At 43.2% G+C, this 288,358-nt stretch overlaps 4 protein-coding genes across 5 annotated transcripts; 2 read left to right on the forward strand and 2 right to left on the reverse strand.

The window, feature by feature from the left end:
• Nucleotides 1–22,631: 22,631 nt before the first annotated feature.
• LOC147899700 (uncharacterized) lies at nucleotides 22,632–32,600 on the reverse strand. Its single transcript, XM_087378275.1, has 8 exons — nucleotides 32,179–32,600; nucleotides 31,520–31,774; nucleotides 30,947–31,060; nucleotides 30,742–30,839; nucleotides 30,432–30,615; nucleotides 29,897–30,152; nucleotides 23,332–23,411; nucleotides 22,632–23,206 (listed from the first exon to the last, which is right to left on the reverse strand). The coding sequence occupies exons 1-8, from the start codon at nucleotides 32,311–32,313 to the stop codon at nucleotides 23,066–23,068; spliced, it is 1,263 nt and encodes a 420-aa protein (XP_087234401.1). The 5' UTR covers nucleotides 32,314–32,600; the 3' UTR covers nucleotides 22,632–23,065.
• A 29,163-nt stretch (nucleotides 32,601–61,763) lies between these two features.
• LOC147899701 (uncharacterized) lies at nucleotides 61,764–174,094 on the reverse strand. Of its 2 annotated transcripts, XR_015541471.1 has the most exons (13): nucleotides 173,614–174,094; nucleotides 173,209–173,478; nucleotides 173,074–173,130; nucleotides 172,896–172,958; nucleotides 172,686–172,753; nucleotides 159,623–159,812; nucleotides 137,606–137,743; nucleotides 136,507–137,389; nucleotides 119,962–120,058; nucleotides 81,052–81,115; nucleotides 62,925–62,989; nucleotides 62,330–62,474; nucleotides 61,764–62,147 (listed from the first exon to the last, which is right to left on the reverse strand). XR_015541471.1 is itself a non-coding variant. In XM_087378700.1 (12 exons), exons 1-12 carry the CDS (start codon nucleotides 174,067–174,069, stop codon nucleotides 62,387–62,389), a joined length of 2,439 nt encoding a protein of 812 aa, XP_087234826.1. In that variant the 5' UTR covers nucleotides 174,070–174,094; the 3' UTR covers nucleotides 61,764–62,386. The 2 variants fall into 2 exon arrangements, 1 of the variants encoding a protein (XP_087234826.1); XM_087378700.1 differs by having other exon boundaries at nucleotides 61,764–62,474.
• Nucleotides 174,095–216,054: 41,960 nt separating this feature from the next.
• LOC147899702 (uncharacterized) lies at nucleotides 216,055–261,159 on the forward strand. The gene is made up of 6 exons (XM_087378600.1): nucleotides 216,055–216,430; nucleotides 219,998–221,098; nucleotides 221,238–221,417; nucleotides 221,512–221,669; nucleotides 260,588–260,698; nucleotides 260,823–261,159. The coding sequence occupies exons 1-6, from the start codon at nucleotides 216,293–216,295 to the stop codon at nucleotides 260,890–260,892; spliced, it is 1,758 nt and encodes a 585-aa protein (XP_087234726.1). The 5' UTR covers nucleotides 216,055–216,292; the 3' UTR covers nucleotides 260,893–261,159.
• A 16,248-nt stretch (nucleotides 261,160–277,407) lies between these two features.
• LOC147899703 (methylecgonone reductase-like) lies at nucleotides 277,408–279,069 on the forward strand. The gene is made up of 5 exons (XM_087377780.1): nucleotides 277,408–277,572; nucleotides 277,654–277,835; nucleotides 278,065–278,308; nucleotides 278,590–278,769; nucleotides 278,857–279,069. Exons 1-5 carry the CDS (start codon nucleotides 277,444–277,446, stop codon nucleotides 279,067–279,069), a joined length of 948 nt encoding a protein of 315 aa, XP_087233906.1. The 5' UTR covers nucleotides 277,408–277,443.
• Nucleotides 279,070–288,358: the final 9,289 nt, after the last annotated feature.

Here is a 288,358-nt window from a genome sequence, read left to right on the forward strand (position 1 = left end):
TGAAACTGGCTGGGCCCATCATGAAGTGTGGTGTGCTGCTCCGTAATTATTTGCCAGCCATTTGGGCTTGATTGGATGCTTGACGATAGGCATGAAGAGCATTAGGTTGCCTATCTTTGGTTATGGCTTGTGGTACTAGAGACCCACCTCTTTGTAGAAATAATCTACCTAGTTGGTGCAGAATTGTACTGGTTTGAGGAGGTAGAGCAACAAATTGGCTACGATCACATTGTGGTGGCCATACTTTTCCACTTTGGTCAAAGTCCGGAGCACCTAAGTTGGCTTTATGAAGGCCTTGTGTTTGATGACATTGAAGGGAATGCCTCCCTTATGAAGATGACCATTCCAATCCACCAATGGGTAGCTTTTTCTCTAGATTTTGTACCTTGAGGAAGGGCTCTACCATCATTGAAAATCTCAAAATTGCCCTGATTGCATCAATGCTCTATTGGAAGTGGTGGGTGATGCCCTGGTCATCTGTCAAAAATGTAACCTTGGTCGTGTGGTTGTAGTTATCCACAAACTAAGCGACTAGGTTGAGATCAAGGTAGCATGGGAGATGATTGACCAAGGGCATGAGCCCAATAGCTTCTAGGTACGGCTTCACCTCTAGGTCATGTGGCAGGCATAATAGCATTGGTAGCTATGGTAGGAGAGGTGAAAGACTAACTTTGTCTTGTAGAAGAAGGAGGAGCAGATTGATAGGCCTTGCAGTGCATCAAGCCATTGTTGGACCAATGGGGACATGTTTGTTGTTGTAATAGAATGCTCTATGTAGAGGGAGTGGCTAGAATCACTTTTCTCTTCTTTGCCAGTCTGGAGGTTAGATGCTTCAATAGGCCCTTGAGGCTAAGGATGTGGGCCTCAGTTTCTACTATCAGTTCTTCATCTATAATGGGCCTTGGGAGAGGTAGAGAGGATGGATGGCTAGAGAGGGAAGATGTGGGAGGGGTTATAGCTATAGAGGGAGTGTTAAATGGGATGGAGAGTATATTGGAATGGGTGGCAAGGCTAGGTGTCTCCACATGGGAGAGGCTAGATCCATGGGACTGAACTTGTAATAAATGGTGAAAAGGCTACTAAGGGATTTGTCCGAGCTTTTGAAACTAGTACTCATGTAGGTGGGGCAACATGGGTGGGCCTAGAAGCACATTGGAGTGGGTACGCGTGTGTACTTTGCATGCTGAACTATGTATACTTGATAAGTTACTCTATCTCCATCTAGTTTATGCTTGGAATTTGAGGCCACATCAAGTATCTGCACAATGCATTGCAAAAGCTGAAGAACTATTCTCACTAATGGGACTTCACGGAGGCAACATGGACCTTAAGCAGGACAAAAAACAATCAGGAAAGACACAAAATCTTCCTGCTAAAGTATCCATGGGTGGAGGAAAGGCAAGGAGGCTCTTGTCCAACCACAATGCTGATAAAAAAAAATGTACATTGGCTCAAAGCACCCTAGGTTGGGAGTACTGGAAAGCTTTGTGTGAGTGCACTACAAATCAAGCTTCACATCTGCAAATTACTACTTTGAGAGCAAAACTGTGGACAAAGCTTGATGCATTTATAAAGTTGCTTGGACAAGGTCAAATAAATGAGCTTTATTATGAGAAATTCAAGACAGCATTGGGAGAATTCATATCATTGATGGTAGAAGCATGGGGGGAGTCACATACTACACATTACATGGTAATCCTCCTTAGATTAAAAATTTGTGCTTTAAACTTCAGTCAGTTTATGTTTCTAATTATGTTTCTAATATAATGTTTTTCTTTACAGCATATTCTTTACGCACATGCACCATGGTTTGTGGAGCAATGGGGCCCTGTGTCCATTTGGAATACTCAAGGAATGGAGAAATCGCACTACAGAGCAAAGGCAGCATACTTCAAGAATACAAGGCATGGGGGTGGTATCGCACGAAGCAATGCACTACACGAAATGTCTGATTGGTTTTATAGATGTCTAGAGGCCAAGACTCTCAAGTGCGATAAGGTAGAGGTCTCAAGTCTCACAAAAGCAGTTCAACATGTCACGAAGACAAGGAGATGTGCTGTTTGGAAGTCCTCAAAACAGGGAACCAATGGGTTGCACTTTGGTTGCAACATAGAGTGAGATAGGGGAGGCGTTGGGTCCTAAGAGAGCCCCAAATGTAAAATGTTTGATGAATAAAGTTAACACTATTTTGAGTCAATTATAGATTCCAAAATTCACAAATTTGTTTGAAAATTGCAGAATTGCATGTGCGACATGGCAAGGCAGAGGGGTGAGTGGGTTGGGAGGGAGGGTGGTGAAGATTAAGTATTATCGAACTGGCAACAAAAGATTGGGGGGGGAGGGGCTGCACTCAAAAAACCCTAATTTAAAAGAAAAACCCTAAAGTGCTTTAAAAAAGACTATATAAAGCACTTAAAACCCTAAAATTCCTCATTTCTATGACACGAGTTAACAAACTGCTAGACCCATTAGATGCCATTTAGACGCTACCTATTCTCCTCCTCACAACTCCATGGCCTCCGAACACACTGCAAGCCCCAGCGGCTAAGAGGGCAATGATCAGCAGGGAACTGAAGGCGGTTCTCATCATCAGGAGTCCAAGCAATGCGAGTCCCCACCATCCAACTCTCATGGGGGATCCCAGGGATCTTAGCACCATGAGGAATCCCAGCACGATGAAGGATCCAAGCACGATCAGGGGTTCTCTCAATCCTTCCACACAACTAATCCTGGAAGTAGAGAGGTCTCCCAAGAGGGGCAAAATAGTCCAGTCAATCATGATCAACTGCCCCGTCCTCCTCCGTGGGGTCCTAGCATGGAGCATCTAGACCAACAAGGGGAGTAAGAAAGGCAAAGAGAGGAGATGGAGAGATTACAGGGGCCACAACAAGAGGAAGTATTTGGCGGGCTCGCAGATATAATGAACCTTGGCCCCAATCCTCCAACCAAGCAGACCGCACGGAAGAGCACCATCAACCCTCTGTGCCTCGATATTATCAGATATGAGGAGCCTCTAGTACGAGCTGAGCAAGAGCCTCAGCCTTAAATATTAATGCCAACAACAATTAAAGTTACAAAATACAATGACTAAATAAAATAAATTTTGTAAAAGAATACAAAATGGGGCACTGTATAAAAAGTATATTTGTATTCATATAAAATAAATTTTCTATACAATAAGGCTTCAGAGCCTTTCTCTCTTCTCTAAAACATTAAGAAAATCGGGCTTTGAATTCCCAAATACACTCCTAGCTCTAAACCTAGTCGATAGAGAGTCAATGCTATTGTCGTTGTTGGCCAAGGACATGGCTGCTGCCATCAATGCCATACCTTGAAAATTGGTTGCAAAGGCATTGAGGGCAGCCATGCGGTTCACCAAAATGACCTTGTCAGCATTGCGATTGATGTCAGCATGACCAATCACTCGTGACAAGGCCTTGCACTTCAGGAGGTCATTAGTGCCATGTGGAGAAAACTTTTTATGGATAATCACAAAGCGCCCTTCTGCTTGGCCAAGGTAATGTGCCAGTGAGAGTGATCTCGATCGAAGCTATTGCGAACAAGGCATTTCCGAGATGAGAATAGGTCAACCTCAAATGCCTCCTGCAATAGTCCAACATTACATTAGAATTCCGTTAAAGCAAAAGTATACCAAGAGAGAAGAAATTCAAAGCTCATAGTTTCTTGCCACTATGGAGTCATCATGCTCAATCCCTTCCTCTTTGTCAATGAGGATGGATCCAGAGGCCTCCTGCTGTCTGGAATGAGATGTGGAGTCTTCTTCTGGAACATTAGGTAGGTCAGAGTAGATTGATGTCTCTGCATCTTTGATTTGGGCTAGTGTTAAAGCAAGAACCTCTTCTATTGAATCATCTACTCCCAGAAACCCAGGTTCTTGCATAGTTGTGTCCACCTCGTATCCACACAAGACACTAAGAGCTTCATCCTCCTGGAGACCAAACATAACCTCTATGTCATGGAGAAAGAGGTATTGTTCTCCATCGACAAGAAGGGGAGCAAGAAACCATATCACTGTTGCAGGGTCAACAGAGGTGGTGTCCGAGGTGGATGGAATTTGAGAAGTAGAATGGGGTTCAAGAGGTTGCTCGAGCACTTCCAGGGCCAATGCAGCTTCCCACTCTTCAGCTTCTTCATCTATGGGCTCTTCATTGTAGATGTTGGGCTCATCTACATAAATAAGAGGATCCAAAAGGGCAAGGGTAGGGTCAGGGCTTGAGGTCGAGGCCTCCTCTTCCATTTTTCCCTCTTGGAGAAGGAAAATAAAGGTCATTTCCGAGGATAGGAACATATTTCCTGTGTTTTCGATGACTCTGCATGCTAGGAGGTCATCAATGTCCACCTCCCTAAACCCTAGGGGTGTGAGTTGGGCTTGAAAGCAATCTAAATGCTCCATGAACTTGGGTTCTTGATTGAACAAGTACTTCAAATAATCAATTGGGACCCATCTTTTTGTAGACTCATCAAGTTGATATGCAAAACTCATGATGTGGTCTTGCATGTACTTGATGAGGTCTTCGAAATCGTCTCAGGGCTCCCAAGTAGGTGCCTAGGACATCTATGCTCTTATCAAAGACTGGAAATAACTCCTCCTCTCTATCAAATAATGGAGTACGGGAGATGAAATTGTGGAAGGCAAACCTAGCAGAATCCATGGTAGTTTGGTAGCTACAAGAACTATGGCTATGATAGTGAAACTTTGAAACTAAAGTAACTTTATAACCTATATATACCCAAATGTTCTAAATATTAAAAATAAAAAGAATTATAAATTTTTTGGAAAAAACTTGACATTGACATGAAACAAAACCATTCAAAACATCAAAATTAATTGCACTACTATTAATTGGAAAATGTTAAAATCCATAATTGCTCCACCCCACATTGTTTACAATCTTCAATATTGCAGGAGGGATAAAAGTGGCACTATGCACGAGCTTCTCTGCATGCTTTCCTACCTTTTCACCATTTAAGGTAAAGTGAAAGGACTCAGACATGCCATCCTCCATGACCAATAGGTGTTCCCGCACGTCCCTGAGAGTCCATTGTGATGTGACATTCACATTCTTGACATCTCCTAAATGAGAACCAATACATAAACTTACCCCTGTATTATCATCATCATTAGAGTCAAGGGGGAGCCAATTGCCACATGTTTTCTTCCAGTGCCTATATTGGAAAGCAAAATATAACATTTGGCGGGAGATGTGGTACTTGACAACCATATTGTCCTTACATACATGGCATTGAAACAGATCACCCTTTTGTTCACCTCACCTGCTTCCCCAATGCATAATATGAAGGGATATCTAAGAGCAATTCTTAGTCCAAAAACTAGTCATCAAAAAGGTCTACAATATACAAAAATCCTTGGACTATCCCAAGAGAAATCTTTTGAGTAATTTCCCAAATTGAGAAATTGTTGTAGCTCCACTCAATTCAGCATATACTACTGTTTGAGAATCAGTGCACTCAGTTCTATAGACTTCTAAACTCAATCCATTGAATTTTTTGCTCAACCTTTCACCACATTGACCCCCAGCAGGATCAGCAAACATTGACTGACTTTTTGTCTCACCCCAATTTTGAGTTAAATCTCGTTCCCAACTCGATGTAGGTGTGTTCTCAGCCTCTTAGAAAGATGTTCGCTCTTACAATCCTATGCTTGCTTTGCAAGATTTCCTATTCCTTGTGGGATGTAGAAATAGATGCCAATAATAAATTACTAACAAATGGGGCCTGTGATGTGTGGTCAAACCATATGGAGATGGGTGATAGGTCACTTAAGTCAAATGTAGAATGCAAGTAAACACAAAGAAGCAATGCAATCCAAAATTAAAGGTATTTGTATTAATCCCAAAAGTTTGCTAATAAAATAGGTCATAGTGGTAAAACCAAAACACCAAACTCTTTGCTCATTGCTGCTCGTCCCGATTGAGACTTAGAACTCTATGACCCAGCAGCTCAAAATATACCTTCCTAACCTCTACATAGAACAACAAGACTATTTAGCTCAAAAAGCCCAGTACAACTCACATTCTACTTCCTATATACTTAGACTCATCCTCATTGATTGCTCGACCGCTCTTGCTGAGTGGTCCATAATCTTGCTTGTCTCTTTGCCTTTTTGTGAATCCTAGAAGCACATTGCTTTACTCATTGGGGTCAGCCAAATCATTCACGTGAATTGGTCTCCATCCAAGCCACGGTCCCCAACCCAAGTTGTGACTTGACGCAAGTTGCTTATTACCCAAGGATTAACACAGAGAGCAATTGGATGCCACTCTCAAATGTTTGATCAATCCAGCCCCCCCCCTTTCAACATCAAACAAATCCACTCTTGACTCAATGATTGGGGGAGTGATCCAAATTCAAAAACATCTTGAAAATTCTCGAAACAAGGGAGTGTGAATGCACTCTCAAAAGCAACTAATTAAGGATGGTTTCAATCCATCCTTTCCAAAGCACCTAAATAAGGATGGTGTCAATCAATAGTTGCCAAAGCTCTTTTGTGGAGGAAGGTATGGGAGGTCCCCTTAGACATATTCATCAGTGAAAGGGACCTCCACTATCTACTCCAACCTACATCCAGCACTGAAAGGAATTAGGGGTATTCCTCCTTGGGCTCAAATAATTAACCATACAAGGCAGGGGCTAGCTCTACTATCTCATGAGGATCCAAGTGCACCTTTCTTCTCTCGTCTTGTAACTATTGATGATGTATCCCTATTGATTAGATGCCAATGGTCTAAAACCTTGTCTAGTCATCTTATCTCCCTAATGAACCCAATGTACCCGAGAGGAGAGTGACAAGAGAGCTTGGCCCTATAGATATTCTTGGCCCACAGGTCTAGTTGTGCACTTTCATAATGGTCTTCTAACTATCAAATCGATCTTTCTACCTAATATGATCTATGGAAGCCAAATCTTGTCTCGGTGCTCTCTCTCTCTCCTAGATAGGGTGACGTTGGTTAAGCCTAATCCTTGAGCTCCTCATTACCCCTCTGAATAGCATCTGCTATCCAAATAGCCCAAACCATCATGGGGGGGGGGGGTTCTCTACAGTTGTTGCTGCTATGGTTTGTTACAGCTCCTCCTCCTATAATAAATCATCAAGAATGTGGATCCCTTTTTTTTGTAGGAGTTCATGGTGGGGAGGCTCTAAATGCAACACTATTGAGGAGTAGTCTTAGACTTTCATCCTTGCCAAAATACTTGCAGGTCCCCCCTTATGCATTGCCCAATCCCCCATGAAAAATTTTGTCATGTCTCTCTAGTAGATCATAATTCTACCATAGATCAAAGGAGTAGCAAAGACTACTAGGAAGTCTGAAGAACTCCACCTCCATATAGGGGTCATGACCACTGATCATGAAAGATGACTTGCTCCCAAGTATGTTACTCAAATAGAACCCATTGCCTTGAAGGAGTCTCCACCCTGCTTGCCCTTTCCAAACTCTAGATTTTTGAAGCCTCCTCTAGCATTCAAAGAGTCTACATCTAGAAGGCTCTCAATAAGCCACCTTCTTCAAAAGAGGGCCACTATTGTCAACAAGTATCGGTGTATAAATCCAAGGTCCCAATCTTGGAATCTCCCATCTGTAGGCACCACACCATGAACCCTCCAATAAGCTCACATCTAATGGAACACATTTGGTCAAAAATGGTCACACCTTCAACCTATGAGGAGGAAGGCTAGGATAATATAGCAAAGCCATGCTGTGGCCTAGGGCCCTAGATAGAGGTGGGCACGGTGAGCAATTGACAAGATTGAGGGCTAACAAGAGGGAAAGGTTGTGGATAAAGGGAGAGAGGAAGAAAAAGGGGGGTGAAGAAGTGATAGGGGGAATGGGAGGGGGATGTTGGTGAGGGTGATCCCCACCATCACTGCAATGGAAGAGGATGCAAAGAGGGGGGGTTGGGAGAGGATCACAAGGGGCAAAGACAAAAAGAAAAGAGGACAGTGGAAGAGGAAAGGTAGATAGGGGGGGAGGAGATCTAGGGGCAAGGGTGGGGATGTATGAGTGGTGGGATGGATGTGAAGGGTAGATAGGCCACGGGATCTAGGGGCAAAGGTGGGGATGGATGAATGATGAGGGTGGGATGAATGGAAGAGACACCTCCCTTGAGCATCCTTATCCTAGAGTCGACTCATATGAACAAATGGATAGCCCTCAAGGAGGTTGAGAGAGCCAGTTCATTTGAAAATTTGAAAAAGATGCCCTCCTTAGGTGTCTAAGGTCAGCCTATGGGGGCTCCCTCAACCCACTCCTCCTAAGGTGTAGGGACTGTATTTGATCTCACTCTTGCTTGCTATCTGTGGTGTGCCTAGCTACAATTCTTTATAGCTTGCACATGCCTAGCTTTCTTTGATCTAGTAGATCCAAGCATACTTTTAATTCTCAACCCAAATCACTGGTAACTCATGTTGTTGCCTATCTATGTGCAGATTTTTGGCTGCACAAGTCTCCCATTACTGCCTTAGACAAGGTGGTAGCTTGGTGGCAGCTTGATCTTGCTAAGTGCCCCATCTATTTGTATCAAATACACTACCTTGGGAGTTTTGAAGCCTTGACCCCTATGATGGAAGGACCCAAAATGATCTCCTCGAGCAAGGACTTATGGTACTCTGCTATCAACCTGAGTTGTGGGACTCTATCATTTGCCAGAATGGAGGGTGAGACTCTAAACTATGCCTAAACATCGTCTTATATAATATATAATGGTTTGGAACTCCTAAGGCCGGGGAACCTGAGATTCACTGGAAAGCATGGCATGTGGTGCATCACGTCCATGTCATCCACCATGAAGCCATAGTACCATGAAATAAAGAACACTAAATGTGGGTCAAGGAAAGTTGGTCTCCACTCCACAAGGGATTAGGTGATATCAAGTAATCTCAAGTATAGGATGAGAAGACACCTCTCCCATAGATGGTGAACTCTTGATTGTGGTTACCCTCCAACGCCAATATCACTTGGATACAATTTCTAGTCTGGCTCACTATAGGCATGAGGCCAACAATGCAACCTGCCGATGATCTGTTGTTGCAACACTAAATATTACTCTATTGCTTGTCCTTTGGGGAGAGGTAAATGTGAATAGCTATGGGAATTGTGGGTGTGGGCGTAAGAACCCCTCTATCTAGACCAAATGGTCAATAATTCCCAAGAGAAACAAGTAAAATAGCTACTCCTACTAGCAAAAGAGGTCAAAGGGAGGGTTGGACAGGGAGAAAAATGGAGGGATAAAAAAGAAAAGGAAAAGGAGTGAGACTATGGGCTACAGCCAACCCAAAAAAGTAATCTGGGCTATCAAAAAGTTATTGCAAGCTAGAAAAAGAGGGGCCTAGTGGCACAAGACTGATGGCCTAGCTCCCTAGCAAAAACCAAGGTACAACTTTGCTGAAGGCCCCAAAAAAGGATAAGACAATATGGCATTAGAAAGCCCAAAATCTCTAATCAAACCTTGGCAAGCACGAAAAAGGCAACAGTCCCTTGAGACTATTCGAGAATAGGATGGTTGGAGTGGGCTAGAAGGTAGCAAGGTAAAGTTGGCAAAAAGGGGCAGAAGTATTGAGAAGAATGAAAAGTGAGCGGGTGGGAGGCACAAAGAGGAGGAGGCACAAGGGGGAAGATAGCATTGGCACAATAGATTTCAAGAGGTAGTTTGCATGAGAGGTCTTTAAATGGTGCCATGTCTAGATGGAAAGTCCAAAGAGACTACCAAGGGCCTTGGATATTGCACTAAAATATAAGATATAGAAGATAAGAATGAGCGATGAAGTTCATGTAAGAAATGGATGAGGAAAGGAGGCATGCAACAAGTCAAGGCTAGATGCAACACATAGGAGAGAGGAGGAAGGAGCACACAAGTCGAATGATGGAGGAGGAGGAGGAGGAGGAGAAGGCATGTACAGGGTAAAAGGAGGTGGATATATGTGAGAGGAGGTCAAGGAGTGTGCAAGGGGAGGAGGAGGATCCCTATGATAGGAGGGAGGAGGAGGAGAATTTTGGAAGGGAGAGTGTAGCAACATGATGGAGGAGGAGGCTTGTGGCCAGAGGGAGGAGGATTGTTGCAAAGGGAGGAGGAGCAGGAGGATGGTGGAAGGAGGAGGATTATGATGGAGAGGAGGAGGAGAAGGATGGTGGAAGGAGGGGGGATTGAAGTTGAGAATTTGTGCTAGAATATTGGGATCATAGGCAAAGGAAACACTAAGCATGGGGTTGGATATGTTGATAGGATGACTTGACTCTCAATCCTCTCTTGGTGAACCTATTGCCTCGATGCTCTTATTGATGCTAGCAAGTGAACCACATGTAGAAGAAGTTGTTCCCTCAGGCTTCTCATTAGAATCCTCCTCAAATTGTTCAAGACATTATGACTAACATTGAGGGTTGCATCTCTCTTTATCAATTAAAGAGGGATAGTGGAGAGTCAATTGATGGCACCCAATCTTTGAATGATTTTTTAGAGGCATCCATCACTACGAAGCAAAAGAGTGTCACAACTGAGGCAATAGGTGTGCAAACATCAAGCAAGTAAGGATAGTTGCAATAGGTTTGCAAACATCAAGCAAGTAAGGATAGTTGCAAGAAGGCTAGGAATGAAAAGTGAAAGTGAAAATGACATAAAGTGAGGTGCTTATAAATGGGGGTGACCTAAAAATCCCAAATAACATTAAAATTCTAGAAGAATCTACAATAAATACCCTCCATCGCACCATTGTGCTCTACATGCTCAATGTATCCCATCCATCACATAACTCTCCTCAACATACTCCAATTATTTAGGATATTTAGCAAGCTATAGGAAGTCTTGAAGTGTGAAAGGAGGAAATAACTAATTGTCAAAAGATAAAAGTACTTAAAACCTTGGAAACCCAAAATTCAAAAAAAAAATCATCCCCAAAAACAACCATGGGACATCAAAAGCACCTCTCTCTCTCTCTCTCTCTCTCTCTCTCTCTCTCTCTCTCACACACACACACAACCATGAGATAGTCAAGCACTGAGAGCACTTGCTTAGATCCTAGAGATAGGGACAAGGCACACTAGTAAGCTCCTCTTAGAGCATGATCATTGAGTTCTTCCAGTCAGACCACGTAGGCTCTGCCCCCGGAGGCCTTAGACATGGACTTGATCCAGAGCCGATGGCGTGACACACCCAATAGAGGATGGACACACATATTACACTTGGGGACATTCCCTTCATGATTAGGGTTGGAGCGCGACCAACAGTGATCTCCATAGCCCTTGTCAGATGTAGTTACACAGCCAGGAGACAGTGCATGGCCACGCTAACAGATCGTCGATAGAATTCTATCTCTGATTTCATGTTACCACTCCCTCGCCATTCCTGAGGTGGGAAGGGGAGAGGATGTAGTTGTGATACTAGACCGGATCTTGCCTTTGTACTCTAATGACATGTGGTGGTATAGTGAGGATGGGATGACCATTTGGATATTGATATTGATATGATGTTATCAATGATCTTACTATGATTATGTGCCATTTTAGTTTGTATTGATGTTGATGCTCATTTAGTAGCTCCACCCTTTCATCTTGTTTTTTATTAGGTTTCTCATAGTCTCATAGACCCATTGGTCTTCCAAAGACTTTAATAAACTCTCTCTCTCTCTCTCTCACCCACACACACACACACAACACCTCTTATTTGCTAAGAGACTGTAATATCAAAAGAAAAACATATGTCATTGCATAACATATCATTTTGTCTTAATGTCTCCATAATAAAATCAATACAATCTCAATAAAGAGGTTGTTCTTCTAGTCAAGCCTTCACTATTTCTAGAATATGTAGGCATGTATACAGTTTTTACAAAGCATCATTAACTCCTCTCTAGATCTGTCCTACACACAAAATAGTAATGTGCATTGATTTCTCAAAAAATCATACACGAAAAATTATAACTCCTCAAACTAACCTCAGTTATCAAACTAGTCTTGTGGGGGGATCATTATTGCCACATCTACTTCTGTATGAATCACAAGGTCTAGTCCTCTTCCACTTCCAACATGATTATCTCTCCCATCTCATAAGTCATCACTTATAGCACCCCATGAAAGGTTAAGAACCATTGGGTTTATCTCTCAAGAGATTTAAAGCCTCTTATGGTTCATCATTGACTATCTCAAAATGTCTTTAGATGTTTTTATCCATCATATATTTCATTGGAACTAGGATGTACTATCTTTTATGCATATTTCTTGGTATTGAGACCCTTGGTTCTCTATCTAGAAGTGACCCATCCATTTTTACTATGATTTTCATCTATGGCATCATTGTTGTATTTCATTTTTAGATATCCATTGCATCTGGCTACAGTTAAAGGAGCTCTTGATTTCTTAACATATGGTAGAAATGATTTCATCCTTTAACTTCCCTTTTGCAAAGTTTACAATGGCATATCAAGCACTTATTTGAAAGCCTATTTGTCTTGTTTTGGACTAACAAAGAAGAGAAAAAGAGAAGCATCTAGAGAAACTTTAATTGTCTTGATGCTTCATTGTTTCTTAAGCTCATATTATTTCAGTGTGCTCACATGGTTTGAGTTGTAAACCCATTGTGGTTAAAAATTTTGCTTGTAAAGGGATAGAACGATATGAAAACAAAAAGCTAATAATACCTCTTCAGCATGGCACTAGCTTTCACACATAGCAAGTTTCCATCTAGTACTTGCTCATGTTAAAATGTGTGTGCTAATTTGTAAAGGGAACAAGGCCCTCCTCAAGGACAATGACAAAGATGACACTGAAGATGATGAGAATTGGCATTCCATCATTGCACTTCACCTCAGTTGGACCTCTTTTATCATGTCTGTGATTTGACATATCAAAGGAGATGTAGGAGGCTCTTGATAAATTATATGGAGCTAGAGGCAAACCCAAAATTTCTTGAAGATTAAGTTCTATGACTTATAGTTGCAGTTAGTTACAATCTTGGGAGCTCACATTTCAAATCTCAAAAGTATTATGGCTCAACTTGCATCCGTAAATTGCAAAGTTGATGCTAATGATGCAATTATCACCACCCTCAAGAGGATGCTAGTTGAATATGATTCTCTTGTCACTACCTTGAAGAATTTTCCATCACCCCAACTTTTAACGATGTCTTTCATCCCTTGTGGAGAAGAAGAAACCAAAGTACACGACTGTATGTCTACAACATCTACCTCAACTTCCACTACTCAAGCCATAGCTATAATGAGTAGGACTCAAGTTTGTTGTACCCTTTGCAAGAACATGGGCCATACTGAGTCAAGGTTCTTTGAAAAGGATCCTCAAAAAAAGAAATGTGGCAAGTGTCGGGAGATGGGCCATCTCCCTCGCGAATGTAAGAGTGGTGACAATAAGGAAGCAAGCAAATTTGTGCAAGCCTCTTCATCTCAATTACCTAATAGGCCCATTTTTACATAAAACCTCATGGTATAATCCTCTTTGTAAAAACCCCTACCATTATAAAGGCATCCTATTTGGAGTGTACGAAATGTAGGGTATGGTAGAATGGTCCAATGCATGCTAGCATTGAGGGGGGTGTTGACAACCTCTACCATCCAACATCCAAACATACCTCAGTGGTATAGTACTAAGGAGAGATGAGCTATGATTGGTGGAAAGGGATAATTCTCATCCACAATGAGGGATATGGATAACCTTGACTATTTATAAAATAGTAAGGTAGATTGGTTCTTGTAACACAGAAAATCTGAAGGCTAATAGACCAAGATTTCTTAGCCATATGGTATGCCTTGTTTCTCATCTTATCTTCTTCTTCTCTCTCCTTGCTCTGCATTTCTCCTTTTGTATCACACTCTAGTTTTTTGGTACAAGGTAATGTATTTTAATGTTCCATGATCTCCTTCATTATGAGGTAGGATGAACATTGAGTCATTAAAAAACGTTCCATTTTTCTTTGAGTGTGACCTTCATATTGAAGCCTCCCTAGCTCAACGTGGACTAGATCACATGAAATACCCTAGTTAGGTATGATATAGGCTCCCCAAGTTTGAAGAATATAGATATGCAACACACTATTCATTGTAGCAACAAAATCAAAGACACACACTATCAATTACCATCTTAAAACTTATAACTAGGTCTCTGTCTTCACAAGGATGAACATAAATAGCCTTATGTGTGAAAACATGATGAACGTAGACCCTTTTTACTCTTTTTCCCCTAAAATTCAGTGCAAACTCTAGAATTTTCCCCTTCAAATGTTTTGAGAGATTATCGAATCCTTTCTCTCAAGTTTATAGCATCCTTGATTAGTGGGTTGCATTGTGACCCATTAACACTTTTTATATACTTGGGAATCCATTCACCCTTGTCATTTTTTATATTATTCAAGATGACAAAGTGTAAGCTCCTTCAATATTTCTCATTTTCCAATCCCATCTTACCTATTCCCTTGAAAAACTAAAAATAATAAACAATGAAACCTTAGATACAATATCAAAAATCAATCAAAGGCATGAAAAGAGTCAAAGAAAATAATAATATTCCCTTGGTAAAAATATTGCCTCTTACATAATCTACAAAAAGCCAACTGAATTAGGACAACCAAAACAACAAATCCAAAAAGTGTTAGGATTTGCAAGGCTAGTTCAAGTGCATGCAATTAACTTCTACACACAATATGAAGATCATAAAACGATCAAAATGATCTTTCATCTTATCACAATAAACATCGTACCCACATGTGATAATAAGATGAGAGGGAAAGGCAACTCTATTAAAAGCTATCTTGTCAAAGATGTCACAACTGACCACCTCAACATTATGGGGTTTTTTGGCTTACAAATATTAAGACTCTACCTATGACCTCTATGACCTCTACAAGATTATGAGAGTTTCTCCTATATGAAACACTAGCTAAAGATCAGTCAAGTCCATGTAACTCTCACATCTATACAGGCTCAAGGCCTGGAAGAAGGAGCTTGAACTCACCTTTGCACTATTGTATAAGACGCCCCTATCTTGAGTACAATATCTAGCCATGTCTCAGCCAAATGCTAAAGGGTTGCCATGCAATAGTTTTCTAATCACCCTTCACGATGTCACCTAGGCCAATCCCAAGTCGGAGTCTCTTCATGGACCATTGAGAAGCCTTCAAAGGAAGCTCTTTTGAACCTTAACCTAGGAAGAATCACCCCAAGAAGGCTTCCTTCCCAACATATCCCCCAGAAGTTGAATGGGGAGATCAACTCAAAAATGGATCCTAAACAACAAACTGCCAAAAAAATGTTTACATGGGAAACTGCTAAACCACGAGCACAATAGAAATACTAAAGAGACTTATACTCATAGGAGCCACAATCTCTAAATAAGCATCAACTAGCTCAAAAATCCCAGTTGTCTTCCATCACAGCTACTCAGCACACTCACTTGAGGTCGATTCTTCCAGCAAACAGGGTTTACCCTTTTGATCATGTTGCTTCTTCCAATAGTATTCTTCAACATGACCTGACTTGCCACATTACCCACATCCACATTTGGCCTTTCTTGAACTCTCCTTCTCATCTGCTACGTACACTGGGTCACTCCACGATTGTAATGGTTCCTCTCTTTTCTCCTCAGCAAGCAATAGGGAGATAGCATCAATCAAGTCATCGTCCAAAAAGATTATCTGATTTGTTCCTAAATACTTCGAAGGAATACTGGCTAACAAGATGACTTTTGCATCTTTGTCATCCACCACTATGAACTTTGCGAGATCATTCAATTGCCTTAGCAGAGCTTCAACCGATTCAAAAACATGGCAAGAATTTCACTTTCACTCATTTGTAGACCAAATAATTCTTGTTTCAATGCAAACTTTGAATCCTTGATTTTATTTCCAAAAGTGTCTCCATCCCAGTTTGCAGCTGTCATCTTCACCATGTCCAGATGATGAAAAAAATCAGTCCCGATTGCACAACCCATTATACCTATTCCTTCTCATTCTTTTGTTCCCATGCTAGTATTTTATCAGATTCATGGCCACTGCTCTTGGGTTTTTTTTCAATTCCTACTACCACACCCCATAAATCTCTTTGCATGAAGAGCAACTTTGTAGACAACTTCTTGGAGGGAAAATTACGGCCATTGAATTTGATGACAAACCCTTCAAATGCTTTGTATTTCTTCTCAAAATCCATTCTAATGTGCGAAGACCTCCAAAAAGCTCACTTACTTGAGCCTTTGCTAAAATTTGTGATTGACTGAACACTCTCACTCATGCAAATTCAAATAGCTAAAAGACTCAAAGCTCTCATAGAACTCTCAGGCCCTTGCTCTAATACCACTGTTAGGATTTGCAAGGTTAATTCAAGTTCATGCAAGTAACTTCTACAAATAGTATGACAATCATAAAATGATGAAAATGATATTAGAGCTTATCACAAATAATACCCACATGTGATAAGAAGATTAAAGGAAAACATGACTCTATTTAAAACTATCTTGATAGAGATGTCGCAACTGACCACCTCAACCCTACAAGGTTTGTTGGCTTACAAATTGTATGAAGACTCTATGTATGACCTCTACGACCTCTAGAAGACTACGAGCAGCTGCTCTTATATGAAACACCACAGCTGAAGATTAGCCGACTCCATGCAACTCTCATTGATCTATACAGGCTCGCATCCTGGAAGAAGGAGCTCGAACTCACCCCTATGCTTCTGTAGAAGATGCCTATGTCTTGAGTGTACCATCTAGCCACGTCCTAGCAAATTGGTGAATGGCCACCATGCAATAGTTACCCAATCACCCTTCACATTGCCATAGGGCCAATCACCACGTTGGAATCTCTTCATGGACCAATGAGAAGCTTCAAAGGAAGTCCTTTTGAAGTTCGAACCTTACCTAGGCAAAATCACCCCAAGAAGGCTTCCTTCCCAACAAAAAGATTAAATCGAATACTTGTCACTTATAAGATAAAGGACAAAATGAAAACAATTGATCTAAAATAATTATTTAAAGTCGACAGTGTAAATAATTTGAATCCATAATTTTTTCTAGCGATGGATATTGAAAAAGGAGATGAAAATATAAATAGATGGTACCTCCTAATGAATCTCTTCTATGTTTACACAAATCTACATTCAAAAATCATGAATAACAGATCAACCACATGAATCAAAAGACAACTCTTGATTTTATTTTTTAAATTTTGATTAAAGAAATACTATGCTTAAACTAAAGATAAAAGCTACTTTATTTAAACATCATTTCAAACTACTTGAACTATTAAAACTATTTGAATTCTTGACTTTAGACACAAAAATGAACAACCAAATGGAGGAAAGTCTGGAAGCCCTAAGTCACAAACTTGGAGAAAGGCAATGTGTCTTGCTTTTATGGTTTCAAAAGCATTTTGCTTTCTACATTCAGCAAAAGTACAAGGGCTCCTAATCCATGATTGTACTCTTGAATCCTTCTCAATATTGCGGTAAGTGTAAAACCTACTACAAGCAATATACAAGAAAACAAGCAACATCCTTATGTTGCTCGCAATAAGATAAAAAATAATCACTTGTAACACTCCCTACGCACATACCTAGCTAATAAAACTCAAAATCTTATTCTAACAAATGTATAAAAATGCAACTAATAATGAAAAGATTGATGTACAATAAGATCCAAAACTCATTTTACTTATGGTTTCCATGCACAATTCTATAGAATAGTTTAAGGTGTCGAAGATGTTAAACCAAAAGAAAAAAGCTCAGACATCCTTGTTATACTGAGACTAAGTGTTCTCTTTCAAAGAAGAAAGTGAAAAACCACCATTGAATTGCACTTTTCTTGCATATATCAAGGCCAGAGAGGCACCACAACTCTAATCTTTGAGGGAAAATGGCGAATCTAGAGTGAATGAAGACATTATCTTGGGAGAGAAGACAAACATATGCATAGACTATGGAAATAAGCTTTGAGAGAAAGGATTTGACCTAAATTTGAATGCGGCCACAAGGGGAGGCGGGAGCTCACATTTGGTAAATGTGGAAGATGGAAACGTGTAGAGTATAAACAGAAACTCAATGAGATCTAAGTGAGGCTCACAAGACACTACTCTTAAAGGTAGGACAAATTAAGACACCAATCTCAAGCTATTGATGAGTCAACAAATAAGGAAAGCCCTCAATTGAGGCCTTGCATCAAAGGAGAGCCCACATATTAATTGAGGCCTTAAGTAAAAGGAGAGCCCACATCTTAATGGCTACCTCAAAAACCTTGCAATGTGCCTTCCAACCAGATGAGTCGCCTCACACTTTAAAATAAAAAATTGCACTTTAATTGAAAGTGATCTATATTAACAAAAAGGTCTCAAAAGAAAAGACAAGTCACTTTTACACCCCTTTGTGTGTGCTAGTCCATAACCATGGTTATGGTAAATATTATCATATATACTTGCATTTGAAATGTGAGTAGCAACAACCAATGAAATGGTTGCTTCTCATTCCTTTGGTGAGTAGTTGATCCACCATCTCTTCCCTACTCGGATTGTCTTCACCTTTTGTGCAAGGAGGAGAAGACATGGGGTGATGAGGTGCAAAGGGGACACCACTACTATGTGAATTATGTCTTTGAATTTGAAATATCAAGGAAACATCCTACAATTTCTATAAATGCCTTCAATGCCATTGCTTAGAACCTTATCCCAATCAAAAAGGGATGCTTCACTATTGTTTTTCTTTGTACTTTCGCAGCCTCTCTGAATAATTTAACCAGGGTTAAAAAGTAAGAGGGAAACATAGTTATGGAAGCAAAATCCATTGGAAAAATCTTTCCAAAACATAAATATAAAAATGTAGGCATTGGGCAGATCTTTCCTCAATATATTGAGTTACAAATATTATCCCATGCTACAATTTTCAAGGCTGAAACGGGTGTAAGGTGTGTAAGTATACTTAACCTTCTTATACAAGTCTTTTATACTGCAATTTAAAAAATTTAGCCTTATAGATGACTCCATACGACTTGAGCCGATCGATTGGAGTACCTTGAGGACTAAATTGGAAGCTCCTAAATCTATCAACTCTAAATATTAGTCAAGGAAACTTCAAAAAGCTTGTACATTCTAAATTGGGCTAATTTCCTTGGTTCTAATAGCCAAGATAAAAGAAGAGCCGCATTGATATATTGCCGTCATTGTTTGCATACTTCAAGGACTCCATGGATGACTCCATATGACTTGTGCCAATCGATTTGAGTACTTTGAGGACTAAATTTGAAGCTTCCAAACTAATATTAGCCTGGGCAACTTGGGAAAGCCTAGGCAACCTCTAGATTGTGCATTGGGCTAATTTCTTTGGTTCTAATAACCAAGTTAATAGAAGAGTTGCATATATATATTCATCATCTTCATTCAATTTTTTTTGACTTCATTGCCAAATAGGTGCCCTATGAGATGAAAAATGGGAAAGTCCTATTAATTAGTTGTGGAGAAAGGAAGAGGGGTGAAAAAGAAGAGGGGAAGGCCATGATTAAATTAAGGTATAAAGGGGGAGAGCATTAAAGAAGGAGGGAAATGAGATTTGGGGGGAGGGACCACTCATTAAAGAGGAACGAGTAACCTAACCCATCTACGATGAGCTAGAGACCCGCTCCGCAGGGCCTCAAAGTGGGATCTTAAAAATTCTTTAATTTAAAGAATTGAAATTCCAAGTTTCAAGACCCCCTCGTTAAGGGGTGAAATTTTTATTACATGTGTGTGTGTGTGTGTGTGTGTGTGTGTATTTGTACATATTTCTATATTTATATATATGTTTAAATAAATAAAAATATAAATCTATATTTATGGTCTCAAAAGAAAAGACAAGTCACTTTTACACCCCTTTATGGGTGCTAGTCCATAACCATGGTTGTGGTAAATATTATCATATAGACTTGCATTTGAAATGTGAGTAGCAACAACCAATGAAATAGTTGCTTCTCATTCCTTTGATGAGTAGTTGATCCACCATCTCTTCCCTACTCGGATTGTCTTCACCTTTTGTGCAAGGAGGAGAAGACATGGGGTGATGAGGTGCAAAGGGGACACCACTACTATGTGAATTATGTCTTTGAATTTGAAATATCAAGGAAACATCCTACAATTCCTATAAATGCCTTCAATGCCATTGCTTAGAACCTTATCCCAATCAAAAAGTAATGCTTCACTATTGTTTTTCTTTGTACTTTTGCAGCCTCTCTTAATGTTTTAACCAGGGTTAAAAAGTAAGAGGGAAACATAGTTATGGAAGCAAAATCCATTGGAAAAATCTTTCCAAAACATAAATATAAAAATGTTGGCATTGGGCAGATCTTTCCTCAATATATTGAGTTACAAATATTATCCCATGCTACAATTTTCAAGGCTTAAACGGGTATAAGGTGTGTAAGTATACTTAACCTTCTTATACAAGTCTTTTATACTACAATTTAAAAAATTTAGCCTTATAGATGACTCCATACGACTTGAGCCGATCGATTTGAGTACCTTGAGGACTAAATTTGAAGCTCCTAAATCTATCAACTCTGTACATTCTAAATTGGGCTAATTTCCTTGGTTCTAATAACCAAGATAAAAGAAGAGCCACATTGATATATTGCCATCATTGTTTGCATACTTCGAGGACTCCATAGATGACTCCATATGACTTGTGCCAATCGATTTGAGTACTTTGAGGACTAAATTTGAAGCTTCCAAACTAATATAGCCTGGGCAACTTAGGAAAGCCTAGGCAACCTTGTGCATTGGGCTAATTTCTTTGGTTCTAATAGCCAAGTTAATAGAAGAGTCGCATATATATATTCATCATCTTCATTCAATTTTTTTTGACTTCGTTGCCAAATAGATGCCCTATGAGATGAAAATTGGGAAAGTCCTACTAATTAGTTGTGAAGAAAGGAAGAGGGGTGAAAAGGAAGAGGGGAAGGCCATGATTAAATTAAGGTATAAAGGGGGAGAGCATTAAAGAAGGAGGGAAATGAGATTTGGGGGGAGGGACCACTCATTAAAGAGGAACAAGTAACCTAACCCGTCTACGACGAGCTAGAGACCCACTCCATAGGGCCTCAAAGTGGGATCTTAAAAATTCTTTAATTTAAAGAATTGAAATTCCAAGTTTCAAGACCCCCTCATTAAGGGGTGAAATTATTATTACATGTGTGTTTATACATATTTATATATTTATATATATGTTTAAATAAATAAAAATATAAATCTATATTTATGCCCTCTCTCTTTCTCTAACCCAAAATTACTCTCTCTCTCTCTCTCTCGCTCGCTCGCCCCCCCTACTCTCTCTCTCTCTCTCTCTCTCTCTCTCTCTCTCTCTCCCCCTCCCCTTATTCTCGCTCCTGACTCACTCACTCGCCCCCCCCCCCCTCTCTCTCTCTCTCTCTCTCTCTCTCTCTCTTTGTTCTCTCTCCTATGTGTGTGTGTGTGTGTGTAGTATGAAAAATATACAAAGAGATATATATAAATAAATAACACAAAAAAAGTGTACAAATATCTAATCTATAATATAATATACCATATCTTATCTATAATATATAATATACTCTAATTATATATGTATAAATATCATATATATGTACATATATATATATATATATATATATATTATATAATACAAATATATTACCTCTCTCTCTCTCTCTCTCTCTCTCTTTATGTATGTATGTATGCATGTCCTCTCTCTCTCTCTCTCTCTCTCTCTCTCTCTCTCTCTCTCTCTCTCTATGTATGTATGTATGTCCTCTCTCTCTCTCTCTCTCTCTCTCTCTCTCTCTCTCTCTCTCTCTATGTATGTATGTATGTCCTCTCTCTCTCTCTCTCTCTCTCTCTCTCTCTCTCTCTCTCTCTCTCTCGCTCTCTCCCCCCTCTCATTCTCGCTCCTGTCTCGCTCGCTCGCCCCCCGTCCTCTCTCTCTCTTTTAAATAAATAAATATGTATATTATATATATATATATAAATATAATATACTTAGTTATAAATATAAATATATAAATATATAAAAACCTCTCTCTCTCTCTCTCTCTCTCTCTCTCTCTCTCTCCTCTACTGTGCTACGATGCCACATGGCGGCTTCTAGCACCCGTGCTGCCTTCTATTGTCGCGCTGCTGTTTGCTACGATGCCACATGGTGCCCTTTGCCACCCGCACATCAATTTTTGCCCACTCGGTGGTCTTTGTTCTGCTCTACTCTGCTGAGTCTACTCTGCTGCACGGCTCGCCACGTGGCGCTTTGAACCTCCACCTAACTCCACCGAACCTCGAACACCCACGTGGCGCTCTCAACCTCCACCTAACTCCACCGAAGCTCCACAGTGCTCCGAGCCTCCTCCAAACCTCCCTCTTCCCAAGCCTATAGAAGGACATCTCAAAGGGGGAGAAAGCATTTATAATACTATTATAAGAGAATGGATATATAATATTACTTTATAGATTAGTAGTTGGGGAAAAAGAAGGTTTTGGGTTCGAACCTTTTCTTGAACGTTTGGGGAAGCCCCCCTATGCATAAAATAAATTAAGCCATAAAGGAACATAGCTTAATTAATGCATAAATACATTAAGCAAAAGCCTCCATGCACCAAAACAAATTAATTATACATGTTCTTTTAGAGACAATTCAAGCTTTCAACTTCCTTTGTTATAATGTTATTGTGTGCCTTTTGCAAAGTGATCGAGATCCCGGGCTTGCTGCTTAAGTCAACAAAATGGATGTTGAATGATATGATGGGTCAGGTCTTCCAAAGTGCCATGCTTTTGCTTGAAATTTCCATGTACGTTGTGCAGCCATGGAAAATTGTCTAAATTTTTGAGGGTGCAGACCACATTTCCACATCATTCAAACACCATTGCTTAAATCTTACTCCCGGATAAACTGCACATTCACAGCAAAGCAAAACCTCTTTATAGCTTGATTCGCTATTGGAATTTTCGGGCTTATATACCACTTTCATCTGCCAAGCTCGATTTGCTACTGCAATTTTAAGGATTATTTACCACTTTCATGTGGCATAGGACGCACAGCCTATGAAGCATCTGTTCACACAGGAGGCACTCTTGGCAAGTCTGAATCCTGCCCTAATGAATTCAATTGCCCTTCTACTATTGCCCCATCAGTCAAGAATCTGAGAGTTTCCTGGTAGAGGCTTGCCCAATATCTGTTGGTCATTCCTTGACTCACCTGAAGCACATGTTCACACAAAAAGCTTTCAGGGCGTGATTCGTAGCATTTTACCATATAAGCTGCCATTTTGTCTGGGCAATGCTTTCTGCAAAACAATGTCAAATAACATTTGGAAGCCAAACCTCAGTAGGATCCACCATGGGGTGAGGCACTCTCTCTGAGCTTGGGTACATTCCATACAGGTGTGGGACTCCTGATTCACCTGCAAAACAATACGAAAGACAAACAGATGTACCAGTATTGCTTAAGCCAGGAGTGCTACGTGGTGCCAGTGTAGTGTGCCTGACAGAGCGAGAATCAAGTGGAAAAAGGTCAGCGATCATGCCCAGACCTTTGCAAGGGAGAAATGAATGATAATGATTATATTAACGTCCACCTCAGGTCAAATAAAATCTATGTAACTTTGCAAAGCTGAAGACCAAGTCGAAGCCAAAAACAATGCTGATAGGGGAATAAGAGGTGTGTAGCACACCCGTAAAGATCTAGTACAAGCTCAACTGAAACTGAAAGCAGAAATACGTTTGCATGTGCATAAGGAATGATAGAGAGGCTAGGAGTTGGATCAGAGGCGAGATGTTCTTGCTTTCAGCCGTTGCAACCTTTCCTCAAGAATAAATATCTGCACTACGTTTATAACTAACACACCGGCAAGATGTAGTCGTTTCTTCTTGTAGAAGTCTTTGAGGGTTGACGAGGCTGCTCTTTCTTGATCAGTCGTATAATGCTCTACAAAGTCCATAAGCCCATAGGCTTGCCAACTCTTTAAGTTAATTCACTGTCATTATGAAATAATAATGACAGCATATTTTCTGTCTAGACAGTCTCTCCTACTCTTATACGATCTGTAAGTCTAGTTTCTAATCGAAAGATTTCTACATTTGGTATCAGAGCCGGAAGGAGTTCAAGAATCAGCAAATGGAGACTATGTCAGACAATAGTTTGCACTATCAAAGTTCACGTAAGTAGAACTTTCCAACATGGCAGTCCTGATTATGGAACCTGACACATGCCATTAGCTACTGGATCAGAAAAAAAGCCAAGCATTAATCAAGCCTCAAAAGATTCATGCATTGGGATAATATGCCCAGCTCTGGGCCATGATTTCTTTCATCGCATAGACCTAACTAAATCAGCAGCAGGAAACTGGATTCTTCTTAAGCAGCTGTACAGTGAACTCTAAAAACAGGAATTATTTGGGCTCAAGGTGGCAAAAGGATGTGTGTCCCTTGTCCTGGCAATGAAGTCTCAAAGTAGCAGGACTCCTGAACTGCTATGCATAGATCTTCATATCCTCATAGTGCCAGAAACAGTGATATCTCTCCCCCTTCCCTATAAATGGGTCTCCTGAAGAGGATCTACATGCATTGGGCATGCTCTTCCTTGCCTACAATAGTGACACATGGCTGGAGATGTGATCGGAATAGAACTGCCACTCTTCCTGATGCCTATACACCTCCATGTGTGCAGGTCTCTGTCCTCTATGTAGATTTCCATGTATACCCATGTACTACGCACACAAAATCTCAGCAAAGTTACCTTGGTGGATACCATGGAGTCCCATTTCATTTCACAAAGCAACAATCAAAGTATTGCTGGTCCCACAAGCTGCCTATTTGGAAAAGGAGTCCGCCAAATTGGGGTGATGACTGTTCCATCTTTGTATACTGCTCATTAACTTGGTTCTATGACCTTCTTGATGCCCTCCTTCCATTGTTCTATCAGCATATATGTGAGGTCCTTATTGATGAACGTGGAGCTTCCTTTCAAAGCAGCTCTCTTTATGTCTACAGATTGTCTTGTCTGTGCTTCTTTGAGTGCCTCCTTTTCTCCATCCTTGAGGTATTTTTGATGTGGCATGAGGAGCAGATAGGTGGGCCTACTAGATTTTGGATCCAACCCCCTAGGTAGACTAGAGCTTGGGATAGTAAGACACTCCAATGACACACCACAGGTGATAGGGTATGGGTACTACTTACTGGAGGTGGGAACAGTACACAACTTGATCATCTACAACAGCCTTCAATGATGATTGTTATGTAGAGGCCATAATTATTTCCCACATTGCTGGTGGACAAGTACAGTGGACTATCTGATGGGACCGCCAACTTTTGTATCATGTATGCACAACTTTACAGTCACTCCCCCCCCCCCCCGGCATAGACCATTCCTATCTGGCATTCGTTGTTATGTACCTAGATGCTAATCCTCGGATTAGTGGACTTCATCCAAAAGGGTTAGGAGGCCCTAGGATTAAGGGAAGCAGGCTATTGTGGGGCTAGAGGACTCAAAGAATAGCAAAGGGTCAATTGGCTATATTTAGCCAAGACTCTTTCTAGAAAGCGTCTATATAAGAGTGGCCAAGGCTATTGGGTTGGCTGACACCCCTAAAAGGTCTGGTCTGGATCATAAGCCTAGACTCTTGCCTCTACATGGTGGATCACAAGTTACTATGCTGAAGGTTCCTTGTGAACGGTTCTGGTGGTACAGGATGCGAGAGCTATGGGCACAGCCTTGTGGTAGTTTGGTCTCTAGCCCACGTGCTCAAGGGTGGCTGGGAGGTGAGTCACTTTTGCTGATCTTTAGTTAGTATTGTTGATTGTGTTTAGGATTAGATCCTTGTGGGAATGCATGAATTGGTAACAAAGCAGCCCTCGACACAATTGAAGCGATTTGAGGCATGCAATTCATATGGGGCCAAGTATGTGTGCTGAGAGTCGATGAGTTTTTGCATGTTGCTGAAGTGTTTCGAGGTTTAAAATAGTGCGAATTGTTGGTTTTTTTGTCCAAGAAACCGCAAAGTATGTTCGCGGTAGGTTTTTTGTGCAAGAAACCGCAAAGATGTGTGAAACCTACAAGGAGGGGCTTGAACATTAACTGTGAGTCAAATATAGCCCACTCGCCTTTTGCTATTGTTCTAAGTCCTCTAGCCCCCCATTAGCCTACTTCCCTTAATCCCAGAGCCCCCTAACCCATCTAGATTAAGTCCACTAATCTGAGGATTAGAATCCAAGTACAAAACATTCTATCTATCCTCTCCTTGAGGCTCTTCAAGGGGAGCCTCCTCACGCATGCAAGTTTCTTCAGCCATTGTAGGAGAGAGATGAAAGAAAAGCCAAAAGCTTGGGCTGAATTCGAACAAGTGTTTATGCAGGAGTTTCTTCAACCTAAGGATGAGTTTGATCTCCTTGCGGAGTTCACAAATTTGAACACCACTTTTTACGGCTTTTCAAAAATGGATTGGCAAAAGAACATAAACTCCAGGTGAAGAACAACCAAAGCAAGAACCTCAAGGATGCTATTACATATGCCAAGATCTATGATGATACCATGGCAAAGGGAGTTCGTCATAGAAACCACAGGCTACCACGCATTCCAAGCCAAAGACTTTCAGGAGGAAGGGATCTCCTAGGGCAAAGCAGACTCAAGTCACGAGTCCATCATAGACTTAGGCTGGCAAACCGTAAAGCATGTGAAGAAGATAGAGTCTAGACCCTTGGTGCTTGGCGCCTAACAATATCCAGGTATATATGGATTCTGGCAAGGACATGACTCTGTCTGGCAGTGCTAGATTCAATGGGTACTGTCATCCAAATGATCTGATTTGGCTCACAGAGTTTGAGGACTTTGCAGAGCTGTATTTGGAGCTGAAAATGGGGGTGCATGGACTAATGTTTGAAGATGCCTTCGACCTATTCTTGAGATTCTGAAGTGGGAGCTGTTGGAGCATCTATCTAGATGAATTCAGGAACATGCCCAAACTCATCCTCTAAAAACACAACATAGTGCAGTTTCAATCTCATGATAGTCACTCATAAGGTTGAAAACCATAAACTCCATCAAGCATAGCAGGGACTAGCTACTATGACATCTCCATTGACATCATCAGTGCCCCAACAGTGGGTGTACACCACAGTATAAACATATGCTCTCACACATACAAATCCACACACCCACACATACTTGAGCATCCATTTATACAAAGTCTTCGTACTGAGTTACTGTCGGCAGTCCGGAGGTGAAGGGCAGAGTCAGCCATGACAAAGGCTAGCACTAAAGGAGAAGTGGGAGCTTATGGAGCATCTCTTTGGGTGTAGGCCCTTGGCTGGTTATTGAGAGTGGGCCCCAAAATGAGGATGATATGTGGGAGGTACTTTTTGATTGTTGCTCCGGGCATCCTTGAGGTAAAGCTTGCAAACATGGAACCAGTATGTTCATATCAGATATGAAACATAGTCACAGATCCACAATCTGAGAATGCACTGATGAATAGCCGAAGTTGCTTAGTCATTGAAGCTAAGGACATAGTAGTTGACAACAGCAGAGGCTGAGGATCAGGCTGATTACTCAAGAGTGAGACATCAGGAGCAGTGGGAGACTGCCTGTTGCAGTTTCGAGTACAGGCCTGATGATTTGGAGAGCACTTTGGATGGGTGCCTGGCTTGCTGCAATGGCAGGCACCAGCAAGAGGTAATTATCTCAAGATATGTATTCTCACTGTGCATTATTGATAATATTATCTGATGTGGGTTCCTTGATTGTCCTGGGATTTGCAACTAGGGGGTGAAGACCTACCGAATATCAAAGGCGGAAGCTACAGTGGAGAGGTATTTGATGCTGTTGCATGACAGGTATGAAGGTACTTCGAGGAAGTTCTGATGCTCATGGTCAGCTGCTATCACAAAGGCTACTCTATGGAGAGACCCAGTTGCAATATGCTGGAGATTTGTGAGGTAGACTTTGTGTCAGAGAATAGGGAGAAGCCAAAGGCAATGGAGATATGCAGCTCGCCTTGGAGGACTCAGGTTTGATCCTTCAGTGGAGGTCATTGGGAGTTGTGATCCAAACATGGATGATTGCAGACTGAGTTTCTGGTGGGAAACCTAGGATCTGTCTGGCAGTGCCACATTTGGTAGGCACTGTGATCAGAATAATCCAGGTTGGCTCAAAGAGTTTGAGACCTTTGCGGAGCTGTGTCAGGAGCAGCTGAAGATGCAGGTGCATGGACTATTGTTGAAGATGCCTTCAAGATATTCTTAAGCAGATGGAGCATCTCTTTGATTAGGTGGATGTAGACCCATGGAGGGTCATTGGGTGATAGATGGGCCCCCACCATTGTGGAGGACATGGGGGAGTGACATCGCTGTGGTAGAGGACTGCCACCACATCAGCAGAAACAAAGCATGCCATGTGGGCAGTACAAAGGGCTAATTAGGAAGCAACGTGGGAAGCATCATGGCTGCCATGTAGGCAGCATAATTGGCTGCCCCATGGGCAGCATGACTGAGATCCTTCTTGGTTTAATTTGGACCCCTGAGTTAGGGCTAAACAGACCTCTAGGGGCTGCCATGGGGCTCCCCATGGGCCCCAATAAGGGGGTATGACAGCTGGCACCAGAGCCCAATCGAGTAGCTGGGAATGGGATTTTTAGGCCCCAACTAGGCCCTCGTCAACCAGGGTGGCTAGTCTGGTCGACCAGCAAGTCAGGTCAGCCAGGACCCTACAGGGTCAGCCAGCAAGCAGGATGGGTGGCATGGCTGAGATCCTTCTTGATTTAATTTGGACCCCTGAGCTAGGGCTGAACAGACCTGGGCTGCCATGGGGCTGCCCATCTATGACCCTCTCCGGTCAGCAAGTCACGTCAGCCAGGACCCTACAGGGTCGGCCAGCAAGCAGGATGGTCGGCCTGTCAGGTCAGACCAGCAAATAAGGAGATATGACAGCTGGTGGTTGGAAATGGGGTTTATAGGCCCTAACCAGCGGCCAGGGTGGCTAGTCTGGTCGGCCAGCAAGTCAGGTCAGCCAGGACGCTACAAGGTCGGCTAGCAAGCAGGATGGTCAGCCAATCAGGTCGGACCAGCAGTAGGCCAATTAAGAAAGGGGAAGAGGCTGAATCCCTCCTGTAAATAATCCCCATATGGGGGTAGAATGCATGTATTCCAATGAAGATTCCCAGCAGCCACTCTGAGTGTTCCAAGGGCTACGGGGCAAGAGGAAAATATTTACCCAGATGTGCCCCTTTTTGGCATTGACCTAATCAGCCCCCAGGCTGTAGGTGCAGGGGACTTTCAGGCCCTCCTAGAGTTCTGTCCATTTTGGAGCAGCTTATATACATTCTCTTGGTTCCCTACGCTGCTGTAAATAACTTTAGACCTATGTGTGTTCTGAGTAGATGTGTGTGCACACATGGAACAGAATCTGAAGCTTTGTGTAATCTCTAGGGGTCATAATCTTCGGTTGCGGTTGGGGCTCGGCTGAGAAGCAAGTCTCAACATCCGTCACCTCTTCAAGATAACAATTGGAGGAGCTACAAGTCTTGCAGCATGTCTTATAAAGGCCATGTTCAATTTTTGAAGTGTATGTGCACTATTTCCTACAAAATTCAGATTTTTCTATGGCTTTGTTAATGTCAGTGCTCTTGGTCTGTTTCTTGCTAAACTTCTCATTCCTAGACATTCCTCGTCAGGCTCTTTATGGGATTCATCAGGTCTCTTGCCTCCTGGTATAAATGCAAAAAGAGAGAGAGAGAGAGAAAAGGATGAATGAAATTTTCGATTAAATGAAAGTCATATTAATGATAGATGAACGATATGTTAAGAAAGACAACGGTACATAAAAATAAAGAACAAGGTCACAGTCACAGCATCACAAAGGGTTTTAATGGAGACCCAAACGTTGCAAGTCTATTACCTGACAACTCTTGTAACCTTGATTGAACCTGTTTATTTGTAGGGATGTCTGCAGAGTCATCATTCTCAGTAAGCATCATAAATGTTGGAATTTTGGCAAGGATTTCAAGGTTAGCCTCCTGACGAACATGGTTCCCAAGGACATCAGTCGCTGCAAAGCATCCCACTGTGAACTGTAGTTTGGGATCCCATCCAGACTCTTTCACGTCAAGCGGCCCTGCTATCAAGGAAAATTGTCGCTTTACCTCATTTAGTTCCTGTAGCAGACATTATATTGGTTGCTTAGTGAAGTAACGTTGAAGTTTGTTGTTGGCAAAGAAATGCTCAAGTTTATTGTAGCTTCATACACACAACATCCGAAAAGAACAGTTGTTGTGACTTCATACACACAAAATCCCAAAAGAACAATTATTATGCTCAAGCTTGTTCTAACTCGATACACATAAAATCCCAAGAGAACAATTATCATGATTATATCGTTGCATATGTTCTGCTTATTCTTCACTGTGTTTCATGTGGATGAATCATTTTGGTACCTTGAGAAGAGGAGCATACGCCACTGCCTTGGCAATTCGATCAGGATGAGCAGCTGCTAAACCAAGAGCTACAGCACCTCCAACTGATAATCCTATTGAGAAGGCTGGACCCGGCAATGTTTGAATCTCTTCAAGACGAGTTTCTGCCTCAGTAAGGTACCGCATGTGACTGGAGTCATAAAATCTGCAGTAATGAAAACCAAAGTTTTGAGCGAACTATTCTGGAGATGATCTCGAATTGCTCCCTGAAGTTCAGTTAACCAGTCTTAGCAAAGACTTTAGTTTCCCATAATGACAAGGCTTCATAGACCTGTAAAAGTCATCATTGTAGTCCCCCTGATTTATTGCATTGATGATTCTCTGCTCGTCTGGCGAAAGACTCAGGATCCTTTGAAAAATAAAGTCCATCTACAAAAAAAACCAATGCACATGCACGATAAAGAGTATTAGTCAATGAAAAAATGACGAATGGAAAATGAAGAGGCTTGTCAAAGATGACTGGAGCTCATCAGTACCTGCTCTTGGGTTACATTGTTGGCCGAGTCCACGCTGTTGAGAGCTTGAGAAAGTATGGGATCAGCCAAGAGCTTGCTCCGAATTGGTTCTTTCCATTGTGGCTTCAAATCCACCTATCCAATCGCTTGAAAAGTCGAGCAATTGTTTCGCATGTTCAGTAATCAGAACACTTTCTTAATATTCTGACTCATACTGTATACTTTGTAAACAGAAGAGAAACAAACCTTTGCCAGCTCTAGTCCCATGTTGTTGTATAGTTACAGTTGTATAAACCGAGTTTTCTCATATTGTATTAAGAAATCAGATTTTGCTGCTAGCAAGAGTGAATGGCAGATACCCTTGCCATAGGGAGTTAAGTGTAAATATGAAACTTCGAGCTTTGAGATGCGTTACACTGTCGAAATCAAACTAGACGTAGAGACAGTTGGAGTTGATGGTAAAAGCAAGGTTTGGTCAGACAGTATTTGGAGCTAGTGTATAATTTCTCTGTATTACAAAGAAATTTGGCATTGCTCAAACTGAAAGTCTTTTATGTCTTCAATAAATACGGTTGACGAAGTTACAAACATCACCTGCGGCCAATTCTTGTCGGGGTCAACCAGATACTGCCCAGCAAGGCTTGGTTGATACACGTTGAAACTGTTGTCGTACAAGTACTGAGCAAGACGCCACATTTGATCAGGCTTACTGGTAAATCCATGAAAAAATAGGACAGTCCCATAAACCTGGTCTCCCGGTTTGTGCAACAAGTAGTATGGAAATGCACCATCTCGCCTTTCTGGATTGATTTCGACGGTGTGAATAAATTGATCGAGCTTTACTTTTGCCTGCAAGAATAACATTTTCGTTAAGTATTCGCATAAGATCGTAATAACAACGCCCTTATACAGTAACCCATGACTTAAATGAGGAGAGGATGAATACTGGCGTTCACTACATTGTGACCTCAAGTTTTAGAGAAGAAGCGGGAAAAAGATCCTACTTTTCATTACGAGTGACTAAAAACGGTCTCTTAGAGTTGGGATAAGCAGCATTTGTTGGAACACCCAAATTAATGTCAATTTGTGACGCAGGGGGCCAATGCATCGCCGTCGACATCGTTTACCCCAGGTTACGAAGAGGGTAGGACAAGCGCAATCTCGGAAACTATTTTAACTTTTCTGTCCATACGCGTACATAAAGAGACATGAACAGAGAGGACTGAGGAAAGAACGAAGCAACTGGCGCTGACCGCAGAAAGCTGATCCGACGAAAGAGTGAATTTAGCTAGCCGTGGGGAAGTTTTGGTTAGCTGTGCGGTAATTGGGTTCGTTTTGGAGAAAGCAGGAATGGCCGAAACGCGCGAGAGCGTGGAGAAAGCCTCCATGGCAGAGATTGTGGAATCAGGCTCTTCTCAACAGAATGCAACAACTTCTTGCTGGGTTTTCCGTCGAAATGCCTGCTTCCAGTTGCTTATAACTTGCTCATTTTTGCTTGGAGCCCGTCAAGTTGCGTACACTCTACTGGTCGTCCCTACCGACGAACTTTGTCGATTGCCGGGGTGTACTGTACGGAACTGTTGATGAAAGAAGCGCTACCTAGTTACCGATGCATCTTACATGAGCACGAGCTATTCATCTAATCCGTAACCACATCTTCGATCTTTTACATGTTCCAATTGGCGTGATCACGAGAAATGAAACTGGAACGTTCCTGGTTAGTACAGAATCTTTGCAAATCCATAGACGCCATGTGCGTGTTTGGATGGTTGGTACCAACTCTGGGACGCTTTCCCACGTGATTTTCTGTCCTCGGACATTGCTCATCCTCCGCTGACTCAGTAGCTAGAGCCTAGCTACTATAATAATTTGTGCGGTGGAGAGGAATTTGAAAACATCAACACTTCAACCACGAGTGTCAAGACTTGAGACAAGCGTCACTTCGATACCAAGATTTTTTGTGTAGTGAACTCAACGCATTCGTAAGTTACATCAATGAATTCAATTCACAAATGTTCAAATGAATTCATTCGTTCGTTGCATTAACAATGAATTAATTTCACAAACCTTGAGTAGAGAATAGAGAATGGAATCGGACCCTCTCCTTTGTGATGAGATAATGTCGAATCTTGGAAAGGCTTTCAAGTTGACAAACGTCATTCTTGCATGTCACTAGCCCAATGCCCACCCATCCATGTCACTAGTGTTCACAAAAAACTATATTTGACTAGGCGTGCCAAAGGAAATGTGACAACCTCACCCCTTACATTATCACAACCCTTAAATCCCTCTCATCTTAGCATTCATTTAAGCCCTTGCACAATTCCCGTAATAAGAGAACCCAAAACAAAGATTATGGCTTTGCCAAAAACAGGCCAACTATTTGGACACCCAGATAGCCAAGCATACATCCAGAACCTTAACCCACAACATGTAAAATCACTTATTTTCGAGGGGGTGGGCCACTTCCACCACCTTGGACGCATCAAAAAGAGAAGACTTAACATTGCTAAGGATCAACCCGTCTCTGGCTCCCAACCTTGGGTAATCTCGAAAGATAATCTAATTTATGACCATCCACATCGAGCAACAAACAACCCCTTTGATGAGTGGACAACAAGCCTGAAAAGAGGAAGAATAACCCGTAGCATCCCCCAACAAGACCAACTTCCAGTTGCAATCAACATAGAATTCAGACATCAAGCCAACACTCCGAATAGCCGCCTCAACTGTCGACCGTACTCCGAATAGTTGCCTCAACTGTCGACGATACCCCTCTTGAAACTGGGCAACACCAAAATAGATGTTGGATTACCTCTAGAGATTTCCCACATAGAGGACATTTTGGATTTACTTGAAATCTCTTAGAGGCTGTCCCCATAGACCCCCTAGACCAGCTTCTCAAGCTGGTCTCACCATAATGGGGGTCGTCCCCATAGAGCCATGGACGCATCCTCTCTATCTGAAGCACCATCTTCCTACGATGGTCTCGGTGGTGCCCAGGGAAACCCCCCAGACCTCCTACGTTCAATCATTTAATTCGTAGGTTTGAATTTTTTACCTTGCTTTTTACTAGAATTCAGATGTTCAAAGGTCTTTTGTAGAAGCCCCAAATTGACGTGTCCATCCCTCGCTCCTCAATCATTTACTTCCGTTCAAGGGTGCCTGCAGGAAATACTGATTACACCAGAGATTGTTGAGGTTTTAGAGGCTTGTATGGAGACGGCATCAAGCTTTTAGAGGCCCTGCATCGCAGCTAATGATGGTATGGGACGGCCTCTTAGCCAATCTGGCCCACACTAGATGTGAAATTTTCCATAGTATGAAGCAATACTTGCCCACATAGCACCCCTGCCTGGTCTCCTTAAATCTCATCCTCCATCAACTTGGGGATGTCTCAAGCCCCCATTTCTTATTCAGATCAACCTCTGATAGCCACTCCTTTGCTAACTTTCTATACATAGTTTTGGTGCAAGTTTCTTTAACTGGGTTTTTCCCAAGAACCAATGCAACACTCTCCTCCTTGATGCCTCAATACAGTTTGCAGGGCCAATTTTCTAGGATCCCATTAACACCGACCTCATGAAAGTCATTTCTTGAACATTAATCAAGAAATTACAACGAAAGTAAACCAATGCCCACCAGTCCCCCTTCTTGGGATCCTAGATTTGACTCCAATGGACAAGACCCTTTTTAAAAATACTATTGGGATGCATAAAATTTTACGAGCAAAAACCTATGAGTAGGTTTATCCAAGCATGTTTTTCAAGAGATTTAAAAAATTGTATTTCTTTAGGAAACATGGTTTTTACAATTTTATTTTCACTAGAACTAGATTCCTTTATCATAAATATATACAAATAGTCAATCATTCAATTTAAAACATCCCTCATAATTACTCTCAATGTAATAATATTATACATATATAATTACTTATTAAACACATTTATATCAATATGACAAGAGCTTTCTAGTGGTTTAATAGCATCAATAATAAGATATTTATGGATATGTTTCTAACAAAGTTTAAATTACTATAAATAAGTATTGACTTGGGCTTATATATCACTCTCATAAAATACATGTAATATTTAATACTATATATGTAAGATTTTCCAAAATATAAGCCCATAGATGTGCTCAAATGGGGTCTTTCGATCAATTTGAGTGGTTGAACGACTATATTTGAACATTGGATGTGAAAGTTATGCCACTTTTAAAAGTGTTATCCAACTAGCAAAACTACCTTGGAAGACCTACTTCAAAGGGGTTTCGCTGGTGAAACTACCTTGATGGCTAGCTTCTATGAGGTTTCTTTGGAGAAACCCTTTCATGAAGCTAGGTTGAGAGAGGGTTTTCAATGTCATCCCCTATAAAGTAAAAGTTGTAAGAAGGATCATAAGGGAATTTTCATAGAGAAGTCTATTACATGTGGGTTTCTTCAAAAGCCATCCCATTATGTTACTCACCATTCCTAAAGATTCATGTAAAGATTTGTGTATAAAATAGGCATTGATGTAATGCTTTGCACATTTCTAGGTGAAACTATGTTTTGTTCCGATCTAGTTTTGCCATATTTTTACATAGTTGAAACTTTTTTTTTACCTTCGCTTGGAAAATGCTCATCCCATTACCAAAAGTACGAATAAAACCAAGTCTTCATATAGATATTTGATTCCTATAAATAAAATATGTGTTTTATCATATGAATAAAATATACATCTGAATAAAGTTATTGTATAGATATTGTATTCATATGCATAAAGTCATTATATAGATATTGTATTCATGTGAATAAATATACATTTTGTATGAATACAATATTGATATGAATAAAGTTACTTGTACTAACAAATTGGAAGAAATGTGGGATTCATTTTAAAGTCTAGAAAACATGTTTCTAGATGATGTCGAGAGGCCACTTGGTGGTCCAAGGCAATAAAGGAAGGATTCGCTCTTTCAGACAAGGACACTAGGCCTGTGCAAGGGATTGAGGAATGATAATAACTAGAAGTCATGGGAGAGAATTAATACAAGTGTTAGCTAAAAGAATAAGATTGTATTTTGATCATTGGGACTTTAAAGTTAGCAACTATGTGTGGCCCTTTAATATAGAGCTAATACATGCCTTGACCTAGCGAAGGTCTCGAAGGACTAGAGGTGGGCAATGTTTTCTTTTGTGGGCAATTTGGCAAAATTTAGCCACCCCTAGAAATTTTGGGCAAAAATGTCATTTCTTTTGGCCCCAAAATGAAAAAATATTCCCAAAATTTTGATAAATTTGAGTTTTAAAAGCTGCTTTATTGCCAAAACTACACTAGATTGTAGTATACTAGGCATAAGCACACCCTAAGTATGTAGGAAAAGTGTAAAACGTCATGATACTTTGTCCAAAAGATATATGGGCGTGTTAGCAAATGTTTCGAACTTTTCCAAGAAGGGATTTTGAAAGGGGGAGGGGGGGTGGAAAAAAAAATACTAGTGATATTATCCCTGTGAGAGGGCACTTCTAGACCAACATATGGTATGGCTAAAAAGACAGCTCTTTTGGCTAGTTGAACTTGTCATAAAAATTTAAATTCATAACTATTTCTGGATATTATGGTGGCCAATTACAATTTCCTCATGTGAAGGATTATGTGGTAGTGGCTACTAACTATTGAAAGTATGGGATATCAGAGGCACTCTCTACTAGCAAGGTAGAGGAGATACACGAAATTGTAGAAAACAGATGAGGAGATACTGGCATTGTATTAGAGGCACTCTCTATTGAGGTACCTTGAGGTAAAATCCATTTGGAACACAATGAATTGGTGGGCTAGGTTGGCATAGATGGGGGTTTATGGAGAAGGAAGGCATATCAATTGTTGCCACGCTCTTTTATGGGGCATAGTTGGAATGTCCTCCAAAACATAGTTTCTTTGGCTAATTGTCAAGGAGTGAAGCTACTAAGAATCTAGAATAGTTAAAATGGGGCTATTTCCCAAGGCAAGCAAGTTAAAGGAAGGGCTTAGTAAACTTATTGGGATAGGGGCCTATATCTGATGCATGGGAGCCTTCAAAGATGCACATGTGCAATGATTTGCTCACCACACTTTTGTCTTATGTTGGGTAGGTGTACAACTTTAGACAACTACTGATTAAACCTAGTCATAGGCTTGGACTCCTTGCAACCTTACCTCAAGTGGGGGCATACTTAGGTAATACAAATGGGCATGGTCCCTTGGAAAAGCCACCTATATGGTGATTTTCACAGTTTTTAGCTCAATAGAGCTACAATGTAGCCTTTGTTTAAAGGGGACCTTGGCCACATAATAAATATAAACCAAAGAAAAACTTGTGTTTTACCATCTTCCCTTCCCATGGGGGAATGGACTTTCTTGAGAGGAAAGCCCAAAAATTGGCATGTGGCCTCCTGATTGCTCACAATTTATTGGTGTCTTTTGGAGGGTGCTTTGGTATTGATTGGTGCCTGTTGACCCATTTCCTATACAAAATCAGCTATTGGTAGTCACTCTACTAGTGAGCTAGATCTAGTGGGGTGATCATTGTTGAGGAGTGTGGAGTGTGGATTTTGGACTCAAATTGCACCCACCATTTTAACAACGAGCAATAAGCCTTATATTTGATGTGTAGTCCTAGGCTTCATAAATTGTACCAAGGCCTCAAATATTCTAAGTCCCATGAGACTGTAGGGTAGGCCTAGGGTTGAAGCTTCCCATAATAGTTGGGAGTCATATGATGTTTGAAATGCCAATTGAAGTTGAATGTGGGCATCAAATCATAAGCACTGAAAAGTAGTTTAATGCTAATGGGATAATCAAAAATGGACGAGCAACTTAATGCTTTTATTGATCATGAGTCATGACTATCAAGTCCTTAAGAAAGATTATTTCATGCTATTGCCATGCTTCACAGTCAATTTGCAACTAGCAGAAGTCATTTGCAATTAGAACGCCTTTGGAGGAGTTTCTAGAGTGGCTAGTTCCATGCCGGTTCAATGGATTGCTCAAGGGAAAGTGGCATGATACCTTGGTGCCTTGCTAGGGCTTGAGGTATCCTTGAATCAAAGCTTTGACTGGTTCAAGGATAGAGTCGAATCTAAACTGAGAGGCTGGCATGGCCTGTCGTTGGGATGGAATGCCAGGAATCTAGTTATTAAGCATGTTCTATCCACCACAAAAACGTATATAGCTTCGGTCTAGAGCGTTTGCCATAATGGGATGAGGAGAATGGCAGGTGACAAATGCACTATGTGAGATGTGCTTAATAGTAGGGTATGCTTGGTATGTGACATGGGTTGCACTTTTGGTATGCTCGACATAGTTCTTACAAGTATTTCATCAGTGGGAAAATGGCTTCCGCAGCTCTTTAGAGATATTGATGCATGGATAGAGCTCACTCAATGGCTCATTGAGAAGGGTAGTAGCTACAAGGTGGGGACTTGGAATGGCCTAGCATGGTATGAAAGAATATTTTCCTATTTTTCGATAAGAATTCGTGGGTCAGATTTAATTGTTGGAATGGTGTGTGCATGGAAGATAGTAATCAGTAATTGTTCCTAGAAGGGAAATGGGGGTTTGAAAGGAGATGCCACCCTAAGTGCATATGGCCCTATTGCTTTATTTTGATGAATATCTATTGCATCCTCAACTCCTCCTTGCCCTCTTAGTACATCCTTGGCCTGCTTAGCTACTTCCCTAGCCTTCCTAAATCCCTTAGCCTCCACCAATAGCCCCTTTCTTTTAATAATCATTCAATCCTCATAATTGATTAGGGGTTGAAGTGGCACACTAGCCTCTTTTGGGTAGCTATTGCAAGCTTCGGCTATACATTAGTTTAAATTTCCTATATTTATAAAAGTTCTCGAGCTACTCTTGTTGTTCACTATTTTTGTTATTTCATGGTTTGTTTAGCCTATTTAGGTCTCAAGCTAGCACTTTACTCTATTTTGGGTAGTGTGATACGACTTTAAGACATAGATGTTATTTGTTTTATGTTTATAAATTGTTTATGCCAATTATGTTCTCAGGCTAGTACTTTATCTTATTTCGAGCTAGTATGCTATAAAACTTGGCATAGATCAGTTTATATTTTATGTGCTTGAAAGTTGGCATTCTATCCTATTTTGGGTAGTGTGTTGCAACCCTAAGGCATACATATTTTTGGGGTTTATGGTTATATATTATTTGTGGCATTCACCATCTCAAGTTGGCAATTTGCTCTATTTTGGGTAGTATACATAACGTTAGTATTAGCAATCATCCTAATGGCCAGCACTCTATCCTAAAGGAAGGTAGTGTGTTTAACCTCAAGATTTGGATTATCTTTGAGCATTTCTAAGTGGTACTCTATCCTTTATCCTTTGATGATAGTCTGATCTCTAGGCATCTGGTCTACAACTTAGATGACCCGTTTCGAACACTCAGGGCATTTGCATCCATCCAAATTGGTGGAGTAATGAGTGATAATAGATTATAAATAGAGGCATTAGAATACTTGTACATATATATAATTTTTAATGTGATTGCAGCAAAGTCACAGGAGTTTGAGAGCCCTTAGGAGAAGCTCGGGGGGGTCACTATGTATAAACCCTCTATATCACGTGCGTTCAAGGCCTATATTTAAAATCCCTTATCTGTAAAATTTTTCATTAATAAAATGTACCCCTTTTCTATACAAATCTGTAAATTTTTCCCAAAACTACTTTAAATAGTCCCTTATGTATATTTATTTCTATAAATTTTAGGAATAAAAAATATCCTTCTTTTGAACTCACGTGATAGGGTTACATATAATGAGTGACCCCCTGAGAGGAGAAGAGGAAGTGTATAAAGAAATTTTTCCTTTTATTTCATTTTGGAAAACTTTATGTGCAAATACAGGGAAGAAATATTTCATTTTGAAACTATGGACCTCCTGGGGCAATGATTAGTTTCATTAGGTTATAGAATAATTTTCTTAATCCTCTATTTCGTGAGAGACATATATATGAGATAGAAATAAGAGACTCATAATGCAAAAAATGAGCATCTAGGATTCTACTTTATGGCCATACAATTTTCATGAGTGTTAACATGAAATGAAAAGTAAATTGCCAAGGGGTTTCTACTACAGTATTGTACCTTTAAGATGATCTTGGGTTATTTAGCCTTTAAGTTGTTTTACATAACTGATTTTTTCATGCTCCTAAGAATTATGATGATACCAAAAGAAGGCTAAGCACCATAGGAAAGTTTTTTCATGGGTTTACTCCTTTGTTTCCCTAAGCATTAGCTCAATTTGGAAAAAGCTAAGTAAATTACCATTAGCATTTTATCACAATGTGTTATGCTTAGGAGGACCTTGGGCCATGGGCTTTTTGGAAATTTGATTTGAACCATTTTCCTATAGAATCCCATGATTGTTAAAACTGCATGGGATAAAGCTTTAAGGGGCCTCTTTGAATAAATTTAAGATCTTTTTAATATCTCACTTCTTGACTTGCATGGACATTAGATTAGCTTGGATAATGGTGTTAGATGACAGCCCTTTTTGGAGGGGATTGCTTTGATGAGAAATTTCATTAAGGGTTGTTATTGAATGATATCTTTATGGTACTATAAAAAATTCCCCTTTAGAAGGATATGCATTACTACTTCATGTCTTTTCTCAAAATTTACAAAAACATTGATTATATATGCCAACCTTTAATTATCTTTGGATTACAAGAATGCCAAGATTTGATTGATGCTAATCTACATAGGGTGACATGGATAACAACTGTGTGCCAGCATTGAAGCCTGGCTTCCACAACATGATTGAGATGTTCTAACTTTCATTGTGTTGTGATGGTGCCAAGTGAGTCGGCACCCCTCTCCATTGAATTTGCATTGGAACGACTTTGGCATGAATTCATAAAATGAATATATGACATTGGCAACTTCGAGGTCTATTGTATAGTGGATTATCTTCAAATATTGTGAAGTATGATTGAACTATTTGTTGGAGACTAGTTGTGAATATCGTACTACAATTTATAGCTTACTAATATGAATGTTAGGATTTGAGTTGATTCCCACTTCTATACTTTGTCAGATGGTGGTGAATAGCAATGGAATACTCCCACTTGTAATGTGTAAAAGGGAAATTTTATATGGTTGCATTTGGTTTACTTTATTATTCAAAATTTATTCAGTAGTATAGTAGGGTAGAGATTTTTTCTAAGTCAAACACACGTGCACACACACACACACATACACATAGGGCCTAAGTGCCCTAAATATTTAAAAAAGTGTCAAAGTAGGGGTTTCCAAAAAGAATTGATATAAACATTTAAAAAATCATTGAACAAATCTATGTAAAATATGATAGCATCGATAAAAGTGTTGCCAAAAACATTATAAACATGGATGTTTTTAGCGATATTTATGGATTAATATACTCATGCGCAACCAGGCAAATAATATCCAACCCACACAAAACTTTGTGATAACATGTATCTTAGTCACATTAATGCCTTTTATGCCTCATTAAAAAAGGAAAATACTCATGACCAACCAATGCATAAGTTTTAACACTCGTGCATGATCCCTAGTAAAAAACAAAGAAATACTCATGCCCAACCATGCAAATGATATTCAACACACATAAAACTTTTCTGGCACATATATATTGCTCACATTAATTTGTCTAAGAATTTTCATACCCATGAGAGACATACACATATGATAAAAGCCCATCGATGCATATTATATGCTTAAGTAGGGTATGGATTAGAAAGAAATGACATCTATTAAAATTGTGAGGCTTTGTAGGTCTAAGTGGGACCAAAATTATTAAGATTATTCTTCACAATATCTTCCAAATCCTTACCAATTTCTACTCTATTTGGATAAATATAGGTTAACTTAACCCATGATGCACCCCAATTTAGTGGCTAGGTGGGATATGGGTTAAAAAACAGCAAACTATAAGGACTTGTACATATAAATGGACAAAATTTCTTATTATGATTGCTTTCACTATTTCCAATGTCCTTAACAAGTTACAATCCATTTGGATCAATGTAGCCCAACTTACCCTTAACGCACCCCAATTTAATTCCTAACAACTTCTATGAACACTTGAGTCTTTCTAGGTCTAAATGGGACCAAACTTGGTAGGATTATCTTTTGAACTATCTTGGAGGTACTTACCAAGTTTTGTTCATATATATTAGTTTAGCCAAACTTACCCTTGATGCATCCCAATTCAATTCTTAGGCAAGGTATGGTTTAAAAAGTGATGACATCTATTAAAATGTTATGCCTTATAGATATAAATGGGACCAAAGGTGGTAGGATTATTATTTGCACTATATGATAGTTATTTGCCAAGTTTTTTCCAATTGGATCAATGTACTCCAACTTTTTCTTGATGCATCCAAAATGCGAGTATGGACAATATGTGATGACATCTATTAAATGTAAGGATTAGCTACAATATCTCATAGATCCTTGGGAAGTTCTATTCTATTTCTATCAATGTATCCTAACTTTCCCTTGATGCACCCCAATTTAGTGCCTAAGTGGGGTATGGTTAAAACACAATGACATATGTTTAAATGTGTAGCTTTGTAGTTCTAAATGGGCACTCCACTTGAGAAATAATTGACATAACTTCATTTCAAAGCAATACGAGAGAGTTATAATTATTGTACACTCTTGATAGCTCTATTCACAAATGATAATGAGCTTGATAATAGACAGAGCTTTAGTTTGAGATATCTCTTCCATGTACACACTCCTTATGAATAGAGAAGAGACTACATAAGTGAGAGAGAGAGAGAAAGGTAGTGGTGGTTGTTGCCTTCTAACATGTGGGTCCATTCTCCAAAGTGCATTATGGTGACATTTTCATATCTCTAAGGAATTCCACATGTATGATCATGCTATACTCTAAACACAACCATATAATCACATGCTTTGCATGGGCTATTGAGGGTTTTTATGAGACCATGGAAATGCTCCTACATTAGCAACGGTAAAGTTTACCTTTCCATGTGAATAAAACTCGATAGAAGGAAAAAGTACCACATTAGCCACCAAATACCATGGTTTGGTATTAGGCTTGGAAAGACAAGTTTGGGGATTACCAAGCCTAACAAAACCCTTTTGGATGGGGCAAGATATCCATGTAGAAGGCCTTCTAAACTAACACAGTTAATTATTTTTCCATACATGTTGACACATCATCAAAGACATGTCATTAGGATGATTCTTGCCACATCATCCCATGTAAGGCACTACTTGCCACATCATCTTTACATGTCCATGCATGTAGTACATGTGATGTGCCACATCATCAAGGTGGGATGCCACATCATCACTACTAATGCCATGTCATCAAGCATGCATATATTGCCTGAGATTCTCCCATGCATGTAGATATGAAAGTCATAGCCATCATGACATGCCACATCTCTCTCTCTCTCTCTCTCTCTCTCTCTCTCTCTCTCTCTCTCTTCGCCTCCTACACACCTAGACACACACACATATGGATGCATGCAAGATATCTAACATGAAAAATGCACTATGTGTGAAAATAAATGTAAGATATATTTCAAAGAACTTGACCCAAGGATCTCCTCTCCTCTCCTCTCCTCTCCTCTCCTCTCCTCTCCATCGCTTTCTCTCCACTCTTAGGTGGGCTAAACTCCATGGCCCATCCCAAGGGGTTAGACCTTAGCTTGGAATTCTCTACAAATCAACCTCACTTAGTTTGATCTCTAGGAGGCTCCTCTCTGGTCATTGTTCTGCTCCAGGTCAAAGTTTCTGCTGTTACAGACTGGTTTTCACATAGTCAAAGAATAGACCATAACTTTCGATGTTTGCTCAGATCACTTCAAAGTAAAAAGCAAGTTTATTCTTTGAAAGATAAGCTATATTTTTTCCTTATGGGACAAAGATAGAATCGCTGCCTTACGGGGGACAGGAAACAAGAGAAGCAGCCTTCATATACTGCAACAGTAGCTTCACCCTTGCCTAACACTCGGCAAAATGAGGTCATTATTCTTCTACAACAGCAAGTTCTCCTTCTCAAAAAGGAGAACAATGAGATGAAGCAAAAGTCCCAGGAGTTAGAAGAGAGAGTAAAAGTGGCTAAGAGAAAACTTTGAAAAGGCAAACCCCATTATAGCTCATGATGAAGCTCTCTTTAGTCAAATGGAAGAGATGCATGAGAAGCTCAAGGGAGAGATCCAAGAGAAGCTCAAAGGAGAAGTAAAGATCTCCTTAGATACACAGATGTCTACTCGACTACAGAAGGAAGTTAAAGAGCAAGTCGATAGATAGTGCAACTCAAGAATGCTCAAGATTGGAGGTCTACCAAACAACTGGTTCATAGCAGAAGACTCTTATGAAGAGACTCGTGAGAAAATTAGCAAAGCTAGTTCAATGGGAAGACAGAGAGTTTAATATTGGAAAAGCAGGAGTGCATGCAGTTCTTACCTTCGAGTCAAAAGATGAAAGAACTCATATTGTCAGACAATCAAATAAGCTGAAAGGATTAAGCATGTGGATGGCAGAGGAACTCACAAAATATCAGCTAAAGACTAAGACCTCAGAGCTTGCAAAGGTAAAGGCGGCCAAAAAAGAAGGAAAATGGGCTGCCTTTTGAGATGGCAAGGCTTCAAAGCCAAGATCAAAGACCCTCAGTCTATAATTGATGTATGATTTGTTTTTTTTCTGTCTCAGTTTCCTTTTGTTCATCTTATTAGTTGAACAAGTTGTATATGCTGGAAGTAATATAAAACCCTATTTCTTTGGAAAAAGAAGAAAAAAAAAGAACTTGACCCACTCAAGCATTTGATTCAATATTTATGGCTTAATTAAATCACCAAAAACTATTATAGCCACTAAGTTTAGTTAAACCTAGATCATATGTAAATCTATCAAAATCAAGTCTCAATCTACATCCAATGAAATCCAAGGGAAAAATAGTGCTCACGTTTCTATATAGGGGAACAGTCCTTATGCTCATTCCATTTATTCTTACTGTTAAAGATAGTCCTCATTGACTCTCCATCATCTAGATCTCCTTTCACATACTATAAAAGTTTCCTATAGATGGGCACACTACTTATTCTCATTCCATTCATTCTTTGTTTTAAGCCTAGTCCTCATTACATCTCCATCATCATGACCTCTTTCCACCTCCTAATAGCTTCATAGAGAATGGATTCTCAAAGCTATAGAAGCAAGAATGCCGATAGGAATGAAAAAATTCCTACCCATCAAGCTCTTGAGCAAGAGTAGAATAGGAAAGCTCATGAGTGAAAGAGAGAGTGGACACTACAATCTTGGGATATTGCTAATGATGGTGTCATTTCCTCTACAATAAGGGCTTCTTATGACCTAGCTTTACCCCCTCCTCCTCTCCCCTTGCCCCCTCCCCTCTCCCCTCTCCCCCCTGCTCTCGTCCTCCTAGCACTGGGACCAATCATACCCATTTGCACATTATGAGTTTTTATAAGCAACCTAACTTCAAATTTTTCCATTGTTCTTATGGAACTATTATGATGGAAAATGAATCACCTAAAAGAAGCTTTCTCGAAAGATTTGGTGATTTCTGAATACTCTTTTATGTTTTTAAAATTCATGTGATAGTATTGCTATTTGAGTAGTTTTGTATCTTATACAAAAGGTATACAAAATTGGCATTTGTGGGTTGGGGGACCCACTTTATCTCTATGTAATCCCATAGAAATACATCTTGGTATGTGATAATCAAGGCCTTATCTTGGTCCAAGAATAAAAATGATAGGTTATGCTATATACTTGGTTCTACATTCACATTTATTCCAAGACTTAGGCTTGGAACTTTTGTTAGCATCATATTTGGATCTCTCTCAAGGGGTACAATGTTGACGTAGGGTCCACCCATGTATATACACATGTTGTATAGTTGGATAGAGGTATAAACTTTAGGTCCACTTGTGTGCCCCATAAGGGATGTGAGGTTTAGTGTGTATAGTCCTTATGGATTTAGAGCAGATAGAGGTATAGACTTTAGGTCCACTCTTGTGCTCCATAAGAGATATGAGGTTTAGTGTATAAAGTCTTTATGGATTCAGGGCATCTTTAGTGTTCAATATAGATTATCTTATGCTCTTTATAAATAGTAAGAAGGTGTATATTGTATTAAGTAGAATAGAAGGTGTACATTTGTATAGCATGATGTTTTGTATCTCCTTTCTCCCATGTTTGTGTGAGTTGCTGCTCTCATACAACATGGTATAAGATCTTATGCCAATGTGTAGGGTTGAGTAGATGTGAGAGAGAAGATCTTGCTCCACTAGTAGCTAAGTGTGTCTCATCTTATATTTTATGCTAGCCTTCAACTTGGATAAATCTATAATTTTCCCCTCTTGGAGGAGAGATTGACTCATGACATGCTCATAGTTTTTCTCTACATGAGTAGCCATGTGTGTCAATTTCTATGTGGTATATATTCCTTTATGCGAGGTGTCTATCAATTATTGAAGTATTATGTACTAGATTTAACCATGAGAAATATGAGGGAGATTGTATAACTTGTTTATCAACGTATTTAGTTTGTTTTATTTCCCTTTTTGTGTTGGACATGACATAAAAGAAAAGGTGACTTTGCCATTTTGGAGTTTTTTTCTTCTATTTGTGAGAATCCCTATTTCGCAAGATTTTTGAAAGACTAAAGGTAGTGTTTGTAGGGGAGTTGTGTATTTTGGTTCTTGAGAGGCTAAAAAAGACCAATATTTTGAGCACAACCAACATGAAAATTTGGAGGCTTTTTGCTTCAAGGTCATCATACACACTCTAACTACTACCTCACACTCCACTAATCCACCACTTCCTGGTGTCACAAAGACCTTCTAATTTTGGATTCTCTAGATAGATAGCCCGACTAAATCACACGCATATACAACCAACAAGCAACTAAATCTAATGCTAGATCCACCCTATATGTCACTTCCTCTTTCCTTGCTTTGAGCTCCCTGGCTGTAGGCTCAGCTCTTCTTGCTCCTTTTCTAAAGGGGGACTAGTTCCTCCCTTCAGGCTCCTTTTCTTTGCAGTCAGTTGGGCTTCTTCAAATCAAGCTTCTTGTCTTTAGCAATTTTTTCCCAAATGGCAAATTGAGCTACAACATCTACTTTCTCGTTTTTGATAACTGTAGCAGGTAGGCACATTTGATCTCTATGACCTGGGTAGTGACACCTTACATACTCTATATGCCGAGCTTGCATCCACAAATGCCCCAAAGCAAAAAACATGAACAGGGTGGTAGCACGAAGGCCATCGAATCATGCAATCATCTATGATTTGGGTCTTGTAGATAGAGCATTTAGGACCCTATTGCATAACATGATAGGCATCCAATTTAACTATTGCGGCTGTCAATACCATAGTCGAACTCTATACATGAAGAAGTTGCTTCTTGATTTTTTCCTCCCTCATCCTAAGGCTGTGGATGTTCTCCTTCAACTCCTCCACTCTTTGCTCACTCTGTGCAATAGCTTTATCTGATTCCCTCAACATCTCTTGAAGGTGCTTAAATTAATCAATAATGTCAAGATGGGCCGTTTCTAAGACTTCCACTCTAGTTTGGAAATCTCTCATGATGACGGACTACTTTTCAAAACTTTCAAAAGCCACTGCAAGCTCGTGCACAAGCTTATCATAATATTGTTGCAAGGTCTTGTGCTTAGCTTTTCAAAATTACAAAAGTGGTTCTACATAACAAGTTTCACTGTGGCTGCTATAACTTGCTCCAATGTGGCTTCTCTCTGCTTCCTTCCTGGCCTAGAGAGTTGCCTCATTGTCTTCTCCATCGTGGCTGCTCTCTGTCCCATCCTTTATGGTCTTCAAGCTCTCTCGCAACTCCTGCATCACCACTCTAGTTTTTGCATTCTCCCTTTTCAATTCCTCCAGCATCTGGTCTTCAATGTTCAATGTGTTCTACATGTTGCAGACCTATTCATAGCACCTTTTCAATCATGCTTTCAGTGATGTTAATCTTCTAACCTTGATAGACTATTTGTCCCTCCTTCACGTTCACTCCTATACCAACCTGTTGAAGTTGGGGAGAGCATCCAAATCGGGATTTTGAAGAGCAAGTAAGGAGCTCCCATATGTCATGATTTTAAGATCAAGGGAGGAGAGGCTCTCGTACTGTGCTACAAAGGGGAAGAGAAGATTGTTGAGGAGCTCCCAAACTATGTAGAGGGGGGAAAGAATATTATGTGAGGAGCTTTCAAACTGTGTAGACATGTTTTAGATCTCGGTGTGTCTAGGAGGATCCATTATGAGAGGGGATAGAAGTTGCAGGAAGAGTGCAAGGGAGAAAGAAATGGTTGAGAGGGATAGAAGACGAAACAATGAAGGAAATGGAATAGTGGAGGCTTAAGTTTGCAGTTCGAGTGCAAGGGAGAAATAAACGATCGAGAGCGATAGAAGGAGAAACAGTGAAGGGAATGGAATAGTAGAGGCTTAAGTTTATAGTCTAACTACAAGGGAGAAAGAAACAGTTGAGATGGATATCAAATGAGACAGTGAAGGGAATGGAACTGCCAAGGTGAGAGCCACCGTGGTGGTTGGCCCAAATTTTGATTAATTCAAGGTGGCAGTACTACCTTGCATGGTAATGAGTGATTAGAGGTGATTAGGCTTCATGATTTACGTCTATGGTAATTACTACCACCTTCTATAGGTGGTGGCACTCGGTGGTGGTGGCTAAGATTCCACCCAGGTGGCGGCTAAGATTCCCAACCATGTCTATGGTGGCAGCTAAGATTCCACCAGGCTGGTAGTTAATTATCAACCACCACCACAGTCGCCTGCAATTACTATCTACCAGTCACCACCATCGAGCTTGCATGATCAGAAGAGTACAGTTAATTCCCAGCCATGAAGCTTGCATGCTCTATAAAGTGTAGTTAATTACCATAGTTAATTACCAGCTAATTACTAGTTTGGTGGTGTCTGCTTCATGATTATTAGCCATGTTGTAATTAATTGCCAGTGCTATCGGTGGCGAGGTGGCATGTGGGCTAGCACCTAAGATTCCACCAAGTTGGCTAGCCATCGCGGTAGCCTGCGCTCCTTATAAAATTTGGATGGCACCCTCCTCAAAATTTGATTAATTAAGGCGGTGGTTTAAAATGGCTCATGATTATTTGGATGGCACACCAGGCCTCCATCCCTTGCATTGTCTTGAACTTTGACTGTGGTAATGCTCTTAAAACTGGCTAATGAATGAATGGGCTCTTGGTAAAACATGTTTGAGTAAGATCTCTTCCAAGGTGGAAAATAGAAAACTATTTGCTATGCTTGTTATATTGATGAGCTTAATAAGATATGGAGATTTTGGAGGGACCCCAAGTGGTGGTTAGCAAGGTTGAGGGAGGTTTGGAAGAAGGGATGCAAGACTGGCTGCACAAGTTTTCTTTTATGGAAGGCGACACATTTGTGGCTCCCTATGCATGCTAAGTTGTCCAAGTTTGTAGCCATGAATCAAACTGCCCTCTCTGTGGCAAGGATATTGAATTAGTGAAACATCTTTTTTGGTCTTGTCCTATTATCCAGGGTGTGTAGCTGAAACTAGAGGCTGTTGTGAGGAATTCTAGGGTGATGTTCAAGTTTAATATCAAGTCTAGATGGAGTGACCCCTTTAGGAAAGGAGCAAGGAGGACCGAGCCTATAACCAGGGAGCTCAAAAAGAAAACCTGGTCAAAGCAATGTGGAACTAGCCCTTGAAGGGAGGAGGAACTAGCCCCCCCTCTAAGAAAGGAGCAAGGAGGGTCGAGCCTAGAATGAGGGAGCTCAAAAAGGCGACCTGCTCAAAGTAATGTGGAACTAGCCCCCTGAAGGAAAGGAGTCTTTGAGATCTAATCTATGTAATATGTATATAATCTATTAAATTATTAATGATCTCTGAAGTTTACTTGGGCAATGTATCTATTTTAGGATAGCACTTTGCAGCAATGCGATTCGTTTAGTATAGCATTGGTTGGTTATAGCTCGGAGGTTGGTTGCACACTAGGATTACAAGATGAATAGCATACAATTCATTCATTTAGGATTTGTGGTCACTAGTCCGACGGCTAAAATCTGACAATAGATAAAGAGAACCAGCCAAAAGGGGACTGTTTTAGAATAGCACCCTGCAACAATACGATCCATTTTAGGATAGCATGGCGGTAGTGCAGGATAAGTGATTGCCAGTGCGCGGTGGTTGGTTGCACACTAGGATATTAACTACCACCAGCATGGTGGTTTGCTTCTATAATTACAATATGAATGGCATACAATTAATTCGTTTAGGATTTGCGGTCACTAGTCTGATGGCTGAAATCTGACAATAGATAAAGAGAACCAGTCTAAAGGGGACTATTTTAATATAGCACTTTGCAACAATGTTAGGATAGCATGGCGGTAGTACAAGATAAGGGGTCACTAGCATGGTGGTTGGCTGCAGACTAGGATATTAGCTACCACCAGCATGATGGTTTGCTTCTATTGGTACAAGATGAATGGCATACAATTCGTCGTTTAGGATTTGTGGATTAGTTATGGGATTTACTAAAACAAGTACGATGGTTATTTGGGATATACTAAAAACAAGCATGATATTTATCGTTTGGGATTTACAAAAACAATTATAAAAATAAGCATGATGGTTGTTAGGGATTTACTAAAAGAAGCATAGTCTCAAATACATTTTTCATTTTTCAAGAGAAGTGTAATATTGTTTCCTTGCAATGAGACTACATTTTCTTAGTACTATCTTAGTCGTCCACGTACACTACTCCAAGACAACCCAAGATGTGCTCATGCATGTCTAAATCCAATTTGAAGACATTCTTACTCTTCTTTTGTTGTGACACAAGCTGCATCTAGAACTTAATTGCTCTTACTAGATGAGAGTACACAAAAGTTTGAGGACTCTTATGTAACAGAACGTAATTGTGGCCTCTATTAGATGTTTTTTTGTACAAAAGAGCTCCAATTACTACATCCCACTTCTCATAGATTATTCCCCAAGGATCCTTAAATGCTTCCTCAACCTTGTGCTTAGGTTTTGTGCACTACAACACAAAGTATGGGTCATCTTCCTCATCCTCCCTAGAGGTAGCGATAACTACAGTTTAAGACAGTCATAATTTCAACCACCGAGCTGGTTTAGGATGGGTTTAGGACCAATCACAATTTCAACTACCGAGATGGTTTAGCCTAACGATCATAACTTCACATATTAGACAATAACAAGTATATTTCTTTTCATTTCTGAATTTCACAATTAGAAATTAACGATATATTACTTTTGATTTTTGAATTTCACAATTAGAAGATAACAATATATTGCTTTTCATTTCTTTATTTTTGTTCAACCACAATTTCAATCACTACCAAGATGATTTTTTTTCTGTATATTGCTGTTAGATTTTTTTCCCCAAAGAAACTACTGTTTGACTTGAACCAGCACCGCGATGGTTTACATATTAAGTCCAAGCCATCCCGGTCTAGAAATTAAGTGGTATATGACTCGAACAGTAGGGAATTAAATTTAACTAATTAAGTACTAAGAAACACAGTAATTGAAACCACCGGACTAGTCAATAACTAATGTATGTTCAACCACACTAGTTCAGGACCAATCACATAACTAGTGTTGAGCTGAACTAGCCCATGGTTGTGTGATGTTCCAACCACCGAGCTAGTTTAGTAAAATAACAATATATTGATGTTCTGTTGCGAAATATATTGTTGTTAATTTTTGTTCAACCATGTTGGTTCGGGACAATCACATAACTGGTGTTTGAGCTGAACCAGCCATGGTTGCATGATGTCCCAATCATCGGGCTGGTTTAGGACAATAACAATATATTACCATTTTGTTGCACAATATATTGCTATTAACTTTGCTCAACCAGGTTGGTTCAATATAATCACTGTTGAACTAGCCACGGTTGCATGATGTTCCAACCATGGGGCTAGTTTAGGACAATCACATTAAGTCCAAGCCATCCTAGTTTAGAAATGAAACAAGTAAGCTATCCCAAAGCTTAATCACAAACCACTGGGCTAGTTTAGGTAACCACTAACTTGCATTTTATGAAGCACGTGTATGATGTGCTTGTCGAACACCTTGTGTCCCATTCGCTTTTTATAGACATCCTTTCTATTCAGAAAAACTCTCGTATATTTGTACCAAAACGTCATCACTCTAGCAATGGCTTTCATCTCAAGGTGTTGGTAGTGTTGTTAATCTACAAGCTTTAGGGTGCATGCTAAAGCTTGTGAATACTCAAGATTGGTATTCACCTGAATGGCCTGATGTTGCTACCTCGAATGCTCCCACCAATCATGATACAACAGCTCATGTTCTTCACTGTGATGGCAATGATCAAATGTGTGCATCTACAACTACTTCCTGCTACTTCTCTGCAAGGAGTCTTCTTTCTTCTCATTATTTCTCCCTTCATAACAAGTGTTGCAAAAGTGTCTTTCGTTGCTGTTTTGATACCATGACATTTCTTTTCTCGACTTGCAATCTGTTCCTTGTACGTCAACTAAGCTTTTCAGCTTTCCTATCTCGCAGACTCTGTTTGCTTTTCTTGCAAGCCACGGTGAGTTGCATGTTGCCATTGACACCATGGCGACAATTAGTGAAGCGTTAGAATAGATCCTCCAGAATAGAGAGAAGCTAGCTTGTGAGGCGAGCAAAGAATAGAAGGCAACTTATCCAAAAGACGTCGATGCCAAACCAAAGTCTACACAAGATCACATTGAGGTGCATGTGGGTTGTAGGGTGAGATCCTCATGCCCCTCACAATTGTGAATCATCTAATTTAACACCCTCAACAATGACATCCAAAAGTGCCTTATGACAATTCTCTCAATCAAGTAAAAAGATAGGACCATGAATTTTCATCAAATAGTTGATGAGAGATTCAATCCTCTTGTTGCAAATGTTAATGTCCTCAAGAAAGCTCACAATATTAGAGAAAGCTTGTAGACTGGAGAGTGAAAGTCCTAAAGGTTTTGGGCTATTGATGTGTCATTAACTTTGAAAGCAACTCCACTAAGTTTCAAGGGATATGAGCGTTTGCTTCCCACCCATAATAAGTAGTTAAATGACATGACTTGATCTCATCCATAAAAAAATGAAAAACAGTTCCTTTCAAAGATAATGTTGTAGAAATTCCCAACCCATCAAAGGAGCTTGTTAACTCCCTAAGGAGGAAGTTAAGAAAGTAGAACTCAATGAAAATCCTTCACTAAGATTGAATATTACAAAGCCTTGGACATGTAGGGAGAAATCCAAATATCTAGAAACCACCAAAGAGCTAAGACTAAAGGTTTCCTAGAGTCATATTTCTTCATTAAAGGATATCTCTAAAGTGGAGATGCTCCTACAAATTATGATAGGAACTAGAAGCAGAAGTTAATTGTTCAAGCACTAACGTACAACATAATAGGTAGAACACTCTACAAAAATGGGTCCTATAGTTGTTTTCTATAGATATCCTGTAAGAGTTTCATCACTTGGCTTGTGGTGGCCAAAGCACAACACAAAAGATCTTATTGGTGGGTATTGATGGGCTAGGATCATCAAAGATAGTCATGAGTATGTAAAGACTTGCAATGTGTGTCCAAGGGTTGGTCTGGGGGACAATTGATTTTATCCTATAATCCCATCTTGACATTACTCCCTTTGACATATGGCGTGTCAATTTTGTCGATCCCATTTTGCCTACTTCTTCATCGAGTAAGACATAAATACTAGAAGCCACATACTATTATACTAAATTGCTAGAAGCAATAGCAACTATGAAGAATGATGCTACAATGGTTGCCAAATTCTTTGTGAATCATATTTGAGTCGGTTTGGAGCAATGGAGGACATCATTACTAATCGAGGAACTCATTTTATGAATAAATTAATCAAAGGGATAGGCTCTCCATTGTGCATCATCCAGCTACACCATATAATCCTAAGTCCAATTGTGAAGTTGAAAGTACTAATAACAAGGTCTTAGGAGCTATCCTACAAAAATAGTAAACACTCACCATAGAAATTGGGACTAGAAGATACCCCAAGCAATGTGGGGTTACAATTTGACATACAAGAAAAGTGTAGAGTGCCCCTTACTTTCTGATATATGATTCAAATTGTGTACTTCTTGAAATGGAATACCAACACTCAGGATAGCCCTTGAACATGACCTTCAAGATCCAAAATCGATCGAACAGAGGCTCTACCTAATATCTTTGCTAGACGATCATAAAGGTTGTGTCTATTTGATGTTCTAGCCAAAAAGAAATACCATGAGGGAAAGGCTATATGTTATGAATTTCTTGCTTCATATGGTAGAGACCAAAGTTGAGCTTTTCTTTCAAGTGCAAGATAGAGTTCATGTGGCTAAAGACCTATCCAAAGAGATTCTCCAGAGTGACCTTTCTCTCATCAGTTGGTCATCATCATGTAATCCAATGATCTAAGAGAGAATTGGCTCTGGAGCACCTACGATGTTTCAAAATGTATCTCGACTAGGTTGTCATTCGATGGCAACCTGATCGATTTTCAAGTAATCTTTGTAGTTGAAAGGAGCACTCACTTTGCATCTACCAATTCAGATTATTTTTTAAGTTGCAGTTCTGCTCACATATGATAAACAAAACACCCAATAGAGAACTCTATGATCAAGCATTTGGCCTAACCATTGCACCACTTTAGTATGCATATCTTGTGAGGTTGTATATAGGATGCATTGGTTTTGGTACTACCTTGTGGGATGGAGATACTGAAGATTGCAACTCTAGTGGATGTCTTTTTGTTCTAAGGTTTAAGGCTAAAGATGAGTACATGTTGAAAATGTGAAATGACATTTCAAATGTACAGAAAAGTTTAGATTAATCTTAGTTCTCAAAATGCCACTTGTTTACTTCAAAAACACAAAATTGGAGGTATCATAATTACGCTCTTCGAGTAGAGAACTTAGCAAAGCCATCGGCAAAGAATGGGCTACCTCGATCTAAGACTTGCCACGATGCGAGATACTCAAGGACGATGGAGCCACATTTAATAAGAACCGTGATGGTAAGGTTGTCTAGGAATGGCAATTGAGAGAGGTGCATGCAAAATGTTACCACCTCAAATGTAGGCCATCTCTAGACCTTTCATTTGATGCCCTCTGCCTGGTATGTGCCATGTAGCATTAGGTGTTGGCAATTAGGACGCTTGGTACTTTTAGTGTCTATGAAGCCTAGTACTAATGGTATCACTAGGACATCCTGTCCTAGGGTTTCCTTTTTATGGTACTTTGTACTTTGATACTTCATAGATGATGTGACAGATTTCAGCTCCTTGCCTTCAGCTTTGTGTTTGCTTCACGCTCACCGCCAGTGGCATCAAAGCAGGCTTTGCCCCTTAACTCCAGCCACTCCGAGCCCTCAAGCTCGGTCTCTGACACTACCATTGGCTGTTGTGACTGATTTTCGGGTCTATTCCAGCTGGGCGCCTGTCCGAATCAGCTCCAGCACCTCTTCCAAGCATTTTCGTCCTGAAGATTCACTTCAATAGCCTCTTTGCAACTGTGCGACTGATCCAGACGCCTATCTCCAGCTGTGCAGGTCGAAATCTAGAGTCGTTAGCGTTCTGTTACAGTTCACCCACACGTGTTCCATCACTGAAAATCATCTCATTGGTGCCCCTCCTGCTAGGTGACTGCTTCAGGACTGATTTCCAGCCACGTGGTGACACGTTCTTGCAGTTCGAAGCTTCATTGGTCACGCTCTATGCTGAAAATCTGTTCCAGCCAGCTCCTTTCATCTAGGCGACTATCAAGAAGTGGATATACCACATCAGTAGTTCGTGGCATATTCATGCTGGAGGCTGCTGTACGACTATTATAAAGTATCTATCTGAGCCTCAACACGCATTAGAAGCTGTTCTACATACTCGCCTAGCCTTCTACAGTGAGGGCGACTATCTTTTACTACTGCTGTACCTGCTTTGAGGCCCTCCCCAACTGATCGACTTCAAAAGGGTGATTTACAGTGAGTTTTGCTTGGTTCCTGCTGTCCTACACGTGTTCTATCAAGGGGCTTTTGTTGTACTACAACTTCCTTTGCTGTTCGGAGCTCCCTATAGCATTTCCAGCAGCCCGGAAAGCCTCTACTGTTGGCTGGACACCATCTGAACACTCTATTGAACTTGGAAACAAGTTTGGAGCTTACCCTTGCTGTTTTTTTCTGAGCATTTCCTTGAATTTGCCCTCTCATAACAGTGCAAAATCAAAGGGCTTTTGCTATCCTTTGATTTTCTTAGCTGTGTGAAGCTTCCTCAAGCTTTTTCAACAGCCAGGAATATCACATCATGAGATATTTGATTTCTGCAATTTTTCCCTTTACTCCATTTGCAGCTTATTTGGTATTTGAACAAGGCCCCGTGTTGCCTTGAAAGGCCCTGTGTTGCCTTGGGAACGCCTTGTGCTGCTTCTGGTATTTTACTTGTAGGTCTACACTTTGTGACAGTTGCAAATTTGCAGTCATTTTGTGGGCAGCAAGTCCAATCTTTGTAGTTGAAAGCCTTGAGGCTATTTTGGTCACTTTGCACGTGTAGTTTCTCAGATTGTTGTATTTGCCCCTTTCTTTGCAACTATGGGAAGTAACAACAATGATTTGTTTGGCATTATTTAGAATGATGATAAGTTGGATGGCAAAAATATTCTATGTGGTCTTATCTCATGAAACATGTTCTTGTAGCAAAGAATTTATGGAACATTGTTTTTGGAGTTGACTTGAGGGCAGCCACAACTGCTCCAGTGACTGTCCCTAATGCTGGCACTCTTACGGGGGGGCTCCTCATGATGCTTCTTCCTCTAGCACCCCTGTTGTTGCTCCTCCAACTCGGGAATAAATCAGATGGGATAAGACAACAAAGGATTCTTGGGATAAGTTGGCTTCTCTTTATCAGATACACAATGAGGCTCGTGTTGCATACTTAAGAAAACACTAGGCTGTTGGATGCTTGATTTATTTGTGCCACACTAGACCTGACTTATAGTATGATGTCTCACAGTTGAGCAGGTTCATGCACATGCCTAGTTCACAGCATTGGCAGACAATGAAGAGAGTTTTCAAATATCTGAGAGGCACTCAAGATTTAGCTCTTTTCTATGATGATCAAGGTTCACTTGTCATGCAGGCTTACACGGATAGTGATTGGGCAAGTTGTTCTGACACTAGAGTGTCACACACCGGCAACTGTTTTTGGTTTGGTAACTCATGCATTTCTTGGCTCAGCAAAAAGCAACCTACAGTTGCCACATCTAACTGTGAGGCTGAGTACAGGGCAGCCTTCACTGCTACAGTTGAGTGTGTCTGGCTTCGACAACTTTAGTAGATCTTGATATCTATTAGACATCCTCTACTACTCTCTACACTGACAACCAGAGTGCTTTGGCTATTGCACGTAATCCAGTCTTTCATGCACGTACCAAACACATTGAGGTTCACTATCACTATGTTCGAGAGCGCTTGTCAGCGGGAGACAAAGAGTTGTCCTACATTCCCACTGAGGACAGCCTAGCCGATCTTTTCACAAAGGCTCTTTCTCGCCCCAAATTTGAATCCTTTCGTCAGGCTTTCCATTTGGTTTCCTTTGTCACTTGATATGCATTCTCTGTACAGTCATAGGTTGCTATATCCACACTCGATGAACATGTGCAACCATAACAAAACTACCAGGTATTCTAAGACGTTTCCAAGATACTTCAGCCCATAGCATGGAGGGGGATTTTGTAGGCCATCCCTAGACCTTTTATTAGATGCCCTTTGGGTCCTAGTATGTGCCATGTAGCATTAAATATTGGCCCTTAGGACACTTGGTACTTTTAGTGTCTATGACACCTAGTACTATTGGTACCACTAGGACACCATGTCCTAGGGTTTCCCTTTTATAATACTTTGTATTTTCATTCTTCATAGTTGATGTGATAGCTTTTAGCTCCTTGCCTTTAGCTTTGTGTTTGCTTCACGCTCACCGTCCCTTCATCAAATTTTAATCATTGTTCTAACATCTAGATTGAGGATCTCTATAAAAAGAGTCAAGTTTCATGAACTAGGCACTTCTTTAATTAAAAAGCTATTGAATACATCTAAAGATTTTACCAACTTTTTCGATAGACTCTTTAGCTATCTAGCAATTCCCATCTAAGCATGTTGCTATCCTCTGACACTTATCCCCACTGAATCATAGAGATTAGAGGATGGTTGAGACGATGAAACCTTGAACTCCTAGCGTTCGATTACCCAAAGCGGGACGTAGCATGCTCGATTTGTACATGTGGAGGGAGAAGATCATAGTTTGGAGATGTTCACATTACTCCATCTCCAAGATCTTCATTGCATGTATGCTTGGAATCGATTTGTACATGTGGAGGGAGAAGATCATAGTTTGGAGATGTTCACATTACTCCATCTCCAAGATCTTCATTGCATGTATGCTTGGAATCTATTGACAGAGTGTGACCACATCCCTTCTTGACAAGGCTTTAGTGCCATTAAAGGTTATCTGTAGGAGTTGAAGAGTGAATACAGATCATAAATTTTAGAATTCACAATGAAATTGATCAATGCAAAAATGCATTGAGGGAGTCTAAGGGGAAGAATTGAGACTCTGAGAAGCTAGTTATTTTCCTCTAGCGATCTTAGAGGAGAGACAGTTTGCCACAACAATGCCTACAATTGAACAAAAGTGCGTGGCTGCTCTCGAAATTGGGGACTTGAAGCAAAAAGAATCCTTTGAATTAGTGATGATGACTCAACTCGACTCAAATTGTCTCAAGAAGGGATGCATCAGAGATTTGAGATTCAAATGGATGGCCTCTCTGAAGAGAAAGGAAACTTGGAGTCTCATGTGTTTGGATTGCACCAATTGCATCTAGCATAGACAGGGAACTTCAAGAAGATGTGAACCCCCTACAAGATCAATTCATGATTAAGCAATCATGAGACTCATGATAAGGGATATAGTAACAACAATTGGTCATCACTCTAGAGGGGCTAGCTAGTTTCTATTATATCATTAAACCTCAAACTCTACAGGAAATCTCCACTAAGGGGATTTCGATGATGGATTTGCTAGTGATTGACTTTAGGAAATCCGTTCAATTGCATGACAAATGGCAGACCTGGTAAGAGAAATATATGTTAAGGGATTGGCAAAGATGTTTTGACTGCAAGAGGTCTTCATCAAAACCAATGTGTGCCCTTATTGGGTGTTCTAACTTTGGAGATCACAAGAAGAGATGTATCATTGTTTATTTCAATGCCCCTCATTATATGCATGACCTTGATGTAGAGGTAAGGTGGTCAACAGCATATTTCTTTAGACATGTTCTTGTAATAGCTCCCGAGCAATCAAGTCTTGGAACTCCAATTTTGATTTGTATAGACACAAGTATGAAGAGAGCATAACGATCTAATGACACCATCGTCGAACGAGAAGAACAAATGGAGTGATAATAGAGAAGTCTTGTTTGAGATCTAAGACTTTGAAAATTTCAAGTAGCCTGGTGCAGACTGTGGATGAGCAAATTGACAAATTTAACGACTAGCAAACTTCCTTGTGTAGGACAAACAAGCTATTTTGTTGTGTAGTAGACAATAGTAAAGCTCGATTGCATGTCAAGGATCCTATGTTTCCTTATGTAAAGATGTACTAAGTCATAGGGTTTGTTTAACCAAAAAAATGAATGAAAGATAGACTTCAAATTAACTTAGACACAAGATCTTCCTTCAACAATTCCAACATCAAAGTCTCTCCCTCTTGTGCTACCGTGCGCATCACTACAATGTATTAGACTTTGACATATATTAGACTTGGTCTTGGTCTACAATTGTTCGACATCAACATCATTAAGACCAAGACACACAAACACATTCAATTGGCTTACCATGAATGTATTCTCAAGGACAAGCCTTGTAGCTACACACTCTAACCATATTTTTTGGATGGAACCAAAATGATGGCTAGTAAAATGTGAGTCCTGAAGCTTCTAAACAAATCTCTCAAGACTTGTGTTGTAGCATGCACATAGAGCACTTTTAACAGAATAGCACCATGACACTTGTCTTGGACACAACCTCCGCATTGTATATAAAGAGAGAAGATACGTAAATTAGAGGAAAGGTGCAAATGTAAACCATGAAAAATAAATAGCTATACTAGAGTATTTGAAATTGTATTCATTTTTATGGACAGGCGCTTTGCACTATTTTGCATTTATGTGTTTATCGAGTGAGGCTCATCCTACATCTTAATTCTTTTAAGTGTCTATTTGAAATACTTGCAATAACTATGATGTCGCAAAAACCTTGCATAATTTACAAGCTCTAGCTCTACATGACCTCAAAACCCTTCTCTATGCCATTTTTGGTGCGTCTACATTTCCATCCTTTCCCCCAACCCCCAATAAAAGGTAAGTGAGTTGTGTGAAAGAATTTCTAAGTTTGAAATTGAGAGAGAGAGAGAGAGAGAGAGAGATTCTACATTTGGCTCAATCTATCTCTAGCCAAATGTAGAATCTCTCTCTCTCTCTCTCTCTCTCTCAAAAAACAGATTATTAATTTAGCTGCTGTAGGTAGGGCTAGAGATAGGAGATGAATGAGCCAAATGTAGAATCTCTCTCTCTCTCTCTCTCTCTCTCTCTCTCTCTCGCCTAATTGTACTAAGGACTCACATACCCTTGTATTCAACTAGAAGACTACCCCATTGCATACACATGTAACCTATAAACACCTATACAATGGCAACCCATTCATGGTGATTCTTTTTGGCTTCTATCCCTTCAATTATCGTGAACCACTCAATTAACTCCTATTCTCATGGATTGATGTTAACAATCCTCAACGGCATGCCCAAGTCAATCACAAATATCACAATAGCTCAGTACACATTTGATTACTGTAACTTTGCAGTTAGCACATTGTATTTCATTTGCTTTTGGGTGGCTTGAATCCCAAACTTTTTTAAGACATTGCAAAGGTCATTGTTACGTTGTTTGCTTGGGTGAAGAGTTCTCATCTTCCTCACTACTTCGCTATCCACTTCATCATTTATCTTTCTCCTCTTGGGAAGGCATATTCTCCATCCACATCATGTTTTATTTTTCTCTTCTTGGGAGGCATATTCCCATTGTCTATGGCAATAACTTTCTACAAGAGTTCTTTGTCAATCCAAGTTTGGGAATCCAAACTATGGATAGAGTACAAAACCAAATGCAAGTTGCTTAGTAGCCACATCCTCATTGTTGTTTCATTAGGCTCAATGTTAGGCTAATCACACCAAGCGACTACCAAAACCTACAATGCCTCGATCCTTATCTGTTTCAAATTGTTTAACCTAATAGCAAAAAACTTTAAGAAAAATAATATTGTGAATTCCCAACGCTGGAAATGTTAATTGACAAAGGGCTGAACCATCTCTAGGGCACATTGTCAAGTGCTGATGGTAAATAATGATCCAGTAGGCCTTGGAATTGCACTGTTATGGTGCAAATGTGAGAGAAACTCCATAAATGTCTACATATCATCATCCTCTACTTGATAAAATTTTAGTGAATTTACTTTGATTTTATGAGACTACTTGGGTTTCTAGGACATACTCGCCTAACACTCATTGATTTTGATTTTACAAGATGTACTAACTTTCCTGTAAGAACACCTTTGATTAGTAATCATTCTAAGACCTCTAATAGAGGTAGTGCAGAATAATACTGTCTGGAAGGCTTTGAATGATATTAGAACTAGCACATGTAAATGTTAGCCTGTGATTGAATGTTGGCACTCTGCTCAGTTAGTTGATCATTCGAGGGAGGAAAGAATAATGTTTTAGGACACTCAAAATTGGACTGACAAATCTAATCAGAGTCTTAAGTGGAGTGACAAATCAATTCACTTGATGCTGGCAAGCTAATTAAATTCAATCTAGTTATGCTATGTCCATTGGAAGAGTGTCCACCCAAAACTCTACCGGTTGACATAACACAACTAAATTGAATTTTGTGTATGAAGTTCCAGCTTGTCCACTGCATCCAGACATCCTTTGTTTAGAAAATGGTCAACAGCAGCAATCAAGGCTGAGTCCCAGAAAACAGAAATCCTGTGAGAAGAGTAGATTAATGTAGTGATCGCAAGCAATTCGAATTCTTTGACACCTACAAAAGCAAACAAGCCCACTAGTGTAAAAACTCAAAAAAGGTACACGAATTCCTTGTCTCCATCATAAAATTTACATAAATGGAAATCGATACTCAGCAGCCTGTACAGGTTTTCTCAAAGTGCCCGGTATAGAATACAAATACACCCATTCTATCTCCATGGTAGATCAGAACTCAACTTTTTCTCAACCATCAGTGTTGCTATACTTGCAAGGAAATGCCAATATCATTGTGAATTAGCCTGCACTGATTGCCTTCAGTACTCCGGCTGAAAGCACAAAATAACCTGGCTCTTTGATAATATAATTGCACCCACTAGGATCCCTGTATTTAATCCAATGATCCAGTGATAGGAAAATCAGAATTACTTGAACCAATATTGCCTTTTATGTAAAGAAGAGTTAAAGATTTTAATTCCAAATATTGCAATATATGAAAGATACCTAAATTATGCAAACGGAAGTTAGATGGTCCCTTCCTCAAGGCACATACTTTTGAATTCTGTAAGATTCTCCCAGATATCTTGTGTATGTAACATGCATTGCTTCATAGAGCTTAAAGCAAACTATGCTACTTTGATTATATCCCACGCTTTCTACATGCTTATGATTAATAGCATATTCTTGAATATAGCTTCCATGCCCTATCCACGTTGCATTAATGCGTCCAGTATATGGTAAAGGATAAGTGAAATGTGCTTTTCCTTCAAGTCATAAGCATTCTATCAATGTGACAATAAAAAATTCAAACTGGATTGTATAGACAACAACTCACCGATCCCAGTTGCCTTTACCATCTGTCAATACAAACTCCAATCTGGAAGCCTGAACTTTCAGTACCTGCACACATATCAGAGACGATATGGCTTTCATCCATCATATGCTTTCATTATGGATGCACAGACATGTGGCTCCCGCATATAAAACCAACATGGCCAGAAGATTTCATGGACAACAGTGACAGAGCTCTACCACCCAACAACCATGGGAAGCTACATCAACTATGTGTAGAGGTTTGACTCATTGTTGTGCACCACGGTCTTCACCAGCAACGAGCAATGTCAGATTAGAAAGAGTCCATGGACGAACAATTTTGATACTGTGACAGTTTTTCTACGAAATGAAGAGTTGGAGCAAAAGGCTAATGGAAAATCAAAGGTGATTTACATATTATGACAAAAAGAGGAAAAAAACACATCGTAGTGTGTGATCGGAAAATACGACTATTGGCATTTAGGTAATATGCCAGTATCTTATCCATTTGCAAGAGTTATTCTCAGTGCTAATAAGCATATTCTCTTCATGGACACAACCCATACAAGTGGTTTACTAAGTTGTTGCAGGAAACATCCAAAAAATTTAGGAAACCCCATTTCCTAACGTTTCCAAAATTGGGGCGTTTCCGAAACTTGGAAACGTTCTGGCAACACCTAATCTACGAAACGTTTTGGAAACACCTAATCTACAAGTGTACCAGAAGAAAAGACAACAAGGGCAGGTATTGACAAGACATGATGGCAGGCTCTTGCATTGTCATGGTGGTTGCATAGCGAAGGCTTCAGAAGTAACACGTGACTCGGCGTAGACGATCTACATGGCTGACGATTAATTCATCAATGCACTATACGAATCACATCTTCAAGGATCATCTGCTCCATGCCCTCCAAGAATCCAACTGCTTGACCATTGATTGGACGGTGCTCTCCAGTAATTGCATTTCTAATCGATTGGCATCTCAATCCATCAACAATTAGATGGCTTATGCTTTCTACAATTCATGGTTGTTAAGACACTCGTGTCTTATCGTAAGACACTTAAGACACTTAAGACACGTGTCTTACCTTAAGACACCTTTAAACACTCTTGTTTTTTTTTTTGTAGTGGCAGTGACCTCGTAGATTCGGATTAGGATGAATCTTCAGAGATTTGACTCTTGAGAGTCGAAAGTTTCCTTTCAATTATATGTATCGAGATGCAGATTTCATTCATATCACATGTGACAAGATTCAATTGTCCATTTAAACCTTTAAGTACTCAATCCTTGCGGGCTCTTGAGTCGCGAGTCTTAACTTTAAGTTTTAAGTCTTGAGTGACGAGTCTTGACTCTTAACTACATTGTACAAGTGCCTTCTTGCATTGTTTAAGTGTAGCTTATTGTACTTCTAGAATCTAGCAGCGAGCTATGCTAGCAAGTTGTCCATTTGTATACTTATACATATATTAATTAAATATTTATTATTATAATCACAATGGCGTGTCTTAAGTGTCTTATCTTTAAGACACTTTAGACACTCGTGTCTGAAGCGTGTCTAACGTGTCGTGTCTTAAGGTGTCTTACAACCATGCTACAATTGCTTGGTGACCCTACACGCTCCTTGCGCACACCTCTAATTGCTAGCTTCTGTATGTGAGCAGAAATATACTTTATTCAGCCTACCCTTGCCGTTTCCTATTAATTCAAATGTCGTTTCAGAAACCTTTCAAAAGTACCACGTTTCCTGCATGGAAACGTTTTGTGCAACTTTGGTTACTATTGAAAGTTTTGAAAATCTCCTTAAGAGAGAGAGCTATTCTCTGAATACAAAACAATAAGAAATATTTTAGGAAACTCGCTTTACAAACTTAACCATCCATCAATTTTCAGGATACCACAATCCAAATAATCACTGGGGCTCTCAAACATTGTAAGTGATCAACTAGTTGACCAATTATAAGGCTTCAAAAGCCTAACAGGTTGCTGAGCTGGGATGTTCATTTCTAGGAATCCCACATCATCATAGGAAAAAGTGATCAATTATGGAGTTATTTCATTAACTTGCCCTTGGGGTAATTTTGAGTTAGAATTAATTAACGATTAAAAAGAGTAGTAGGTAGACCTTAGGTCCTACAATAAGACATCCCTGATGTATGAGATTTTTAAGGGGCTTACATTGATGTAGCAAGCCCCCACATACATCCATCATGAATGAAAGGGATGGTTGCAAATGGCACCAACCCACTAGTCTAATTCTTGTGTCCTTGCCACGTCACACATGCATGCAATCACCATCTCACTCACCCTAACGCAGAGGAGCTAAAGCCCTGGCTTCCATCCGAGAAGCTTCTCCATTTCACCTCCTCACCTCTTGAGTTAGGGTTTTCCATATGTGAGGGTCATTCTGTGTTTGCAGTTAACTTGCTGCATTTCAAGTTGTATGCTTTCATTCTAGCTAGTGTTGGCATTTCCATTGCAGCAATTCACACGTGCGTGTGTGGAGGGCACTGCATCTAGCAGGCCTCCCATGTTTTCTTTCATTGTGATTGACACAGCAAGAGGTTCATTAAGAAAATCCATGCAAGTATACGATATAGGGCATAGATATACTTGCAATCTAGCAGGCCTCTTATGTTTTCTTTCATTGTGATTGGCACAGCAAGAGATTCTTCAAGACAATCTATGCAAGTATTCAATATTGGACATAGGTATTCCCCCAACTACCACATGTGATGAAAATGGTGGATGATCTGGATTCAACCCATTATACGCCCACCTTTCCGATTACATTGAGATTCCCAAGCCTTCCTATACAGAGCCATACTTCCATCCATTGGCGCATGCTTTGGCACTATACTCAAGGCTCCCACCACAACAATTTCTATCCTTTCTGATGATGGAGTACCGAAGAAGGCCTTAGATCAGCAAGGAACCAGCTCGAGCGATTTAGGGATGAGGTTAACTAGATTCATTAAGACAAGAAAGAACTCCTTTTATAGTCTTCCAATCAAAGACGGCCACCCCTGAGGTATAGCCAGCATGGGAGGAGATATGGACACCAGGTCCCGCACGATGCGATAGTTGGACGCCCATTTCACGGATGACAAGATGTGCTTGACGCCTTGAAGGTCCGATGCCTTCATCACTCTATCGTGTTGGATTTGTATGACTCCCAAGAGAGGTGATAGGACATTACATGATAGTGGAGGCCACTCACTCTACTAGACATGGCCTGCAAAATCTTAGCCAAAGCCTCGAGCTCATGGCTTCAACCACTCCTCCCAGACATCATTCATGACATGCAAATAGGTTTCTTGTAGGCCTTCTTTGGGCCTTGAAAAAGCTTATGACATAGTAGATTGGGCCTTCTTGAAGTGTGCCATGCGAAGACTAGGGTTTTCAGCACAGTGGGTAAGTAGGATTTCAACCTTATATGCAAAAAGCTCTAGCTAGCTCTTTAGTACGGGCAACACAAGAGGAGCCTTCTCCCTCATACGCTCTACGAGACAAGGCTGTTTGTTAGCTCTTTTTCGATTTTCTTTCTATGTGAAGGGTGTTACCTTTGCTCACAGGAGACAAGGCTAGTAGGGATGTACCTCCCCATTTGCCATGATGAGGACCTTCTAGACCCCCTTGCAAATGATTTGGCTCTCCTTTCATAGAGATTGACATCTTAACTAACAAAGTGAGACACCTGTTGGATGTGTATCACTTGGCTTCTAAAGCCCAAATTAGGTGGCACAAGTCCGTTGGCTTTCTCATAAATTTATAGGAAATACTCCCATCGGGGAAGGCTCTTAGCTTCATTGGATACTAATAGGGGAGACTATGAGATACCTTGGATGTCAAGTTGGGATTGATATCTAGACATAACGGCAAATTGCCCTATTCCTATCCAAAAGTGAGAGGAGAGAGAGAGAGAGAGAGAGAGAAAGAAAAGAAAGAAAAATATAAGCCTCGCGGGCCTATGACACAAAGTGTGAATCCAAAAGGTACCTCATACAAGCCACTGAGGGCTGAAGCAAAGGGTTCACTAAGACCCTTGCTGAAAACTGAAAACTGAAAGCTAAAGCTAAAGTGCTAACATGCTAAACTAGTGAACAAAATACTAGAGTATCAAAGTAACAGAAGAGTGTCAGGTGCTCAAGGCTAGCACTCCTAGTACATGCTCAAGTTCCACATATCTAGGTAACCTGGTGGCACTCTAATGAGATGTTGGAAGCTCTTGTATCTGTGTCTATCGAGCTGTCTCGTGACGTGGGGGAGGGCATGATCTCCTCCATCTCTGGATGCGGCTACGTCAAGGGTGATGCCTCGTCTATGGCGGTCGCCTCTGAGAAGAGCTAAGATAGACCGGACCTCGATTGTGCGTGCTCTGGTCTCTCTCCGTGTCGCACGTGGAGTGTGTCCCTCGTCTGGCCTCATCGTGGTGGACACTCCTATTGCTGATCCATGATGCTCTCATCTCATCAAGCTCCTCTCCCTCAACCACATTGGCAGTTGACTCAGATGCATAGAAGTCTGTAACAAAAGTATGTGATCTGTCGACACCTGTGGCATCAATCCATGCTGCTCTCTAGCCTGCCGCATCAGTGTGTCTCTCCGTCGATGCATCTCGAGCAGGTAGAGCCCAACACAGACTTGATCGCAAAAGTGGACCAAAGCCATGTCCCTCCTTAAAGAGGCACTGATATCGTCCTCGGATCTCATAGTAGATTGGACAGACACATAGAAAATGCTCCTCCGTCTCCATCTCCTCCATCTGGCATAGTGTGCAAGTCCTCTGCTCTCTGGGTATGCCTGCAGCTCTCCCTGCCTCAATCCGCAGTTGATGTGATGAGACTCATAACTGACCAATGGCAATCCTCAGTGCATGTGAAACTCTCCTGTCCTCGAGATACTGAGGTCTGATCACAAGACCGTGCTCTAAGATCCTCAAGAAGTGATCATGGTCCCCCAAGCCCTAGATGTATGGAGCTGGAGGAGGTCCAACCGTATGATACGGTTGATCTCATCTTGTGGGATCATCTCGGGTGATGTGTCCAAACTGTACTGAAAGGGGGGAAGTGTGTCCAGACACCATCTAAATGCCATGACTACCAAACCACGTGGATATCCGTGCGTACCATGCCGTATCAACACCACTCTCTGCTAGTCACCTGAGGACTCTAATGCTAACCTCGGTAGTCTCCACTGGGGTAAGGCCCAAACTCCGTGGAGGAACGTCACTGTCTGAAAGATGGCAACAACCTAGAGAGGGGTCATGGCGAACTCTACCTATATAATCTGATGAGGGACTGAAGGTTTACTCCGAATCATCCTGGATCCCATGGTCACCTATAGCCTCTCAAATCTCTTCCACTCAGTCACTGAAATATCACTCCCCCAGAAAGGTGTTGCATACATGAGAGTCGGTCTCACCAGCGTGTCAAAGAGTCAATCCTTCGTCGGGGGGTCCTAGAAGTGTGTCTGGAAGCATTGCCTCTATAGTCGGGCTAGAGCACCCCGTCCTCGTGTGAGTCGTGTTGTACCTGCATGGATCATCGTGAAACCTTATCCAATGAACACTATCCCCAAATATGTGTAGGACTGCACTATCTCCACAAGCTCGCCACAGTATGTGAAATTATGGTAACGAGACACTGCTCGCGAGGTGTTGAAGATCATAACCTTGGTCTTCCCAAGGTTAACTGTCAAGTCTCGCTCCCTTCAGAACATCTCCAGATCCTCTAGATGTTTCTGTAGTCCCTCTACTGAGGATGATATGAGGACTATGTCATCAGTGTAAATCAATATCTGCACCATCAGGTCAGCCAGGAGCGAACCCTCTCCGCCTGGTCGATCGACAAAAGAAATGATCCCGTCAATATAGAGTCCGCAAAGAGTCGGTGATAGGGGGCAGCCTTGCTTTACTCTGATGGTGCTCTCAATCCAATCTAATAAGCCTCCTAGGGTGCGTATCCTCCCTTTGACAGACTCATATAGACTCATGACCCCCATAATCATGATATCTGGGAGCTGTAGCTCCTATAACCTCTTGATCAGGCGACAGCATGGGACAGTGTCAAATGCCTTACAGAAGTCTACGAAGCAAGTGTAGACTTTCTGATGCCTCAACTTTGCCTCCTCAATAATAGCCCTCAGAGTGAAAATGTGATCCAGAGTGGAGTGTTCTCTCCAAAATCCTGCATGCCCAAGTGCCCGTTGCCCATGACCCTGTGTGTGGCTGCTCATCTCCCTCTCTAGTACCGACCCATATATCTTGGCCAATCATAAGAGTATGGTAGTTCCCAGTCTCCATGAGACAGACTGATACAAGCCAGCTGAAAAGGTGGAGCTACTAACCGAGCATCCACACCCATACAAAAAGCAAAAAACCATATCCTACAGTCATATCAAAATAATAGTCATCTACAACATTATTATCATCAATATCATCATCAGAGCGATGGTCATCATAATATAATGAAGTGTGCTCCAAGGTCACTGTGCTCCCCCCTCGAGGGGAGAGAAAAAGAAAGAAAGATACATTAATGTCCGCGAGAGGCCTATGGGACAAAGTACAGAATCAAATAACTTCTACAAACCACTGTGGGCCACGGCAAAAGGGCTCGCTAAGGCCCTTGCTGAGTACTAAAATGCTATACTAGTACAAAATAGCAAAAAGGTAGGAAAATAGCATGAGGGTGGCATGAGAATATCAAGTGCTCAAAGCTAGAGTCCCAAGTGCATGAACCGGCTCATAGAAAGAGAGAGAAAGAGTGAAGATGAAATCTATAATCTTGCATTTGACCACCTTGCAATAGCCGTGTTGGCACCAAGGAGGGGTGTTATGAATTTGGTGCTATGGAGCACTAGAGGAATCATGAGTGGTACAAGAGTCGTGTGGAGTAGGAAAATATATGATTGAAAGATGGAAATTGCAACAATGTGGTGGGTCACAAGTGTACTCATGTGGATGATGTTGATCTTGTACTTGCCTTCTCAAGAAGGCACTCTCTAATGGAATTGAAATCAAGCTTGCTCATTTTTCTCTTCTTCTTAAGATCGTCCATTCCTATCCTCCATAGCTTCAGAGAGTGACCCTTCAAGTGATGACAATAAGAGTCCTAGTGATAGTGATAGCAATGCTAGTCCAGTAGTTTGATATCTATCTATTTTTTACGAGCATTATAATCTCTTTTTAGTTTGATAGATATTTCAAACAATAGTTAAGTATTTTTTTCATTAATGAGATGTTGGGGTAAAGGCACATTGCCACCCTTTAAAATGTTACGACCGCTATGACTGTCTTAAGACAGTCATAGGGTGAATACCTAATCCTAATAAAACCTTTGAGTTTGTGGTGTGGCTCAACACATTCTTACACACCCACACTCCCTAGTGTCGACTGTCTCCTACCGTTCCACCCCCCTCTTTCCCTCACAAGTGGTATCAGAGCCTACCTCCTCCCTCTCTCACTCCGGTCTACCCCTCCCTCTCCCCTCGGGCCTCGTGCCCTCTGTCAGCAGGCAGCACGCGGTTCTTCAAGGGCAGCAGCGAGCTCTTCAGCTCGCCTATCGCCAGCTCCAAGGCGAGCACAGCCAGCGCGCGCAGCGCGCAGCATCGGCCGCACGCAGCCAGGCTGCACAGGCAGCTGGTCGCGACCGCGACCAGCCGCGACAGGCAGCCGGCCGTGCAGCTGGTAGCTACCGCGTCGTGTGACCAACAGCAGCTGGCTGCACACAGGCAGCCGACCTCCATCAACGGGCTGTGAACAGCCGTGCACAAACCGGCCACGCACAGATCTCCTGTTCAACAGCGTCCTCGGGACGCGTGCACGTACAGATACAGCCGTACCGGCTGTACCCTCAGGTTCGAGTGCAATTTTTTTTTGAGAATTTTGACTTTTTTTTTTGGGGATCCGTGCCCTCGCAGGTACAAAAGGTACAGCTGCACAGGCACAAACAGACTTTGTTTGGGGAAGAAGGAAAAAGTGAGAGCACTCTGCTCTTTTGCGTGGTACTTGCAAGTACACGCAGGTACAGAAGTACAACTAGTTTTTTTTTTCTTGATGCATTCCCGGAATTTTTTCAGTTTTAGAACTGTGTGTTTGAGGTACAGCAAGTACACTCGTGTCCCTCGTGCTTGAGGTGACTAGTACCACAGTGTGTGGTGGTTGCACAGTTATTTTTCGGGAAGGTCAGATGCCTTGATTTGCAGAGGGCTTTTATGCTTACACTGAGTGCAAATCTCAGTTTTCGGGTGACTATTACAAAGGGCTTTTGCCTGGAAGTGTATGCAGTGTATGCCTTGAGGCAGTGTGGAGCCAGGGTGCCCACATTGGTCTCGTTTTCCGCAGTGTATCAGTGACATTTCTTTGCAGGTCACATTTTGTGTACGGCACTTAGAAAATCTCAGTTGAGCCACGCTTGGCCAGGGCGCATCGAGTTTACTCGGTCCCTAACTGTCCATCGTTGACAGTGCTCAAAAGATTTTCTTTTCGGTGTTTGTACGTTGGGATCTGTGTTGTTACTGTGCACACAGGCAGTTTATGCATTACATTGTCAGGTGAAAGTGCCAGGAGAGCGCTGAATTTTGTATGCTACCTCATTGTTGAGGGTGTTTATCACTTGGTACAAGTATTGATCAAGGGGCTTTTGCCCAGACTGTGCTTGAAAGCACTTTGGTCACTGTGTAGAGACTTCAGATGCCTTTTATCCCCTTGACATAAGGGTGATTTGTTGGGATTTGTCCAGTGCTTTGTTGCAGGTTTGTGACAGGCTGAGGTGTTTGGAGCATTTTTCAGTGGTCAGTATAGTGTATGCCAGGTGGTTGATGCATGTTTAATCAGTGCAATACCTCATCTGAGGTGGGAGAAGTGATCAGGACATCAGTGTTTTGTGTTTCGTCAGATGATGATGCACTTGTAAAGCACTTGCGGAACAGCTGCAGCATTCTGTAGTTACTGTTTTATGCCTATTTGAGCACGGTACAGTGTGTCAGAAGGTACACTGACTGGAGGGAAAATTTTCTGTTTTGCTGCAGGTTTTTGACAGTAAAAAACAGCACTATTGTGAGTGCTCCTGGCTCTTGATAGAGCAGGTTTTCTGAGAAATCAGAATTTTATTTAGTCATTTTTTGACTTACAGGGAGTCAGGCACTTTCCTTGTCTGATATGGCATCAGGGGGAAGTGAATCCTCAATGCTGAACATAAAGAAATTGGAAGGGGCACACAATTATGCATTATGGGCAGAACAGTGTTTGAATGTCGCAAGGGCGTCTATCATGCTTACTCTCACTGATTCTCTTGTGTTCAATGTTCAGGCAGAAAAGACCTCTTATGGCCTATGGCAGAGGCTAGAAGAGTTGTATGCCCAAAAGAGTTCAGCCAGTAAGGTTTATTGGTTGAACTCAGCAGTAAGGACAGCCCCAGATCAGATGATGATAAGGCTGAGATGGCCAAGGTTCCGTATGCATCCGCAGTTGGTTCTTTGATGTATGCCATGGTTGCCACTTGTCCGGATATTGCTTTTGCGGTGGGAGTCATCAGCAGGTATATGGCAAATCCAGGCAAGCGGCACTGGGAAGCAGTGAAAGGCGTCTTGAGGTATCTCAAGGGTACCAAAGACTTGTGCATATGCTATGGTAGGCAGGATGCATTGGTGCATGGTTTTACACATTCAGACTATGCAGGGAATGCAGATAACCGGAAGTCTACTACCGGTTATATTTTCACATTTGTAGGAGGTCCTATATCATGGGTGTCTCGGTTGCAGAAATGCATTGCACTGTCAACCACTGAAGCTGAATATATTGCAGCCACTGAGGCTTGCAAGGAAGCCATATGGCTTACTCGGCTGGTGGGAGATTTGGGCATTACAGGAGATATACCAGTTTTGCATTGTGATAGTCAGAGTGCTATCATGTTGGCAAAGAATCCGGTCTTTCATCAGAAGACCAAGCACATAGATGTGAAATACCATTTCATCAGGGAGGTACTGGAAGACAAGCGGCTTGAGCTTGTGAAGGTGCATACTGATGATAATCCTGCAGATTTGCTCACTAAGAGCTTGCCTACAGAGTGGTTTGCACATTGTCGCCGCATCATGGGATTAGGTTGAGACCATTCTTATTTTATGGTCTTGTATACAGTGACTGTATATTGCTGTAATTTTTATTCTTTTCTCCCCTTTAGGCACATTGGCCTTTAGGTGGGAGGTTGTTGGGGTAAAGGCACATTGCCACCCTTTAAAATGTTACGACCGCTATGACTGTCTTAAGAATGTGTTGAGCCACACCACAAACTCAAAGGTTTTATTAGGATTAGGTATTCACCCTATGACTGTCTTAAGACAGTCATAGGGTGAATACCTAATCCTAATAAAACCTTTGAGTTTGTGGTGTGGCTCAACACATTCTTACACACTCACACTCCCTAGTGTCGACTGTCTCCTACCGTTCCACCCCCCTCTTTCCCTCACATGAGATTGATAGAGATGCCATTTTAAAGTCACTTTCTCTTGTCCACCTCTTTGTATTGTAGAAGGTTTTGTAGCATTAATTTTAGAATGTTTCATGGGAGGTTTCCAAATGTTTTACGGGCTATGTCAAGGGTGATGCCTCGTCTCGGTCGATCTCCCTTGAGGAGAGCTGAAATAGGTCACGATCGTGTGTGCTATGGTATCCTGTCGCGTCATGTACGGTCTTTGTGTCCCTCGTCCAATAATACTGTGTCGGCTCTCTCCACCGATCCATATACATCTCATGTCGGCTAGCTCCTCCTCCTCTACCCTAGAGCGCCCTAGAGAGTATTGTCGACTCTCTCCACCGATCCATATATATCTCATGTCGGCTAGCTCCTCCTCCTCTGCCCTAGAGCGCCCTAGAGCTGAGTCAAATGCATAGAAATCCGTGACCTGTCTCTACGCTCGGTCTACCTTAGTATCCTGTGGTGCGGTGGTCCCATCCTGTTGCTCTCTGATATGTCATAGTAGTGTCTTCCTGTGTCATCGCGTCTCCATCAAGTAGAGTCCAATACAGACCTAGTCCTAGAAGCGGATCAATCGCGTGAGAGTGGGCCCAAGCCGTGCCCCTCCTGAAAAAGGCAGTGGTAGCGCCCTCGGATCTCATAGTAGGCTGGGTAGACACATAGAAAGTGCTCCTCTGTCTCGACCGCCCCCATCGTGCACAACTTGCAAGTCCGCTGCTCTCTAGGTATGCCTACAGCTCTCCCTAACTCGATCCTCAGCTGATGGGACGAGACCCCCATCTGTCCGATGGCAATCCTCAGCACGTGTGAGACTCCTCTGTCCTCCAGATACTGAGGTATGATGATGAGCCCATCCTCCGATACTCTCAAAAAACAACCATAGTAGAGCTGGTTCTTGCTGGGAAACTTTTGGTCTCCCCCCCAAGTGCGAGATGAGTGGAGCTGGAGGAGATCGAACTGTATGATGCGGTTAATCTCATCCCGTGGGATCAACTCGGGCGGTGCATCCATGCTATACTGCAACAGGAAAGTCGATCAATCTGAATGCCATGACTGGCAAACCATGCGGTGATGCGTGCAAACCATGCTGTACCTACCCCACTCTCTGCTAGTCGTATGGAGGACTCTAGTGCCAGCCTAGGAAGTCTCTCACGAGGTAGGTCCCAAACTCTGTGGAGGAAAGTCATTGTCTGAAAATGGCATCACCCTGGAGAGGAGTCATGGCAAACTCTACCTGTACTATCTGATGGGGGACCGAGGGCTTACTCCGAATCATCCTAGAGCCCATAATCACCTATAGCCGCTCAAATCTCCTCCATTCTACTGCTGAAAGATCACCCCCCCAAAAAGGTGCCGCATACATGGCAGTCGGCCTCACTAGAGTGTCGAAAAGCCAACACTTCGTCGGCGGATCCTGGAAGTGCATCTGGAAGCACTGTCGCTCTAGTCGGGCCAAAGCATCGTGCCCTCGTGTAAGTCGTGCTCTGGCTTCGTGGGTCATCATGAAAACTGGCCCTGTGAAAACTGCACCCAAGTATGTGTAGGACTGCACAATCTCCACTGGTTGACTCTGGTATGTAAAGCTATGTCGATGAAGCACTGTGTAAGAGGTGTTGATGAAGATCATGACCTTGGTCTTCCCAAGGTTAACCATCAGGTCTCTCTCTCTACACAACCTCTAGGGCATCTTGATGTCTCTGTAGTCCCTCTGCCGAAGATGACAGAAGGTCTATGTCATCTGTGTATAGTAGAATCTGTATCATCAAGTCTGCTAGTGGTGCTCCCTCGCCTCCTAGCCGATCTATGAAAGATGTAATCTCATCAATGTAGAGCACGAAGAGAGTCGGTGAGAGAGGGCATCCCTGCTTTACTCTGATCGTGCTCTCAACCCACTCTGATAGGCCTCCTGGGACACGAACTCTCCCTCTGACCGACTCGTATAGACTCACCACTCCCCATTTCAGAACCTCTAGAGTCTGCATATCCTGTAGTCTCCTCATCATGCGGGATTGAGGGATAGTGTCAAAGGCCTTCCGAAAATCTACAAAACAAGCGTAGACTTTCTAGCGTCTCAACCTCGCCTCCTCAATGATATTCCTCACAGTGAAGATGTGGTCTAGTGTGAAGTGCTGTCTCCAGAAACCTGCCTGCCCTAGAGCACGCTACCCATGTGTCTCTGTATGGTTCCTGATCTCCCTCTCCAGTATCGATCCATAGATCTTGGCCAGTGTGTGGCCAATCATGAGAGTGCGATAGTTCCCAGTATCCATGGGGTCACCTGCCTTGTGTATCGGTACTATGGTGGTGGTACTCCATGAGGGTGGGAAGCCATGACATGGCATGGTTGAACATATGTGCTAGGAGCGGAGCCAAAACCTCCTGTCCATGATCGAAATGCTCAGTTCGTAGCCCCTCATGGTCATGTGCTCTCCGGTTATGAAGCCAACTGAGTGCAGTCCGCACATTCTGTTAAGGGAACAAGTGGCAAGTGGTGAGCCTAGGCATAGTAGACATATCAGGTGGGCCTGCATTGGGACATCATAAAGACAGCATGCATAAGTGTGCGAAACACCTGGGTCTGTGATGGGTATAGGTGGCTTCCTCTCCTATAGAAGCCCCAAGCCAATGGTGGGATCCCCCTCTCAAAATTAATTGATCACCTCGTCCATTCTGTGGGTAAGGAAGGCCCGCCGCTTACGACATGTCAGTCGCCGTGAGATCCGATGTGCCTCGGGTGATGTCAAGATGCCAAGGGCTCGCTCACGTGTGAGGTGAGCTCTCATCTCTCTGCACTCATCATCATACCAAGGATTCTATGGCATCTTCCCTAGTGAGGCACATGTAGATTGAGTCGTGGGGAAAGGCATGCTGGCTGCGTCCATGACTACTGTGGCAAGGGTGTTTGAGGCGTGGGCGAGGTCTACATCATCTGCAAGTAGTAGGACTGGAAGCCCCTTCGCCAGGTTGCTCACATAGATGGGATCCAGGGCACGATCAAAGTGAACCTGTACACGAGTGGGCGTCGGGGGGACCCTCCCTGTAGTGGTAGAGATACAAAAGGCTAAGTACGAGTGATCAGCACCAAGTGGGGGAGGGGGCACAATAAAGTCGTATATCCGTGAGGTAAAGGCCAAGGGACCCAATAGGTACTCCATTGTGCTTGTCCCTCCGCTATGCAGGAAACAAGTGAGACCACTAGATGATGGCCAGCTCTGTAGACCATTGTAAATTTATGGACAGCCCCTAGCTCAAGTAGATGACCTCCATACTCTTTCACCTGTGGTGCATCCGCAAAGTGTCTCACTATCCCGAGCTCAGCTGCATCTTTTTTTTTTTTTTGCAAAAAAGAGACTTCTATTAAGTAAGAAAGAAACTCGCTAGAGCAAGCTCTATGCGAAAATACAACATGCTAAGCATGTAATAAAAAACACCTCAGAGGAATGAGGTAGAAAGAAACCAAGGCTGAGGCTGAAATTACCAACTCAACCCTGTAGAAGTCTCAGCAAAGAAGGGAGAGTCTCTCCAATCTTTGAGAAAAGTAACTCTCCTGGAGGAGGCTGCTCGAGATGATCCCTGCATGGTTGCCTAAATGGCCATCAAAGTGTGTACCATATCTGTCCAAGTACTGGCCAACATCTGAGAAGGGTGAACCTGAGAACCCTCCAAAGCCTCAGTGCATCTGGCTCTCCAAATGTGCCATGCTGCAATGCTAGCTAAGACCTCCCATGGAGAGTCGACCGAGGAATGAGCAGCCCTGAAGAGAGTGGCCGGAACATCCTCTTGAGAGCACGACTCCACAAGGTGTCATCGGATGTGAAGAGCCGAAGAGGAGTCAAGTCTCTCAAAAAAGACCTGGGGCCCTGAAAGAGTAAGCCAAGCCACTGATCCCCAGGTCATATAGAAAGGTAGGCGAACAAAAGTGCTTAAAAGTCTTGCAATCCCCTTCCATATGATTCTCGCCTGTCTGCAATCCCAAAGGCAGTGCTGTATTGTCTCCAAAGCAGAAAGGTAACGAGGGCAAGAAGGGTCAGCTCCGAACCTGGATCTCCATTGCTTTACTGCTATCCCACCATGAATAGAAAGCCAAAAGAAGAGAGTGATTTTTCTATTCCGGTGGGATTTCCAAAGCCTCTGTCAAAAAAAACTCAGCTGCATCTAGTTCTAGTACTATGAGGGAATCCGATGCAAAGTCCAGTAGGCCCACCTACCTGTTCCCTGTGCGTGCATTGAAGTCACCAAGAAGGAGGATGTCCCTCTGCCAAGAGAATTCAGTGATGTCATGCTGAATCGACTCATACGGGATGTGCCCCTCTGTGGTGACCTCACGTGTATAGGATGAAGTATATGGGGGGAAATAACACACCGCTATTAGAATCGATTGTGCGTCTGGTAGCTGGACTCGTATCCACATGTGTCGCGCATGCTCCTCTCTCCATGCCACTGATATGAGAGGTCTCATGTGTGATCTAAAGAGGATAGCCACTCCCCCCGAGCCCCGCACACTAGTGTCTCTCCTCGTCTCCTTTCTATGAGATGACTCCCATGTATATCCTGTCACAGTGGGCAGTCCTCTCTCGGGGCTCTCATGTGTCTCAGGATATAAGACCATGTCTCTGTTAGTGTATGTCTCCGAGAAACCACCCGAATCAGACCAGAGTGTGCCATTGCAATTCTACACTGCAATTCTCAGTCCACTTTGTGTCCCATTGGCCCTATACCATCATAATTCACCCTCTTCTTTCTCTTCCTTTTCTTCCTTCTCCCCCTGGTCCTGACCTCCTCTCTCTCGGATGATCACCCTACCATCCCTGTATGCAGCCCATTTCCCTGCTTCTCTCGCTGCCATGATGTGTACCATACCTTCCCTCCGGTGTTCCTGCTGTAGGAGGATGAGGTCATCGTCTGGGTAGATCCGGGTTCCTTTTTCAAGGTCACCCTCGTGCTCATGAGGGTCTTCCTATCCATGGCTGTTTGGAGCTTCATCACAACTGGCCTTGTGGATGCATCAAGCTTGCCAACTCTCCAAGCTATCTCACATGTCAGGTTCACACCCCTCAATAGTGTCTTGCAAAAGTGCCAAGTCTTTTCTGATTTTTTCATTCTCAGATTTCAGTTCATCTATGATCTTGCATCCTTCTTTTGAAGTTCCCTTTGCCCCCTTGAGGTGCTTCATTTATTCACTAATAATGTTCAGCTCCTCGTGTAGGGATGGTTGAAACTCCCCTTCATCTCCGTGTGTATTTGCCTTCAGTTTTACATTCTCGCCTTGGAAACTAATCACCTGAGCTTCCAGGCTCTCTATCTTGGATGTAAGAAGACTGTTTTTCACGTCCATATCTCGCATCATATCCATCTGCATTTTACCAATTTGTTTTGCCCATTTTGCATGCATTTCTTCTTGCCATCCCTTCATGTTGTCATTCATTTGAGCACGTAGGTTTGAAAACTCATCCTTCTTGTATTCTTCCAATTTCTTTCGTAAGTCTCCTTAGCTCCAACAAGCCGATACATATATTATATATAAATACATATATGTATATATATGCCAAATACATATATGTATATATATGCCAAGTTAGTACAATATTATACTTTGCATATATATGTGTAAAGTCTATTGTGTGAGTTTAATCAAACAATTAGATATTTAGGGCTTCAGTTTGAAACTTTTTGGACTATTCATTGGTTTTTTGATCTTGTGAATAGTAAGTTTACCCCTTCAAATTTGCACTAGAAATATAGGTCTAGATATACATGCAATATAGTTGTGATACTATGAAGAGCTATTCAAGGAATTTATTTTCTAAAATATCTTACTAAAAATGTGGAGCTAGCTATACTAGCAATATAGTTGTGATATTTCAAGAGCTATGTAGGGAATTCAATCTCTTAAATATGTTGTGCTGGAATGAATATGTACATGCATATATATACATACATACATACATACAAACATCAAAAGTAAGACCCCATTGGTTTCCCATGTCATGCATTTTGTTGTCTCATGAGCATAAGAACAAGCACTTGTGTTCTTTACCTTTCTTTGCAATGGGGGTCTTGATTTTGGGGGGGTATGCCAAAAATTGATCAACAACATTATTTCATGAATATAGTTTTAGTTGATGGAGAAAATGGACATGAAAACCATCTAAAGTGGATCTTGCCGTTCGATTTGATATATGACATGACCCCATTTGGATATGCAAGTCCAAAGATACGGGGTGCTACTTTTAGGGTCTGAATGCCTAAAATAGGCAGCGCGTTAACGCGCTGCCTATTTCATGCATTTAGGCCTCAAAAGTAGGACCCCATTGTGTTGCCAATGGGGTCCTAATTTTGAGGCCTAAATGCATGAAATAGGCAGCGCGTTTCAGCATCTTGTAGCTTGCATACCTCTTTGTTAGTGGATAGACATGCTTTGGCATTCCCATCCTCTACTTTCTGTCCTTTGGTCCAAATTATGCTGTATTTCCTCTCTTTGTCCCCTCTGGTTTTCTGATCGGGTGAGCTTTCCATGGCCCCTTTTTCTGATTTTACTGATTTTTCTGCTCTTTTTTTTGTAGGCCCTTCTTGGTTGGACTGCCCACCACCTAAGGGCTGCCCATAGCAACCCTTTAGCTGCCAAGAACACAGCGGCAACTCATGAGAGGGGGGGCTCAACGCCCTGGCGCAGATTACAGCAGCTCACGATGAGCTCACGGGGGCTAAGAGCCCTGGATTTGGTCGCACAAGGAGCTCATGGAAGGCATAGAGCCCTGGCACAAATCGCGAACAGCCTGAGGGCCTTGGGGCTTTATTTGCAGACCACAGGGGACCTTGGGGCCCTGTTTGCAGGTTACGGGGGGCCTTGGGGCCCTTGTAACTTGTGAAAGTGGCGCAGTAGGTGGCGGGGAGTGGTATGGTGGGTGGTGGGGTTGGCGCTGGAGTCTTGGAGGCCTGGTGGCCTGTTGCAGCAGCAGAACAGCAGGAGCAGCAGGGTGGCCTGATAACAGCCCGCACAGAGGCTCGAGGGCAGCACTCAGGGGTCGCGACAGCAGGTAGGCCTGCTGTAAGCCCATGCAGGGCCTAGAGACTACACGCGGAGGTAGGAGGACAGCCCACCGGGGCTAGAAGAGCAAGCAGGGAGAGAGAGAGAGAGAGAGAGAGAGAGAGAGAGAGGCCACACAAATGTGTATTGTACAACTCTACTACATTGTGCACAAAGAATGGTATAAATATACAAACCCTATTAAGATTACCAAAACTAATCTAGCATTAGCCACTAACCTATATTAATCCATATAAGCTTAGCACAAGATACATACACATATACAACACACCAACAAGTTGTATTTGTAACAGGCCATCTTGCTCTTCTCAAGACATAAATAGGTTCCTTTCTTTCTTTCCTTCCTACGATCTACCCGTGCATGCATGTGTGCATGCATATGCTTTTATTCCAAATGGTGACCTTCTCATTCCTCCTCTCCTTCACAAAGATGTGTGAATGTGCAGGCAATGTGTGAATGTGCACAAGCATGTGTGCACATCTTTTCCCCCTTCGCAAATAGACATGCATATAAGAGCAGCCCCAAATTCACGTATGTGCAAGTGCATGAACATGCCATCCACACTGACCCACACACATATACCCCAACTCCATATATTACAGAATTCAAAGTTAGTCACAATAATACCTTCCATTGTTTCCCACTCAAATCACTTTTCTTGTGCATTGGTACCCCTGGAACTTTAGTCCACCTGCATCCACATCCACAATGGCAACTTTTGAACAACAGAAGCAAGTGCAATCCTTCCAAAATGCTCACATAGATCATCCTGACATTTACCTTCAAGTATTTAAACCACAATTATGAAACCTGATAGGATATTCATTAAAGGAAATATGTCTCGCATTTCGCAAACGTCTCTCTCTCTCTCTCTCTCTCTCTCTCTCTCTCTCTCTCTCTCTCAGACGTGCCAGGACCGCACCTCTGAGTGGCCGACAACACTCTATTGCCGACTTCATGCCTCCACTGCCTCATCCATCCTGATATTTTGCTGTTGCTGGGGATGATGATGATATTGATGATGATGCTAGATTGATATATAGTCGACCATCGACATGACTATGTTGTACTTAGGGTTGTACTTAGGACTTAGTACTGCCATTCTGCATTTTTGCATTTTTTGCATTTTGCATTTTGCATTGGTATGGATGCTCGTTTAGTAGCTCCACTACCACAGTTCGTTGTACCAGGATTTTCACAGTCTCATAGACCCATCAGTCTCTCCTTGAGGGACATAACAAACTGGCTGATTTGCTGCATAAAGGGTCACCTTCAGCTTTAGGAACATTTGTGTATAAGCTCTTCAAGCATAGGAATCCACCTGAATCCTAGAAGGTGGTTTCTCTTTCCACCCTCCCATCTTCGGGAGGAGCTTTCATGTACTTGTGATATTGTATTGCCCAGGTCCCATAGGCCGGTTTTGGTCTTCAGAGGACGATAATATATTCTTCTTCTTCTTCTTCTTCTCTCTCTCTCTCTCTCAGCCCCTCCCCTCCACCCCCTAGCCCCTGGGTAAGCTGTGTGCTCCCGTATGCTGCTGAAGCGCTGCTCTCAAGCCCCTGTGCGGGCTGCTGCTACGTCGCACTGCCCCTGCCCCCCTAGCCCCCGCGTGAGCTGCTGCTGATGTTGTGCCGCTATAGGATGCTCCATGCACGGGAGCTTCAAATGCATGAGCATAGCCCGTATGCACAGAAGCCCCTTTCCCTCCTACGCTACAACCATTTCCCAAGCTTCTTGCCCGCATTGCAGCACCCGCTTCTCCCTTGGAAGGGCGCATGGCCTGCTGCTAGTGGCACCACGCTGTCGGGCCTCCCCCCTCCAAGGGCGCCGTTGCGCCACACTTTGTACTCCTGCTTGGCCCTGGTTGGGCTGCTGCTGCTGCTGCTGCCACCACGGAACAGGCCTATGAGGCCTATGACCCCACCCCCCCACCTGGCGTACAGGTTCGGGGGGGCTGCTACTCCCCACCTCTAGACCCCCTCGAGACCTGCAAGCATAGGCTCAGGGCAGGGGGTGGATTCTCAGGCCCTTCCACCCCACCCACAAACAGTTACAGGTCTGCCATGACTTGCAAATTGACGCACAAAGCTGAAAAGTACAACTCCATCATATGTGAATTTTTCTGGCTTAGTTTCATTAATAAGTAAAAATTTTAAAAGGGTCATGAAAGTTTATATGCTCATCTAAAAATAAAAGCATGGTAAACCTAGATTTGAAACTAGGTTTTAAAAAATTAAGTCTAGCCTTCAACATTACAAAATTGTAAATAAATGCATTAAAATTCTCCAATGTTTACATTTTAATATATTTGAAAATCTTGAAAGTACACTAAAAAGAACTTTTTAAAATTTTGCTATATTCATGCACTATAAGCACCACAAAAAGACTTGCACAATCAAGTCTAATCAGGTCTTTTTTTTAATAATGTTTTTATTACAATGATAATAGTTTTGGAGTTTATGCCCACCCTTAAACTACACACTTTGTCCTTTGCAAAGATGTATCATGTAACTTTGCAATCAATGATTGTTCATGAAAAGAAATATGGCATGATACCTTGTCTGATGGACACTGACTGATTCGTTATGGCGGTGGATCATCTGAGTAGCTAGGACTAGTCGAGCTGGAGCCATTGCTTCAGACGGCATCAAAAGAAATATGGCATGATACCTTGTCTGATGGACACCGACCAATTTGCTATGGTGGTGGATCATCTGAGTAGATAGGACTAGTCAAGCTGGAGCCACTGCTTCAGACGGCATCAAATTTGGACATGTGACTTATTTTATTAATTAAAATGTGCACACACATGTCTAGGTCCTAGAGGCAATAAGAAGGAAAGGGTGCATTAAGGTGCATTGGATGGTAGATGCATAGGTCATAGGATAAGGGTAGGTGTAAATGGGAAGACACAACTTGAGCGATCTCAAGGGACATTAATGAAAGGGTATCACCCTTTCATTGTGAATCTCACGTAGCATTCTCTATTCACCTTGCATTCATCCGCCATCTCTCTCACACCTTGCATGTAGGTTAGAAACAGAAACAAGAAGTACTCTCACGAAGGCACTCTTCCCCCATTGGACGGCCAATTGGCATTCAAATTCTGCATGCATCGCACACATTTGCATTCTCAAGAAGTCTGGTTCTTCACATTTGGTATCAAAGCAGCAACGATCCACGACCGGGACAACAAAAGAGAATGTGGGACGGTGGGTGAAAGTGTGTGGGACAGAGGTACACACAGCAAGCGTTAGTGTAACACTGTGTGAGAGGTAGTTGTACAAGCAATAACGCGCGGGAAGGGCCCGAACACGAAGAAGCACAGGCGCAACAGGAAGAGGTGCATGCGCGTCAAAGATCTGCATGAGTAGGGACGGACACTAATGCGAAAGGATGCACATTAGTACGAAGAACCAGGCTTTTGCCTGAGTGTGCGAAATGCGAGATCTGAAGGTCCTGACAGGAGACAGCTTGCAAGCCACGAGTTTTGTTCTAGTTTTTGAAGGCAAGGGTTTTTATGAACTCTACCAATGCTGAATTTTGGAATCCCTGAGATAAGGCCTTTCTCTAAAAATTTTGGTCTTTAGACGGGGAACACAGTGACTCCCCCCCCGTGTGAATAGACCCTTAAAACCCTTAAACCATGAGGAAAAGAGAACCCCCCCCCTCAGTTCTCCCCAATGGAAATTTGGATCGGAACAAGATTTTAAGGGGGTGATCCACCCACCAAGTATCCCCTATAACGGCATCTAGAGCTCCAATCCACTCAAAACAAGTAGCCCAAACAAAGTGCACCAGTTTATAGGAGAAATACAAGAAGTAGAGTTTTCCTTTTGAGATAAAGGGAGAAACGAGTCCATCCAAAAGCAAGGCACTGAGTTTACGCCTTTAACTCAAAATTCCATATACACATGGATTATAATCCAAGTGCAAGAGGGAGATGTAGGCCATCTTCTCCCGGTCGTATTGATGCCCTCTAGGCCCTGGTATGTGCCATGTAGCTTTAGTTATTGGCACTTAGGTCACCTAGTACTTTTAGTGTCTTATGACAGCTAGTACTAGTGGTACCACTAGGACACTAGGTCCTAGGGTTCTCTTTTATAGTACTTTGTACTTTCATTTTCATTCTACTAGTTGATGTGACGGCTTCCACTTCTTGCTCCACTCTTGTGCATCCTTTTGCTTCCGTGAGCCTACAGTGGTATCAATGCACTTCCTTCCCGGACCTGCTCCCTAGTCCTAGCTTCCTGCTTCCAGCTCCAACTCCCGCACTTCAGCTCCATCGTCAACCTTAGCTACCGGACGTCCCGCACAACTCCGACGCAACCCCGCAACCTGTTGTCCGTACGATCCCGTACAGTCATACGGATTTCCATACGGGGCGTCGACTATCCCTCAAAAAAATATATGTTCGTACAATTTCGTACGGCCGTCCGTACAGCGCGTCAAAATCTATCCATACAGTTGTACGGATTTTCGTACAGTTTTGATTTTCGCGCAGTTTTGATTACCGTACATTTTTTATTTCTGTAGATTTTCATACTTTGGCATCCGTACAGTTCCGTACCAACCGTACTGTCTGGAGCAGACATTGCAGCAAATCTGTAATTTTTTTGTGACATTTGGGGCTTTTGCATTCGGGCTACAATTTTGCAAGTAGATTGCAGATTTGCATACAATTTGGGGCTTTTCCTGAATTTGTCCCATTTTTTGCTCAGTTTTGCTCTACAAATTGGGGCTTTTGGGTCTATTGCACGTAAATTGCACAATACTTTCAGATTTGCAGTGAAAATTGCAAGAAATTGCAGGCCATTTGATCACATTTGCAAATTACAGCTTATTTTGGGGCTTTTCATATTTGGACAGCGAGTCCTATTTTTTGCAGTTGCAAGCCTTCAGGCTATCTTTTGGGTCACTTTGTCAGTGCTTTTTGACTTGTCCCATTTGCAATGGCTGGCAACAATCATGATTTATTTGGCATTCTTCATGAAGATGATAAGTTGGATGGCACCAACTATCCGATGTGGTCCTATCTCATGAAACATATTCTTGTTGCAAGGCATTTTTGGAACATTGTTTCTAGGGTTGATTTGAGGCCAACCAATGCTATAGTGGCTGCCCCTACTGCTGGTCCCTCTGCAAAGGGTACTCCTCCTGATGCTTTATCCTCTAGCACCCCTGTTGCTGCTCCTCCAACTCACGAACAAACAAGATGGCATGCAAGAGTTGCAAATGCACATTCCGGTATTACTTTATCATGCAAGAGAATCATTATTCCACACATCCGGTCATGCAGGAGAGCAAAGGATGCTTGGGACAATTTGGCTTCTCTTTATCAGATTCGCAATGAGGCACGTGTTGCATATTTAAGAAGGCAATTGCAGGAAGTCAACATGAATGAAGGTGACTCTATGGATGCATACTTGACAAAGGTCAAGGACCTCATGGAACAACTTGCCAAGTGCCAAATTCTCTGTCAGTACCACATTGAATAGGCTCCCAGATACATATCAAGGGTTTGCTACAACCCTTCGACTAGTGGCCATGGGTAATCCATACCACTACTCCTTTGATCAGTTAGTCACTTTGCTTTTGCAAGAAGAGCAAAGTCGTGCTAATAGGCAAGCTACTATTCCTGATCATACATTTGCTTCACAGCAGACGAGAAAAGGCAAGTCTTCCAAGCCTATGGGCAAGCCTAAATATGCCCCTAACAGTGGCAATTCCTCCAATGCATCTCAAAATACAGCAGATAAGTCAAAGAAGAAAAGATGCAACTATTGTCGCAAGCCAGGGCATGAAATTTCAGAATGCAAGAAACACATTCGTTCAGAGAAAAAGAAAGCAGGATTGACAGTGAATGCCTCGCATGCAATTCAATCCCATGAGCCAGCAGATGCCACACATGCACATGCTCTCCAGGATGATTGGGCATGGGCTGTCCATTGCTCTTTTGATCCCTCCAAAGTTGATGCATTCTTTACTGCTAATGATGCTCAGTCTTGGTATTTTGATAGCGGTGCTTCCAAGCAAGTCACTTCTTGCAGACAGTAGTTTCATTCCTTAACTAATGCAGCTCGAGGGGGGACTGTCACATGTGCTAATAATCGTTCCTATGCTATAAAAGGAATTGGAGATGTGCAGCTCACATCCATTCAAGCCATCTTGTCACTTTGACAAATGTTCTTTTTGTGCCTAGAATTGAAGTTAACTTGAAATCAATTTCAGCAATTGCCACTTCAGGTTTCAGAGTGATCTTTGATGGATACAGATGCTTAGTATATGATCTTCGTGATGACAATGCCATAGTTCTCACTGGCACTTTGCAAAAGGGGATTTATCACCTTGATCATCACTCAGCTGCACTTTCTATTGAAGCATTTTCTATTTCAGATTCACAGCTTGCTGAAACTCATCTTTGGCATGAGAGAATGGGTCATCTCAATTATAGATCTCTTGCCAAGTTACATTCACAGGGCATGGCAAATGATGTACCTCAAACTCACACAGTTTCCAAACATGTGTGTGAGGGTTGTCTTTTGGGTAAGACGCATCAGTTTCGTTTTCAAAAGAATTGTCCAAAATTCTCACAAAGGAAATTGCAGCTAGTGCACAGTGATGTCTCTGGCCCAATGAGGACAAATGCCATCGGGGGGTACAAATATTTCATGACTCTAATTGATGACTTCACAAGATATTGCTGGGTATATGCTTTAAAAGCCAAATCTGAAGTGTTCTCATGCTTTCAGAGGTGGCTGAATATGGTTGAGAAAGAATCAGGATGCAAGCTTGTCACCCTCAACACAGATAGGGGGGGACAGTATATGTCAAAGGAGTTTGATGCATTTTTGTCTTCACGGGGCATTGTCCACTCATGCACTGTAGGATCGATGAATAGAAAGAGAGAGTGCAGGTTGCAAAGAGTCGATAGAGTCTGCCGTCACGTCAACTAGGATAGATGAAAAAATGAAGCATACAAAGTACTTGTACCTAGACCTAGGACTAAGTGTCCTATGTGGGAATAAAATATATCATTTTTTCTTTAAAAAGTGTCCTATGTAGCCTAAAAGGCACTAACGCTATAAGTGCCTATATTTATGCCTACAAGGCACATACCATGGCCTATAGGGCATCACTAGAACCACCAAGAGATGGCCTACAAACCCCCCTCCATGGGATGGGCTGAAGTACTCTGGAAACGTCTCAGAATACCTAGTATTTTCTAGTCATGGTGGCACATGTTCATTCAAAAGGATATAGCCACCTATGAATGTACAAGGGATGTCAAATCATGTAACAAAGGGAACCAAGTGTAAAGCCTGTCGGAAGACTTCAAACTTGGGATGAGGAAGTGCCTTTGTAAACATATCTACTATGTTGTCCTCTGTGGGAAGATACGACAACTCTATGTCTCCTGCTGACAACCGCTCCCAAACATAATGATAGTGAACTTCAATATGCTTGGTACACGCATGAAACACTGGGTTACGCACAATTGCCAAAGCACTCTAGCTGTCAGTGTAGACAATAGTGCGAATACCAAGATCTTTAAGTAACTGTCGAAGCCAAACACACTCTACTATAGCGGTGAAAGCTGCCCTGTACTCAGCCTCACAGCTAGATGTGGCAATTGTTGGTTGCTTCTTGCTGAGCCAAGAGATACATGAATTGCCAAGCAAAAAACAATTGCCAGTATGTGACACTCTGGTGTCGGAACATCCTGCCCAATCACTATCCGTGTAAGCATGCATGGTAAGTGAACCCTGATCACCATAGAAGAGGGCTAAATCCTGAGTGCCTCTGAGATATCTGAAGACTCTCTTCACTGCCTGCCAATGCTGTGAACTGGGCATGTGCATGAATTTGCTAATCTGAGATACTGCATACTGTAAGTCAGGTCTGGTGTGACATAAATAAATAAGGCATCCAACAGCCTGCTGATAAAGATATCACATGGTGGGCTCCCATCATGAGCTAAGAATTTGAACCCAGGGTCCACTGGAGTAGAAATTGGCTTGCAATCCTCGAACTGAAAATGATCGAGGAGCTGTCCAATATACTTGGACTGTGACATCATGATACCCCCCTCAACATGAGCAAATTGAATGCCCAAATAATAGTAGAGCTGTCCCATGTCTGACATTTCAAAAACCTGCTGCAAATCAGCCTTGAAAGCTGCAATATGCTGAGTATCTGGGCCCGTGATGAGCATATCATCCACATATAAAATCAGCACTAAAAAATCAGTATCACTCCCACAGACATAAAGAGTGGGTTTTGTGGGACTATTCTGAAAACCAAGGGATAGTAAGTGAGCATGAATTTTCGCATACCATGCGCTGGGTGCCTGCTTCAAACCATAAAGGGCTTTTCTAAGCCGGCATACCTTGTTTTCAGAATTAACAACCTCAAAGCCAAGAGGTTGTGTGACATAGACTTCTTCCTGCAGATCCCCATGAAGATAAGCAGTCTTGATGTCAAGTTGGTGCACTTGCCAATGATGATGGGCTGCAATGGCAATGACACATCTAATGGTAGTAATCCTGGATGTGGGAGCAAATGTCTCCTCAAAGTCAATGCCTTGTTGTTGGGCATACCCTTTTGCAACAAGACGGACTTTGTATCAATCTATGCTACCATCAGATTTCCTTTTTAATTTGTAGACCCACCGGGTACCAATGGCATACTTGCTGGGAGGGAGATCTACTACTTCCCATGTGTCATTTTTGGAAATGGATTGTAACTCAGCTCTCATTGCATCCATCCACTCTTTGTTGTCAAAAGCATCTTTATGGCACAAAGGCTCTTCATTGCAAGCTGTAGCAAGGAGTGCAAACTCAAGAAAGTGGCCATGCATCTGTCTATTCCCTGATCTTGTCCGGGCAGCAAAAGGCTGATCTTGTTTGCTGTCCCTCAATGTATCAAGAAGCCATCTGGAAACTTGCCTTTGCTGTCTATTGACAGCTCTTTCTTCAATGACTGCATCATGAATAGAGGGATCATTTTGTGCTAGAAGAGAAACCTGCAAATCAACATGGGGTAATGGTTGATCATTGCTTGTTGGAGGGCCTGCAGGAGGCTCATGTTGCTGGTCAAAGTCCTCTTCTAATGATGGTAGAGGTAACCGAGATTCAAAGGCATCAAACATGTCAACATCTGGCTTAGCTTTGCAGTCCACAAGAGGAGAAGCTGAATGTTCAGCAAAGATTACATCTCTACTGAAAATAATCTTCCCAGTATTTGGTTGATATAACCGATACCCTCTGCTCTCCTAGCTGTAACCAATAAATATGCATTTGATTGCCTTGTCATCAAGCTTATGTCTCAGCTGAGATGGTACATGAAAAACTCTCATGTGTGAAAGTGAAGGCTTCCTGCCTTTCCATGCTTCATAAGGTGTAACAGTCTTCAATGCCCGTGTAGGTGATCTATTCAGCACATAGTTGGCACACATCACTGCATCAAGACAAAATTTATTGGGCAAAGACTTGGCCTTAAGCATGCATCTGGCCATCTCCATTGTGGACCTGTTTTTCCTTTCAGAAACAGGATTTTGCTGAGGAGTGTAAGGAGTAGTGCATGAGTGAATAATGCCCCGTGAAGGCAGAAATGCATCAAACTCCTTAGACATATACTCTCCCCCCCTATCTCTGTTGAGGCTGACAAGCTTGCATCCTGATTCATTCTCAATCATATTCAGCCACCTCTGAAAACATAAGAAAACTTCAGATTTGGCTTTTAAAGGATATATTAAGCAATATCTTGTGAAATCATCAATGAGAGTCATGAAATATTTGTACCCACCAATGGCATTTATCCTCATTGGGCCACAGACATCACTGTGCACTAGCAGCAATTTCCTTTGTGTAAGTTTTGGACAATTCTTTTGAAAAGGAAACCGATGCATCTTACCCAAAAGATAACCCTCACACACATGTTTTGGAACTGTGTGAGTTTGAGGTACATCATTTGCCATCTGCTGTGAATGTAGCTTTGCAAGAGCTCTATAAGTGAGATGGCCCATTCTCTCATGCCAAAGATGAGTTTCAGCAAGCTGTGAATCTGAAATAGCAAATGCTTAAATAGAGAGTGCAGCTAAGTGATGATCAAGGTGATAAAGCCCCTTTTACAAAGTGCCAGTGAGAACTATGGCATTGTCATCACGAAGATCATAAACTAGGCATCTGTAGTCATCAAAAATCACTTTGAAACCTGAAGTAGCAATTGCTGAAATTGAGATCAGGTTGACTTCAATTCCAGGCACAAAGAGAACATTGTCAAAGTGACAGGATGACTTGAAATAAATGTGAGCTGCACATCTCCAATTCCTTTTACAGCATATGAAGCATTATTAGCACATGTGACAGTCCCCCCTCGAGGTGCATCAGCTAAAGAGTGAAACAACTGTCTGCAAGATGTGACATGTGTTAGAATTATTGCTATAATTTAGCAGTGACCAATGTAATGTAATAAGTAGGTTAGGGGCACTTTTCCCTCACTTAGAGGTTTTTTCCCCTAACCACAGTTAGTTCACTAACTATGGTTAGTGAAGGATAAGGTTTTGTCACTTAGACAAAACCTATCACTCCATTTAGTTGTAACACTCTCATCTAATTGCAACTACGTTTTCAGCTCTCTCTCTCTCCTTCTCCTGTTTCTTGCTCTCACTGTTGCTCTCTCCCCTTCTCACATTTGGTATCAGAGCAGGTTGACCCTGCTCTCTGCTTCCTGCCTCCAGCTCCAGCTCGCAAGCTCCATCTGTTCACCGTCCCGTACACATCGTCCGTACAATTCGTACAGACCGATTCCGTACAGTCCCGAACAGTACTTGCGCTGCCATTCGTCATCGTCATCGTCATCGTCATCGTCATCGTCATCGTCATCGTACAGCAGTCTTCAACCGTACAGATCGTCACCAGACTGTACGGTTCGCCATACAATTCCATACAACTCCATCGCCATCATCGCCTGTACAACTACAGGCATCGTATAGCCTACAGCCTCTTCCGTACCGTACATCGTCGCTAGCTGTCCATCGTCCGTACTGCACGTGTGGCACCGTACATACCGTACAACTTGCAGCAGACATCTCGTCCGTCCAGTACGGTCATTTGTACTTCTGTCGTGCAACCACCGTACAAGCCGTACAGTTGCATTTGGCCTTCTGAGCAGGCTTCATTCCTGCAGGCACTTTTGAAGTTGGTCATCTGGCAGACCTTTCTTTGCAGGGAGCCATTGTTTGGCTAGGCAGATTCTTGGACAGATTTGAGCACATTCTGTGAATTGGGCATTTTGTTAAATTTGGGGCTTTTGTCAAACTGCCCCAAGTTGTGCTCAAATTCAATTTGAAGCTTGGGGCTTTTGTCCATTTTTTCGCAAACATTGCAAGCAAATTGCAAAGATTGGCCAAGAAATTGGGGCTTTTGCAGGAGATTAGCTATTTGGGTGAAATTTGGCTCAATTTCAACTCCAAATTTGGGGCTGTTGTTCAGAAATTGCAGATTTGGGGCTTTTAGTAAATTTGCCCCTTTTTGGCTGCAATTTCAAGCCACAAATTGGGGCTTTTGTGTTGGGAGAGCAATTTGACAGGTTTCAATTCACACTGCCTTTCTGTGAGTGCTTTGAAGCGCTTTTGGCAGGTTTTGGGAGAGATTGCATGCTCTGGCAGATTTCTGACAGAGACATTACAGAGATTTGAGTTGCATTTTTAGCCAGTGTTTGGCTGTGTTTTTTTTTTGGATTTGTGCACTCCATTCCCAGCAAGGGAATTCAGATTTGCATTTGCTGTATTTTCTTTCTCAGACATGGCCCAGCAAAATATAATTGATTTCGGTTTCAGTGGTCTCTCACAAGAGGACAAGCTGGATGCTACCAACTACTCCCTCTGGAGTTTTATGATACGCAATATTCTGATTTCTCGTAATTTATGGGACTATGTAAGTGGGGATGAGTTCCCGCCAGCAAATGTGGCACCTAATACCCCTCCCCAACAAGGAGGCAGAGGTCGTGCACAGGGTACAGCTACAACACAAGTTATTGGTGCAGTTATACCTACCACTCCAAAGCAGAAGGGATGGGATTCACGTGATGCTTTAGCTTTGTCGTGTATTTCTCTTTCATGAAAAGATTCATCATTCCACATATCCGGTCGTGTAACACCTCAAAGGCAGCATGGAATATTTTGGAGAGCATGTATGCAGCTCGAAATGATGCCAGGGTGTCTTTTTCGAAAAGAGAATTGTCTCATACACATATGGAAGAGGGCGACTCCATGTCAGTGCACCTCACAAAGCTACAGGATTTACGAGAGCAGCTGCTGAATATTAATGAGATCATTCCTGATTTAGAGATGATTACCACTACTCTGAATTCTCTTCCTGAGTCTTATCTCAGCTTTCATACCTCGCTGAATTTGTCGTTGAGGGGGGGTGCAAATCCTCTCACTTTTCACGAGTTGATAGGACTTCTGCTGGAGGAAGAGCAGACCAGGAAAAACATGGCTTCACGAGCAGGTGAACATGCCATGCTCTCAAAATTCAAGCCTAAAGTAAAGGGACAGGCAAAGACTTCAGGAAATCAGCCTTCCAGTGGTTCAGGACAGCCTTCTCAAAAGGCTAAGGGTGATGCAGGTAAGCCCAAGAAGAAGGGAATATGTCATTACTGCAAAAAGCCAGGTCACTACATTGAAGAATGCAAGAAAAGGCTTGCAAAAGAAAAGAAAAACAGCTCCGGTATGGCTGTCTCAGATTCAGCTCCTCATGCATCTGACAATAAGCAAGCTACAGCCAACTTTGTGGAGCACGACTATGCCTTCTTGTCTTGCATTTCAAACTCTCAGTTGGCTGCTCGGGATAATACAGCCACTTGTAATGATGACACTTATGCTTTTCTAAAATGCAGTTATGATTCTTCCAAGGATGCATCAGCTTTCAGTGTCAATGAGACACATAATACATGGTATTTTGACAGCGGTGCCTCAAAGCATATCACTTCCAAGAAGTGTCTCTTCACATCTCTGCATCCACCACCTGTTGGTAAAAAGGTCACATGTGCCAACAACTCCTCCTATTCAGTCCGTGGTACAGGAGAAGTTGAACTTACAGCCATTGATGGCTCAACATTCAGAATTTCTGATGTCTTGTATGTGCCTGGTATCACAAAAAATCTACTTTCAGTGTCCACTTCTAACAGAGCTGGATTTTAGGTCATTCTTTAAGATGACAAGTGTGCACTCCATGATAGAGAGCATGACTATGCCTTGAGATTGTCTGGCACTCTGTTGCGTGGTCTTTTTCAGCTTGACATGTATGAGAAAAGACCAGCACATGCTCTTACAGTTTCCACTCCTATTGCTGCTATGCAGAATGCGCAGTTATGGCACGCGAGATATGGACACATGCATTATGGCAGCTTGATGACGCTTCAAAAATATGCCATGGTTGATGCATTGCCTCCTCTTGAAACATCTCCTCCACATGCCTGTGAAGGGTGCATTCTTGGTAAAATGCACAGATCTCCTTTTAGGAAGGATGGATCAGTTAAGGCTGTTCAAAAATTATAGCTTATACATAGTGATGTCTATGGTCCCATGAGGACTCCATCATTGGGTGGTCATCTTTACTTTGTCACTTTTATAGATGACTACTCCAACTACACTTGGGTTTATGGGCTGAAACGCAAATCAGAAGTGTTTATGGTCTTCAAACACTTTGCAGCCATGGTTGAGAATGAATCTGGACTCAAGATATAGACATTACGCACAGATAGAGGAGGGGAGTACTTGTCTGCAGATTTTGATGCTTTTTTGAAAGACAAGGGCATTGTACATCAGCTTAGAGTGAGGCAACTCCTCAGCAAAATGGGAAAGCTGAGAGAAAAAATCGTACTCTTATGGAGATGGATAGATGTATGCTGAAAAGCAAAAAATTGCCTCACAAATTTTGGCTTGAAGGTCTCATGTGTGCCAATTATGTTTTAAATCGGGCACCCACAAAAGCTTTGAAGACCAAGACTCCCTATGAAGTTTCGCAAAGAAGAAAGCCTTCTGTGGATCATTTCCGTGTCTTTGGATGCCTTGCTTATGCTCATGTACCTGTTGAGTTTCGGCATAAGTTGTCTGATAAGGCAATCAAATGCATTTTTGTTGGGTACAGTGCAGAAAGCAAGGGGTACCGTCTCTATAATCCTGTCACATGCAAGATCACTGTCAGAAGAGATGTAAAATTATCAGAAAATTCAGCTCACACTCAAGCTGAATTTGATATGCTGTTACAGACTCTCAGGGAGAGTAAACTTGATGCTCCATTACCTGGCAGAACTCGGAGTGCAGTAAGGCAGGTGCTCTTGCAGTTGAATCAGCTTATGCAGGTACTCTTCTTGATGAAGAGAAACCTGAGACATTTGAAGAGGCACAGGATAATGTGCATTGGATGAATGCCATGCACGATGAGTTGCAGTCCATTAAGAAAAATCAGACATAGGAAGTTGTCGATTTGCCACCAAGTAAACATGCCTTAGGTACACGGTGGGTTTTCAAAGTTAAAAGAAAGCCAGATGACACCATTGACAGGTACAAGGCAAGGTTGGTCGCAAAAGGATATGCTCAGAAAAAGGGCATAGACTATGAGGAGACTTTTGCTCCTACATCCAAAATGACAACCATCCGGTCAGTCATAGCAATGGCTGCAAATTTTCAGTGGAATGTTCATCAGTTGGACATAAAAACAGCCTTCCTTAATGGAGACTTGTTGGAAGAGGTTTATGTCAAACAACCTCCAGGCTTTGAAATTTCAGAAAATGCACTTCAGGTATGCAAGCTGAATAAAGCTTTGTATGGGCTGAAACAGGCCCCACGTGCATGGTATGCAAAAATTCATGCCTTTCTGACCAGCAAGGGGCTGCACAACAGTCCAACTGAAAGCACCCTCTACATCAAGAAGGATGGGGGGGATATTTTCGTCATCATTCTTTAGGTAGATGACTTACTGCTCACACGGCCAAATGAAGATAATATTGCAGATTTTCAAGCTGAATTGCAGATCACTTTTGACATGTCAGATTTGGGGCTGCTACACTTTTATTTGGGGATCCCATTCACTCAAGAGCAAAGTGGCATCGGTATGTCTCAATCCAAGTATGTGCAAAAACTCTTGGAGAGATTCAACATGCAGGATTGTAAGCCCATAGCTACTCCCATGGAGTCGGGGCTGAAGCTTACAATGCATGAAGGAGGTGAATCATTTGATGTCACACTCTACAGTCAGGCTGTTGGATGCCTCGTTTATCTCTGCAATACACGACCTGATATTCAGTTTGCAGTTTCTCAGGTGAGCAGATATATGCACAGCCAAAGACTATGCATTGGCAGGCTGTAAAACGCATCTTCCGTTATTTGCAAGGTACCAAGTCTTTTGGCTTGATGTTTCCCAAGGGGGGTGACTTGCAGATGCATGCCTACAGTGACTCAGATTGGGCTGGAGATTATAGGCAGTCCACAAGTGGCAATTGTTTCTTTTTGGGCAAAGCTTGTATTTCTTGGTTGAGCAAGAAACAATCTACAGTGGCTACCTCTTCATGTGAAGCTGAGTACAGGGCAGCTTTCACAGTGACAGTTGAATGTGTTTGGCTGCGTCGTTTATTTGCTGATCTTCATCTTTCATTGGAGGGTCCTTCTCCAATTCTCACTGATAGTCAGAGTGCTATTGCAGTAGCAAAGAATCGTGTGTTTCATGCTCGCACGAAGCACATTGAGGTTCATTATCACTACGTCAGAGAGAAGTCGCATGCAGGAGAGATCAGCATGATCTATGTATTAACACATGACAATGTTGCAAACATTTTCACCAAAGCACTTCCATGTGAAAATTTTGAGGCATTTCGCAGTGCCCTGAACTTATCTCCTTTTGGTGATTGATCTTTTCCTTGTACATGACATTGGCACTGCAGGGGGGTGTTAGAATTATTGCTATAATTTAGCAGTGACCAATGTAATGTAATAAGTAGGTTAGGGGCACTTTTCCCTCACTTAGAGGTTTTTCCCCCTAACCACAGTTAGTTCACTAACTATGGTTAGTGAAGGACAAGGTTTTGTCCACTCTCATCTAAGTGCAACTACGTTTTCAGCTCTCTCTCTCTCCTGTTTCTTGCTCTCACTGTTGCTCTCTCCCCTTCTCACAACATGCATGGAAGCACCACTATCAAAGTACCAGGACTGAGCATCATTAGCAGTATAGAGTGCATCAGCTTTGGAGGGATCAAATGAGCAATGGACAGCCCATGCCCAATCATCCTGAAGAGCATGTGCATGTGAAGCATCTGCTGGCTCATGGGATTCAATAGCATGTGAGGCATTAACTGTCAATCCTGCTTTCTTTTTCTCCGAAGCAATGCGCTTCCTACATTCTGAAATGTCATGTGCAGGCTTTTGACAATAGTTGCATCTTTTCTTCTTTGACTTATCTGCTGTATTTTTAGATGCATGGGAGGAATTGCAGCTGCTATGTGCAGATTTTGGCTTGCCCATAGGCTTGGAAGCCTTGCCTCTTCCTGTCTGCTGTGAAGCAAATGCATGATCAGGAATAATGGCTTGTCTATTAGCTCGACTTTGCTCTTCCTGCAAAAGCAAAGTAACTAGTTGATCAAAAGAATAGTGGTCAAGATTACCCATGGCCACTAGTCGAAGGGTTGTAGCAAACCCTTGATATGTATTTGGCAGTCCATTCAGTGTGGTACTGACAAGCTGTGAATTTGGCACCACCTCATCAATGTTGGCAAGTTGTTCCATGAGGTCCTTGACCTTTGTCAGGTATGCATCCATAGAGTCACCTTCATTCATACTGACTTCCTGTAATTGCCTTCTCAAATATGCAACACGTGCTTCATTGCGAATTTGATAAAGAGAAGTCGTCCTACTCTATTAGCCAAAATTGCCACAACAGATTCTGTAAAAGCGAAAGGCAAAGCATCCAAGCAGGAGGGTGAGGCGTCTACCTCCTCATCCCAAGAATCTATGGTGAACATAGAACCAAGAGTAAATGCTATCCATTCAGCCAACACTGGTGTACAGATGTGTGAACTAGATAGAGAGTAGATATATTCATTGTAGAGTATGGATAGAGAATAAATGATTTTCTCCTCGATGTAGACGTCTTATAGGATGAATAGGGCTGAAATAGAAGAGTTAAAAAAAGAGATTGATGATCTATAGTTTCTATAGATTAAGAAGCTCTTCACCGCAAAATCATCTAAAACCAAGGTCACCTAGTTCAATCAAACATTTGGGTGAGATAATTGTTTACTTGAAGTTCTCAACTTGAACTTCTTTCATAATCACATTGGGCCAAGTAAAATGATCATCTTTTTACTAAGTATTGGCTTAATATTTTTAACCAACATTTGTTCTTTATCCAATTACAACCAAATCCATCTGAAAAATATTAACCGTATACAATATATTGAAATTTGAGGATCCATTTGTATTGATTTTGAAATTCTTGCCACTAAGGAATTCCAATGTATCCATCGATAGTATCTATAGTATCCCATACTACTACAAACCATCCATCCAGATGACCTACCTAGATCATTGTGGGTATAGATCTTGGTAGGATCTAAATTCAAAATTAAGGTCTAAACAAATCCATCTTGGCCTTATGAATCTATTGCTAGATTCTAGACAAATGTTCCAACGTGGCTCTTCTCTTTCCGCTTTAAAAGAACAATAGGGCTACCTATACTTGTACCATACTCCTATTCAAACAACCCTTTGAGGGAGAGGTACAGGCAGGAAAATCAGTCAAGTACACAACTTGAATCCTCAATGTCAATCCTAACATGAGGTCTACTCAATGCCTACTTCTGACATGAATATATTTGTCCACAAGGCTTACTCTTACTAGAGTATCCTTTCGCAACAGAAGTGATCCATCTCTGGGATTGAACTTCTTACCATCTTTCCTTCCTTCTGCAAACTATAAGCAAGCATATCCTCATTGATGTCTAACAAGACATAATAATACCGGGCTACTTACATCATGTAATGCAAGGCTATACATCTGCCAACTCCAGACAGTGCAGATAGCCAAAACTCCATAGCTCATTCATGAAGGGTCCTCAACATTCCTTTATCATGTCAAAGCATCAAAGAAACTGAGTATAAGAAGTCTTCTCTCAATTTAGCTAGGGTTCAAGTGAATTGACACTTCAAAATACCAATGCTAATTGAGATTGTAATTTTAGTGACATAGCCACATCACCATAGTGACCCAGAAAGTCTCCACTTTCAACAACCTGGTTTATCTACTAGGATTTCTCGATCAAAGGCTTATCCAATCTCGTGCTCCTCTTGTTGTCATCACCAAGGTGATGCAAGTGGCCAATTATGCCAAATCCATGGCTAAAGAATCACATGCATTGAAACCAGCCTTCCGATAAAATAAAGGGCGGTGAATAAATATTAACCAACAAGTACTATTATTTCATCAAACCTTTGCTGCTCTCTTGGGATACTCTGGTTGATAGGGAAAAGAAGGCGACTCTCCATACAACCTGTCTGATAGATAATTCTGGAAGAAACTCTCTACTGTCTAGAGTTGGCACGCAACACCAGACCCAACAACTGACCCTGGATGAGAACGAATCAATCTGGAAGGTCCTTGGCTGTAGGCAAATCAATCTGGAAGCTCCTAGGCAATTGGCGAATCAATCAAGAGGCTCCTGGCTATAGGCGACGAATCAACGTAGAGGCTCTTGGGCAGTAGGTGAATCAATCTGGATGCTCCTGGCTGTAGGCAAATCAGCCTGGAGGCTCCTTGGCAGTAGACCAATCAACCTGGAGGCTCTTGGGCAATAGACAAATCAACCTGGAGGCTCCTGACCAGTAGAAGAATTTCGTTTCTGAGCTTCTAGCAGCCCTAGCAACTCCCTGGTTGATGGTGAATTATTTTGGAGGCTCCCTCGCTATAGACGAATTCCGTTTTTGAGTTTCTCGCAGCCCTATCAACTCTCAAACAGCCCACAGACTGCTCTGGTAGTCAAACATCAGCAAGGCGATTTGTTAGAATAGCCCTGAGGTGCTTTCCCAGCCTGTGACATGCCTCTCTCTGCCTTCCTCTCCTCCAAAAAACTGCCTCCAAGTGAATTTCGACTTTTCTGCTTGCTTCCCAAGCCAGCTTGCAAAACAAGACCCCCTGAGCTATTTTTAGCAGTGGGCTTTTTACCCCTTTCTACTTCAGGAATAGTTTGCATACGTCTCTGACAGATTTTTATGATCTCAGATACATTCTTTGCAGCAGCTACAGGTGTTTTCCCACAGTTCTAGACTTAGTAGTAGCTGCACCACCCACTCTAAGTGACTATGAATGTAAATTGCTTTTTTAAATAATAGATACGTGGAAAAACAGGTGACTGTGTGTGCGCGCGCGCGTGTGTGTGTCCCTTGGGCTGCATCTTTTTTGGCACAAGCATATGCTGATGATTCCTTCTTTATGCCACAGAACTCTCCTCGGGAAGTTCACATGCTTATGACCACACTATCATTGTATGGATCAGCAGCGGGATTGCATGTTAATTTTGACAAATCTAAATTGCTCCCCATGAAACAATGTGACTGGCATTCTATTCTCTGGCCAGGTCAGGTAGTCCATTCCAAAGATGTCATCAGGCATTTGGGATATCCTATAGGATGGCATATCACCAGGAAGCAACAGTTAAAATGGATCTTCCAAAGACTTCAACATAAACTGGAATATTGGAAAATCTCTACTTGGCCACTTCATGTCAGGTTCAGAATAGTATCGTAATGTCCTATGTTCAGTTCTTTTTGCCTTTGCTACATTGGTCCTCCAGAGATATTTCAGCCTTTATGTCTCAAGCTATGGAGCTGTTATGGAGGACAAAAACTGCTGTGAAAGCATTGAGACTCATGAAGATGGAAATGGTGTGCTCTCCAAGGATGCATGGTGGACTGAATGTTCTCAATATAAGATATCATGTACTACAAGGAAGGTTACTATGCTCCATACTTTCTTCCGTCAACAACAGCCATGGACTTGTATGATAACATCCATGTGTGTCAACATGAGGACATCTGCTTATGGCCATTGGACTATTGATCCTTGGGAGGTTGTCATTGGAAGATTTGTAGGGAAGATACCTGGCTGTCCTTTCTCTACTGCTCTGATACTTGATTGGAAACAGGTACTTTCTAAGGTCAAATGGGCTCCCGATAATCACTCGGGGACAAATTCAATGAGAAAAGAAAGTATTCATTGGAGTGCCATCTTTGACATTCCACTTGCTTTACAGGAACCAGTTCGGGCATATAATCTCATGAAATTGGGAATTAGATACATCAATGATGTGGTAGATGATCAGGGTTATGTCTTATCTTTTCCTCAGGCCACTGCTTCCTATGCATTGGGAATGCATCATAGGTCAATATGGAAGAAAATTGCTGATTTGTTACATCCTTTTCTACCTGTTCCTCCTGTGGCTGGCACAGACAGGCTTATGGATTGGCAATTGCAACCCTCTGCTACACGCTCTCATCCTGTTCCTCTGCCTACAGGCTTCTTCAGCCAGCTCCATGGATTCAGCAATATGCTAATACTCTGTGGCATATCAAGAAGCCCCTCTCATGGTGGCGGAGGAATCTCCGCATATTATGGAAGTGTAAAATGCCTTTGAAACAAAGACTTTTTCTTTGGAGATGCATGACGGGCACATTGTCAGTGGGAATCACACTTGCCAAACGTCACATTGCACCATCCACATGTTTATGATGTCAAGCTCCTTCAGAGAATGTCCCTCATTTGCTTTGGCACTGCCCGGGTTCTAGGAACCTCCTTGGGAGAATTTCAGATCATCTTCGGCTTCGTTTCCCGAGTCACAAATTTGGGAAACATTTCTGGTTATTTGGCAGATTTATGCAGTCTTTGTCTCAATACTCACTATTTCTCTCATGGGTGAGATATTGGGCTCTTTGGACAATCTGGAGTGAGCATAATTGGGCATACATGGGTCGGCAGATTCACAAGTCATATGAATCTTTCCGAGCCTCATTGCGGCAATCCTTATATGATGCCTGCCATGAGGGTGATATACATGCTTCTTGCATAGAGCTTTTCTATTTATGTTTTAGATCTATGGGATACTCTCCATTTTGGAGACTTCCCATCTTGTAAATTTATGAGAATATAAATATACTGCACTGGATTTACAAAGAAAAAAAAAGGTGTGTGGTGTGGTGTGACATGAGAGAGAGAGCTTGAGGAGAGAACTCATGGCGGCTGTGTGAGAATGGGAGAGAGAGCAACAGTGAGAGCAAGAAGCAGGAGAGAGTGAGAGCTGAAAGCTTAGTTGCAAATAGATGAGTGTGTTACAACTGAACTGAGTGATGGGTTTTGTCTAAGTGACAAAACCTTATCACTTCACTAACCATAGTTAGTGAACTAACTGTGATTAGAAGGAAAAACCTCTAAGTGAGGGAAAAGTGCCCCTAGCCTACTTATTACATTACATTGGTCACTGCTAAATTATAGCAATAATTCTAACACCCCCCTGCAGTGCCAATGTCATGTACAAGGAAAAGATCAATCACCAAAAGGAGATAAGTTCAGGGCACTGCGAAATGCCTCAAACTTTTCACGTGGAAGTGCTTTGGTGAAAATGTCTGCAACATTGTCATGTGTTGACACATAGATCATGCTGATCTCTCCTGCATGCAACTTCTCTCTGACGTAGTGATAGTGAACCTCAATGTGCTTCGTGCATGAAACACAGGATTCTTTGCCACTGCAATAGCACTCTGACTATCAGTGAGAATTGGAGAAGGACCCTCCAATGAAAGATGAAGATCAGCAAATAAACGACGCAACCAAACACATTCAACTGTCGCTGTGAAAGCTGCCCTGTACTCAGCTTCACATGAAGAGGTAGCCACTGTAGATTGTTTCTTGCTCAACCAAGAAATACAAGCTTTCCCCAGAAAGAAACAATTGCCACTTGTGAACTGCCTAGTGTCATAATCTCCAGCCCAATCTGAGTCACTGTAGGCATGCATCTGCAAGTCACCCCCCCTGGGAAACATCAAGCCAAACGACTTGGTACCTTGCAAATAACAGAAGATGCGTTTTACAGCCTGCCAATGCATAGTCTTTGGGCTGTGCATATATCTGCTCACCTGAGAAACTGCAAACTGAATATCAAGTCGTGTATTGCAGAGATAAATGAGGCATCCAACAGCCTGACTGTAGAGTGTGACATCAAATGATTCACCTCCTTCATGCATTGTAAGCTTCAGCCCCGACTCCATGGGAGTAGCTATGGGCTTACAATCCTGCATGTTGAATCTCTCCAAGAGTTTTTGCACATACTTGAATTGAGACATACCGATGCCACTTTGCTCTTGAGTGAACTGGATCCCCAAATAAAAGTGTAGCAGCCCCAAATCTGACATGTCAAAAGTGGTATGCAATTCACGTTCAAAATCTGCAATATTATCTTCATTTGACCCTGTGAGCAGTAAGTCATCTACCTAAAGAATGATGACTAAAATATCCCCCCCATCCTTCCTGATGTAGAGGGTACTTTCAGTTGGACTGTTGTGCAGCCCCTTGTTGGTCAGAAAGGCATGAATCTTTGCATACCATGCATGTGGGGCCTGTTTGAGCCCATACAAAGCTTTATTTAGCTTCCATACCTGAAGTGCATTTCTTGAAATTTCAAAGCCTGGAGGTTGTTTGACATAAACCTCTTCCAACAAGTCTCCATTAAGGAAGGCTGTTTTTATGTCCAACTGATGAACATTCCACTGAAAATTTGCAGCCATTGCTATGACTGACCGGATGGTTGTCATTCTGGATGTAGGAGCAAAAATCTCCTCATAGTCTATGCTCTTTTTCTGAGCATACCCTTTTGCGACCAGCCTTGCCTTGTACCTGTCAATGGTGTCATCGGGCTTTCTTTTAACTTTGAAAACCCACCGTGTACCTAAGGCATGTTTACATGGTGGCAAATCGACAACTCCCCATGTCTGATTTTTCTGAATGGACTGCAACTCATCGTGCATGGCATTCATCCAATGCACATTATCCTGTGCCTCTTCAAATGTCTCAGGTTGCTCCTCATCAAGAAGAGTACCTGCATAAGCTAATTCAACTGAAAGAGCACCTCCCCCATGCCTTACTGCACTCCGAGTTCTGCCAGGTAATGGAGCATCAAGTTTACTCTCCATGAGAGTCTGTAACAGCCAATTTGGGACTGTTTTTGCTGCATGTATGTCTGCAATTTCTTGCTGAACAACCTCTTCCATGGCTTGTGCAGGTGGTATGACATCCTGTGGCTGAATCGGAGCATGTGGAGGTATCTGCAAATTCTGATTTTCATCAGATATATCAGCAGGGGAACCCAAAGCAATGGGTAGTAACCCCTCAAAAACATCACCAGAAGAAGAAGGCATATCAAATTCAGCTTGAGTGTGAGCTGAATTCTCTGAAATATTACATCTCTACTGACAATGATCTTGCGTGTGACAGGATTGTAGAGACGGTAGCCCTTGCTCTCTGCACTGTACCCAATAAAAATGCATTTGATTGCCTTATCAGACAACTTATGCCGAAACTCAACAGGCACATGAGCATAAGCAAGGCATCCAAAGACACGGAAATGATCCACAAAAGGCTTTCTCCCTTGCCAAACTTCATAGGGAGTCTTGGTCTTCAAAGCTTTTGTGGGTGCCCGATTCAAAACATAATTGGCACACATGAGATCTTCAAGCCAAAATTTGTGAGGCAATTTTTTGCTTTTCAGCATACATCTATCCATCTCCATAAGAGTACGATTTTTTCTCTCAGCTTTCCCATTTTGCTAAGGAGTTAGCCTCACTGTAAGCTGATGTACAATGCCCTTGTCTTTCAAAAAAGCATCAAAATCTGCAGACAAGTACTCCCCTCCTCTATCTGTGCGTAATGTCTGTATCTTGAGTCCGGATTCATTCTCAACCATGGTTGCAAAGTGTTTGAAGACCATAAACAATTCTGATTTGTGTTTCAGCCCATCAACCCAAGTGTAGTTGGATTAGTCGTTTATAAAAGTGACAAAGTAAAGATGACAACGCGACCATAGACATCACTATGGATAAGCTGTAATTTTCAAACAACTTTAACTGATCCATCCTTCTTAAAAGGAGATCTGTGCATTTTACCAAGAATGCACCCTTCACAGGCATGTGGAGGAGGTGTTTCAAGAGGAGGCAATGCATCAACCATGGCATGTTTTTGAAGCGTCATCAAGCTGCCATAATGCATGTGTCCATATCTCCCGTGCCATAACTCCACGCTCTGCATAGCGGCAGTAGGAGTGGAAACTGCAAGAGCATGTGCCGGTCTTTTCTCATACATGTCAAGCTGAAAAAGACCACGCAACAGAGTGCCAGACAATCTCAAGGCATAGTCATGCTCTCTATCATCGACTGCACACTTGTCATCTTTAAAAATGACCTGAAATCCAGCTATGTTAAGAGTGGACACAAAAAGTAGATTTTTTGTGATACCAGGCACATACAAGACATCAGAAATTCTGAATGTTGAGCCATCAATGGCTGTAAGTTCAACTTCTGCTGTACCACGAACTGAATAGGAGGAGTTGTTGGCACATGTGACCTTTTTACCAACGGGTGGTGGATGCAAAGATGTGAAGAGACACTTCCTAAAAGTGATATGCTTTGAGGCACCACTGTCAAAATACCATGTAGTATGTGTCTCATTGACACTGAAAGCTGATGCATCCTTGGAAGAATCATAAGTGCATGTCAGAAAAGCATAAGTGTCATCATTACAAGTGGCTGTACTATCCCGAGCAGCCAACTGAGAGTCTGAAATGCAAGACAAGAAGGCATAGTCGTGCTCCACAAAGTTGGCTGTAGCTTGCTCATTGTCAGATGCATGAGGAGCTGAATCTGAGACAGCCATACCGGAGCTGTTTTTCTTTTCTTTTGCAAGCCTTTTCTTGCATTCTCCAATGTAGTGACCTGGCTTTTTGCAGTAATGACATATTCCCTTCTTCTTGGGCTTACCTGCATCACCCTTAGCCTTTTGAGAAGGCTGTCCTGAACCACTGGAAGGCTGATTTCCTGAAGTCTTTGCCTGTCCCTTTACTTTAGGCTTGAATTTTGAGAGCATGGCATGTGCACCTACTCGTGAAGCCATAATTTTCCTGGTCTGCTCTTCCTGCAGCAGAAGTCCTATCAACTCGTGAAAAGTGGGAGGATTTGCACCCCCCCTCAAAGACAAATTCAGCGAGGTATGAAAGCTGAGATAAGGCTCAGGAAGAGAATTCAGAGTAGTGGTAATCATCTCTGAATCAGGAATGATCTCATCAATATTCAGCAACTGCTCTCGTAAGTCCTGTAGCTTTGTGAGGTGCACTGACATGGAGTCGCCCTCTTCCATATGTGTATGAGACAATTCTCTTTTCAAAAAAGACACCCTGGCATCATTCCGAGCTGCATACATGCTCTCCAAAATATCCCATGCTGCCTTTGAGGTCTTAGATGACCGGATATGTGGAATGATGAATCCTTTTACTGAAAGAGATATACACGACAAAGCTAAAGCATCACGTGAATCCCATCTCTTCTGCTCTGGAGTGGTAGGTATAACTGCACCAATAACTTGTGCTGCAGTTGTACCCTGTGCACGACCTCTACCTCCTCCTTGTTGGGGAGGGGTATTAGGTGCCACATTTGCTAGCCGGAACTCGTCCCCACTTACATAGTCCCACAAATTACGAGAAATCAGAATATAAACTCCAGAGGGAGTAGTTGGTACCATCCAGCTTGTCCTCTTGTGAGAGACCACTGAAACCGAAATCATTCTGATTTTGCTGGGCCATGTCTGAGAGAGAAAATACAGCAAATGCAAATCTGAATTCCCTTGCTGGGAATGGAGTGCACAAATCCCAAAAAACACAGCCAAACACTGGGTAGGCAGTGTGAACTGAAACTTGTCAAATTGCTCTCCCAACACAAAAGCCCCAATTTGTGGCTTGAAATTGCAACCAAAAGGGGCAAATTTACTAAAAGCCCCAAATCTGCAATTTCTGAACAAAAGCCCCAAATTTGGAGTTGAAATTGAGCCAAATTTCACCCAAATAGCTAATCTCCTGCAAAAGCCCCAATTTCTTGGCCAATCTTTGCAATTTGCTTGCAATGTGTGCCAAAATTTTTACAAAAGCCCCAAATTTTACTGCAAAATTACAGTGTAATTGCAAAAGCCCCAAATTTCTTCTACACTTGCAGATTTACTGCAATGTTTGCCCAAAAAATCCAACTGTGCTACCACAAAACTGAGTCAAACAATGGCTATATGCAAAGAATGCGCCTACAAATGAACCTTGCAAGTAGATCCCTGCTCAAAAGTCCTGCAAAACTTTAAATTTCCAAGCCCACCTGCAAACTGTACGGACTAACAGTACGGAACTGTCAGTCCGTCTGTACGGCAGTTTGTACGGAAATGTACGGAAGATGTATGAACAACCGTACGTACTGTACAGCAAGCAGCAGCCATCGATGTACGGAGGACTGCAAATGTACGATGCCACACGTTCGGTACGAAAGCGCAGATCCAGTACGGGCGAGCTGGTACGGAAGATCGACACATGCAGGTACATTACGGAAGAGGTACATGTGGGTACGGACAACTTATACGCAAAAGCTGTACGGAATGTACGGCGAACATACGGACAAGTAGTACGGCGCATGTAGAGGCTGTACGGCGATGATGCAGGGGGTGCTTGTACGGGCGTCAACGCAGGTACAGTATGGAAGCGGGCACTACATTTGTACGGCGCTGCAGTGTACGGACGTACGAAGCGGCCAACGACTGCTGTACGGAATGGTACGGAAGCATAGCTCTACAGACGGGATGTAGCAACAGGAGCACGAACTGTACGGGCACAAGGAGCTTGGGCTGAGGGCAAGAGCTCAACGAGGCTCTGATACCAAATGTGAGAATGGGAGAGAGAGCAACAGTGAGAGCAAGAAGCAGGAGAGAGTGAGAGCTGAAAGCTTAGTTGCAAATAGATAAGTGTGTTACAACTAAACTGAGTGATGGGTTTTGTCTAAGTGACAAAACCTTATCACTTCACTAACCATAGTTAGTGAACTAACTGTGGTTAGGGGGAAAAACCTCTAAGTGAGGGAAAAGTGCCCCTAGCCTACTTATTACATTACATTGGTCACTGCTCAATTATAGCAATAATTCTAACAGGCTGTAGCTTCCCCCACCCCCGTTAAGGGTTTTTGAGGCCTCCCAGCAACCCGTGTACGGCTCCCGTGAAGCCCACGCCACTTCCTATCTCCTCCGCTCTCCTTTTTCTGTCCCTTTGTGCGCCGTACAGCTCCCTATCCACCCTGTTAGCACCTCTGCCTGTACGGAATCTGCCCCCGTACACTTTCTGTCAGGCCCGTACGTCTGTACTTTCTGTCAGGTACTTCTGTCCATACTTTCTGTCAGGTTGTCCGTACTTTCTGTCAGGTACTTTCTTACTTTCTGTCAGGTCGCACTTACTTCTGTCAGGTACTTTCTGTTGCGCTTTCTGTCAAGTACTTCTGTCAGGTACTTTCTGTCAGGTCGGACTTACTTTCTGTCAGGTCCCACTGTTGTCGTACTTTCTGTCAGGTACTTTCTGTCAGGCACTTCTGTCCGTACTTCTGTCAGGTACTTCTATCAGTATTTTCTGTCCATACTTCTGTCAGTACTTTATGTCCCATACTTCTGTCAGGTACTTCTGTCAGTACTTTCTATTGTACTTTCTGTCAGGCCCATACTTTCTGTCAGGCCCGTACTTTCTGTTCAGGTTGTCAGTACTGTGTGTCAGCTTGTACTGTCCGTACTTTCTGTCAGGCCGTACTTTCAGGTTGTCGGTACTATGTGTCAGACTGTACTGTCCGTACTGTCAGGCTGTCCGTACAGTTTTTGATGCTGCTGTACCTGCTGTGCTTTCCTCTTTGTAAAGCCTTGCTGCTTCCAAGCCTTCCAGATTCGAATGGCGGATTATTCCTATGAGAAAACCTTTCACAAAGACAAGTCGGTTTCCAACAAGAAACAAAAACACTTCAGATGATTCCCTTCATGACTCTGTTGAGGCTCAGCTTGTTTATGAGGTTATGCATGAAGGGTTTGACGATACCCGCAAAGGTTGGAAAGATCCACTTCCCACCACTGGCATTATGGTGGAAGTGGATGATATATTTGATCCAGTTAAGGAATATGCAAAGCATGACATTATAATTTTCTTCCCAAGACGGATGCCTGCTGCAGCAGATGTTGGGAATTGGTTGACTCGAACCCTGGGTGATTCTTATGTCAAAAAAGTTCATTATGTAGCGAGGGGCTTTTTTGAGATCATCATGGCTGATGAGGAGCACTGTCAGGTTTTGCTGGAGCACTCTCCTCTCTTCTATGGCCAGCAGATGGTCCATGTCCTGCCCTGGTCTCCCACCCGGGATTATCAGGCATTGATTCGGCATCGTTGCCCTGTTTGGGTAGAAGTTGTGGATTTTCCTCAATGCTTGTCTTCTCTTCTACCTAAAATTGCAGCTTCCCTCGGCAAGGTGGTATGTCCACCGCGACCGAATGGAAATTCGAATCGCTTCTGCATTTTGTGGGATACGGATCATCCCACTCCAGCTTCATATTCGGGTACTGTGAATAATGTTTCCATGGGGAGTGCCCTTTACAAGCTCAAGTGGGGGCTGTTTGCAAGTGCTTGCTTTGAATGCAAGCAATTTGGGCACATGGCTTCACAATGCCCTTCCCGAGCTCCACAGATGCCAATGCAAGCTGAAATGGTTCAGCCTTTGAATAAGAATGCAAATGCCTCTTCTGTGGTCAAAAACAAAGGGATCAAACAGTTTTTCTCTGTTCAAGACAAAGGCAAAGCCCCGACTGTCTCAAATGGTAATGCTTCTTATCTTGTGCCTTTGTCCTCTCCACCTCAGGGGAGGGGGGGAAAATTTTTGACTGATGGATGGCAAACTCCACGCAAATTGATCTCCCCCAGGCGACCTTTGTCTTCTCGGACTTGGAGTGGTGCATCCTCTCATGGGAAAACACCTGCTGAAAACTCTGGTGTTGGCTTGACCTGGGCTGCTGTGACTACAAATCGGACCTTGTTTCCTGAAGAAGTTGTTGCACTTTTGTCCTCTCCTCAGGCTGATGCTTCATCCCATGGCAGAGGCCCGGCCATTGAGGTGGAAATGTAAACGTAGACAACCCGTTGGTTGCTGTACATACCTGTCCCATGACTGTAAATATGCTTGATCATCTGAAGTGTGTTACTCTCAATGTACAGGGAATGTGTGATGGTCACAAATGGAAACTGATCTGGATGTATATCAAGCAATTGCAGCCTGATATAGTTGCTTTGCAAGAGCATAATCAGCATATGTATGCTGGTCAAATAGGCCATTTTGCTGGTTATGATATCTTCTATGCTGGATTTATGTGCGCAGCACTTCTCCACTCATTTTGGGCACGTGGATACTCTTTCCCCTGAGGTTGTGTCTGCATGTCAGCTTCTTTTGCAGCATGTTCATCCAATTCTGTCTGATCCTCAGGCTTTCGAAATTGAACATCCCTTCACTAAAAGGGAATGTCTGATGCACTGAGATCCTGTGGCAGATGGATATCTCCAAGATGGGATGGTCTCACTGTTGAATTTTTTCTTGCATTCTGGGATCTTCTTAAATTCACCTTGCTGCAAATGGTAAATATAGCATGGCAAAATCAGCAGATGCCGGTGTCATGGAAAAAGGGTCTTCTCAAGCTGATTCCAAAAAAGCAGCTATGTGATTCACTTGGTGATTGGAGGCCAATCACGCTCATGCCAGTCATTTACAAGATCATTGCCAAAATGGTGGTTGATCGGATTAAAGGTTATTTGCATGATGGGTTGCATCCCTCCCAATATGGCTGAATACTCTTATGAAAAAACTTTTCAAAAAGATCGATCAGCTCAATGCAAAAAGCAAAAGCAAGTTGAGGGTCAGCATGACCCCGTGCATGATTCTGTTGAAGCACAACTCGTTTATGATGTCATGCATGAAGAATTTGCAGATACAAGGAAAGAGTGGAAAGACTCTGTTCCATCAGTTGGTCTCATGGTTGAAGTGGATGAAATTGTGGATCCAGTTAGAGAATATGCCAAAAATGCAGTTATTTTATTTTTCCTAGGTCGGATGCCACCTACTGCAGAGGTAGGCAACTGGTTGACCCCAACACTAGCTGGCTCGTTTGTTCATAACGTACACTATGCAGCCAGAGGCTTTTTTGAGGTCATTATGGTAGATGAGATTCACAGGAAAATGCTTTTGGAACATTCACCACTCTTTTTTGGGCAGCAAATGGTGCACATTTTGCCATGGTCCCCCACAAGGGATTATCAGGCTCTGATTCAACACAGATGTCCAGTCTGGGTCGAAGTTGTAGACTTCCCACAATGCATGGCTTCACTCTTGCCTAAAATTGCAGTGACTTTAGGCAAAGTGGTTTGCCCACCGCGGCCTAATGGCACTTCCCGCAATGCATGGCTTCACTCTTGCCTAAAATTGCAGTGACTTTAGGCAAAGTGGTTTGCCCACCGCGGCCTAATGGCAACTCTAATCAATTTTGCATTCTCTGGGATACTGATAATCCTACACCGGAGTCTTATTCAGTCACGGTGAATAATGTTGACATGGAAAGTGCATTTTATAAATTGAAATGGGGATTATTTGCAGGGGCTTGTTTGTTAAAATTATAGAAGAGAAGTAAGGATTGATGAATTTTCTCCTGCATAACACTTTGTTTGTTCCGAATGGCTTGCGCTTCCTCGAGGGAAAATCTTCCATAACGAGCCACACGCGAAGATATCTCACTTTGAAAGTCTATCAACTCTCTCCTATATGACTGCAATTTATCTATTTCAGTAGTAGCCATAAGTATTTTTCTTTCCTCTTCCTTCTCTAAGCCCTTCTGACAAGCAAAGTCATCCTTCTCGTACTGGGTTAATGGAGCTGGATTTTGCTTTCTCTCCTCTCTCTTTCCTTGGTTCTCGGCAATCCATTCTTTGAGGCTGCTAATGGCTTGCTCGACAGAATCGATTACCTTAAAAAAAAATTTTGGGCTCATGGCTTCGCAGTGTCCAATGAGTCAGCATAAAATGTTTCCTGCTACTTTGCCTACTCAGATGCTCCTGCCTCTGTTGGGAATAAAAATAAAGGTAACAGACAGTTTTTGGTGAATCAGGATAAAGGCAAAGCCCATGTTGTTTCAAATGGGAGTGCTTCTTCCCCTTTGCTTCCTAGTATTCAACCTTCAGCAAAAGGATCAAAAACTCCAATCGATGGATGGCAAAGTCCAAGAAAAGTTATTTATGTTCGACGACCCCCACCCCCTCGCACTTGGAATGGTGCATCTTCTAGTGGCAATTCTCCAGAGGTCAACTCAGGAATTGGAATCACATGGGCTACAGTGACAGCTAGCAGAACCCTCTTCTCTGAAGAAGAGGTTGCTGCATTGCTATCCAATCCTCAGGCGGATATTTCTTCTCAGGGAAGAGGCATTGACCCTGAGGTAGAAATGCAGGGTTGACATCTTGAAGGTTGATGCTGTACATAACTGTTTTTTCTATAAATATCTGTAAATATGCTTGCTCATATCAAATGCCTTACATTAAATGTTCACGGGATGTGCGACAGTAGGAAATGGAAATCTGTGTGGCTGTATATCAATCGATTTCAGCCTGATATAGTGACAGTACAAGAACATAATCAGCATGTCTATGCAGGAAAGATAGGTCATTACAGCGGTTATGATATCTTTTATGCTGGGGAGCACTCTTTCTCAGGTGTAGTCATTCTGATCAAGCATGAGCTTCAGCCAGTTATTGCTTTAAATGACAATCGAGGCAGATGGATTATTCTTCAATGCATCATTCAAGGCGAGGTGTTTGAATTTGCTTATGTGTATGCACCTCAATCTTCTTGGGATAGAAGCGCAATTTGGGATGCCATGCAACGATATCCATGGAGACATCATGCATTTATATGTGGGGATTTCAATAATGCTCCACAACAGGGTGACAATACATCAGGAAATACTCATATGTTAACCTCTGAAAAGCATGCATGGTCTCAATTACTGATTCATCTTGATTTGGTTGATCTTTGGAAGGAATTGTTGTTGGGGTAAAGGCACTATGGCCACCCAAGTACAGTTAGTACACTTAAGTACAGTTAGTACTTTTATTCGTTAAGTACACTAAGTACGGTGTACTTAGTGTTGTAACCTTATCCTTTCATATAAAAGGTTGACTGTGTGCTAGGGGAGGTACACACATATGTTTTATCCCCACACTCTTGTGTTTATCCTGCTTGTGTGTCGGTGTGCTCCTCTCCCTCGCCACAAGTGGTATCAGAGCCTGCCTACCTTCTTCTCCCGTCCGTCCAGCAACAGTGCCAGCAGCAGCATCGATCTGCTGCTTTCAGTTGGAGCAGCAGCAAACAGAGAAGGAGAAGCAGCAGCAGCATTTGCTACTGCATCACACCAGGAGCAGCAGCAAGCTGCTCCAGCAACGCCAGCAGCTGCTAGCGCTGCCAGCGCCACCAGCGTCGCCTGCAGGCGACTCCAACAGCAGCGGCGCCACTAGCGTCGCCAGCCAGGCGGCGCCAACAGCTCCGCCACCAAGCATCGCCAGCCAAGCGGCGCCAGCAGCTCCGCCACCAGCGTCGCCAGCCAGGCGGCGCCAGCAGCTCCGCCACCAACGTCGCCAGCCAGGCGGCGCCAGCAGCTCCGCCACCAGCGCCACAGGCGCCAGCTGAGCTATCAGCTCCAAATTTTGGCGCCAGCTCAGATCTGTTGCCCCCCAAATTTTTTTTGGGTATGCTTCGTCTTCCCGTTAGATTTGTCACACTCGCGTACTTGCAGGTACAGGTGCAATTTCTCAGCTCATCGTGAGCATTGTTGGTCAAATGCACTCTCAGTACGTAGATCTACTGTTTATGCCTACTGTGTGAGAGAAAATCTCAACATTGAACTACAGAATCAAGGGGCTTTTGTAGCCACAGCCAAGCATTGGCTTGTATACGCATGTGTTTGCATTTATCCTCCTGTTTGGAGTTGATTCTTGCAGGATTTGGATGCATTTTGTGACCTACGGGACAATGGAAGATGCATATAGTACACTAAGTACTACATTGTAGAATTGAGCACTGATTGTGCAAGATAAATTGGGGATTTTGCAATTGGAATGCATATCAGTGGTGGGGAAGCAACTGAATGCCTTACAGTGATCAGTGAAGCGGTACATGCACTAAATTCTCAGAATTTTGCTTCCAGTCAAGGGGCTTTTGCCTAATTCATGTTCTACACTGTGTTACACAGTTTTAGGGGCAACTGGAAGCTTGATGTTGACAGTTTTGAGCAGTTAAACAGTCAATTTCTGATTCTGTACTAAAAAGTACAGTCAGGTACTGTTTTGTGTCAACTACTGGACTGAAAACAGTCAATTTACTGAAGTACAGAGTGCACAAACTACTGCGGTTTTTTTTTAACTGTAATAGCAGGGCAGATGCTGTTGAAAATCAGGGTACTGCTGGATTGTACAACAGAGCATTTATTGATGCATACAGTTCTGCTGTTCTGAATCTGCAGCAAGCAATAAACAGTCAGAATTCTCTGATTAAGTGGGAGAAAAGTTGCAGGTACAGGTCCTGTTTTTCCGTTGCAGGAATTTAATTTTTTGAGCACAGTACAAGTGCCTGTGTGCACTTGGTTTGCAGGGATTCAGACACCCAAGTGTGGGTTATATTTCTTGCTGATTGTAATGGCTTCATCCTCGGAATCTTCTCTTCTCAATATTAAAAAGTTGCAGGGTGCTGCTAACTACCCAATGTGGAAAAAGATGGTCCTGAATGTGCTAATTCTCAGGCAGTTTCATGCTCCTATCATACACAAAGGTGTGAAGCCCACTGGCACAACTGATGATGCTTGGGCACTAGCTGATCTGTCAGCAAAGTCCATAATTGAATTGTCACTCCATGAGAGTGTTGTTTGGAATGTGGATAGTGAAAAAACAGCCTGGGGTGTGTGGAAAAAGCTACAGGACACATATGAGCAGCAAAGTGTAGCCACAAAGATAAATTGGTTGCGCAAGTTCTTCAATCTGAAGATGAAGGAAGGGACCTCCATGGATGCACATCTCAATGAGTTTAATTCAATTGTCACTCAACTTGCAAATCAAAAGTATGTGGTGGATGAGGAAACCAAGGGTATGGCACTCTTGATCTCTCTTCCTGAAAGTTGGGATACATTCACCACAGCTGTAACAAATGCAAACACTTTCATAAGTTTTTCAGATATCACAGGGCTGATTTTGCAAGAAGAGCAGAAGCTGAAAGCTCAAGATGCAGTAAAGCCTAACAATGCCTTAAATGCAAGGGGGAGAAGTCAGCAAAGAGGCAAATCTCAGGAAAGGGGAAAAGGGAGGAGCAAGTCCCGCTCCAACAAAGATGTTGAGTGCTACTACTGTGGCAAAAAGGGACATACCAAAAAGCAGTGCTTTAAACTGAAAAATGATAAGAGAGACAAAGCCAAAAACACTGATGCGTCAGATGCAAAGGCAATTGTACCAGTAAGCAATGGCAAGAGCAGTGTGAAGATTGAAGAGCTTCATTCTACACACGGTTATGACAGTGAGGGAGAGGTTCTATTTCTCTCTACTTTGGATGCTCATTCTCTCCATGCAGGAGATTTTGCAGACATGCACTCTTGGATCATTGACTCAGGTGCCTCATTCCATGTTACACCTTACAAAGAATTGTTTGTAAGGTATGCAGCAGGCAGTAATGGAGTCGTTTTTCTAGGGGATAATCATGCATGCAGTATTGTCGGTGTTGGAGATGTCAGGCTTGTATTTGCTGATGGTACTCAGCTTATGCTTCACAATGTCAGGCATGTACCCGAAGTCAAGAAAAATCTGATTTCTACTGGCATGTTGGATGACGAAGGTTTTGTGACCAGCTTTGGTCATGGTTTCTGGAAGGTCACCAAAGGTGCCCTGGTTGTTGCCAGAGGCTCTAAGGTTGACACAATGTATATTCTCCATGCTAAAGTATGTAATCATGCTGATATTCATGCCACCGAGCTGCCGAATATTTCTATGTGGCATAGCCGGATGGGACATATGAGCATAAGTGGAATGGAGCAATTGGCTCGCCTTGGCTACTTACCGTCTCTTAAATTTTCTGATTTAAAGTTTTGTGAGCACTGCATATATGGTAGACAGTTACAGTATCCTCATAAAAGGAGATTAGGACATAAAGATGCTCAACTTGAGCTTGTGCATACAGACGTGTGTGAGATGCCTAGTCCTTCACTTGGAGGTGCACGGTATTTTGTCACATTTATAGATGATTCCACAAGGAAGGTGTGGGTGTATCCTCTTCGATTGAAGAGTGATGTCTTTCCAGTGTTCCAGAAATGGCTTGCTATGGTTGAGAACCAAACAGGCAGAACACTGAAGGCTTTGCGGTCAGATAACGGTGGGGAGTATATGTCTAATGCATTCAATGCATTTTGTGATGCTAGAGGAATTAAAAGAGAACTCACTGCTCCTTATAGTCCAGCGCAAAACGGCACTGCAGAGCGTATGAATAGAACCATACAGGAAAAGTCCCGCTCTATGATGTCACATGCTGCTTTACCTCATGGATTTTGGGCTGAGGCTGTAAAAACAGCAGTACACCTCATCAATAGGTCACCAAATAAAAGACTAGATGGCAGAGTGCCAGAGGAGCTTTGGACAGGAAAACCTCCTTCCTATAAGCACTTGAGGGTCTTTGGCTGCACTGCGTACGTGCATATACGCAGAGAAGATCGCAGCAAGCTTGATCCTAAGTCTCTTAAATGCATTTTTCTTGGATATGGTGACAGTGGTGAGATGGGTTACCGCCTATGGGATCCTGTGAATAAGAAGCTAATACGCAGCAATGATGTCTTATTTGATGAGTCATGTATGTTTAAGGCAGCAGATAAGCCTTCTGATGCTTCAGAGGTTGACATTGATGACTCGGGACATCCTGTACAATTCAGGCAGGCTGCCAATCAGCCACAACAGCAGCATAATCAGCCAATGCATGATGCTGCAGCAGGTCCAAATGGACAGCCCGCAGTGGCGGAAGATGTACTACGGGACATGCCACCTTTGGAAGACCTCCCAGGCATAATTCTGCAGCCTGATCTACTGGAACAGCCACCTGTTTTAGGTGAGCAGCAAATTGGACAGCAAGACCAATGGGTCCGAAGGTCCACTCGACAAATGAAACCGCCAGACAGATTTGTTCCAGGAGCAGATTTTATTATGCTTACAGACTGTGGAGAACCTTCCTGTTACAAGGAAGCCGTGCAAATGCATGATAAAAGGCTATGGGAACTAGCCATGAAGTCTGAAATGGACAGTCTCCATAAAAATGGTACTTGGGAATTGGTGCAGTTGCCTAAGGGCATGAAAGTACTGCCATGCAAGTGGGTGTATAGATTGAAAGTCACACTTGGAGCTAAGCCAAGGTATAAAGCCAGGTTGGTTGCCAAGGGCTTTAAGCAGGAGTATGGTGTCGATTTTGATGAGATCTTTTCTCCAGTGGTTAAGATGACCACACTCAGAATTGTACTTGCTTTGGTTGCATGTGAGAATTTGGAATTATGCCAAATGGATGTGAAGACAGCCTTTCTTCACGGTGATCTTCATGAGGAGATCTACATGCAGCAGCCAGAAGGATTTGCAGTCAAGGGCAAGGAGTCACTTGTATGCAAGCTTAAAATCTCAGTGCAATGGACAGCCCACACTCAGATGCTAATAGGGCTGAAATGGCCAAGATTCCGTATGCTTCAGCTTGTGGCAGTCTCATGTATGCCATGGTTGCTACCAGACCTGATATTGCGTTTGCAGTGGGAGTGGTTAGCAGATATATGGCAAATCCAGGCAAGAAGCATTGGAATGCAGTGAAAGGTATCATGAGATACCTGAAGGGCACACAGGAGTTGTGCATATGCTTTGGCAAGCGAGATGCAAAGGTACATGGTTATGTGGATTCAGATTTTGCTGGTCATCCAGATAACCGGAAGTCTACTACCGGTTATGTTTATACATTCACTGGAGGTGCAGTGTCATGGATGTCAAGGATGCAGCAGTGCATAGCCTTGTCTACCACGGAAGCTGAATATATTGCAGCCACAGAGGCATGCAAGGAGGCCTTATGGCTATCTTGGCTAGGGGGAGACTTATTACAGGTGATATTCCATTGTTGCATTGTGACAATCAGAGTGCTATTCAGTTGGCACACAATCCTGTCTTTCATGCAAAGACAAAGCACATTGATGTGAAATATCACTTCATCAGGGAGGTAATAGATGATAAGCTAATTCAGCTTGTCAAGATTCACACAGATGATAATCCAGCAAATTTGTTGACAAAAGGCTTGCCTGCAGAGCGGTTTGCACATTGCCGACAGTTGATGGGTATAGGCTGAGCCTCATTTATTTTTACTTGAGGGCATATTGCCTTTAAGTGGGAGGTTGTTGGGGTAAAGGCACTATGGCCACCCAAGTACAGTTAGTACACTTAAGTACAGTTAGTACTTTTATTTGTTAAGTACACTAAGTACGGTGTACTTAGTGTTGTAACCTTATCCTTTCATATAAAAGGTTGACTATGTGCTAGGGGAGGTACACACATATGTTTTATCCCCACACTCTTGTGTTTATCCTGCTTGTGTGTCGGTGTGCTCCTTCTCTCCCTCACCACAATTGCAGCCTTTGTCACCTGGATACACTTTTCAACACCACGCCCTCTCTTCTTACCAGGCACGTCTCGATCGCTGCTGGTATAGTGTAGCGCCACAACAAAATGATGATTTTACATGCAAAATGTGGATTGACTATGCCTTTGTGCATTCAGATCATGCACCGTTATGGTTGAGGCTATCTTTTAAGATATGCCAGATGATAGACTGCCTCAAAGGCGACATCTAATTGTGTACAATAGCTATTTGCAGCATGTTGCTTTCAAGGCAATGGTTACTGAAGCCTATCAATCTCTGTCTTCTCAGAGCCACTTTGATATTGATAATGCATGGGATTCTTTTGTTTCCAAAATGCAAGTTGTAATTAGAGGTTATGGCAAGTCTTACATGAAGAATCTAAGGCAAATTGTTGCTCAAGCTAAATTGACTTGCCAAGACCTCACTAAACTCAGTCACTTTCATCCTTTATCCTTGCATGAGCAAACAACACTATGCCAAGCTAAATATTGTCTCCAAATCAATGATCACAGGAAACTTGCTAAATGGGAGACCAGAGCAAGACAAAGAGCTTTCACAGATAAAGGTTGTTCTTCCAAACAATTTTTTTAAAGCCTGCATCAAAAGAGATTAAAAACAAACATTTGCAAGGTGCTTATGCCTGATGGTTCATGGACTACATCACGGTCACAGCTTGCTTCCATTTGTGTACATCATTTCTCTCAGCAGTTTGGTTATGCAGATCCTCCCTCATAGCAGGTTTTGTCTGCAAGAAATTTACTTTTACAGCATGTTTCTCCTATTATCTCCACTACTCAAGCTTTAGAATTGAAGGAACCTTTTACTGATTTATGGCACAAAATTTCAGAAATGCTTCAACCCTTCTTGCCGGTCCCTCGTTTGGAACTTCAGGATTGGACTCTTCATTCTTCCTCTTCTTCAGCCCGTCCTTTGAAGTTGTCACACATCACAGTGCCTTCTCTGTACAAAGTGTTGTTACCTCCGCCTTGGGTTTCTGATAGAGCCAATTCTGTTTGGCATATGGATCGCCAATCAAAGTGGTGGAGAAAGCGGCTGCATCTCCTTTGGCATTATAAAGTCCCTCTTCGGCAACAGCTTTTCCTCTGGCGAGTCCTACTTGGCATTTTTCCATATGGGCAGTTACTTGCGCATAGACATATTGCCCCGGCTGTTTGCCACAGATGTCTACATTCTGCTGAATCTGTGCCTCATATTTTCTAGCACTGTCCACATACTTGTGATTTCCTCGCTCTCATTCGTCAGGGGCTTCAAGCGAGATTTCCTACTGTTACTTTTGGCAAGTTCTTCTGGTTATTTGGTTTTCATCCCGCTAGACAGGGTTTTGATTTATTTTTCGTTTAGGTGCGCTACTGGGCACTTTGGACTCCATGGATGGACAGAAATCATAGTGTCTTTGGTGATCCTACTTTTCCATCTTTCGTTTTTTTCAAACGATCTCTGCAGCAATCGTTTTATGATTGCTTTCAGACTCATTTGATTGATCATGATGTATATATGGCTTATACGGAGATTTTCGGTTGAGTAGTAGCTACTCTGCTCTTGGAGTACGTATGAATGTAATTATTTCACAGCAATAAAATATTTCTTCTCACCAAAAAAAAGTGTGTGTGTGTGTGTGTGAGAGAGAGAGAGAGAGAAGAGAGACTGAAACATACCCAGAATTGTCACCAGCGTAATGAACAAAGACTTCTCCCCAGCTGCTCTCATACATTAATGTTATAGTCTTGTCAGACCGAAGTTTTTCTTGAACCTCTGCCATAGCCAAACCAGCCACCAACAATGAGATGAAGATCACCTATTTACTACAAGCACATTGATTCAAGTACAGTTTATTTACTGTCCGCAGGTGACAGATCAAATAAGGATCTGCCAAACCTACCCGAATTCAAATCACTGAATTACAATGCAGACCACAATTATAATTTATGTCCAGAAATACAGTTAACATAATGGAAGAGCATACATTCAGATCAATGGTCTTGTGCACCGGTTTATTTTATCCTTTCTGAAAAGGCAATTTAAAAGTCAAATTAACACAACGTTGATGTTTTGCAATGGAATATGATGTCACAAACCCTTGACAAGAAACAAGAAATGGAAATCATCCTGAACAGGTCCCACCATACAAGCATGCATACTATAAATGCAACTAACATGGGTAGGGAGACGTTCATGTTGCATTCTTGATAACGTACAGAACGTACTGAAGAGAGCTCACCTAGTGACATCATAATGTAATGACCTTGAATACCTCCTACGCATGTGAATTCCTCTTCAAAATGTGTCATGAAAGAGATCAGATATTCAACAATTATACCTGGCCGTTCTGTCAGAATCATAACAGGTCAGTATCATAACAGATCAGCATCTGTGCTGAACAGTCAGGATTTTCATCAGGTTCAACAACTGAAGGCTGCTACTGCAGTAGCTCCAAGGTCTGATCTGGTTGGCAAGGCTTGGTAGTTCCACGAGAAATTATATCACGAGTGTCATGCTAGGATTACTACATTCCTCATACCTTAGCAAAGGCCATAATGCCTAAAAGCAAGTCTTCAAGTCCTACTGATACCTGCAAAAGCAGCAATACAGGGCCACAATCTGCTAGGCTTCTTTTTCCTTCCAACAAAGACCATTCTTGCTTAAGAATGCTGCAGGTATAAGAATTACAGCCATGAAAGGGGAGACAACACCAATTAAAAATAAGACCCAAATTGGCTCTCCTGAACAGATAGTACAATGAGAGACAGACTCCATAGTTAACAACCAAACAAATAGATCATCTTCTGTAAACCAACTCTCCCCAGTGAAAAACCTGCTGCACTCGACCTTCCTCATTCAAACTCGTGAGACACACAATGAAATCACAAAGAATCTGTTGAAGACTTTTAGTATCCTCGTGATATCATTAACACATCGGTGGTGTGCCCAAAAACCCATCAGTCATATTGAAGAAGCAACTGCACAAAGAAAAAGGAAATGGCATGCAACCATTTGCTAGGTTTTAAGCCAGTTTGCACGAAGTATGGCCTACCACCCCAGGGATATATCAAGGCTGGACAGGTCAGCCCAACAGCTGGTTGATCTAGTCAAGTCAATCCACATAGACTGACCAAGTTAGACAATTCACATCTCACTCATATTTCAGCAAGTGAGCGTGCATAACTCTTGCACCTGGATTCTTAATGTCCTGCTGCTTGCACAAAAGAAGGAGATTTGACACTGGGCCTCCCACAATGCAGTCACAGTGCACCTCCATGCTATGGCCCAGCATGATTTAGTCACCCAATCCCACCACAAAGGACAACCTCTCCATTCAGTCACACGAGGGGGGAAGACTCGGGGACACTGCCCCTCAGATGTTTCCTCCACACCACCTGCCCTCCAACAAGACTTCCCGTATGCGCCTCTAACGGAATTTCCTCCCCACCTGTGTATCCCCTCCTTTGTGTGCGAATGAGATTGCCGGCCTGTGTCCATCTAGTCACTGCAATGGCCTGGTCATACTGAGGGGCAGCATGTCCTCCAGTGTCAGTCAATGATTAGACAACAATGCCAAGGGCAGCCTTAAGCTCTCAACATGTGCAGTGAGTGATCTGTTTGCTCACTGAGCATACATGGACCGGTCAGTATGGGAACTCACTGAGCATACATAGGGCATCCAGTGCCCAGTACTTTTTAAAGTGAGACCTGTGAATCATATGCATGCTTGTTCAGTGGCCCAGAAGGCAAAAATGGGCCATATGTAGTCACATGTGCAATTTTCAGTAATTACACTGAGCTGTGTATGCATGTTCATTGACTAAACAGGCAAAAAAGGGCATTCAACAGGAAGACTCCGCACAAATGACAGGCCAAGGAGGCATTTCAAAGGGGCTTTTGTATAGTACCCAGTAAGCCTTTTCTGACCAAAAAAACAAAACAAAACAAGGGGGGGGGGGGGGGGGGAGAAGGCATTGGACATGAATTTGTTTCTTCAAGCATTTGAATCTCAGATCCATGGATGATCTGAAGGTCATGCACCTACAGGACCATCCACAGATCCATTTGGATAAGGACCTCACACCTTTGGAGGTAGAGTGAGGCGCACCCTTCTATAGCAACAAGACATAGCCCGCAAGGAGGGAAAGTGGGTAGCGGTTTGAGATGGGCGGCTTCTAATAGGCCCCCAGTAGGCATCTAGTGGTCCCCCAACATAGGGGGACAGTGTCTATGACATTCAGAGCACCAAGACCCTGACCTGCACAGTTGGAACTGTCGTAAGAAATCCTAGTAATCTAAAAATCATCAGTGAATTTAGAGCAGAAAGAACACTAAATGATACAAAAATATCTAAATTGCTTAGAATGTCTGAATATATGATCCATACAATTAGGCCTCTCTTATATAGAGAATGAAGACCCACCCATGAAAAGGTGTGTGCTCCAAAGGGTATGTGCATGAAGAGGTGTGTACCCCTTGAAGGGAGTGCCCCTTAATGAGAAGGTACATTACAATGTTACAAATAGAAGTATCCTCTTCATAACTGTATGCCTCTTTGGAAGAGTTGTAGCTCTTGTAAAACGGTTGTTCCTCACGGGAAGTGACCCGTAGAAAGGGCATACCCTTCCACAAGTGCATTCATCCAGCCATCCATAAGACTAAGGTATTAGGAAAGGAACAAGTCATAGACCGTGACATACCCCCCACTCAAAAGAAGACCCTAGTGAGAAAATGAATCAGTGTAGAACAAAATCATGGTGGATGCTGAAAATACTGCTATAATAAGACAGGGTACTGCTGTATTTCTTCGTCAGACTGCCAAGTAGCATTGGAATCATCCAGATCACGCCATACAACAAGAAACTTGGTGATAAGTCAAAACCATGTACTCGCTCTCGATGGTCCAGAATCTTCATGGTGATTTACTTGAGGAAGTCTGTCTGCCTACCTCTTGGTTTTGAGGTTGATGGACCTGAAAATAAGGTATGCCAGCTGAATGTGGGGCCCTTTAGGATTGGAGCAAGCCAAGATACATGCGCATTTGATTATGCCTTGGTTTTTAGAACGTTCCCATAGAGGTAACACTTTATGCCCAAAGGTGTGGATCAAATTTGCTCATCTTGATTCTTTACATGGATGACATGCTTATCACTAGGCCAGAAACTCAGCAAATTGCAGCCTTCAAGGCTGATTGCAGCAATCTTTTGCCATGTCAAATATGGGTTAGTTGTGTTATTATCTTGGCATCCAGTTTGCTCATCTTGAGGGGGGCATTATGATGAGCTAGTCTAAGTATATTAGACAGCTCTTACATCACTCTCAGTGAGAGAATTGTAAGCCAGTTTCGACACCTTTGGGGAACTAGGTTCTGTTTCTCCTCGGAGGATGGGAGTGATCCCTTTGATGCCACTATGTATCAGCAAACTGTTGGCTGCCTCATTTTTTATGTCACAATCGACCTGATCTGCAATATTAAGTTTCCCAAGTTAAGCAAGTTCATGCACAAACTCAGTTCACACAATTGGCCGTGTCTTCTGTTACTTGAAAGGCACATAACATTTGGTGCTCCTCTATGATGATAAGTCTTTACTAGTTATGCATGCTTTGCATACAGTCACTAGGCTGGTTGCTACGGCACACGGGTGTCACACAGTGGCAACTGGTTCATGCTTGATGCTTCATGCATTTCTTGGTTCAACAAGAAGTAGCCTACAATTGCTGCTTCTAGTTGTGAGGCTGAGTACAAGGCAACTTTACAGCTACTGTGGAGTGTGTCTGACTCCATAAGCTACTTGCAAATCATGATATCAGCCAGGCATCGTCTACTACCATCTACATTGGCAGCCACAATGCTTTGGCTATTGCGCGCAATCCTATCTTTCATGTGCGTACCAAGCACATAGAACACTTAGGACATCTAGCACATCTAGGGTTAGTAGACTTAGGATATTAGTCCTAAGTCGGGCGTATATGTGGAGATATCATAGCCAAAGAGTGTGTCGATGTGATGTGTTGGTGTGTAGTACGAGGAGATCTATTACTAGTTCATGTGTGACTCATGTGTGAGTGCCACGTGTAAATATGGGACTTACCCCATATGCACTTGGTGCAATTGAGTGTGTAGCCTAAAAAGGCTTGTACTTCACTTGTCATTTCATACTTGATGAATGAATGAAAGCCTTCATGGATTCTACATTTGTGTACCACTTCTTCACTCCCTAGCCTCTCTCTCTCTCTCTCTCATGTTTCTAAAATGGTATCAAAGCAAGTCAATTTGGCATAGCCGTCCTGCCACGACATCATCTCCCTAACCCTAATTCATCGCTAGCTGCCTCCTCTTTTCTACTGCTCCTACCCGATTAGTGTTTTTGCACAGCCACCTCAGTTCGGCTTCACCTTGCCTCTGTTTGCACATGTCCACTTCCTCCACAGCTAGCCGCCTCACATCGCCTCTTTGCCCACCTAGCCTCTCCATAGTCTGCCTTCATTGCCGCCACCGTTTGGGATCTCATGGAGCAGTACTCAGCCCTTTGACAACCTTCTGGATTGCTGGTCGGTACCTACAGCCACAAGCACTTGCACGTGTGGAGTTTTTCGGCTGGCCAACAAGTTTTCCAAGAGACACCTGCACACGAGCTGATTCAGAGTTGTTCCCTCCCCGTTTTTAGGGTTTGCAGGCTGTTGCAGCAGAAGTCAACCATCAGTGAGCATTCATTGCAGACTTTCGAGCCATTTGGAGCCTTTTTCGACCTGTTTTGGAGCTGCTGCTTGAATTTTCGAATTGTTTTGGGATTGCTGCTGCAGAACGGCCTTCAATAGAGCTGTTTTTGGGGCTGCTCCTAGCCTCTAACTCCTCTAGAATAGCCGATCTTGGACTGGTGACCTGCTGGTGCATTTTTGTACACCTATACCTTTACTAGAGAATCTCGGTATAGCTCAGAGCTGGTTTGCTGAAGCGCTTAACATATTTTGAGATGTATCATTCCATTTGGCACCCCTCCAGCTACCTTCTTGAGGATTTCGGACCTGCTATTTCTCTATTTCGAGGAGTATTCTTGCTGCTTTTCCATTAGGGTTTGCATTTCGGAACCTCCGAGGTCATCCACCAACAGCTGGACACGCTTATTCATGCCTTTCGGCATCTACTTGCTGCTCTTTGATTCAGGTTCACTCATTTCTCTATTTCGAGGAGTATTATTGCTGCTTTTCCATTAGGGTTTGCATTTTGGAACCTCCGAGGTCATCCACCAGCACAGTTGGACACCTTTATTCACGCCTTTCTTGAGTTGTTGATTATTTTAGAGCCCTAGACTAGCTCCTTGAAGGAAAGGGAGAGAGTGAGAGCAAGAGGCAGTGAGAGAGTAGAAAGCTTGGAAGCTGTAGTTGCAATAGAATAGAGTGTAAAGAGTACAACACAAAGTGAGTAGGATAAGGTTTTGTCCTAGTGACAAAACCTTAGTAGTCACTAACCATAGTTAGTGAACTAACTGCAGTTAGGGGGAAAAACCTCTAAATGAGGGAAAAGTGCCCCTAACTAACTTATTATATTACATTGGTCACTGCTGAATTATATCTATAATTCCAACACCCCCCTGCAGTGCCAATGTCATGTACAAGGCTGATCAATCACCAAACGGATATAAATTCAGGGCACTGCGAAATGCCTCAAACTTCTCACGTGGTAGCGCTTTGGTGAAAATATCTGCAACGTTGTCATGTGTGGACACAAAGATCATACTGATCTCTCCTGCATGCAACTTCTCTCTGACGTAGTGATAGTGAACCTCAATGTGCTTCGTGCGAGCATGAAACACTGGATTCTTTGCCACTGCAATGGCACTCTGACTATCAGTGAGAATTGGAGAAGGACCCTCCAAAGACAGATGAAGATCAGCAAATAAACGTCTCAGCCAGACACATTCAACTGTTGCTGTGAAAGCTGCCCTATACTCAGCTTCACATGATGAGGTAGCCACTGTAGATTGTTTCTTGCTCAGCCATGAAATGCAAGATTTTCCCAAAAAGAAACAATTGCCACTAGTGGACTGCCTAGTGTCATAATCACCAGCCCAATCTGAATCACTGTAGGCATGCATCTGCAAGTCACCCCCCCTGGGAAATAGTAAGCCAAAAGACTTGGTGCCTTGCAAATAACGGAAGATGCGCTTAACTGCCTGCCAATGCATAGTTTTGGGGCTGTGCATGTACCTGCTCACCTGAGATACTGCAAACTGAATATCAGGCCTAGTATTGCAGAGATATATGAGGCATCCAACAGCTTGACTGTAAAGTGTGGCATCAACTGATTCTCATGCATCATGCATTGTGAGTTTCAGCCCCGATTCCATAGGAGTAGATATGGGCTTACACTCTTGCATGTTAAATCTGTCCAAAAAATTATGAACATACTTGGACTGAGACATAACAGTGCCACGTCTCTCATGAGAGAACTGGATCCCCAAATAAAAGTGAAGCAGCCCCAAATCTGACATATCAAAGTGGGTCTGCAAATCAGTTTTGAAATCTGCAATTTTGTCGTCATTGGACCCTGTGAGCAGTAAGTCATCAACATAAAGAAGGATGACTAAGATTTCCCCCCCATCCATCTGGATGTAGAGGGTGCTCTCAGTAGGACTATTGTGCAACCCCTTGCTGGTCAAAAAGGCATGTATCTTGGCATACCAGGCACAAGGGGCCTGTTTCAGCCCATATAAAGCTTTATTAAGCTTGCAGACTTGAAGTGCATTTGCTGTAATTCCAAAACCCGGAGGTGGTTTGACATACACCTCTTCCAGCAAGTCCCCATTTAAGAAGGCTGTTTTGATGTCCAACTGATGAACATTCCACTCAAAATGTGCAGCCATTGCAATTACTGATCGGATGGTGGTCATCCGGGATGTAGGAGCAAAAGTCTCCTCATAATCTATGCCCTTTTTCTGAGCATAGCCTTTAGCAACCAGCCTGGCTTTATATCTGTCAATGGAGCCATCTGGCTTCCGTTTGACTTTAAATACCCATCGTGTGCCAATAGCATGTTTACCCTATGGCAAGTCCACAACATCCCAAGTCTGATTTTTTGCAATGGACTGCAACTCATCGTGCATGGCATTCATCCAATGCACATCACCTTGTGCCTCTTCAAATGTGGCAGGCTCCTCTTCATCAAGGAGAGTACCTGCATATGCTGATTCCACTGAATTAGCACCTTCCATGTGCCTTGCTGCACTGCGAGTCCTGCCAGGTAACGGAGCATCAAGTTTACTCTCCCGGAGAGTCTGTAACAGCCAGTTTGGGACTGTTTTTGCTGCATGTATGTCTGCAATTTCTTGCTGCACCGTTTGTTCCACTGCCTGTGGAGGAGGCATGACATCCTGTGGCGGAACTGAAGCATTTGAAGGTTGCTGTAAATTCTGATTTGGATCAGAAAAATCAACAGGGGAACCCAAAGCAATGGGTAGCAACCCTTGAAAGACATCTTCTGAAGATGAAGGCATTTGAAAATCAGCCTGAGTGTGAGCTGAATTTTCTGAAAATATCACATCTCTACTTACAATGATTTTGCGTGTAGCAGGATTGTAGAGACGATACCCCTTGCTTTCTGCACTGTATCCAACAAATATGCATTTGATGGCTTTATCTGACAATTTGTGCCTAAATTCAACTGGCACATGTGCATAGGCAAGGCATCCAAAGACTCGGAAGTGATCCACTGAAGGCTTCCTGTCATTCCAGACCTCAAAAGGAGTTTTTGTTTTTAAAGCCTTAGTGGGAGCCCTGTTCAAAATGTAATTGGCACACATCAAACCCTCTAACCAGAATTTATGAGGCATGTGTTTGCTTTTCAGCATACATCTGTCCATCTCCATGAGGGTTCTATTTTTCCTCTCAGCTTTGCCATTTTGCTGAGGGGTCAGCCTGACTGTGAGCTGATGCACAATACCCTTTTGTTTGAGGAAAGCATCAAATTCTGCAGATAGGTATTCCCCACCTCTATCCGTGCGTAATGTCTGTATCTTGAGCCCGGTTTCATTTTCAACCATGGCTGAAAAGTGTTTAAACACTGTGAAGACTTCAGATTTCTTTTTCAGCCCATAAACCCAAGTAAAATTGGAGTAGTCATCAATAAATGTGACAAAGTAGAGATGACCACCCAATGACGGAGTCCTCATGGGACCACAGACATCACTGTGTATAAGCTGTAATTTGCGAACAGCTTTAACTGAACCATCCTTCTTGAAGGGAAATCTATGCATTTTACCTAAAATGCACCCTTCACAGGCATGTGGAGGAGGTATCTCAAGAGGTGGCAATGCATCAACCATTGAAAATTTCTGAAGTGTCATTAAGCTGTTGTAATGCATGTGGCCATATCTGGCATGCCATAATTCTGCATTTTGCATGGCAACTGTAGGGGTAGAAATTGCCAAAACATGAGCTGCTCTTTTCTGAAAAATATCAAGCTGAAAAAGCCCACGCAGCAGAGTACCAGATAACATTAAGGCATAGTTAGCTTCCTTGTCCCGGACAGCACATTTGTCATCCTCAAAGATGACCTGAAATCCCCCTCTGTTAAGAGTGGACACTGAAAAAAGATTTTTGGTTATGCCAGGCACATATAAGACATCAGAAAGTCTGAAAATTGAGCCATCAATTGCAGTGAGCTCAACTTCTCCTGTGCCACGTACTGAATATGAGGAGTTGTTGGCACAAGTGACTTTCTTACCAACAGGAGGTGGATGCAAGGAAGTAAAGAGACACTTCCTCGAAGTGATGTGCTTGGATGCACCACTGTCAAAATACCATGTGTTCAGTGTTTCATCAACACTGAAAGCAGATGCATCTGAAGGAGAGTCAAAACTGCAAGTCAAAAATGCATATGTATCATCACTGCAAGAAGCTGTACTATCCCGAGCATCTGGAACAGCCAACCTAGAATCATAAATGCAAGATAAAAAGGCATAATCTTGACCAACAAAGTTGGCTGCAGCATCCCCACTGTCAGATGCACAAGGGGCTGAATCTGAAACAGCCATTCCTGAGCTGTTTTTCTTTTCCTTTGCAATCCTTTTCCTGCATTCTGCTATGTGATGACTTGGCTTTTTGCAGTAGTGACAAAAACCCTTCTTTTTGGGCTTGCTTGCATCACTTTTAGCCTTTTGTGAAGGCTGTCCTGACCCACTGGAAGGCTGATTTGCTGCTGTCTTTGCCTGTCCCTTTGTTTTTGATTTAAATTTTGAGAGCATGGCTTGTTCACCTGCACGTGAAGCCAAATTTTTCCTGGTCTGCTCTTCCTAAAGCAGAAGTCCTATCAGCTCATGAAAAGAAAGAGGATTTGCACCCCCCCTCAATGATAAATTCAGCGAAGTGTGAAAGCTGAGATAAGACTCAGGAAGAGAATTCAGAGTGGTTGTAATCATCTCTGAATCAGGAATAATTTCATCTATGTTTAACAACTGCTCTCTGAGATCCTGTAGCTTAGTGAGGTGGGCTGACATGGAGTCACCCTCCTCCATATGTGTATTGCTCAACTCTCTTTTTAAAAAAGATACCCTGGCATCATTCCGTGCTGCATACATGCTTTCCAAAATATCCCACGCTGCCCTGGAGGTCTTACACGACCGGATATGCGGAATGATTGATCTTTTCACTGAAAGAGAGATGCATGACAAGGCTAAGGCATCCCGTGAATCCCATCTCTTTTGCTCAGGAGTATTGACTGTAGCTGCACCAACAACTTGTCCTGCAGCCGCACCTTGTGCACGACCTCTTCCACCTCCTTGCTGAGGAGGGGTAGCAGGTGCAATATCTGCTGGTCGGATTTCATCCCCATTGACATAATCCCATAAATTGTGAAAAATCAGAATATTATGTACCATGAAACTCCAGAGGGAGTAGTTGGTACCATCCAATTTGTCTTCCTGTGAAAGACCACCGAACTGGAACTCATTCTGATTTTGATGGGCCATATCTGAGAAAGAGATTGAAGCAGATACAAAGCTGAATTCCCTTACTGGGAATAAAATGCACAACTCCCAAAAACACAGCCAAGCACGGGCTGTATATGCAACTTAGATTTCTGCACTTGAGCTGTCAGAAATCTGTCCAAGCATAAAACACTCTCCAAAATCTGCCAAAAGTGTTCCAAACACTCCAAGAAAGGCAGTATGTACTGAATACTCCAAAAAATGCTCTCCAAACACAAAAGCCCCAATTTGTGGCTAGAAATTGCAGCCAGAAAGGGGTAAAAATGCTAAAAGCCCCAAATCTGCAATTTTAATACAAAAGCCCCAAATTTCAGACTATATCTGCAATTTTGCTCTTGATATAGCTCCAAACTTGCCCAATGATTGCAATGTCTGCAATCTACAAAATGCCCCAAATTTACTCCAAAACAACTGCACCACACTGTAGTTTTCTGAAGAATGAGCCTGTCAAAGAACACCCAAGGCTGACAACGACTGGTGCAGATCTGCAAGGACAGACTGTACGAACTGTACGGTCAGTGTGTACGGCAGTACGGTGGAGTGTACCGATGCTCCTGCGACAGACAAGACAGACTGTACGGCGCTGTACGGTCAGTGTACGGAGATGTACGGACACCTGTACGGAGCGGCACGGACGCTTGTACGGAGATGTACGGACGCCTTTTCCGAAACGTACGGATGTGGTACGTCGACTTGTACGGAAGCAGTAAGAAGGCTGTACCGGAGCTGTACGGCAGGCGAAATTGTACGGCGAGCACGTGTACGGCGATGTACGCAAATGGCGACACTTGTACGGCGATGTACGCAAAGGGCGACACTTTGCGTCAGAATTCCATACAGTCGTACGGACTGTACGGACAGATTGGCGCAGGCTGAAAATCGAGGCTGAGTGTTGGAACTGAAGGGAGCAAGGAGCGCAAAGCTCTTGGACCTGCTCTGATACCAAATGAAGGAAAGGGAGAGAGTGAGAGCAAGAGGGAGTGAGAGAGTAGAAAGCTTGGAAGCTGTAGTTGCAATAGAATAGAGTGTAAAGAGTACAACACAAAGTGAGTAGGATAAGGTTTTGTCCTAGTGACAAAACCTTAGTAGTCACTAACCATAGTTAGTGAACTAACTGCAGTTAGGGGGAAAAACCTCTAAATGAGGGAAAAGTGCCCCTAACTAACTTATTATATTACATTGGTCACTGCTGAATTATATCTATAATTCCAACACTCCTTTATTGGCTGGTTATCTATTTCAGCTTGCTGCCTTTGCTAACTCAGATTGATATTATGGAGCCTCGTCCTCATGGTGAAGACTCATCAGCATGACTTTCAGCTCGGGATGAGCAGAATGACAAAGCAACGGTGCTTTTTTTTTCCAAAAAGATTACTTCATTAAGTATGAATCAAAACCGCAAGAGCAAGCTCTAATGCGGAAGTATATCATGCCATGCATGAGGAAAAAACCAGCTCAAAAAGAGCTAACAGAAATCCAAGGCGGAGGCTGAAAAGGCCACCTCAACCATTAAGGAGACTCAGAGAAGAAAGGAGATCCTCTCCAAACTCTTTAAAAAGTATCTCTCTTGGCTGTAGCTGCTCGAGAGGATCCCTGCATGCTCGCCCAAATGGCCATCAGTGTGAGAATAGTATCAATCCATATACTGGCCATAGACTAGGAAGGGTGAACCTGGGAACCCTCCATCGCCTCCGTACATCTGGACCTCCAAATATGCCAAGCTGCAATGCTAGCCAAAATCTCCAATGATGTGTCTACCGAGGCATGAGCAGCTCTGAAAGGAGTGAAGTAGAAGTAGAAGTAGAATTTATTATCGTCCTCGGGGGGCAAAAAATGACCCATGGGACCTAATCATCAGTACAAAAATCTCCTCCGATGTGGAGGGTTCAAGAATTTTCAAGTTCTTGACGGTACGAAAAAAGACGGGTGACAAACGATCCCAACGTTGCCAGAGGGGCAATGGTGAGACCTAATGAGAGCTCAGTGGTGTCTACCAGTATCTGCTGGTAGTCGCCCATGATATGTGTATATCTGGGGCATTGTAGGGCTACATGTGCCTCTGTCTCGACTGTCTGTGAATCACAGAATCTGCAAACTCTGGCATGTCGTGGCAAATTCAGCCAAGCTCCTTTCTCTATTACCAAGGTGTGTGATCGTGTGCGGAATTTGGCAATATTCTTGCGATAGAGAAGAGGGATGGGAGTGTTAATGTATGGCTGAGCAGAGGCATCTGCTGTCATGAATGATGCGACCAGCATAGGGGGTTTATTTGATCTTGGTAGTATTCTAACTTTGTCTTCTTTTCTGCTGTCAACCATTGAGACTGTAGGATGCATAGTAAGGACAACTAGAATTCTTGTAGATTGACCTTTTTAGGTGGCATAGTCAAGTATGATTCCACTTTTCATCTGCTAAACCATTTATTATGTCTGTACCCCACCCTGTATGGATGATCTTGCTTTTATGGTTTTTTTGAAGTTTCATACTTGATGTCCATGCTCTGTGTGGTAATCTGTTTGTTGGCATTTGTTGCACGTCCACTAGATACTGCATCACTTTGATCAGAGCATGAAACTCAATTGGCCTTCTGCCCGTTTCCAATAGGAGCACTGAGTAAGGGGTAGTAGCCTTGACTCCTAGATGTCGTCGTAGGAATGCTTTCTGCATTTTTTTAATCTCATTCCATGTGGATGGAGAGATGCTGCCTCCCCATACTTCTACTCTGTATAGCACTGTTTGAACTACATATGCATCAAACAACATATTCCAGATCTTCCAATTCCAGGTGTCATTGTGCCTACAGTCATTTTCAAATTGATAGTATTTTCCCCAACATGTATCCAACCTTCTTTGTGCACATTGCCACCATCTGTGGTCGGTTGGTATGTCGATTCCCAAGTATTTAAAGGTATTGACATATTCAATGGGCTGCCCCTCAAAGCTGATAACAGGAGGATGTTCAGGTTGGGTGGTGCATATTGCCATCATTTTGGTTTTGGTGACATTAACTTGCAGCCCACTTTCATTGCAAAAGACTTGAAGTGTTTGTAGTAGTTGATGCATGGAATCAAGGTCATAGGCAAAAAGAACCACATCATCTGCATATAGAAGCAACAGTATTGTCCATAGCCCGAGCTTGGATCCTTGTATCCCTTCTCTTGCTCCAAATTCATTTATGAGTTCTTCTAACTTGTCAATGCAGATTCCAAACAGTGTAGGTGAGAGAGGACAGCCTTGTTTTACCCCCATATTACTTTGAAATGCAGCTGACAGTCCATGCTCTTGTTTTAGTCTGCATAATACTTTCTCGTATATTCGGGAGATGCCTAACCTTAATGCCACGGGAGGTGCCTACCCTTAATGCCAAGGGGACTCCGAGGTCTTGCATTCTTTTCCATAGGCCCCCTCTCGAGACTGTATCAAAAAATCTACAAAACAGCACAAAAGAGGTTTTCCTTTTAGTCTGCTTTCATCCATGAGTATTCTTAATGTGACCAGATGATCTGCAGTCCTATACTCTTTACGGAAGCCTGCTTGTCCAATGGCCCTCCACAAAGTGTCGTCGTATAAGAAGGCTGAGTCTGAGTCATGTCCCTCGAAAAACACCTGAGAGCCAGTAAGAGATAACCATGCCACTGATCCCCAAGTCATGAAGAAGGGTGCACTATCAAATATGCTAAATATCCTAGCAACACCCTTCCAGATTGTCCTTGCCTGTCTGCACTCCCAGAGGCAATGCTGAACTAACTCAATTGCTGCGTGGCATCAAGGACAAGTAGGGTCCGCCCCGAACCTCGATCTCCACAGGTTCACCGCAATCCCTCCATGAATAGAAAGCCAAAAGAAGAGAGTGATCTTTCTATTCCTGAGGGATTTCCAGAGCCTCCTCCAAAAGTTTTCCTGCACCTCTGTAGAGATCTGAAAACTAGAGCTCTGAAGGGCCTCCAACCTCTACTGCTAAGCTGAAATCTCCTGGCATTTTTTATTGTGTAACGAAAGAAGGGGATCCTCTTCTCTCGGTGCCCTTCATCAATCCATTCCCACTCCCCTGGGCCCCACTGCAAGAACACATTGCTTCATCAACTTGACCTCACTACTTCAGCTAAGGAGACTCTGGACAAGCTTGAGAATATCTTCGCCACACATACTGGACCTAAGCAGCAAGCTTTATCAGCTCTATTGCATGATCTATACCTCTCTGAGGTGGTAGATGATGCTTAGCTCTATGCTATGTGTGTTTTGTTTAGTCAATAAAGGTTCCTAGCCTTGAGTTGTCCCTCTAACATGAATGTATTTGAAGTCAATAAGAGCTACTCTACCCTAGGTTGTCCCCCAAAAATGGATGTATTCTCTTTTACTTTGGTATGATGGTGTTGACCACCCAGTTCAGATTAAGGGGGGTGACGAGTGATGGTTTGCCCTTGCTAGCCGCAAGCTGACTGAGAAGTCACTATCACACGGGAGGTGTTGGATAGTTGGACTTGCTTCTTCAATATTGCCGTGGAGGCGGGATCGGTCTACTCCTTGCGTGTTGGGTCTCACACTCTTTGCCCTGAAGGGGGTGTGTTGGAGATATCATAGCCAATGAGTGTGTTGATGTGATGTGTTGGTGCGTTGTATTGGTGTGTAGTACTAGGAGATCTAGTACTAGTTCATGTGTGAGTCATGTGTGAGTGCCACGTGTGACTATGGGACTTATCCCATATGCACTTGGTGCAAGTGTGTGAGTGTAGCCTGTAAAGGCTTGTACTTCACTTGTCATGTCATACTTGATGAATGAATGAAAGCCTTCATGGATTCTACATTTGTGTACCACTTCTTCACTCCCTAGCCTATCTCTCTCTCTCACTCACACCATGTTTCTAACGGTATATGGCCACACACTTGTACTTTCTCATTATCCATTTGCAAGTAGAGTCCATTGCTTTTAAGCTCCATTGCATTCCACATTTCATGCTCATTGCTTCCCACTCAACAAGTTTTGCACCCTAAATCTAAGCACATTTCTAGTACTGCTTGCAAGGAGTGTGCAAATTTCTTGCAGATTTCAAAGCAAGGAATGGAATAAATAGACTAGTGTCAGTATGGACTATTGTCCATGCACTTGTGTGGCACTTGTACCTACATATCAAAAACGGAGGTTGTAAGTCTGACTGAGCTGACGATGTACGTCACTAACCCTATAGATGTTGCTGATTGTATAATGTGGCTGCGCATGAAAACAGACAATGTGATGTGTTGAAGCAAAGTGATGCATGAACTGATGGAGTTGCATTATGGTTGCTCGAATGTTGAGCTGTCAGCAAAAGTTGCATACGAGCTTCAGCTAGTGGTGCGCAAATAGGAGTGGAGCATGAACGGAAAATGATGGAGCACAAATAGCAGCATGTGTCTCACCACGACTGGCAACGGCTGGCATCCAAACAGCAGAAGGTGGCGCATGAACAGCAGAAGTGGAAGACTTCTGTGCAAGACGTGGCAAACTTCAGAAAAGGCTTGGTTGAACACTACTTTGATACCAATGTGTTGGGAATGAGAAGAGCAATAAAGGATATGCACAAAGCTGTACTTCGCATATGAAAAAAATCCAAGCCAAAGAACACAAGTCAAGATTGATATTACACACTAACCTAACCCTAAGAGGTAAAAAACCCTCCTAACTAGAAGTAAAAGTGCCAAGGGTTGTTCAAACCATATACCTTTGTAAGACTAGAATAAGTCCAATCATACAAATTTAGAGTTTTTGTTGTACTAAAGACCAAAAATCTACACAGAAAATAAAAGAGAAAATGAAAGAGAAGAAAAAAGAGGTAAACAAAAACTTTTATGAAAAACTTTGAAGTTGTTCAAACCACACTACTTAATATCCACTAGGCTTTATTGTACTCTTGCAATAAGGATTGTCCTTCTACTCTTGCTACCTAGGTAGGCTGGTGTAACTCTCTTGACCATGAGGTTCACCCACCTGCATTTCTGTTTTGTTTAAATGCTTTTAATTCTTTCCAAGCCATCAATTGCCAGCTTACTCAAACATCAGTGTCATCTGTGTCGCCCAATAGATTTAAATTAACAAGAAGGGTATAATTTCAGGAACAAACAGTATTTTACTTACACGTTGTATTATAATCTCAAACGTGTTGAAGATTGCAAGAACACAAACAATAACAATAAAAGATAAACGAACAATATCAACACACTTCCATGCTTTGTTTGCACCAACTTGTGTTGTAAATGTACCTTTTCTTATGTCATCTAGTCCCTGTGTACTGATATGTTCCAGATCAAAACTAGTCCCTTGTGCAAAAATGCCAGAGCTCCCAAGAATAGGCTGGACAAAGGTTTTGGTGGAAGTCGCATTCATCCTCTCAATCTCTTGCCGTATCAACTGCCCCATGATTGCAAAAAAGTTCTCTAAATAGGCTGCCCTTTCATCAGACAATTGAGCCCCTTCACTGAAAGCACCATTCTGTCCAGGCCTTAAAAAACTAGGTTCAGATGTCAAGACACTTTTGTCCAGCTTATTCAACTTACTTTCAAAATTTTGGTTTTCTTCCTCTGTTATACCTTCAATGTGCCTTAGATGAGAATCCTTCGCCTCATTTTCTGATCCAAATTGTGATTCTTTTATCATTTCTGTCACTATTATCCTAACATTGTCAGATAAAGACTGTCTTTGTAATTCCTGCTGCACCTCAGTATCATTCAGTTTTTGAGTCAGTTCAGATAGTTTTTCCTCCAGTACTCGGACTTTTTCCTGTGATTCAGATAACTTAAACTGTTCATGCTGTCGCTCTTCCTGCATGATAGCCAATCTGCCTTTAACATTTGCAAGCTCCATCAATAAGTCCTGTGCACAAAAATCCTCTTGTACATTTTCTATAACAGACAGCCTGTCTTTGACATTAATAAGTTCTGACTGTAGTCCCTTTGTGTCTGTCTGTATCTCCTTCTGCAGCTGCACAATTCTCATTTCTTTCTTTGCTAACTCAAGGTCAAGAGAACCCACAGCATTCTGTGTGCTCTTTAACTCGTTTTCGATTTCATTCAGAGTTTTACTTATCGCATCATTCATATCCTCTATTGTTACTCTTCTGCCCACTTCATTTGTCAACTCCTCGACCTGCTTTATATAGCTCAAATGCATATGAGAGCTGTAAAAAGAAACAGGACTCTAAATTTGAGCTGCAAAACATGTATCTCCTTGCCCCTTTCAGTTATGTAGCTTATCACTGTATAAAAGTCAGATATAAGTCCTTACCAATTCTAAAGATGAGAACTTCATTAGAAGATTTTGGCATCAGGCAAAAAACATCATATGGCATCTTGTAAAACTGACCTTCTCAAAAAGCCTCTGTTGTTCAGCCCTCAGTTCCACTCTAACAGCAACCAGCATAGCTTCTTTGTCCTGTAAAGCTTCTGTCATTTGACGTACTCGAGCCTGTGCCTCAAACAAAGCCCTCTTAACTGTGCTTACCTGTGTTGGCAAACGACACACAGCATTTAGAAAAAGAAAATGCTGAGCCAAACTCAGCAGATTTTGGCTAGCTCTTCAATCATAGTCACTTAGCAAAAAGTACTTACAGATATTTTAGTCCCATTTTTTGTCCCGAAAATAAGGTATCATCTATTATATGCGTTAAAGAATTCACTATCCATGAGGCACTGAAAAAAGGAGAAGCTAGCTGCCTTGCAGCCTGCTTCACTGAGGTCCCAGCATACTACCTACAGTAACCCGGGAGCAAGTGCTAGCAATCAAAGTAGTGGGCCATTCTTGACCTGTGAGAAGGTAAAATGTGGCTGCAGAACAAGCCTTGCAGAGGAAAGGATGCCACTAAGGGGTCTTCCTGAGACAACCTGTACCTTGTTTCAGGATCATGTCCAGCCATATATTGACGAGAGTTGCACAGGTCAGACCTGCTGCCCCTAACAAAAGGCTGCAACATGCTACTCAGATATTCCAAGACAAAATACTGGTAAGTCTCTCCCAAACATGATCCTCCATAAAACTCAATAGAGCTTTGAAGCTTTTGATCTACCTTTGATGAGAATCCTTTGCCTCATTAAGACCAACACAACACATCAGAAGGAGGCAAATGCAGAGTTAATACGTGTTCCAGAGACACTAGGGAACCCAATGGCCCTAGCCTGGACACATCACACTCTCCATTACTTTTATTCCCAGAGAAAAGAACCATCTATTAGAAAACTCTGAAAAAATGATACAGATCAGCAATCCATGGGACACCTGACCAACTAGAAAAACAATACAGACTGGCTCTCAAATCTCAGCTTATTGCATAGAGTATCCTGGAAACAGGTGCTAACGACCAGGGTGGAGGGCTGTATGTATTCCTCGATCCAGAGTGCAAAGGTGCCTGCAGGCCATGCCTTGCAAAAAGGCTCCCACCTTCCAGCGGTCTTCCTAGCCCCTGAGTACCCTAATCCCATGTGGCTCGCAGGGTATAGATAATATCATGCCAAATGTTGATGAGGGTGGCTGCAGACCAAGTCTACTGGACCCCCTTCACTAAACTACAGCGAGCCACCCAAATATTACAAGCACTGATGCAAGCACCCATCTCCCAAATGCCGTAGTCTGGCAAGAACTCATGTCCCTGCCGAGAGCACAGAACAAAGTCTTGACTGTCCTGGCAGGTGACACTCAATAATGTAGGCTAGAAAGACCATCTCCATGGGGGAAGCACTGCCACATTCTGTGTGTTGCCAGACAGTTCCACATGCAACGGGTTATCATCTCAAGGTCAGCAATGCCAAGACCTATCAACCCTCATATACTTAAACCATGGTCCTATGGGCAAACCTCCATGGACTCTCAGCCAGAAGATGCAGATCTTCCTCATGCAAAGGCTAGTCCCAAGGGGGACCACAACTTATAAGGACCTCATGTTGTACTTGTTGCTCGAGCTTGTGTGCCTCTCGTGAAGGGGTCCAACTGATGCATACAACTAAAGTCATCTACCATTGTGGGTAGTGTAGAAGCCAAATGGCACCTCTGCACAATTTGGCACAGCCAAAACCACTTGTTGGGGTCCCACTATCCCTTCCAAAAGCGCCTACTCTCCCACAGCCAAGGCGCCACTGAGAGTGATCTTGCCTATACTGAAATGGTTGTGGGTCATGGTCCAACTCCATTCAAACTAGCCAACTGCTCTAATCCTCAACCACTCAATTGAGTCCAAAACAGCCACAATCCCTCAATCCCTATTCCCTTGCTCTTACTCCATCTAGAGTGACCTGCCCGATCCAATGCTAAAGAAGACTGTGTAGCATTGGTCAATGTCAGAGGCAGGCTTATGCGTAAGCGTAGATTCCAATTTGAACAACTTGGCAACTTAAAATTTATTCAAACTCCACAATTTTAATTATAACATCAACCATATGTAGATCCATGTGCACTCCGAATAAACAAGAGCACGACAACCGACTGGGTTGAATAAGGGGAAAGCAAGACTGTTCATGATAACTTTGATAAGTGTCCACCAAGAAACTCTCACACTAAATTGGACATGTCTGGGATACAATTGAATCCTCCAATTTTAAACTTGAGTTAGTTTCATGCTCCTTTGCTGCTGCTGAAATCCATTCCATGAACCGCTACAGTCATGTGTAGCCTTAGACAATTCACTCGAGGAAATTCTCCACAATTCTCATATCTTCTTCAACACTTCAGGACCTCTTAGAACCAACCGAGACCAAACGATCAAACAAAATCACGAAAGGGCTCAACTGAATCCTGCTCTGATACCACTTGTTGGTTTAATAGTGCATCCAATAGAGCCCGATATAGTCTTACGTGAAATATCAAACTGATGCAGAATTCCCACGACTATCCAAAGTCTAATTCACTCAATGATATCACAGTACAAGGATATGTATTAGAAACTTTAGAAGGACAGCTCCGCAATAACATCTCAGACTTTATGCCTCAACCCGACCAGGTTTGTTGGCTTACAATAGAGATGACTCAGACTGGTAAACTTTCTAAGGACCCTACTAGCAGGCCGGCTGCTTGGACACTACATGGCACTAGAAGAATGAGAAGACCCCGAATGCGACTCTCATCAAAGACTTGGGGCAAGAAGAAGGAGCTCGTAGATCAAAGTCAGTATATAACATCACCTTAAACCACCTAATCTACAAGCAAATCTAAACCGCCTTAGTTTCCAGGTCACCATGGAAGAACCACAACACCACGTAGCTGCCATGCATTGGCCAGCCACCTAGTCTACCAATAAGCGTACACTTTCTTTCATGGCCCAATCAAAGGCCATCAACCAGCCAAGTCTATTCATGGCGACCAATCAGATCTCATATTTTATCACCCTCTTGACTCCTTAGAGACATAGAAGCCTCCCCATGAGGGTCACATTCCAACAACCTTGTGATGCAAGTGATTTGGGAGATTACAACAAGAATGAAGTTAAGACCCTAGGACATCAAGAATGTTGTTGGGATAGTAGCAGATCCTAATGCAATCAATGATTGAGTACTGCATGATATAGAGGCCCTAGCCATTATCATTGGCAAGATTACAAAGTCAATTCTTGCATATTCAGCTTGCACATACAGCATTTCAAGATTGGATCCTTCTAAAGGACATGTACTAGATCAACAACGCATCTAGTATCCTTAATGTCAAGGCAGAACTCTATAACATGCATGTGGATGAGGACTCAGTACAGGAACACATATGTAAGATGAAGGTAATAAGGGATCAGCTCTTAGAACAAACGAATTCGGCTCTAGTACCCAGGATTTTGCTTGCCATGCTCCCCAAGAGCTACAAAGGTTTTGTGACAACCATGCTTGCAAGGCAACAATCAGCGCTAGTTACATTCAAAGAGCTAGTGCCCCTACTCCTACAGGAAGAGGTTTGAGAGAGGAAGTTCAACGGATCTAGTGACAGGCTTTCTTATGCAGGGGAAAACCAAGGGTAAGCTTCAATCTCACGAGGACTCTAAAGAAGACAAGGGAGATTCAAAGAAAAATAAAAAGTGCTTCCACAGGAGAAGTTAGGATGAGAAGTACTAGTTGTACAGACAGCTCAAGTACCAGATCAAGTACACTGTACGATGTACGGTGTACGGCTGTACGGTTGTACGGCCGTGCGTTGTACGGAGATCTGAAGTACTTCAGTTGTACAGAGGCTCCCACGTGCAGGTACGGAAGATGTACGTAGTGCAATACGAGTACAGTCAGTACGACGATGCATGTACTGATCTGTACGACGGCGCAAGTATGGTAGCTCTAGTACGGAACACAACGCAATGAAGTACAATACGACGCAGTACGGAGTGCAAGTACGGACGTAGTGCAAGTACAAATTTGTACGGAGTGCAAGTACGGATGTACGACAGAGGTACAAATTTGTACAACTTACGGGCAGCTGCAAGAAATGTATGATATCCGTACGTGACTGTACGGACAGTACGAACAGGAGGCACAGGAAACAAAGCTGGGCTCTGATACCATTGTAGGAGATTGCTTAGGAGAGAGAGAGTGTAGGTAGCAAAAGAGTCAATGATAAACGCCTTAGCCGTCATGTCAAAGTTGGATAATCAAAAACAAAGGAGTACAAGATACAAGTACCTAGACCTAGGACTAAGTGTCCTAGGTGTCACATAGGACTAAGTGTCCTATGTGGCCTAAAAGACACTAACACTATAAGTGTCTTTATTTATGCCTACAAGGCTCATACCATGGCCTATAGGGCATCACTAGAACCACCAGAGGATGGCCTACAGGTGCATTGTGTGGCTTCCTTCGAGAATGCCTCCCGGTGTTTCTTACCCTCCATGCGAGCCTAGCAGACTTCTGCACTGTCTGCAATGTGTGAAGTCCATCCACTAACCTAGCTCTTTGCAATGTGTGAAGTCCATACGCCATAGCTGACATGCCTAAACCTTTCATGCCACAACTTTCAATTACATGTATCCACTTGGGTCATTAAAGCCCTAATTTTGTACATCCCATGCTCCTCTATTCCTCTTTCCACCACTTTTCCTGTATCCTTCAATCGGATCAAGACTCTAAAGAACATTTACCTGTTCTTCACTTGAATCTAGGGTGAACGGAATGCTCCCAATTCCTTCTACTGAGCATTATTATAGTCTCCAATAGTACAAATGAATCTGGATGCACCAGTTTGAAGTACCTTAAACCAATTGTTGTTGTTGGACATGTGTCTGGAGGCACCACTGTCAACATATAGCTATCACTATAATCACTCAAAGTGTGAGCTGAGCAGTGCTGTTTGACTAGAAAGAGCTGCTCTTTTACAACGTTTGCTAACTCTAACTTTGACTCTTGTCTGCATTTGTTGCCTTCCTTCTGTTTTTTGTCTGCCTTCTTCTTTCTACAGTCTTTTTCTGTGTGGCCTGGCTAGACACATCTTCGGTCCCAATTCCTCTTTTTCTTGTCTCCATTGTCTTATCACTTGCTCCCTTTAGAGCTATTGTCATCCTTGGGCTTTCCTTTCTCAAACCTATATCTAGATGATCCAGGAACATGCCCAAACTCATTCTCTAAAAACACAGTTTCAATCTCGTGATAGTCACTCATAAGGTTGAAAACCATAAACTGCATCACTTAGGAGGGGCTTGCTTTTTTCAAGCCTATCTATAAATAGACGTTTACTTTTGCACATTTCCTACAGCCACTGAATCCCCGGCCCTGCAAACTGAAGGAGTGTGACCACAGTTTTCTCTTCTGTAGTTGTCAGCAGTAAGTAATCGCCCTTGATTGCTATTTTTCCCAGCGTCTTTTAGCTGGGAGTGTTCATCATTCTTAATCAGTTTTCCCGAATTTGTGGATGAATATACTCTGAGGAGTTCTTCTCCTTTCCATGCTGTAATTTGTGTGTGGAATTTCAGTGACTGAGTGCATCTATCTTAAGCAAGATCAGTGAGGATCTGAAATCATGCCATGGCATTAAGGTTATTGTTAAGCAATCGCTTCATTCTAACATGATATCAGAGCCAAAGGTGGCATCCTCCTGATCTGCTCCAACGCACTGAAGGAAGGTGTCCCTTCCAACAAGGAGACACCGTTTTAGTAAGGTGCCATAAAAATCACTTTTCCGCTTTAGGTGTTGCAATCACTTCAGAGATTGTCAAGACTTCTTTTCAGGCTTTTGGAAATGGCTTCACTCATGCCTAATCCCAACTTCGGAGAGAGTGGGAAATTGGATGGGAGAAACTATCCCATCTAGAAGGTAAAGCTCAGAAGTCACTGAGGTGAGCCCATCCAATCTTACACTCATGGGAGAAACTATCCCATTTGAGGGGCTCTAAAATCACCCAAGGGACAGAGATGAAGCCCGAAGACTCAACAGATCCGGTAACAAGTGTCGTGACACCAGCAAATCCGATGGCAGTGGGAGATTGGACACAAAGAGACGTGGAGGCACTCTCCATGATATCGGCACCACCGCAGATTCGGTCATACCCTACTCCCATCTTGTGATACGACAATAGAGGCCACCTTCTCTTAGGCTTCTTCTTGGAGTAGTGGAAGACCAAGCTCCTCAAATGTTGTTGGGGTAGTCTCCTCAAATGTTGTTGGGGTAGTCCATTGACCTGCTCTCACTATCATGATGAATCCTTTGAAGCTTCTAGGAAGAGAGCCAACTACAAGCATGGCCAGCAAACTTGTGTCCACCTTGTGACCAACTGTCACCAATTGGTCCCTCACAAACCTTCATCTCATTGAGATGGTCATGAATCTGGTCCCCTTCCTCCATACTCATGGTGACCAATGAAATGGAGGGATGTAGATCAATAAAATTGCATGCAATGGCTCCAAGAAACAACCAATGAATTTACATAAACAAGGCCAAACTACATAGTCATCCTCATCTTTAACCTCCTAGCATCAACTACAACACTCCCAATAGCTACGGGAGATGAGCTATCACTACATGTTACCTTTTAAGTCCCTCTAGCTATCCTTTCGAAGATGAAATAATGCATTGGCCATGTTATTTTTCCTCAAAATTTTCAACCTTGGACCATGGTTTGATTCCCAAATCATTACACTTTTGCTCTATGAACTACGCTGCTCCATCTGCGTCTGCAGATCTCCTACCACACAATCCTCTGCTACTGCCGTCGCCTTTGATGCAGAAGCCTCTACATACTTCTCCAAACAAGGGGCAATCGTTTCCTCTTAAATTATTACCCTCTACCCTAGTCTACTTATCCCTTGTCCTCCTCATATGGGTGCTCCGAGTGGGTCAATGACCTTTCTAACAGCATGTCCATAACAAAGCCAGAAACAAATTGGATTCAAGAAGCAGGAAGTGCATGTACATCAGATACGACGACAAGTCCAAAGCTTATTGGCTATACGGTAAGGACACACAAAGGGTATTGGTCAGTAGGGATGTAGTCTTTCAAAAGATTGAGCCCTATCTAGACAATGAAAACCAGAAAGATCTAATAGTGAACTACACGTTAATGGTTCAAATCAAGATGATTCATGAGCCAAAGACCTTCAACAAGGCGAAGGACATCCCTAAGTGGTGAGGAGCGATGGAGACTGAGATGGCTGCCATTGACACGAAACGCAGGTGGGATTTGGTATTGGCCAGCCAAGCGAAAGGTGATTGAAAGTTGGAACCAAGTGGATCTACAAAGCCAAATACAAGTCAAATGGTACACTTGACAAGTACAAGGCAAGGTTGGTGGCCAAGGGTTACTCACCCTGCACAAGTTAAAGGCCTAGATTATGATGAGACCTTTGCACAAACAGCCACAGATGGAAACAATTCGGACATTGATAGCACTAGCTGCCCACTAAATGGCTTGTCTACCAGATGGATGTAAGGCCTTCTTTTCTCAATGAGACTTGGAAGAGGAAGCCTATGTTGAGCAGCCACAGGGCTTTCAGACCAAGAGGACCATAATGTGCAGACTAAAGTAGGCACTCTATGGGCTGAAACAAGCTCCATGAGCAAGCATGGTACCAACGCATTGATGACTACTTCTCATAGATTGGTCTTTCTCGATGTTCACCAGATGCAAACCTTTACCTTCATTCAGAGGGGAGCAGGACAATGATAGTGATCCTTGAGCAAATGAGCATCTCATTCAACGTCTAGGGATTGAGACACATTGAGTCAATGAGAGGGTGTGTACTGCAAAGTGGAGTCCTAACTCTGCACAAGAGGCTGTAGCATTGGCTGCAGATGGTGGGTGTGCATGACAGTGCTGCAGGACTGCAGCAGCAAGATAGGTGCCTATTTATAGGCCGCTGCTGGGTCAGATGTTTATAGACGAGGGTCGGCCTGGTCTGGTCGCTGAAATTCACTGACCAGGTTGGCCTGTTCAGGGCAGGTTACTGCCTAGATAAAAGAGGGCATTCAGCCCATATTTCACATCCCGCTGAAGCCCTTCCTAGAAGGCATGCAGGAGCAGACATAGGATGCCTTCCTTTGGTTTCATACTTCAGTTTTGTTCAGTCCTTTCATACTGTATTTTGCCAAGCAATCTGCTAGATGTTTGTGGCTTCATTCTGAAGCATTCCTGCCACTCTTGTGGTGACAATAAACCGAGATAGTACCATTGCTGCTATGTCTTGTGCAATTCATTGTTGTATGTGGGTTGACAATCACGGTATTGTTGAGTGTGTATTGGAGAGAGCCGGTCTTTGTTATCTGCTGTGCACAGGTGCATGATTCAGCACTTTAAATTCTGACAGATACAGCCAATACAGAGTATTTCTGCTCCTTGTCATCAGCCACCTTCTCGGTAGCCTCCAGCATACCTCTCCCATAACACATGACAAAGGGCTAATCAAGGGGCGACAGTTGTAGATTTCAGATATCTTTCAGAGATATCAGAGCCCACCAGATCCTAGACTGATCAAGGCTAGAGTACCAATGTAACATGTCGTCATGTGGGAATAAGAGCAACAATGCAGCCCACCACTACCCTATCCTATAGGGAATGTATAACTTTCTACTATGTGTCCTCTCGGAAAGGAAGATCTAGAGGGCTATGGTATCGAGGGAACTGCCATGTGAGCCCCCCTGGCCCGACCAAAAGGTCATTGTCTGGACCACTATCTCCTTTCTCAAACAAGAACCACCACTTGTTAGTAGCGGAAAAAAGGGGAGTAGATTGGGCAAGTACACACGAAATGCCCCTCTGTCTCCATCTCCCCCAACATGCATAATCTGCACATCCGTTGCTCTCTAGGCGTACCTGTGACTCTCCCAGGGCATGTGAGACTCGTCTATCCTCCAGATACTATGGTCTGATGATCACTCCATCCTCAAATACTCTCAAAAATTGGTCGCAACAAAACTGAATCTTGGTGGAAACTCCTGGTTCCCCCCTCCAAGTCCATGAGGTGTAGAGCTGGAATAGGTCCAACCATATAATACGGTTGATCTCATTCCATGGGACCAAGCGATCAGGGGTATCCAAGCTAAACTGACAAGGGAAGAGATGGTCCATTTGAATACCTTGGATGCGAACCCCACTCTCAGCTAGTTGTATATATGACTCCGTGCTAACCTCAGAAGTCTCCCTCTAGGTAAGGGCCAGACCCTAGAAAGACAAGTGAACGTTTGGTAGATGCATCAATCTGGAGTGGTACCATGGCAGAATCTACCTGTACGATCTGGTGGGGGACTGAGGGCTTACTCTAAATACCCCTGGATCTCATAATCACATGCAGCCTCTCGAAGTACCACCCCTCAGTCTCTGATAGGTCACTCCCCTAGAAGGGCGTTGCGTACATGGATGTCAGCCTCACTGGTGTGTTAGATAGCCATCCCTTTGTCAAGAGATCCTGAAAGCACTGCCGCACTAGTCGATCTACAGTCCTTGTCCTCGTGTGAGTCGTGCCTTAGCTGCGTGGGTCATCGTGAAGACTCACCCCGCAAAGACTGCCCCTAGATAGGGGTACGAAATAGGGGTACGACACTACAATTTCCATTGGCTCCCATCGGTAAGTGAAGCTGTGTGAACCTTGGCTTTGCCAAAATTGATTATCAAATCTGAAATGGTGTCTCTATAAGCCTGCTGCTGAAGAGGATAGAAGGACTATGTCATCTGCATACACAGTATCTGTAACATCAAATTGGCTAGCGACGATCCCTCACCTCCTAGGCGGTCAATGAAAGTCCTAATCTCATCAGTTTTTCTAGGCATTTTCACACGTGTGAGCTTTCAGGGCTTCTCCAAGCTTTTTTGTCTCACCGGAAACTTCTTCCACGAGCTCCTGCATAAATAACTTGATTTCGGAGCATCTGAACCCTGCTGCAACTCTGTACGGACCCTTTTTCTGCAGGCGGCTCCACACATGTGAGCCGTACTGTCCATACATACTGTACGGACGACTGACAAGTTCATAAAAGCTGTACGGACGATTGACTGACGCATTTAAGGCTGTATGGGGCATTTAAGACACCGCCAGTCACACGTGTGAACCGTACGGGTCTGTTGCTGATGTACAGATAATTTTCAGACATTTATTGCTGCATTTAATGCCCTGCTGCTGCAGTACAGACAGCCATACACCACACGTGTGAGATGCAACTGTTGTACGGTTTGCCTCGTGAAGTGTGCCAGCATTTCCGGGCTGTTGGTGAGATCAGTTTTGCTACTGGAGCACCTATTGCAGCCAATTTTGGCATTTGGGCCTTGCTACAGTATTTTAGGACATCTACTATCACTGACTTTGGAGTCTGGGCCTTGCTGCTACACTTTGGAGCATTGAAGGTCACCATTTTTAGCATTTGGTACTGGTTCTTGCACTTTTGAAGCCACATATTTGCTGTTCATTTAGTATCTGAGTTGGGACAGCAAGCTATTTGTGTAGTTGAAAGCCTTGAGGCTTGTGCAGTCACTAGTTCTTGCATTGAGAGTTGTCTCTCTCCTTTTTGCCTTTGTCCATTATGCTACTGCTTCTATATTTGCATCAATGGCTAGCAACAAAGATGACCTTTTTGGAATGCTTGGGGCTGATGACAAGCTTGATGGCACCAATTATCCCATGTGGTCATACATGATGGGGCATGTTTTGGTTGCCAAGAATTTGTGCTACTTCAAGTGATGGTTCTAATGCTACTTCTAGAGCACCTGCAGCTACTATTTCAGGTACTTTGCCTCCTACACACGAGCAGATTTAGTGGGATGGTCGTGATGCCAAAGCACATGCCTTGATTGCACTTTCAGTGAAACGGGTTATTACCCTCACATCCGGTCTTGCAAGACCGCTAAGCAAGCATGGGATCAGCTTGCCTCCTTGTATCAGGTGCGGAATGAGGCAAGGGTTGCCTATCTCCACAAGCAGTTGAAGGACTTCAAGCATGACTTCAAGCATGAAGAGGGTGGTAACATGGATGCCTATCTCACTAAAGTGAAAGATTTGAAAGAGCAATTGGCCAACATTGATGAGATTATGCTTAATTCTCAGCTTGTTTCTAATACCCTTGATGGGTTGCCTGATTCTTGTCAAGGCTTTGCTACTACATTGAGGTTGGTTTGCAGGTGGCAATGCCAACCATTTCTCATTTGACCAGCGGGTGGCTCTTCTTCTTCAAGAGGAGCAAAGTCGTGCAAATCACAATGCTTCTATGGCTAGTGATAAAGCCTTTTCTGCCCGCCATAAAAACAAAGGCAAAGGCAAGGTTTCAGCTCGTAAACCCCCTCATTCACATGCTGATCATTCACATGGTGCCTCTTCTTCAGGTGATAACAAAAAGAAAAAGAGATGTAGCTATTGTAGGAAACTTGGGCATGATATTTCTAAATGCAGGAAGCAAATTGCATCTGAAAAGAAGAAAGAAAGAGTCTGGTCTTGTAGTATCTGGTTCTTCTAGTACAGAAGATCGACATGAGTCCGCTAATTTTGCACAAGACTAGCATTGGGCTTTCTTGGTTACATGTTAGTATAACCCCGATGTTCATGATGCCTTCATGGTAGTTTCAGATGTTCATGATGTCTGGTTCTTTGATAGTGGTGCTAGCAAGCACATCACTTCTTGCAGAAAGTTATTCAGCTCAATAGAGCATACATCTGAGGCGAGCAGTGTCACATGTGCCAATAATGCATCATATACTATGAAAGATATTGGGCAAGTTGCTCGTACTTCCGTCTCTGGTGGTATTGTCACTCTAGAGAATGTGCTTTATGTTCCAAGCATTCGCAAGAACCTCATTTCTATTTCAACCATAGTTACATGTGGCTTTCAGGTTCCTTTTTATGGTGTTAGATGTGTAGTGTATGATGCTACACATGCCTTTACCATGGTCTTGACTGGCACATTGACTAGAGTCTTTATAGACTTCATGCATATGACAAGTGTTTGGATGATGTTGCAAATGCCTTTGCTCTTGATTCTACCATGGCAGATACCTATTTGTGGCATGAGAGGTTTGGACACCTCAACTTTGGAGCTTTGGTAAAGTTATATAAGGATGGTATGGTTGTTGATCTTCCCAAAACACATATGCCTTCAAAGCATGTTTGTAAACCATGCTTGCTTGGTAAGATGCACCGTGCTGCGTTTCCCAAGGATGGGAGAGTTGGTGCCTCACGCAAGCTTTATATGGTTCATAGTGATGTTTGTGGACCCATGAGGGTTGCAGCTCTTGGGGGATTCTTCTATTTTGTCACTTTTATTGATGACTTCACTAGGTACACTTGGATTTTCGCCTTAAAATCCAAATTTGAAGTTTCTTCATGCTTCAAGCATTTTATTGCCTTGGCTGAGAATGAGAGTGGGCTGCACATTGCTCACCTTAATACAGACATGAAGGGTGAATACATGTCAAAGAAGTTTGGTGTTTTTTTGGCTTCACGTGGCATACATCATCGATACACGGTACTTACACGCCTCAACAAGAAAGTTGAATGATAAAGCTGTCAAGTGCATTTTTATTGGGTATAGCTCAGAGAGGAAGGGCTATAAGCTCTATCAGCCCCGCACGGGCAAGTGTTTTGTCAGTCAAGATGTTAAGTTTGATGAATCTACCACTATGCCTTTGCTGGACTGTCAAAAACAGCCCGCTGTTGATGCCCCATATGTCTTTGACAACTTGCTGCCTTTGTTTCCGTCCGATGCTTGTGATGATGTTCCCTCTGAGATTGTACCTCCTCTATCTGTTGATCATTTGTAGCCACATGTGCAGCCAAATATTCAGCCTGATATGCCTCTCATTGATCAGGACCATTTGAAAGACAACAAACAAGATACTCCTCTACCAGCCCATACAAGAGCAGATGTTCGGAAAGAGCATGCTAGTTTTGTTGCTTATGCCTTGGTTGCTACAACATGCAATGAAGAGCCATTATGTCATCAAGATGCCTTTCAGAATGATTGTTGGTTGAAGGCTATGCAAACTGAATTGGATTATATCCATCAGAATAACACTTGGGAGTTGTGTGATTTGCCTCTTGGCAAGAATGCCATTGGTACTAAGTGGGTTTATAAAATTAAACGGAAAGCTGATGGTTCAATGGACCATTACAAAGCCCTTCTTGTTGCTAAGGGCTATGCTCAGCAGCAAGGCATTGACTTTGAGGAGACTTTTGCTCCCACTTCCAGGATCACTACTATTCGCATTGTTACTGCCTATGCTGCCCGCTTTCATCGGGAAGTACATCAGCTTGATATCAAGACAGCTTTTCTTCATGGGCATTTGCAGGAAGAGGTCTATGTTTCCCAACCTCATGGCTTTGAGGTTGAAGGTTCTAAAAGCAAGGTATACCGCTTGAAGAAAGCCCTTTATGGATTGAAGCAGACACCTTGGGCTTGGTATTCCAGGATTCATACTCATTTGCTCACACTTGGCTTTCAGAACAGCCCTACATTTACATCCGCAAGAGTGGGACAGATTTGCTGATTTTAGTCCTTTATGTGGATGACATGCTTGTCACTGGGACACGTGCTAAGCAAATTGCAGATTTTAATCTTGATTTGCAGAAGACATTTGCTATGTCTGATCTTGGTCTTTTGCACTACTATCTGGGCATCCAATTTGCTAGCAATGAGGGGGGCATTTTGATGTCACAATCCAAGTACATTGGACAGCTTTTGCAGTGTTTTCAGTTTGAGGATTGCAAGCCAGTATCCACACCATTAGAACCTGGTTTTCACTTATCTTCTGAGGATGGCAGCGGTACATGTGATGTCACTCTCTATCAGCAGGAAGTTGGTTGTTCGATTTACTTATGCCATACGAGAACTGATCTACAGTATGATGTCTCACAGTTGAGCAAATATATGCACAACCCATCTATGCACCATTGGCATGCCGTGAAGCGTGTCTTCAGATATCTCAAAGGCACTCAGCATTTAGGCCTTCTTTATGGGGCTGATACTTCACTTGTCATGCATGGATTCACTGATAGTGATTGGGCTGGTTATTAGGACACTTGTGTATCACATAGTGGCAACTGTTTCATGCTTGGTACTTCATGCGTTTCTTGGTTCAGCAAGAAGCAGAGTACGGTTGCTACTTCTAGCTGTGAAGCTGAGTACAGAGCAGCCTTTATAGCTACACTGGAGTGTATTTGGCTTTGGAAGCAACTTGCATATCTTTATGCATGTCAGAGTGCTCCTACCGTCATCTTCACTGATAGTCAGGGTGCTTTGGCTGTTGCACAGAATTCTATTTTCCATGCTCACACAAAGCATATTGAGGTTCACTATCACTATGTCAGAGAGCAATTATCAGCAGGCGATATTCAATTGTCTTATGTTCCCACTGAAGACAACTTGGCCCAACAACCTCCCACCTAAAGGCCAATGTGCCTAAAGGGGAGAAAAGAATAAAAAATTACAGCAATATACAGTTACTGTATACAAGACCATAAAATAAGAATGGTCTCATCCTAATCCCATGATGTGGCGGCAATGTGCAAACCACTCTGTAGGCAAACTCTTAGTGAGCAAATCTGCAGGATTATCATCAGTATGCACCTTCACAAGCTCAAGTCGCTTGTCTTCCAGTACCTCCCTGATGAAATGGTATTTCACATCTATGTGCTTGGTCTTTTGATGAAAGACCGGATTCTTTGCCAACATGATAGCACTCTGACTATCACAATGCAAAACTGGCATATCTCCTGTAATGCCCAAATCTCCCACCAGCCGAGTAAGCCATATTGCTTCCTTGCAAGCCTCAGTGGCTGCAACATATTCAGCTTCAGTGGTTGACAGTGCAACGCATTTCTGCAACCGAGACACCCATGATATAGCACCTCCTGCAAATGTGAAAATATAACCGGTAGTAGATTTCCGGTTATCTGCATTCCCTGCATAGTCTGAATCTGTAAAACCATGCACCAATGCATCCTGCCTACCATAGCATATGCACAAGTCTTTGGTACCCTTGAGATACCTCAAGACACCTTTCACTGCTTCCCAGTGCCGCTTGCCTGGATTTGCCATATACCTGCTGATGACTCCCACCGCAAAAGCAATATCCGGACGAGTGGCAACCATGGCATACATCAAAGAACCAACTGCACATGCATACGGAACCTTGGACATTTCAGCCTTATCATCATCTGATCTGGGGCTGTCCTTACTGCTGAGTTTTAAATGTGGAGGCAACGGGGTACTAATAGACTTCCCCCCCTCCATTTTAAACCTCTGCAGTACTTTGTCAATGTACTCCTTTTGTGACAGAAACAAAAGTCCCTTGGACCTGTCACGAATAATCCGCATGCCAAGAATATGGTTTGCATCACCCAAGTCTTTCATGTCAAAAGACTTATGCAGTTGTTTCTTCAAAGCACTAATCTCCTGCTGAGATTTACTGGCAATCAGCATGTCATCCACATATAGAATGAGTAGCATCAAACTGCCATCCTTTGCCCGTTTGGTGTACAAGCAATGATCGGTCTCACACCTATGATACCCTTGGGACTGCATGAAGGCATCAAACTTCTTGTACCATTCTCTTGGCGCCTGCTTGAGTCCATACAAGCTCCTCTTGAGCTTACACACAAGCTGCTCTTTCCCTTTAACAGCATATCCCTCTGGCTGACTCATATAGATCTCATCATGGAGATCTCCGTGAAGAAAAGCAGTCTTCACATCCATCTGACATAAATCCATGTCCTGCTCTCAAAGTAGTCATCTTGACTACAGGGGAAAAGATCTCATCAAAGTCAATGCCCTTCTCCTGCTTAAATCCCTTGGCAACCAATCTGGCCTTATACCTCGGTAAAGCATTTGAATCCACTTTGACTTTGTAAACCCACTTACATGGCAAAACCTTTCTGCCTGCAGGTAGCTGCACCAAGTCCCATGTATCATTTTGAAGTAGGGAGTCCATTTCTGACTGCATGGCTTTCTCCCACTTCCTTTTCTCTGTTCTTCCCATAGCTTCCTTGAAGCTGGAAGGCTCACCACAATCTGTCAGCATGATAAAATCAGCCACATTATTGGCTCCTGGAACAAACCTGTCAGGAGGCCGTTGTACACGGGTGCTCCTCCTAACAAAATGTTCCGGATTAGGCTGCTGTCTAGCCTGTTCGTCATGCATGACGGGTGGCTGTACCACCATATTTGGCTGTTCTACAGCCCCATTTGCTGGCATATCCAGTGGTGCATCATTGGCAAAATTGTCTGGCTGATTTTCAGCCTGTATACCCTCTTGAACAGGGTTATCTACAGCAGCCTGCTGCTGCATATTAATGGGCATTCTTTGCTGTCCGACATCATCATAAACAACCCTCCTGTATTCCACAGGTTGCACAGGTTCTTTGTGTACACTATCCTCTTTAAAGATGACATCATTGCTGCGTATAATCTTCCGTTTGACGGGATCCCATAACCTGTACCCCATTTCACCTTCGTCACCATAACCCATAAAGATGCATCTGGAAGACTTTGGCTCCAGTTTGGTGCGCAGTTCTTTGCGTATATGAGCAAAGCACTCGCAGCCAAACACACGTAAGTGCTTATATGAAGGTGGCTTGCCAGACCACACCTCCTCTGGCACTTTCAACTCCAAAGCCTTGTTCGGCGACCTGTTAATTATGTGAACTGATGTTTGCACGGCTTCTGCCCAAAAGCCATGGGGCAATGCAGCATAAGACAACATACATCGAACCTTCTCCTGAATAGTTCGATTCATCCGCTCACTCACACCATTTTGAGATGCATTATGAGGGGCTGTGAGTTCCTGTTTAATGCCCTTAGCTTCGCAAAACTGTACAAAAGCATGTGACACATACTCACCCCCATTATCGGATCTGAGGCATTTCAGCCTGCGACCTGTCCGATTCTCAACCTGAGCGACAAACTTCTTGAAAGCATCTAAGGCATCGCTTTTATGCTTCAAGAAATAGACCCACACTTTGCGTGTGGCATCATCAATAAAAGTAATGAAATACTTTGCACCCCCTAGTGATAGCTGTGGCATCTCACACAAATCAGTGTGCACTAGATCAAGCGGTGCTCTATTCTGGGGAGTTCTCCTCTTATGAGGAGTCATAGAATGCTTTCCAAAAATGCAATGATCACAAGTAGGCAAATCTGAAAATGAAAGGGACGGCAGATAACCCAAACGTGACAGTTCTTGCATTCCTTTAACGGACATGTGTCCCAACCGGCTATGCCACAATGAAACCTTTGGCAGCTCGGTTATGGCAACAACATGATTACCTACACTGGAAACATAAAGAGGGTACAAGGTATCACCCTTATAACCCTCAGCCACTACAACCTGGCCATCAGTAATCACCCATTTGGAATCCCCAAATGTGGTGTGGTAACCAGTGTCATCCAACAAGCCAGTGCTAATCAGATTTTTCTTGATTTGCGGCACATGGCGAACACCATCAAGCATAAATATGCGTCCATCAGGGAATACTATCTGTATACTGCTAATCCCTGCAATCTGACATGCATAGTTGTTCCCAAGGTGAACAACTCCATGAGTACCTGTGTAGGAAGTAAACCACTCCCTATGAGGAGTAACATGAAAAGAAGCACCTGAATCTAAGAGCCAGGTGTGCATGTCATGGCCATCAATAACCAATGTATGTGCAATTACAGCAGAAGAGCATAAAACATCATCCTGTCACTTTCACTGTCTTCTGCTGCAACATTCACTGCATCCAAGTCATCTGCCTTGGCCTTGCCTTTGCCTTTGCTTCCACTGCCTGCATCCTTTACCTCAGCCTTCTTGGCTTTCTGATCCCGTATAAACTTGAAGCACTTAGACTTCACATGTCCCTTCTTGCCACAGTAAAAGCATTCAATATCCTTTTTGCCTCAGGACTGACTGCGGGATTTGGACTTTCCAACAGATCTCCCCTTCTGCTGAGTCCTGCCTCTTTCCTGTACCTGCAAAGCATTTGAAGACTTGCTGCCCGCATTATTCTTCCTGCTCATCTCCTCCATAAGGAGAGAGCTCTCCACATCAGCATACATAAGAGTGACATTTGAATTAGACAGGGTGGTCTTGAAAGTGTCCCAACTCTCAGGGAGGGTACACAACAAGAAAGTAGCCTTGAACTCCTCATCGAGGTTCAATCCCTGTGCAATAAGCTGTGTAAAGATGGCATTGAACTCACTCAAGTGTGAGGTCATAGCTGTACCTTCCTTCATGCGAAGATCAACAAGCTTCTTCAACCAATAAACATTACTGGCTGAACTCTTTTGGGCATACAACTCTGCTAGCCTCTGCCATAGGCCATAAGAGGTCTTTTCAGCCTGAACATTGAACACAAGAGAATCACTGAGAGTAAGCATGATAGCAGCCCTCGCGGACAAATCTAGCTCCTCCCACTCATCATCTGACATCCCAGATGGCTTGACACCCTTCACCCTTATGGGCTTAGAAATCTTCTTTAGCAGAAGTACATTCAAACACTGTTCTGCCCATAATGCATAATTGTGTGCCCCTTCCAATTTCTTTATGTTCAGAATTGATGATTCACTTCCCCCTGATGCCATATCAGATAAGGAAAGTACCTGACTCCCTGTAAGTCAAAAAAAATGACTGAATAAAATTCTGATTTGTCAGAAAAAAACCTGCTCTATCAAGAGCCAGGAGCACTCACAATAGTGCTGTTTTTACTGTCAAAAAATCTGCAGCAAAACAGAAAATTTCCCTCCAGTTACTGTACCTTCTAACACACTGTACCGTGCTCAAATAGGCATAAAACAGTAATTTCAGAATGCTGCAGCTGTTCCACAAGTGCTTTATCAGTGCATCATCAGCTGACGAAGCACAAAACACTGCTGTCCTGGACACTTCTCCCACCTCAGATGAGGTATTGCACTGATTTTATATGCATAAACCACTTGTCATACACTGTTTTGTTCACTGAAAAGAGGCTCCAGACACTTCAGCCTGTCACAAACCTGCAACAGAAAATGGGACAAATCCCAAGCAATCACCCTTCTGCCAAGGGGATAAAAGGCATCTGAAAGTCTCAAACAGTAACTCAAGTGCTCTCAAGCAAAATCTGGGCAAAAGCCCCTTGATTTGACACCTGTACCAAGTGAAAAACACCTCAACACTGAGGTAGCATACAAAATACAGCGCTCTCCTGGCACTTTCACCTGACAATGCAATGCATAAACAGCCCTGTGTACACAATAACAACACAGATCCCAACGTACAAACACTGAAGAGAAAATCTTTTGAGCACTGTCAACGATGGACAGTTAGGGACCGAGTAAACTCGATGCGCCCTGGCCAAGCGTGGCTCAACTGAGATTTTTCAAGGTGTCGTAGACAAAATGTGACCTGCAGAAATGTCACTGAATACACTGCTGAAACAAGACCAATGTGGGCATTCTGGCTCCACACTGCCTCAAGGCATACACTGCATAAACTGCCAGGCAAAAGCCCTTTGAAATTGTCACCCAAAAGCTGAGATTTGCACTCAGCAAAAGCATAAAAGCCCTCTGCAAAATCAAGGCATTTGACCTTCCCGAAGCAAAATAACTGTGCAACCACCACACTGTGGCACTAGTCACCTCAAGCACGAGGACCTCAACCACACAGTTTTGAGAACTGAACAACCGGGAATGAAGAGCGAGTGCTCTCTTTGTTTCCTTCTTCCACCAAAAAATAACTGCTGTACCTGCTGTACTTGTTGTACCTGTTGTACCTGTACAAATCCCAAAAAAGAGATTCGAAATGCACCTTCCCTGACGCAGCTGCCTCCCTGACGCAATCTCCCTGACGCAGTCCGTACGGCGACGGCCGTACAGTACGGCCGCCTGTACGGTGTCCGTACGGCGGTACGGACGGCCGTACGTGACCGTACAAATCGTGCTGCGTATGCGAGCGCCCCGCGTTGCCTGCGCGCTGATCGCGCGCATCGCCTGCGCGATGCCCTGAGGCTGCCCCACTGCAACCCGCGCTCGCTACCTGCGCGCTGCCCTGTTCACCCGCGTGCTCTGCCTGCGCTGCCCCGCTGTGAGCTCGCTGCTGAGGGCACGAGGCCCGAGGGGATAGGGAGTGGTAGAGGGAGAGGTAGGCAGAAGTGGAGAGGGAGAGAATGAAGGCTCTGATACCAGTTGAGAGGGAAAGAATGAGGGAGAGGAACGACGGGGAGAGAGTGAGAGAGAGGGGAGACACAAAAGATGTGGGTGTGAAGTGTTGAGCCACACCACAAACTCATAGGTTTTATTAGGATTAGGTTTTTCACCCTATGACTGTCTTAAGACAGCCATAGGTGTCATATCTTTAATAAAAGGGTGGCAATGTGCCTTTACCCCAACAAATGTCTCATTTACTGATTTGAGTTCTTCTAGTGCCTTGTTTAACTTCTAATCCTTTTGTGCTTGAAGGGATTTGACCTGCTCTTTAATTGTGTTCCATTCTTCATTTAGGGGTGCCTCAAATTCTCCCTCTTCCCATTGTGTGCATGCCCTCAATGCGTCATTCTCCACTTTGAGAGTGGCAATTTGGGCCTCTAGCTCCTTGATGAGTGAGGCATGATGGCTGGATGTTTCCTCTATTGTTCGGGTCATATCCTCTTGCATTTGACTTATACCTAGATGAATCCAAGAACATTCCCAAACTCATCCTCTAAAAACACAACATAGTGCAGTTTCAATCTCACAATAGTCACTCATAAGATTGAAAACCATAAACTCCATCACGCATAGCAGGGACTAGCTACTATGACATCCCCACTGACGTCATCAGCGCCCAACAGCGGGTGTAGACCATAGTATAAAAATATGCTCTCTCACATACAAATCCACACACCCACACATACTTGAGCATCCATTTATACAGTGTCTCCGTACTGAGTTTCTATCGGCACTCCGGAGGTGAAGGGCAGCTGATTTTTCCATTGTGCTTGCATCTCCCCATTTGTTCACGTTCTTCTGCATATGATCCCGCAGCCTTTGCATGATTTCATCTTCTTTGCGAAATTTCCCCTATCCTTTTTTGTAGTCACTCAAAGTCCATGTCATGCATCTTACAAATATCTTTAAGTGTAGATGGACATGTTTTGGCATGAGAATCATTCACCTTCTACCCGTTTGTCCGAATGACACTGTATTTCCTCTCCTTTTCTCCTCAGGTGCCCATTTTCAAGCTTCAAGTTCTTCTTTTTTGTTGTATATAAAAAATTTCTGCTAAATCTGAGTCATTGCACTTACAAGTTTGGTTTCTTGCAGTCCACAAAGACCTCGTTCTGTTGGCAGTCCAGAGGAGAGTTGATAGCCTCCTTTCTCGGGATCAGCCATATACAATGTGGATAGATTCTTGACTCGTCTTGCTGTTTGCAGCTCCAGGGTGCACAGGAGGGACTCCGGGGCTTTTGGGAGTGTTGAGAGCATTTAAATAGCCCCTAGGGTCAATGTGCCTGTTGCACAGTCTTCAAAGGGCCTAGGTCTGCAGCCAGCAACTGGGGCTGCTCCCACAGCAGCTAGGGCTCACACAGCTAGGCGGGGGCAAGAGACTGTCCCGCGATAGGTCCAAGGGTGGCGCGACTGGCGCAGCAGCTTCAAATCATGGCACGACAGCTGCACTAGTGGCACGGAAGCAGGATGGACGGCCGGGGAGAGGCCGGGAGGGCGGGGGGCGCGGGTGTGGTTAGTAACACCTGCCAAAACAGCCTATGAGACCGGAAGCTTCAAAACACCATGATCAAAATACCTCTCATGGGACAACTCCTAGAGTGTCTAACACCCTCTATATCTGTAGTGCAATCTAAAAATCTGAATATAGAAAACTAGAATAGATGGAATATGCATAGCATGAAAGAGAGAGAGAGAGAGAGAGAGAGAGGCCCTCATAATATAAATTTCGCATAGCTACCATATCATTGCCATTTACCTCACAAACTGACAGTAAGGGCTGTTTGTTTGATTCTACATACTTACCTCTTGTTCTTGCTCTTCCAAAGGAATATTCCTGAGGGCTTCTGCCTGATCGCACTGCATAGTCTTTAAGTCCAAGTCTTTGTATTTCTCTTGTAAATCACCAAGTTGAGATGTACACTTCTCTAGCTCTAGCATGTTGAATGCTCCATCTGTAGCAGATAATTGGAATACCTGTTCCGGTTTCAAAACCCTATGATGCCAACAGCATCAATAAATGCATTATATCAATAAGATAAGATACGGAGAATATTATACGCAGTTTTCACATAAATCAATTCTAACACGCACGTTCGCAGCATTACGATCTGCCCTCCCTCAACAGGCTCTCAAGAGTCAAGCAACCCACTTGCATCCAATGTCTCTTTTGCTGGGCCTTCATATACAGGCCCATGCAGCCCACAAGGTAAATATGTGTACGAGCTGTCTCAGTCAAGTATGAACGCCAATACACCATGATAAGCTTCATTCTATAGGTTGGATATCTCTAGCAAGTATATACACTCATAGAAACTTTGTTCATTTGAACATTTCGCTCTCTAGAAGTAACCTAACAATGGAATATTGGTTTACACATAATTAAACCCCAATCTACCTCCACCCAAAAGCACTCATGCTATAAAGCAACAATAGACCAAATGAGAGGCACAAAGATGAAATGAACCATATGGCTACCAAAAGAGCTCTCATGCAAAGATAGAATTAATTACAAGCAAAAAAATCCTAAAGGACATGCCTTTGGGTGAACCCTTAACTCTAGATTGCCACACCTTCATGACATAGCAAGACACCCATTAGACACAACCAAAATACAAAACCATTGCAGCCCAACATTCCCACCTTTAATATTTACTTTTTTATGGTTTATAACCAAGTTGGGGGAGAGGATATTCTAGAGTAAGAGCCCGCCCCCTCTCCAAAGGCAAGGATGTTGTAGTAAGGCTAGAGGAGCCGCCAAAACTGAAGGGAAAAGGAGAGAGACAGAGGATGTTGACGCTTCGGTTCCCTCACCCCAGACTAACTCAACAGAAGGTGCTCGGTGTTGACCCAACCCAGTGCTGTGCTCGATGAAGATGCCTTCTCTTGCAGTCCTAAGGCTAGTGTGCTCGGGTGCAGAACAAAGGTCAACATATACACTCGTAGGAGTGTGATGATTGGAGAATACCGAGTCGCGCACAACTAAAGGATACTTAAAAGAATGCAAAATTGGATCTTCAGATGGTTGGTTGATGCCTGATATCGTTGCAAAATTGGTTGTGTAGCGCTAGACCTAGCTGACCCGCTCCTGCCACTTAGTACCGGGGTCTTTTTACACAGATCGCGTATGTTATCCCACATAGACTTGGCCTCTATCACATGACCGCTTATGAGCTTTTCGAGCTCCCGCAAAAGGTTACCATAGTACATAGGAAGCTCGGGCATGGATTCTGGCGGCAATCAACCAGCGCTCGGTCTTGAAAATATTGTGTTGGCGTTGAGCGTGCTCCTCAATGAATGCCTTTATTGCTCGATCATACACCAAGACCACCGGTTGGACTAGCTCGAGGACACCTTGATGCATTGAATGTGGGGGAGGAAACAAACTCTGTGGTAATGAATGGGCATCTTCTCCGGACCCGAAACACGGCACAAAACTTCCGTAGTTGGGACTGCAACGGAAAGACCCTGAGTAGGAAAAATGGGCTCAGCATCCATCACGTGCTCAATCTACACAACGCCTCAGTTGTGTTCACCAAAATTTGCACCTGTACTGCAGTATCCTAATACATTGCTGAAGTTGACGTTGAGGCGGGTTGATGGTCCCTTGTCATTGTCTGTAAGAGTAGAAGACGCACAGTCTTCTACTCTTGTCATTGTCGATAAGAGTAGAAGACGCACAGTCTGGGTTGTGATGTCGTGTTCATTGGAGGCAATGTGGTTGGAGCCGCCACCACTGCTCATCGACTGTGGTGAGCATTGCTAGAATGCCATGAAGTAGGTCGTTGGAGGCGTGGAAAATATCATTGAAGTGACAAGTCGGCTGTGGAGGTAGCCTTTGGCCGTTTGAGGGAGCCGCTGAGGAGTTGTTGGCTTTGTCTAGGCTGAGAGGGTCGTTTGCTTGGCTGGAGAACTATGGAGCATGACCTGAGAGAGATGGCATTGTGGGATTGAGCTTTGGAGCTATGCATTGTTGTTATCTTTGAATGGAGGTGTCTCGCTTTGTGTGCATGTTTAAGGTGCCTATGGTCGTTTGCTATGGAGTCTCCCATGAAGGTCACTGAGCATCAAGCACTTTGGCTAGTTGAACTCTGTTGAAGCCTTCTCTCTTGGAAGTTGATGAAGATGCTCATCCTTCAAAACCCATACAGAACGAGAATCATGAAGAGGTTCTGCACCCTACACTCATGCAATCTCTCAAGGAAACTCATGGAATTTCAATACACCATAACTAGAGCTCTAGATATCAGATCTCAGAATGGGCTCTACAAGATGAGATTTAGAAATGATGAAGATGCCTCATAAGGAGGGCTTACGCCTTGACGGAACAAGGGCTTAACGCTTTCTCTAACGAAAATCTCTCTCAATGGAAGATGCCTCATGGAAGGAGGGATTGACACTCATGAAGGGAGTGGGATCAGGACAACGATGATGGAGAGAAGGTCCAAGAGCCAAAGGCTGACCAGGGTGCTGAGCAAAAGGCACAAGAGAAGGCAGCGGAGCCCAAGGAGCAGAAAGCACAGGACGAGAAAGCCGAGCAAAGAAAGGGGCTGGAAGAGCAAGCCAAAGAGCAGGATAAGGGTGAAGGGACCCAAGATAAAGTGCTGGAGGAGAACAATGACAAAAGCACCTCCGAGTAACAACACCAGGGGCAACCCGGAGGCAAAAGGTGTCAAGGGCACCTCCGAGGAGCCATAGGTCAGTCTCGAGGGGAACAGCCAGAAGGGCACCTTCAAGAATGTGGAGAAGGAAGCTACCAAGAGGGTAGAAGGCAGTGGGACGCCCGAGCAGCGGGAAGGGGAAGTTCTTATCTTTCAATCTTGTCATCTCATTTCTAGTTTCTAGTTCTAGTTCTTTCTTCCATATTCCAACATGGTATCAGAGCATGTAGATCCCCTCTCCTCTCCTCTCACTCTGCTGTAGCCATAGCTTCGTCTTCTCCTTTCAGTTTACCTCTTCCTCCGGCATCTCTCTTTAGCCTCTCGTGGCACCTCTACCTCTGCACCACCCTCTTCTACGCTTCTGCTGGCCGCCTCTTGTCCGAGATCTGCCCTCTTTCTGCCCCGCCATTGCGCTCCAAATCTGCGCGATTCTGCTGCGTGTCCGCCTGCTCCAAGTATCTGCGCCAGATCTGCGCTTCAAATCTGTGCAGCTCAGCCACAGATCTGAGCGCCAGATCTGCTGTCACGCCGGATCTACGCAACTCTCTGCTGTAGCGCCAGATCTGCGTAAATCTGCTGTCACGACAGATCCAGCACCCGTTCCTGCTATCCGTACAGCTCTGCGCCGTCGTCCGTACTCTGTTCGCCGTCGTCCGTACAGCAGTCCGTACAGTCCGTACGACTGTACGAAATCCGTACCTGCACAGGCTGACGACTTCTCCAACTCCATCTTCACAGAGATCTACATCCTTTTTACACTTCTACTTCTGCCCGGGATTAAGGTACTAAGCTTTGCCTCTTTCAGTTTGCTGAACAGTCTCCCCTTTTTTGCTGGTTCCTCCTGCTTCGATGGGTTGTCATATGCTATGGCCCTGACAAAGTGGTGAGAGAACCGGCTTCTGGGATCTCTTCCTCTCATTTATTTTGTAAGGGAATAGACACTGCCCTTGCATCCTAGCAAGAGGTAAGACCTTCCCACATGACATCTTCCTCTCATTCTCTCATATCTATCGACAAATTCAATGGGTCCAACTTTCATACTTGGCAGATCAAAATCAAGTGCCATCTTATGAAAGAAGGCCTTTGGGACATTGTTCACCGTGATGCTCCCGAAGGTCCATCTGAGCAAGTTGTCGCTGCCAAGAACGACAAAGCCTATGCTATGATATTGCTCGGCCTTGGAGATGATTACATTCATCACATCTCCGACATACAGTCTGCTTCTCAAGCATGGATCACTTTGGACACTCTTTTTGGAGCCCGATCTAAAAACTCTAAGATTGCACTTATGATCTCATTCTTTAATCTACATATGCAGGAAGGAGCTACTATAGCCTCTCATGTCAATTATCTTCGCAGTTTTATGGTTCAGCTTGCGTCAGTCAAGTCTCCCATCTCCGAAGATATTGCTATTGCTGTGCTTCTCAAAAGCTTACCTGACTCCTATGCTACTCTTGTCACTACCTTCAAGTATCATAATAATCCTTCTCTTGAGGGTATCATCAATGCTCTCCAAGAGGAAGAAAGAACTCAACAACGAAAGGTAACTGACACTGCATTTTTAGCAAAGAAAGGAAGTTCTAAGGTAAGAAAGCCTTGCACCCATTGTGGCAAAACTAATCATGTGGAGAAGGACTGTTTCAAGGCTCATCCATGCACCATTTGTGGCCGTGATAATCACCGGGAGAGGGACTGCTACTCCAAAACCTCTACATCAGCTCCTGCATCTACCTCAGCCCATGTTGCTGCAACATCTCCATCAGCTGATCCTGATGTTCCTTCCTCACATGATGAGAAGTGGGCTTTCTGATTACTTCTATGTCTTGTCTACCACCTTGACCACCGATGATGTAGGTCAAGGGGTTCTAGTGTCTTGGTCTTTCTATTTGTCTACAGTCAGTCTTCTGTCTATCTAGTCTTGTCTGTCTGTCTATTTGTCTATCAATCTGACTGTGTTTTAGATCCATCTTGTCCTTACCCTTGTGGACCCATATGAGGATATCACTTGAGGAGGGATGTCTCAGGATCATTTGTCTGTCATGTTTTCTATCTTGTCTCTCAGTCTATCAGTCTGTCTTCTAGTCTTGTCTTTCTGTCTTACTCCTAGTGTCCACTTAAGGAGGGTGTTGGAGATAAGTGCACACTAAGTGTACTATTTCCTAGTCTACATTTGTCTAAGTCTAAGTCTAGTCTTTATGTCTTGAGTGTGTGCCATGTGGCACTTCTACAATTATCCCATAAGCACTCTTGCCTTATGTCTTGTACTTTGGCCCATGTATTCAATGGGTCACATCATTGTAATCTATCAGTCTAGCTTGTGTCTTGTCTACACTCTTCTCAAGGTATTTCTTATCTTTCAGTCTTGTCATCTCATTTCTAGTTTCTAGTTCTAGTACTTTCTTCCATATTCCAACAGAAGTCACGCCCAAGGAGTAGAGGGAAGCCATCACAGGTCAAGGCGATACCGAGCCCCTCACAGAAGACCGAGCAATAGAAGGGTGGTTCCATATTGGCCACCATTACTCTACCTCCACCTCCCTCACTTCTACAGAGCCTACCCCGTGCGGAACCATTCCCTTCAAACCCCTTCCTCACAAAGAACAAACTTAAGGACCGGACTGCCACCAAGAGCCAGTGGTGGCAAGTGCTAAGGGAAAATATGGTGCACACGGCGTAGGCGTTGGACTTTTTGGCCAACCACTGGATCCCTCCCTAGATACTCAAGCATAATTTATTTCTTTAGATGCGGTACCAAGAGATGTCAAGGTTTTTTTAGGAGCAAATGGCAAACCTGTTCCGGGCCGAGGCAGATTTGTTTGGGGAATGCAAGTCCCTTTGATGGAAAGAACGCAGTTTATGAAGAGATGCTCCAGAATTACTGCCACAAGCCCAGACTGAGCTAAAGACAAATTTTAGCAACCTGCAGTGCGAGGTGGAAAGGTTAAGAGCACGCTGTACCAAGGCCAAGGGTGAAGTGATGAGCCTGGTAGGAAAGAACATGCAACTGCAGTAGCAGCAGGGCACTCGGACCCAAATTGAGGTCCTGGAAAAGGAAAACGCACGACTAAGGCAGGCTGTTGTAGAGAACAAGGACTTGAAGGAGAAGAATGCACGGTTACAAGCACAACTGGATGGGTAGCTAGTCCGTCTCTTCCAGGTTCCTGATGAGCACCCTAACAAGCTGCCTCGCCAATAGCCACCAGACCATGATGGCTCAGATGGCTAGGCTGGTGTGCAGGAGTTGTCACTGCCGAGTGGGCAGATGGGCACCTCAAGGCAGAAATCCACTGAAGGGGGAGGGGGGAGGTGCTTCACACACTAAGGCAGTAGAAGGTATCTTCGCTCAGACCCTACTCATGCTCTGTTCAGCAAGCCGAGCGGAGTGTAAAGAGATGGCTACACAAACATACTGCAGATTCTCCTGTTTGCTTGTCCCTTGCTTGACGTGACCCTACCCATCCTCTTTGCTGCCTGGCTCACCATTCTTGGACCCGGATGGCCCTGCTCCACCTGATAGGGGTTATGAATTTGGCCAGGGTACCCGTCCCAACACCAGACAGTGTTGCAGCATGCAAAGATGTGGGCCGAGCTTATAGTGTGACTAGCCCCGGCTCACTGCCCATAGCTGGCTCCACTCCCGAGACCCGAGCCACGTACTGCCTTGGAACATATCAGACACTTTTTTCCAGCCCATAAACTCAGATAGAAATTGGCAGGTCATCCCTAGGCTTTCCTCAACTGCCTTGCTAATCAAATAACCTCTGCAAGGAGTAGTAGTGGTTGTCCTCGAAGTAGGCGTTGCACCTCTTGGCATCTGCAAACTTTGCATGGTTAGTATGCTGCCTCAGCCTAAAGGCTTTCTTGAGCAGCTCAGAACTAATCCAGACATGCGTGTCATTGATGATGAGGCTATGGTCCTCCTCATTGTAGAGTCCAAGATCTCATCTGCCAGCTCTTCGTCCAATACTTCCGTCCACGGTAAGCTGGAAAACTTTATTAAGCGATTCGCCTATAAGATTCTCGTGAGGATATCGTTGGAGAAGTCCTCAATAGGGTGTGGAGGCAATATGTGAGTGCTTCTCTTCCTCTTCTGGCGATTGGTGCACTCCGCTCTTTCCATGACTACGAGGACAACGTAGGTGCTGAGGGAGGAACAAGACGACTAACAAAAAGGTTGGGTAGCAAAGGAAGTGAGCTAGAGCAACAGAAACAGATGGAGTAGAAACAGATGCAGTAGAGAGGGCGACGAAAAGCTTGAGGCTGTTGTAAGCAAGAACAAAGAGATAGTTGTTGTAGACGACAACGAATAGGTAAAGGCAATAGTATACTAAGAGTGTAATTGACAATAACAACTACAATCCCTAACCAGATGTAGTTAAACGGGATCTGCAACTAGATGTCCCTTCAGATAATGGTTGCATGAGCCTCCCTTTCTTTAGCATGATGATTTTGCATTAATGTGCCTTCAACATAAATACCGCCACGTGGCAGCATACGACGTGTTTCTTCTATTGTGACCAAATAGCTAACTGGCATTTTGTCCTCCGCGTAATTCACTAGGCATTGTCAACCGAGTGGTTCATGTCCGAGTTATGTCTATCCGAAGAACTCGCTGCTTAGTATGGCTTGACTTTGCTTCCATTGAACAACTCAGAGAACACATTACCTTGCAAATCCTCGAGACGCACGGTCCCGTTGTCAAAGACTTCAACTAGTCGATAGGATCCATTCCAACCCAACTTGAAATTTGTTTCGATAGGTACCAACTTAGCACTGTACAGTAACACGAGCATACCCTTCTTCAAATGCTTAGGCACAATGTGCCTATCATGCTCAGCCTTTCTTCTGCATTGTACCACCAACTGTAACCAAGCTGCTCAAAGGCATAACTCATCCAGGTGGCTTAGCTGTTGCAATCGCTACTTGATTGCTTCTAACTCATATAAGTGATGCTCAGTAGCAATTCGAAGACTTGGAATAATAAATTCTAAGGGAACAACTACTTCCAAGCCAAAGGCCCTACGAAAGGGTGTAAGATTGGTAGTCACCTTGTACTCACTCCTATACGCCCACAAAGCATAATGCAATTTTGTATCCCAATCACCTTTAGCTGACTATACTGTCTTGGTGAGGATGAGCTTAAGTGTCTTGTTTGTGGACTCAGCTTCACCATTTCCACGAGGATAGTAGGTAGTGGAGACCGTACGCATGCTTTTAAATTCTTTCTTAAGAGACTGCATCACATCATTAAGGAAATGTGTACCTTGGTCATTGACAAGCTGCAAAGGGCATCCATACCTGCATATGATATTCTCAAAAACGAACTTAACAGTGCTCCAAGCCGAGTTGTCTAGAAGTGCCTTACCTTCTGCCCACTTAGTAGCATAGTAAATGGCAACAATGATGTATTTATTCTTAGTGAACCTCCCTGGCTTGAAAGGACCAACAAAAACCAAACCCCATCTCTAAAAAGCTTCCCATGGGCGAGTCGGTTGCAAGGGGATAGACTGATTAGCCAGTAGGCATCCAGTGCGTTGACAGACATCACACTGCATGCACTTAGTCTAAGCATCCTTGAACGAGGTTTCCCACCACAAACCTGTCTACAAGACTTTTTCGACATTTAACTCCCCTTGAAAATGTCTGCCTGATGGACCCGACTGAGCTTCCTACAAGACAATGGCTCATTCATGTGGCAAAACCCATCTGCGAAGAACTCCATCGGCACATTGGGATATCGTTGGAGAGGTCCTCAATAGGGTGTGGAGGCAATATGCGAGTGCTTCTCTTCCTCTTCTGGTGATTGGTGCACTCTGCACTTTCCATGACTACAAGGACAATGTAGATGCTGAGGGAGGAACAAGACGACTAACAAAAAGGTTGGGTCGCAAAGGAAGTGAGCTAGAGCAACAGAAACAGATGGAGTAGAAAGGGCGACGAAAAGCTTGAGGATGTTGTAAGCAAGAACAAAGAGATAGTTGTTGTAGATGACAACGAATAGGTAAAGGCAATAGTATACTAAGAGTGTAATTGACAATAACAACTACAGTCCCTAACCAGATGTAGCCAAACGGGATCTGCAACTAGATGTCCCGTCAAATCAATGGTTGCATGAGCCTCCCTTTCTTTAGCATGATGATTTTGCATTAATGTGCCTTCAACATAAATACCGCGCCACGTGGCGGCATACGACGTGTTTCTTCTATTGTGACCAAATAGCTAACTGGCATTCTGTCCTCCGCGAAATTCACTAGGCATTGTCAACCGAGTGGTTCATGTCCGTGTTCCGTCTATCCGAAGAACTCGCTGCTCGGTATGGCTTGACTTTGCTTCCACTGAACAACTCAGAGAACACATTACCTTGCAAATCCTCGAGTTGCACGGTCCCATTGTCAAAGACTTCAACTAGTCGATAGGATCCATTCCAACCCAACTTGAAATTTGTTTCGATAGGTACCAACTTAGCACTGTAGAGTAACACGAGCATACCCTTCTTCAAATGCTTAGGCACAATGTGTCTATCATGCTCAGCCTTTCTTCTGCATTGTACCACCAATTGTAACCAAGCTGCTCAGAGGCATAACTCATCCAGGTGGCATAGTTGTTGCAATCGCCCCTTGATTCCTTCTAACTCATATAAGTGATACTCGGTAGCAATTCGAAGACTTGGAACAATAAATTCTAAGGGAACAACTGCTTCCAAGCCAAAGGCCCTACGAAAGGGTGTAAGATTGGTAGTCACCTTATACTCAGTCCTATACGCCCACAAAGCATAATGCAATTTTGTATCCCAATCACCTTTAGCTGACTATACTGTCTTGGTGAGGATGAGCTTAAGTGTCTTGTTTGTGGACTCGGCTTCACCATTTCCACGAGGATAGTACGTAGTGGAGACCGTATGCATGCTTTTAAATTCTTTCTTAAGACACTGCATCACATCATTAAGGAAATGTGTACCTTGGTCACTGAGAAGCTACAAAGGGCATCCATACCTGCATATGATATTCTCAAAAACAAACTTAACAGTGCTCCAAGCCGAGTTGTCTCGGAGTGCCTTACCTTCTGCCCACTTAATAGCATAGTCAATGGCAACAATGATGTATTTATTCTTAGCGAACCTCGCTGGCTTGAAAGGACCAACAAAGTCCAAACCCCATCTCTAAAAAGCTTCCCATGGGCGAGTCGGTTGCAAGGGGATAGACTGATTAGCCAGTAGGCGTCCAGTGCGTTGACAGACATCACACTGCATGCACTTAGTCTAAGCATCCTTGAACAAGGTTTCCCACCACAAACCTGCCTGCAAGACTTTTCCGGCAGTTAACTCCCCTTGAAAATGTCCGCCTGATGGACCCGAGTGAGCTTCCTACAAGACAATGGCTCATTCATGTGGCAAAACCCATCTGCGAAGAACTCCATCGGCACACTGTCGATATAGCTGTCCACCAATCAAGGTGTATTTCCAAGCCTTCAAGGCTGCTTGCCTCTGCTTATCCCAAGGCATTGCGTCAGTTAACATGCCCTTAGATAAATAATACATCAACTCGGCATACTCTTTCTCATGAAAATCCACTGCAAAGAGTTCAGCATCTGGCAGTTCCATATTAGCTCCCTGTGTTGCCTCGGGTGCTGGTAACCTGGATGAACAGCCAACTCCTACATGGCTCTTACTTGGTTTATGAATAATCTTAAAGTTGAACTCCTGAACTTGAAGCATCCAACGAACAAGGCATCCTTGAATGATGAGCCAAGAGGTGCCACATGGTGGGTGTTCGTGGATAGGCACGTGGCCTGCATCAAGCCTAGAAACAGACACAACAATGGGGCTGGCAGAAGGCTGGCACATGGCGGAGATATGGCACAATAGGGTCGGCCATAGACTAGCCTGGTTAGGGCTGGTTGGAGCCAGCCAACCAGGGCAAGCTATGGGCAAACAAAGGGGCTGTGCCCCTGCAAAGTTATGGGCCAATTGGCCCTGGTTTTATGCCCCGGGAGAGGCCAGAACAGGTCGGCCAGGAAGGGGAAAACTGACCGACCAGGTCAGCCAGTCCGTGGCACCTGGGTTGGCTGGTATTCCCAGCCCTTGGGCCTATAAACAGAGGGCCTTTGTTCCCTCATAACTCATCTTTGGAGCAGCCTTTTGAGGAGCAGAAAGCAGCAGCACCACGAGCCACAGTCGGGCCTCAACCTGAAGGTGAACTAAGGCAGAAGGGCTGCAGACTTAGTACATTCATTGGCAGCCCACCTAGGCTGGTTTGCAGACAACAAGGTGGAGAGATCTTTTCTCTGGTGGGACTTTGGATCTCTCTCTCTTTTGTATTGTGTCCATAGCTTTGGACGGCAATATATATTCTTTTGGTAGCTTCTATATCTGGCTGGATCATTGTCTATTGATGAGTCTGCACATCTATTTGATGCACATTAAGTAAAAAAGTTTGTGATTCCACTCCCCCTACACACTGTGTGAGCTCCTGCGCTATTCTATTAGTCTTCCGCTGTGTGTACCCTTTGTTGGTCAATTTCTAACACAACTTCTGTTTGATGTCTGCAACCAATTCAAAAATGCATCTCACCTACAGGTAGAATCTGTAGCTCCATCAATCGTGACTCGACATCCTGAGGAAATGGATCTATGACCTCCAAATTCTTTGGTCGGCAACAACTCGGAACCTTCCCAGGGTTGGTCGGTATGACTCTCCGTTTTGATAATCATCTCTTCTGAACCCCCGTCATGGAGTACTTTTGCACTCTTCAGCCAAGGTCGTCCCAATAGCATAGTACTGACATTCTGCATTTTTTGCATTTGCATTGGTGTGGATGCTCATTTAGTAGCTCCACCACCACAGCTCGTTTGTACCAGGTTTTTCACAGTCTCATAGACCCATCAGTCTTCCGAAGACTTTAATAAACTTTCTTTCTTTCTTTCTTTTTGTTGAAGGCAGTTATGCAGCAGCAGCACACGGGATGTAGATTGTGGCAATGAAATGCTCTGAAATAGGCTTGAAGATCCACACGTGCAGGCGCAATGATCCGACCAACAAGAAAGGATGCAATTTTGTCAAGCAAATGTGTTGGCATAAACAAAATATGGAAATTGCTTGGGTCAAAGGAACTTGCCAATGTGGAAGTGCCTAGAGCCATAAGGCCCTGATCTGCAATGATCCCAAATTTGGATTCCCCCACCTGCTTGGGAGAGGATCACAGTATGCCACACCACCCTGACTTGAGTACGTCAAGGCGTAGGGTTTGCTACTTGCTCAGGTCAATTTACAAGAAATTGAGCAAATTTTGTTTCCAAAGCCTAGGAATGTGCTTCGAGGGAAAGAGTTAACATACTTGAGCCAAAGCTAATTGAGTAGGCAGCACAAAATGGACATAGCAAGAAGCAATGGATTCAACCTTTAAAAAAGTCTTGTGACTTTTGTCACAGAACAAATGTTGTGGGTATTGAAGGGATCTAAGTGGTTAAACAGAAATCAGACCAGACACCAGATAAATTGCAAGGCCAGACTTGGCAAAGGATATTCACAAACGACAATACCTTTGACCCGGCTGCTGTTTTGACTGCACAGGGCTTGTCATTTTTGGACATGGATGTAAAGTCCACCCTCCTTAACAGATATCTAGAGGGAGAGGGGAGGGAAAGGGAGGAGGGGCGGGGTGGGGTGGGGTGGGGCAGGGAAAGAATATTACTAACTATTGTTATTTAGATGGGATAACTAGGGACCACCACGACAAGACACTCGATACAGCCAAGTCGATAATTTTGGATGACAGACCACTACCAAATGTTTGTCAAAGACAAGACAGCATCCCACATCCGAGAAGTATGCTCAGAAGGTCGTCAAGATTCACATAGGGGACAGTACGCTAGTGCATATGCCATGAAGGCCAACTTGAAGGTGTTTGCTCAAGACATCTCAAACCTCATTCATCCCACACTTTGCAGGAGGAACTTGGTACAAATCCCTTTACATAGCTTCATGATGGGACATGTGAGCCCATTCTAAACAGAACATAGAGAGGCAAAATAGACCGCTCCTAAGAGGATATTGTACTATGTTTATAGCCCAAAGGATCATGGAAGTAACTTGCTTGACTTTAAGAGCTATTGGGTTGGACTTAAGATCAAGTATCCTAAATCTTAGTGATTTCTTTCGTGATGGAGCACAGCAACATAGCCTTCTATCAACAAATATGAAGAAATATACCTCGTAAGAGGAGAGTCAGTTCCACTCGTCCCGCCCAAATTGGTTTTTTGCCTGGCACTTTGAACTTCCTTGTTTATGACACAAACAGCCCAAAACGTAATTGCTGCTGAGTATTACCTTCAAGATCTAATACACATTGCCAAAGGCATACACATCTCGAGATGAAAGCTCACTACATTTGTTATTTCGGTGGAAGCATTCGAGGATTACCTGAGGATTTTCACTGGACGTTTGAATTGGGGCCATACGGTTATCATTCTGCTTTTCCACAAGCTGTTGCAAAAACACTTATTGTTGAGAAAACTGAGCACAATACTTCCGATCCCTCTGAGCCTCCACTTCCATAATCTACAAGCAAAATCAAGAAAGAAAGATTGACCAGTATCACCTGCTCCATTACTCGGCGTTCAATCTCTGCTCTGAGTGCAGCAAGTGCAGATGAATCCTGTCAAAAATTCGACTTCTTAGACTTTGAAGACAATTCCGCTCAGGCAAACACACATGTTTGGTACGAGGAGACTACCTCACTTGCTGGAATTTTCATGGCATATTTTGGTACGGAAGCAACGTCTACAATACTCTCGCGCTTCAATCGTTGAAATACTTCTATATTCCTAGATTCATCTATCAAAGGTCTATTTTCTCCTCCCTGCAAGATTGGACTGTCTTCCCCTTTTGTCTTGGGCGAATTTAACTTTTGCAAACCGTCCGATTCTAATTCAATGAGCACTGGACCTGCTTCCATGGCAAGCCTCACAATATTTTCTAACGAGCTGTGCTCTCTTTGAAGACCCTGGAAGCAATAATCAACAGGAACCCGTTTTAGCAGTGGGACAATTGCCTTCGCCTCCGAGACCATTTTTTCCATATATTATGTTGTCCCTGAGATGCATGGCATTAAATGCGCAAGCTCAGAACAAGTGCTTACTTTGAAGGTCGCAATAAGGTGGGCGGTCACGCGCCCACCGCTCCCAACGGCTCTCTCAGCGCTTTGTTTGAGCAGACTCACTCGATCATACAATCTGTCCACTCGATCCCTCATGTCGGGACCTATGCCCCGGTTAGAGAAATTGACTGAATCTTTGAGCTGTAGAGAATTGCTCACAAGCACTAAAATGTCCTTCATGATATCGTCTTCTTCGGTATGCTTCACGCCGCCTGAACTCGAATTAATTCGTGTTTCCAGCATATGGCGAGCGGTGAACGACTCACTAACAGTGTCAATGCTCCTGAGGCGGAAGGGCGCTCCAGCTGTAGGAGGAAAAGGCGGGGTAAAAAGCAATGCAAAGCTACGCGAAAATGTGGTGGATTGAGTAAAGGAGTGCAGGTGTATGGAAACAGGAGGCTGGAGCAGGGGAAAGAGGGAATGGGATTGGGCCGTCATGTTGAAAGAGCTCGAACGAGCTACCTCGAGCAAAGTTTGAAACATAGCGGACAAGATACACAAATGTAATTTGTAAATGCTTGAGGCTTCATTTGATAGCACGTAGCACCTTGCACAACACTTGCCCAAAATTCGCTCTTAATTAATTAGTGTTTCTCAACAACCACCCAAAAAAAAAAAGTGTGGGGAGCACGTAGACCATTAAGGTAAGCCCAATAAGTGCTTAAGCCCGTTTCACACTCATCCTCCACCCACGAAAGGGCGGACAGAGTGGCAACCAATTAAAATATGCGCCCCTTACAAGGTCTATTCACACATGTCCGCTTGCCCTTTGCCAAAAAATAATGTGGCGTCTAACTCACGGACGCGCAAAAGCATTTTCATGGGCGGCCTCAACCCAATACCCAAGACAATGTTCGAGAGATTTTATCCAATCCGTGCATCTGCATGATTTGAACCTAGGGACACCTTCTTCAGTTCAAGCCAACTTTACCACTAAGACATTCCAATTTTGGTCAAGAAAAGGTGGCGTATTTAGTACTTATAGAAAAAGCATCCACCTGGTTGTGAATAGGCATGCGGACGTATGCCACAAACCAAGGCGGATGAACTTTGTGGGTGCTTCACCCGTCCGTGGACAAGTGTGAAACCCCCCTTAGGAGGTTGCTCCCACGTTGGCATAATTGCCACCGATTGCCAGTGCATGCCTGGGCTGGCCATGTTCCCGGATGTGCCCCACGCGATCTTCGGTGCCCATTTTCAGCATACGGGGTCCCCGCAACATACGCATTTTTGGACTCTCTAGGTGGGCGATACAATGCTTTGGTGAATCCAGACAAACAAAATTGCATCATCGATGATGCAATTCTGCCTTCCACCACTTTCGCACCATATGATAAACTCCCTGTGGTTCTGTCTCTGACCTCCACTTTGGGAGCCTATATTTGTCATCTGTCACCTTCTCCTACATGTGATTGCATGCACCTCTCATCCATCCGTTGCTCTTCTACAGACTTTCGTTGCTCTTCTTGTTTTGTTTCGTATTTCGTTTCCTGTATCTTCTCCTTTAGCCTACACGTCTGCGTTTGGCCTTCGCTCTTATCGATAAGACTTTCGCTCCTCGTCTCGGAACAAAGTTCGTTGAATTGGTTGTTTCCGTGTGACGTTGCAGCTGCAAATGTCCAAAACATATCATTTCAACGACAAGTTCATGCAAGCAATGAATTGACGTGCTGTTGCAACGTTTGGTCGTTCATTACTTTGATGTGTAGCAGACTTCATTTACTATGTTGCTTGGAAATCTGTCTCAAGGCAACTGCGTAGCATGTTTTATTCATTATTCTGCTTACAAAGCTTCGTTGATTGTTTTGCATTCTAGGTTGCATTGAATGGTCTGCTTGCTGGCCTTCTATTTCCACTGTGGCTTCCTTGCATGTTTTGCATTCTGGGCAAAGGAATCATTGTAGTTTCGTTCATGTTTCAAACTGCGTACCAGTCCCTCTCCTTGTATTGCAGTCACATCTTCTTGTATTGCAATCCTTCTTCTTGTATTGCCACGGCTACATTCCTTATTGTAGGGCCATTCCGCATCGTTGTAGCTGCCTCCACAGTCTGCAGCTTCTTCATTTCACCTTCCTACTCTTCTGCAAGCACTGCAAAACCTCAAAAACCACCGCCTCATCCACCTACATGACCTCTACCTCCTATTTGCAAAGTCTTCTATTCTCTTCTTTGCTCATTGATATTAAGTTGTATTCTAATCTCTGCAGGGAGGCTCTACATCTTCATCGGAACATTGAGAACCATGCAAGGCATATTCCTAGGTTATGATGCTCCTGCACGCCACTAGTGCATGGGAGCTTCAGGGCCTAGCAATATCCTCCACTATTGCGAAGTTTAGCCCTTCCCCTCGGAAGTTGCAATGCAACTATAAATGTCTTCTTTCATTCCTATGTTTGCAATGCATACCTTTACGATGTCTTGATTTATTGTAGTGCAGATTTATTATGATATCTCAATTTATTTGTTATATTTCATAGTTGCAACATAAACTTTTAATTTGTCCCACAATTGGAACATAAACACGAAAGAACTGTGATTTTCCTTGTTTTGTTGTGAGTTTGCAATTTGGTAAATTGGTAGAATAGAACTAATAGATTTGAAAATTAAAGTCCTCTACACTAAACTACCTTCACAACACACTAAGAATGGGTTTTTGTGTCCCCTCGTCATATTCTTTTCCATTATCCTACCATGGGTTTCAACTCAATAGTCCTCCTCGTGCACCGAACCAACCGTTGGCCTTACAATCTACAGTTGCCTCTCTAACTCTTACTTCAATAATACCACAATTCCCACCTCCACAATTGTCGAACCCACATTTGGGAGTTGTGGATTTGAACTTGGATTCACAAGATCCCTACATTTCAGATGTGGACGTCGTGCCCTCTTCCCAACTCAAAGAGGTGCAAGTAGCTCCCCAGCATCACCACAATGCAAATGCCTTGCCTACACCTACTGCCAGAAAGATGTGCCACAATCAGGCAAAGTCACTGCAAGGTCTAAAGCAAGAGCACCCAGAGCATCAAAAGATAGTGATGGTGATGGAAAGGTGTTTTGGTCAATGGAGGAAGTGGAGGTGTTGTGTCTTTATAAAGCTGCTTTCGACTAACATAGAAAGGAGGGTGGCCTCATGCAAAAGATAAAAGCCCATGAGGAGCAATGGCAATGGCAATGGCAATGCATTGCTCGAGACTGTGTTGAGAAAGGATTGCAAGTGACGTGGGAGCAAGCCCGCGATAAGTTTGCTAAGATTTGGCTCGCATATCAATGGGTTTGAGACTACGAGGCGAACATTCCTTTCGAGGAATCCTCCTACTAGTCCTTGACTCCGAAACAATGTGCCGCTGAGCGGATGAGAGTGACTACCTTCTCCAAGCAGTTGTGGGAGACCATGCAGTGTATTTTCAAGAAAGATAGGTGTGTGGTTCCATCTGCAAATGTGTTCGACACTTCGGACGATGGTATGCATTTCAACTTAGTCGTGGAATGCTATACAGCATTTATTTTAATCCACTTCTAATACTACTTTTCTATGTTTGTTTGATGAAGTCCAAAATCACCAAACTCCCCTAAGGGAGTTGCGAGTGATAATGTGTCCGAGGTCAAGGATAAATATATGCCACAAGGTGAAGCAAAGGCCACCTCCTCTACTTGGATGTGTCGCAAGACTAAGAGGAGAATGGATGATGCAGAAATTGGGTTCATCCTAAATGCCATTACCTTTGTCATGTGTCTTTCCTGGCACATGTGGGGGCTTCTGATGACAAGCACCCACAATGTTGTTGGTGATGATTTGAATATTGATGACAGTATGGCAATCGTTCAACGTTTACTGTAGAATTTTCTTGGAGTGCTTTCTTTGATCCGACAATTGCATGATCCAACATCAGGGACCTGGTACATCAAGCCATGCTCCATTCATTGGTGGAATCACTATAACTTCTTGTTGCTACATATGATGTTCGTTTTGTGATGTGTTGAGCCTCCCATGTGAGCTTTACATGCGTTTGTGTGACATGCTACGAGAGGATTTACAACAGGGTGCTATCCCATTGGGATTGTGTGAAGTGTCAGGGCGGCTCTTTTTAGTGGAGAAGAAAGTTTCCATTTGCTTGCTTTGCCTTTCATCTGGCCACAAGTACAAGTACATATCTGAGCAATTTGGATTCGAGAAGTCCACACTTTTGCCATTTCGTTAGGCAGTTCACTACGGCATTGCGGAGGCGGACCTCTCACGCCGTCCATTGGCCTGAGACACAATCAGAGATGGATGAAGTCAAGGGCAGTTTTCGCACACTTTGGGGATTTTTGAATTGTTGTGGCTCTATTGATTGTACACATATTCTCTTGGATCTACCTCCAAATGAGAATAGTACACCCTCAACATTTGTTTTTAAATATTAAGGGAGGGGGGGCGGGGTGGGGCGGGGGGGGTATGAAAGGAAAAAATAAATGTCAAATCTTGAAAGCAAAGTTTTGTGTATGATCACTACTATATTTACAAGATGAAGCTATCCTAAACAAAGAACAAAAATTGTAAATGCTAGCATCAAAATCAATCTTCTAAGAAAATGTAAATCTATTTATGGTGTTGCATAGCCGGCCGCCCTGCACACTACATACTACACTTGCTTGCATCTAGGCTTGCGATCTACATGTCTAATCTCAGGAATTGCATCCAATTAAAAGAGTCAAGCCGGGATTACCAATTTGCTTTTGGTACCTAGCAAGCTTATCTTCCAAGAAATCAATTCCGACACCTAATCTCTAGTTCTCTTCCTATAGCCATGATACTTGCTCCTATAGCTTTTGTGCTATAGCACCTTGTGTCATGAGAGATATGGATGCCTCAATCAACTCATTTAGATTGCTAACCAACTCAACTAGATGGCTATGTATGCTCCTACAATTGTTTTTCTATAGCACCTTGTGTCACAAGAGGTATGAATGCCTCAACCAACTCATCTAGATGGCTTTGCACTCAAGTCTTGATTGTTATCTACCTTAACGTATGACTACTTCACTATCTTGTCCCTTCTTCTCTTGATAGATGAAACCTTTAGACCAATCCACTCATTTGTGTAGCACATGTATTACAAACACTTGTGATATAAAATTAATAGCAATATATTGGTTGTTTGGAAACCACAATTTTACTGTGGTACCACATTGCAGTAAAATGTTGATTATAATCTTGTCATTAGTATGCTAGGCTTGGTTGCCTATACTTGTTTACAACCCATAGCAAATGCATATATAATGTATTTCTAATGTAGCTGGAGAGGCATGTAGACCTCTTGCAAAGTAGTAGTTATGTGTCATGGTATCCTGATCATAGACCATGATACTAATGAGCCTTCCAAGCCTCTCACTACCTCAAAATTGGTTCTATTGTTCTAGAACTATTAGGGCCTCTTTGTAATATAGTTCCAGATTCAATTTGGGTTTGACGAGGAAAAAATTAACGGTTTCCACTTTCAAATCTAAACATTGCATTTTAGGACCCAATGATGTTTGCTCCTCAACACATGAAACTTGCTTTATCTCTATAAAGGGAAGCATTAATTTTTTTATAAATTTGTTTTAAAACTATTCCATGAGAGACCAATATAGCTATACCTCTATTTAAACAACCACGACATAAAAAATTTATTAACCGCTTCGGTTGACACCACCGCAGTGCCTTCGCCCTCCCATGTAATCTTGTAACTATGTGCCATATAATTATGCGCTTAATTTTGTTAGGAATTGCCTTGGAGCCATATCGGCCCAAGAAGAATATAAAAGCTAGGGAAAATAGAATAGAAAGGGTAGGAAGAGAAGGGAAGCATAGGTTTGGCCCTCCCACAGCCCCATCTTCTGCACAAATTTGTAATTAACAAAGTTGTGAGAGCTGCCCGGATCAAAGAGAATGTGAACCTGTTGGTCCATAACTTCTCCATAAACTCGGAAAAGATCATGGGAACCAAACAACGAAGTATTGAAAGTACAATTACAAGAAAGTGGACAGGTAATGACATTTACAGAAATACCTGTCATCGAGACTTGGTTCGCTCCCTTGGCTTTGGTACCTGTACCCGCCTGGAGCTTCGGTCCAAGCACCAACTTTTGGTTCTTGCGCTTTGGACACTCATTCTTGGTGTGGCCCCGCTCCTCGCAATAGAAGCATCGTCCTTCTTTCTTGAGCCTCAAAGTACGAAGGAAATGGGCTTTACCATTCTTTGCTGGAGTCAAGTTTTTCTCGGAGGCGTTGTCCATAGACTTCGTCTCCCCAGTACCAGTCGTAGGCTGAAAGAACTTGCATTTGTTCTTTCCACTTGTGTCAGAAACTGTAGTTGCTTTGGCACCGGCCATGGTATCATCATAAATGCACGCATAATTCATGGCCTCCTGCAACGTTGTGCATTTGTTGTTCTTTATCTGCAACTTGTATGAATCTGGCAAACCATCCACGAAAAAACCTAACAAGGTCACTGGATCCATCTTTGTGGCCCTGGTTTGCAGATCCCGAAATCTTTGAAGATAAACTTCAAAGGACAAGTTTAACTTTGACATATCGAGGGCTTTAAGCTTGCCAACGATATCATAATCATCCTCCTTCTAAAGGAATTTCGTCACTTTTTGCAGGAGCTGTAACTTTTCACTGAAAACTCGGATGACAGAGACGTTAAAAGTGAAAATATAGCTCTCAATCTGATCTACAACTTCCTTGATGATTTCAAGTTGAAATTATGTCTCTAACTTCGAATATTTGCACCATTACATATGTGTGTCTGAGAAGATTTGCTTATATCCTACACCTTCAACTTTGCAACCCAGCAAAACAAATGCCCAAGAGGATTTTGACCCTTTCTCTCCAATTGCTATAGCAGCTCCAAAATCTATAGCTCTCTTGCTGAACAAGGATCTTTTGGGATGTACCACTCTCTCTCCAGGCTAGAGGATGCACTAGGCTGCTCACGCTACCACCACGCTCTACTACCAAGCTAGCTCTGATACCAGTTGCAAGGACACCACGGAAGCTGAGAGGGAGCTTGAGAGACACAAGCCTTGCGATGACTGTTGATGACAAGTAGGCTTTATAAGGGGTGCCTTTCCCCTCTTTGTACGTTGTTGATTCTAGAATTTTGAAATACAAGTGACCTTGCTCACTCAAACCCATCGGTTGAGTCATAGGTACTCTGTAGGGAACTTTGAGTGCTCTATTCTTCATTTTTGTGTTCTAGCTTCCAACCTTGTCTTTGTATGTTTTTATTGTGTTTCTTTTAGTACAACATTGTCATGTTTGATTAAAGCAACCCGATTCAATTGTGTACTATTTATTGCCTGACCCGCTTGCTTCATTTCTTAGCTTGCACCTATATTAGAGAAATGTTGTATCAATATGACCGGTTAACATAGTAGAAAAATACCATTAATAGTTGTTCAATAGTGAATCCACATGTTAGGAAGGGGAAGAAGGGATGGGAGAGGAGAGAGGAAGTGGAAGAGGGAGAGGGGGTGGGGAGTCCAGAGATAAGAGAAGGGGGATGAGTGGCATTCACGAAAGGCAAGAGCAAGAAGAACATAAGACACAACTCTTGAAAGGAAGAGAGAGCTTGCATTCCTAAAAACTTGAACACCAACTAAAGGCCAAAGTCAAACTCTTGCAAGGATTTCGTGTGTTGGATCTCCATATCCAGGCCACCATTAGTAGTTCTGACACTTCCAATGGATCCAGAGTGGTCCAAAACTTATACTTGAGAAGCTACTTCCAGTTCTGTGAACTTTTAAAGATGTGGTGAATCTTTATCTCCTCCAACGTCTTCATTTTACCATTTCCTGTGTGAGTGGGATCTCAACATCCAAGCCTCCATTTGCAGAGTTGTCTATCCCGTTAGATCCGAGACTGCCTTAAACATATGTGTACAAAGCTGCTTGCCATTCTGTGAAGAATCGAGGGAGTTGTAATTCTCTGTGTTTTTCCGTCGTCTCTTTGAAGGAAATTTCTCAAAAAGTGACACCCATGTTTTGAGACATCCCAGGTTCTACTTTCACTAGCAATCATTGTTGTAAGGTCGTGATTTCTTGGATATACCTTATGCAAATCACTCTGGTTATAGTTTGAGTCGTGTGTGCTCATTTGTGGTTTGCATTGGGTTGTAGTGGATGCTTTATAGGCCATTTGGATGTATTGCGATCCTTGTTGGATGCGCTGATAGGCCCAGATTGCCTTGTGGGATGCTTTATTGATGGACGTTTAGCACACATATGCTATTTTATGCCGAGGGACAGCTTTGACATATTACTGTGGATGCACGGGTTGTGCTATGATCTTTTGGATGAGACATTATTTATGCTTATGCCCATGGACAGTGTTTATGCTTGAGGCATTTGGCTCTTATTGGCATTATATTTGCCATTGTTTTGTCATTGTGGGTTGACATTTTCTTTTGGGCCAAATTTGCTCATATGGATGCATAGTATATGCATAGGAGTCAGATGCATTTTTATGCTTTAAGCCTTGAGTTTTGGTGATAGTATCCTTTATTAAAGCAGACATATTGGGTGCACCTGGTATTTGGTGTGATTTCTCTTTTGCAGATACTAGCATTTGGGATTTTGTTTCATTTGCATCATGGCATCCTCTTCCATTGGATGGCAACAAGCGGGATGCAACCTTAAATATACAAAGGGGCAGATCACAGTTCAGGGGAAAGTCCGAAGAAAGAAGGAAGTCTCGTAGCAAATCCAGGTCAGACAGATCATCCCTTGTACACTAGTACCCAATGGAGAACAATAGGATAGTGAGGATAAGAAAAAGAATGCAAATTGGGGTGTAAATAAGAAGGAAGAGAGTCCAAGGGAGGACTTCTTAGAAGCATGCCACGTATCTCTGTTTGAACAAATGGTGGATACAGGCTACCTGAAAACTGAGCAAAAATTATATGGTGCCAAGGCTTTACAATAGGATCAACTGGCACGACAGAAGTTCCACAGCCACTGGACTACATGCATGGCAACCTAGGTACATGCTCACAATAAGCATAACTCGAGGACGAGTAATAAAATGGATCCAGGAGTATGTTGTCTCTGTGCCAACATGGACTTAGGTAGTACAGAATATGTGTGTAGAGTAGTAGCAAAGCTCCGCTTGTACTTGCATAAGGCTAGGAATAATCTCTCTTAGGAATCCTCAACATGCAAGTTCTACTTTTGCGATTCCTACATGCGAGTTATACATGCAACTCCTACGTGCAAGTCCTACATGCAATTCCTACATGCATGTTCTACTTGCAACAACTACATGCAAATCCTACATGCCATTCCTACATGCATGTTCTACTTGCGAGTTCTACATGCAACTCCTACATGCAACATGCAACTCCTACATGCAACTTGCAAATCCTGCATGTAACTTCTATATGCAAGTTCTACATGTAGAGAGAGAATGTCTTACAATTCCTACATGCAGAGAGAAAAGCTCTCCAACTTGTATAAATACCCCATAATGGAATGAAGGCCACACTCTTTGGGGCATTGTGTTGAGTTCTACTTTGGTATTCCAAGCAATTGTCTCAAGTGTCCATGCTTCCTTGCACTCCACTCCAAAAGCATGTCCTAACCTTGCAACTCCTCCAACCTTGCAACCCATCCCCTCCCTTTCCTCCTCCCTCCTCCTCCTCCCTCCTCCTCCTCCTCCTCCCTCCTCCCTTCTCCTCCTCCCTCCTCCTCCTCCCTCCTCTCTCTTCTTTCCCCCATGCTCTTACACCTTCGTTCCGCAACCCTTAACCTCCGTGATCTACAAGGGAGACGAGTTCTCCACCATGTACTCTACCCTGAACCTTGGATCGTCCTTCTAACCCTTGAACCTCTTCTAAACCTTGGATACTCCTTCTAACCCTGGAACCTCTTCTAAACTCTGGAACCTATTCTAAACTCTAGAACCTCTTCGAAACTCTGGAACCTCAGCCTTTGCATTCCAAGGAATGGCACTCTCTTTTATGGCCTTGAGAAATCATCCCACCAACTTAATTGGTTCGTCATCTTGGCTATCCTTTGAGTTGGACACTTTCTCCTCGTCAACAATTTGATTGGATTCTCACAACTCTCAAGAAAAAGCTAGAGTACTAGAAATTGGCAACTTGGCCTCTGCATGTTCATCTTCAAATTGTGCAATCTATTCTAATAGCGTATATTCAATTCTACTTGCCTCTTATTATGTTCAGCAAGGCTGATCTTGCCTCTTTTATGTCTGAGGTTCTGGAAATCTTCTAGTGTTCTCGCCATGGCGAAAAAAGCTTGTGTTTGCTTCAGATACAACAACTTTGTTCTCCAAAGATGCATGGAGGTCTTAATATTCTCAATATCCATCTGCACATTCTTGCCCATAAGGGAAAACTCATGTTGCATTTTTTGCAAGATTCTCAACCTTGGGCTGCCATGATTCGTCATTTACTCTTGCATGTTGAATCTCCAACTTTTGGTCATTGGCAGCTTTCCCAGTGGGAGTTTCTTTTTGGTTCTGAGACAAGCAAAATCCCTGATTGTCCTTTGGTTTCCCATTTGTTAATGGATTGGAAACATATCCTTTCCCACTTGGATTGTCATGGCAGTGATTCCTTGCAGGGCAACTCTTTCAAAGCGGAAAGTATACATTGGTCTAGAGTGTTTGCTCTTCCTTTGGCTTTGCAGGAGCCTCGACGGTCGTATTTTCTAAGTCTCAAGGGGATTCGTTTAGTTCAAGATGTTGATGATGCTGGATTTTCCCTTTTTTTCCTTTGGCCGCTGCCAAATTTGGCCTTGGAATGCATTATCGCATTATCGCCCACTTTGGCATAAGATTACTTTGATGCTCCAACCTTTTCAACTAGCTCCTCCATTGCATCTACAAAATCGTCTTCAAGACTGAACACTTTCTTCTGTGGGCTTGTCATGCCGTCCTCTACAGTTTCAGTGGGTCAGCTAGATGATGGTGGTTTTCAGACCACTTTGGCTTTTGGAGTTGGAAAATCAGAAGGGCTCTATGGTTTTGGCCAAGGGTGCCAAGTGTGGGACTTTGTATCCCTTACATGTATCAGCGGTGTCTGATCATGTTGTTACAATAACTAAGTAGCCAAGTACTTCTTTGTGGCATTGCAGGTTGGGGCACATGAGCTAGAATGGAATAAAACTCTTATGCCATTTGGGTTATCTACCACATTTGAGTTTTGAATTTTGTGAGCACTGTCTCTATGGGAAGTAGACTAAATCAGCCCATAAAAGAAGGGGAAAGAAAGAGCTTGAAAGGCTTGATTTGGTGCATTCAGATGTATGTGGTCCCATGCCTACACGGTCATTAGGTGGGGTTGAATACTATGTGACATTCATCAATGATGCAACTAGGAAAGTGTGGGCTTATGCTATAGCTTGGAAGAGCGATGTGTTCTAGGTATTTCAAAAATGGTTGGCTTTGGCTCAAAATGAGTTAGGTAGAACGCTCAAATGCCTACGGACTGATAATGGTGGAAAGTATATCTCTCATGACTTTTAGCATTTATGTGATACACGTGGGATTAAGAGGGAGCTCATGATCCCTTGTACTCCAGAGCAAAATCCAGTTGCAAAACAGATGAACGCACCATTCAGGAAAGGTTGCAATGTATGCTTTCCAATGCAAGTCTTTTTGGTGGTTTTTGGGCTGAGGCAATGAAGACTAGAGTGCATGTGATCAATAGATTACCTTAGCAAGAGTTTGGATGGTGGTATTCCTGAAGAGGCATGGAGTGGCAAGAAGCCCTCTTACTCTCGTTTGCGTATATTTGGGTGTGAGGCATATGCACATGTGCCAAAAGAGCTTTGCAAGAAGCTAGATCCTAAGTCTAGGAAATGCATCTTTCTAGGTTATGCTGAAAGTGGAGAGATGGGCTATCATCTTTGGGATCCAGAAGCAAAGAAAATCATACGAAGCCATGATGTGGTCTTCAATGAGAAGAAGATGCATAAGACACCCATGAGGGATGTGGAAATGAGGAGAATCACTTTCTAGGATGTGAATCCACCCGCATATGTTGATAGACAACAAGCTGTCCATGCACCGAATGTGCAAGAAATGGTGCCACCAAGTACTCCCATAGGTACACAATGAAGGACAAATGATGGATCATCTATTGGTGGCAATGATGAGCCAAATGTGGCTGATATGCAGGTGGGACGGCAAGCTAAAATGCCCTTGAGAAGAACATTTAGAGTGTCTAGACCGCCTAAGAGATTTGTTCCAGGGGTAGACTATGTGATGCTTACTGATTGCGGCGGGGAGCCTTCTTATAGAGAGGCTATGATGCGCGAGGATTAGCGCAAGTGAGAGTATGCTATGCAATCAAAGATGAGTTCACTCATAAAGAATAAGACTTGGGACTTGGTTTCTTTGCCACATGGAAAGAAAGCATTGCCATGTAAATGGGTCTACAAGATGAAGGTCACAGATGATGATGTGCCTAAGTACAAGGCCCATTTGGTTGCTAAAGGGTTCAAGCAAGAGAAGGGTGTGGACTTTGATGAGATATTCTCTTTGGTTGTAAAGATGACCACACTTAGATGTGTACTTGGACTTGTGGCAATAGAGGATATGGAGCTTATGCATATGGATGTCAAGACAACTTTCTTGCATGGGGATTTGCATGAGGAAATTTACATGATATAGCCAGAAGGCTTTGAAGAAAAGGGCAAAGAGCATTTGGTTTGCAAGCTAAAAAAGAGTCTCTATGGCCTTAAGCAAGCGCCTAGAGAATGGTATCACAAGTTTGATGCTTTCATTCGGTCCCAGGGTTTCAGAAGAAGTGAGATTGATCACTGCCTCTACACTAAAAGGGCTCAGGATAATAGCCTGATACTCCTCGCACTTTATGTGGATGATATGTTATTGGCTAGCAAGAACACTTATGAGCTTGATGCATTGAAGGCCAAGTTGCATGAGGCCTTTGACATGAAAGATTTGGGACTTGTAGGCCATATTCTCGGTATGTGCATCACACGTGACCGGAGTAGAAAACTCCTTTGGCTTTCATAGAAGGAGTATGTTACAAAAGTGTTGCAGCATTTCAATATGGAGGGGGGAAAGGGAGTAAGTACTCCATTGCCTCCATATGTGAAACTGAGTCAGGCAGATAGTCCCAAATCATATGAGGAGAGGGCCATGATGGCCAAGGTTCCGTATCCATCAATGGTTGGGAGTCTTATGTATGCTATGATAGCTACTAGAACAGACATTGCATTTATAGTGGGAGTTGTTAGTCGGTATATGGCTAATCCAGGAAAGAGGCATTGGGAGGTAGTTAAGTGAATCATGAGGTACATGAAGGGTACCAAGGAGGTGTGTATTCGCTTTGGAGAGATGCGTGTATTTGGGTACACAGTTCTGACTATGCAGGGCATATGGATAGCAGGAGATCCACTTCTGGTTATGTGTTCACCTTTGCAGGTGGTGCAGTGTTGTGGATGTCTCGTGCACAGAAGTGCATTGCTTTGTTTACCACAGAGGCTGAGTATATTATTGCAGCCACAGAGGGTTGCAAGGAGGCTATATGGCTTGATCGGATAGTGAGAGATTTGGCGATTCGTATAGGTGTACCGACATTGCATAGTGATTCCATGAGTGCTATTCAGCTAGCATGGAATCCGCTCTTTCATGCAAAGACCAAACACAGGTACCATTGTATCAGGGAGGTACTTGAGGACAAGTGCATAGAGCTTGTCAAGGTTCATACAAATGTTAACCCTGTAGATATGTTGTGACAAAGAGTCTACCTAGTCAACGGTTTGAGTATTGTTATGTATTGATGGGCATTGGATAGTATGCTCATTGGTTGTTCTCCCTTAAAGGCACATTGGCCTTTAAGTGGGAGGTTGTGGGGGTTAAAGGCCACTGTACCTTAACCCCGGTTATGTACAATACTCAAACACATATATATATATATGGATGAAATAGAAGATTAGGGTGTTCTGCACCCACCAAAACTTATGTCTCTCAAGTTCCCTCTCTCCCTCTCAGCTTCTGTTGTGTCCTCACAGGAAGCTACAACATAGAAATGAAGAATACAACACTCAAAGTTCCCTGCAGAGTACTATGACTCAACCGATGGGTTTGATTGAGCAATGTCACTTGTATTTCAAAAGTCTAGAATCAACAATGTACAAAGAGGGGCAAGGCACCCCTTATAAAGCCTACTTGTCATCAACAATCATCGCAAGGTGCTGTGGAATTTTACTAATTTTCATATCCTAAAATGGCTATGACCACAGGAGTAGCGCCGCATTAACCAAGGGCATCGTTGTGTTGAACAAGGAGTGGACACCCTCTTGTTTGCAGTAGGTTTGCACCTTAAAGGCCTCTCAAAGGCAGATCTGAGTTGAGTGACTCCAAGAGTTAGACCGGTCATGTTATCAAAATGCCTATTTGGTTGGAGTGGTTGGACCGATTAAGTGTTAATGGTATTTGTCAGCTACGTTAACTGGTCGTAATGATACAACTTGTCTCTGACACTGCCACTAGCTAAGAAACAAATCATTGGGTTGGGCTATAAACAATACATGATCAAATCGCATTGCTTGAACCAAACACGATGATGCAATACTAAAAGAAGCAGAACAAATACATACAAAGGCAAGGTTCAAATCCATAACATAGAAATGAATAATACAACTCTCAAAGTTTCTCGTAGAGTACTACGAGTCGACCGATGGGTTTGACTAAGCAAGGTCACTTGTATTTCAGAAGTCTGGAATCAACAAGTTACAAAGAGGGGCAAGGTACCCCTTATAAAGTCTACTTCTTGCCAATGATCATGGTAAGGTGCCCTAGGGTTTGAACTAATTGCCGTATCCTAAAATGGCTATGGCCGCATGGGCAGTGCCACATTAACTAGGGGCATTACTACATTGAATAGGGAACGATCACCCTCTTGAATGCTATAGCCGCATGGGTGGCGCCACATTAACTAGGGGCATTGCTGCATTGAATTGGGAGCGATCGCCCTCTTGAATGCACCTTAAAGGCCTTTCATAGGTGGGTCCACGTCGAGTGACTCCGATGGTCGAACTTGCTATTAGAACGCCTACCCGATCGGCATGGTCAGACCGGTTAACACTTTAGCACCCCCAAGGGAATGGTTTGAAAATTCAAGAATCCATAAGGCCTGAGGAGAAGTCAAATACTTGAAGGGGAGCTAAACCTTGATTGACAGCAAGATTGATAGAAAATAAGTTACATCACTTTATGGCATAGCCAGGGCTGAGAATCCTAATAATGAGTCAAAAGATTCTTGTTGAAGGAGACATTATGATTTGAAAGAAGGCTTGTGAAGCTTTCATAATGACACAAAAGGTGCCTCATTTGGGCTACATATCAGGGTGATAAGCCCGTCAGAAGAGACCGCTTCCAAACTGCACATCATGCTGAGCTTCATCCCGTTTGGGAGTGTGTTGAGTAGTCGATGAGGGCCTTAAGTAGTAGTCAGGCCGGCATCAAAAGACGAAAGAAGAAGCAACTGGATCTTTAAAGGGCAGATGGTGCTAGCTACCTGCCAATGCTAGAGAAACTCTCACACCTACTGCATAAAAGATTGGGTATCATTTGGTGATCTTTGACTCCTCATTGATGGCTGGTTGGGCCATCGATACGGATAGTTGCTAACCGCACAATGGAGGCACTTGCTAGTGAGGCACAAAAACAGACAGATTTTGTGTTGTTGGTGGAGGTGACAGTGGTAGTTGTAGTAGAGCGGCTCGATTGCATGTGTATATCAGCAAAAGTCTAGAGAGTGCCAGATACCATGGGGGTTCCAAAATTTGCGAGTGTGCCGCTGGGAACTGGGCAAGGTGTTAGTTGATGCCAATGTAAGTGTTGTCAACAATCTGCCAGTTGAAGACCAATTACTGCCAAGTAGTGCTGCTGAGGTTCTATTGGAGCTACTGCTTCTTGAGCAAAAGGTCATTGTTGTTTATCCGTAGGATGCAGACCGTTGCTGCCATTTTGTTATGCTCCTCCTATACTTGTTGCAAACTAGTCTTGGAGGGAGGAAGCTACTGAACTCACTTCTACGTTGGAGGGGGAAGAGGGACCTTCTTTACAAGTCAGATCAAAGGCAACTCGTCAGTCGTCGGTGTCTCTTCAGGAGGATCCAGGTCTCCTTGGCTCCTTATCTATGCTCTCCTCTTTTGCAAGGCTATGTTGCTCTGCTTGAGCATCTTAATCTACTATCTCATCTTGCACTCCTGCTCCACTCAACTCTTAGACTCAAGACCCTAGTTGTGTCTACATCTAGCTTCAGCTCATCTTGCGAAGAAATGGCCATTTGTTTGCAGCCACCAGTAGGTGAAGGATGTGTCGTAGGTGCTCAAAGTGCTATCTACAATGTTGGGCTTGCTTCATATCATGACAAGTGTCTGCAACTCTGTACCGCGCTGACATCCATGGGACCATACATTCAATATGATTCTGTACGGTGCGAAGCTATGTCTCCCAGAGGGTGGCTCGAGCTATTATGTCTGCACGTTGCTTGTGGAGGCTCTACATGCTCCTCTCCAACATGTTGATGCATGTGCTTGAGGCTTTCCATCTCTTGTAATAGTTGGGAGACCCTGATGACAAACTCCTAGCATAGACGTGCCATCTCTTGCTCTTATTTCTACAACTTATTGTTGGCCTATGCTAGCTCTTGGCAAAGTGCTTTGTCTGGTTGATTGCTAGGTACTCCATGAGGTGATGGGCGTAGTGGTGAGCCACCTCAACATTTTCGAGTGAGGGCAGATGTGGAAACTTGACTAGAATGGCCAACTAGGTGGGAGGAATGGTTATGGAGAGCTTTGATTGTGCCTCTTGGTCCATGTCTAGGTTTGAGCACTTGCCAACAGTGGTGGCGAAAGTCTCTATAATGGGGCCTTGTTGGTCCTTCCTCTTAAAACACTACCTTGATGGGATCGTTGAGCATGGGGATCACCCTTGTGGTGGTCATCACAGTTGTGGTCATTCAAGAGGTGGAATACACACCAAAGCGGATGGTATGATCAAAGATGTTGGGGGGACAAAAGGAAGGGTTGGCTATGATGGTGAAGCTAAGTCAGTCAAAATAGGAGGAAGGGGTACCAGGTCAGTCGAGCCCATCGAGGGAGCTTATGGAGGTGCCTCAAAGAAGGTCACAGTTTCAAGACCAGTGGGCAAGGGAAACGAGGTGATCAACTCGAAGTTGTCATCTAGAGATGCTTTAGAGTGGGGTTCTTTTTGGGGTTGGTATCCTCAAACTCCATGAGTTTGGCAATCTTCTTGGTACATTTGGCCTTCTTATCCGGCGTGCGCTTCCGAGCCTTTGGTGTCTCCATTGGGTTGGTCTCTAGTGCTCCGACTATTGGTGGTGCTAAGAAGGGGAACAAGACGGAGTACACCTGGCCAATGTGGATCCAAGAATTTACCCACTAAGCGAGGCATTTTACCTCATGGAGGAAGCACTCCAAGAATATGTTAGCTTACTCCATGGGCTCTCCTTCCTCCACCTACATTAACTACCCTTTTGTAGTAGTCGAGAGATTAGTAGACTTTGGTTGCAACCAGATCAATTCAAGAAATAATTTGAAGAAAGGGATAAAAGGAGGGTTGGCATGGTTGATGAGGAGGTGCTCTTGGGTGGTTTCCTTGCCAAATAGCATCTCCATATTGCTAGGCTTGACACAAGAGCAATAGATTTTGCCATCGAGAGAGATTGTACCGATGTGCAGTATCTTTCCTTGTTGGCATTATGCCATAATGCTATCAGCCTCAAGGTGAACGAGGATTGTGCTCCACGATAGGTTTGCTAAACCTTTGAGACGTGTTGTCATTACTAGTCATCTACCATAATTGTTATAGTGTCAAAGGTCGAGAGTCGTGTGTAAACCACCATGGTAGGAGCTAGAGGGGTATGAGATAGAGTGCAATAGAGCACAAAGAGGATGAAGAGCATGATTGCCAATGAGCAAAGTTGTGAATGGCAAGGGGAATGAGTGACGCCAAGGAAGAAAAGGCATGCAGAGGTGTTGGCATGCATGTCGGGTGATGATGGTATTTTTTGGGATGGGACACCCCATGAACTATAGTTAAGTTGGAGTGTGTCCTATCACTTAATGACTTAGCACCCGGCCAGTTTAAATCTACATGTGTGGCCATCACTACCGGCTCATCTTCCAATTTCTCAAGGAAGGCATATGGTGGTATAGGGCCAAAATAAGGCCTAAAGCGTTGGCTTTTTGAAAGTTCACCCCTAAGCATGTCGAGTAAAAACGTGCCATCGTTGTAGCGATGCACGTCGTCATGTTCTTCACATCACTTCATATGGTGGACAACTTGAGGATAATCATATGCCACCTTGTCATGTTCTTCATATCACTTCATTGATGAAGTGGCTATCTCTAGTTGATGACTATCTCAATTGGACAATTGAATTGCGTGATAATCTAGTCGTAGATGAATTTGGCAATTGATGTAGCCAAATTGTCTTTCAGAGGCATTGACTCAACCCACTTGGGGCAATAGTCCGTTGCCATTAATGTGTATCTATTACCGGACCGGTGAGAAGTGGGCCGACGAAGTCAAGGCCCCACTTTTGGAATGGCTCTAGTGGGAGAACTGGATTATGTGGCATGCGGTCCCTGATATCAGGCTATCCCAATCTCTAGCATGCATCGTATTGCTTGGCATAGGCATAGGCATCACCAATAACTCTAGGCCATGATAGGCCACCTAGAGGATTTTTTGATCAGTGGTATCTCTGGCAAAATGGCCTCCGATTAGACCTTGGTGAGCTTCCCGTAGGACAGGTTGATGTTCGTGTGAGGGAATGCATTTGCAAAGCAACTTGTCCAGACCAAGGTGGCACAAGGAGTCGTGGATGATCTTGAAATTTTGGCTCCGTAAAGTAAGTCGCTTATGCCTATCTCGAGATAGGTGGTAGCCTGGCACGCTTTGCAAGAACTAGTACATGTCATAATACCACATCAGTATGAATAGTGGGATGTCATCTTGCACTTCTCCCTGGTCCTGCACTAGCAGTTGTGGTCCATTTTGGCATATTGGCTGGTGCGTGTCCCTTGACTGCTATCTTAAACAAGTCCGCATCTAGCAAATCGTTGATGAAGAGGTCAGGGTTCTCATCGCTATCCAGTCGAGATAGGTTATCAGCGATTGAGTACAAACTACCTGGCCATGAAAGACTAAGAAGTCAAATTCTTGCAATAGTAACATCCATCAAGCAAGCTTACCTACCAACTTAGGCTTGCTGATGAGAAATAATAGCGCCAAATGGTCGACATGGAAGATGAAGGGATTTCCGAGCAGGTAGTGGTAGAACTTGTTGATGGAGTAGTTCATTCTTAGGGCTTCCTTCGAATACTTCTTCTTGAGCTTGGAAAGTTTGTGGCTTGTGTAGTAGATTGAACGGTAGCATTTCTTTGTGCTTTCCAACATCCAGACCATGCCCATAGCTATGTCAAAGGCATCGATGAAGGGATCGAAGGGAAGCTTCCAATTGGGTGGTTGAATGATGGGGATTTGGCTAGCATCGACTTGAGGAATCAAAAATTTTGCATCCATACAAGTGGCTTGGTGTTGAGGAGCGCATTGAGAGGGGTAGCCATGTTAGCAAGATATCAAAGCATGCGGCTATGCCATCGCACTTGGTCAAGAAAATGTCCTTGACCTTTGTCAAGTATGCATCCATAGAGTCACCTTCATTCATGTTGACTTCCTGCAATTGCCTTCTTAAATATGCAACACGTGCCTCATTTGCGAATCTGATAAAGAGAAGCCAATTTGTCCCAAGATCCTTTGCTCTCCTGCATGACCGGATGTGTGAAATAATGATTCTCTTGCATGATAAAGCAATACCGGAATGTGCATTTGCAACTCTTGCATGCCATCTTGTTTGTTCGTGAGTTGAAGGAGCAGCAACAGGGGTGCTAGAGGATAAAGCATCAAGAGGAGTACCCTTTGCAGAGGGACCAGTAGTAGGGGAAGCCACTGTAGCATTGGTTGGCCTCAAATCAACCCTAGAAACAATGTTCCAAAAATGCCTTGCAACAAGAATATGTTTCATGAGATAGGACCACATCGGATAGTTGGTGCCATCCAACTTATCATCTTCATGAAGAATGCCAAATAAATCATGATTGTTGCCAGCCATTGCAAATGGGACAAGTCAAAAAGCACTGACAAAGTGACCCAAAAGATAGCCTGAAGGCTTACAACTGCAAAAAATAGGACTCGCTATCCAAATATGAAAACCCCCAAAATAAGCTGTAATTTGCAAATGTGATCAAATGGCCTGCAATTTCTTGCAATTTTCACTGCAAATCTGAAAGTATTGTGCAATTTACCTGCAGTAGACCCAAAAGCCCCAATTTGTAGAGCAAAACTGGGCAAAAAATGGGACAACTTCAGGAAAAGCCACAAATTGTATGCAAATCTGCAATCTACTTGCAAAATTGTAGCCCGAATGCAAAAGCCCCAAATGTCACAAAAAAATTACAGATTTGCTGCAATGTCTGCTCCAGACGGTACGGTTGGTACGGAACTATACGGATACCAAAGTATGAAAATCTACAGAAATAAAAAATGTACGGTAATCAAAACTGCGTGAAAATCAAAACTGTACAAAAATCCGTACAATTGTATGGACGGTACGAAAATTCGTACAATTGTATGGATAGATTTTGACGCGCTGTACGGACGGCGGTACGGAATTATACGAACATATTTTTTTTTGAGGGATAGTCGATGCCCCGTATGGAAATCCGCGGGATCATATGGACAACAGGTTGTGGGGTCGCATCGGAGTTGTGCGGGACGTCCAGTAGCTAAGGTTGACGATAGAGCTGAAGTGCGGGAGTTGGAGCTGGAAGCAGGAAGCTAGGACTAGGGAGCAGGTCCGGGAAGGAAGTGCATTGATACCACTATAGGCTCACGGAAGCAAAAGGATGCACAAGAGTGGAGCAAGAAGTGGAAGCCATCACATCAACTAGTAGAATGAAAATGAAAGTACAAAGTACTATAAAAGAGAACCCTAGGACCTAGTGTCCTAGTGGTACCACTAGTACTAAGTGTCATAAGACACTAAAAGTACTAGGTGACCTAAGTGCTAATAACTAAAGCTACATGGCACATACCAGGGCCTAGAGGGCATGAATACGACCGAGAGAAGATGGCCTACATCTCCCTCTTGCACTTGGATTATAATCCATGTGTATATGGAATTTTGAGTTAAAGGCGTAAACTCAGTGCCTTGCTCTTGGATGGACTCGTTTCTCCCTTTGTTTCAAAAGGAAAACTCTACTTCTTGTATTTCTCCTATAAACTGGTGCACTTTGTTTGGGCTACTTGTTTTGAGTGGATTGGAGCTCTAGATGCCGTTATAGGGGATACTTGGTGGGTGGATCACCCCCTTAAAATCTTGTTTAGATCCAAATTTCTGTTGGGGAGAACCGAGGGGGGGGTTCTCTTTTCCTCATGGTTTAAGGGTTTTAAGGGTCTATTTGCACGGGGGGGGAGTCACCGCGTTCCCCGTCTAAAGACCAAAATTTTTAGAGAAAGGCCTTATCTCAGGGATTCCAAAATTCAGCATTGGTAGAGTTCATAAAAACCCTTGCCTTCAAAAACCAGAACAAAACTCGCGGCTTGCAAGCTGTCTCCTGTCACATTGTTGATGGCGAAGGCACACTTCACCGGGTTAAGGGATAGCTGCACAACACTGCATTTTGGCAAGGCACATTTGGAGGTGGCCGATATGCAAGCTCTACTCCTCAAAGACATTGAAGTCGTCTAAGAATATTATCATGAAGGAATTGAGTATTCATCGAGCAGTTCTAGGCATTGGAATTCCGCTAGTGTATTCTTGAGGTCAAATGTCATGACATTGAAAGTGAAGACCCCCCATTCGGTAATGGATGCCATCTTTTTTTGTCTTCTTTGGCCATTCCGACTTGATTGTATCCATTGAACCCATCAAGAAATGAGTACATCTTGTGTCCAGCAATGGCGTCCAGCATGAAATCCATGAAAGTTTGAGGAAAAGGATTGGTCATAGTTGTAGCATTGACCTTGCAGTAATTCACACAAACTCGCTACTTCTTCTTCTTCTCTAGTACGATTACAATTGGGGGGATCCAAATTGCATGATCTATGCGGTATATGAATCCAACTTGCAAGAGTTTATCAATCTCCTCTTTAACCCATTTTGCATGGTTTGATCCGATAACACTGTTGCCAAATTGGTTTTGCATCATCCTTCAAGATAGTTTTGTGTTGGTAAAATTTATAGTCAATCCCCTTCATATCTATGTAACTCCATGTGAAGACATTGACAAATGTCTCAAGGAGGTCTTTTAGTTTCATCAAGAACTTGGGACTAAGTCGGGTGCTAACACAACCATCTACAGGTTGTTCACCATACCAAGGTTCAAGTCCATCAAGCCATCTTCCATCACCCTTCGAGACCATTGTAACTCCCGCTCAAAATCTTGCTCTACCTAAATGAGCTTTAGGATATCGGCCGGGATATCATAGGCTATTTTTGGTAATAGATTTGGATCATCCTCAACTAGTAGATCATCGTTTAGTAGTGATCTTTCCTGTGCGAATTGGTACTTGTTGAGGATGGAGAACTACATCCACCTTGAAGAGAGTTACAATATCGAGGTTGTTCGAAAGAATTCCTCCTCTTCATCATCGTCAAGTCCTTCTGTCATGTTGACTCCTTCAGCCACCTGTGGGCTGATGCAGGTGTAAATCAGCCTCCTGGTTGTAACTAACAACTTTATGTTTCTTTTTCCTGTCGGACTGTGATCTTGTCATAATGCCTATCTTGTTTTACATGTGCTAGCCAGAACCACAGCCTGTGTAGCAACATTGGGTAGGCACTGCTAATGTCTTGCATAAGAAGGGCAATGATGGCAATCACAAACATTAGGTTTGCCAATATGATTTGAACATTGCAAAGGAGGTCAATCGGTTGTACACGTCTTTGATCCACCATCCTTACCACAAATGGTGCTGGCTCCCATTCTAAGAATCCAAGTCGCTGCTGGCACATATCATCTTTATATCATGGGGTTTGATTGAGCAAGGTCACTTGTATTTTAGAAGTCTGGAATCAACAACTTATAAAGACGGGCAAGGTACCCCTTATAAAGCCTACTTCCTACCAACGGTCATCATAAGGTGCCGTGGGATTTGAAGTGATTGCCGTAAACTTAAATGGCTAAGGTCGTGCAGTCGATGCCGCATTAATCAAGGGCACAGTTGCATTGAGTAATGAATGGCTGCCCTCTTCATTGTGCCTTAAAGGCATGTCAGAGGTAGGTCCGGGTTGGGTGACTCCGACAGTTGGACCTCCCGTGCTATTGGAACACCTACCCGATTGAGGTGGTCAAACCCAAATTTGGGAGCCACTTGGGTGACACATATGGACCATTCTTGCTTGTATAGCTCCCATAAGGAGTAGCTTGGAGTAGGAGGCTCCACTGGCAGTCTTCCAAGATCCCCACAACATGTGAGTCACCATCAGAGACTACACAAAATTACACTACTTAAAATAATTTAGAACCATACTATAGTAAGAGAAATTCACACTACTTAAAAGATATTGGGGCCAATTAGGTGCTCATATATTGGGTTCCAGGTGCCATTGGTGAGGGGATACCTATGTAGTAGGCAGATGTTTGAGAAAGTGGAGAAGTTGCATGTGTGTGTAACTGTGATGCAAATGTATGCTTGACGTGTCTAAGCATCCCATGTTGCTTCCTCCTCTTGCCAGTATGGCATGTATTCTATGAAATTTTAAAGGATTGCTATTTTTAGTAATACATTAATTATGGATGATTAATCCTTCTAGATTGCTACATGCATGGACATAATACTATGCATTAAAAATGTTAGTGAAAAGAATCAATGTGCATATACAAGCCTCTTAATGCCAACAATTCAACATTGATATATTAAAATTTATTCATGAACTACATAAAACATAGAGGGCGACCTTATTCCATCCTTTAGAACTCAAGACTAATATCGCACATGATAGCAGAAGTGAGAGAGGGAGAGAGAGAGGAGTGCACATGATATAGCTACTTGTACACTAAATGTATTGACAATGAACATGAAGATATACATGTGAACCCCTTAGGGTTAGGGTTAGAGTTTGCCCCTATGACCTACATGGATAGTACAATTACACTATCTTTAACACCCCCTCTTAAATTGCACTGGATAAGTAGAGGGTGTACAAGACCTGTTTGTGGATTTTATTTGGTGCGTATGATAGCATCCAAAAGTGAAAAGAAATCCGAGCATATGTGAGCACAGTGACTATGTAGCAGAAGCATGTACAATGAGTACAACTTAGGATCCTGTGCACATCATGGAATTCCCCCTCTTAAGTTGTGGGTCATCCTTCACCTTTGGGAATAAAACCCAAAAAATAGGCCAAAGGGAAGAGGAAGGAAATATGCAAAAAGTCAAGTCCACCTGGATCAAAGACTGGTCGGTCAAAAGATGAGTGCATGTATGGATGCGTGCAGAATATGTCAAGGCTGAACATGTGATAAGTCGCTGTGGACTGTGCAGCTTTTTTATAGAAGAGGCATTCGGATGTGAAGCTAGTCGATGTATGGCAATGTGATCCTACAGGTTGTGACATATGAGAGTATCACCAACCCAAAAGAATTGACAGCAATGTCGATGGTATGCTGCAGTAGAAATATAATCTCTATCAAATGATGTGGATCAAAGAAGACCGCATAGTCAGTTTGGACATAGTGATCTAGGGGCTGAAAATCTATGGCCAAAGGTGCAAGTATGATACAATGCTCTGCTAAAGAAGAGGCCCATATAAATGACAAGGTATGGCAACCTGTCAAACCTGTATGCTCAATTGTCATAAGATGAAGGCCGTCTGATGTGTGCATGGTTAAACATCCATTAGCATCGGATGTAGCATCTATCAAAGGCTTGTTGAGAAGGAGCTAACAGTGTAAAGGCTTAGAAGCTTGGAATATCATTGAGAATGCATAAGATGTCTCTGAGGCATATGCAGGACCAAATGCTGATGAAGGGACTGATCTGAAGTCATGAATCCAACCACTGATGTGCATCAAGTATGGGCTATATACGATAGCCATAAGTCCATGATGAAACATTAAGTCTCCCCAAGTTGCGCTATGGTTGAACCTAATGATGTCTACTACACTGGGGAGGACCGAACTGATGCATAGGTATCCTCATGCTAAGGAATGATGTGCCGATCGAAAGAGGTGGTGGTGATAAGTGGATCCAAGGGTGGTGCAATGCGGCATGACTGAGCCGATGCTAGAATGCCCTAAAGACTGATGTGTTGATCTCTACTATTAAAGGGAACTGAGCCCAAGGTATGCTCTGTGTCAAAGGTGAAAGCATCAGTGATGGATGCTAGAATGGAATCACTTGAAGATCTTGATGCACTGTGGCATATATCTATGCATGCAGTTTGAGATGTGAGTGCTCGTACTAACAACTTACCTGCTGAACAATTGCATGATCATAGATGAATTCCTGTCAAGTATTTGCATCTGTGGCAAAGGAAGGAGTTGGATCCATGCATGAGAGTGATGGATGTACATCACAAGGATCAGACTACGCTGATGTAGATGGGACTGCCTTGTACTGAGGACTTACCGTCAAATTTGCCTCATGCTGAGGGCTTACTACCAAATGTGCCTCATGTTGAGGGCTTACCAAGGAATGTGCATGGTCATAAATTACGGGTTGATCCATGCTGACATGTGAAGTATTTGCGTCTACATCTGATCTATCAAGGCCAATGAGGCTCGAGTCAACATCATAGATTGGTACATAACCTATGGCAATAAATGGTCAAAGAAGGTTCTCTTTCCACTCATGGATCTCATCCAGAGTCATGACTGGTGCATCATCAATTGTGTGATGCAGATAATTCCATGATGGAGGTGGTATGGTGCTCTGTGCAAGAGGCTTACCCATGTACCGAGGCGAGAGTGTCTACCCATGAGAACACTATATGAGAGCGGCCACGGGGGCTTATGCTAAACGGTCAAAACCAAGTCATGTGAGAACTATGTATGCCAAGGATCAAGATATGACCCCTAGAATGATAGCCAAATTTGATCCCAAGAGAGGGAAAAATGATGAGGTGGCCGAGTGATGTGGCAGTAGTTGGTCACATGCCAATTGAAAAATTGTACCTATGTGAAGAATTGTGCCTACATGGCACTACTGACATGGATGCTGATTGGGGCAGGCTATTGCTGACTCGGTAGGCTAACTAGACAGTCAGTGATGATTGTGGTAGTTGTAGATAAAATTGCCAAGTGACATATCCAAAAGTTATGGAGGAGCGCAAGGCGAGAGGCATTGGAAGACCAATCATGGAATGCACTCCACCCAATCACAGAGAGAATAGATATAGAAGGTGATATGCTCAATCGTCCTAGCTCAAGTAGTGCGCTCATTAGGCAGAGGATTCTCTATTGCATAGTGGATTTCTAGTGCAGGATTAAGTCCTAGTGAGTCTAGAAGAAGGTTGTTGGCTCATAGAGCTCCAAGCCTAAGTTGAGGCGAGTGGAAGTGAGCCTTGAGAGAATCTGTTATGAGTGTGTGCAACCACAGGCTATTGCAATCAGTTTGACCTTTTAATTAATACAAAATTTGGATGCTTTATGAAGATGCCATTCCATTTCTCTTTCTCTTAAGTGTTTAAACACCTGTCTTCATATAGTTCTTGAAATAGTTTGCCTACACAGCACGTCGCCCTGTTTATAAGATTTCTATATTGGCATCTATTTCCAACCACCTCCTTTAGAGAAAGAAACCTTGTAGAGCAACTTGGGGATTTTAAGAGAGGGCATCTTTTGCGAGTTGTGCACACATCAACTCCAAGTTTGGCCACATGATTAGTTAATCGACTTGGGTGAGAGTGGAAAATACTGTCAACATTTGGCGATCCTACTTGGGGTAGATGTGTTTGAAAGTCTTGAGTGGGAAATTGAGCAAATTGAGAATAGGAGCCCATAGAACTGAGAGCACATAGTCACAGAGTAGTAGCTTATGCTGATCCAAGCAAAGCTATAATAGCTACTTGGTTTAGTGAGTTATTACAAAAGATTTCTCTTAGGACAGTCCAAGGATTCAATCTTGTAGACATGTTTGACGACTGGTGTTTGGACTAAGAATTTCTCTTAGGTAGCCGTTCATATCTATGCAAAGAATGTATGATACACACTCTGTGAGGAGAAAAAAGTACATGGAAATATGAGAAGAACATTTGTGCAAAGGCCAAAGAGGTTGGCAAAATATGGAAGACCAGGAAGCTACCATGAATTCTGAGCTAAGGGACAAACAATGGGACAATGAGAAGGTTTCAAAGAGCCACGTGTGAAGATGAGTTTGAGGTAGATGATGACCTAGCTATGTGTAGAGAGAAGTGGTTTTTGAGTACCATACCGATACTAAAAATGAACCGATTCTGAATTTATTCCCATGACGAATTGAACCCTTCAATAGGGAAGCAATTTTCAAGTTCGAACACCTTGCAGACATGATTGGAAATACGAGAAGAATATTTGTGCAAAGGCCAAAGAGGTTAGCAAAATATGGAAGACCAGGAAGCTACCATGAATTCTGAGCTAGGGCACGAACAGTGGGACATTGAAGAGGTTTCAAAGAGCCACCTATGAAGATGAGTTTGAGGTAGATGGTGACCTAGCTATGTGCAGAAAGAAGTGGTTTTTGAATATCGTACCAATACTAAAAATGAATTGGTTCTGAATTTATGCCCATGACGAATTGAACCCTTCAATAGGGAAGCAATTTTCAAGTTCTAGGAGGAGGATTTTCAGTAGTCAACTAAAGAAATTCTCCATTCTAAGGAGTCCAATAGGTCAAGACAAATTGAGCTAATGAGCACGGTTCTCCAAGTTGATGTATGAATCTGGCTTAGAGTTAGGGCACACCTCAAGTTCGCACCTCAAGTTCGGAACAATAGTGAAGAATTGTACGTGTCAGAAGCAAAATAGCAAGAGACTAAACATAATCAAGTTTGTGAGCTTTCAACCGAGAGTCAAGGTCTAGCTAGAAGTGTAGGAGCTCATGACATAAGATTCCATCAAGATAGAGAAAGCTCCATCTAGAAAGCAGACTTAATTCTTGTGCTAGTACCTAGGTGTGGCCATTTGCATCATGATCAACCAAGTCCAACACTGCCAAAGATCCTGGTGGCTAGATGGCAAGTGTCAAAGTCACCATCTGTAGTAGGAAGACAACACCATGAGCATGTCCACTTAGATGAATGATGTCATCACAAGGACAACTATAGTGCTAGTGAATTGCTTAAGGGCCCCGAATTGGAAATTATCAAGGTAAAACCAGCAACCCCAACTAAGGTCAAGTTTCAATATTTGAAGGGGATTAAGGAAGAGTTTTCTACAAGTGTGTCATATCAATGGTGCGATGACAAAAGAAGAATATATGAACTATTTCCCTTGTAAACTCACCAAGATGTCACAACATTGGTTTAGCCAATTTCCAATTGGTTATTTCAAGTGTGTCACTTGTAGAGTTTTGTGCAAGTGTGTCATATTAATGGTGCTATGACAAAAGAAGAATATATGAACTATCTCCCTTGTACACTTACCAAGATGTTGCAACATTGGTTACTTCAAGGATTGGCAACAAATATCCAAAGCTTTCTCAAAAGGTACAGTCACTTGCAGAGTTTTCTGAAGTGTGTCATATTAATGGTGCTATGACAAAAGAAGAATATTTGAACTATTTCCATTGTACACTCATCAAGATGTCGCAACATTGGTTTAACCAATTTCCAATTGGTTACTTCAAGGATTGGCAACAAATATCCGAAGCTTTCTCAAAAGGTGCAAACAAGAAATTAATGAATAAGATGTCTGCACCAAGATCAGTGACTTGAAGGAAAAGGAACAGGAGTCAGTACAAGGCTTTGTGCTTAGAAACTGAGCTCTAATCCACCAACTTACTACCACTCCAAACAATAACTTATTGCAAGCATGGCAAGTTATAGACTGTCCTCAAATCGACCTCAGATCTCTAGAAATAGTCAATCCAATAAAGACATATGAAGAACTATTAAACCAAGCTATCACACGAGAAAAATGCACTTGCCAAGAAGAAGACCGTGAAAAATATTGAGGTGAGTCATGATGAAGACGCCTTGACAAAGCCGGACAATATCAAGAGATGGGCTCTAAGAGAGATGGGCTTTAGAGAAAAGCTGATCCAGCGAGAAAAAGGGTGCAACAAATGTTCGAGGAGAGACACACAGAGGATGACTGTAGAGCAAAATACTGTGAAAATTGTTCCAAATATGGGCATGATGAGTGCAGCAATTGATATGCCAATAAGAAAATACTAAAGGTGTATCAAGTTGAGCTTGAGTCAAAGATTAAAGGGGCACAACCACCAAAACCCGAGCAGGATAAAGACAAAGGTAAGAATGGTAAGGACAAAAATCAAAGTCTTTCACAAATTCGATGTTACATTTGTACTGGTAATGAAAGGATGAGTGCCCATTATGGCAAGAGGATTTGAAGTTACTTCAACACAACGAGGAAAGATGGGGAGTGGAATTTGGATGCTAGAAGACAACATAGACTCACAATATGGCAAGATGGATGGCACATGACAAATGGCTACAATATGCATCTATTGTTATCAACAAGTGACATGCAAAATGGGTTTGATCCCTAGTATCACTCTATCCACATAATCCTATTTAAAATAATACTCATTAGCATCCATGACATCGAACCACTTCTTTGAACCATAATGCAAAAATATTTGGAGTATTAATTTTCACTCACACAATGAAATGTCTTATTTTGTTGAAATTTTCCACAACCACCATAAAACTATTCTTTTTCATGGTTCATGGTAGTGCCAAGATAAAATCCATGCTCATATCTTTTTTTGCATCATGTACATTGAAAGGGGCTAATAGAGTCATACATTAGACTCCTTTCCTTTGATTCCTTTGTTGAGATATCGAGCTCCACTCGGATTATGCTAGGGTGACCGTTGTGCATTCATGTCACCGACTTGTTAGCTACAGATGCGGTTGGTACACCGCCCACGAATAATAGCTGGATGACAGCTATCCTTATCTACACTAGTTCGTGGCTCAGTTAGTGTGCCACCTTAGTTAGTTGAGTTTGGTTTGAGACCCACATATAGGGTTCTTCTATTTCTTTGTACTAGAGTTCTTTTGGCTTTCACAACTAAGAAGAGGAAAACTATTTTCAGCCTCCACCTTTGTGTGTATTCCCCCATTGTGTATGTGAGAAAGCTGCAAGTGAGACTCCTTTCCTCTCTCTCCCACTATCTTCACATGGTATCAGAGCCTTGTTCGTGGTAAGGAGCTCAAGAAAGCAAACCAAGTTCGTAGTGTCCTGGTAAGAGGACCAGTGTTGCTTTCCTTTTTCGAGTTTGGGAGCAAATCTCTGCAGGTAGCACAGCCGGAAGTGCAAGAGTGCACTGTCTCAGATTGAGACGCCCTTCACGGTGGCGAGAGGGCATTATATGCTGCGGGATCAGGCGAAGCCCTCGATGACTTTATTTTTCTGATTCGAGGTCATTTCGGGGCCCGTTTTGGAGGCGGAAGTTCTCCGCAGGCACTTAGAAAAAGGCCCTGTTTTTGCTGTGCGACCATTGCTCAGCTAGTCGGTGAAAAGTTACCGTAGAAATTGCATCGTATGCCTGTGTGCAGAGATATTGGGAGTTGCAGATTCATGCTTGCTGCCTGTTGATGCAAAATTGTCACTAGGAAGTGACTGTGTGGTGAAATACCACTTTTGTCAGCTTTGCAGATCTGCCCGTGTGAGGCAAAAGCTGTGTTTTTTACAGTGACAGAATATTTTGCAGTGTTCTGTAATGGCATCTGATTCTCTTTCACAGATTGTCACTGAAAAGCTTGACAAGAACAACTTCCAGGCATGGAAGTTTAAAATGACGAATTTCTTGATGGGAAAAGGCTAATGGGAGTTCATTACAGGAAATGAAGAAGAACCTGTTCTTCCTAATGTTCCCAATCAACAGGAAATGCAGGCATTCAAAGGATGGCATGAGAGAGCCAGGAAAGTTATGTACTAGCTATCTATCAGTATTTTAGATTCAATGATTGTGCATATTCAGGATGCAAGTACGCCAAAGGTGGCATGGGATACTTTGGCTAAAATGTACAGCACAAATACGCAGGCTAGGAAAATGCAACTCAAGCAGGAGCTGCACAATGTGCAGAGAGAAAATATGAGCATCAATGACTACCACATGAAGGTGAAGAAAATTGCGGATGCACTTGCTTCCATTGGGTCGCCAGTGGATGATGACGATTTAGTTTCTGTGACCTTGAATGGTCTAGGAAAGGATTATGCACAGTTCCGGACATCCATTGCCGTCCGTGAAAAATTTCCTGATTTTGAGGAGTTGATTGCTCTTCTAATTTCTGAAGAGCAGAGAAATGGGGGTGCATCTTCTTCAGTAGGAACTTCAAAAGAAACTGTCTTCTACTCAAATGCTGGCAGAGGTAGAGGAGGCCGATTTGCAGGCCATGGTAGAAATCAGAATATGCAGCAATCTCAAGAAAACCAGTCCTATGCAGGAGGACGTGGTAACTCTAGAGGCAAGGGGAGCCAAAGAGGCCGTGGTGGATGGCAGGGAGGCCAAAATGCAAATAGCAATGTTGAATGCTACTATTGTGGTAAAATGGGTCATATGGCTAAGGACTGCTACAAAAAGCAAAATGACATTATGAATAGAAAATTGCAGCAAGGCAATTATGCATCTTCCAATAGATAGGGTGATGACAGAAATGAGCATCTATTTATGGTGCAGCATATGACCAATTCTGTGACAAGTATAGAAAAACGAAATGATGTGTGGTATGTTGACTCAGGTGCGTCAAACCACATGACAGGTCATGTAGAATGGATGCAGGATGCAAGGAAAATGGAAAAACCAGGATTTGTGGAGACTGGTGATGATACTGCACATCCTATTGTGCAGATTGGCAAAATTCCTTTGTCTATGCAGGATGGGAAAAAGAAATACTTGTCTGATGTATTTCATGTCCCGAACATCACCAAGAACCTGGTTTCTGTTGGTCAGATGGTTGAGCAGTGCTTGCAGGTCAGATTCAATCCTCATGGATGTTTTGTTGAGGATATGAAAAATAATGGTCGCTTGATAGCAAAAGGAAAGAAGAAAGGCAGGATGTTTACGCTGGATGCGGACATGCCTGAATTGAGTGCAGCAATGTTTGCACATGGGACCGATGTAGTTGCAGATATTGATATCTGACACAAACGCATTGGTCATGTTAATGTACAATGACTTAAATCAATGCAGACCCAAAATATTGTTGCAGGATTGCCTAAATTCAAGGTTGCAGAAATGCATAAGTTGTGTGAAGCCTATCAATTTGGAAAATAGGCAAGGAAACCATTTCCTAAGCATGTTCAAAAGAGTAAAAAGCCATTGGAATTAATCCACTCTGATGTGTGGACTACTAAAGCTGCATCTATTGGAGGCTGTCACTATTTTGTCACATTTATTGATGACTTCAGCAGAAAACTTTGGGTGTATTTTATGAAAAAGAAAAGCGAAGTGTTTGGGCACTTCAAAGCTTTCAAAGCTATGGTTGAAAAAGAAACAGGCCTACAAATAAAATGCCTAAGGTCAGATGGAGGGGGAGAGTACCTCTCAAATGAGTTTGCAAGATTCTTGCAGGAGCATGGTATAAAGCAGCAATATTCATGCAGTCATACCCCACAGCAAAATGGAATTGCAAAAAGGAAAACAGGCATATTGGAGAGGTATCTCGGGCTATGCTAAATGAAAAAGATCTACCAGATTATTATTGGGCTGAAGCAGTTGCTACAGCAGTTTATATAATGAACAGGACTCCCACTGTAGCAATACATGGCATGACGCCAGAGGAGATGTATACTGGTAGGAAAGCAGATATTTCTCATTTGAAAATTTTTGGTTGCATTGCCTATGTCCATGTGCCAGATGAGTTGAGGTCCAAGTTGGATCCAAAAGCTGAGAAGTGCATCTTTATTGGTTATTCTCTGCAGCAGAAAGGGTATAGATGCTATAACCCTTCTACACAAAAGTTCACAGTGAGCAGAGATGTTGTTTTTTATGAGATGAGCAGCTGGTATAAACCAGTAAATGTAATGATTGATGTAGATGCACAAAATGGTAATGCTGCACAGAATTCACAGCAGCAATCACAAAATATTAGTGGACCTGGAGTGTCCTCTAGTAGTGGTTCACATACTTCACCATGGACAGGCAGATTGAGATTAGGAGAATCTCCTCAAAGCAATGCAGAGATTGGTATGCAGGTATCACGAAAAGGAAAAGAGAAGGTAGATCAGCCCATGTTTGATGTGAATGCAGGTCACTCTTATGTGGATGGTGAATCCAGTGGCTCAGAACAGAGCATTGATGATGAGTTGGGTATTCCTTCTGTTGTTACACCTGGAGTAAGGAAGACCAGGGATGTTTTGAGAGCACCTGGAAGTGAGCCTATTTTGCGCAGGTCTACCAGGGTTAGGTATCCTATGGATAGGCTGAAATATGATGGATTTACAGCCATTCACTATGCCTATATGGTCAAAGTGATACAGGAACCAGAACCCACTTCTTTTGAGCAAGCCATGGGAAATGAAAAATGGGAGAAAGCCATGGATGAAGAAATGGATGCCTTGGATGCTAATGCTACATGGGAATTGGTGCCTTTGCCTAAAGACAAGAATGCAATTGGCTGTAAGTGGGTTTATAAGATCAAGCACAATGCAGATGGTTCTGTGAATAGATACAAGGCAAGATTAGTTGTCAAGGGGTATGCACAGACATATGGCATTGATTATGAAGAAACTTTCAGCCCGGTTGCAAGGATGGCAACCATAAGAGCAGCCATTGCTATGGCTGCATCAAAGGGATGGTCTTTACATCAGATGGATGTAAAGAATGCCTTCTTGCATGGTGATTTGCAAGAAGAGGTCTTTATGGAGCAGCCAGCAGGTTATGTTCATGCTATTCATCCTGAGTTTGTTTGTAGGTTGAAGAAAGCCTTGTATGGCTTGAAGCAAGCACCTAGAGCATGGTCTGACAAGATAGGACAGTATCTTGTCACTATTGGCTTTCAGATTTCCAAGGCAGATTTCTCACTTTATGTGAGAAAAACAGAGAAATGGATTATGCTGCTTGTCATTTATGTTGATGATTTGATCATCACAGGTGATAGTGATGAAGATATCCTTCATGTGAAAATGCTATTGAGGCTGAAGTTTGAGATGAAGGATTTGGGAGAGCTGCGTTATTTCTTGGGCATTGAGGTAATTAGATCACCAAGTGGGATACAGCTCTTGCAGAGGCAGTATGGAGTGGACATGCTGTCCAAATATGGGATGACAGGCTGTAAGCCTATTTCAGTTCCTTTGGAGCAGAATGTGAAGCTGAGCGCAGATGCAGGTGAGCTTCTGGAAGACCCTACTATGTACAGACGCATAGTAGGAAGTCTGATTTACATGACTATTACCAGGCCAGATTTGAGCTATGCTGTTGGGTTGGTAAGTCAGTTTATGCAGGCTCCAAGGAAACCGCATTTGGATGCGGCTAGACGCATACTCAGGTATGTGAAGTCCACATTGCAGTATGGACTATTTTATGAGGCTGGGGTTCAGATATAGTTGCATGGATACACTGATGCTGATTGGGCTGGTAGTATTTCTGATAGACGATCTACCAGTGGATATGTGTTCTCTTTTGGGAGTGCTGCAGTCACTTGGAGCAGCAAGAAACAGCCTACAGTTACCTTGTCGAGCACAGAGGCTGAGTACAGGGGTGCAACAATGGTTGCATGTGAGGTAGCTTGGTTGCATAAGCTACTCTATGATATGCATCAGTCTACAGATGGGCCAGTTGTCATTTATTGTGACAACATGAGCAGTATACACTTGGCAAATAACACAGTCTATCATGCTAGAACAAAGCACATTGAGGTGCATTATCACTATGTGCGGGAGAAGGTTTTACTAGGTCTTATTGATCTAGTTTATGTCAGCACAGAGGATCAGGTAGCTGACATATTCACAAAGGCATTGGGCACAGAGAAGCTGCGCAAGTTCAGAGACCTGCTTGGTGTGCAGGAATTGGGATTGAGCTCGAGGGGGAGTGTTGAGATATCGAGCTCCACTCGCGATATGCCAGGGTGACCGTTGTGCATTCATGTCACCGACTTGTTAGCTACAGATGCAGTTGGTACACCGCCCACGAATAATAGCTGGATGACAGGTATTCTTATCTACACTAGTTCGTGGCTCAGTTAGTATGCCACCTTAGTTAGTTGAGTTTGGTTTGAGACCCACATATAGGGTTCTTCTATTTCTTCGTACTAGAGTTCTTTTGGCTTTCACAACTAAGAAGAGGAAAACTGTTTTCAACCTCCACCTTTGTGTGTATTCCCCCATTGTGTATGTGAGAAAGCTGCAAGTGAAACTCCTTCCCTCTCTCTCCCACTATCTTCACATCCTTGGCATTGTACAGATGTCTTGACGAATTTTCTAATTTGAGAAGTCACTTTTTGCAAAACGTATTTGTTTGAATAAGCCCTTGTCTCTTCCAAAGTGACCTACCATTCATTCCACCCAGGTGATTTTCCTAAATGATATAATCCCATGTTGAACCATATATCTAGTTCCTTTTGAATAAGAATCCATCTTGTACTGAGTATTCACAATACCGTTCCAAAGTTGAAACCTCTCACTTAATATTTTATGTTGACCAACAATTATTTTCTCCTATTGAATGATTTAACCTAATTTGTACTTAGTTGTTAAACACTTAATATGTGAAGACATAGAGAATGTGCAAGTGAACTGCGATGTATTTCTTTTCAGATCAACTCCTACTCTTCCCCTCTCCAACTCCTCCCTTTGCTCCTACTCCTAATTAGGTTGAACTCCATGGCCCAACCTAAAGGTTTAGGCTTTATGTTGGATCTTTCAAGAAGATATTTAATGTGAATTATACATGATTGTCTTGGCACAAGTTTGTCATTTTTAGGATTCCTTGTCTTAAGGTATTGTGCTTGCCTTTCATGTGTAGATAGTTTACATAGTCACCACAAGAGAGATAGTATACATATTATGCTTGCCCAGTGTGGTGATAGTCTACTCTCCCAAATGCTAGGAAAGGTTGTGTGTGAAAACCATAAGATATTTCTTCCCATAGATCACCCATACTATGTGCATCCAAGATTTGGCAATCCCCCAAAGAGTTTGATATTCCTCAAGTCATGAAATATGTAGATTGGTTGAGACCTTGGGTGGATGTTGGCATCCTAGCACCTCCACCTAGCATGAGCAAACTCTTTGTATTTTATACTCCTCCTTATTGGAAATATTTGAAAGTCACATATATTCAAGATTATGGTTAAAGGTCTATGGAGGCATATGATTGGTGATAGAGACATGTCGAAACCCATGCAAACTTGAAGAACATGGGAATGAAGAGGACAAATGGCAAGGTTACATTACTAAAGGCACCATGGGTGCTTACCACATTAGAGGAAAAATATGATAACAGTGTTATCACTAGTATGAAAACTCCAACAAGATATAAGAATTCTTTAAAGGGTGCCTTTATTGTAGTGGAGAAAATCATAATCATCACAAGTTATTATATTTCAGGCTTCTGCTTTCATTTGGATTTATATTGGGCTCATAATTGTTGATATTGACTGTCGTACTCATGTACCCCTCATGTACAACTATCTATACTCCCAATGCTTGAAGAGGCTATTTAATTGAAGATGTCAAAATGCCATCATGAAGTGAGTGCTTTTATAGGCAGATATCCTCAAAAGAGATGTTTTTTTTTCCATTGAGACTATGAGGATCCAAGCCATTGAAGCAATATGATTAATTGAGAAAAAGTTCATGAGTATTATGGATATAATTGCATTTAATCATGCACCTAATAGATAAAGTTGCTTACATAGGGACTGTGCATAGTCAATGGATGTTTTCTTTGGAAAATTTTATGAAGGTATTGAAAAGGTATGTAAGGCAAAAGGAAAGACCAAAGAATAGCATGGTATAGGGATGGATCATGCAAGAGTGGATGTTTTATGTTACTAAGTTTTTAGTGCAATCAATTCCATCCATGCCTCAACTTTGGGATGATAGAGATGATATAAAGGTAAAGGGAGTGATTGCACAAGGGAAGGAAAAGCAAAAAGATGAGCCTGTCCTTGGAGCTTTTGTACAATTGTGGAGAAATGGAGAAATGTATTGGAAGATATGAGAAAGAAAAAAGACAACAAGAGGATAATAGGAGGGCTTTCACACAAAGCAATCAAGGATGGCATTATCCGTTGAGTTCTCTATAATGTATGCTAAATGAACTATTGAATGGTTGGAAGGACCTCTCATGGAGGCCGATCAAAATGAGGAGGAAATAACACATAGAGAAAGAGAACTTTCTCAGGTCTTTGATCTCCAACTCTCTAAGCATAATAATAATTTTATATGTATCTTTCCTTTTGCATCTTTATTTTTTATATTACTTATAAGTATTCACCACCATTAATAAAGTGCTAATTTGTGCTACCATTAGTATCATTCATTGACTTCAATGTGGTCACATGGTAATCATTTTCCAGTAGAAATGTTGAAAAAGTGTAATATATTCAAATTGTGGAGCCATCACAAACTTCTCACAAGAGATTAAAGCTAGTGCCAAGGATACAAATCTTCTTTCAATCAAAATGGATGATATTGGAATCATACAAGACATTCTCCAAGTGAATTTAATAGAATTCAAAGTATTCATATGGTTCAAGATCAAAAGTAGAGGGGATTATAGTATTGTGAGGAAAGATTATGACCATCTACTCAACATAATTTTGGCATACAAGTTGTTTCAACCCAATCACCTTAAGTGATGGTACATAATTCAAGTTGTACCTCAAAAATACCATGTGTTTGAAGATGTAGAAGTGAAGCATTCAAAGTAGGACGGGCACATAAAGGATATTAAAGCTTGCACTTTTGAGCTCATCGAAAGATTTCTCAGATGACTATGACTTGGGAGGTTTGCATGTGAAGTCACAAGATGCATGAGTCTCAACTAAGGATGAGAGAGAATAATTTGATGATTCTTTGGACTAAGTGGTGAGTTACATCCAAGTATTGTCAAATGAATCATATTATACATGAACCACAATGTATCTTCTATAATGTCAAATGACTCATATTATACACTAACCACAATGTATCTTATAGAATTCATATTTATTAATTCTAGCTCATATAACAATGTTGGCAAAGACTTGCTCTAGCTTGGTTTTAATGTTTATTTTGACATTTATCTCAATGTTTAGATTGATTCTTTTGTCTCTAAAAATTTTAACATTTTTTTGGCAGCCCATCAAATCCAAAAAATATTTTGATGTTTTTCATTTTCTAAGAAGCATCTAAAATTAACGTCAAAGTTGACAATATTTTGTAGTAGTAGATTAACATCAAAGTTGACAATATTTTGTAGTAGTAGATTAAGGCGAATTCCTACTTCTTAACACTTTCTAAAAAGTTTTTGGAGACAATGCAAATGGCTATCTTTATTAGTATAAACATAGACATCATCTAGATAGACTACGATAAATTTTCGTTAGGTACCTTTTGGATGTGTCCACCATAAATCTTTAGAAGGTCAATTGTGCATGAGAGTGCTATCTTCTACTGCTCCATACTTGGTCATGAGAGTGCTATCTTCTACTATTCCTCCTTAATGATGAATATTTGATTGTACCCACTATAGTATCCATGAATGAATATAATTAGTACTACTTAGATACATGGCTCAAGTGCTATCAATGAAGGAGATTGAAAAGGGGTCTAATATAGTTTGGGCATTAAGCTTGTGATAATGATCATTGCTCCAAGCTTCTTGTTTTATTAGGGACCACCATGATTGAGAAAATCTAGTAACTTCTATTAATTGCATAGACTAATGCATGTTCAACTACATATGGGTCTTCGCTTCATTAATCCTAAAAGCTTAAAATTTTTTGAGCAAATAAATACAAAATTCCTTGTGTAGGGACATTTTTGTGAATATTTTTAGGCTGAACGGCCCATTCTCTTGAACCACATCATATTTTTGGGTGTATGTTGAGAGCCTTGGGGCAAGGAACATTGCTTTTATGCCATGCAATTTATTTACTTTATTGTTAGTTTTAGGCAAAGATTCTACAACCATCGAGAATAAATTTGTATTGTCTGAACTAGTCTGTATTCATTATAGTAATTTGGACTATTGCAATATATGTGCAAACCCTTAGACATAGTCATTGGATAATATTTATGAAGGGGGTAGGTTAGATTCTAAGTTAGGTCTAGGTCCTTCGAGTGAATGTCATCATTGATTGATAAAAGAACCCATTATTGCTAGAAAATGAGTTTTGAAGATAGTCACACATACGATTCTTAGAGGATGGCCATAAACATGATGTGGGAGCCTCAATCGGTGCAATGGCCCATTTTAAGAGAATGGAATGATATAAAAGGATACTAAATAGTTGTCAACATTGGGAAAGAGACATATGGTTTTTTTTTTCGAGTAGCATGTAAAGTCAAGGCAGCTCATTGATGAGACATACAATTTCTTTAGTAGGGCAAGGTGGAAAAATAATTTGTGGAGAGAGAGAGACAAAAGAGAGAGAGAGAGAGAGAGAGAGAGAGAGAGAGAGAGAGAGAGAGAGCTATCAATGAATACTATCCAAAATTTAAAAAAACACAGTGACTTTTAAGTAGACTAGTCATCTGATGAGGGCAAGAAAATAACTATAGTATTATACATGTACATAATAAAAAAGTCATTTCATGAAAGCTACTACCTACCACACTATCCAACCCCTAAAACACTTTGACAAAGCTACAACCTCTCAACCCCTACCCCCTATCAAATGTAATAATGTATCATATAGAGCATCAGCCATGTTGTGTTGAAAAATAAGAACTTTTTGTGTTTCCTTTAGAAGATGTTCCCTCCCCCCCCAATCCTCTCTCTCTCTCTCTCTCTCTCTCTCTCTCTCTCTCTCTCTCTCTCTCTCTCTCTCTCTCTCTCTCTCTCTCTCTCTCTCTCTCTCTCTCTCTCTCTCTCTCTCTCTCTCTCTCTCTCTCTCTCTCTCTCCCCAAGCACACACGCTGTGCCTAAATTGCATAGGTATTTATTAGATTATTAAGGAGGCTTGTAGTATATGTTAATCTAATTTGGGTCTCCTCACCACCACAATGTGGCACTAGGATGGCATTCTATAGAGGAATTTTTGTGCGTAATAAATGAAGTTGGTTTCATTCAGGCCCCATGGTAGTTAGAAACTCACCCCTCACATGCAACCTAGATTGCTATGAGACTAATCTATGTCTCCTTGCATAGATTCAAGATAGATGAATGAAATAAGATTGTGGCCACATTAAAACACTAGGAGTTGAGTCTCTTGTAAACGCAAGATGTGGAGATAGTGGAACATGCGCTGATGAGATGCTCCAAATATATTGACATTTGAGATCCCTACTTGAATTAAAACACTAAATTTTATGCTATTGTATATGCAAGAGATAGAGACATGGAACATGTGTTGAGATGCTCCAAATACTATGACATCTGAGGTCACTACTTGCACCTAGCAGTGTTGGGTTTTCTTGACATGATCATTGACACCTAGGACCAATGTTGTTTACCTTTGTGGTAGATAGACAGATCGCTAGACTCACAAGGCAGGAACCTCAACAAAAAAGGATTCTAAGCCTTTTCCAAAGGGAGTCCTCATACATTGGACATTGTAGACGTCAGAAGGAAGGGCCAAACAATTGGTGGCACTAGATAGAGAGATAATGGATATGGTTAAAGAACATCCCATCCCATACAAGGTAATTGTCTTAGAATATACAATGTCAAGCTGCATCGACATGCTCATGAAACTGAGACAAATACAACACGTTGATAAAGGATTTCACGTGTGCTCTTTAGATACACAAAGATATCCCATGGTACCCCAACAAAGCTTATACATTGAGCTTACGATGGGTATAATGATCAATTAGAGTGTCATTGTTTTGCACTTTTAAGTTTTTAGTCCTACGGATCTAGGATTCATCTCTTGTTCTATAGGGGGTCTAGGTCACCCAATGTATCTCCACTTTGTGCTCTCTCTCTCTCTCTCTCTCTCGCCTACATATGCACTCCCATTTGCAACGCTTATTTCATGGTTACTGTTTTGGTTCCTTAAATCAATTTGGTCTATTGACTTTTCTTTTTGAATGGATATGATACCCCCAAATCCAATCCTTTAAAGGAATGATGGGTTGGTCATGACTTTAGTGCCAAAAAATGGGTAGGAAAGCAAGGAAAAAGGATTTAAAGCTTGATAGATTGGAACTTGTGAATGGGATGTAATTATAAATGCCATTGTGAGGAAAGCATTGATGTTGAGTCATTATGTAGGGTTAGTGAGATATCATGTGATGAAGTCCTTTAGGCAGCTAAGCAAGGATCAAGGACGGGTGTATCTTTGTTGATTTGGTTGTTTTACACATCCATCCAAGCATCCATACGGGTTAGAAAGCACATTACATGTGCGCAAGCCTTGCATAAGAGGCTTACGTAAGTATATGATTGTCTACAAAAGAATTCAGTGATTTGAATTACAAAAAACTTGTGAGGTTTTGCATAACCTTTATTGTAGGGAAGAGATTTTATGCATGTTAGTTTAAATCATCAAGCCATATACCTGAATATGAGCAACAGCAATAGACTTTATGTACTTAGGTTAGAAAATTTATTTTTATGTAGCACTCAAACCAAGGTAGGATTCACAAATGTCTGGATGCCTGTTGGGGAATGGTGTTCGAGCATTGATTTCTTTTGCAGATTTGATTGGATCAACATGAGATGGGCCCCTCAAACTTCCAACTTTTTTGGGTGGTCCACAACTATGGTCAGACGAAAAAAAAATACAAGCAGCATGAATTTGATCTAGTCATTTTGTGCCGACAACATCGATTGTCTGGGCATGTGTGAATTCTGCCTGAGTAGTTGAGGCCATGAGAACACTCGATGCAGGGTAGGGACGGAGCAGCGGGGAGGGGGAATGGAGAAAAGGATGAGCGAGCCAAAGGAGGAGGAGGCCACGTGGAGGGGGGAGCGAATGGAGGTATGCCACGTGGAGGGGAGGAGGGCAATGTTTGGGGCAAAAGGCAGGGTGCCCACGTGGACAGTGGTCTGGACTCGGGCTTGTCTCATAATGGAAGGCATCATTTCATATCATATCATATCAGTGGATGGCAATGTCTCTGCTGGAAGAGGACCTTCTTCTTCTCATCTCCTCCATTTTGCCTCCGTAGCCCTCAAGTTTTCCTCCATTGATTCTCTTTTCAGCTTCAGCTTCAGCTTCACGCATTCCTTCTCCTCTATATCGACATTTTGACCTCAGTTTGAGCTTTTGCCCCCTCCCCTTCCGGCCTTCCCCATCTCTATACCCAACCAGCTGCTTTTAGATCTCCAGACCATAATATGGGATCCGGCAGCAGTCGACCTGCCGTCCAGCGTGCGCAGCATCTGAAACGATCTGCGCGGAAGACCAAAGAAGGCGTGCTGGTGCCGTTTCTTCGCTCCTTCAGCTGTGGGGCGTCTTCTTCGTGGAGGACGGAGGTGATTCTGTCGTACCGATATGAATATGCCACGAACTTGAATTGCTTGCTCTGATGTCTTAAAGAATTCCTTTACGATGACCGGTTTTGTGGATGACGGCAGTGATTCTGTCTTACCAATATGCCACGAACTTGAATTGCTTGCTCGATATCTTCATAATCCTTTTCGGGCAACGATGATCGGTTCTTGTTTATATTATTGATCGCAAGTTGTCGGATTTTCTCAGTGTAAAGGGATATTACATCTTCTCGGCATTTGACGCTAGCTAAGATACTTAGCTTGTAACGTTGATGGTACTCTTTAATTGAGGAAAAGTTGAGCATTACATGCCGAAGAATCTCGATCCTCCTTACGTGTAAGTAGGTTGATGTAAGCTCTCCATTCCCAGCGTTTACTGACTTATGTTTTAAATAAGAATCTCACAAAAAGCAGATCCTTTCTGTTCTTTCTTTTCTGTTATGTTTTTCCTTAGTCATTCAAGTGTCTGCCACTTTTGACCTTTGAAGGCTGCTCAAGTGATAGCTAGCTAAAACCTTATGGGCAAGGAGACAATGCCTTGACTTCGATCTTATCCCCACGTGTTGGATTCATGTTTGTAGTCGTGGAATGAGATCCAATGCAGGAGGGATAGATGTTCTGCCTTGTCAAAATATGTATTGGCAGGCCTTCATGTTCATGGAGTTGTGATATTATGCAGTCATTGCTGCAGGGAGTTAAAGATCTCATTTTTATGACTTGGTATTTGGACCTTGCATGGTAGTGGATGCAACTCTCTGACATGGTATCCGAGAGAGCCCTGTTGTCAGTTAGGGATAGCTGTAGTTTTTGAGTCAAGGTCGTATCAGATCTACATGCAACCTTGCCAAGGAGGGAGGAGCTTCCACGTACAAGCATGTTTGTTTGGCAGGAGACCTCCGGCTCTACACCGTGCCATTGCAATTTGCAGCTCAATTATTCCAAATTTTGGTGAGGTTGGAGGGCTGGACGGGACCAACTATCGTATTTGAAAATTGAAGATTCGGAGAGATTTGGTGGCCATGGAAATCTGGGAAGTGACGGAAAGAATGAAGGTGAGACTTGCCAATGTGATGTATTCCAAGGGGAAGCAGTTCCATTGTGAAAGAGTGGAAATTCAAGAATACAGTCGCGCTCCATGCTCATCAGGATGATATGCGATGATACCATATCCAATTGGCGGAGATAGCTCACGAGGCAAGGGAGATCTCGAAGGATCGCTATGAGACAAAGCACACATGAATGATCACAGTCCAAAATCATTGTTCACCAGATGATGGGGGAAGGCTCATGAGGTTCTTGTGAAAGTGAAGGTTCTTTGGGGTTAGCTAGCAATAGTTTGTCTGAAGGCGAACAACAATGAATTGGCTGTACTTTTGGTCAATAACCTTGCCAATAGCTATGGAGGGTTGGTAAGAACTGTTACTGTTGGTGAACAGTCTAAGCCAACATGTTTGAGATCTGGGCTCGTTGTTTCTTTAGGATGAGACTCAGATGAAACTGTACCATGGCAATGATGGCCACAAGGACTCTATGGTCATGAGCAAGGTTGGCAAAGCTAAGTCCTAGAAAAAGAAGGATGCCAAGGTTCATCAAAAGATGATGGGGACTCTTGAGACGGGGTGCAAAAAGAAGAGGAAGAAATGGTTTTACCGCAACAAGCTTGGACATTTTGCTAAGGATTGCAAGAAGAAGAAAATTGGCCAAGTCGGAGAAAAGGAGGACGAAGCAAAGGCAACAGAGAGGAGCTTTTCTTACTAATGATTCCGAGTCTCGTTGAGATAAAATTTGTAGACCTAGGGGTAATGGGGTCCATGGCAGACATGGAGGAGTCAGGAGTGGTGCACAGATCTTGAGTTTGTGGTGGAGGATGGCAAGTGACTCAATCTTGGAACTTGAGGACAAGTCTAGTACCACTTTGCAGAGGAGAAGGTACTGTAGCCCGTACTATACATATGAGCCTTGCTAGCAACCTTGAAGCTTCCTTGGCCACATAGGTTTTATGTTTACGAGGATCAATATGTGGTACCCTAGTGACTATTTTATTCATAATGGCTGCTCATAACTTTCTTGCTCGTTCTTTGGTGCAATATCTCTAATTTCAATGGAGGAAATATAATTGTAGGTTTGATGACAGGTTTTAAACAGCTGCAAGTTATTGTGGATCAATATCATAGGATTGGACATCAAGTAAGATACTATTACAAGGCCTAGTTTACCTTGTTTCTCACAAGGTGGTACCATATGTTAGGTACCATACGTACAGCATGAGTGCTGGTACATTGCGCCGTATGGAAACATTTTTAAGGTATGTAAGTACGCCGGTTTTGTAATTATTAACTTTTCCCAAAAAAAGATGAGGCAAGGGGAGGGAGGGGAGAGAGAGAGGAGAGGGACAATATACTAGGGAGTATAGTCCATAGAATGCAATGATTAACCACCATCAACAATCAAGTAGATTCTACCATGGTTGACTATTGGTGTACATACAGCATACATGGAACTAAATAATACTCGAGGAGATTCAATTGAAACTGAAAGCTCAGTGAAACCAATTACTAGATGGAGATTGTATACATACTAGAGGGATGATTCACGGCTTAAAGTCTATACTCTATAGTTTACGGGGCTATGGACTATGGAAATGACTACAGCTTGGAAGAGGAGGGCTGTGTGGGCTGTAGGAAGAGGTAGAAACCAGCCTTGAGGTAGGATGAGAAGGCAAGAGATGGCAAGTGCACACAAACAAGTGCCAAATCGATTTAAAGCGGCCAAGGGATTTTTAGGTACATTTTATAATTACAGGTATATATTTAAAGGAAATGGCACACATTTGAACCATGCCCCTTTTTTAAATTTACTTTTTTAAACACAACACCGAACCCACCCCAGAAAAATAAACAAAAATGTACACGTACTGTTTTATTCAGAACACGCCCTACTGTACCGTAGGGAAAATTCGATACGGCATGCGTACCAGAACTACCTTGGTTTTTCTCATTTGGTATACAAATAGACACATTGCAGTTGATGTTGCAAGCATGAAGCAGCGATGCTGTTTGGGGCGGCTGGATTTACCAGCTTATTTAAGCTGCTCTGATGACTTGACGCTATCGTCCTTGATGGGTTGCAGGGCTACCTTAGTTGTTGTCCTTGCTTAATGTGTTTTGGAATGCTGTCAAAGAATGAAGTTTTGACTCTGCTTGTTTGGACTGTAAAGCGTCACTTTTCTCAAAATGCTTTTTTCTGTCTTCCTTGGTTTTTTGTTGTATCAATGGGATGGAATGTGTTTTGGAATGCTGTCAAAGAATGAAGTTTTGACTCTGGACTGTCCCCAATGTTTGCAAACATAGGGCTTTATATGAAGCAAAATGATCTGAGATACTGATGAGCAGAATTTTGTGATGCGTTTTTTTGTATTTCTGCAATTTTTGAAGAGTATTGTTATGCCATTTGAAGTCTTCTCAAATGACTGCTAAGCTTAATCGTTGTGCATAAGCAGGGAACGCTTTTAAGTTTGATCGTGTCCCAAAATTTTGGATGCATGTGTAGAGTTTTGGGCAAGGAAATACATTGGAGGCTACGTGCTCTCAGGCTTGCCAAAATTTACCTGAGAAGGCTGTAGCAGGAGATTTATGCAATGAATCTTGTGCTCCATGTGAACCTCGTAACACCGCTGAAGAGAAGCTTGGTAACGTGCTTTCTGAAGGTGGAAGCAGTGGTCATACGTCGAGAATCCCTCTGCAGAACTCAGAGTGTTCTTCGTTTCCAGACACAGGAAAGCTACCAGAATTTAGTTCAAGGTTTGATAACAATTGTAGCATTGCTTCAAACAGTAATAATGTTTATTCAGATCAAAATAGTAAGAATGGAAGACAGGATCCAGAAGAGAATAAAGCAAATCTTGCTGCAATGCCCAGCTCATTGGATGACACCAAAGGATGCATCACACTTGAGGTGGCAAGCACAGATGGAGCAAGTGGCTTTGATAGCAATTCCCAGCAGGCTGATGTTCTGGCTCCTCTTAGCTGCTCTCATGGCATGTCCTCGTTGGACTATGAGATTACTGTCCCTGACAGTTTTGGGAGCAATTCTAATACACAGTATTCTTCTGGAGATATGGCAATAAATTCTAGGACACAATCTTCGTCTGAAGATGTCTCTAATATGCCTGCAAACACACTGAATTTAGAACAGGGTGGATCAATTTCTTCATCACAAGCAGTTCCTCAACCTTTGGAAGGTCTGGAAAGGGATGAACTAGCAGTGGCTAATCTTCTAGGGGGGACTTCGCATGCAACTCGGTCTGAAAATCTAGGGGTACTTCGTGTTGAAGGCTTAGATCTTCTCACTCAATCGTCTGGTGAATCATCAAATTCATCGCGGGTAGAAGCCTCAGGAAGAGAGGGCAGGCGCAACAACAGGAGACGTCTCTGGGATGCATTGACAAGGGCTACCTCTCGAAGGCGAACATTATCCCCAACTCTCCTAGTTGCCAGTGAAGACATTGATGCCTTGAGTTCCTGGAATGGTGGTTGGAGCCTCTTTGACTGGAGTAGCATATCTGAAGAAGGAGGCTTTGCAGATGAAGGTCCCTTTATTGTGGGCCGGAGCTCAGAGGCGGAAGAAAGAAGGTGGAGGGTAAGGCCACAGGTAGATATTCTGTACATTTGAGATCTTTGTCCAGAAATGCTATTGTTGCCTTATTCCTTGGGTTTAAAAACTGCACCGTGAACATTCTTTTCCCAGAATTGCAGACCGACATAATGTTGTTACTCATTTGTATTGGCAGGTATGGGCTCTTCAACATCTTGGCAGTGGTGTTGAAGGGGGATCTGGGCATTCAAGGCACTGTGCACTAGGTCGACATCCAGATGGTCGCTGTTCTTGTGAAGCCTTTGTAATGACGGAGGAAACTAGTACAAGGGCGAGCATTTCTCGGATTGTTATGCTTGCAGAAGCTTTGTTTGAGGTATATCATTACTCTGTAAAAAGCCTGATAGGTTTGCTTTCCATTCCAGTACATATTTTGAAACTAGGAGCAGATTTAATCATAAAATGTGCAGGTGCTCGATGAAATGCATCGTCAATCTGTAGCTCTGTCAAGATCAACTTCGTTGTCCCTTGTCTCAATACCTGCACCAGAAGTGGTGGTTGATTCATTTCCTCTCAGGATACACAAGAAAACTGAGAAATCAGAGGCTGCCCTAGAAGAAACTGCAGAGTAAGTGTTCTGTTGTGATTTGTGGTTTACTCGGAAATTTGTATGCTCAAGTATGTGTGGGTGTGTGGATTTGTATGTGTGAGAGCATATTTTTATACTATGCTCTACACCCACTGTTAGGCGCTGTTGACGTCATTGGGGATGTCATAGTAGCTAGTCCCTGCTATGCGTGATGGAGTTTATGGTTTTCAATCTTATGAGTGACTATTGAGAGATTGAAACTGCACTATGTTGTGTTTTTAGAGGATGAGTTTGGGAATGTTCCTGGATTCATCTAGGTATATATTTACTCGGAAATGTTGGTTTACATATCTTGTAGTGATGCAGTCTCTATCTGGTTTGAGCACCATCTTCATATTGCCTTGCGGTAGAAACCTATTGCTGTAAATAATGTACATTTTATGTGCCTTACCCTATCTTTTGTGTGGTTTCCAATAAAATTTTGCTGGCAGTTGTTTAACATGGGATGGTAACAACAGCTGTCAAAAAGAAGAAAGGAAGTCAATATGCTTAAAAGGTTAAAGTGAAGGAATTGAAGTCTGACAAGGATAAAATCAATGATTAAGCATAAAGGGGAAGATGTCTATAACAGCAAATGGTGGCTATTTGGTGTCATTGCAGTTGTCAATGCTATTGTGCAGTTCTGCAATGAAATTGACAATTCAGTCAGGATTGAGCCATAACGCACTTGTTCCTTGAATAACATTCACGATCCTAGAAGGAACTGGAGTCCTTGGCCTAGCCACACATGCGGTCCTTACCATGGACTACTCTAGTAGGGAGGCTCGCTATCCTGCCATGCTGATGCCTAGGAGTCACTCACCTTAAATTGGACCATTTGCTTTTAGGTAGTAAGGGTCTGCAGTGTTCCCTAGGCAATAGGGATGTACTATGCATCTCTTCCTCAAAGCATTTAACCTGAGAAAAGTAGTATGTAGAATTTTTGTTGCTATCGTCTTGCTCCATGTTACTGTTTGGGTCATTGGTATGGTCCACTCCCATGTATATGTTTGTGCGTATGTCTTCGTAGCTAGTCCCTGTTATGTGTGATGGAGTTTATGGTTTTCAACCTCATGAGTGACTTGTTGGAAAGGTCACCTCCCCATCTGTAAGCCCCCATATGAGGAGAGCGTGGGGGAGGGAGACCTAGGGCAGAAGATGCCCAGAGAAAAGAAAGAGAGGGGGCTGCCACATGGGCAGCACCTCACATGGAAAGAGAGGAGAGTACTTGGCAGAAGGAAGCTTGCCTGGAGGACAGATCTGGCAGAGAATGGCCAGGAGACTGTCAGACTGTCAAGGACAGGGCAGAGCAGATCTGCACAGCATCTCCAGCCTGGAACAAAAGCGCAAAGACATGTGGCAGTACGGATTGTTAGCAAGCTGTTTGGCAGGGACTGTGGGCAGGTGTATGGCCTGCAACAAAGGCAGCCAGGGGGGGGGCAGAAAGTCGGCCAGGAAGAGGATACTGGTCAGTGGGATTTCCAGCCCCTTGGGGGTTATGTAAAGGGGCCATTGTGCCCTCACAATTCATTCAACAGCTCAGCCATCAGAGGAGCAGCAGGAGCAGGTATACTCACACCCTCAGGCCTAGATCCAGGAGGCAGAAGAGGCCAGGAGTTGCTGCAGACAGAGTTCATCTAGGGCTGGACCTTGGCTGTCTTCTAGGGCAGCAAGGTGTTTGGATCTGGACAGAAAGTCTATAGAAGCTCGAGGTGGAGCACGTGGGCTGGAGGCTAGAGATAACTGGCAGACAGTAGGAGGACCTTGTGGTAAGTTCAGAGCACCACACCATTGGTGGGACTCTAGATCTATTTCTTTTGTATTGTGTCCATAGCTTTGGACGGAAATATATTATTTTGGTGTCTTCCATATCTGGCTGGTTCATTATCTATTGATGAGTCTGCACATCTATCCTATGCACATAAGTTTAAGAAGTTTGTGATTCCACACCCTAAAACCAGACTGAGAGTGGAAAAACAGCTATCGCTTCACATCAACGACGGAATTACATTCTCCAAAGCTCTCCCTCACTCCCTCTCACTCAACATACACTAGGCCCAGGACAAATTGTCGGGCTGGACCCCCCCGAAGGTCTTTATTCATAGCAGAAAAACTGTTACAGACGTTCAGCATAGAGCTGTCTCGTAAATCTCTATCTCCAAAACGTGAAAAGAATTCCTTCTTTTACAAGAGCTTCAAGCCCCATTCCAATTTGGCAACATGCCACTTGTCTGAAATCTAGACTAAATCCTATTACAAGCCACTAAAGGCCATTCTGGAGTCTTCAAAGCTCTCGGTCACACGAACCGCTTCCTAGATGCTTGTCAGGCTCCCATTTCGCTTAGGAAAAATAGTCCTTGCTAGTACCTGCAACAATTAATTAAAGTGCACCACCATGGTACCCATTAATTGTTAGGGCTTTGCATGCAAATAACACACTGTGGACTAATCCTAGTCACGGTGGGCGTCCCCACTGAACACATGTGCACATCTAAACAAATATATATACAAATAAATATATATATATTTTCTCTGGTTGACCGGAGTCAACACTCTTGATTATAATTAAAGAGCTTTGACCAAGGGTCAAGGCGCCTTAATTATAGCCAAGTCTCTCCAATCGGAGTTGGCACATCTTGGTTAACCGGGGTTAACCCTCTTGGCGCATGCCAAGTCTTGTTGACCGAAGTCAACACTCTCTGACCGCAATCAGATTTACTTGACTGGAGTCAAGTATCTTTGACCATAGTCAATACTTCGACCATTAAAATAACTCTTTGACCGTAATTAACACATATAAAACTCTTTAATTATGATCAAATTAATGGTCAACTGTACTTTGACTTAGGATATTTACATTGTGGTGACATCCCCTCGGCTTCTATTCAGTTGACCTCAACTGAAAAGCTTCCTTGTAAACACCCAAGAGCTGTGGATGATCGGATAACATGTCTTCGTCCATCCACTTGGCATCTAATGCGGTATAATTCTTGAATTTTACAAGATACCTGTAAAATTCCTTACCCTGAGGGCCTTTACGTACAGTATGGTACACAATTTGCTCTGGCTGAAGGACTTCCTCCAGCTCATCCACTTCTGGTGGATCCTCTGATACTGGTTCTGTAGGCTCTGGTCCTTGAAATTTCTTTAGAAGACTCACATGGAATGCATTGTGAATCCTCCAATGCTCTGGCAATGCTAATCTGTATGCAACCTCATTTATTCTTTCTGTAACCTTAAAAGGGCCATAATATCGGGGAGATAACTTTGCATACACTTTCTGTTTGCCTTTAAACTTGCAGAGCCTAGCTTTTACAAACCTCAAAAGTATCCAGTCCCCTTCCTTGAGATCTAGCTGTCTCCTATGTTTATCTGCAGCCCTTTTATGTTTCTCTTGAGACCTTTCAATTGCTGTCCGGACTTGGCTGTAAGCTGTCTGGAGGTCTCTTACAAACTGATCAGCTGCAAATATTTCATCTTTAGTCCTCAATATAGGTGGCAAAATCACCTTCCCATATATGACTTCAAAAGGGGCTTTCCCTGTAGAGCTATGTACTGTATTATTGTAAGCAAACTCTACTAATGGTAGGTACTTTTCCCAGTCTGAACTTTGGTCACCCACGTAGCATTTCAGCATATCCAAAATGGTAGAATTTGCTACTTCACTTTGACCATCTGTCTGGGGATGGAAAGAAGAAGAAAAATTCAGATTCGTCCCCATGTTATCAAATAAAGCTCTCCAGAATAGACTGGTCATTCTGGGATCTCGATCACTAATAATGGACTTAGGCATACCATGATGTTTAAAGATTTGTGCCATGAACAGCTTAGCCATATGATATGCCTTTATGGTTTTACGAACCGGAAGGAAATGAGCTTGCTTGCTGAATCTGTCTATGATAGTCCAGATCCCATCATTCCCTGACTTTGATCTCGGCAAATCAAAAATAAAGTCCATTGTAATACTTTCCCATGGTGCCTGAGGCACGGAAAGAGGCATAAGTAGGCCAGGTGCCTTCCGTCTATCATACTTCACTTTCTGACACGTAAGGCATTTTGTAACAAACTGATGTATATCTTTCCGCATTCCTGGCCAAGAGAAATATCTCTCCAGGGCTAGAGTTGTTGCTGTAATTCCTCTATGTCCAGCATAGGGAGGTGCATGGCATTCCCCCAAAATCTTTTTCCTCATCTCCTGGGTGATGCATAGGCAATCATCTTTCATTAAATACCCATCTTTCAGGGAATAGTGACTGGTGGATTGCCCTTCTTGCATCTGCTGTAAAATTTCACCAAAATCAGAATCATGAGCATATTGTTCCCTCATGCCTTTCAGGTCCTGATGATAAGCAATAGTTACATTGTTGACCTGGGGTCTTCGGGACAAGGCATCTGCCACTCTGTTCCGAATTCCTGGGGTATGGACAATCTGAAAATGATACATTGACAGCATGTTTGCCCATTTCATATGCTTCTCTGAAAGCTTGGTCTGAGTCAAAAAGTATTTCAGACTTTGGTGATCTGTTTTGACAGTAAAATCTGCACCCAAAAGATAATGTTTCCAGGTATGGATAGCATGAATTACAGCCAATTACTCTTTCTCATAGATTCCTAAATATCTTTCCGCATCCCGAAGTCGTCTGCTTTCATAGGCTACTACATGACCATTCTGATGCAATGCAGCCCCAACACATTCTCCACAAGCATCGCAATCCACATCAAAAGACTGATACAGATCCGGAACTACCAGAATAGGCTCTGTAGTCAAGTTTTCCTTGAGTGTATTGAATGCTTTCTTCTGTGATAATCCCCATGTGAAGGCTGCATTTTTCTTAGTGAGGTCATGTAATGGAGCTGCGATATCAGCAAAATGTCTGATAAACCTTCTGTAGTAAGAACACAAGCCTAAAAAGCTTCGAACTTCATGCACAGTTTTCAGCTCTGGCCATTCCTGAATGGCACGGATCTTCGCTGGATCCATTTGTATCCCATTCTTGGATATTATATGCCCCAGATAGTGGATTTCTTCAGGAAGAATTCACTTTTCTTGCTGTTTGCATAGAGCTGATGATTTCTCAGCTCTTGAAACACTATAGCAAGATGTTCTTTGTGCTCTGCCTCTGTCTTAGAAAAAACTAAGATATCATCAAAGAAAGTACCGGTAAAATGCCTGTACTTCCGGAAGATGCGATCCATCATTCTATTGAATGTGGCTGGAGCATTTGTCAACCCAAAAGGCATCACTAAGTATTCATACAACCCGAATGTAGTGCGGAATGCTGTCTTGCGTACATCCTGAGGCTGTATCCTCACTTGGTGGTAGCCACTCTTTAAGTCTATCCTGCTGAAAACTGAAGCTCCATTTAACTGATCCAGGACATCATCAATACGCGAAATAGGGAATCTATTCTTGATGGTCATTTTGTTCAGTGTGCGATAATCGACGCACATACGGAATGAACCATCTTTCTTCTGTACTAATAGTACAGGGGAACAAAAAGGAGACGAGTTGGGCTGAATCAACCCTTTGGACAGCAAGTCCTGTACCTGAGCCATAATCTCCTCTCTCTGAGTCGCACTGACTCTATAAGGGGGTCTGTTTGGTGGTTCACTACCAGGCATTAACTCTATCTGATGATCTTCTAGTCTCTCTGGGGGTAACTCCCCTGGCAAAACATCAGAAAAGCAATCTTTAAAGTTTACAAGAAACTGGAACTTATTTTTGTCTGCATCATTCATTTCAGCATGCATATCATTCTCTTTTTCTTTTACAAAAACCATGTACGCAGAAATTGCAGACTTTATTGCTTTACTGCATGAAACATCAGATACAATGGGGATAGTGTCGCCTTTATTCCTGGCAATTAGACGCTGATTTTTCCCCCTATGCACAAATTCCAGCACTCTTTCAGGAAGAGTCAACTTCACTGCCTTGCGGTGAAACCAAGGCATCCCCAAAACTACATCATAATGTTTCAGTGGAGAAATGAAGAAGTCTTCCTGATCCACATAACTCTGAACATGTAGACGGAGCTTCCCTATCAAGGGAGTAACTGGCACAGGATTTCCACAAAACATTTGATCGGCATCCAAAGCCCTGCCTAACTCTTCCGTCTTTATTCCCAGCCTCAGGGCTAAATCCTCTGATATGAAATTATCAGTAGCCCCTGGATCAAATAGAATTAGCGCTTGCTGGTCTCTAACTTTGCCCCATGATAGCAGTAATTCTCGTTCTTCTGGGTTCAAAGCATGACCCAGTATATCAGGAATTCCCCCTGCCATTGGCTTTTGCGGTCCTCGTGGCTTCTCTGCCTCTTTTCCCTTCGATGTTGAAGGCTTTTCTGGGCACTGGGCAGCCACATGCCCCTCTTTACCGCACCTGAAGCATTTCCCATCTCTACGGAATTCCGCTATCTGTTCAGGGGTGAATAGAGATTTGCCCTTATAAGTCTTTGAGAACTGAGTACCCCTCGGCTTCTGAGGCTGAAACCCTTTCTTTTCAGCCTTAGGGGACTCTTTCTTTTCTGATTTTAGAAAATCAGTTTTCTTTTTATCAGCACGTCCTGCATGCAAGGATGGCACTGTAGATGGATCTTGTAGCGGCACAAGACTCGCTACTGAAGCTGAATGCATAAGATCTTGAATATTCTTTGCCCCCAAAGCATTTACTACTGCCTGAATTCTTGGAGTGAGACCTGCTCTGTACTTCCTCATCTGGGTGCCTTTGGAGATCTTTTTGAACGGTGCAACCTGCAAATAAGCATCCCAGAACTTTTGGTTGTACCCATCCACTGTATCTCCTGCATCCATGTGCAAGCTGTCCCAATCTTGAAGAACATGGTCTCTAAACTGTTTAGGCATGAACTGCTGGTAGAAGGCTTTCTTGAAGCCCTTCCACTTCCTTGGGGCTGACCCATCTGTGGTCAGTGCACTCCACCATGCACTAGCCGTTGCTGTCAAATGTAAACTGACCATTCTTAATTTGGAGGATTCTGAAAATTTTTCAGTACCGAATGCAGCATCAAACTGTCTGATAAACTGCAATGCTTTGTCTGTATGACCATACTGTCCATTGTAGGTCATAAACTTAACAGATTTTCCTCCCTCTTTAAATTCCCTGGTCGCTTTGGAAGACTTTCTCTTCCCAGACTTCTCGTGTTTCCTTCTTTTCCTGGATGGTTTATCTGATAAGGAAGAAGAAGACACAGAAGTCGAACTCGAGGTAGACGGTGATGGACTAGGAGATGGCGATGATGCCTCGATCTCTTTTTACTATGGGACCGTCTCCTATGAGATCTATGAAATCTCTCTCTCTCAGACTGTACACGAGAATGTGCCTCCGGCATTGGCACGTCATATACTGGATTAGGCATAGCTTCTGCTTGAAACAAATGCTGAGCCCTGGGATCCCTTTTTAGATTTTCCAGCTCTTGTATACGAGTGCGTACCATTTGTTCAAATTCTTGTTGAGTTTGCGGCACATTTCTCTGTCCTGGATGTACATTCCTATCTTGTGAATCCCACTGGATAGGTGATTGATCCATATTCTGAGATCTGCAGATTTCTCACACAGTGCGGGTAACTGATGCACACTACCTTTGCTTTTCCAACAGAAAAGGTACCTCAACAAGAGGTGTTTTGCATTTACAATCTATGCCAGTACTGGCTGTCAGTTCAAGGCATATACCCACACAATTGCCAAAGCATCAACAATTTATATTCCCCTTTTCTGGCTGCTGCAGATGGCTTCAAAAGGCATCTGTTTCCCCTTCTCTGTGCACAAAGGCATGCATCTCTTTTATTTCTGCAAAACTCTGATTTTCTCTGTTTTCTGCTGATTTTCTGACAGTAAAATGATTACCAGATAGGTGAAAACTGCTAGCAGAAACAGTCTCTGCAACTTTTTTTTTTTTTTTGGGGACAGTAACCAGATGGGTAACTACTGGTTACTCTAACCAGACTAACTGGCTCTGGTCTGGTTGGCTCTCAACTGGACCTCAACCATCTGTAGTCTAGTTAACCAGCTATGGTCTGGTTAACTAACTAAGGTTAGTTGGTCAGACCTGGTTTGACTAACCAGTCTAGTTTGCTTAGACCAACTAACTGAACCTCCAACCAGGGTTAACTAACCAGAGTTAACTTAACCACTGGTTTGCCAAATCAGCTTGCCACGTGTCAATGCAACGTCAGCATATGGTCTGGCTGCCACGTCATCTCATTCACCACGTCAGCCACCTGTCTGCATGGGCTGCCACATCAGCCTCCTACACGTGCTAGTGCCACGTCAGCACCACGTTAGCTCCTAGCATCTTGCACAACATTTTGCTCCGCGTGCGGCTGACGACGACGATAGCTTTGTTGTTCTACAACACCATCAACGACATCCCTAACCTTCTAGTCGAAGCTCCCAACAGCATCGCCTTCTTTAATGACTGCAAGGATTTTTGCTCTGTGTCCCGCGTCAGGCATAATAGTTCTGTGTGGTCTGCCTTTTCAATTCGCCAATCCAAGCCTCTGTGTGATACTTATGCACGATACGCCTAGGCTTCCGTCAAACAATGGAATGATGTAGCCAAGAGGTACAACCTTATGTAGCCTTGCACGGTTACCAAATCGTCAAAAACGCTCCCGTCGCCCCAATGCCCAACGCAATTGGTCACCTATCAAAAGCCTAGCCAACCTCAAGGGAGCTCCTGGAGTTTTACGCCTGTTCCCACCTGAACGCGGATACCACAGACAGAAAAGTGTACGCAGTCTACACTTCAGATGCGGCACGCTTTCTTGATGACTTGGATTGTCACTGGCTTGATAATTAGTGATCCGTGGCTTGTGCTTTTGTCGATCGCTTGTGAGCCTTTTAGCTTTAGATCGTCACCCCCCTTCAAAAAGGAGGCGAGCCAAGCTCTGATACCAATAAAACCAGACTGAGAGTGGAAAAACAGCTATCGCGTCACGTCAACGACGGAATTACATTCTCCAAAGCTCTCCCTCACTCCCTCTCACTCAACATACACTAGGGCCCAGGACAAATTGTCGGGCTGGACCCCCCCGAAGGTCTTTATTCATAGCAGAAAAACTGTTACAGACGTTCAGCATAGAGCTGTCTCGTAAATCTCTATCTCCAAAACGTGAAAAGAATTCCTTCTTTTACAAGAGCTTCAAGCCCCATTCCAATTTGGCAACATGCCACTTGTCTGAAATCTAGACTAAATCCTATTACAAGCCACTAAAGGCCATTCTGGAGTCTTCAAAGCTCTCGGTCACACGAACCGCTTCCTAGATGCTTGTCAGGCTCCCATTTCGCTTAGGAAAAATAGTCCTTGCTAGTACCTGCAACAATTAATTAAAGCGCACCACCATGGTACCCATTAATTGTTAGGGCTTTGCATGCAAATAACACACTGTGGACTAATCCTAGTCACGGTGGGCGTCCCCACTGAACACATGTGCACATCTAAACAAATATATATACAAATAAATATATATATATTTTCTCTGGTTGACCGGAGTCAACACTCTTGATTATAATTAAAGAGCTTTGACCAAGGGTCAAGGCGCCTTAATTATAGCCAAGTCTCTCCAATCGGAGTTGGCACATCTTGGTTAACCGGGGTTAACCCTCTTGGCGCATGCCAAGTCTTGTTGACCGAAGTCAACACTCTCTGACCGCAGTCAGATTTACTTGACTGGAGTCAAGTATCTTTGACCATAGTCAATACTTCGACCATTAAAATAACTCTTTGACCGTAATTAACACATATAAAACTCTTTAATTATGATCAAATTAATGGTCAACTGTACTTTGACTTAGGATATTTACATTGTGGTGACACACCCCGCACCACATTGTGTGAGCTCTTGGGCTATTCTATCAGTCTTCTGTTGTGTGTACCCTGTGTTGGTCAGTTACTAACATGGTATTAGAGCCCAAGTAGGAGGCTCACAGGTGTGGGAGCCTGAAGGCAGGGACCTTGCTGAAGGACGACCCTGATTCAAAGCCCTTGGGAATCGACTTCCACGATTGGAGGATAGTGCCCTTGCGAGAAGGAGGGTGACTCAGGTTCAGTCAGGTGTGTTCAGAGTTCTGGTCTACTGAAGGTTGAGTTTGTTCGACTTTGCTGTGTGGTTTAGCAGCAAAGATGTCGATCTCTTCAGCCTCTTCAGCCCTTTCTCTCCCTTCCTTCTTCCCTAGATTTCTTTCTTTCACCATTCCTAACTTTGGAGAGTCTGGGAAATTGGATGGGACAAATTACCCTATCTGGGGGGTGAAGATACAGAGTCACTTAGTGGCTTGGAAGCTGTGGAAATTGACAACGGGAGTGGAGGCGAAACCGGAGAATATGGTGGACAGACAGGGAAGATACTCACGGCAGTAGACGGAAAGGAGCTCGAAGCTTGGGAAGACAGAGATGCCCATGCCTTGGCATTGATCATAGGGACTACGGCGGGCTTTGTGCTTTGTTACATCTAGATGGCCGACACGTCAATAGAGGTGTGGACCATTCTGAAGGATCTATACGAGACAGTCAACACATCCCGGATCTTGCTTCTTCAGTATCAGCTCTACAACATTGATATGGATGAGGGAGATTCGGCACATGACCACTTGGCGAAGGTCAAGGTGGTGAGGGATCAACTGGCATCAGTTGGTCAAAAGGTGGACTCTTGCCATTTAGCCTTGATGGTACTGAGGAGGCTACCTCGGAGTTTCAAAAGCTTTGTAACGATTGTGACAGGAGGACAGAGGACCAAACCTTTGACTTTTGAGGAGTTGGGTCCGTTACTACTACAGGAAGAAGCTAGGGAGAAACTCTACATCAAAGATGAGAAGGCGTTGTTGGCGAAGGATTACGTTGGCAAAGGGAAGGGCAAGCCTAACGGTGGCAAGTCTAAGAAGGATAACTCTGATGATGAGGACAGTGCCAAGAGGAAGTAGAAGAAGTGCTTTTACTTTGACACGCCATGCCATATTGTGAAGGATTGTAGAAAGAAGGCGGCGAATCAGAAAAATAGAAAGGAGTTCGATTCAGATTCAGAGGGTGACACAAAAGCCAAAGCAAATGTGGTAATCGAAGAGTTGTTCTTGGTGACATCTCCGTGTGTTTACTAAGATTAGTTATGTCGACCTAGAAACCACAACGATGATGTCTGACATTGAGATGTGGATTGACGAGGAGTTAGAAACCTTTGTGAAGGTGAAGGACAGCATGGAGTGCTTGAATCTTCCAGGTGCGTGGTTGTTGATGCTGACACGAGGGTGGATTCCATGGAGTGCCTTGGGGTTTCATGTTCAGATTGATGTTGTACTTCAGAAGGGGATAGTACAGGATTACATAGGCTATTGGTATGTGTCTCAATGAGGTGCATGTTTGCTTTCAGAGCAAGCACACAGGCAGTACGACGATTTAGTATGTACTTTATGTTCTAAATTGAGCCTTTATAGAATGCCGTGGAGAGACTCTGCTCTTCATTTGTCTCAGGTAATGCGAGATTGGAAGGAATTGGCCTTCTTCGAAGGCACAGGGGAATTGTGTGTGCTTCTTCAAATCTTGGACGCAGATTGCTGGAAGGTGATGGACGAGGTGTACTGAAGTCGGAAGAGTACCTGTTTGAGAGCTAAGTGAGAGTTCGTGGATGTTGTGCTTGAGAAGGGGATAGTACAGGATTACATAGGCTATTGGTATGTGCCTCAATGAGGTGCATGTTTGCTTTCAGAGCAAGCACACAGGCAGTACGACGATTTGGTATGTACTTTATGTTCTAAATTGAGCCTTTATAGCATGCCGTGGAGAGACTCTGCTCTTCATTTGTCTTAGGTAACGTGAGATTGGAAGGAATTGGCCTTCTTCGAAGGCACAGGGGAATTGTGTGTGCTTCTTCAAATCTCGGACGCAGATTGTTGGAAGGTGATGGACGAGGTGTACTGAAGCCGGAAGAGTACCTGTTTGAGAGCTAAGTGAGAGTTCGTGGTCTAGGTTATTTGGAGATATTCATTTGTTGCGGACCTTGCCAAAGGAAGGATGGGTTGAAACAGACCTTTAGAGCATGGTGCCTAGAAGACTCCAGGTTGTTCACTCATTATGAGGGGGACAACTGGAAGATCGTGGCAACTAGATTGCTCGAGTTCGAAGGCAGGAATGTGACTGAAGGTGGTGGTGCTAGGAGGTGCTACGAGAGATGGACTTGTGTACCAGGATGGTGTGCGGAAGCGGAACTAGACCTGGTGGAGCACTAGCCACGGGATGAAAAGCCAAGAAAAGATTTTGACATCGAAATGTTCCAGAGGACTACGACCAGGGAGTTATTGGAACATCGTCATCGACGTGTTTGTATTGAGCCGAGATGTGTCGGTGAGAGGTCGAGATGTGTTGGCATTGTGCTGAGATGTGTCGGTGAGAGGGGGTGTTGGAAAGGTCACCTCCCCATTTGTAAGCCCCTATATGAGGAGCGCGTGGGGGAGGGAGACCTAGGGCAGAAGATTCCCAGAGAAAAGAAAGAGAGGGGGCTGCGACATGGGCATCATCTCACATCAAAAGAGAGGAGAGTACCTGGCAGAAGGAAGCTTGCCTGGAGGGCAGAGCTGGCAGAGAATGGCCAGGAGATTGTCAAGGACAGGGCAGAGCAGATCTGCGCAGCATCTCCAGCCTGGAACAAAAGCGCAGACACGTGGCAGTACGGATTGTTGGATAGCTGTGTCATCCTGCTTCAACATGTATCCACTTGCTTGGTACTATTTCCTTTTGTTTTTCAATAGTATGCTTATTAAGAAATGAAATGTTTTCCTACTGTTCAGTTACGGACAATGGGGACTAGGTCTAGCATTTGAGGGTGGACCCCCTTGCTTGGGGTTATGCACATTAGTGACCCACAAGAGTGATGGCCTCTCTTTGAGAGGGACATCTGGAAACCACACCCCACCTGAGTACCCAAACATGGGACCAATCAAATGCACAGATTGCATACCGACCTAGGAACCATTCAAGAGAATGTTCCCTGAGCTTTGGGTGTGGGCCTGGCAGCATGCCAAGAGTAATGGAGATACAAGATAAGACGACAAACAAATGAGCTCAGTATGGCTCAATTATGACCTTAGAGTACGTCAATAGATAGTCTAAGCTGTTAGGAACCCGTGGGTGCGATCAAAATTGAATTCTGACAACTTTGAAATTTTAGGGTTTTTGGGAGTGACACGTGGCAGACTGCCACATGGAATCTGAGCTGGAAGGTCAGTCCACCTGTCCCACACATGTGGCAGCATGCTTGGCAAGTGGCAGGGCATGCATGCCAAGTGTTTGGCCCCAAATCTGGTAGATTTGGGGCAGGTTGTGGGCTGTCCTCTTTGGGACTGCAGCCCACCTGGGACAAGTGTCCACCTTCCACTCTAAGCCTGGGGGGGGAGCTGAGCCTATAAAAGAAGGCCTCTCCCCTTCATTCCTCACATGAAAAATTCGTCACTTTTCTTCTCCCTCCTTTTGGATGATGCAGTAGAACCTCTCCAGCTCCTTGGGTGCAGCCAGCTTCTCCCCAGGCCATTCTCTCACCTCAGCAGCACTTTCTCTCTCTACAACAGCACATTCTCTCTCTACAGTTCCAGCCCCTCCTCTCCAGAAATCTGCCCCCTCTCAGCTCTTCTGGAACAGCAGCAGCATCCTCTCTCCTTCTCCTAGCCTGGAGCAGCCACAGCCCCTTTCTCTCTCCTGCTGCAGTCTCTCTCTCTACTGCAGAATTTCTCTCTCTACTGTTCCAGCCCATTTCCCTTGCAGAAATCTGCCTTTCTGTGCACCTCTGGAACAGCAGCAGCTCCTCTCTTACATCCCCTCCCTTGGGATCAGCATTGGCACTCTCTCTCTACAGCTATCACTCCATAAAAGCTTTCTCTCTCTAGCCTACAGGCTGTTTTTCTAAGCTGTTCTCATTCCAGCCCCATTTCCACAGTCTCCTCACCCAAGGTAGCTTCAGAGGCATCAAGGACTTCATCTACCAAAGGGTCAAGTCACGAAGGGAGCCTGTATTGTCAAGTTTATCTCATTTACAGCACTATTTCATGTTGTTTCTACTATCTTTCTAGAAACTAGTGCTTGTCTCTAATGTTGGATGTAAGTGGTGATTGTTGCAGGCTTCTTCCTTGTGGATTGGGCAAGCCAAGAGTTGAAACTTGAGCTTGAAGTCCTCCTTTTTGTTGTCTACCTTGCACATATGCTCTTGAGGCTTGTATCTAGGTCCTAGGTTTTCACTGAATTCATCAGTTTGGAAGGTGCATTGCACCTTGGTCTTGTATCTCCATTTTCAAGAATAAAGTGAGCCTGGATAAGGGGGGCGGCCCGTCTTGGCCCCTCAATCATATTGCATTTTCCAATGATGTCACTTTGTGTTTAAGCTGTATAAGTCTTAATTCCAGCTTAATTGCAAACTCTTAAGTTCAAGTATATGTGTTTGGCAACTCGCAATCATCTCATTCAAACGCCTCTGCAAAATCCGTTGTCTAAATTGATAGAAAGCACCGAGTAGTTTACAAGCTGTTTGGTGGGGACTGTGGGCGGGTGTTGGCCTGCAACAAGGCCTGCCATAGGTGCAGCAAAGGGGCAGAGGTGGAGGCTATGGTGGGCCAGCCACCTGGCCATAAATGTGCCCAAGGGTGGGGCCCCCTGGGGGCTGCCCTTGGGGCCTGGCAGCAGTACAAGAGGGTCAACAAAGGGCCCTTATATAGGGCTGCGTGTATAAAGTCAGCCAAGGGCGAAGCCCCTCGGATACAGAGATCGAGGAGACCACAACCTTTGCCATAGCGAGAGATAGCTCGACAGACGCAGATCTGGGATATCTTTGCAGCCCACCGAAGAGCCACCATGGTGCTAGGTTTCAGCTTTTGAGTTTCAGCTTTCAGTTTTCATTTGATTTGAGTTTCGCTTGAGCTCTTGAGCTCTTTAGCTTAGCATAGCACTCAGTAAGGGCCCTAGCGCTCCCTTTGCTTCAGCCCCTGGAGGCTTGTATGAGTATTTCCTCTTGGTGTACTTTGTTCCATAGACCCGCAAAGCCTCTCGAGGACGTTAATATATGTATCTATCTTTCTTTCTTTCTCCCTATCCCCCTTCGTCCTCCTTTGGGGGAAAAATAATAATATTCAAAGGGGTGTTCTTGATACACCTTATGTTTTCCATATGGTTTATGTATCGATATTTGTGCCATGCTTTTGGTACTTAATGTATGGCACCACCTTGGAGGCTTTGTTGTGAAGCCAAGGCTTGAGAAGGGTAGAAAGTCCCCCTCCCACTTACTATCCGTGGCCAATGCAAAGGTGGCATTTCAAGTCTTCAAATGACTTTGTCAAACTGTAGGTGGGAGCCAAAGGCTTCCAAAGCCTTGTGGAGGGCACCAAGAGAGCCATAACAAGCACCAAGTAAAGGCTCCTTACAAGGACAAGAGCTAGCTTGCAAAATAGAGCTGGTCAAAGCCTTGCGAAGGCTCAAAAGAGCCTTGTAAAGGCCGTAGGTGGGCAAAAGAAGACTTGAGAGCTGGCCGTAAGCCAGCATTTGTGACTAGTATCGAGCAGCCAGATTGTAGAAAGCAAAGAACTATCGTGCTAAGCAGCACGTGAGCATTTGGTAAAGGAAGGTAGCTTGAATGCTACAGCCACACCCGAGAGTCAAAGTGCCGGTTCAAGCGACAAGAAAGCAGCCAAATTGAGCTGCAAAGGAATGCGCTAACTTCAGCAACATAGAGGCTTGTGGAGGGTTGCAAGCACCTTTGCAAAGGCTCTGGAGTGCTAGGCAGTCTAGGAACGGCTCAGCTAGCCTTGGAAGGTATAAGTAAGGTCCAAGGTAGGCTCAGCAAAGCCAGAGTATAGGCGGCCAAGGAGGGATGCTTGATCTACTACAATAGTACAATGGCCAGCAAATATCCAACACTTGCGAAAAGCAAGCACCTAAATGTTTAAAGAAGTGGCATAAGACAAACGCTCTAGGATTAGCAGCTAGGCATGTACCAGTGCAAGAGCTCAAGAGCCACAAAACTCTGGAGTGGCCAGAGCCGTGACCACTACAGTCTACAAGAGAGGTAGAATGCACAAAAGGCACTTGAACATGGGCACCATAGCGGGGTGACAAAAGGCTTGTGAAAGCAAGGCTAATGAAGGCTTATAGATTTGGTTGCATTGAAATTTAAGGTTAAAGGAGATGAAGTATAGGTGGGTGACGTGCGAGCGTGTTGTAGTGACACTTCATACACTTGCAGCAGAACGGATATTAGCTAGGGCAGTGTCAGAAAAGTAGAGGTAGGTTGCTTGCTTATGGCCAACACTGCTACCTAGCAGAAGATTCACCCTAGGACGCAAGACACGTATGTGGAACACAACTCAAATACATGTGCTTTATCTAAAGGGCAATCCAGATCTGAAAGCATACGCAGATGTATAGCCAAAACCGAAAGATATATACAGACGAATCTCAAGTACAAGAACTTGCCCACATATGTACCAACACCTCTAGAAATAATCCCGGAGGTAAGGTACCAAAACAGGGCTCCCTCTGTAGGAAACTCCTCCTCTCTGCCACACGCCTCTGTAGTAGGCTTTGGTAGCTGCTCAAGGATGAGGATTATTGCAAAATTTCTACTCTGTTGTTTTTTGTTTTGACAGACGCTTTTTCTGCTGATCCTTATGCTCTCCTACTGGATGTAGGTGGGCACTAAGGTCTGCTCTGGATCTGCTGTGTGTCTGCTCCAACACGAACTGTTCTTGGCCTCTTTGCTGCCCTTGAATGCAGCCTAAACAGTCTGGTCCTTGACTGACTTTGCCCCCTGTCTGGGGCCCTTTATATTTCCCAGCAAAATGGGCCGATTGGCCTTCTACAGACCAGCCAACCAAGACTGACAAGCTGGCCGACCAGTTTGTCAGCCAACCATGTTTGCAGCCAGCCAATCATGTCCGTTCAGGCCAACTGTTGACCTGTACTTGCTAACCAGGACCTGTCTCAGTCTTCCTTGCCTGCTGATGCTGCATACTGATGTGCCCACTGCTTGGGCAGCTCATGGCTGGACTCTTCCAGCCCTTGAGGACGTAGTTTCTTTGGGCTACCCCAAATAAATTCTAACAGGGAGTATGTTTGCTGTCACGGGGACGTGATTTTTATTGTGCAAATAATTAAGGTGCACCCACTAATTCCTAGGTGCATCCACTTGGCCCAAATGCTAGGGGCAAGGCAAGGTTTAGAGGGTCATAAAGTTGTGCCCAAGGGAAAGCAAAGTGCGTCATTGGTAGGGTGGTTAGAGGCTTTAATGAGCCACGTGGCAGTCCAACTAGCCCCTGACCAATCCCTTTCACGGGATAAGTTGCATTTTTTGCACAAGTGACAATGTCCTTGTGTGGAGTATCACTCAAGGTCTGAAATAGAGATTTGCAGGAGTTAATGTGCTTAGAAGCACCATTGTCAAAATACCAGGTTGACCTAGAATCTGAAACAGATACGCTGAAGCATGCATCTTCAGATTGTAGTGACATGTTACAACAAATGCCCACTCATCCTGAGCCAAGTTTGCTACCTCATGAGGGTGATCATGGGCGCAGCAGGAGCATGTGTGATTGTAAGCCCTTTTTGCTTTTTTTTCTTCTCCAAAGCAATGTGCTTTTGACATTCATAGATGTCATGGTCAGGCTTCTTGCAATAATTACAATGCTGCTTCTTCTTCCCGTCACTAGGAGAAGAAGATGATGAGGTACTAGATGAAGGTTTGGGTGTGTTGTATGCCCACCCCCTTTTGCCTTTGCTCCAGCAAAGGCTTGATCTGCATGAGTAGAAGCAGTCCCGTTTCTGCTTTGACGAGTCTGCTCAGTAGGGAAATAGGGTTGGGGTTACCCATGGCCACTAGCCTCAATATCATAGCAAATCCCTGGTATGAGTCAGGGAGCCCTGTTGGATTAGGGTGGATCACCTCCCCACCGGTGAGGGGGTGGGACCACTTAACATAGAGCCGCCACATGTACAGCACATGGGCTCCATGTGGGCAGGAGAGAGTGGAAATTTGGCAGAGGTGATCCACCATGGAGGGCAGATATGGCACAGGAGGATCTAGATGTTGTCTATGACAGAAATCCACAGGGAAGCCAAGAAGCAAGGATGTGTGGAAAGAAGCGGATGATGTCAGCGTGGGTCTGTACGGAGCTGACATGTTGTACTGGACTGGCAGAGGCCATAACAGAGGCGGAATCTGCAGAAGAGAGAAGCGCAACAGTTCAGCAAGCCATGAACTTGAATGGGACATGTTTAGGGGGCTGCACCAGGTTGGGCAGTGGCTGGAAGCCATGTGGCCAGGCAGGCCAGCAAAGGCCCCAAACTGGAGCCCTACAGGGCCATTTATAGGCCAGCCCCCGAGTCGGTTCTGAGTCAGCTGGTAGGGGGCAGCAAGTCGGTCGGTATGGAGGGGCAACCATCCCCTATAAAAGGGGGCCATTTGGGCCTCCTTTGTGATCACTTGGAGCAGCCCTCAAGACAGCAGATAGGAGCCGCAGTAAGGCATGGTTGGGCCTATACTCAGGAGGTGAAGGTGACCCAGAAGAAGCTGCAGACTAAGCTAGAGTGGCAGCCCACCTAGGCTGGCTTCCGTGTTAGAAATGACCCAACAGAGGGTACGCACAGTGGAAGACTGATAGTAATGCCCAGGAGCTGACACAGTGTGCGTGTGGGATGTGGAATCACAAACTTCTTAACTTATGTGCATAAAATAGATGTGCAGACTCATCAATAGACAATGAACCAGCCAGATAGAGAAACCACCAAAATAATATATTTCCGTCCAAAGCTATGGACACAATACAGAAGAGATAGATCCAGAGTTCCACCAATGGTGTGCTTTGCTGCTCCTATCTGCTGGCTGTTTGCTGCTGCAAGTGATAAGAAGTGAGGCCTCAAGGACCTCCTTTTATAGGGCCCCAAGGGCTGGCAAAAATACCGACCAGCCTGCGGCAAACTGGCCGACCAGTCTGTGGCTGGTCCAGCCCTATAAGGGCTCACAACCCGGGGCTTTTTGGGCCCACACTTCTAGGGCCTTTGGCCCTCCAATCTAGGCAAGGGCCCAGCCCTATACCCTGCCTGGCCAATCTGTGTGGGCTATAAATATGCCCCCCAGGGTCAGTCCCTTGTAGCCCTCCTTGCTGCTGCTGCTGGACACCTGGGTGCCCACTCTCCAGCCCTAAACCAGGGCCTCCAAACAGGCCCAAAACCTGCCCCACATCTGCACTTATCCATCCTGCACTGTAATTCGCGCCATCTGTTGCAGCCTTCTTCTTTTGTGAGGTGCTGCCCATGTGGCAGTCCCCTCTCTCTTTTTCTCTTGGGCACATCCTGCCCTAGGTCTCCCTCCCCCACGCTCTCCTCGTATGGGGGCTTACAGATGGCGAGGTGACCTTTCCAACATTCTGGACAGCAAGGTGGAGGGGCAGACAGTCTACATACCCTTACTGCCTGTAGATCAGCCTAGATAGGCAGCACTTACTAGCTCAGTCTGCAGCTCTCTGTAGGTTTCCTTCACATCCTGGGAGTAGACCCAAGAAAGCCCTAACTGCTGCTCCTGTCTGCTGTAGGTTTGCTGCTCTAGAGAATATGAAATGAGGCCAAGGGGCCTCTCCTTTTATAGGGCACAAGGCCCTTGAACCAATCGACCTGGTAGGGGAATATGGGCTGACCAGATTGCCCCTCCGTACCGGACTTTGTAGTCAGTAAACCGACCTCCAGGCAGCCCTTGATTGCCTGACCTGGGGCGGCTCTCTTGGGCTGCTGCCAGGCCCTAACAGCCCTACCCTTGGGTCCTTCTAGGGCTGGGTGGCTGCAACTGTTCCGTCACCAACAGGCCCTTCTTGCAGGCGCCCTTGCCCTTCCATGCTGCGCTCGGGAAAAGAAGCACGATGGTACGGATAAGGATGACAAGGACTTGATAGCTCTGGATGGGAGCAAAGGCAAGGGCAAGGGTAAGCCAGGCAAAGGCAAGCCCAAATTTGACGAAGGCATGGACTCTTTAGATGAAGACAACAAGAGGAAGAGAAAGAAAGAGAAGAAGTGCTTTTACTGTGATGAGCCAGGACATTTTATGGAGGATTGCAAAAAGAAGAAGGTTGATAAGAAGAAGGGTGCCAGCTCAGAGTCAGAGGATTCAGCTCAGCTGGTTTTAATAGAGGAACTTTTCTTGGTGGCAACTCCGAGTGCTGCTGAGATTAGGTATATGGACTCTGGTGTTATTGTCAGAATGTTAGACATGGAGGATTGGTCAAGAGAGGAGTCAAAGTCCTTTGTGAAGGTGATGGCCAGTGATGGGTGCTTGGAGTCATCTGGGTGCTTGGCTGGTGTTGCTGAAGGAGAGGGGTACTCATCAACAGGTCCAAGTGGACAACACAGTTGGAGCTTGACGGTCTAGGTAATCTGGATTTATGCATGGGATATGATGTCTCGGGTACGTTTGGTTGTAGACAAGGTGGTGGTGCCATTAGGTGCTGCCAAAGATGGACTTGTGTATCATACTCGTGTGTGAAAGATGTGGCGGAGCAGCAGCCATTGGATGAAAAGCCAAGAGAAGACTATGACGACACTAGTGTGTTCTTGAAGGATACGACACGAAGCATCTTCATCGATTGAGTTGGATCTGGACAATGTGGGTTTGTGAGACCTGTGAGCCCCCTTCGAGGAGTGCATCTGGGGGGTGGACCATAGAATAGGACTTAGCATGGGGCGCCCACATGGGCAGCACGTGGGCTATCATGTGGGCAGCAGAGAGTGGAAGTTTGGCAGAGGAGATCCACCATGGAGGGCAGATCTGGCAAAGGAGGATCTAGATGCTGCCCAGACTCCATACATGGACGGGACACGAAGTGGGGAAGCAAGGCTGCGTAGAAAGCAGCGGATGATGTCAGCGTGGTTGCGGAGCTGACACTACTGGCAGAGGCTAAAACAGAGGCAGAATCTGCAGGAGAGAGAAGCGCAGCAGCTCAGTAACCCATGGACTCATATGGGACAGGTTTGGGGGGCTGGACCAGCTTGGGCCATTGGCTGGAATCCACGTGGTCAGGCAGGCCAGAAAAAGCCCCAAACTGGAGCCCTACAGGGCCATTTATAGGCCAGCCTCCAAGTCGGATTTGCAGCAGGCTGAGTCGGCTGGTAGGGGGCAGCAAGTCGGCCAGTATGTGGGGGTAACCATCCCCTATAAAAGGGGGGATTTGGGCCTCCTTTGTCATCACTTGGAGCAGCCCTCAAGACAGCAGATAGGAGCAGTAGTCAGGTATCCTTGGGCCTATACTCCGGGGGTGAAGGTGACGCTGAAGAAGCTATAGACTAACTAGAGTGGCAGCCCACCAAGGCTGGCTCTCTGGCTTCTAACAAGCCCATCAAGCATTGTAGCACTGGGGCAATATCATCAGTATGATGAGCTGCTCTTTATAATCCTTAATCAGTGGGAGGTAGGCATCCATGTGTCTCTCCGTTCATGTTAAAACCATCGAGCTGCCTGCGCAAATAGACAACCTTGGTCTCATTCCGGATCTGATAGAGGTTGGCTTAGACATCTTATGCAGGCTTAGCTGTCTTCAAAACCGAATGTGAGTTATAACCTCTGTTTTGCTATTCATAGCAATCATTGCACGTGCTTGTGCATCTCTCTGATCCCAACAAACTGTTCTAGTGTGGGAAGCAGTGCGGAAAGCACTGTGGAAGTAGTGGTAGATGAACAGGAAGTGGCAGTGGTAGCCTCCGTAGCGCCACTTCTAGCCCCAAATTTTGAGAGAGCAAATATGCCAAGAAGAGGACAAATCTGAAAAACCCCAAATTTGTGATGCATTCCTGCAAATGTAACTCACTGTGCTGCAATTTCTAGCCGATGTTAATGCTCCTGCATGCAATGTCTTCAATAAATTGCCTCTGACCTCAAAAATTCCCTAATTCTGCCAAAATTAAACTGCTAAAGATAGCAAATGTTTGCAATCTCACTCATATTGAGTGTAACCCTGCAAATCTGTGAAAAGCCTTGTCCTTTCCAAAATTGAGCCCAACGCTTAAAGCCTCCCTTAGTTTCTAAAGGACAAATTGCGACAAAAGAGGGCAAAAGTAGGAAAAGCCTCAAATTTTGTTTGCAAATTGGCAATCTGACTGCAAAATGCTGGCAATATATAGAAAATGTCCCAAATTTTGTAGCTACAATTAAATTTGCTTGCGTGGTTGACACATCCAGAACTGCTTACTCCTAGCTTTACATCGAATCACGGGCATAGGCACACGAAATCACCTCCCAGCTGATCTCGGTGGTAGTAAGCTTTCTCTTCAGAAAATCAAAATTGTTACGTGAAGGTTCTCGCTTATAAAAATTTCCACCAAGCCCCAAAATTCCCTAGATGGATCTAGTATGCCACATGTCTTCATTTTAAGGTCCCTCCTTAATGCACCATTTACCCCTCTCTTGGGATATCATTAAAACCATTTGCCCCTTGGCACATTTCATGCATTTAGGTCCCTTAGCCTTAGATCCACCTAGTCTAGTGCCATGTCACCCTCACCAAGGACCTTGACCTTGATTCCTTTTTGATCATTTACATGAAGCCCAAACAAATATAATACAAACATTGATCCTCTAAAGGAAAATGTCGACTGACCCTTCCGAGGTCATGTTACCTCGACTTGAGCGTAACATTCCTTTCCTCTTCAGGCATCAGCGTCCTCGATGATAAAGTCTGGGAATACTCTCTGTAATTGGTATACGGATTCCCAGGTAGCTTCTGATGGAGGTAAACCATGCCATGCAATGAACACCGTGGATATCTTCCAATTGCGTACTTGCATTGTTCCTCGGTCCAGGATTCTTGTTGGTTTGCGTCTTGCATTATCCTCTATCTCCTAAAACAAAACAACACCCTCGATTAGTGAGTTGCCTGTATGCAAAAATTTCTTTAAACGAGAAACATGAAACACTAGGTGCACCTTACAACCCTATGGCAATTCTAATTTATAGGCTACCTTGCCTATTTTTTTAAGAATTAACCATGGCCCACAATATCGAGGTGATAACTTAGCACACTCTCCTGCAGTCAAAGACTTAGAGTGCGAAGGAACTATGAGAAAAACATTTTCTCCTTCCTTGAATTCTCTAGTGGATCGGTTTTCATCCGCATACGCCTTAGCTCTATCCGTAGCTTGGTGGATGTTAGTGAAGGAATGGAGATAGATAGAGAGAGTGAGAGCAAGAGAGAGTGAGAGAGACGTAAGCTTTAAAGCTGTAGTTGCTCAATAGAGTGTGTAAAAGAGTACAACACAAAGTAGTGTAGATAAGGTTTTGTCATAGTGACAAAACCTTAGTAGTCACTAACCATAGTTAGTGAACTAACTGCAGTTAGGGGGAAAAACCTCTAAAAGAGGGAAAAGTGCCCCTAACTAACTTATTATATTACATTGGTCACTGCTGAATTATAGATATAATTCCAACACCCCCCTGCAGTGCCAATGTCATGTACAAGGCTGATCAATCACCAAACGGATATAAGTTCAGGGCACTGCGAAATGCCTCGAACTTCTCACGTGGTAGTGCTTTGGTGAAGATATCTGCAACGTTGTCATGTGTGGACACAAAGATCATACTGATCTCTCCTGCATGTAACTTCTCTCTGACGTAATGATAGTGAACCTCAATGTGCTTCGTGCGAGCATGAAACACTGGATTCTTTGCCACTGCAATGGCACTCTGACTATCAGTGAGAATTGGAGAAGGACCCTCCAAAGACAGATAAAGATCAGCAAATAAACGTCTCAGCCAGACACATTCCACTGTTGCTGTGAAAGCTGCCCTGTACTCAGCTTCACATGATGAGGTAGCCACTGTAGATTGTTTCTTGCTTAGCCATGAAATGCAAGATTTTCCCAAAAAGAAACAATTGCCACTAGTGGACTGCCTAGTGTCATAATCACCAGCCCAATCTGAATCACTGTAGGCATGCATCTGCAAGTCACCCCCCCTGGGAAATAGTAAGCCAAAAGACTTGGTGCCTTGCAAATAACGGAAGATGCGCTTAACTGCCTGCCAATGCATAGTTTTAGGGCTGTGCATATACCTGCTCACCTGAGATACTGCAAACTGAATATCAGGCCTAGTATTGCAGAGATATATGAGGCATCCAACAGCTTGACTGTAAAGTGTGGCATCAACTGATTCTCCTGCATCATGCATTGTGAGTTTCAGCCCCGGTTCCATAGGAGTAGATATGGGCTTACACTCTTGCATGTTAAATCTGTCCAAAAGTTTCTGAACATACTTGGACTGAGACATATTAGTGCCACGTCTCTCATGAGAGAACTGGATCCCCAAATAAAAATGAAGCAGCCCCAAATCTGACATATCAAAGTGGGTCTGCAAATCAGTTTTGAAATCTGCAATTTTGTCGTCATTGGACCCTGTGAGCAGTAAGTCATCAACATAAAGAAGGATGACTAATATTTCCCCCCCATCCATCTTGATGTAGAGGGTGCTCTCAGTAGGACTATTGTGCAGCCCCTTGCTGGTCAAAAATGCATGTATCTTGGCATACCATGCACGAGGGGCCTGTTTCAGCCCATATAAAGCTTTATTAAGCTTGCAGACTTGAAGTGCATTTGCTGTAATTTCAAAACCCGGAGTGTTTGACATACACCTCTTCCAGCAAGTCCCCATTTAAGAAGGCTGTTTTGATGTCCAACTGATGAACATTCCACTCAAAATGTGCAGCCATTGCAATTACTGAGCGGATGGTGGTCATCCGGGATGTAGGAGCAAAAGTCTCCTCATAATCTATGCCCTTTTTCTGAGCATAGCCTTTAGCAACCAGCCTGGCTTTATATCTGTCAATGGAGCCATCTGGCTTCCGTTTGACTTTAAATACCCATCGTGTGCCAATAGCATGTTTACCCGGTGGCAAGTCCACAACATCCCAAGTCTGATTTTTGGCAATGGACTGCAACTCATCGTGCATGGCATTCATCCAATGCACATTACCTTGTGCCTCTTCAAATGTGGCAGGCTCCTCTTCATCAAGGAGAGTACCTGCATATGCTGATTCCACTGAATGAGCACCTTCCATGTGCCTTGCTGCACTGCGAGTCCTGCCAGGTAACGGAGCATCAAGTTTACTCTCCCGGAGAGTCTGTAACAGCCAGTTTGGGACTGTTTTTGCTGCATGTATGTCTGCAATTTCTTGCTGTACCACTTGTTCCACTTCCTGTGGAGGAGGCATGACATCCCGTGGCGGAACTGAAGCATGTGAAGGTTGCTGTAAATTCTGATTTGGATCAGAAAAATCAGCAGGGGAACCCAAAGCAATGGGTAGCAACCCTTGAAATACATCTTCTGAAGGTGAAGGCATTTGAAAATCAGCCTGAGTGTAAGCTGAATTTTCAGAAAATATCACATCTCTACTTACAATGATTTTGCGTGTAGCAGGATTGTAGAGACGATACCCCTTGCTTTCTGCACTGTATCCAACAAATATGCATTTGATGGCTTTATCTGACAATTTGTGCCTAAATTCAACTGGCACATGTGCATAGGCAAGGCATCCAAAGACTCGGAAGTGATCCACTGAAGGCTTCCTATCATTCCACACCTCAAAAGGAGTTTTTGTTTTTAAAGCCTTAGTGGGAGCCCTGTTCAAAATGTAATTGGCACACATCAAACCCTCTAACCAGAATTTATGAGGCATGTGTTTGCTTTTCAGCATACATCTGTCCATCTCCATGAGGGTTCTATTTTTCCTCTCAGCTTTGCCATTTTGCTGAGGGGTCAGCCTGACTGTGAGCTGATGCATAATACCCTTTTGTTTGAGGAAAGCATCAAATTCTGCAGATAGGTATTCCCCACCTCTATCCGTGCGTAATATCTGTATCTTGAGCCCGGTTTCATTTTCAACCATGGCTGAAAAGTGTTTAAACACTGTGAAGACTTCAGATTTCTTTTTCAGCCCATAAACCCAAGTAAAATTGGAGTAGTCATCAATAAATGTGACAAAGTAGAGATGACCACCCAATGAAGGAGTCCTCATGGGACCACAGACATCACTGTGTATAAGCTGCAATTTGCGAACAGCTTTAACTGAACCATCCTTCTTGAAGGGAAATCTATGCATTTTACCTAAAATGCACCCTTCACAGGCATGTGGAGGAGGTATCTCAAGAGGGGGCAATGCATCAACCATTGAAAATTTTTGAAGTGTCATCAAGCTGTTGTAATTCATGTGGCCATATCTGGCATGCCATAATTCTGCATTTTGCATGGCAACTGTAGGGGAAGAAATTGCCAAAGCATGAGCTGCTCTTTTCTGAAAAATATCAAGCTGAAAAAGCCCACGCAGCAGGGTACCAGATAACATTAAGGCATAGTTAGCTTCCCTGTCCCGGACAGCACATTTGTCATCCTCAAAGATGACCTGAAATCCATCTCTGTTAAGAGTGGACACTGAAAGGAGATTTTTGGTTATGCCAGGCACATATAAAACATCAGAAAGTCTGAAAATTGAGCCATCAATTGCAGTGAGCTCAACTTCTCCTGTGCCACGTACTGAATATGAGGAGTTGTTGGCACAAGTGACTTTCTTACCAACAGGGGGTGGATTCAAGGAAGTAAAGAGACACTTCCTCGAAGTGATGTGCTTGGATGCACCGCTGTCAAAATACCATGTGTTCAGTGTTTCATCAACACTGAAAGCAGATGCATCTGAAGGAGAGTCAAAACTGCAAGTCAAAAATGCATATGTATCATCACTGCATGAAGCTGTACTAGCTTGAGCATCGGGAACAGCCAACCTAGAATCAGAAATGCAAGATAAAAAGGCATAATCTTGACCAACAAAGTTGGCTGCAGCATCCCCACTGTCAGATGCACAAGGGGCTGAATCTGAAACAGCCATTCCTGAGCTGTTTTTCTTTTCCTTTGCAATCCTTTTCCTGCATTCTGCTATGTGATGACTTGGCTTTTTGCAGTAGTGACAGAAACCCTTCTTTTTGGGCTTGCTTGCATCACTTTTAGCCTTTTGTGAAGGCTGTCCTGACCCACTGGAAGGCTGATTTGCTGCTGTTTTTGCCTGTCCCTTTGTTTTTGATTTGAATTTTGAGAGCATTGCTTGTTCACCTGCACGTGAAGCCAAATTTTTCCTGGTCTGCTCTTCCTGAAGCAGAAGTCCTATCAGCTCATGAAAAGAAAGAGGATTTGCACCCCCCCTCAATGATAAATTCAGCGAAGTATGAAAGCTGAGATAAGACTCAGGAAGAGAATTCAGAGTGGTTGTAATCATCTCTGAATCAGGAATAATTTCATCTATATTTAACAACTGCTCTCTGAGATCCTGTAGCTTAGTGAGGTGGGCTGACATGGAGTCACCCTCCTCCATATGTGTATTGCTCAACTCTCTTTTTAAAAAAGATACCCTGGCATCATTCCGTGCTGCATACATGCTTTCCAAAATATCCCACGCTGCCCTGGAGGTCTTACACGACCGGATATGCGGAATGATTGATCTTTTCACTGAAAGAGAGATGCATGACAAGGCTAAGGCATCCCGTGAATCCCATCTCTTTTGTTCAGGAGTATTAACTGTAGCTGCACCAACAACTTGTCCTGCAGCTGCACCTTGTGCACGACCTCTTCCACCTCCTTGGTGAGGAGGGGTAGCAGGTGCAATATCTGCTGGTCGGATTTCATCCCCATTGACATAATCCCATAGATTGCGAGAAATCAGAATATTACGTACCATGAAACTCCAGAGGGAGTAGTTGGTACCATCCAATTTTTCTTCCTGAGAAAGACCACCGAACTGAAAATCATTCTGATTTTGATGGGCCATATCTGAAAAAAGAATTGAAGCAGATACAAAGCTGAATTCCCTTACTGGGAATAAAATGCACAACTCCCAAAAACCACACCCAAGCACGGGCTGTATAAGCAACTTAGATTTCTGCACTTGAGCTGTCAGAAATCTGTCCAAGCATAGAACACTCTCCAAAATCTGCCAAAAGTGTTCCAAACACTCCAATAAAGGCAGTATATACTGAATACTCCAAAAAATGCTCTCCAAACACAAAAGCCCCAATTTGTAGCTAGAAATTGCAGCCAGAAAGGGGTAAAAATGTCAAAAGCCCCAAATCTGCAATTTTAATACAAAAGTCCCAAATTTCAGATAAATCTGCAATTTTGCTCTTGTGATAGCTTCAAAATTGCCGAATGATTGCAATGGCTTCAATCTGCAAAATGCCCCAAATATTCTAGCAGAATACTTAGCCAAACAATGGCTGTTGCAAACTTAGCCTGTCAAAAATCACTTGCCAAAATGAAGATGACCTGCCAAAAACTTAGCCTGCCAGATTTCTTGTCCAAAACCAAGAAGATCCGTGCTGCTGTACTGAAGCAGATGCAGTACGGATTGACAGCGAAGTACAGATTGCTGGTACAGCGAAAAGCAAATGCAGTACAGATCGACGGCGCTGTACGGTGTACGGTCACAGGGTACGGCAAAGTACGACTACAGGTACAGCAAGTACGACTGCAGGTGACGAACAGATTCGGCGCTGTACGGCGAAGTACGACTGACAGATTCGGCGCTGTACGGCGAAGTACGGCGTAGAGGTACGGATTTGTACGGCAGGCGACAGAATCGTACGGGAAGCTGTTCGTACGGCAGGCGATAGAAATCCGTACAGTCGTACGGACTGTACGGTCTGATTTGTTGAGGCTGAAAAGTCGAGGTTATGATTGAAGCTTGAGGGAGCAAGGAGCACAAGACTCTTGGACCTGCTCTGATACCATATGAAGGAATGGAGATAGATAGAGAGAGTGAGAGCAAGAGAGAGTGAGAGAGACGTAAGCTTTAAAGCTGTAGTTGCTCAATAGAGTGTGTAAAAGAGTACAACACAAAGTAGTGTAGATAAGGTTTTGTCATAGTGACAAAACCTTAGTAGTCACTAACCATAGTTAGTGAACTAACTGCAGTTAGGAGGAAAAACCTCTAAAAGAGGAAAAAGTGTCCCTAACTAACTTATTATATTACATTGGTCACTGCTGAATTATAGATATAATTCCAACAGTTAGCTCTCGCAAGTGCTAGCATCTTCCGCATCTGTGAACCACAAAGTCCGCAGCACTAGACACTCTCTGAGGTACTCCAATTGTAGTTGGATTCGCTGGTCTATAACCATAGTTCAGCTTAAAAGGACTGAACCCTGTAGAGGAATGTTTTCTATCATTGTATGCAAATTCTAACAATGGCAACCACTTGTCCCATGTATGTTGCCTCAATGACACACATGCTCTAAGCATATCCTCTTAGATTTGGTTGATTCTTTCCGTCTGGCCATCCGTTTTTGGATGGTCCCCACTACTCATTCCCAACTCAGTCCTTGGTGTCTCAAACACCGCAGTCCAAAAATGACCGGTAAATTTGACATCCCTGTCTGACACTAAGGATTTGGATAATCCATGCAAACGAAATATATCTCTAATAAACAAATCCGCCACTTGCGGGGCACTAACAGACTCTCTAGTTGGAATGTAGTGAGCCATCTTGGTAAGACGATCAACCACCACAAGGATAGAATCATATCCACCTTGTGTCGTAGGCAGACCTACAATAAAGTCCATGGAAATTCTCTCCCACCTACCTAGTGGTGTCTCCAAGGGCTGTAAAAGTCCGGGTGGCTTCACTCGTTCTGCCTTACTTACCTGTCACGAAAAACAACGTGTCACATATTCATGAATATGCTTTTTCATCTTTGGCCAAAAGAAATCTCGTCTCACGAGATCATATGTCTTCTCGACTCCTAGATGTCTTGCACATGGGCTATCATGGCATTGTTGAATGACTCTCTGCTTGAGATCATTCTGATTAGGTACTACTACCTTGCCATTTCTTTATAGCATACCATCCCTTATGGCATATCTTGCATAAGTTTGGCACCTTTTGAGTTTCTCTAATCTCGGTCATTAGAGCACTTCTAATACCGTGAAACTCATATTATGCATAATGCGTGACAATGCATCAGCAACTTTATTATCCTTCCCTCTTCGGTACCGAATTGTCAAGTTAAACTCCTACATGAGTTCTTTCCACCTAGCTTGGCGGCCTCTCCAGTCAGGTCGTTTACAAAAATGTTTCAGAGTATCGTGATCAACATTAACATAAAACTCTGACCCATACAAATAATGTCTCCACGTTTTCAGCACATGGACAACATCATACAACTCTAATTCATGAGTTGGCCAATTTCGTTGAGAGGGAGAAAGCTTCTTGCTTTCAAAGGCTACTGGCCTTTCCTCTTGGAGGAGAACTGCTTCTACCGCAATGCCACTTGCATCGGTTTTAAGGAAAAACGGTTTCTGGGGATTAACTATTTTGAACACCGGTCCTGAGACCACAGCTTGTTTTATGGTGTTAAACTTTCCTGTTGATTCTGTCCCCATATAAAAGGTACTTTATTTGAGGTCAGATCAATCAATGGCGATACTATTTCGGAATATCCTTTGATATGCCTTCGATAAAATTGGACAAATCCCAAGAATGATCGCAAAGCGGTCAAACTCTGAGGGATTGGCCAAGTTAGTATCACAGCCACTTTCTTTGGATCCATTTCTACTCCCTCAGGAGTAATTATGTATCCCAAATATTCAAGTCTTACCATACACAGTATAGTTTTCTTCTTATGTACATAAAGACTAGCTTTCCTCAAAGTATTGAACACTATTCTTAAGTGTTCATAATGCTCAGTAATACTTTTACTGAATATCAGAATATCGTCAATAAAGTGTACTACAAACTTTTCGATATACGGACGTAGTAAATCGTTCATAAGCATGACGAATGTAGCTGGAGCATTGGTAAGTCCAAAGGGCATTACCAAAAACTCATAATGTCCAAATCTGCTTCTAAAAGCAGTTTTATGCACATGCTTGGCTCTAATATGGATCTGATGGTAGCCACATTTAAGATCTATCTTAATGAAAATTACGGCCCTATGTAATGCATCTAGCAAATCATCAATTCGAGCCATCGGATACCTGTGCTTAATAGTGATATTATTCAATGCTCTGTAATCTATACAGAGACGAAAAGTATCATCTTTCTTCTTCTTTAATATCAATGGCGAAGCAAAAGGTGAGAAACTTGGTTGAATCTGCCCCAACTTGAGGTATTCTTCCAGTTGTCTTCGCACCTCCGCCTCTTCAGTAAAACTCAACCTATAGGGAGGTCTATTTACAGGTTTTGCCCCCGGGATTAGTTCAATCTTATGCTGAACATTCCGCTCTGGAGGTAACCCATAAGGTAGTTCATCCCTAAAACAATCAGAGAACTCCTGCTATTTGATCAGCCAGCTTGGCCATCTCTCCATTTTCAGCAACATCAGTGCTAGCCGAAGAATCATCAATCGGCTCTACTGATGCTGTACAAAGAAATAAAAACTCTTCTTGAGCTTTTCGAAATTTCATTACGGAAACCAACGGTCCTTGAGGTATATCTTTTTCACCTTGTAAGACATACATCACATCATTCATCTTGAATTGATAAATGTGCTTTTTTCAATCTATGGCTGGATTCTTCCTAAAATGCCAAGCCTTACCCAGGGCTATGTCTGCATGAGCAAGCTTAGTCATTTCAAAATCAAGCTTCTCAGCATAGTCCCGAATTCGAAGCTCCAACTGGGTAATTCTTTGGTCCCATACTTTAGTTGAACTTCCATCTGCCATTCTGACTGTATATGCATAGTCAGATAGGCTAGTCTTTAGTTTCAGCCTCTTTACAAGCTTGGAGTTAATTACATTGTGCGTTGACGCTGAGTCAAACAACACAATGACATCATGATTAGCTACTTGCCCTTTCATCTTAATTAACTCCATATCATTAAAGGCTGTATATCCCGTTGTTGCGGGCTTTGACAGAATATTATCAGGTGCACTAGTTACTAACTTAGCAACAGACACACATAACAAAAGAGGTACTGACCTTTGAGAAGTTCCCGCTAGCTGAATCTGCATCTGTTCTGCTCTGGGACTTCCCTCCATTTCCACGTCGCATTCTGAGACCACCATCTCAGCCATCTGGCGATCCTTGTTTCGTGGACAATCTTTCCACTGATGAGGTTGAAGGCATCCAAAACACAAGCCTTCTCTCCTCGCTTTTTCCCTTTGCTTTGGGTTAAAAGAAGACTTCGACCAAGCCCGGGCTACCATTGGTGTTACTTTTCTTTTCATTCCAATGGTGGTACTTGATTTTTGAGTCTCAACTGGTTTCGCCTGCTTGGCTTGACCACTAGGCTGTGAGACACTCCCTTCGCTAATCCACTTCTTCTTAAATCCAGTTTTCTTCGGGTACCCATACTTAGTCCCAACCTGCACAAACCCACTTGGTCTGTTCCCTTTTGCATCCTCTGATGGGATATCTCAAGGTGTATGCTTCAGGCACACCTTGGTTTCTATGTGTGTGTGTGCTAGAGGCACAGTTAGGTGCCCATAAGCACTGTTAGGTGGTGGTAGAAGCCACATAGGATGATTGAGAGAATCTAGGAGCAGATTGAGGAGATGATTGTGGAGCTCAGAGGTCATCAGTGATGTCAGTGATCATGTAAGAGGTGCCTACTTAAGGACCTCACCTTTCTTCATTCTATAAGCAAGAATTCTCAGTTTGTGTTCACTCCATGCTTTCCTTTCAGTTCACCAACATGGTATCAGAGCCCTTTGATCCTCCTTGAGCCCATTTGTGCCACATCATCTTCTTCTTCTTCATCTTCACGATTTCTTCCCTTTGTTCCCAAATCTTGCTAGAGCTTGTTCTCCCTCGTTTCTCCGCCATTCTCCAAGCCCTTCTTGCTGGAGATACCTCTCGAATGGGCGAACCTTCACCTGCAAGGAATTGAAGAATCAATGTCGCTGCTGGTCGCCATTCCACGAAAATCGTCAAATCTTTGTTCTGCGTTTTCTCTGTGTCTGCTCCACCCTTCTCTAATTCCTTTCAGGGGAAGCTTCTCCATACCTTGGGCTATCTTGTGTTGAAATCTGAGCAGCAATGGCTGCATATTCAAGGAGAAAACAAGCAAAAACCAGTCGATTTTGATGACGCTCCAGTCAGCAACATCGCGCGAAATTCTGTCTAACCTCTGCACCAGAAATTCGCCTATATGTGAGCTTTCTTTTGCTTGGAAGCCCCTTTTTCTTTGCTTTGGAGAGTGAGATACAAGCCCTCCAAGTTCAGGCCTCTGTTTTGGACAGTTTTGACAAGGTGGTGAGTGTGATGCTACATTAGATGTTGCTTTAGCATTTCTAATGTTTGAAAGTGTTAAATAGCATCAGTACAACTGTGGCTACAGCTTTGCTTTAAGCTGCTACACCTGGATTTGCTTGGAAAGCTTTCATTTAGCCACCTCTGTGAAGCATGCAAGTGAAAGCATCATTGATTTGTAGTATGAAATTTGGTCACAAGTCTTTGCTACATTAAATGCTTATACTTTGAAGCTTTTCAATTGTTTTTCTAGCCTTGTAAGAGAGAAGACACTGCCCAATTCTTGGGTAAGACCCTCTCATGGCTACCATCTTGAATATGGATAAGTTCAATGGTAAGGGCTTTCACACATGGCAGATAAAGGTTAAGTTTGCATTGATGAGGGAAAACCTCTTGGGGCTTGTCAAACCGGCTTCAACTTCTTCTTCAACAGCCTCCAATGTGGAGAATCCTCAGCTCCGACACTCCCGACAAGAGATCCTGCTAGAGAGAAGAAAGCATATGGCATCATTGCTCTTGCCTTAGGAGATGACTATATTCATCACATCTCTGATTTGGAGTCTCCTTCTGAAGCTTGGCAGAAGCTTGATATTATTTTTGGTGCTAGCTCTCACATCTCAAAATTGTCACTTAAGATTGCTTTCTTTGAATTAAAGATGGCTAGTGGCACTCCTTTGGCTGCCCATGTCAATCATATGCGGAATCTCATGACTCTACTTGCTTCTATCAACTCTCCAATCACTACAGATGATGCAATGGCAGTGTTGCTCAAGAGTATGCCTGAAGATTATGATCATGTTGTTACCACTTTGAAAAATCTTCCTAATCCTAATCTTGAAGGTCTTATTTCTGCTCTTCAAGAAGAAGAAAGGCACATGGAACTCCGGAGGGGCAATGACACAGCCTATGCCATAAAAATCCAGAAGGGCAAGTTTTCACCTTGCAAACATTGTGGGAAGACTAATCACCTCTCAAAAGACTGCTTCAAGATCAATCCATGCGGACACTGTGGCAAAAACAATCACCATGAAAAGTTTTGTAGAGCAAAAAAGAAAGCAACTACAAAGTCAGAAACTGCCAATCTACTTTCAGTTGATGTGCCTCCACAAGATGAGGCATCCTATGAAGATTATGCCTTTTGAATCATCTCCATATATGCTCCAGATCTCTCTTTTTTATGTTGAGTCAAGGTACGCAGCCTGGATAGTCCTCCAAAATGAATGGAATAAACTATTGTGTTTTGTAAACACCTCTGGTCACCATATGATGTAGGCCATGTGTACGTGTCTTGCTCCATGGTACCTCCTGCAGACATTGTGTGCATGTACATGCAGGGAGATAACCATTGGAAGGTTTTTTGTATTTCTTTTGTTTACTTCACACCCTTGGGAACCCCTTGCTAGCATGAGAACCGAGCCATAGATTTACCCTTGACCACCATGAGATGGCATGGGAAACTATGAGACTAGATGTATCCTTGACATAGCCTGAGGCATTCCCTTGAGGGGTATGATGGGATATCTCAAGGTGTATGCCCCAGGCACACCTTGGTTTCTATGTGTGTGTGCTAGAGGCACAGTTAGGTGCCCATAAGCACTGTTAGGTGGTGGTAGAAGCCACATAGGATGATTGAGAGAATCTAGGAGCAGATTGAGGAGATGATTGTGGAGCTCAGAGGTCATCAGTGATGTCAGTGATCATGTAAGAGGTGCCTACTTAAGGACCTCACCTTTCTTCATTCTATAAGCAAGAATTCTCGGTTTGTGTTCACTCTATGCTTTCCTTTCAGTTCACCAACATCCTCATAGTTCAGGGCTATGGCAATTGCTTCATCTAACGTGTTTGCATACTTAGCCCGAACTTCCATCTTGATTGAGTCATTCAATCCAAAGATAAAATCTTTTACTTGGATTGATTGAGGTAGAGGTTCATCAACCTTCATTACACTTTCTCTGAACTTATCAGTGTATTCCGCCACTGATAAATTTCTCTGACGAAGGTTTCGATACTGATCCCAAGCTCGGGATGCTTCGTCAGGAGGTAAGAAGTGTTTTCTAAACTCCTTTTTAAATCCCTTCCAAGTAGTGGATGCCACTCCATCTTTCTGCTGTTTTATCCACCACCTATCCGCTGCCTCATCAAACATATGGGTGGCCTTGCGGATTTTCTTCATATCATTCTTGATTTCACAAATGGCGAAGGCCTCGTCCCATTTGTGTAACCAGGTCTCAATGATATCGGAACTATTGTCAGACATTCGACCAGAATACTTTTCTGGCCTATAATTGGTAATATTAGGCACCTTAGCCGTCCTAGGCCCGACCGTATGAACACTGGACTTAGGTTCCATTGGAGATTTACCTTTCTCTTCACGAGATGGTCTAGCAGACATACTATGTACCATTTTCTTGAGCTCAGATTGCCCTACATTTGCTTGTAACTGCTGCGCTAAAATCTGTTGCAAGGCATCCTCTAACATTGCAATTCTGTCAGATAGTGTATGACCTGTTGGGTGCGACACCTTCGGGGTCGGCTGGACTCCCGACTCTACGGGATCCATCCTAGAAGCTTCTTCTTCTACACAAATCAAAAGCCCAACTTCCAAATTCATAGCTAACCAGGCATATATCACATTGTAACCAAACTCACTTTTCCCTATACTAGGGAAACTCTTGCAATCTGAAATAACTCAAATACGGAGGCAATTAAACGAGTACATATTCCAATGAACTTTAGAAGGCATAGAGAGCTCCCTGGTCATATTTCAGCTGCATGACGAAATCTCGCAAATGCTATTTGAACACATGCCCATGCGGGTGACGGGATATCTCAAGACGAGTCTGTGAGCAATACATGCACGTAGCAATTCCTTCTGCACCCACTCTCTGTGAGTTGCAGATTCATGGGTGATTGGAGGAGACTTAAACATGGTGAAGTTGCCTTCATTTAAGAAGGGGGGTAGAGAGGCCGCGATATACTGCAGACGCACAAATACCGTGGACAGAGAACACCAAAGCCTACACATCCAGAACTGCTTACTTCTAGCTTTACATCGAATCATGGGCACAGGCACACGAAATCACCTCCCAGCCGATCTCGGTGGTAGTAAGCTTTCTCTTCAGAAAATCAAAATCGTTACATGAAGGTTCTCGCTTATAAAAATTTCCACCAAGCCCCAAAATTCCCTAGATGGATCTAGTATGCCACATGTCTTCATTTTAGGGTCCCTCCTTAATGGACCATTTACCCCTCTCTTGGGGCATCATTAAAACCATTTGCCCCTTGGCACATTTCATGCATTTAGGTCCCTTAGCCTTAGATCCACCTAGTCTAGTGCCATGTCACCCTCACCAAGGACCTTGACCTTGATTCCTTTTTGATCATTTACATGAAGCCCAAACAAATCTAATACAAACATTGATCCTCTAAAGGAAAATGTCGACTGACCCTTCCGAGGTCATGCTACCTCGACTTGAGCGTAACAGTGGTAGCCAGTCTTACAGCCTACAAACATGGAAAACATCAGTCGATGCAGTTGTATGTTAATCATACGGACAACAACCGCAGCTGGTCTAGAAATGTAGCAATCTCTGAATATCACAATCATCAACACGAGGAGTGCCACCCTCCTTAGTTACCGACACATTTAATGCATATATGGCGCTGCCCCTCTTGAGCTCTCTGGCCAACTGCCTTGCTGAAATGACCTGCAATTTAGGAGCTGCAATGCCATGCAATGTAACTGATCCATCCCTGTGGACAAAGCTGAGTGTTAAGGCATTGAAATCCATGCTGATTTTGCCCAGTGATTGCAACCAATCACAGCCCAGGACAACATCTATTGGGCCCATGTCAAGTGCCAAGAGATCACCTGCAAATGTATAGTCATCAGAGAACTTAGCAGTTGTCTGGGGCAGCCTCGAGCAGTCAGCAGCAGCAACAAGGATGCAGTGGGGCAGCCCAAAGCAGTTGGCAGTAGCAGTAGGGAGGCAGGGCTACTCATAGGGCCTTGGGACCAGCCAGGCCAGGTCAGCAACTCAGAAATCAGCAGTCTAGAGCTTACCCACGTTCCGCCTTTGATCTGCGGGATATTGGCCCTTAGCCAGTATGTCGTTTATCAGGCTATAAAAAGACCCGTCGTGGTTGGACCAGTGTTCATTCTCGTACTTATACCACTCGCTTTCTGGCGCGCGAAAGACCCACTTCTCTAGCCTATAAAAGCAGCCCTCTGGGGCCTTAGTCTTCCATCACCTCCCAGCACCAGTCTTGCAGCAGTTTAGGTGATCCTCTGCTGACCTGAGGGTTAGATCAGCAGCAGCATACACAGTGTTCAACAGATCTACAGCAGCTCAGACTTCCTGATGAGCAGCAGTCAGTGCTCACAAGGCAGGACAGCATCAGAGAGCTCCACAACAGGCAGTACAGCAGTTCAGTCCAGCCAGTACCGAAGCATGTAGACCCATTCTGGAAGTGTCTTCCATAGCCACACGTTGGAAGGACAGCATCTCAGTCCTTTCCAGCTGGCAGTTGGTTGTACAATCTGTGTGGGCTTGTTGAGCATTGCTCTCTTCCAAGAGGCACCCATCGAAGTGTGGCTTCCTTCTTCCGCTCCATTGGGCCAAAAGTAAAGTAAATGCTCCCTTCAAAAGAAAGGGTACGAGGTTGGGGGTGCATTTCCAATCCAATCATACACCATGGGCTATTGTTGCATTGCCTTTCAGTAGTGTTAGGATTTTGCACTTAGACACGAACACGGTTCCTCTTAGACAATTAATCGAGTATGTCCGAAGATAGCATTACTAGTTGAATCCATTTTACAGGTCATGTTGAGAATTAATTAATCGGTGCCATTTATTGGCCGTAGAAGGAAACTTATGTTCTAGCTCACAATGTATGTGTCCACCTCATGCCATTTGGACTGCATCCAGAGCAGCACGGAGCTTGAGGAGGATGTGTATAGTGTCTTCATCATGGCTGAGTTTGCCCTTCACCTCCAGAGTGCCGACAGAAACTCAGTACGAAGACTTCGTATAAAAGGATGCTCAAGTATGTGTGGGTGTGTGGATTTGTATGTGTGAGAGCATATTTTTATACTATGGTCTACACCCACTGTTGGGCGCTGATGACGTCAGTGGGTATGTCATAGTAGCTAGTCCCTACTATGCGTGATGGAGTTTATGGTTTTCAATCTTATGAGTGACTATCATGAGATTGAAAGTGCACTATGTTGTGTTTTTAGAGGATTAGTTTGGGATTGTTCCGACCATTGAAGCTGAGGGTGCTTGGAGGAGGTAGAAGACGGTTTTGAGGTGCCAGGGGCCCACACCTAGGCACTAGCCTCTAGTTACAGATAAGTTAAAGCGCTTGATTACAGGACGGTGTGTGTGCATAGGCATGCACACTTGCATGAGCACAGTTGACACATATGGCGTGTCAAGTTTAGATTAAGTTGCCCGAATTAAATCAAATGTGTCTGCTAACACAAGTAAAAAGTTAATTAGAAGAAGTGAGATGAGGCATTATCTAAATATTCAGTACGTTTGTCTGGAGGCACTAGCAAAATTAATTGTTTCTGCAATCAATCGATTATATTTGTGCACATATTGTTGTGAAGTAGTGATTCATCTTGGGCTAACGTGCATGCTTTTTATTTATGACCACTCTGCCATATCAACAGGTGTCACATTTGTCTCATAGAATATGAAGAAGGTGACAGGCTTCGTACCTTACCCTGCCATCACGAGTTTCACATGACATGTGTAGATAAGTGGCTAAAGGAGGTTCACAGGTATGAGGTGAATCGTGTGATTCCTTCTCGAAAGTGTTTGACAATTCTAGATCATTCTTATAGCTCATGACAATTATATGCATTTGCTAATGTTCTAATCACTCATTTTGTTGCAACTTCACAGAGTATGCCCTCTGTGCCGAGGTAATGTCTGTGATATTAGATCTGGAAATTCTGTACCATCAGTCTCCTGATCTAGGCTGTTCCAGAACGGTTTCTGTGATGAGTTAGGGATGGTGGGCTCTTCTGTGGTAATGGGAAAAGTTCTATGATGGGCTTTCTACAGTAGGGATCAGAGAGCATACTTGTTGCTCTCTTTATGTTGTATACAGTATGGTAAAGTTTTGGAGTATGGAATCAAAATATGGTTCTGCTAAATCACTTGTAATAAATTTCTTGTGTAGGAATTTGTACAATTGGGGTTGTTTTGGCTGACAGTGAAGTTGCTTGTGGTAGTTTGCAACTTCGTAATCCTGTATTGATCAAGTTAGTTAGTTAGTTATATATATATGTGTGTGTGTGTGTGTATAAAATAGCTAAATAAATAAAGTGAACACACACACACACACACACACACACACACGTATGCGCGTGCATGCCAGCCTAATTCATATTCACATCTATACACGTGCTTTGAAATGCCTTTTTGGGAGAATGAAATGGAGTACTTGTCTACAAAGGTAGCTGTAGCTTGGATAAGAGGTTGAATGCTACTATTTGATTGGCCTTCTCCTTTAGTTCCAGCCTTCATCACAGCTGAGTGTGCCCTTTGCCTTTGGAGTGAAAATCAGTTTGAAGACCTTTGTATACATGGATGCTCATGTTTTTGGGTGTGGAGGTGTATATATTTGAGAGCATGTGTTTATACTATTCATTAACACTAGTTTGGTAGGACATAAAAATGTCGTAGGACACTCTCTAGAATTATTCAAAGGCATCGATACAATATTTTGGAGTTTTGATTATTTGCCATAATAACCTATATGTTGAAAACAAGGTGAATGATAATAAATCATTCATAAGGCCTGCCTAAGATCCAAATAGCGAAAGAGGGCAGGGATGATGAATTGAAATATGAGGGAGACAAAGAAAGAGAGAGAGAGAGAGAGAGGGGCTTAAAATATCGAGGATTTCTAGAGCAAAAAATAGCATGTGGATCAATAAAAAATTGAGCTTTTTTGAAAATAAAAAATGGTTATTTTTGCCTTCACTTAGATATACCTATGGCAGGCCAAAAACTTGGAATTTTTATGGATTGGAACTCATTAGAAGAGATTTGGGATAAAAAAGGGTCCCTTATATTAGGTCCTTTAGAATGGGCCTTATCCTTGTTTTGGCTCTCGGCTAGTGAAGAGCCTCAAGCATTCAAAGAATGTTGGAATCTAAACCCATCTTCATTGGTGGAAAAAAGGCTTGTTAGAGATTTCTCCCCTTTCACCATAGTAAATAGGAATTTGAAATGTGAACTAGCAATTGTGGACATTGGATGAACTTGTAACTTCAAGGGTCCAAAGTAGATGTTATGCATGCCCTTTATCTCATAAAGATTTCGATTGTCATGACTTGGCACGTGATATTTAAAACCCACCCCACTTGCATGGCGGCCAACTTTGGGCCATTAGATCTAGGCTAGATTTGTTGGAGTTGGTGGATTGCAACAAAAGTAGGCGTTGGAGCATGGATACATGGCGGGCGCTAAATACACGTGGGTGCACTACAAGGAGTTTGATGGTAGACCGACCACATGGCAGTGTGATTGGTCGTCTTGAAATCAGGGGCTAGCATATGGTGCCTTCTTGAACCATTGGATGAGATGCAACCAATGGTCTAACTTTGGTCTTTCGTTTGTGAGCTTGTGCTACTACCATGTGGCCTAGTGATCCGCCATTGCAACAATACTAGCCACTGGATTGACTTTGCATCCAATGGGACTATATTAGGCTCTAATCGTGAATCCTAGGATTGAAAGAGAATGTATCTAGGCCCCTCCAAATGGCCTCCGTGTTTGTCAACATGTATGAATGCCCCTTCTCCAAAGTAAGAATCCATCCTTATCATGAGCTATTCATCCACAATTAAGGAATTAATGAAATTCCTTATCTCTTAATCTCTCTTATGAGGTAAGTAAGAATCCATCCTTACCATGAGCTATTCACCCACAATTAAGGAATTAATGAAATTCCTAATCTCTTAATCTCTCTTATGAGGATTAAAGCACTATAGGATTAAAGCAAGGATGCCTTCTCTCGCCAACACTATTTGGGCTCTACATTGATGAGATTTTACCTTTTATTGATCGGCTACGAGGTGAGAGATCATTGTTGGCGAATCTAATGATACAGATATTGTTGTATGTAGATGACATAGGCCTTCTATCCTTCAAAGTAGCAGGCTTACAGTGACATCTAGATGTCCTAGACGTGTTTTGTAGAGAGAGACTTGATAGTCAACCTTGGTAACACTAAGGTTATGATTTTCAACACCTTTTCAATACCTCATAGGCAGTAGTTCACCGACACAGCTTCACTTACCGAGGGGAGCCAGTGGAGATCGTATAGTCTTTACATCTACCTGGGGATAGTCTTTACACCTACTTGGAGATCGTCTAGTCTTTACACCTACTTGGGGACAGTTTTCACGATGACTCACGTAGCCACGGCACGACTTACACGAGGGCAAGGAGCTCTAGCTCGACTAGATCCGTAGTGCTTTCAGGACCCTTGACGAAGGGATGGCTATTTTGCACACTTGTGTAAGGCCGATAGCTGTGTACACATCATTGTTCAGGGCAGTGACATCTCAGCAACCGAGTGGCGATGTTTTGAGAGGCTGCAAGTGACTGGGGTCCAGAGTGATTCAGAGTATACCCTCAGTGCCCCACCAGATCATACATGTAGAGTTTGCTATGACATCGCTAGAGATTAATGCCATCTTCCAAACAATCACTTATCTTCTTAGGGTTTGCGGCTTACCTAGAGGAAGACTATCAAGGGTGCATTTGGAGTCATCTATATGGCTAGTTGAGAGCATGGTCCGCATGGCGTGGTATGCATGCATTTCCAGATGGTTTGATAGCCAGAGTATTGAGATGGATTGTCTCCTTCCCTTTCAGCACAGCTTGGATGCCCTTGATCCCTTAGTCTAGTGGCATGATATTGATCGTATTATACGGTTTGAGCTACTCTAGCTCTATACGTCATGAGTTTTTCACCAAGGCCCAGTTTTACTGTGACCAGTCCTCGAGAGTGTCGAAGGGTGGAGTGATCTGGTATCTGGAGGAAAGGTGAGTTTCATATACCCTTAGGATTGCCACTGGACAGATGCGAGTCTCATCGCATTAGTTGAGGGTTAAGACAGGGAGAGCCACATGTATACCTAGAGAGCAGAGGATTTGCAGACAATGCACTTTGGGAGAGAGAGATAGAGGAGCATTTCCCATGTACAAGCCAAGTTCACTATGAGATCCGAGGATTGTATTAGCGTCTCTCTCAGGAGGGATACGGTTTTGGGCCTCTCTCTCAGCTGATTCACTTCTAGGACCAAGTCTGTGTTGGCCTTTATCAGATGGAGATGCGATGACTTAAAGAGACCTTATGCATACGATTAGAAAGCAGGAGGTGACAACCCGATAGGAGACGGATGGATCGAGCTCAGTAACACGACGTCACATATTTCTATGTGTTTGAGTTTGTCCCTGGTGGTGGAGTAGAGGAAGAGGAGATAGATGACATGAGGATAGCATGGGTAAGTGGGATGAAGTGATGAGGAGGGATGCAAGCACATGAGCCACCCATGATGTAGCCACGGACTAGAGCATGTAGGATGGAGGTCCAACCCATCATAGCTCTACTCGGAGGGGATCGTCCAACCAAAGGTGTCACACGATGTATCCATGGACCACACCATGTACAATGAAGGTCCAACCCATCATAGCTCTACTCGAAGGGGATTGTCCGACCAGAGGCATCACTCTCGATATGGCCCACCCATACAGAGATCATGGAGACCACACCCCTCGCCACAACGAGAGACAACCTGATAGAGTAATACATGATATTATTGCAACTCATAAGAGAGCCATCATGGCACCTGCCTATGTGGTCAGGCTCTGAGATTGAGTATTAGCTATTACCTTCGAGCTTTGAGCTTAGTTTAGTTTAGTATAGTAGTCAACAAAGGGTCTTAATGAGCTCTTTACCTCAACCCACACTGGCTTGTATGAGTATGAATTACTTTGATATTGTACTTTGTCTCATATCCCCACAAGGCCTCTCGAAGATGGTAATACTTCTTTCTTTCTTTCTTTCTGTCTTCCAATATTCATGCTCTACATGTTCAATTACCCAACGAGAAGAACTTCCCGCCAGACACATCCCACTTCGCCAGAGTGGCACGAGAGGAGGGTGAGACATCGCCATATATGCACCCTTACATCAGGATATTCCAGACCTTTCAGCCTGCAGGGAAGTTCTTCTCGTTGGAGACTCCAGGATGAGCACGCGCCAGGCACCAATCCTGGACTTCCGAGACGACTCTATCATGCTACCAGACATGGACCTAGATGGAGCAGGTATGACCAAGACCTCATCGGACCGACATGGGCTTGTTACACCATATGGACACATGCTCCTTGATCTGGGTAGGATGCATGATCTCATCAGCTACAACGGGCTCGACCTATGGCCCTCCTCAGGTGGTTTTACTTGCTTCCCACACGGGGGGGGGCACTAGTGTAGTAGATTACATCATGGGATCCCCTACCTTCACTTCATGTATCACCGACTTCACTGTAGCACCACTCCCTCCAGGAGCTGATCACGCATACCTATTCTTCACTATCGCCACCCCACGCTTAGCCACACCACACACATAGGAAGCACGACACCTACCACGACATACACTTTGATCACAGCCTCTCACCGGCCTACTTTGGATGCCTAAACAAACTTTTAACCTACATCGATCACATACCACTCATAGAGGACCATGTTGCCCTGATTAGTCGCACACTCCACGAGGCTGCCCTCCAAATCTTTCCCCACACCACACGGTCCACTAGACCACCACCTCTTGGTTCTGTACCCTGCAACAATTGGTACGATGCAGAGTGCAAGGCTTGTCACTGTGAAAGCTCCGATTTGAAATCAGATGTCACCTCCCGAACACACTAGACACGATATGCAAGTACTGACGTCTCGTACGTCGGAAGAAGCAGGCATTTCATCGAAATGAGGAGTTGCTGCACATCTTGTACAGTAGCAACTCTAAGGATTTTTGGAAGAGACTCCTTGAGCATAGGTCCCCATCCTCCCTCACCAACACCAGAGTCTGGCACACGTATACACACCATCTTTATGATGTCCCACACCAGCCCACTCCAGATCTCATACACACACCTCGCCCCACCACTTGCACGTTGTTCACCAGAGGGAGAGTTAAGGACGCGACATCAAAACTGCACAATGGTTGAGCGAAGGATCACGAGGGGCTATGCACTGAGTTTATTGCATATGGGATCAACACGTTAGCCCCGATCCTATCAAAGCTATTCAATGACACTGTTTGCCTTGGCTTCCCCCACACCTGGACACTCAACACCATCACCCCCATCCACAAGGCAGGGGATCCCATGGACCCGAGTAACTATAGGACTATCATGATTGGACATGTGATGTCCAAGATCTATGCAGCTGTATTGGATGCATCGGTCAGCCTGTTCGCAGAGATGAGAGGGCTTAGAGCAGAGGGTCAGGCCGAGACCATGGGATTATGGATCACATACTCACACTTAGGAGTGTCATTGAGGAGGCTAGATCACGGAAGGAGAGGGTATATTGTTGCTTTGTGGATTTCCGCAAAGCCTTTGACACAGTACCTCGAGCTCGTCTCATCACACGCCTACAGACACTGGGATTTGATTAGGAGATCATCTGGGCAGTCATGGCACTGTATGAGAGAGTCTCAGGCCGAGTTCAGATAGGATCAGGTTGGACAAATGAGATCCTAAGTACCATAGGGGTCAAACAGGGTTGTCCCTTATCACCGACCCTGTTTGGCCTCTACATCGATGAGCTTGAGACTTTCATGTGGGCGTTCGGAGGGACCGGTTGCTCACTTGCCGGGATCATCATCAGGATTCTTCTTTATGCAGATGACGTGGTACTCTTGTTGTCCACACCCAAGGGGCTCCAGCGACACCTGGATGCACTACTGCAGGCTTTTTGTTTATCCCATGATTTGGAGGTCAACCTTGGCAAGACCAAGGTCATGATCTTTAACACCTCTCGAGCAAACATGCAATGGAAGTAGGTTACTTTTACTTTCGGTGGGTCACCAGTTGAGATCGTATTCTCATACACTTACTTAGGGGTCATCTTCTCCAGCCAATCTTTACGATGAGACTAGCGATGCAGGCCAGACTGAGCAGGGGATACGTCTCACTAGCTCGGCTAGAGAGACAATGCTTTCACTCCCACTTCCAGGCTCCTCGGACCAAGGCTCTTCTCTTTCACTCCTTGGTCTAACTAGCCGGTATGTATGGCAGCCCTTGTTGGGGGCTTGACATGTTAGAGATAGAGTGGACACAGGTGGAGCACCTGTAGATCCTCATGCTCTCACGGATGATCGAGGGAAACCGTCTATACCACATCACATCCTTCACGATGAGTTTGGTGCTTCTCTACTCCAACTAGATGCAGCCTTTTAGATCATCACATATCTACACTGAGTTAGATCATATGGGGAATGCACATCAGGGAGATAGAGGTTGCCATGGTTGGCTCTTGATTCCTCCATGAGGTTGGCAGCAGAGGGAGATGAGTGATGCTGGTATGCACGGACTCACAGATGGTTTGTGAGACGGGTTCCACATCGATAGGATACCTCCTTTTCAGTACAGTTTAGATGCCCCTCCGGTACTCCCACCCACCATCCCGATTGGGCCACACACCAACCAGGTCATTTGAGAGGATCTCTTGCAGCTACACACCTTTAGGACCTGGTTGGAGCTGAGGGAGCTTCTAGTGAAGCTGAGTTTCTACAGAGATTACTGTTCGGAGGAGGGATTCATCACACCACTGGGGTACACTGAGCTTCATATGCCTCACTCACTAGAGATCTCCATTGGACAGTTTCGGGTATCATCACACTACCTCCGCATAGAGCGCGGCAAAGCAAAGGGGATTCCTAGGAGCATTGCTTATGCGTATGCTTATGCGTATTGTGCGACTGTCAGGAGGTTGAGTCGGAGGAGCATTTTATTTTCAGGTGCCCAGTGTACTACGAGATCCGAGGTCGCTACCACTGCCTCTTCAGAGATGGCTCCGGGCTCCTTTCCAGATTCCTCGCCTACCCAGATCAGAGATGCCTCGCGGCCTTCATTCACGAGAGGGTCCAACACAGAGAGACTTACTCAGGCGACGGGGCTTGGCCACATCATCAGACACCTCTCAGAGCAGGATCACAGAGTTCTTCCCATCGAGTGACATTGATCGTCCAGTCTCTAGCCGCAGACGTGATAGAGACCCCGACCCAATGACCACAGCATGACACATGAGACATCGAGGGGACACACAGATCACTGTGGGGGACCTCCCATCATTTTTTAGACCCGAGATACATCCCACGGGAGTCACGGTGGCTCTAGTCTTGTGTCAAGCCTCGTCCAGGAGATCGAGACACACGGCACCCCTTGACGGTCGCCAGCGTCCCATCACAGGCTATGCACCAGCCAGGGCAACATGACATACGAAGGATTTCACTCCGCTCCAAGAGGCTCTCCAACTAGAAAACCTATCTTCATTATTGTTCCACTACACCTTGAACCTTGAGAAGACTAAGTTTTGGTTTTATAGCAAACTATGGAAAAGAACAAGCAAATACATTGGTACCATGTGTATTAATGATGAACACAACAGAAGTTTAGAGTGCAAGAAGTGCAAACTGGTGTACATGATAAATGTCAAACACAAAGGAGGATGTAAGAGCTCATCTTTGGTAAACATATCAGTAGAGAAGAGTGGATTGTAGAAGTGAATAACTCAACTTGTAAAGCTTGTCATTGAATGACAAGAACATCCAAGCTAGATCAAAACATGAGCAACATGAGTAGTCTAAAGCTAAATACAATGACAAGGATATCAGAGGCAAAGGAATGTAATAAGTCCAAAAGATTCAAGGGTCCACCTCCAAAGGAAATCCTAGCGTATCATGACAAAGTATTGGCAAACAAGACCACATCGAATCCACAAAAGCAAGGAAGGGATCCAAGTTCAATAGCATGCTCATAGAAGGATTTAGACATAGTACCCCATTGAATCCACAAAACCAAGGAGGGATGCAAGTTAAGTAGCATCCTTCACTACAATGGGAGGTTTACCAAAGGGCCCACTAACAATTCCAAGGGTAAATGTATCAATCTGATCGGTAGGATTCAATGTAAAGATTAAATCTTAAAAGTACATAGTGTGAGAAGGTGAAAACCATCATTTGCATTTGTAAGGCTTTCTAGAAATGGAATTGATATTGCAATGCAAGATAGAGAAAGCGTGCAGTTTAGGACAACAACGATGAAAGATGGTATGATGAATATTAAAGGATGAGGATAGCCAAAATCCTCTCTAGAAAAGATCCAATCATACTTGCAAAATCAGGATCTAGAGAGAGAGACTTAATCTAGAGAGAGAAATATTGAAAGCCTACACTTTTTGAGGTCCCTCCACTTTGTGTAGAGACCCAAAAGGGTCCCCCACTTTGTGTAGAGACCCAAAAGGTCCCCCCACTTTGTGTAGATACCCAAAAGGTTCCCCCACTTTGTGTAGAGGCTCAAAGGTCTCCCCACTTTGTGTAGAGACCCAAAAGGTCCCCCCCAAAAGTGGAGGGACTCTTGTCCAAAAGGTCTCCTACAAAAGAGGTCCCACTAAGGAGGTACCTATGGATTGTGTAGAGACCAACATGTATAAATATCTCTCCAATGGAATGAAGCTCCCACACTTTGGGGTTCATTATTTAAGCTCACTATTGTGTTCATGTGATTGATCTCCATTGTGTCCATGCTCTTTTACACTATCGTGTTCTAGCATGCCCTTACCCTTTCACTCCCTACCCTTGTACTCCCTCCTTCTCCATCTCCTATTCCCTCGTCCTCCCTCTTCCTCCACCCTCGTCCTCCCTCTTCCTCCACCCTCCTCCTCCTCCCTCCTCCTCCCTCCTCCCTCTTCCTTCACCCTCCTCCCTCCTCCTTCTCCTTCCTCCCTCCTCCACCCTCCTCCTCCTCCCTCCTCCTCACTCCTCCCTCCTCCTCCACCCTCCTCCCTCTTCCACTTCCTTCCTTGTCCCTCCTCCTCAACCCTTACCCCTCAAATCCATGAACGAGACTAGCTCTCCACTCCTCAACCTTGGACCCCTCCTAAACCGTGCAACCCCCTCTGAACCTTGGAACTCCTAGATAGCTCTCTCAACCCTGTCCAGCCGTGAAACTCCTAGATATCTCTCTCAACCCTATCTCGTTTTTGAACCCTAAAATCCCCTTCTAAACCCTTGAAGTCTCGTGGAGGCGAGACCCTCCATGAATCGTCATGATCAAGCCATCTTTCTCACCCATGCGTGCTTGAGATCTGCTTTCCACACTTTAGCCTACACCTCTCTGAGGTAGAGCAATTGACTATGCAAGATGCAGGTGCATAACACCTTGATGACCAAACCAACAAAGAGCTAGCAACAGATGAAACAATACAGCTTGTATGGCCATAAGTCTCAACGTTCTCCATGTCACCCAATGCATACAACATCTTGTAGTCAAAGCGTTTAGGAAGTCTTTTTGAGAAGCTAAAATCCTTGTTACCAACACCTGCTATGAAAAAATACATTTGTAAATTCATAATTTCATATAAAAGCAAAGAGTTGGAGAAAGATAAGTGCGGCACAGTAACATATAAAGAAAAGCCCTTACAAATCTACCTTAGTACATCCACTATGCAGGAAGCTTTCTCATTTCCATAGGTACAAGAATAATATTCAAAGAAACATTTGGACTTTGAGATTCAGGATTTATTCCCACCTACACAAAGTCACAAAGAAGAGGGATACACCATGATATGGTTATGGATCCCATATGCAAAGAGGTAGCTAAGTTTTTGGCTGACATTTTCAATCATACAGGAGTGAGAAAAAATTATATGTCAGTAAAAACTCTTACACTCCTTTGTAGAGTAAAACTACAAGGCTGGACTTAATGCCGCATAGCCAACCAATTATGTATCCACTACACATAATGGAAAAAGCTACATTGCCCATCTATTGGCCATTATAATTGGGTTTGCAATAGAGCAAGAGGAAGACTCTACACCTCTCTCAACACAAGATATATAGGACTTTGAAACATTGATATTATCACCAGAATGGAAATTAGAGCCTCCACCTACTCTCAATGTGGATAACATGGATGGGCAGAAATCCGAATAGATTCCAAAGAATGACAATGTGGAACTTTGCCAAAGAATCCTGTAACTCAGTTTAGTATTGCTACCGCAATAGAAGGACTTGAGCATGGAAATCCAAGAGGACTTTGCAAGTGAGCCAAATCACATGCCTCTTCAAGAATCACAAGTTACCAACGTTGACAACTCCACGACTCTAGAGTCACAACCCCTAAATGTCTCTAGTGGCACCATACAATAGACTACTGTTCCACATGGGCACATGGGAGTCAACTGTATGTCCAATACAAGCAAGGCCATAGCATATTCTAGATCATACAGCATCACAATCAATAGTTACAACAATGGTCTCAATTATTTCCTACCGTGGCATGAGATGAGCAGGAAAGAGAAATGGAAAGGCAGATGCTCCCATCATTCCAAACCGTGAATGCCTACTAGAAGTGACAAAGATATGCCATAATATGTGGTCTACCTTCAATCTAATCTCCCTATCTCGCCACTCTCTATTCTGATCTTCTCACATACCTTCCTAACTCTAGTACTATTCTCTATACCTTTCTAGAAATCCATGCTAACCCATATTCCGTACCATGCCTCTTTGCCCATGCCTCTCAACTCTACTGCCTAATCCAAGAATCTAACTCCTACCATCCAATTACACCTAAATTTTTTCCAACACTTAACCATCCATCCCTTGAGGACTATCAAGTTGCTAAATCCATTTGCCTTGCTCTCCCTCCACTTTCCACCAACATCCCTACTTCTACCTTCTCAAATTCACTACTTGCTTCGACATCAAGCTTTTCCCCTATAACCTCTTCCTTTCCTCCACAAACCACATATTCCTCAGATCTCCCTTGAGTTTTCTATGGAAGACACCATTAATGATTCCATCAATGAGCTTCAAGAATTGGATAATCCAAATCGCATACCCACACAGGAGTTGAAACGAGATACATATAGGATTCCCATGCCTAGTAATCCCATTGGTGATTTTTGGAGGCAATATTCAGACATGCAGTCCAGAGGAGGATGGGACCTCACCGAAATTTGAATGAGTATCTGCCAAGCACAAATCTCTTTAGACGTCAGCAATAAATTGGAGCCATAGCCTGCTTAGCGTAGATCAAAGCTTCTCAACAAAAAATATCTCCTTGAGTACTTACAAGCTCCATATTCCTTTCGCATGCATCCCACATTTGATGCAGTACCCCATCGCTACCGGTGGGATGCCTATCATCATGATCCAGATAGTGTAGATGCTCCTTGCAAGTTGCCGTTAATCAATAGAAAGTCTAAGATCAAATGGACAAGCCAAGAAACACTCATTAGAGCCTTGGACAAACATGCATCAATTATGCAACGCAGTTATGACAAAACACTCAAGGAAAGTGCAAAATACAGTGAAGCCTTAGTAGTGATTCTGGAGGTGTCCCTCACCATTGATGACAATTTACCCAACCTCAGCTTTAATCTAAATCAACAGATAGATGCTCAAACAACAAGTTGCCTCTTTCAAAAAGCCATATCTCTTCAAGGGTGTTATGTGTGTTTATTAGAAGAAATGGTTGAGACTGGCTTCTTAAAAGCTGAGCAAGCAATCTATGGTGTTCGTGGATTACAAGGAAAAGATCGACAATAAGCTCACTCCATCTATCACCAACACCATCTTTATGATACTCATTAGGTAAAGACAATTGCGGCACAACATCATCTACAGAGTCAACCATAACTTAAGGATGGGATATCAAATCAGTCCAGGGGAGTTGTTAACCCTGTGGAAACAAGGGCCAGAAGTGCAGTCTAGGACAACAACAACGATGAGAGCATTGTGTGTAGAGTAGCGGCAAAGCTCCACTTGTAATATCTTGAGCCTGAAATACGGTATGATAAATCTTAAAGGATGAGGATAGCCAAAATCCTCTCTAGAAAAGACCCAATTATACTTGCAAAATCAGGATCTAGAGAGATAAATTCTAAATCTAGAGAGAGAAAGACTAAAAGCCTACACTTTTTGAGGGTCCCCCACTTTGTGTAGAGACCCAAAAGGTCCCCCCACTTTGTGTAGAGACCCAAAAGGTTCCCACACTTTGAGTAGAGACTCAAAGGTCCCCCCACTTTGTGTAGAGACCCAAAAGGTTCCCCCACTTTGTGTAGAGACTCAAAGGTCCTCCCACTTTGTGTAGAGACCCAAAAGCTCCCCCCCAAAAGTGGAGGGACTCTCATCCAAAAGGTCTCCTACAAAAGAGGTCCCACCATGGAGGTACCTACGGATTGTGTTGAGACCAACATGTATAAATATCTCTTAATGGAATGAAGCTTCCACTCTTTGGGGTTCAGTGTTCAAGCTCACTATTGTGGTCATGTGATTGATCTCCATTCCGTCCATGGTCTCTTACATTATCGGGTTCTAGCATGCCCTTACCCTTGCACTCCCTCCTCCTCCTCCCTCTTTCTCCATCTCCTCCTCCCTCCGCCTCCCTCTTCCTCCACCCTCCTCCTCCTCCCTCCTCTCTCTTCCTCCACCTGCCTCCTCCTCCCTCCTCCTCCCTCCTCCCTCTTCCTCCACCCTCCTCCCTCCACCACCCTCCTCCTCCACCCTCGTCCTCCTCTGTCCTCCTCCTCCTATCCCTACTTCTCCTCCTCCCTCCTCCCTCCTCCTTCACCCTCCTTCCTCTTCCTTCTCCTTCCTTGTCCCTCCTCTTCAACCCTTAACCCTCGAATCCGCGAAGGAGACTAGCTCTCCACTCCTCAAGCTTGAACTCTTACTAAACCCTGCAACCCCCTTTGAACCCTGGAACTCCTAGATAGCTCTCTCATCCCTATCCCATTTTGGAACCTTGAAATCTCCTTCTAAGCCCTTGAACTCCTGTGGAGGTGAGAGCCTCCATGAATCATTATGATCAAGCCCTCTTTCTCATCCACGCATGCATGAGATCTGCTTTTCGCACTTTAGACTACACCTCTCACCGGAATACAACCCGAGGACCTATGCTACACTTGTGAAAACCTATGCTACAATAGGTGACATCACTGTAGGTGACCAACACCCTCGGAATTTGTACTTGGGAGATACAGTGAAAACAATGGGATAATCTAGGCCTATGAATGATCTTAAAATTGATCTCTAGTATTAGAAGCATCTATCTAATCAATCTTACTTTTGTGTTTATCTTGTTGATCAAACATAGCAATGCCTCTAGTGATCCTTAAAGAACACAGGTGGGTTGACTAGTAAATAGTGCTAAAACATTCCCAAGGGCTCCCTTTTTGTGGTAGAGTTATTTGCTTCTACTATTGGGAACATTTGGCTCACGTAGAAGATGGAAAAGTCCCTACCAAAATGGACCCAATTGCTATACCTAATGCATTGACATGTAGATGCAAAGTTTTGTTCCAATATGACTTTCAAATTATTGGCACTTTTAATACTCTACAAGAGATTTTGACATAATTTTGATCATTCATTATTCCATTAAAAATTTATTTGAATTACCTTGTATGTTGATGTATTGGTTCAGCCACTCTAGTGAGTTTCTTGATGAATCTCTAATAGAAGTTGAGGAATGTCTCACATTAAAGATAAAAGATCCACATAGTAAAGGATTGTTCATGGTGTCGATGTACAAAAGTAAGTATGAAGAAACCTTGTCGTACCTATTGATTGCCGCCACAACAAGAGTAGCTACTTGAACAACCAATAATGAAGGGCAAACGGAAGCAATCAATTTAAGAAGAAGACTTCCATGGAGAGCCAAGCAGGGCTCCAGCTAGTGAAAGTTGCAAGTAGATATCTGGATCTTCTTCCCACAACAAGAGTAGCTACTTGAACAACCAATAATGAAGGGCAAAGGGAAGCAACCAAAATTAGAAGAGGACTTCCATGGAGAGCCAAGCAGGGCTCCATCTAGTGAAATTTGCAGCTAGATATGTGGATCTTGTATGATAAGGAAGTATTAGCCTCAAGCCTACTACATGAGATATAAAACAATGCAGTGATTCATACATCCAAATATTTTGGTGCGCCATCAAAATGTCATACACATCCAAGGGTGCTTCCAACCCCTAGGCATAATGGAATACCTCTTGCAAGAAGAAAATGATAATTTGTAGACACTTAGATCAACATGCACAAATTTAGAGATTAAATGGAAGATCAAAGAAGATAAAGCACAAGAGACCATTTCATAGGTGATTCAAACGGAGGAGCAAGTAAATCAAGAAATCAATTTGCTTAAGATAACCTAGCCAAGCCAAAATACATTACACCAATCTACAAGTTCTAGCCTCTTCTAGGGACAAAGTCTTTTGGATCAAGGTGAAAGACATGACTCCTCCTTTCAATTGTAGAGGACGATGGGATCTTAAATGACCACTGAGAGGCAAGAGTGTTTCTGCAAGGCCTGGCTTGCAGGTGCATTGTCTATATTTGTAGGGCAAGATATTTGCTACTTGTATGGTCCCACACCATAGTTTGTTGGCTCTTATTATAGAAACTCCCTTAACAGTGAGCTAGTTGATAGCAACTATTTTTTCGTTTTTGTTTTCTTCCATGGTCAATGCCACACATATTGCTGCTTTTTATGGATGGATTTTTTGAAGCATTAATAGAAAGTTATTTTATCTAGGGAAAAAATAAAGGTAGCAAATATAGAGTGCTTATGCCTTGATCCAAATTTAAGGAGGTGTAGTCCAACTTCACAAACGAGGCCTCCAAATTTTTTGAGAGCATTCAACACGAAAGAGATAAACTATAAACTGAGGTGGGGGAGCTCTTGTAGTTATTGACTAAGCCTTCCAAGCTCTCTTGAGTTAAAGCTCTACAAAAGGATGTCCAAGGTCCACACTCAGAATAGTGATAAACTATGACTATAGCACCAAGAACCTTTGCAACAAATGTTGAACCAACCCCAATAGCACTTGAAAAAACAAGGGGAAAGCGTAAAACATTTCCCACAAGGCAAAATGAAATCTTGATGGAGAAGTAGTGTGTCATAGAACTACAAGTATAAGAGGCCACTTGTGGGATTGATCTCACTAAGGGAAAACTAAAAGCTAAGATTGGAGTCAAATACAAATCAAGCCCCTAATAACCAAGTTGTTGCCCCTTGCACAAGGTAGCATACTTTGCTAGCAACCCATTAGTTGAGGCAATTAGATGTCTAAACAAGGAGCTTGTGTCAGGTGCTAATGAACATAGAACAAGCTTGGAAAAGGGCCATCGAGGTCCACATTACAAAGGCAAGGAAGATTAGAGAGTTGGAAGCCAAGCATCAAACCACCCTCTTGGACAACATTGCAAACATAAAGATATTGGATATTATAGTGTAAGATTGATAATGTAAAATATACCCTTTTTGCCACAAGCTATTATTTTGAGGAATTGTAGAGGGAATATTAAAATAGATACCAATTTTATACCCAAATAGACGTTACACTGTTTTTGTCAAACACTCGCTTGAGTGCTAAAAGCACTTGAGAGAGAGGTTTTAGGAAGAAGAGAGAGTCAATAAAGGAGCTTGACTCATTGATCAAAAGACCCCCTACAAATAATAATCAGGTGTCATTGACTTTAAATTAATAGAAGAACCCAAACATACGTTGCTCATCAAGGTGCTCCAACTTGATGTTTATGATGTGTTAAGCCCTTGAGTATGTGTGTCATGTGTGTGGTTGGTAGTTCGTCATAGAAAATATTGATTTACCTATGCATTGACATCTCATAAAGTATGAAGACAACCCCCATGTTGTATTTTTTTCCTTCACCACCCTTTTGACATGAGGCATCCCAATCATTCGAGCAAAATTGGCTATCATACCAATACATGCCCTGAATAGGTTCCACTTCAAACAGATTTGCATGTGCTAAATCATCCAGAATATCCTCCAGAGTCCAACCTACTTAGGTAATCTGTCACCAAATGCTGGCTTCCCGATGTATGCACTATCGTATAGTCATACTCTTGCAAGAGAAGGATCCATCGAGCAAGTCTCCCTGTTGGTTGTACCTTATTAACCAAGTACGATAGTACTTGATGATTTACATGGAAGACAATCTTGTTTCCAAATAAGTAATGACAAAATTTCCCCAAGGAGTAAATCATTCCTAGGCCTTCTCTTTCTGTGACTGAATAATTTGTTTTCACACTAGTGAGCGTCCGACTTGCATAATACATTGGCTGACACCAACCTTTCCGTCATTTCTACATCAATAAATGCAAGATGGGCCGTAAATTGCAAGGTAGATGACCGCATAAGAGGTGGCGTCGTCTTCTCCAATGGCCAAGCACGATCTCAGCTGCAGCTATGGTGAAGCTTCAGATGCCCTTCGCCAACCTCAACAATGGAGCTCTCCTCCCCCTCATCGGCTTCGGCACTGCCTCAGCCCCCATGGATCACTCCCTCGTCCAATCCGCCATCGCTTCTGCCATCGAGGTTCGCATTGCACCCATGTTTACGCCTTGCCCTTGCCCTGCCCAACTCGCCTTTCCACCTCTTCTGCTTCTGTCTCTGCAGGTGGGTTATCGCCACTTCGACACCGCAAGCCTTTACCATAGCGAAGCACCCCTTGGCGCCGCTCTGGCTGAAGCCATCGCCGCAGGCTTCATCCAACGTGAGGACGTTTTTGTGACCTCCAAGCTTTGGTGCTCAGACAATCATCCAGACGACGTTATCCCTGCCATCCAAAAGTCGTTAAAGCAAGTCTTTTTCCTATTGTCCTTAATTATGTTTTGTACGCGCGTTGAAGTAAGAACTGCGCGGCTACTTTCCATATAAATCTTGTGTTCATTGTGATCTTTTATGAATTGCAGTTTAACGATATAAGTGTTCATTGGATCTTTTATTGTCTAGAAGCAATTGCAGTTTAACGATATAAGTGTTGTGTTCGCCGTATTGAATGCGATCTTATCTTGTCGGAGCAAACAGATTATTGCAACTGGACTATTTGGACCTCTACCTCATCCATGCACCGTTTCGGTTCAAGAAAGGGGTGGGTTTTCCACTGGGTAGCCCAGATGACGTTCTTCCGGTAGACATTAAGGCCACTTGGCGAGTCATGGAAGAATGTGCACGGAAAGGGCTCACCAAGGCCATTGGTGTGAGCAATTTCTCATCTCAAGAAGTCGAAGACTTGCTCGCATACGCTGAGATTCCTCCCGCAGTGAATCAGGTGCATTGTTTCGTATATCTTAGAGACATTGACTATGATGAACAATCACGTGGATAGAATGGGGGGTGGATTTGCATTTGCTGAACAAAGGTGTTGCACGCCCCGGATTTGTTGTTCTGTGTTCACAGTTCCGTTGTACGTTGTTTCTGAAATTCTGTTCGAAGCAAGCACTATTTTCCTAATTGTCCGTACCTATAGTCTGTGTTTCTTGTTTGTTTTGAAGAGTACAAAACTTGTCACAGCTGCTCCAAGCACTCAATTATTTTCTGCGTTTGATGCAGGTGAAGATGAATCCAATTTTGCAGCAGCAAGGTTTGAGAGAAACATGCGCCAGGGAAGATATTCATGTCAGTGCTCACTCACCCTTGGGATCAGCACTTGCACCTTGGGGCTCAATGAAAGTTTTAGATCATCCAGTTATCAAGGAGATTGCACAGAAGCATGGCAAGACTCCCGCTCAGGTCTGTATTGACATGCGTTGACGGGAAAAAGCAAGCAACGTTTGAATACTTTTCTTGAGAGAGTCTTTTGGGATTGGATGTGTGCAGGTGGCATTGAGATGGGGAGTCGCCCAGGGAGTTAGTGTTCTACCCAAGAGCTACAACAAAGAAAGAATGGTAGAAAATCTTGAGGTCTTCGAGTGGCAGCTCACTGATGAGGATCTGCTTAAGATTGCATCCATTGAACGGGAAAAAACTCCACAAGGGATATCTTTGCGCTTTCGAAAAGATTTCAACTTCAACTATTCTTTACCACACTAGCGGACCTTGATAACTCGTGTCATCTTATCATTCGTTTGACCTATAGGTCAACAAATTATCCCATACATTAACTTGACATAAAGGGGCCTGCAATGGAGAAATTATTAGATACATATAACTTAACCTTATGTTTCATATATTATACATTTTCAACTCAAGACATCCTTTACCTACTCAAATGGTCTTTTCACTAGGCTACATGAGGTGTTGCATAAGAATGATTGTAAAAGGATTTTAAATAAGAGGGGGGAGAATCATGAGAGATTGACGAGACAAATACAAGTGGCTTCTTTGAAGGAATGGTTTCAAGATGTTGAAACTATGTCTCCATCCCCAATGCCATAACAACTTTTGTTAAAAGAGGGCAATGAAGACAGTCATTTTATACTCTGCACATGGATGTAAAACAAAACGTCTATATTAAAAATACCTCCAGTGTGGTGACATCTGGATATAAGCACAAATAAGTTTTAAAGTATACAACACATTGTAGTTATAGTGATGTGGATGGTGAGGAAGTAGCCTATCAACTATGCTCAACTCTTACACCAATAGACAAAAGAAACATTCAAGTGAATGAATTATGGTTCTTGTAAGGCCACAATGATTTGGAAGCACCTAATAGCTCATGAGTCAAGTGAAAGGAATTATGGTTCTTACAAGGCCACAACATTTGGAAGCACTACAACCCACAAACACTAGTCTACACGTGACATATAGGTAAAATCAATCAATCAATTCATTCTCAGGTCATCACTTAAAAAAACTATCTCTTCATCTCTCTACTTGTTACCTGTGCATTGGGCTGTTGGCTTGAATGGACACATGAAATCCAAGACCCACTTCTAAAATGGTTCAAAAGGTAGAATTAGATTCCATGGCATCCGATTAGAGTTCACTGGTTGGCCATCTCGTTTTGACAATACCAACAATGTTTAGAAAAATCATGTGCATCTTTGATCACCATTAACCACCATAATCTGGCCTTAAAAAATTTCTTTGTCGTAATCTCTCATCAAGAGTGACCATTGATACACCCTGATGGGCCTTTGTCAACACAGCCTCCTGTTCAGAATCGTTACACAACATCACACTACCTGATCAATACTGCATTGGTGTAGCATCCCTACAATTATGAGAATCTCAATGCAATCCACTCTCTTTGATCCAAAGGCATATCCTTTGGAAACACACCATGCATTAGGAACTGTACCATCCAATCGTACTAATATGTACTAGGGATTAGTTCTAATTTCAAATAAGGTTGCATTCGGAAAATCATTAGGAATGCCTTCCATTGGGATCTCATCTACCTCCAATCAACTTAAATAATCCGTTGCCAAATGCTGGCTTCAGGGTGTATGAACTATTGTATATTCAAATTCTTGTAGCAACAATATCCATTAGTTGCATCTTGTTTACAAAAAATAGAAGAGCTTGATGATCCACGTGGAACACCAATTTGTTACCCAATAGATAATTATGGAAATTTCCCAAGGAATAAATCATCCCGAGACACTTCCTTTCTATTACGGAGTAATTTTTCTTCTGTCTAGTCAATGTGTGACTGGCATAGTCCTTGGATTAATACCAACCTTTTTGGCTTTTCTACATCAAAACTATGCTAAAGGCTATATTTGAGGCATCCACAAATACATGAAAATACACACTCCAATCTGGGGGTTGGACACAATGAGTATTTTCTTAAGCATCCAAAATGCTCATTCTTGCTCCGCCCCCCAGAAAAATGGAACATTCTTCTTAGTTAGTTGGGTGAGTGGTTGGAAGATGTATGACAAATGCTCAAAGAATTAGTTGTGCCACTTCACTTGCCCCACAAAATGTTGCAACTCCTTGATATTTAGGTTAATCTTGGCATTTTGAATAACTTCCATTTGTTGGGGATCCCTTCTTTTAAGATCATATTCCCCAATAGTACACCCCGTTTCATAGCAAATGCACACTTGGTTGGATTCAAGGTTAACTGGGCTGATTGACATTTGTCAAAACAAAATTGCAATTGATGCAGATACTCACTCTTTTTCCCAAAAAACACTGAAATCATCGAAGAACACCTACTAAATCCATGATTGAAAAACCAACGGTGCATTCTTCGATCCGAAGGTCATCACGTTGCTAGCAAACACACCCCATTCTATTACAAATGCTATCCTATATTTGTCCTTCTCTACCATCTGTATTTGATTATAGCCACTGAAGACATCTTATACTTGTCCTCCTCTACCATAATTGATTATAGTCAGTGAAGCCATCCTAGAAATTGTACATTTCATGACCCGCGATAACATCTAACAAAGTGTCACAAAATGAGAGGGGAAACAATTTGTGATTGTTGTAGCATTGAGCTTATGGTAATCCATACAAATCCGGAGCTTACTGTTTGTTTTTAGAAACAATGACAATAGGGGACAACCAGGTTACCTTATCAGTTGTCGAGTATATGAATCCTACCTGTAATAGCTTATTAATCTCCTTTTTAACTACCTTGCCATAGTTCAGGTTCATACAATAGCATTGCTAGATTGCCAGTTTTGTCCTTCTTCAAGTTAATCTGGTACACACAAAGATTTGGATGGACCCTCTCATATCCATGTACTTGCTTGCAAAATATCACTTGAAGATGTCTTTGATTTGCCATTTTCACTTGAAACGATGTAGGTTCTAGACCAGAGAGTCCCAATCTTTTAAACATGTATTGTGGTAAGATGTTATCTCTAGATCCACCATCGAGCAATATGCCAGTCAAACTTTGAGCCTGATACTAGACTTTTCTCATGGGCACTCAGTAATTTTGAGGTGGCAATGGACTCTGTCCTTGTAGATTTATTTGAAACTAATATTGGTGTTGTAATGTGAGCCTTTGCAAGAATTCCAAAATTGGTGGTGGTGGTGATCCTACCCTTGTTTGAGGGAGTGGAACCATGACCTTAGGGCTATTATGTGTGCTATTGTTTTGCTTGCCTTTGTTGGATTCTTCTGCTAGGTCTTCAGGTATGGTCTTCAATACAGTTGCTATTGTTGCATGATCTTGTTCCCAATTCTCAAATCATAAGGGTGGATTCATTTGTCCATCGCTTCTTGCTTGAAGAGGGTCATACTATAGTCCAATGATTGGTTTGCCATTGGGCCATAGCCAAAGTTTCGATTAGTGCCACAAAATTCGGATCCCGGCATAATTAATCTTTAGGATTAGCCGTATCTTCTCACCTCTACTGTCCAAAAGTGTATACATCTTGGTTCTAGTTATGTTGGAGCCAAAGTCGTGATCTAGTACCAGAGGATATAGTTCCTTGGTCATCTAGATTGTTTGACATGCATAAACTTGGCTTGCACTTTCCATACCACCAACTTTGTCAAAAATCTGCTTCATGCAAGCCGTGTTTGAAACGGTGCCATAACCATCTTTTTTTGGATCCTGACAGGATTCCACTACTAGTTAGAACCTGAGTTCTCATAGAAACATCATTAGTAACTTCAACAATAGATGTTATTAACCAATCAGAAATCCGTACAATGAGTTTCCTCCAAAGCGTGAGTCATCATGTCGACAAATGCACATCATTTTTAATTCAAAGGTCCATCATCATAGGCATCTTTGGTCTTGGAGTTGAAAAAGTAGTCCAATAGTAGGATCACCAGTGTTTATGGTTTATTTGGGCACCTAAAACTAATACGCATACACAGTACAAAAACATAAAATTTTCACAACTCTTATGTCTATTGCAAACCTAACACATATAATAGCAAATAAGCATACAAGAAAGGCATGTTCTGTGCAATCATTACAATGAAGAAAGAAAACATACAAGTGGGATTATTAGATGTATTCATGGTGGATTTTAGTGACAATCATCTTTCATCAGATACATCTCTCAATAAGATAAGTGAGACACATACAATTTGTTCTTCTCTAAACTGTAATAACAAACAAACACACACACACACACACACACACACACACACACACACACACACATACACACTTCCCATCCCCTTGGAGAGCCCAAATGATAAGAGGGTATAAGGCATGGGACATGAACAATCTATGATGGATAACTTTGTACTTAAGTAATATATTACATACTAATCATAAAGGCAAATATTTCTAGAAGAAAGGAGAGAAAGGGAAACCTATTTGATGGTAAAGAGGTATGGGACACATCCTAGCTTACAATCACCTTGATAATGGCTCAAAAATGGTGTTTTGGAAAAAATAACAATATATGTTATGGCAATATAGCTTCACATGAACAGTTGGGTTGCCCAAGCATGGTGGAATTGTCTATCCCTCAGTGCCCATTAAATGGACCCGCCACTTTAGCCATGGGAATGGCTAGAGGATATGTGGTCTATAAATGGTTCAAAAGGGAGGAGCTGATCCTATTAAGATTTGGTTTCGAATTTAAGAAGAACGAAATACCCTAGTTATGAATACCGAAGGCATACATAGAATTTGCTAAGGGGTAGGGAGTAGATTGCATTTGCTTAGGGAATAATAAACCCCTACCAATTACTAAAAACCCTAACTACATGTATGGGAAGGATTTTCCATGGCTATCATTGGGTGGAATGATGTTCTCTACGTAAATCACGCAAAAAGAGCATGTACTTACGTGAATATGTAATCGTTGAGCGTGCTTCTAGAGAACCAAACTCACTACTTAGGGAGTCTTAGAAATAGTGGCCAACAACCATGGTAGGGTTCTATACAACCAATGAAGTTGGAGCATCAAGTCATTAACCACACGTATAGAAAGGGTCTCATAGCTCACCGCCTAGAGAGATCCTGAAATAGGAGCTAGCAACCAAGATGGTGGTCTATACATGCACCAAATACCCGTCATGGAAAGGGAGTAGAATGTTGTGGGATTTGTTACTTTACATGAGGAAATAAAGACATACCGATAGGAAAAAATGAGGTTATCTACAGAACCATGAAAAGAAAAAAAGGGGGTGCTAGGGTTAAGGATGTATTTTCTTTGAAAAAACCATATGGTCTTTATTGGGAAATACTATTGGAGTTGAGATAAATGCAAATGACAATAGAGAGATAAAGAAAAGATACAACCAAAGATAATAGCAAAGTAAACATTAGTGATTTTTACTGGCACCAGAGTTATAGAAATTTACCCGAAAGCCCCTTGGGACCTTTGGGAATTACAAGGTACCTAGTGATTGTATGGATAAGATGAGAGGGAGACCTTTGGTCTAGTGACCAACAATGAAAAACCATCAGTAAATGACAAATGTTTGTTGACACGCTTAATGGGCTTGGAAAACAAGCTAGTAGCTTCCAAGTGGCTTATAATGCATGCCAGCATGATGTGTACCCAGATCGTGGGAGTGTAATGCCATAATGGGACAAAATACGAGCAGATTAATGCCTAAGCCATAGTTAGTTGGAGCACAGTAATGATGAGGACCATCATGCAGTACATGGCAAAGGTTGATGCCAACCCCGAGAAGGTGAGAAAAGACTTAGATAGCATCCAATGAAAACTGAGGAGGAGACTTGGGAGAATTGGATACTCCCCTTGCTTTGAAGGAGTTAATGCTGGCACAGGGCTTTGAGCACTGAAGGGACCTCTCTGAAACCCACAAGGAGCGCCGTTCTAGCCCTGGGATCTCTAACTAGGTTGACGACCTCGGGGGCAGTCTTTGACGCGAAGCAAAGAGCACAAGCTACAATATTGAAGACTAGCACACCCCTCCCTGAGAAATACATGGATGTTACCTAGGTGATGCTTTTGGTAGACATTAGTATACTAACCATGCTTGCTTAGTGGAAGTGTAGAGTGGAGCTTGCTGCGAGAATGTGGAAAGTCGCCATTCGAGCTCGTCTCCCTAACAACACTGGGTTGCATTGGTGTTCGAATGATGATCCACAATGGATCATGATGATGAGAACGCCACACACTCTGTAGAGCATGAGAGAGCAATGGAGGTTGATAGCACAATGACCTTTAGTCATGATGGATCTAAATTGGATGGTTGGGTAGAGGGGGAGGAGGTGCCCGGATTTGGAAAATTCAAGTAAGTATTGGGAGGGGAAGCAACCTGGCGGTTAATGTTAGTGGAGGGTTGGGAAGTTTAGAAGTATAGGGATTGGAGGTGGAGTTAAAGATTGTGATGGCCCTATCAGCTTGTTCCTGAGTTAAGTGCCATGGGTAGGCGACATGCTCAGTATCAAACCTGGGAGGAGATGCCAGGATTTGGAAAATTCAAGTAAGTATTGAGAGGGGAAGCAACCAGGCGGTTAATGTTAGTGGAGGGTTGGGGAAGCTGAGAAGTATACGGATGGGTGGTGGAGTTAAATATTGCGATGGCCCTATCAACTCGTTCCTCAGTTAAGTGTCATGGGTAGGCAACATGTTTGGTTTCAAAATTGTTGAAAACCTTCTCAAGCATGTGCTGCATAGCTTCTTGAATTTTATTATGCAAGAGGATGATGCCAACCAGATGATACTGGGTAACTCCATTAGCCAAAAAATAATTATAAGTTCTATGGGCTTCCTCCCTACCACATTCTTGTAACCACTTGAGCCCTTTGGCCACCACTGAATGTGGAGTGCGAGAACACTTTGGGAGGTCTATTGGGCTTAGAGAGGTCTGCTACTGGAAAAGTGAGGATTCCATAGTGCATCTACACCAAGTGCAAAAATTTAGGACAATAGGATGGAAGGCAGGTGCTAAATATCCTTATCACAACAAATTTAAGGTTGCTACTAAAGAAAGCCATAGTCGAAATTGGGTGTGCGTGGAGGGAATGGCAGCACATGCATGACATAAAAAATATAGGGGAGGAAGAGGGTTAGTGAGGTCAAAGTGATAATGGAGGCAACCCTAAGGGTATTGAAGTGGAAATGGAAGTGGAAGGTGTCTTCCACCATGCAGAGCTCTCTAGGTCGTGTGTGCTGCGATCAACAAAGGACCCCAAGACAGCTCAGACTTGACTTCCTTTTGAATATCGAGTTTGATTTCTTTTGACTGTTGCGTGCGAGCCATTTCAAGCTAGTGGTATAGCTAGTTGTACTTCTCTAGCTATTTATGGAGAGTGTTGTGGAGGGCCTCGTTCTTCTTGTGCATGGCTACCTTGGTCTTTTCCACATCTAACCTGTACTATTTTAGGGCCTACTTGGCTTTGGCACTTTGGATAGAAATCATATCTCCCCTTTTTGTTTCCATAGATAGCTCCTTTTTGAGAGCTTCGTTCTGCTCTTACAGTGATGTGGCCCATGCCAACCCCATTTGGCAACCTCTTCCAAGGCTTCCCTGATAGCCTGAAGACTTAATACACAACCCTTCTCTAGCTCAAGCTCTTGGGTGAGTTGATGGATCCTTTATTGGACTTGTGCCCTAGTTACAGCTTCCTCCATAAGAGTCTCTTGATGCTGTTTGAAAAGATTGTGGGCCAAGTAAGTGCCTTGCATGAGGAAATCTGTAAACCGCTCCTCCACAAAGTAACTTGTGCAGGTTCCTTCTCTGTTAGTCACTTGTATTCTATGACGGTTGAGCCATAGGTAGGGTTGGCACAATGCCCAAGGTCGCTTTTACTTCAATCTAAGATCCTCAAGCATTTTCGACAACTCGGTGCCTGTGACAGAGACACCTTAGTCATGCATGAGGGCACTCATTACTAGTTTCTTGGCGACTATCATTTGGAGGTGGCCGTGGACCTGCTGCATTGAAGTCCTTCACCATCTCTTCCACCATGCACCTGAGCTCTTTCACATGGGCTCTGCAAGTGCCTCTTTGCACATCGTGCTTGTGCATGCCCATGTGGATAAGGAGCCTCATCATTCTAAGACCTGGCATCACATAGTATGCCAAACAATAGCATTGTTTCTATAGAGAGGGAGACCTTTTGTGGTAGAAGCATACCAGTAGCAAACATTCCAACAGAATTAATGATACTGTTCATTTTCCCTGCATATGGTGACACATAGATTATAACGTGCGACTAGAGAGACTACCTTAAGCAAAAAAACATACGGCTTCTGTATGGCTTAGCAATGGACCTGTCCATGCGGCACAGTTTGGCAATCTGTTGATCGACCTGCTAGGGCAATGGTTGTTTGGACACTCTAGCTCCCCACACACCTGCTTCAACGAACTATTCCCAAAAATATCATTGTTGTCGACAATGGTTTTGTCTAGCAATGGCCGTCATACTTTTGCTCCATGCCATTCATCGGACGCAGGTGGTAGCTTGAACGCGACATTTCCATTGTACATTGTAGGAACCTCCAGCACCTTTTCCACTCTAGTGGAGTTCTCCAATAGTTGATGAAGTAGACAATGATGGCCCTCGGCAGACCTGATGTACGACACCATGCTCATCACTTCCGATGGCACCTCCGTTGTTGCGACCACTGGATCATTATCATCCTCAATCACTGCCATGCCTCAACCTCGGAATGATGGTTTGGTGGGGCTTGAACTCGGTCTTGGGTTGCATGGACTTCTAGTGAGATCTATGGTGGGTGTACCTTGCGCAACCGCCGCCGCTACCTTCTGGGCTCAAAATGATGGTCCAAACTCACTTGGTCTCGTTAGCTGGGATCCTTGTGAGATCTGTTGTGGTTGGAGCCTGTGCAACCAAGGCCTTCCCTCTCTCCACAACACATAGTCATGCAAGAACTCCATGCTCAGCACATATACTAGCCCCAATTCAATTCCATGTGTGCCTTGCACCTCTATTGCTCATATGCAATAATTGACATGTGTGATGAACATGATTTGAATGTTCTTGCCTATGTTAGGGTCATCCTCTCATTGAGAATAGCGGTCTTTCCATTCGCATATCGTAGCATTGGCTCCAATGAGATGGAGTTCAAATGGATTCTTACTTTGTTCATGTCATTCGACTGTGTGTCCGTATCATCAGCCATTTAGAGAGAGAGAGAGAGAGAGAGGGGGGGAAGAGAGAGAGAGAGAGAGAGTGGGGGGGATAAAGAGGGCCTCTGTGGAGAGAGAGAGAGAGAGAGAGAGAGAGAGAGAGAGAGAGAGAGAGAGAGAGAGAGAGGTTTATATAGGCAAGGAGGGGGGGGTTAGAAAAACAACAGAAAACAAGGGGGGGGATAACAAAAAGCAAGGGGGTTTAGAAAAGGAAAAATCCCCAAAAGTATGCCCACGGCCTCCTCTTGGCACACTTTTGGGGATTTTTCCTTTTCTAAACCCCTTTGCTTTTTGTTGTGCCCCCCTTGTTTTTTGTTGCTTTTCTAACCCCCCCTCCTTGCCTATATAAACCTCTCTCTCTCTCTCTCTC

This window comes from Dipteris shenzhenensis, chromosome 8 (assembly GCF_047967505.1).
Source record: "Dipteris shenzhenensis isolate YYH24624 ecotype China chromosome 8, Dip_SZ_1.0, whole genome shotgun sequence".
Lineage (NCBI taxonomy): Eukaryota > Viridiplantae > Streptophyta > Polypodiopsida > Gleicheniales > Dipteridaceae > Dipteris > Dipteris shenzhenensis.

What these genes read in the sequence shown, in the direction of transcription:
- LOC147899701 (XM_087378700.1), bottom strand. Translation starts at nt 174,069, where the DNA reads ATGACGGCCCAATCCCATTCCCTCTTTCCCCTGCTCCAGCCTCCTGTT. An exon ending in ACTGACTCTCCTCTTACGAG is followed by an intron (nt 159,813 to 172,685) that starts GTATATTTCTTC and finishes TTGGCATCATAG; the next exon opens with GGTTTTGAAACCGGAACAGG. An exon ending in TGGAAGAGCAAGAACAAGAG is followed by an intron (nt 137,744 to 159,622) that starts GTAAGTATGTAG and finishes TTGCCAACACAG; the next exon opens with GTAAGCACAGTTAAGAGGGC.
- LOC147899700 (XM_087378275.1), bottom strand. Translation starts at nt 32,313, where the DNA reads ATGGAGGCTTTCTCCACGCTCTCGCGCGTTTCGGCCATTCCTGCTTTC. An exon ending in CGTCGGATCAGCTTTCTGCG is followed by an intron (nt 31,775 to 32,178) that starts GTCAGCGCCAGT and finishes TTATTCTTGCAG; the next exon opens with GCAAAAGTAAAGCTCGATCA. An exon ending in CCATGGTGGATCCTACTGAG is followed by an intron (nt 23,207 to 23,331) that starts GTTTGGCTTCCA and finishes CATGTGCTTCAG; the next exon opens with GTGAGTCAAGGAATGACCAA.
- LOC147899702 (XM_087378600.1), top strand. Translation starts at nt 216,293, where the DNA reads ATGGGATCCGGCAGCAGTCGACCTGCCGTCCAGCGTGCGCAGCATCTG. An exon ending in GGTGGAGGGTAAGGCCACAG is followed by an intron (nt 221,099 to 221,237) that starts GTAGATATTCTG and finishes TTGTATTGGCAG; the next exon opens with GTATGGGCTCTTCAACATCT. An exon ending in GCCCTAGAAGAAACTGCAGA is followed by an intron (nt 221,670 to 260,587) that starts GTAAGTGTTCTG and finishes CCATATCAACAG; the next exon opens with GTGTCACATTTGTCTCATAG.
- LOC147899703 (XM_087377780.1), top strand. Translation starts at nt 277,444, where the DNA reads ATGGTGAAGCTTCAGATGCCCTTCGCCAACCTCAACAATGGAGCTCTC. An exon ending in GCCATCCAAAAGTCGTTAAA is followed by an intron (nt 277,836 to 278,064) that starts GCAAGTCTTTTT and finishes CGGAGCAAACAG; the next exon opens with ATTATTGCAACTGGACTATT. An exon ending in ATGGCAAGACTCCCGCTCAG is followed by an intron (nt 278,770 to 278,856) that starts GTCTGTATTGAC and finishes GGATGTGTGCAG; the next exon opens with GTGGCATTGAGATGGGGAGT.